We start from the raw sequence: 287,336 nt of genomic DNA, 5'->3' as shown, positions 1-287,336 counted from the left end.
GATTACATTCATATCCCAGTCTTCTTCTAATGAGGACAAGGTGAGGTATAATTTCCCTTTCTTCCCACTGTATTCTACTTTTGAAGTATTTTCCTGTGTAGGAGACTACTTTTTAACCCAGGAAAATCTTCTCAAAAGTCGGGGGTCGTCTTATGCGCCGGGTCGTATTTCTTATACGGCGAGTATATCCTAAACTCTATATTTTAACTGGAAAAGTTGGGGGTTGTCTTATGCGCCCAGTCGTCTTATACGCTGGAATATATGGCAGTTGAGGCTGAGATATCCGAGTAGGAATCTGGAGGTGTTTTTCGTTGCTGAACAACGTCCACAATGCTACTGGGTTTCAGCTGGGCTCAGAGCTGGGTTGTGCCCCTGAGCATGGGAGAGAACATCACTCCCATGTACTTTTTGCTCAGTTAAAGAAAATAAAGTAAAAAACGAGAGGCAAGCATAGCTGCCAAGTTATCCCTTATTTTAAGGGATTTTCCCTTATGCTGAATAGGCTTCCTCGCGAGAAAAGGGAAAACTTGGCAGCTATGGAGGCAAGTGTGTGAGAAAGTGGTAGGAGAGGAAAGGGGGAAATGGAAGTAGAACAGTTGGAGGCTGCTCTAAAGGGACAAATGCAACACTGTGCCACCAATGTCAGTCTTTCTTAGAATCATAGAATTATAGAGTTGGAAAGGAGCATGAGGACCATCTAAGTCCAACCCCCTGTAATGAAGGAATATTGAACTGCAACCTTGGCATTAACAGCCTCACACTCTAACCAACTGAGCTATCTTCAGTCACCCTGCCTTCTTTCTTCTCACAGTGATAAGGAAAGACCGAACATGATACCAACCGAAGTTCTCAAAGGGGGGGAAGCAGCAGAACAATGGAAGCTTCTTCTGCAGGGCAAGAAAACCTTTGGTACGCAGGCTGAGACCCTACCTGCCTGCAGGCTGTCTCACCAGAGTGGTGCATGCTCTGGTTATCTCCCGCTTGGACTACTGCAATGCGCTCTACATGGGGCTACCTTTGAAGGTGACCCGGAAACTACAACTAATCCAGAATGCGGCAGCTAGACTGGTGACTGGGAGCGGCCGCCGAGACCACATAACACCAGTCTTGAAAGATCTACATTGGCTCCCAGTACGTTTCCGAGCACAATTCAAAGTGTTGGTGCTGACCTTTAAAGCCCTAAACCGCCTCGGTCCAGTATACCTGAAGGAGCGTCTCCACCTCCATCATTCAGCCCGGACACTGAGGTCCAGCACCGAGGGCCTTCTGGCAGTTCCCTCATTGCGAGAAGCCAAGTTGCAGGGAACTAGGCAGAGGGCCTTCTCGGTGGTGGCACCTGCCCTATGGAATGCCCTCCCATCAGATGTCAAAGAGAAAAACAGCTACCAGATTTTTAGAAGACATCTGAAGGCAGCCCTGTTTAGGGAGGCTTTTAATCTTTAATAGATTATTTTATTTCATTTTTCTGTTGGAAGCCGTGCAGAGTGGCTGGGGAAACCCAGCCAGATGGGCGGGGTATAAATATATTATTATTATTATTATTGGAATCAGAGGGTTGCATTCATCACAGCACTGCTATTTGCCATGATTAGCTGTATGTTCATGTTATGTTAGGGACAAGAAACAAGAGTGGCCCTGTTTGTTGCATGCCGTGTCGTGTGGGGTTTGGGCACTGCTGGGAACAAGATGCTGATCTACATACATAAAGCACCATATTCCCCTATACCATCATCACATAAATATATACTGGGTTCTTTCCCTGGAGGGAATACCAATGTCCTCCAAAAGGAAACGAAACAGATTCGAGAGAAGGCTCATCAGATTTTATTTTATTTTATAGCTAAATAGGATCCAACCCTTGGTTTGCACCAGAAAGTCAGGGGGATTGCTTGCATCATTTCCCAAAACAAACGCCATTCTCCTTATTGTCCAGAGACCTTTCTCAGTGCAAGGACTCCAGTGGAAGCATGGTTGGCTATGGAATAAAATGGCCAATTGTGCATTGCCAAAAGGGAAGAAACCTACCACCAGATTAGAGGATAAAAGAGGGCACAGATTTGCATATGCTAATGTGTATGTGTGTAATAAGTGTATATATATTACACACACACAAATATAGACATAATTATATATAGAAATGCAATGCACCTCACTACATAGCAAAATAAAAATAAAATAGAAAAAGTCCTTCCAGTAGCACCTTTGTTGTTGTTTAGTCGTTTAGTCGTGTCCGACTCTTCGTGACCCCATGGACCATAGCACGCCAGGCACTCCTGTCTTCCACTGCCTCCCTTCATGGATCAATGCCTTGTCGTGGCGAAGGGGCTTGAATAACTCAGAGAAGCTATGAGCTATGCCATGCAGGGCCACCCAAGATGGACAGGTCATAGTGGAGAGTTTTGACTAAACGTGATCCACCTGGAGAAGGAACTGGCAAGCCACTCCAGTATCCCTGCCAAGAAAACTCCATGGACAAAGTAGCACCTTAGAGACCAACTAATTTGTCATTGGTATGCAGACTAGGAAGAACGGCAAGGCCACCGGCTTTTCCCAGTTTAAGGTTCTTTATCTTGAAACTAGCCTTGGACTGGGCAGTTAGGACTGACCTCTGACAGCCCTTCCAATAGAGGACAGTCCATTGTTAAGTAGGAGGACATGGCCGCTCTACAGTGAGAAGAGTTGAATTAGGGCACCCAAATTGTGGAATACCTTTCACTCTTTCTCCTCCAGACTTTGCTCCTGCCAGGTCTTTATACAAAGTTTGTTTCATCTGTTCTGCCTTCCTCCATTGCATCCTGCTTGATGTTGTGGTTTTATGGCAATGTTTGTGAGCGATGTGTTTGCGTTAGAAGGGTGGGGCAGAAGAAGTTCTCCTAGAAAGAAAATAGATGTAGCCTCCATCTGATCTGCTGGGGCTCTTATGGTCTCTTACAGGGCACAGACAAACCACTTTGCAACATTAATAATTCCACAAATGTTGACCCGGCACCTTAACCTGTGGAATAACCACAGAAATGTCTCATCACTTCAAGGCAGGGTCCTTCCATTGCTTTGCAGCTCAAAGGAAAGGAGTTGGATTGCAAGCCTCCTCACTGCAAAGTGGGCAGATGGAACGGGGAAGGAAGTTAAAGAATGCCCAAAGTATTCTTTAGGGGCAACGGAGAAAGTCACAGCTTTATTTGCTTAGCCCGATCCTCGCTCCCAAGAAAGTGCAAGAGAGAATCAGGCGGAAAGGGGTTGTAATTAAAATACAGATCAAAAAGTCACATTTTTCAATTTGCCATGTTAAAAAAATAACAATCATCTTGTCATATTCTCTTTAAATAACAGATGGTCAAGCATGACTAATAGATCGCTGACTGATGGAAATATGCAAAGTCTTTTCATTTAGAGAGGGTTTCTTTCTTTCTTTTAATTAGCTAAAGCAACACGGCAATGCCAAAATTCAACAGGAATTTCAAGGCAAAATGTCTTTGTTTAATGTAAAAACGTTGCCAGTCACCCACATCTGGCCTTGGGAGGTGTGTCTATTGTATACCTAAGTTTATTTCAAACCCACATGTGTGTCAAACTGATCGTGATGGTTGGGGGGAGAATCTGTCCCATCCAGGGAAGTTTCCTTGGACTTACACAAATTCTTTTGCATGTGTTTCTTTATGACATCCTTTAATCTTCCGCCTTCCCAAATGTAATTAGACTAATACTATACCTGTACAGAAGGGCTACTGATTTATATTTGCATAGCGCAATGGCAGAAGCATAAATCAAAGTATTTGTGCTTTCCCCCCATTGTACTAAATCACAGAGAGCGATGCCTCTGCGGGTTGATAACTTCCTCCTTCCAGCTACGGAAACACCTACGGTAGATGGAGAACATCGCAACCCAAGCAAGGAACATGAAACTAGAGATCAATCAAAGTCCACTCTCACCCTCTGGGAATCTGGCTGAAAGGATGGGTGATTTAAAAACAACTAGTCCACATTCTACTCAAAGGCTGTGTAAGGTTGACACCAAACACCTATCAACTGTTTGAACACCAACATAGCCAGATCACACATGCTTTTGGTCATGGAATAAATGGAATATGTTTGGCTTGACCTTCCTTGGCTTTTTCTTGCCTGGAGAGTAAGTCATGAAATTTCCTACAACGGTGTCTGGGTCTCACTTTTTCAAAATCCTTGATAAATGGCTGCCAATGGCGAGTACACCTTCCATTTGCCAAACTTGTTTACATTATTCTCTACATATTTTCCTTAAGAAACAAAAAAAAAACAAAGTGCTTTGTGCATAATTTTAATTTGACACCCTCCTTTCACCTGTAGTGCAGAGTTACCCAAGTCTAGACAGGAAAGCAGACAGACATTTGCACAAACACACACACACACACACACACACACACACACACACACACACCATCTTGTAGAAGTGGTCTGAACAATAGTTACCCTTTCCAAATATTTGCTTCCTGGGTTAAGGATGCAGAAAGAGTTTGGTATTCCTTTTCTATTTTCTAGACTATTTCATGGGTGATCTATATGAGTTTCTTTCAAAAGCATGGGTGATCTAAATAAATGGTGCCTTACCTGAGAGTTGCATGAGATAATACATTGATATTTGGTAAATTGTCTTTGCCTGGTGTAAAATTAAGTTCCGCAATGCAACACGGAAACAAAGATGAGTCCTCTGACACCTTAAATATGGGGGTGGGCATAATATGTTGGCATAAGCTTTCATGGGTCAGTGCTCACTTTACAGATTGATGGAACGTCATCCTGAGTTTGGAAAATTTGTGTGATGTACACACATCAATGTTACATGGGTGTAGAAAGAAAAATGTGAGCAGTGGGGTCAGAGGGAAACAGAATGCAAAATAAAAAATCAGACCATGGTCATTATGTTTTTATTTATTTATTTTGTAAACCACTTTGAGTTTTATGATCAAGTGGCATACAAGTCTTGTGAAATAAAATAGTAATAATAAAATAATTATGCCAAGCTTAAAAGTAAAAAAAAATTACTGTGACTACTCATGATAACACATCCTGGCATCAGCAAACTATTTAGCACCCATTGTAGGACAAAAACCCATTATCGCGATTCATGCCACAGCTGATAGAATTGATCTTCTCAAGGTCCGCTTCCTTGTTTTTGCCGCAGTGAAAGATCTGGTCCTCTTGTGATTCAAGCACCAAGTGAGTCTGAGGTCTTTCCCAGCATCTGCATTTAAATGAATTTCAAGTAGTTCTGCGGCTAAAGACACTTCTTGACTGAAACCTTAGAGAGTTTCAGCATCAGACTTCACAGGGAACTTCAAATGTTCATAGGCTGGCACTGTAAACAACACCAGAAATTCAGCTGTCAATTCACAACAAATGGAGTAGTGTTAGTGAAGGAAGAATATCCTGCTTTTTATTTCCAGAGGGATAGCCATTGATTGGGAACAGTGGATGAAGTGTTGTTTGGAGACGGGCGAAACTCTGCACATTGGTTATTCAGTGAAGCTCGCTAGCCTGTTAAGCAGTGATGGGCAACCTTTTGAGCTTGGTGTGTCAAAATTCGCCAAAAAACCGAGCATAACTCGGGTGGTGTGTCACTTCGAGAAAAAAAACCATAATTTCGCAATATTTATAGTTTAAATAACAAAAATGTATCATTGTAATATATAACTGCATTAAATAAACCAAAAACTAATTATTTAACCAAACCAAACCAAAAACCCCTTATTTATCACAAAATGCCCAGAGTTGTTGAGCTTTTGGGGGGAGCTGCTAACCAAAGTTGCTTTGCTTTTGGGGGGGGAATGCCCCTAAGCTGCTGCGCTTTTGGGGGGGGGAGAGAACAGAAATAAATGGCAAATAATACCTTCGCTATAACTAACACGCAGCCAAAGCACCAAAAAACCCAGCACAGAAAGGGTTAAAAAACCAGTCTCTGGCTACCAGCAACAGTGGAGACAAGCTGTAGCAGAGACAAGCTGTAGGAGGAGCGGGATAACAAATGGGGGGAAAACAACAACAACAACAACAACAACAACAACAACAACAACAACAACAACAGCGCGAATGGGCCGATGGGGCGCGTGCCAGCAGTGAGAGCTCTGCGTGTCACGTCTGACACGCATGTCACAGGTTTGCCATCACTGATGTTAAGTCTCTAGCTTGGCAAAACCTACCGGTACCCTTCGTTTAATTTCAGTTATTGCTTAGTAGCAGCCCCATACCTCTATCGTGTCTCGTCTTAGTCACCTTTTCTCTAACACAGTGATAGCCAGCATGGTCATAGCTGCCAAGTTTTCCCTTTTCTCGCGAGGAAGCCTATTCAGCATAAGGGAAAATCCCTTAAAAAAAGGGATAACTTGACAGCTATGAGCATGGTGCCACCCAACTCCCATCAGTCACAGCCAGCATGGCCAGAGGGCAAGGGATGATGGGAGTTGCTGTTCAACAGCCTCTCGAGATCAGCTCCTTGGCTGCCCTTGCAGCCTGAAAAGCAGCCTTCCTCATAGGGGACTTGCTCCACAATCCCCTTGATCATTTCTGGTTGCTCGTTTCTGAAACTTTTCCAGCCAAAGGGCCGCAATCTCCTCACCCATGCTCCAGAAGGAAAGTGTGTTGACATTCCGGAGGAGAAACACAAAGCTGTGTACGAAGAACGCTCTAGTGAACGTGTCATTGATGATGAACCCCCTGAGGAACAGCCTGAAGATACTAAATAGGACTATGTTGATAACTACCAACAAAATCTTAACTTGAAGGGAAAAGGTTTATGCGCACGAGCTCTCTATGGTTATCAAAGCTGCTGTTGACACGGAGATCTCTTTTGACCCCAAGAACATTATCATGAGCATTGAGATGATTGATGAGGGCTGGTGGCGTGGTTATCGTCCCGATGGTCATTTTGGTAAGTTCCCTGCCAACTATGTAGAATTCATTGAATAACATCTGAAGGCTAGGAAAGTTCTTAAAGTTTGATGTTTTATCATGTTTTTAATATTCTGTTGGGAGCCGCTCAGAGTGGCTGGGGAAACCCAGACAAATGGGCAGGGTATACATAAATTAGGCTTCTGAATTATGGTGCTGGAGGAGACTCTTGAGAGTCCCATGGACTGCAAGAATATCAAACCTATCCATTCTGAAGGAAATCAGCCCTGAGTGCTCACTGGAAGGACAGGCTCCAATACTTTGGCCACCTCATGAGAAGAGAAGAATCCCTGGAAAAGAGCCTGATGTTGGGAAAGATTGAGAGCACAAGGAGAAGGGGACGACAGAGGATGAGATGGCTGGACAGTGTTCTCAAAGCTACCAACATGAGTTTGACCAAACTGCAGGAGGCAGTGAAAGACAGGAGTGCCTGGTGTGCTCTGGTCCATTGGGGTCACAAAGAGTCGGACACGACTAAACGACTAAACAACAACAAATCAATCAATATTATTATTATTATTATTATTATTATTATTATTATTATTATGTGTCAAGGAGTTCTGAGAGAGAACCTAAGTGACCTGCTTCCCCCGCACCTTGACTTATCTATTGGGCTTTAGCACTTCATCTTGTTTATAATTACTTTGTGTTTCCCCCACCCCACCCCCAGGCAAATCACTTGGATGTCTAAACTATAGGTCCATTGCCCACTTCTAAATGAAAGCATTGTTTTGAAATAGCAGCTCAGGCTTTTGTGCAGGTAAGCTATTGACGTGACTGCCAGGAGTCACCAAGATCTCCTCCTCCTTGCTGCCAGGGACCAAGGCAGAAGGGTTAGGCTCACATCACGGGTCACCTCAGATGCAACATGTTTAATGGTGTCTGTTCACACATTCATCTGTGAGTCATTAAGTGTTTGAGTAATAAAGCCAATGAGGTAAGTGATGAATATGTAGATGAATCAGCCTTCACTTAAATGCCTCTTTTGAAAGTGTTGAATGACTTTCTATTCAGGCTGCCTTTTGGTCCAGGAAGGAAGGGGCTTTGTCTTCGCTGGGTAAAAGAAAGCCTTGGAGACCCAATGCATCTTTGCAATACAGTGGTACCTCTACTTACGAATTTAATGCGTTCTGAACACACATTTGTAAGTCGAAAAAAATTGTAAGTCGAATCCCATAGGAATGCATTGGGAGAAAAAATTCGTAAGTCGAAGCAACCCTATCTAAAAATTCGTAAGTAGAAAAAAATCCTATCTAAACCGCATCCAAGATTCCGGACGGAGCTCCATTCATAAGTAGAAAAATTTGTAAGTAGAGTTATTCATAAGTAGAGGTACCACTGTATTGGTTTTGCTTACAAATGCACAAGCGTGGAGGCAAACTGAAGGTGGCAACGGATCTGTTTTTCTGGTTGTTTCCAAACAGGGCAGGCTTGAGGATAGTAGCACCCTAGGCAAGCAGTGGACATGAGCATAGCAGCACTCTGTTCACCTGTCAGGAGCGAGCCGGCAGTAAACACATTTATTTAAAACTAGCTGTACCCGGTCACGCGTTGCTGTGGCTTAGTTTGTAGGTCCCAAAAAATACTCCCCCCCACACGCGTGTTCTTGAAAATGTCCCCACCCCACTCACCCCCAAAATAAACCCTGCCCTGCCCCATTCTTCTTCCCCAAAGGCACGCCCCTCCTGCACTCAGTGGCCCCGTTTCCCAGAGCAGTCCCATGACGTAACGACACCCCTTTCTCTAACGTAATCCGCCATCCCGACCCCCCTCTCTCTCCCCCTCGCATACCCCATGTGTATATTGGGAAGGGCCTGGCCGGTTCCCCTGGCAGGTCCCGGTGGGTGAGGGGGCAGGCGGGCCACCTGCAGTTGGTTCTCCAAGGCAGACATGGGGAGGGCAGCCAGGAGAGGCGAGGCGGAGGCGCCAAAGGGGCAGGATCCGACCCCACCCTCCCATAAGGAGCAGCCGACCAGCCGCTCCCAGCAGCCTCTGCGTGCTCACATCAGAAGGATGGCAGTATAGCGTGTGTTGCTTAGATGTCCAACAGATGGCGCTTTTAAAAAAACCAAACATGTTTTTACCTGTCACATGTGTGACATCTATATAATCTATATAAATAAAAATGTAAATGTTCGTTTGTTCATAGCCTCAAATCTCCGAAAGTCACAAACTGCACATGAGTGTCAGGCCGAATGAGCACACCAAATAATCTGAGACTAAGACCCCTCCTTTCCAGGTCCCCCCACACAGAGGGGAGACTGTGTCTGCCTGTTGCCAATCTCTCCTCTGCCCTTTTCATGCCTCTTCTGGTTCTTGGAGACAAGGCGGGGGGGGGGGGAGGAGGAGCTTGTCACATCAGGAGTGGGAGACACCTATGGCTCTTCACCAGCCTGGCTCATCTCTCCCTTCTTTGCTTCAGCTTCTGCCTCTGATTCTGGACTTCTATCTGCCATAGCCTCTTCCTGCTCACTAAACCCTGTTACCTCCACAGCTTCCAAAACCTCCTCCTCCCAGTCTTCTCTCTCTTCTCCCTGTGACCACTCTTCATTGTCCCACCACCCAATCCCCTGGCTCTGAGCCTTCTTCCCTTGGGGGTTCCCCAACTGGTTCTTCCCACCATTCCTTTGTGTCCAACCAGTCCACGACTTCACCTGTTATTCCCAGCAACTGATATTCAGAGGCATATTGCCTCTGAAAGTGAAGGCAGAACATGACTGCATCAACAGAAGCATAGTGCCCAGATCAAGGGAAGTACAGTAATAGTGCTACTCTATTCTGCCTTGGTCAGACCACACCTGGAATCCTGTGTCCAGTTCTGGGCACCATAGTTTAAGAAGGATGTTGACAAGCTGGAATGTGTGCAGAGGAGGGCAACCAAGATGGTCAAGGGCTGGAAACCAAGCCTTATGAGGAACAGTTGAAGGAGCTGGGTATGTTTAGCCTGGAAAAGAGGAGACTGAGAGGAGATAGGGTGGCCACCTTCAAATATGAGGGGGGGGGGTGTCATATGGAAGATGGAGCAGCATGTTTTCTCCTGCTCTGGAGGGTAGGACCTGAATCAAATGATTCAAGTTACAAGGAAGGAGATTCCGGCAAAACATCAGGAAGAACTTTCTGTTGAAACAAAATTAAAAAATCCTTCCAGTAGCACCTTAGAGACCAACTAAGTTTGTCATAGGTACGAGCTTTCGTGTGCATGCACATGAAAGCTCATACCTATGACAAACTTAGTTGGTCTCTAAGGTGCTACTGGAAGGATTTATTTATTTTTTGGACTGCGTCAGACCAACACGGCTACCTACCTGTAACTTTCTGTTGGTAAGAGAGCTGTTTGACAGTGGAAGGGTGTCCTTCAGGAGGCTGTGGACTCTCCTTCCTTGGAGGTTTTTAAGCAGAGTTTGGGTGGCCATCTGCCATGGATGCTTTAGCTGAGATGCCTGCATTGCAGAGGGTTGGACTAGATGACCCTTGGGGTTCCTTCCAACTCTGCAATTTTATGGTTCTGTTATTCTTTACAAAGTGAGAATACCTCAGCTACTATTTTGAATTTATTTACATATGTTTTATCTTCTATCCATTTGAAGTGGCTCACACAACAGTTAGAAAAACAGCATTAAAAACCAACCCCCAATGAAATGAAATATATATCACATCCCAAAGCTTCTTTTGCAGCTTGAAAGGAAGAGAGAACGAGAACTAGTGCAGCATGTTTTAAACATGCATATGGTCAGATTAATTCCTTTATTCTAAAATTTACAAGGCACCTGCCTCGTGGCAGTATCCGTAACAACGCGTATAAAAGTGCAACATTTTGCAAAAGTGGCCATCGTACTCAGATGACCATGACTGCAGCAATCTGTTAACAACTGTCCCAAAAAGAAAGACCAAAAAGAGAGAGCAAAAGAAACAAAACAAAATGAAACACTGGATAGGCAAAATGAGAGGCCTCCCAATGCACAAAGATGGAATGACCTGAATAGAAAGACCCTTACAAGCCAACAGCCACCAAAAGACCCTTGTGGACATCCTTGGGGAAGCTGTTCTATAGATGGAGACTCAAGCACCGCAGAACTTTAAGGTAATACACGGTGGTTGTGTGTGTAGAATTATAGATTTCGTGTTCCATAAGGCTATGATTATGTGATATACATATTTTTTCTTCCAAGATCAAAGTCCTGTTGTTAATAGTTAAATATTCACAGATGCAAATGAGCTCTCGTTTGCATAAAGCGATAATTATTTTATTCATTAGGCCTCGGTAAATGTTGTCCTCAAATTCCATGCTAATTTTTGCTTTAGGGTTCTCGAGTAAGGAGCGAGCTTTGTGAGTTGAACTGGAGGGGGATGCTACTGTGAGGAGGGGCTGGTTTTTTCGAGAGAGGTACCTGCTTCTTTTCCTTCGCTTAAACAGCTCCAGCATTCTTCAGCAGGCATGTCCGGCCTTGCCTGTTGTATCCGCTAAATGTCTGCAGGGAGATTCAGAGGACTAGTGACTCCTGCAAGGTCATCTGTCAATGCCAGAGGAGGAGGAGGGGGGGGAGAAGAACTGTCAATCTCCTTCTGTCTCCCCAAATGCATTCCCCACCCCCCACCCCAACCCCAGTCTGCCCCACCCCTGTCTCTTTGGCATGGATGGGGGGCGTGTTGTCGTGGGCGAGACCCACCCTTCCTTCATCGCCTCACCTCCCAAACACTACATACACACAGACACCCTTCCCCTGGGTCAAGAGAAACAATGGGGCAAGGAGAGGCCGAGTTTGCACTCAGCAGCAGACACTTGATAAATGGGTGGGCAGGCAGCAAATGACAATATGCAGACAAGTGATATCATTTGCAAATGGATCTAGCAAAGGAAAAAGAGGGTGTGTGTGTGTGTGAGAGAGAGAGAGAGAGAGGGGGAGAGGGAGAGGGAGAGGTGGGGAGGGGGACAAAGTCATGGACATTATGGGGGAGGGAAGCGTCTCACTTCCAGGTAGGCAGTGAATTGGAGATTTCAAAAGCTGGGAATGCCTTAGGTACTTGCTTAAGTGGACATTTTTATTGTAAGGGAACTAATTTTCTACCTGAATATAGAAGATGGAAGCAAAATACTAAAGTACCTGTACTTAAATGCTAACAGCTCTCTGCTTCTTTGAAGAGAGGGGAAACGGCAGAAGATGTCGACAGTGGAATTTGCTGCCAAGGAGTGTGGTGGAGTCTCCTTCTTTGGAGGTCTTTAAGCGGAGGCTTGACAGCCATCTGTCAGGAATGCTTTGATGGTGTTTCCTCCTTGGCAGGGGGTTGGACTGGATGGCCCTTGTGGTCTCTTCCAACTATGATTCTATAATTCTATGATTCTATGTCAGGAATGGAGCCAGGGCCAAGAAGCAAGGAGATGTGGCGTCGGCGTCGGCATCGGCTTCTATCAAGATTTCATGGCATTTCGACTGCAGCAAGTGAAGGGGAGCAGCAGGGGGGGCAGGAACTTCCCATTTTGCTTCAGGAGGCAAAACTGGAAGTGCCACTCCTGCTGGAGGCTGATCCCTTAGTGTTGCCCTTGTAGAAGTCAGCAGGGAGGAAGATGGGGTCAGAACTGGAATTTGTTGGCTCTGCCTCTTATTGGCTCTGGCGCCACCTAGTGTTGGTCTCCCTGCTTTCCGCCCTATATCAGTGCCAATGGACACTAGTCCACCACTGGGTTTCAAGTTGGATAATGCATACACATGGAAATCCATCACATGTAGGCCATGAGTCAGTCTCTGATCTGGCTTCCCTCATTTTCAAAAAACATGTAGCTTTGGACACCCCGTTCCATCTCCAATTCCCCAGGGGGGCACCTTTTTGAGGAGGGCAAGTGGGGTCAGCTTCTGCAGAGTGCCGTTCTCGATCTTTATTTCTTTGCTGTATATCCACACCGTATGGTATATTGAAGGCCTGCCTGGGTTGCCTTGGTGTGATTCAAGAGCTAGAAAAGGCTCACAGGGTGCAGAAATTGGAGTTGTCAGGGTACATGAGATCATCTTGTTGGTCTAGTCAAGGTTTATCTTATCTGTTTGCTAAAGAGACAAGAGATTATATTCTAGCTGTTCTTGCAGAAGCTCTTCTCATGAAGAAATCGAAAGGCTTTTCTTATATCACGTAGTGCCATGTAGTGATGTTTGCAGATAGACAATGCGAAACTGAACCTATTTCCCTAAAACTTGCCTTTTCAGCTAGTTGATTTATTATTATTATTATTAACTCCACCTTTTCCTCTGACAGGAATCACGGCAGTTTCCAAACCATTAAAAATATAATTAAAAAGCAATCAGTCACAGAAGCAAAACTATATGCATATATAAAATCTAATAAAACCATACAAATAATTACAATAAAAACAGCCCACCAGCAGCCCTTTAATTCAATGCAGTCCATTCCCAAAAGAAAGTCTTCTGCCACCTGCTGGCAGAAGGACAACAAGGAGCGAGCCAGTCTAGCTTCTCCTAGGGAGGGAATCCCAGAGTCTGGGAGCAGCCACCACCGAGAAGGCCCTTTCCTGTATTCCTACCAAGCGTGCCTGTGAGGGTGGTGGGACTGAGAGAAGGGCCTCCCCCAAAGATCTCAGAACCTGGACTGGATGAGGGAGTATGGTCTTTTAGATAACTTGGATCTAAGTCATATAGGGCAGGGGTCAGCAACCTTTTTCAGCTGTGGGCCGGTCCACCGTCCCTCAGACCATGTGGGGGGCCGGACTATATTTTGAAGGGGGGGAAAGAACCAATTTCTATGCCCCACGAATAACCCAGAGATGCATTTTAAATAAAAGGACACATTCTACTCATGTAAAAAGACCAGGCAGGCCCCACAAATAACCCAGAGATGCATTTTAAATAAAAGGACACATTCTACTCATGTAAAAAGACCAGGCAAGTCCCACAAATAACCCAGAGATGCATATTAAATAAAAGGACACATTCTACTCATGTAAAAAGACCAGGCAAGTCCCACAAATAACCCAGAGACGCATATTAAATAAAAGGACACATTCTACTCATGTAAAAACACGCTGATTCCCAGACCATCTGCAGGCTGGATTTAGAAGGCGATGGGGCCAGATCTGGCCCCTGGGCCTTAGCTTGCCTACCCCCAATATAGGGCTTTATAGGTGATAACCAGCATGCCTTTCTCTTACTTACACCCTCCATTGCCATGCTATGTACCCAAAAGATGTGAGCAAAATGATTTCTCTCTCCCTTCTTTTTCTTTTTATGGGATGCCAATTGCAGGGGCCATTTTATAGCCCATCCAATTAAAAATGCTAAAAATACGGATCAAATTGTCAGGCCTTCCATTAACTCCCTTAGTATCCTGCTGAATGGGGATCCTTTTCGGGCTTTTTATTGTGGACATGGACAGGAAGCATTTAAAAACCTGCCCGGCATTAATAACCTGACATTGCCCAGCACCTGCATTCCTCTGTCTCCAAATGGCCAGTTAATGACAGCATTTACTTTTAATGTCGCTTATCAAATTGCATCACCTGCAACAACCTTTCGTGCATTTGGCTTAGAACCTATTTCATTTCATTCCAGGCTCCCCACCACCTCCACCAACCACACACTTTTTTGCCCCCCCCCCCATTCCCCAGAGGGCAAAGCTTTCAGACCAAACTTCTCCGAGGAGCTCTGTTATTTGAGAGAGAAAGAGGGGAAGAAAGAGCTGGTCAAAGACAAGAAAATAAAATGGAATTGCATCATAGCCCTTCCTGTCTCTTATTTCTATACATGCCTTTCATCACAATGACACCGCTGTACAATAAAACGTAGGTGAGGAATCGCAGCGCTTCAAATGGGCCTCTTCTCCCTAGCTATCTTGGGTATGTGATGTTAGGCCTGATTTATGAATGCAGTCTGACACCCCCCCCCCGCCCGGCCCCCTCAACGCCCACACCTCAGACTGAACGTTTACTTGCAGCCAAGCAAGTGTAGAGCAGACCGGGACAAAATAACCACTAGTGATTTTAGAGAGGGCAATGTTATTTATCTAAATGGTACATGCAAAGAGAAATGCAGCAGGATAAATATCATGTCAGGCACCCAGGTCTAAATGCTAGTGAAACCCAACTATTTGCTGCTAAAGAGGCAGCAAGTGCCTCAAGGAGAAGAGGGCGGGTAGCCCTCTTACTAGTTTTCCACACGAGAGACAATTGTAGCAGATCTCGGGAGCTTTATACCTGGCAGCGGCATGGGATAGGCTATTTGAGATCACCTGATTCTTAGGACGGGGAGGGGTTTTACAACTGGCAGTTTCCTCCTCCAATCAGCGGTCCCAGTGGTGCACAGAACAGGAAACCAATGCTTGATCTCTGGGCTCCTTGCTCAAATCCATGGCGCTTGATATAATCAATGATCACCTATGTGGATACATGGGACAAGGTGCATGTGAATCTCAGTGTTGTATTTGTTTATAAAACACAGGAGAAGGGTCGTCTCTTTGGCGATCACTCGTAGCCGAGTAAGATTGTCTTCCTTAAACACTGTTTTAACAATGAGTCCGTATGTGACTGTGGGAGGCCAATTCTGGATCCACACATCCTTCCACAGTGGGGACATAGGTTTCCGGGCAGGAGTTGATCATGGTGAAGGTTTGCCAAGTGTGCCTTCCTCCTAGCACGTTTCTCCCTTTCGTCCTGAGTTTGAGCATCTTCAAAGCCCATGACACCTTTGGTAAAGGCTGTTCTCCAACTGGAGCACTCGCAGGTCAGTGTTTCCCAGTTGTTGGAGTTTATTCAACATTTTTAAAGATTTGCCTTGAGAGAGTTTTTGAACCTCTTTTGTTGACCACCAGCATTATGATTTCCATTTTAAAGTTTGGAATAGAGTAGTTGCTGTGGAAGACGATCATCAGGCATCCGCACAACATGACCAGTCCAACGAAGTTGATGTCGAAGAACCATTGCTCCAACACTGGTGATCTTTGCTTCTTCCAGTACACTGATATTAGTTCGCCTGTCTTCCCAAGTGATGTATAAAAAATGTGGAGACACCTTTGATGGAATCTTTTGAGGAGTTGGAGATGCCGTAAATCAGTGGTAGAGCATGAGCTTTGGAGGCAAAAGCTTCCATATTCCAATCCCTGGCATCTCCAGGTTCCAGGTAGGGTTGATTCTTCCCTGATATCCCGGAGAGCTACTGCTGATCAATGTCAACCATAGTGATGGAGATGGACCAATGATCTGACTTGGAATAAAGTGGATTGCTATGTTCCTGTGTTCCGTTCTGACTCTGAACCTGGCAGCATCCTCTTAGAAACTTCCTAGAGCTTGTAGACAAAAGGTAGACCAGCCATGCAAAGTGTGGAGAGACCTGGCCTCTGAAGGTTAGTTAAGTTCTTTTGCCAGAGTGAAGAATCTTTCCCAAATTAATATGACCTGGGTCAGAGGTGACTGTCTAATAAAGTATTTTTTTTGTTTTTTTACTTTTTTTATTAATAAAGTATGTTTCAAGGCACACATTTTAAATAGAAAATATTCCTAATACAATTCAGACTCAATGTAATAAGAGAACAAGAAGAACATACATTTAGAGGAGATTGGAAAAGATTTATTGAATATATGGGGGGAATTGTGTACACTTGAAAACGTTGGCAGCATTAAGATAAATTCAACAGTGTAAATAGGTTTTGATGGATGCAATAATGGAATACTGAATGGTTTAGTTTTTGTAAAATATGCAGGGATTTATGAGATATGCAAAATGAACCACTGAAAGAGAAGAAGGGAAGTCATTGATATTTTAAGGAGGTTTAAATGAGTATTTTAAATTGTAAAAGAGAGAATTTAATTTAAAAAATTACATGTACAATTCATATTTGTAAGGTTTGTTTTACTCAGTATATGCATTTTGTGCACAATTTTCCGCAACATACAACTTTCATAGAAGTGCAAATTTCTTCTCTTTAAAAAAAAAGGTGTTATATTGAAGGATAATGACCATTACTGACAACCCAAAAGTACAACAGGATATTTGTGTCCTACCATAGACAGGAGGAGAAGAAGAAGAAGAGGAGATGTGGTAACACACCAACATTGATCTAGACATCCATATTACTGAGCCGGCCTGGATGGTGAATGTTGGGCATTACTGCAAGTCCAAAGTATAAGAAATAAAATCCCACCAGAGGACATAGAAGCATTCTCAGTTCTCCATCCCCCTGGAGGCTTGCAATTTATGTGCCCCCCCCCATAGCCAAAATCTGCAAGTTCTTATACCACAAAGAAAAATACAGGTTTTTTTTAAAAAAAAGTTTTCAATTGCTTGGCTACTGAAATCCTAGCTGCAGCCAGCCTCCATGTCAGAAGTTCTTTAGTGTGACCAGGTTACATGTTATCAGCCCACAAATTAAGTAGAAGTATGACAATCGAAGGATAGCTGTGTTCCAGTTCCTGTCATCCCCCCAGAAGAGTTTATTAGGTAGACTCACAATAAAATACCAAGCAAACCAAATTTATCTCCCATCCCATGACATCTGAACCAAGTCCATGTCAGTCCTATGCGAACCATCTGGAGGAAGGGTAAAAAAAGGTAAAGGACCCCTGACAGTTAGTAGGTTATAGGTATAGCTGTTGAATGAAAATACTTGGATTTGATTTGTACTTTCACTGGGGGGGGGAGATGTACATTAGTTTCAACTCTAACTGACGGTGTGGCATCTGTCGTGGAATCAGGAGTGATAAGCCTTCCTGTTGTGTTATTTTGGACAGACATAAGTGCGTCTGCCTTTATTTATTACACATATAAGCTACTTTTCTTTTGGGATGCTCAAGCCAGGTGTTCAGGGAGGCATCCTTTTTTTTTTTAAAGTAACGTTGGGGTGGCAATACCTGCATTCATCTTAGAGGAAAAGGTGGAAGTCTCTGGAACTGCTTCCAAATTCTTTCTGAGTAGCTGTCTCCTTACTGAGATAGATGGCTGCGTTCGTTTGCACAGGTGCACTTTTTGAGAGAAAAAGCCCATGATTTATTGATTCATTTGATTGGTTTTGCACACACGCACACATGCACGCACATGCGTACACACACACACACACACACACTTGCACAATACTTTAAGATATAATTTTAAAGCAGAGAACAAATAAGTAAACAGACACATTCATATACACCCCCAAAATCCTTAAGGTGGTTAAAAATGCAATCAATAATAAAAAAAGAAGCTGGAGCTATCAACCGATTTGCACATTTTTACCCAATTTATTTTAACAAATCAATTAAATTTAAATACATCTGCATACTGTAAAGGTAAAGGGACCCCTGACCGTTAGGTCTAGTCGCGGACGACTCTGGGGTTGCGGCGCTCATCTCGGTTTACTGGCCGAGGGAGCCGGCATTTGTCCGCAGTTTTTCCGGGTCATGTGGCCAGCATGACAAGGCCGCTTCTGGCGAAACCAGAGCAGGGCACGGAAACACCGTTTACCTTCCCACCGGAGTGGTACCTATTTATCTACTTGCACTTGATGTGCTTTCAAACTACTAGGTGAGCAGGAGCTGGGACCGAGCAACGGGAGCTCACCCCATCGCAGGGATTTGAACCACTGACCTTCTGATCGGCAAGCCCTAGGCTCAGTGGTTTATACCACAGCCCCATCCACGTACTGCATACGGACCAAACCTCAATATAATTTCCCTTATAAGATAATGAAAGATGTAAGAAGTTAAACTTTAATAAATAAGAACTAAAACAAGGTGATTTTTTTCCTGTTTGCTTTTACATAGTTCATTATGTTTATTTTATTTATGCCATTTGTATCCCATCCTCCGTCTAAAGATCTCCAGGTAGGTAAAAAACAAAATTCAGAAAAATACCATAGCCATACAAAAGATAATACGGTAAAACGCAGAAGCAAAACTACAACAAATTAATCAGTCTCTATTATAGCAACAGTTAGAACTCTGCATATCGTAAATAAAACCTTGCCCCCATGTTTCCAAACTCTCTTAGATACTTTGCATTTTTTAAAATGGCACATTTATTTCTTTTCCAGAACATAATCTGCAATATACTAAAAAAAAGAGTGAGATTCCTTCCCTGCAGTCTACTGAAAAGGACCTGGGGAAGGATGGTAGTAGCTCAGCGGTAGAGCATCTGACAATTACGCAGAAGGGCCTAGATTCAACCCCTGGCGTTGGACAAGAATCCTGTCGGGATTCCTGGAGAGCTGCTCCATTCAGTGCAGATGCAGACAACGCAGAGCTAGCTGGACTCAGTAGGTGTGGCTCAGTATGTTCCTCCGGGTACCACCCTATGCCCAGGTGTGATTGGTGGCAGTGTTTGAAACTCCCAATGTTCTAGGTGATCATTTTGCGACAGGGAATTTCATTAGCGCGAGCAGTTTCAAAGCTCTAGGCACAGTACTGCGCCGAAAATTTTGGATTAAAACTGCAGAGTGGAAGGAAAAGAAGACCTTCCCCACTTCCAGCCACACTCTGGAGAAAAGACCCTCTTAACAATATGGGGGGGGGCAGGAAAAGGACTAGACCATGTGAAAAATGAACATAATATTTTAGCTGCAGTTCATTCATTTTCAGCTTTGTATTCTTGTTATTAACAAGTGCGCCTAGACATTCCGTCGTTGCACCCAGAACCTAGGTTTAAGGTGCTGTTTAGCTCCTAGCTTTCATATCTCAGCTTCTAACACTGATTGATGGGGTTGGTGGGCACGACCTTTTTTGGTGGCACATCACTTGGTGGTGATGCAAAAACCAAATTTGTGCTCTCCGGGGAATGCCAGAAACCCAGAACCTCAAGCAGGGATTAGCAAACATGTCAATTACTATACATTTCCATATCAGCTTGCGAATCTTTTCCAAAACAAAACCCAACATCGGAGCTTCTAAAGCTGCATTCAGAGGCAGCGCACAATTCCGTTTTTCCTGATGTTTCCTAACGTGATCATTTTTGGCATTTTATGTGATCTTTCACATGATGCAAAAGCCACGTCTCTGCCCATTTGTTATTTGGTTTACCAATGCCAGGACGTCTGTTTTATCAAGACAGCCTTTTCTTGCGAATGGCTGTTGTTAATTTAATTATCCCTGCCTGCATGTACCTTTCTGCATTTCATTTGCGTCCTCACTGTTCTACAATCCCCTCCCCCCGGTGTGTGTGTGTGTGTGTGTATATACCTGCAACTCAGGACAAACACTTCATACATCTGACAAAGTGGACTGTGGTCCATGAAAACATATGCCATAATAACATTATTTATTGTTTTACGTGCTTCTGCAGCATCCAATTCTTATCACTGATTGGAATACGTAAGCACTTCCTCATTCCAGCTGTCTAATCAATCATGCTCCCCTAGCCAGAATCATACTTATTCAGTACTAAAAATGAGTGCCGTGGCATATTTCACCAAAATATAAGCAAACCTTCCTATGATTGGCATTTGCTCAACAAACCCTTTATCATTTTAAAGGGCTGCAGACTACACATTCTCCAAGAAATATATATTTTCTAAAATGCCGAAAGTAGAAGAGACTTCAGGAATTCATCGGCTCCATCACCTGGAGTTAGGTGGCTAACAACACGCTTGTAGTAGATTGAGGGCATTATCAGAGTCCCATGTATAGCCTGAATTCCAGACGAGATTGAAGCCAATTTTTATTTATGTTGGGTCTTGGTATAATATCTTGCCATCATTCAGTTGTCTTGTTCTTTCACATTGCAGAAACTACTTTTTGAAATGAAATGTCTAGTTGCAAGGGTCTGCAGAGCTAATAGCACAATTACTTTCCTGGTGTCTATTAGCTGAAATTTCTTAAAGAAAGGTTATATTTTGCCAAATAAGTGATGACAAGCTGCGTTTGATGGACCGCCACTTTGTTTTGATAACTGTTGGCTGTATGAATGGGCTAACACACTTCTCAATTTGCAGAAGCTGAAGGCAGTGGGGGGAACCCCCAAGGGTGGGGTCCTGTCCTCCTACAATCTCTGCCGTTGCAGAAGAAGGATCCCTTAAGATTCCTCCCCCCTCCCTCCCCCCAACTTAAGGAGTGTGATTATTTTTAATGTTGTCTGGATGGCCTGAAGATTTTATCTATTGCTCTTACAGGTCACCTTAATATCGTCTCGCGGAAAAGGAGAGTGTTTCTTTTCTTTTCTTCCTTTTCTTTTTTCGAGTGGGCTAATATTAAGTTATACAGCACAAGGTCAGACCACTGGAGATGATAATATATGAAAAAGGCCACTGGCCATGAGAGAAACTGGCAGAAAGAGAAAGAAGCAGAGAAATTTAAAATTATATATATATATGTGTGTGTGTGTGTGTGTGTATATATATATGCGCATGCTGGGGGAACAAAGGGAAGGAAAAACAAACATGAAAAATAAAAAAGAGAAAGGATTGGACAATGCAAATCCAGAGAGCTTCATTTCATGTTTTGCTTGAGAGCCGATTTCTTTCTCTCTCTCTCTCATCTTTGCATTGGCCTCAGACTCTTTCTTGTATCTGGGATTCCATGTTTTTGAAAATAGATCATCACTCCATTTCCATCCTGAAGGCATATTAGTCTAATGCATCATTATTGTGATGGCTGACTGATGGCACACTCCTGCCATACATCACCAGCAGGAGCATCGCCTTACTTTGATGAAACGTTGGCGTGATACATAATCAAAGAGAAGCACACAAAAGGCACTGGTCTTAATGAACCAAGGGCGCACAAACTCCTCCAAATTAAAAGGCATTTGTAGGGAACAAGAGTGTTAAGAGAGAAGGCCGTGGATCCCACGTGCATTATTTTCCCCCAGCGATGAAACTCAGGCTACCTGGACATGTTAACCTATATTCCTGAGAAAGCCATTCTACAAGGGCTGGTTTATACATTCGGGAGAATTAAGGCGGCAACGACCAACTCAGGTTGCTGTGGTAGGTGAGGGTTTAAAATAAAAGCACACATTCTACTCATGTAAAAACACCAGGCAGGCCCCACAAATACAGTAACCCAGAGGTGCATTTTAAATAAAAGGGCACATTCTACTCATGTAAAAACGCACTGATTCCCGGACCGTCCGCGGACCGTATTGAGAAGGCGATTGGGCCGCATCCGGCCCCCGGGTCTTAGTTTGCCAACCCATAACATACACAACAGTTGACAGCAATAATAATTAAAAATGTTAACATTATACCAGTTTATCAAATGACCAGAAATGAAAGGCCAAAATGAAGCAGTAGCAGTGGCAGAAAAAGTAAGAGTTAGCAAAGGTTGGTTACATTCCTAAGATCTTTTTTACTTTGCACCTGAATGAGGCCAAGGTAAGGAATAGCCAAAATGAAGTCAGATGCTCTCTCTGGTGTTGTTGTTGTTTAAATGGGAACCAAGCTCCTTTCCTGCCCACGGTGGCTGCCTACCGAGTTCAGTTATCCAAAACATAATGGATATGTTTTCTACCCACAAGTGTAGAAAATAATAATAATAATCAATTGATTTCGTGGAACTTTAGTCTAAGTAGATCTCTAGTTCCACTGTGGTCATCGCAAACAGGGCTGAACCCGGTCTTGGTTTCCTGGAGTGCTGGTGGGGGTGTACCAACAGCAGTGTGCTAAAGCCCCCCTCCCCCCAAAAAACTGCCCCTGCCCCTCTTCTTGCTTTAAGCCCACACACATCCACCTGAATAATTGCATTGGGCTAATGTGCTTACTAGCCTTTTGCCATCTCTACCTTACCACATTGGCCCTCTCATTCAGAAGTGACGGTGCTTTTCCTTAGCTCACTTTGCTGTTGAGAGTTCATTCACTTGGATGTCCAAAATGGGGAACTTTGGGATTCGACCAAAGCGCATAAACCACATGCGCATGCTTCTGAATGCACTGCCCTTCTGCCTCTGTGTTGCAGATAAAATCAGCTGATGGGATCAGCTTAGAAGTTGCCTCTGAAATGCCCCTGGAATGTGCTCAGTCTCCCGATACTTGAGCAACGTCTATATTTCTGAGACATACAACAGTCCAGAGAGGGCAGAGGTCAAGCAGATTTTAGAGCACGCATATGGTTTCTGTATGGAAAGATGAAACTGGACAGTCTCGGTGGTGACAGAGGTGACAAATAGCTGTCTAGGGATACCTCAGGGCAAACCAGAACTTGACACGTTTGACGCTTTTCTGTTAAATATGGTGGGAGACAAAAAAGGCAAGTTTTGTCTCTACAGGCTAAAGCTGATGAATTCTGGAGCAAACCTAATGAAGGGTGAATGTATAAAACTTAAGAGATTCATTGCAAGTAAACACCCAACATTTCAGATGGCTATCTGAGCTGTCCAAATGTCTGAGCCGAAGAATGAAAAAGAAAAGTTACAAATATCTTCCTGGAAATTCATAAGCACCTGCCTGAACCCTTCATTAATTCATTTCCACATTACGGCCAAGGAAACCTTTATTCACTACTGATGATAACAAGGACCAAAATATTTCAAAAGCATATTGTGAGAAATGCCTCCTAAATTTCTATTAGTCTTCTAATTAAAAACCCTGTTTGAATTGTGTTGTAATTTTTGTAGGAGCTTCAATCCAAAGCTATGGGGTGTATATTTTTTTAATTATCACAGCAGCAATTTGCAATAGCTAATTTTAAGTTAATTACAATCTTAGCTTTTGCTCAGAGAAAATACTTTTAGGTGTTCCTGTGATCTCTCTCTCTCTATGGCTCTGCCTGCACTACACATTCAAAGCAGTATCATACCACTTTAAACAGTCATCATTTTCCCTAAAGACTCTTGGGAACTGTAGTTTGTGAAGTTGCTGAGAAGACATTCCCCTCACAGAGGAACAATTCTCAGAGTGATTTAACAGTCAGCCCCTCTTCCTAGGAAACTGAGGCGGCAGGACTGTCCTTGCTCAACAGACAGCACCCTAACCCTAAAACAGCTATTCACCAGCAACAGCAGGCCATATAACAAAGACATGACACAGGGTGCGCACCCTGCTCAGATGCCAACTCTACTATTAACGCAGCAACATAATAAAAAATAAGCAACGGCATCAAGGACTCATTCAGGTGCTCATCTTCCAGCCTGCCTGGGTTAAAGGGAGCCCTTTGTGTTGTGACCCCTGGATGGTTAAGTCCAGTCAAAGGCGACTATGGGGTTACAGCGCTCATCTTGCTTTCAGGCCAAGGGAGCCGGCGTTTGTCCACAGACAGCTTTCAGGATCATGTGGCCAGCATGACTAAACCACTTCTGGCACAACAGAACACCGTGACGGAAACCAGAGCGCACGGAAATGCCATTTACCTTCCCGCCAGAGCGGTACGGTACCTATTTATCTACTTGCACTGTTGTGCTTTCAAACCGCTAGGTTGGCAGGAGCTGGGACCAAGCAACGGGAGCTCACTCCATCAGGGGGATTCGAACCGCTGACCTTCCGACCGGCAAACCCAAGAGGCTCAGTGGTTTGCATTCACATGCTTGTCCAAGCATGGGCTTGGTTTTCCTTAGTTGAAGATTGCACCTTCTTCCTTAAATATTCAAACAAACCGAGTCTTTTCTCTCTTTCCTGTACTTGCATTCAGTTTTCTGTCCATGACCCAGCAAGGTCATGCAGTTCCTGCCGCAAGGTTTCCACTTTCTCCTTCCAGCAGACTTCCCCTTACTGCTTCTTTGGGAGAACATCAACTACTGTACCTACTTCTTTCTGTCACATACATTCACTCAGAAACTTTAGCACCCGCTTCCAATATTGCATACAGAGAGGGGGTTATCCAACACACCATCTCTCCTTCAGTCTTCATGGAGATGCAGCCACTACAGCAGGCATCCCCAAACTGCGGCCCTCCAGATGTTTTGGCCTACAACTCCCATGATCCCTAGCTAAGAGGACCAGTGGTCAGGGATGATGGGAATTGTAGTCCAAAAATCTGGAGGGCCCAAGTTTGGGGATGCCTGCACTACAGTCAAGTCACACACAAAACAAAATGGAGAATATAATAAGATGCATCCCATGTGACCAGAGTTAACCAATCACACGAGAGTTACTGGGGAACATTCCAGAATCAAACATACAGTAATGCATTTGAGCATTCCCAATTTCAGTATATTAAATTACGATACTTAACAGTCTCTTGGCTTATCTTGAGCTTTGCATATCATACTTTTTCACCTCTTCTTGCCTGTACCTGTGTATGTATGTAATTGTCAGGCTGAGCATCACACCTGGCACATTGGGTGAAATGGACCATTAATTTAGGGTACCACAAGTCTCCTTATTGTTTTTGCTGCAGAAAGCCAAACAAAACCCCAAAACCAAAACACAGCTACTCCTCTGAAAGTTCATATTAAACCAGTTTACAATTACCAACTGCCCGGGTGTGTGTGTGTGTGTGTGTGACATTCTCTGCTCTTCAGAGCAGCCTTCATGTCGAAAAAAAATCACCAGCTGAAGCTTTTCACAGTATGGAAATGAAAATCTTTAGCACCCGCTGATATCTTTACATTGAGATGCTTTTAAAAGCCACCCCAAATACGGAAAGGCTTTCGGTCTTAAAAATTAAAAATAAAATAAAAGCGTAATGGATACAGGTCTCCTTGTTTTTGTTTCATCTTGCTAAATAAAGGAAGGTGATATCTCAGCAGAGGGCGAACTGCTTGGGCAGGTGGAAATCAAATTCCCGAGGGCAGCTAAACTTTCCTAATCAACCAAGAAGCTGCTTTCTGAAGACCTGGCGACAAACAGCAGGATCCGTTCCTGGGAAGATGCCAAGGCAAGAGTTAGCTCTTCAGGTTAATAGCACAAGAGAGGCAAATAAATAAGGTGGGGGGGAGTTATCGTTTTTCATGTTTCGGCAGCATATTCTAATTATTTACAATGTCTCCTGGGGGACTGAAGGAGAACAAAGCTTACATCTTGGCAGCAAAAAAAAAACGCAGGAAGCCGCCTCGGTTTCATTAGGGGAACAGATTCCAAACAGCAGTACTAGGCATGAGACTTTGTCATTGACACAATAAAAGTCCATTAGTGGTGGATTTATACGGACTGTCCTCATATTGCTGTGAACAGAGGGGCCAGCTTGAGAGGGCAATGGGGGGGGAGCAATGTTGTGCGTGTGACATCATCAGGAGGAGCCGGGGCTGGAGCTGAAAACAGCAGCAGCATGGCTTCAATGGCTGGCAGCTCCTTCTGCTGCCATCGCCATCGGTGGGGGGCTGCTTCAATCCTCATCCCCCTCCCCCGTGGCAGGAGGAGGAGTCAGAGGAGTTGGCCACTTGAAGCCGTGCCGCACTCAGCTCCGCGCCCCCTGGTTTCTTGAGATATTGGGGCGGGTGGCAAAAGGGCTCCGCCCCCATGAGTTGCTGCTTCTGGGCTGCGAACAAAGTGGGACTTGCTTCTAAGCATAGGATCAATGTTGATTGATGGCTGTGCAAAAGATATCATGTGGCACCGCAGCATATGCTTATTTTTATTTTTACCCGCCGGTAATCAGCAGGGCAGATTACAACCATTTAAAAATCAGGATTTAAAACTCTTAAAGCAAATTACAGATGCATGAATAAGGGTGGGTCATAAAAACACTCATGTCAGGCCAGGGTAAAAGGGGGTACACCTTCAGCATTTGCCAACAGCTGTATGCTGGCAGTTCCAGATGTTTCTCTGTGGGGAAAGAATTCAATAACCTAGAGGTTGAGGGTGCCCTCTACTGGGCCACCACTCCCCCCCCAGACGTCTGGGGGCAGTGGAACTACCAACAGTGCCCCTTCTGCTGATCTTAACACCTGAGAGGGTCTATACCAGGCTTCCCCAAACTAAGGCCCGCAGGCTGGATGCGCCCTGCGAGGCTCTTTTATGCAGCCCCCAGCGACCCCCGCCGCCGCCCGCTTTTAACGGCGCGGCGCGGCTGCCCACTTCTGGGTGACTGGAGTGTCGGAAAGAAGCTTGTGCGCATGCGCAAGCGTCATTTCCGGCGCACTTCCGGGTCGGAGGAGGCCCGTGCTCATGCGCACAAGCTATTTCCGGGGCTCCTCCAACCTGGAAGTTCGCCGGAAATAGTGTGTGCACCAGCCCGAAGCCGGGTAAGTTTGAGGACCCCTGGTCTATAGGGAAGGAGGTGATCTCTCATATATTTGGGGTCTGAGTCATTTAAGGCTTTCAACACTAGTGTGAGCACCTGTAACTAGGCCCGGAATTGAACCGGCAGCCAAATATGAATGCCAAAGTTCGGGTTACTTGGATCTGCATCCTAACCTTTCCATGCCTCACAACTGCTCCCAGTGCAGCCTTTCAGAGGCTGTGGCAATAGGGCCGTAATTTAGGGCTCCCTCATAGACACAGCTCCAAAACATAATTGGCCTGATTTCCACACCACAGCAGCGATTTCTAATTATTTTACTAAGATGTTGACTCCATCGGAGCAGTGCTGTTGATGACAGCCTCACTCATCTGTCCCAAACTGCAGAGCTTTCATTGCCACCTCAGCATCCCGACGCTCAGGCCATGAGCCGTTTTCAATGCCAGGGCTCGGTGGGGTGACCAGATGTCATCCACTCTAAGCCTCTTGTATCTCTTTAATGGCTGTGTGGAAGAGGGGAGTTTGGCAGCTCGGTTCGCTGCTCGCAAGGGCTGAGCAATGCTGCACCTGCTGCAATGTCAACTTTATGAAGGTTTTCAAGGTACAGGAAGCCTGCCTTCTGTCATGGAGCCTTGGCGTGGAAAGAAAGCTTCCAAGCCAAGAGTCCTTCCAAGGTGCCCAGATTCAAATTAAAGCTCCTTGATTTGAGGAATGGCTGGCAGGAGGGCTGAACTGAAAGGAAACGTTCTTCCTTAGTAGAAGGTTTGCAAGCAACCTACAGGTGTGTGGTGACAGAGGGCCAGCCCAAGGGATTTTGCTGCCTGAAGCAAAGCTCAAGAAGTTGTCTCCTCTCGGTCCCATTTCGTGTACAGAAGCTCAGCAGAACATTGAATCTTATTTCAACATCCTCCATTGCAGTGACCTAGTTAAGTGGGTGCAGGACCGAGCATAGAACTCTCTTCACTCGCTGCCCCTCAATATTTGCCGCCTGAGGCAGCTGCCTCACCCTGCCTCATGGTAGGGCCATTCCTGTGTAGTGGGGTCACTCTCAAAGCTATGGAAATGTCGTCATCAGCCCACCCTGCACCCTAAATTCCCAGGATGGGTTACAGCAATTGGAGCACAGTATTAAAATCAGTTTAAAACAACTTGTTGTTGTTTAGTCATTTAGTCGTGTCCGACTCTTTGTGACCCTATGGACCAGAGCACGCCAGGCACTCCTGTCTTGCACTGCCTCCCGCAGTTTGGTCAGACTCATGTTCGTAGCTTCGAGAACACTGTCCAACCATCTCATCCTCTGTTGTCCCCTTCTCCTTGTGCCCTCCATCTTTCCCAACATCAGGGTCTTTCCCAAGGAGTCTTCTCTTCTCGTGAGGTGGCCAAAGTATTGGAGCCTCAGCTTGTTGTTGTTGTTTAGTTGTTTAGTCGTGTCTGACTCTTTGTGACCCCATGGACCATAGCACGCCAGGCACTCCTGTCTTCCACTGCCTCCCGCAGTTTGGTCAAACTCATGTTCGTAGCTTCGAGAACACTGTCCAACCATCTCATCCTCTGTTGTCCCCTTCTCCTTGTGCCCTCCATCTTTCCCAACATCAGGGTCTTTTCCAAGGAGTCTTCTCTTCTCATGAGGTGGCCAAAGTATTGGAGCCTCAGCTTGTTGTTGTTGTTTAGTCGTTTAGTCATGTCCGACTCTTCGTGACCCTATGGACCAGAGCACACCAGGCACTCCTGTCTTTCACTGCCTCCCGCAGTTTGGTCAGACTCACGTTGGTAGCTTCAAGAACACTGTCCAACCATCTCGTCCTCTGTTGTCCCCTTCTCCTTGTGCCCTCCATCTTTCCCAACATCAGGGTCTTTCCCAAGGAGTCTTCTCTTCTCGTGAGGTGGCCAAAGTATTGGAGCCTCAGCTTGTTGTTGTTGTTTAGTTGTTTAGTCGTGTCTGACTCTTTGTGACCCCATGGACCATAGCACGCCAGGCACTCCTGTCTTCCACTGCCTCCCGCAGTTTGGTCAAACTCATGTTCGTAGCTTCGAGAACACTGTCCAACCACCTCATCCTCTTTCGTCCCCTTCTCCTTGTGTCCTCCATCTTTCCCAACATCAGGGTCTTTTCCAGGGAGTCTTCTCTTCTCATGAGGTGGCCAAAGTATTGGAGCCTCAGCTTCACGACCTGTCCTTCCAGTGAGCACTCAGGGCTGATTTCCTTCAGAATGGATAGGTTTGATCTTCTTGCAGTCCATGGGACTCTCAAGAGTCTCCTCCAGCACCATAATTCAAAAGCATCAATTCTTCGGCGATCAGCCTTCTTTATGGTCCAGCTCTCACTTCCATACACCACTACTAGGAAAACCATAGCTTTAACTATACGGACCTTTGTCGGCAAGGTGATGTCTCTGCTTTTTAAGATGCTGTCTAGGTTTGTCGTTCAAATAAATTAGGTGGGTCCTAAAAATATACATCTCAAAAGCCAGGGTACAGAGGTACAACCTTCAGCATTCAGTATAATGTGGTATAATGAGTGTGCCGGACACTCCTCCTGTGGGGAGGGAGTTCCACGACTAAAGATGAAGGCAACAGGCGAGACTCCTTGGGGAGAGCCATCACAGAAAGCACCTGTTCTCATGTTCCCACCCTCCAGACCCCTTGTGGAGGGGGAGCATGAAGAAGGGCCTAAGATGATGATCGCTGGGTCATCATACACAGTTATGTACAAAACTGTATATACTGGGGGAGGGAGAAGTATGCAGTAAACGCAGATATTAGTAAAACATCATCAAAATGCATTATATTAGAGGAAATTGCTGTGCAAAAATGCACAGGTTCTTCAAAGTTGCATACAAAAGTGTGTTTGTTAGGAGAAATTTGCGCTAAAATGTTGACAAATTTTCATTGTTTATTATTACTATTATTATTATTGCAAACATTGTAGCTGCAGAAGTGCAGAGAGTTGAATTTAAGAAGGGGGGGATGGAGGAACTGAAATTTACAGATTCACCCACCCCTACCTCCAACTCATTCTCTCAGCTTTGCAAAAACAACAAACGAACTCTGCAGCGTGCTTACAAAAGTGTTTACAGCTCGCAGGACACCTTTTCGCACTGCCAATTCCTTCCTTGCCAGTTTTCAGCTCAGTTCCCTGCTATTGACTGTAAGAAAAGAGCCAGGAGTCTCAGCTGCCTGGGTTTTCAACTGATGCTGGTGCTAGCAGCCCCGGTGTATGCTCTTCCATCACCGCAATTTGCAGCTAGTTAAATAAAGCCGGCTTTATGAGCAACTGTTACAGCCACCTTAGGCTACACAGGTGTGCTAGGAGCTGTTTGGATGATGCTGGGATTACAGTAGCTGAATTAGGGGGAAGTTACTTTAGTCTTAGAGCACCCCTTAAAGAATAATCATGGAAGAGATCAGGCACCACCAAGACTGAACACCTGAGACAGTATTCAGTGCAAAGGCTTAGTTCCAGAATGTGCAAAGTGGCGTTATTAATTTTTTCTTGTACTGATATTACCTGCTAAAGGGCAATTTACCAATCAAATTGGCTAAATCCTTCCCCATAAATTTGTGACCCTATTCTACAGTAGAATCTAAATTGAAAACTATATATCCTGACTTTCAGGCTCAGCCTATGTATTCCTTACAGGTTGGGTACTCTCTCCAGGCCACGTAATCTTTCTGTTTTACCCAGAAGAACATCACATAAAATTCAGCTAGGTTTATCTGGCCAAGTCATTTCGCAGCTGGGACAATAGAAGATCTACATTTGGTACTTCATCCAGTCTTGCCATGAGGTACAGGGTGTATAAAACAGCACTGAGGCATCTGCGTCCGACAAACGTGAACATGGGGAAGCTAAGCATGTGTTCAGATGTGTTTCTTTGACATCAGTATATGTGTGTGGAAGGGTGTGTATGGTGCTCAAGGTGTGTATGGTGTATGGTGCAAGTCTAACAAAACCGAAAATTCATGTGTGTGTGCTTAATACAAATTAAAAGCTTTGGGTTGGGGGAAGAAGTGAAGACAGTGTGTATGCTGAAACGATAGTATGGTGTCGTGGTTAGAGTGTCAATGTAGAACCTGGGTTCAGATCCCCAGTCAGCTGTGAATCTCACTGGGGGACCCAGGGGCCAGTCACGGCCTCTCAGCCTAAACTACCTCACAGGGCTGTTGGGAGGATAAAACCAGGAGGGCGATATTTATGCGTGCCACCTTGAGCTTTTTGGAGGAAATGTGGATATAAATGTAATAAATAAGTACATAGTATATTTTTTTACTCTGAATAAAACTTAGTTGAGCACCACCTAAAATATTATTATTATTTTCTTTTGAACTGTTATTGGTTTTTCTTACATGAACATTTATTTGAATAATAAAGCCAGTTGACTACAGCTCATCTGATTAAATCGGCTAATGTTTCTTTAATCAGCAACCAGCACTCCCACACAGAAACATTTATACCTTTAAGGGTATAAAATACAACTTGAATAAAATATTGGGGGGCGGGCAGGTAAACTCCGCCCTGCATAATCAATCACAAGGTGCAACATGCACACACCATCTGAATGGCAATGCCCATCAATTGGAGGGCTGCCCCCCTCAAATATTTTATTGGGGGGCAAAGGGACCCTAGTCTCTAGGTGTTGGCTCCTAAGATATCTTCTGAAACTCTTTGCTATAGCTTGATTGCCTGAATTTTCCCCAGAGTGCCTGCAGTTTTTTTTGTTTAAGCTGCTTAAATTTGTAGATGAGAATCAGAAGATGGCAGTGGTTCTTTTCTGCGTTGGGCCATCACCGCCAAACCCTTCTCCCTTCGCCATGTCCGCTTCTGGACTAGTGCAAATCTGCGTAGAAATAAGTTGCCTCAAGACGGGCTTTCTGGTTTATGACTCTGACCTATGGACGCCGATGTGACAGAGCCTAATTGGCTTTTATAGATGGGGCCATCAGGACGGTAATTATCACTGAGTACATGCCTGCCGTTTGTCCAGGTGCCAGGACAGGAAATGTATGTGAGGCCCCTTTTCTGTCTCCATTGTAGGGCATTAAGAGCAAAAGAAGTCTTGGGGAGTAAATGGCTGAACCCAGCTCAGGTTCAGTTGAGTCATTACTCTTTAGTGCCCAGCCTTTGTTTGTTTTCTATTTTTCAGTGGAGATCCTTTGCCACGAGAGGTTAAAGATTACTGAGATAACTCTCAATAAATGTGCCTGGCTGTTGTGACTTTTGACTTATAATTATAACTCGAGCGGGTTGGCTGAGACCGATCTGTGCTGAATGTTATTCACTATCGCGTCGCCGGAGGAGCAGCAAGTTGCAAAGGAATGCATTAAAACCTTAACTCTTTATTAATATCAAAGAGGGGAGAAGCACAGTCACAGACCCCCCCCCCAAAGTGTCCCTTTTTTCCAGGGGCAGTCCTGGATTTACAGAAGCCACCCCAGTTTCGGATTTGATCCTGGAATCTCCCGCTTTTCCTTAAGAAGTCCCTATTTTCATCAGAGAAATGTTGGAGGGTATGGAGTTATCTGACCCCCGGCACCAAGGAGATAAATAACTATACAATCTTTAGAAGACATTCGAAGGCAGCCCTGTATAGGATAGATTTTAAATGTTTTATTATGATTTTTTATATGTTGGAAGCTACCCAGAATGGTTGGGGCAATCCAGTCAGATGGGATGATGATGATGATGATAATGATGATGATGATGATTGAATAGGATGTTCCTACTTTCATCACAAAAGGGAAGCGGGTTGCACTGTGGTCTAAAACACTGAGCCTAGGGCTTGCCAATTGGAAGGTCGGTGGTTCGAATCCCCGCGATGGGGTGAGCTCCCATTGTTCGGTCCCAGCTCCTGCGAATCTAGCAGTTCGAAAGCACACCAGTGCAAGTAGATAAATAGGTACCGCTGCGGTGAGAAGGTAAATGGATTTCCGTGTCCTGCTCTGGATCGCCAGAAGTGGCTTAGTCATGCTGGCCACATGACCCGGAAGCTGTACGCCGTCTCCCTTGGCCAGTAAAGCAAGATAAGTGCCGCAACCCCAGAGTCATTCACGACTGGATTTAACTGTCAGGGGTCCTTTACCTTTACTTTCATCAGATACTTTGCAGTCATTGCTGCCTTTGCCTAGACTAGAGCCTAGGCCACTTGCAATGGCAAGACTATAAGAGCTTTGCTGGCTTATGCCTAAGTCCCATTTAGTCCGTCATTGTTTGGCTAGCCAGGTGCCCATGGGAAAGTCTGCAAGCAGGTCATGAGTGCACCAGTGCTCTCCCCACTTGTGATTCCCCGTAGCTGAGACAGTACACTGCCTCTGACAGCGGAGGTAGAACATAACCATCACCAGTAACAGGGGCAGAACTTGGTAATATGCAGCCCTTTGCAAGGTCATTTGACACCCTCCCCACAGCCCTTGCAAGCTTTGGGAAGGAAGTGTGAAGGCTCTGAGAAGGTTCTAGACCTAGAGCCCTCCAAGTTCCTTCCCAAAGCCCAGGAGGTGATTGCCTGGCTTTGGAAAGAAGGCAGGAGGACCCTAGGAACCCATAAGAGCTCCCACACCTCCTTCCCAAAGTCGGACAAATGCTTACTGGGCTTTGAGAAGGCCCAGTTGTGTGCCCAGTGCGACTGTAACTGCTCGCACTGCCCTAAATCCACCTCTGCAACTAAGAGCCATTGACCGTCATGGATTTGCCTCCCCGTCTTTTCGAAGGCTACAAAGTTGGGGGCCATCACGACTTTTCGTGGTGGCAAATTCTGCAGTTTAACTACCGGTACAAGCTGCGTCAAGAGGTACTTGCTAATATTCTCTGCGCCTCCAAAACTTCCTTCAGTTTCGTTAGATGGAATGCAGTGTGTTCTGGCATCTGGCTTCAGAGTCTTCTTCTTCCATAGGATTGCGACCTAACTTTTTATTGGATCTTGCTCCCACGTCTTTATTTATTTGTTTGTTTATTTATTAATTTAATTTAACCGGGTTTATATGCCACTTAATAATAATATTTCCCCACAAAGCGGTTTACATAATGCTGGTGGTCAACAAAAGAGGTTTAAAGACTGTCTCAAGGCAAATTTTTAAAAATGTAGTATAAAAGGTAAAGGTAAAGGGGCCCCTGACCATCAGGTTCAGTCATGTCCGACTCTGGGGTTGTGGCGCTCATCTCGCTCTATAGGCTGAGGGAGCCAGCGTTTGTCCGCAGACAGCTTCCGGGTCATGTGGCCAGCATGACAAAGCTGCTTCTGGCGAACCAGAGCAGTGCATGGAAACGCCGTTTACCTTCCCGCCGGAACGGTACCTATTTATCTGCTTGCACTTTGATGTGCTTTCGAACTGCTAGGTGGGCAGGAGCTGGGACCGAGCAACAGGAGCTCACCCCGCTGCAGGGATTCGAACCGCCGACCTGATCAGCAAGCCCTAGTCACCTGCAAGCGCTCCAGTTGGAGAACAGCCTTTACCAAAGGTGTCATGGGCTTTGAAGACACTAAAAGTCAGGATGCAAGGGAGAAAGGCGCTAAGACGAAGGCACGCTTGGCAAACCTTCACCATGATCAACTCCCACCTGGAAACCGATGTCCCCACTGTGGAAGGACATGTGGATCCAGAATTGGCTTCCACAGTCACTTACAGACTCACTGTTAAGACCGTGTTCATGGAAGACAATCTTACCCGGCTACGAGTGATCACAAAGAAGAAGAAGATAATATATTGTAAAATATTCCTAAGAAGATACACATAAAATCCAGAGGTTTTTAAAACAAAACAAACATGCATCATAAAATTACGTGTTTGGGTAAGCAAAGTTTTTTTAAGCCGGCATCAGAAACAGTACAACAAAGGCTCCTGCGAGATATCAATACATAGGGAGTTCCAACAAGCAGGTGATGCCATACTAAAAGAGCAATTCTTTGCATGTGTGCAACATGCATTACGTGGTACTTCGGAGATTCCTAGTTCCTCAGGTTAAAGCGGATGAGTGGCCAAACCCATGGGGTAAGAGCTTCCTTCAACTAAACTGCCCCCCCATCTGTTGAGGACTTTATACACTAGCAGAAACACCTTGAATTTCAACAGCAGCATACCCTCCCACATTTCTCTGACGAAAATAGGGACGTCCCATTCCGTAATGATACTATTTACACTGCACTATACAGGAGTGCCTTCAGGCGGCACAGGGGTCGAATACCTCCATACCCTCCAACATTTCTCCAATGAAAAATAGGAACATCCTAAAGAAAAGTGGGACATTCCAAGATCAAATAAAAAACTGGGACAGCTTCTCTAAGTTAGGGACGTCCCTGGAAAATAGGGACACTTGGAGGGTCTGCAAGAGACTGAGACACAGAAATTTGGTGTTGAAATTCCTCCCGGCAGGCCCAAAGTAGCAGAGAGAGCTTCACCTGGGATTTTATTGGCAGGTGAAAGTTTATCAGGCTGTGGCTAAATTCATAGGAGGGTCAGCTTAAAAAAGAAGAAGGCAAAAATGCGGCAACTCTAAAAGTTGAGGGAGTCGCAAAAGTCAGCCTCTGGGGAACAGAGTGCTGAACCAGGCGAGTCTTTCGTTTGATCCAGCAGGGCTCTTTTCATATTCTTAAATGTGACGGTGATATTGTAATATTATAAAACAATCTTAGTCATGGGGATTTGTGATCCCTTTCAGTTAATTTAATTTGAGATGAAGCTTAAGGGAAGAACACTCTGATCCAATTCATCAGGCAGGGGACACAGGGCTGCTAAATTGTGTAGGCTTGGGGTGTGTGGGTGGGTGTGTTGTGATCTGTCATTAAACCGCCAGATGGATCACTGGGTCGAAATTTGAGATATAAATCTCCCAAGTAAATAAATAGGTGCACACAATACTATTTTTCTAGGAAAAGAGGTGACGGGAGGTGCCATGAACGCTTCCTTGTTCACCTGAGATGTGCCGGAACTGAGTTCCAGCTGAGGAACAAGGCCCTGAGTGTACATAAAGTTGCACACCTGCTGTTATCTTGATGTTCACTTCTTTGTAGGGGTGCTGACTCTTTTTCCTTTTGGTGCTCCTATGGATCAGGCAGAAATTCGTTAGGAAAACTGGAAACAGGAAAACAGTTCCACGACATATAAAACGTAGTGATGGGAATGCAACCATTGGCCCAACTAGTCCAGCATCCTGTTCTCACAGTGGCCCAATAGATGCCTTTGGGAAACCAGCAAGCCAGACCTGAGCACAAGAGCCCTCTCCCCTCCTATGGCTTCCAGCAACTGGTCTTCGGAAGCCATCACCATGGCTAGCTAGCAGCCGTTGATAGCCCTCTCCTCCATTAATTTGTTCAATTCCCTTTTTAAAGTTGATGGCCATCCTGTAGAGGCAACTGCCCCAATTGCTAGTGTTGAAGCAAAATTCAACCACCAGTCTGGTTAGCGAGAGGAGATGATGTCATCTGGTGGATAGTCAGATATCTAGGGTCAGGCCTGTTTGCTAATAGTATGTTACTATGGCAATTTTGTTTTAGAGAGTTGCAACAGAAGGATCCAAGAAATAGTTGCTTTCCAAGTACAGGCATTCATAGGTCACCAGAATTCAATGTTCCATATGGACTGATTCATCCCACTTAGAACTTGCTGAATTTCCACCCATGTTTGATTGAAAACTTCTTGCTAGGTTATGTGAGTAGACCAGCACTAGCCAGAATCTGCTCACATTGAATGTCCAGGATTAATATTGTTCTTTAAGCAGTGAGAAGGTCCAAGGCATAACAGTTGTCCAGGTTTGCTTCCCTTTGGAAGGAGGTCATAAGAATACGAGAGGAACCCTGCTGGATAAATGTTGTGCTGCAGACCCTCTCACTTCTCCAACAATAGCAAAAAGGGCATGAAGGTGAGGGGAACTATTAAATTCTCTCCATCCCGCTTACTGCCTTCCATTCCCTTTCCCCAAGCACTTTCCTGTCAGCAAGTCCCCCTTGGCTGGGAGAAAAGTGCCTGAGCCAATGTGATGCAGTGGTTAGAGCCTTGTCCTAGGGAGTGCCAGGTTCAAATCCCCATTCAGTGTGATGAAGCTAACTGGGGTCCCCAGCCTTGGACCCTGGCCTAACCTACCTCACAGGGTTGTTAGGAAGATAAAACAGGAAGGGAGAAAACCACGCAAGCTGCTTTGAGCTTCTTGAAAGGCAGAACATGTGTATCGTTCAGCTGTATGATACCTGTAAAGGTAAAGGGTCCAGTCGTGACCGACTCTGGGGTTGCACGCTCGTCTCGCATTATTGGCCGAGGGAGCTGGCGTATAGCTTCCAGGTCATGTGGCCAGCATGACAAAGCCACTTCTGGCAAACCAGAGCAGCACATGGAAACGCCGTTTACCTTCCCGCTATAGCGGTTCCTATTTATCTACTTGCATTTTGACGTGCTTTCGAACTGCTAGGTTGGCAGGAGCTGGGACCAAGCAACGGGAGCTCACCCCGTCACAGGGATTCAAACCGCCAACCTTCTGATCAGCAAGCCCTAGGCTCAGTGGTTTAACCACAGCGCCACCTGAGTCACGTCTAATTCCTGGATCCAGCAAGGGTTAAAATCTAATGGAGGATCCCACTGTTGAATTTGCATAGCAAAGGAAGCTGCTCCTGCCAGAGGCCAGGTGTGTGGGCCCCTTCCCTCACCTGGCTGGTAATGAAAAGGACAACAGCCAGAAGTTATGTGTGAGAGAGCTGGGCTAGAAGCAGGCTGCCGGCAGAAGCTTGAGAGTGGGAGCCATCCTTGATTTCTGCTTGAATCCAAGGCTACGGGAGAAGCAAGACCTTCCAGGGTATTGATGCTGTGAACTCCTCCATCATCGGCTCAGGTCTAAATAATCCATATATCATAAAGACACTGTCCCACATTCCAAGGAAACAAAACCCCAGGTATGCACCTGGAACCTTGCACCGCTCGTGGATTGGGGTGTGCTGTGCAACAGTATAAACAGTAAATCAACTCCCTTGGTTTGCATGCAACTTTTGCTTTTTAAAACCCAATGCCCACCCCCCTCTGTCTTCACGATGGCTTTGGGTTTGTTTTGGTTTTTTGCATGTTAAAAAGCACAGGCCTCCCGCAGTCAAGTCTATCCGGGCTTTGATTCTGCATCCGGACTTACCTTTCACCTGGCCTTTGGCTTATTATGCTCCTTTGCATCTGCGACTCCCTTTTGTCCAGGTACGGCAGTCCTGCTTTCCATCTGCTCTGCTCAATTCAGCCTCTTATCAGCAGCTTCGCCGTGTGATCTTGGCATCAGGTGTGGCCCAGGGTCACTGTCTGAAATTATCCCTGCCTAGTACCTACCTGTCCAGATCCTGGGTCTGATTTCACAATTGTCCTTGGCCGCCACATGCCCCCCTTTCCCCCCCCTTCCAGGGCAGGTGTTTTGCTTAACCCTTTCTGCATTGGATGTGATGCCTCTTTCACATGAAGGCAGGTTAGCAAAAAAAAACCCTGAGTCTGGTTTTCACTGATTTTCCCGCCTAGACTTTCACACACTTTCCTGCCATTTTTTAAAATAAAAATGTACCTCTTGAACATTTTCCAAGACAATAATGTCCACTCCACATTATAAAGAGCTTATGACCTACCTACTCTCAGATGCCAGAAGCATCATAGCCAGACACAGGACGGACCTGTCAGGAGTAAAGATGGACCACTGGTAACAAATCATATGGGAAACAGCCTTACTAGAAAAGCTAACCAATAAGGAAACATAATAAATGAATAGAAAGAGAACCTACCTAAGTGAAGCTGACATAAAACCCCCATACACTATTACCACCCTCCCTTCTTCTTCTTCTTCTTCTTCTTCTTCTTCTTCTTCTTCTTCTTCTTCTTCTTCTTCTTCTTCTCCTCCTCCTCCTCCTCCTCCTCCTCCTCCTCCTCCTCCTCCTCCCTCCCCAATTTTGTTCTGTATAAAACACTAACGTCTCACTTCAAATGTGAAAATGATTCTACAACCTGAAAAAAGAGACAAGGCATATACTTTTGTAAACCAAGAAAATCATTCATATATATATATATATATAATGTTCTCTGGGGCAGCTTGCAGTAAAAGTTAAAAATGGTTGCATGCATTCATAAAGCAATGAAATCTAAACCAGAGTAAAGCCAAGAGCAGAAGTCAATTACTGTAAAACACAGCTCATGGCAGCACCTAAGGTTCTCAGGTCTAAAAACACAGAAATATCCAAAGGGCATAAACACTAAAAATTATTAAAGTGGCAGGAATGGGACAGCATGGGAAAATTCAAAAAGCTTTTCCACCCTTGCCGCTGAAAAGACTACATTGCAGATAGATAGTAGGCAAGGCACGCCGAGAAGCACCTCTCATTTGCTGGGGGCACAATTATTATTATTAATTATTATTATTATTACTACAATTGCAGTTAATTTACTAATTGCCTTCTAAACCACTGTCTCAAGGTGATTTACATTTGGAGAAGGGCCTCAAAATCTCTCAGAGTGGTAGCAGGTGTAAACATTGCTGGATGGATAAGGTAGATAAGCAAAAGGGACACAGTGAAGGTTAGTCCAATTTAAATATTTTTAAATTTAAAAAATACCAGATTTCACTCTGGGGCATTACTCCCACAGAACTCAGTAAGGATTACTTACTAGTAAACGTGCATAGGAAATAGTTTGCATGAAACCCAGAAGAACACGAGTTGGGACACGACCAGCGATGGGGCATATGAACCACAAAAGAAATTGTGTTGGTTTCAAGTACAAATCAGGTGGCACCATGAAGGTTTATGCGGTGAGCAGCTTTGGAAGTCATTGTGATGGTGCATAGAGTTGCATTTCTTGTTTCTGCTCTCTTCTCCGTTTGATCCAAAATAGACCTTCAATCTACAGAAAGGAAACACAAGCCTTCCTGCACCTCTGATCCTGCAGCAGAAGGACACCCTTAGAGCCTGGGGCTTTCCAGGTGTTGTTGGCTTCCTATCAGCCCCAGCCTCCAACGCCATTGAACTACAATTCCCATCAGCCCCAGGCAGCATGGCCAATGGTCAGGAATGACGGGAGCTGGAGCAGAGCCACGTAGCAATACTACCTTTCCCCACAATGCAGATAACACGAGAGGCACATAGCTATGCTCAGTGATCCCAGAGTTTTCCTCTTCCTCAGTTTTCCAAGGCTCTGCTCATGTGGTTCCAGATTTCCTATGCTAGAGACCGGTGCTCCCCTCCCCCCCCCAAAAAAAAATAGGTGGTGGAACTCACCATGAAGTTGTTAAAGTAAGTCACCAGGTGACACGGAGCAGCAGCCTGGAACAGGCGCCAGTTTGACAACAGCCACGTTCACCACCTGTGGAGATGCTGAAAACTATGGCAAGCTGTCTTCCTAGCTGGTTTGGGGGGGGGGGTCACCCCAGGTTCTCCGGCGCAGGTCAAATAAATATGTCTCCACCTCCCTTGTTCTCTTAGATTCGGGCAAATGGCTAGGGCAGCTCAGAAAGGCCACTCTGCAAACGCCCGGGTGCACTGGCGGACGAAGGGGGGAGGGGGCGGTCCGCCCCGGGTGCCATCCCGGGGAGGTGACATCACGCCCCCCGGGATGCTCGGCGCTTGCCGCGCACGCCCCTGATGCACGCTACCCATCCCACGGGTGGCATGCCATGCCCCCGGATGTACACAGCTCCCGGTGCTGGAGAAGGTAGCTCCGCCACTGCCCGTGTGTGCTGGAAAGCTTAAAGCCTGCCACCAGTACACAGGAGATGAATTGAAGAAAAGCAAATACAAAAGCCAATGCAATTCTGGGCTGCATCAATAGGAGTATAGCATCTAGATCAAGGGAAGTAATAGTACCACTGTATTCTGCTCTGGTCAGACCTCACCTGGAGTACTGTGTCCAGTTCTGGGCACCACAGCTCAAGAAGGATACAGACAAGCTGGAACGTGTCCAGAGGAGGGCAACCAAAATGGTCAAATGCCTTATGAGGAACGGCTTAGGGAGCTGGGTATGTTTAGCCTGGAGAAGAGAAGGTTAAGGGGTGATATGATAGCCATGTTCAAATATATGAAAGGATGTCATATAGAGGAGGGAGAAAGATTGTTTTCTGCTGCTCCAGAGAAGCGGACACGGAGCAATGGATTCAAACTACAAGAATGAAGATTCCACCTAAACATTAGAAAGAACTTCCTGACAGTAAGAGCTGTTCGGCAGTGGAATTTGCTACCAAGGAGTGTGGTGGAGTCTCCTTCTTTGGAGGTCTTTAAGCAGAGGCTTGACAGGCATATGTCAAGAATGCTTTGATGGTGTTTCCTGTTCGGCAGGGGGTTGGACTGGATGGCCCTTGTGGTCTCTTCCAACTCTACGATTCTATGATTCTATGCCCCAGCCCCCACCCCATAGCTTGACCAATTGCAGCTAGGAGAGGCTAGGAGCTAGATCTTCAAATAGTGTTTGTTTTGGGCTTCTCAGAAGTACGAGATGGCAAGAAGCAGCTGGGGGGGGGGGAGTGTTGGCCTGCAATGGTCTCCCACCTGAGAGGTGCCGGAACCGCATTCAGGCTGAAGAAAAGCACTGCTGGAGGACCAGCCCACGCTGGCAACCCTTTGTGCATTTACATTGGATGCGTGCATCTCTATCTTCCTGCTCTTCTCCACTGCAGAAAGAGTTAAGTGGAACTTGGTGCTCCCTGGTTACCTGGAACTCTTGTTTACAGGCAACAAACATTCTACCCATTCCAGGCCAATATATATAAAGAAGGGTCAATACAGACCTGGAGAGCTGTGTATTAAATAGCCTTTTAAGTCTTCTCCAATCCATAGTGTTTCATTGACAAAGGAGAAAACATCAAAGGCTGAACTGATGCCAGATCCCAACATTTCCATCTAATATGCTGTCGTCAAACTCACCAGAAATTCAAATTTTCAGCCCGGGGGGGATGGGCGACCCATTAGCTCTTTATGCTTTAAATAGGCTGGCAGTGGGAATAGTGATGGTAGCTGGGCTTGTGTGGCACAATGAACGGAAAATGTAATAAAATATAAATAAAACCGGAAGTTAAAGTGTGGGGGCAAGGTGAGGGCATATTGCAAATTTGTTATTTAAAAGCAGGAATGGCTGACCTGTGGCCTTTCAGATGTGGTTGGAGTGCAGTTGCCTTTAGGTACATTGGCCAGCATGCCCAGTGGTCAGGGATGATGGCGACTGAGTCCAGCAACATCCAGGAAGGTACTCCTGGCTGTTGTAGATAGGGTTGGCATCTCCAGTCATACTCAAAGGTGGTCTTTGAAAGAAACTGACTGAGGACCGCTGGGGTAGCTGAGTTGGTAAAGCATGCGACTCTCAATCTCAGGGTTTGAGCCCCACATTGGGCAAAAGTATTCCTGCATTGCAGGGGGTTGGACTAGATGACCCTCATGGTCCCTCCCAGCTCTGCAATTCTATGGTTCTATTACCTAAGCACTCCTTATGTGTTATATCACACAACTAGCAAAGAGGCAAGCTGCTGCATAGATTCACTTCTAATCCACAGAAGTAGTTCACCTGTACATATTTCAGCGCTTGATACCGTAGCATCAGACAATGATGGGACAAGAGTGAATGGGTCATCCGAATGAAACAGCATTCAGTGGGGCTCGTTCACACTTTCAGCTGCAAGGCATGAAGGGCCTGTTCATACAATGTGCATGTATATTATTGATTTATCAAAAGGTAAAAAAAGGTAAAGGACCCCTGGGCGGTTAAGTCCTGCCAAAGGTGACTATGGGGTTGTGGCGCTCATCTTGCTTTCAGGCCGAGGGAGCCAGCATTTGTCCATAGACAAGCTTTCCAGGTAGCCAGCATGACTAAACCACTTCTGGCGCAAGAGGACACCATGATGGAAGATAAAGCGCACGGAAACGCCTTTTACCTTCCCACTGCAGTGGCACCTATTTATCTACTTGCACTGGTGTGCTTTCGAACTGCTAGGTTGGCAGGAGCTGGGGCAGAGTAATGGGAGCTCACCCCGTTGCAGGGATTCAAACCGCCGACCTTCTGATTGGCAAGGCTCAGAGGTTTAGACCACAGCACCACCTGAGTCCCTATTGATTTATCTACCCTTTATTATGATGGTGCCTGGCACCTGAAAGTGGGAGCCGGCTCCCTTAGAAAGCAACATGCTTGGAGTGTTGTTTACAGCAGCAACAGTGTATTTTTATGTGCAAGTTGTCACTTGATATCACAGACATCAAGTAATATATATGCACGTGTGACTCAGATCTGTGCCACTGAGCTCAGAACTAGGGGAAGGTAGGTATTATGCATGAACTAAAGCTGGATGCAAACAACAGTTATTTTCAAGAGTGGCTTGAGAGAGACTTTGCTTTCAATAGGAGGCACATATATGTGTGTGATATCAAACCAGGCAAAGTTATTTTCCAGAGCTAAAGGAGGTATGCACAGCAACCGCACCTTCAAACTGCCCTCAGGTCTCATGGGGGTGCTTACGGTTATGTCTTTTCATCCCATCCTTAACGGTTATTTTGGGGTAACTGTCTTTCTGTCTCCAGGCCTGTTGCTCAGGCACTGCCTTCGTGAACTGGGTTCATCAGCCCAAAGAAAGCGAGAGAAGGATGAAAGAAGAAATGTTGAGGAGTCAAGAGCATACTTCAAGTCAGCCCTTGGCTCTGATCAAATGGCTAGCATTTATGAGCAAGATAATCCGGTTTCTCATTGATCTTGGCAGTGCTGGCAGGGGGCTGTATTTACATTTGGACGGATGGCCCCTGGACATATTTTTCTCCACAGTATTAAACACAAAGAGGCTTGCTATTAGCACCAGGAAAGCTGGTGCTTTTAAATTCATCTCTTCATTACAAATGCATTTCTTTGAAAGCCTAACCTTCTTTGTTCCAATACCTTATTTTTTTATCTCAGTAAAGTTGCACTGAAGTTTGCAGAACCACAGGGCTCGATGCAGCTAACAGGTCCCACTAGAAGAAGCTTGCACAAGGACCTCTGCTTGTGCAATGCAGCTGTCCTCCCTCTTCTCCCCACATGCCCCTGGCGCCCCCAAATTGGCTCTGGGGCAGTCAAGACAACCCCCAGAAAAGCGCATGGTTGTGGGAGAGGAGAAATGCTTGCACCAGGCAAGCAGAAACACATGCACTGATTGAGTGATCTCCTTAGCGCTATGTTGAATTGATTCTGCCCTGCTTGTCTGTAAGTTTATAACCTTCACATCTGGATTTTGGTTTGGTTTTTGTTTTTGTTTTGCAGATTTCCACCCAATCTTTGCCATTGTATCCTGCTGCTCTAATCTGTAAAGGCCGAATTATAAAATACCTGTAGCTAGAAAGACATCAGGTAAGTCACCATGATGACAGGCATCTGTTTTTAGACAGCAACTCCTAACCCTTGTGCAACTAGTCAGAACATTTCAATGAGCTGCGCTCTGGCTTGATGAAACTTGAGAACAAATCTTTATCCAGGTGAAATCACACTCCATAAATGGCTGCATATGGCCAGGAGTAGGCAGCAGGTACATCACAGGCCATATTAACTAATATTTGATGTAAAAAAAAGGTAAAGGTAAAGGACCCCTGGACGGTTAAGTCCAGTCAAAGGTGACTATGGGGTTGCAGCGCTCATCTTGCTTTCAGGCTGAGGGAGCTGGTGTTTGTCTGCAGACAGCTTTCCGGGTCATGTAGCCAGAGAGACTAAACCACTTCTGGTGCAACAGAACACCGTGATGGAAACCAGAAACGCCGTTTACCTTCCTGCTGTAGCGGTACCTATTTATCTACTTGCACTGGCATGCTTTCGAACTGCTAGGTTGGCAGGAGCTGGGATCGAGCTAAGGGAGCTCACTCCATCGCGGGGATTCAAACCTCCGACCTTCTGATTGGCAAGCCCAAGAGGCTCAGTGGTTTAGACCACAGTGCCACCCGTGTCCCTTTTATTATTTGATGTGTTGTTTCTCAAACAAGATTCATACCAATAGTAATTTCTAGGCTCAGATTATATTTGATGCTAACATTCCCCTGACCTACTCCTAACCATCCGTTTCATGAAGCTACAGTACAGATCCATCGTATTTGCTCCTCCTCACAGTGGCTCTCTTAAGATATCAGGCAGAATTGGGTGCCTCCCACCCTGCCCATTCTTCCCAGCCCTGCTCCCTGAGATCATTTATTTGGAGCTGCTAGGGTTTGAACTTGGGTGAATCTAATCTAGAAGACACAATACAAAAGGGAAAATAGATTGGGACAGATGAGGAGGGATTCAAGATGCATAAACACACAGTCATTTAACTTTTAGAGAATGTGGGGATGGAATCACTGGGGAATAAGTAGGATATATATGATTATTATTGGGGGGACGGGGCGGAGCAGGGTTCCACAGTAACAAAATTTTAACAAGTGGTGGAAGCTGAAAAGCAATGTTGATCTACCAGGAACCAGGTAAACAGAAACTGTTTGAGCATTATATGATCACATAAGAATCTACACACAGTAGTTTAATGCAACTTCCTACATGGAATAGTTTTCCATGTAGGAAATGCATGAGAGGCAGCTGTTTTATTCGTCCCATGCAAAACTAATACTCTTGAACAACTTGGATAAATTCCCCCCTGTACTTTTAAATATATAGAATCGCCGCCCACCCCCACCCCAATTACTTATTTCTGTTTTAAAATTAGTATGAAACAGAACTGAGGGGGGGGGGAGAAAGATTTGCTCTAGCAATCTGTGGTTTTGATCTAGGGACACAGGTGTCTTTGCCTTGTGCCCTTTCGTGAAACACCAACCCCCTTGGGACAAGTGATAGAACATAGAGATGGCTACGATTCAATAAAGTCGCAATAAAACATCTAGGGCCTTTGATACTCTTTCACTTTCTTTAACTCAATTTATTTTTCATTTCACGGACAGAGATTTAGTCCTGGTATTAGTTTGTGATTTTGCTGAAAGAATTACTCAGCCCATACAAAAGGGAAATATTATCGTTACTCTCTCTCTCTCTTTTATTTTATTTTATTCTTTGCCCCGCATTATGCCATCGGAGGCTCAAACCGAGCCGACGGAAAACAAAAGAGGAGAGCCGAAATCACTTCACCACTGCTGCGTTTTTCATTACAGAAGTTATTACATATAGAAATTACTCCAAATTATCTGAAATGAATGGAAATTATGAGGTTTAAATTCCCCAAGTTGTTGCAAGCGCAGCACTGGAAATTTATTTTGTCATCTTGCCGAACATAATTGCTGCAACAAAATTCTCTCCCATTTTACAACTGCAGCATAACTTATTTATACCGGTGTTGTTGTAATTCGACATCAATAAGTTGCATGGGAAGACATGCACAGGTGGTAATTGAAAACAATAATTTGTAGCGGGGTCCAGGTGGAATGGTTGGCTGGCTCAGAAAAGGCTTTTGCATCAGTGTGCCCTCCCCCCCTTTTTTCCCCACCGCAACATAAGCATCCCCCTGGTCCAGCAGGCTCTGAGGTTGCCTAATCATCCTAAATTACATTTCAAAGTGTCAGCTGAGGTGAGCCGAACAGCTGATCTATAATTATGGCCTTGACCCACAGATCACAGGCAGGAAGCATAGGCAAGGCATCTGGGGAATCTCACTTGCTCTCTCTCTCTTTTAAACAGGCCAAGGGAAAGGGGAGGAAAGCCATGGGCCTCCCTGAGAAAACGGTGCTTCAACGTGGCTAGCCACAGCTTTAAAGCATCAAATTTCATTGCCAAGGTTTCTGGTACGGAAAGTTGTTGACATTTTGCGGCAGAAGAAGGTGCAACTGGCATGTTTGAAATAGATCTTTTGCATCCTCTCCAACATTTCTCCAATGAAAATAGGTGTGTCCTACTTGTTGTTACACCACGCCCATCTAACTGGGTTGCCCATCACTCTGGGCAGCTTCCAACATTTATAAAAACACAACAAAACACTGAACATTAAAAAACTTCCGTATACCGTCACACCTCGGTTGCCAAACGCCTCCGTTATCGTATGTTTCCACTCCCAAACGCCAAAAACCTGAAAATACATGCTCCGGTTTTTGAACGTTTTTCGGAGCCCAAACATCCGATGCGGCTTCTGCTGGAGTGCAAGAAGTTCTCCGAGCTGCACCTCGGTTGTTGAATGTTTCGGAAGCTGAATTGTCTTCCAGAACGGATTACGTTCGACAGCCGAGGTTTGACTGTACAGGGCTGCCTTCAGATGGTTCAGGGGCCAGATAACTGCATAACCTCCAATGTTTCTCCAATGAAAACAGGGCATCTTAAGGAAAAGTGGGTCAATTCCAGGATCAAATCAGAAACCGGAACATGTTTCTATTTTTGCAGGGACAGTTGTGGATTTACAGAAGCCGTCCCAGTTTCTGATTTGATCATGGAATGTCCTGCTTTTCCTTAGGGCATTCCTATTTCCATCGAAGAAATGTTGAAGGGTATGGTAAAGCTAACGCTAAAGGTACCCCTGACCATTAGGTCCAGTCGCAGATGACTCTGGGGTTGCGGCGCTCATCTTGCTCTATAGGCCGAGGGAGCCGGCGTTTGTCCGCAGGCAGCTTCCGGGTCATGTGGCCAGCATGATTAAGCTGCTTCTGGCGAACCAGAGCAGTGCATGGAAATGCCGTTTACCTTCCCGCCGGAACGGTACCTATTTATCTACTTGCACTTGATGTGCTTTCGAACTGCTAGGTTGGCAGGAGCAGGGACTGAACAACGGGAGTTCACCTCGTCACGGGGATTTGAACAGCCAACCTTGTGATCAGCAAGCCCTAGGCTCTGTGGTTTAGACCACAGCGCCACTCGCGTCCCTCAAAGGGTATGGTAGGGTGTCCATATTTTCATGGGAGAAACATTGGAGGGTATGCAGTTATGTGACCCCCAAGCCCAGGAGATAAGTAACTATACAACCTTTAGAAGACATTTGAAGGCAGCCCTGTGTACCGTAGGGACGTTTTTAAAATGCAGCCCAGTCAGATTGGTGGGGTTTTGTTTGTTTGTTTGTTTGTTTAATATACCGCCCTATACCTGCAGGTCTCAGAATAAAATCAGAATATAAAACCACAAAATACATATTCAAAATAAAAACAACAACCCAATAACACCCCCCAAACAGAGTTTCATTCCTCTGTGGTGAGTTCCGGCACCTTTTTAGTGTTGCTGCCAGAACAGTGCTCGTAGCTCAACAACTTAGGGTTGTCCATCCCAAATAGGGGGGTGTTCCTGCACCTCTTTATCGAGAAAAAAGCACTGCCTCCAACACATTTTAAAAGGGCATAGAATTACTACTACTACTACTACTACTACTACTACTATTGAACAGGATGTCCCTATTTTCATTGGATAAATGTTGGAGGGTGGGGCCACAGGCTTCTGCCTATGTAGCTTCCGCCATCACTATGATGGGGGAAGCTTCAACTGAGCAACATATATGTTGAACAATGGCTTCAAGACCAGCTACAATGTTACCTTTAATCTGGTCCTTGCACCACCATGCTGTTTGCTAATCCCTTCATCACAGAAGACCCAAAATGAAATTCACACTGGTCTTCTCCAGCGAGAGAATTCTGCTTAAAAATGATGGTCCTTCAACAAGTATAAGGCTACAATTCTAAGTGCATTCATGAGAGACGAGGCAAAAGGGAGTTGAATACAATTCGATTGACTTCTAAGCAAACAGGCATAGACATATAGGAACCACACAAAATGGGGGCCCAGAGAACTAGTTTGGATTTGCAAATCCTAATAAAGTTTTTTTCTGAATTCTGTGTCTCAGATGTATGGCGTGTGAATAGCTCATAAACTCCACCTCAGTCCCTATATCTGTAAAATGGAAAGAATAAATCCTTACATGTCTCACAGAGCTGTCAAGAAGATGAATGAGGGAAATATGTTTTCTTGAATTGTTTTTGCCCAATTAAAGTGCTGTGTAACAGATTAATAATAATTGGTTCCCCAAAGGACACAAATAATGATATTCCCCTTGTTAAACTCACTTAAGCTGCACTCCTAGCAAACTCCATTACCAGTTCCTTGAAAACAATAATCTGCACTTAATGTTCAATCCAAACTTATTGCTCCCAGGTTATGTGTCCTCAGTAGAGTTGGTGTTTCTTCTTTCTTTGTTGACAAGAATAATGTATCTGCAAATGTTCTCAGTAAATCTAAATACTTGAAATTTTAACTCTTTGTTTTGAATATCATTTGTTTCTTTTGAGTCTCGTCATTCTGCATCGTCTAAAGATTACTTTTAGGGATTGGAACACAAGAAGAGCCTTGCAGGATCAGGCCAAAGACCCAACTAGTCCAGCATCATGCCCTCATAGTGGTTGACCAGATGCCTATGAGAAACCCACAAGCAGGATCTGAACGCAGCAGCAATGTTCTCCTCAACTGCGATTCCTAACAAGTGGTATTGAAAGACCTTTTGCCTCTGACAGCAGAGGTAAAATATAGCCATCATTCATAGCTAGTAGCCATTGATAGCCGTATCGTCTGGCAAAAAATAATGCAAAAAAACCCCAACAACAACAACCTCCAGTTGGAACATACTTTTCTGTTGATATCAGCTTAATTTGCACAGCCCTGGAGCATAAAAAAGCAGAAATATGAATGGAGCTAATCCAAAGTTCACTACCAGGCTCAATAGGGACTGAAATTGATTTCATTATTTGTTCCCAAAAAGCTACTGCACAGCAACATCTTGAGGGCATTGGGTTGGGGAAGGCTGATTTAGAACCTACACATCACATGTGTAGTCTTTCCATCATGGCCCTACAAAACAAAGGTTTCCTGCAGGAGGTTGGATGAGATGACCCTCATGGTCCCTTCCAGCTCTATGACTCTCATGAAACATAGCAATACGTCCAAGAGCCTACGGTGCGGATTATTATTATTATTATTATTATTTCTTCTTCTTCTTTGGCGATCACTCATAGCCGAGTAAGATTGTCTTCCATAAACATGGTTTTAACAATGGGTCCATAAGTGACTGTGGAGGCCAATTCTGGATCCACACGTCCATCCACAGTGGGGACATTGGTTTCCAGGCAGGAGTTGACCACGGTTTGGATTTGCCAAGCGTGCCTTCATCTTAGCATGTTTCTTCCTTGCATCCTGAGATCGAGTATCGTCAAAGTCGATGACACCTTTGGTAGAGGCTGTTCTCCAACTGGAGCGCTCGCAGGCCAGTGTTTCCCAGTTGTCGGAGTTTATACTACATTTTTAAAGATTTGCCTTGAGACAGTCTTTAAATCTCTTTTGTTGACCACCAGCATTACGCTTTCCATTTTTAAGTTTGGAATAGTTGCTTTGGAAGACGATCATCAGGCATCCACACAACATGACCAGTCCAACAAAGTTGATGTTGAAGAATCATTGCTTCAACACTGGTGATCTTTGCTTCTTCCAGTACACTGATATTAGTTCACCTGTCTTCCCAAATGATGTGCAAAATTTTTCGGAGACACAGTTGTTGGAATCTTTCGAGGAGTTGGAGATGGCGTTTATAAGTGATCCATGTTTCACAAGCTTATAGTAAGGTTGGTAGTACAATAGCTTTGTAAACAAGCATTTTGGTCCTCAAACACTCTGCACTTCAATCGGGAGAAAGCCGCACTCGCAGAGCTCAGGCGATGCTAGATTTCGGCATCAATGTTGGCCCTTGTGGAAAGGTAACTGCCTAGATAGGAGAAGTAGGAGTAGGAGAAGTGATCCCACCTGCGATAGCATTCAGTGAAAGGGCAAGTGGCAGGCACACACTGCAAACTCTCTTTCCTTGTATTGTGCATGCAGTGGCGTATTGTGGGTTGCCAGGGACCAGGGCAGTATAGAGGGGTGGCTAAGAGGGAGGAAGGGAAACAGATAGAGTACGCATTCCACTGCCTAGCCACATCTGTGTCACCCAGGAGATCCCAGCCACAGAGATAAGATGAGGCCACGTCCTGGTTCGCATGGAGAAGCTGTTTTCAAGAGAGTCCAGCGATGGAAGCATACAGTTGTATTGAGGCAGCACCGGGTATTGAAATTTTGTGTGTATGGATGGAGGCGAAGGACAAAATGCTGGAGGAAGAGGGCCTACCAGATAGGAGGTGAGGATGTCAACCGGAGCTATGAAATCTTTGTTGAAATGATCTCAGTGCATTTTGAACGTGCAACTAAAGGGCGACACAAGAGACGCAACTCTGTGAAAAAGCTGGATGGTGTGTGTGATCTTATGCTGGCGCCTGCAATCTGCGTGGATGCAACATCCTTTGATCCAGAAACCTTTCCCCCCTTAACCCTTGTTTTCTGAAATGGAAAGGATTCCACCACCCAAACATGCCCATCAAAACCAGGCTTCCCCAAGTCTGTTTGGGTCAGTGTTTCTCATCCTTGGGTCCCCAGCTGTTATTGGCCTACAACTTCTATCATCCCCAACCGCTGCACCTGCTAGCTAGGGATGATGGGAGCTGTAGTACAACAACAGCTGGGGACCCAAGGTTGAGAAACACTGGTTTGGGTGATGGTGCTAAGCTCAGCAAGCGGACACACACACTTTTGTGGCACTAAACCATGGGCAGCACTAGAGGGGGCAGGGGGCAAGCACACACCCCCCACCAAATAGGGAGCTTGCCCCACCTATGCTCCTACTTCTTATTTTGCAGTTTTCCCCATTCATCTTTTGATCGATGCCTCTTCAAGTTCTCTCCATCATTTTCTGTTGGCTCCTTGCATCCTCATAAGCCCTGCTGTTAGTTTTAGATTGTCCACAGGTGGTCTTTTGAAATTGTAGAGTCTCCATACTAATACTGCTTTATTCCATTGGCCCAAATCACTTCTCGCCACATGTCCTGCATTTATTTGTCCACCAGGTCCATAACTTTTGATATTTTCCCATCCAATTAGCTTTTCTATCTTTTAATGATATTCCTAACATGGTGTGCTGTGTCATTCTTATGCTGTTCACATCACAGGTGATATGTACATAGGGAACACTTTAGCATTCAAGCCAAAGGAAATATTTTTATTTTTCATTATAAAGTTGAATTATAAAGATTATAAATATGTACTACAAATTATAATACATTTAATACTAAATTATAATTATAATATAATACTAAATTATATAATACATATAATACTAAATATGTATTATATTTATTTCGGACACAACTTGGGACACAACTTGTCTACTTAGAAATATACTTTGCTTGCCCTTTCTGTACTCACCTGTAAAAAAAATATGTTACCACCACTGTACAGTACTAAATTTCAGATTTCCAATTCACTGCAGAAAGCAATGTGAGCTCATCTATTCCTCTATCCATATTTCGCTTACTGCTCAGACGGCTTCTAAGCAGTCAGATATGGGGGACCCTTTGTAGAATGTCTCTATTTATTTTTTATTTTAAATGAACCGGCCCCCGGTAGATGCAAAAGCTCTTCTACTCTATAGATAACATGCTGCGCTTCCTCTTTTCCTCGCAAGGTGGAGCGACTTTTTCATCAGCTTCTGGCTCAATGTTATTATTCACACCAAACGCGCCTCCTTTTCCTTCAACACTTAAAAGAGACAGTTATGCCGCAGACACAGCAGTACTGTAGTAATAATAGAAGCAGTTCGATCGAGGGAGGCAGTTTTAATTTTGAAAATAAAAATAAAAATGTGTCTCTACTGTCGTCCCACCCCCTCCTACAAACGACGTCCAGCCCGATCACCCTGTGCGTTAAAAAGCAGAGACATCACCTTGCCGACAAAGGTCCGTATAGTTAAAGCTATGGTTTTCCCAGTAGTGATGTATGGAAGTGAGAGCTGGACCATAAAGAAGGCTGATCGCCGAAGAATTGATGCTTTTGAATTATGGTGCTGGAGGAGGCTCTTGAGAGTCCCATGGACTGCTAGAAGATCAAACCTATCAATTCTTAAGGAAATCAGCCCTGAGTGCTCCCTGGAAGGACAGATCGTGAAGCTGAGGCTCCAATACTTTGGCCACCTCATGAGAAGAGAAGAATCCTTGGAAAAGACTCTGATGCTGGGAAAGATTGAGGGCACTAGGAGAAGGGGACGACAGAGGACGAGATGGTTGGACAGTGTTCTCGAAGCTACGAACATGAGTTTGACCAAACTACGGGAGGCAGTGCAAGACAGGAGTGCCTGGCGTGCTATGGTCCATGGGGTCACGAAGAGTCGGACACGACTAAACGACTAAACAACAACAACAACAAAGTCCCACTAAGAGTTCAAGGAGACAGGAGGGATAACTCGGGAATCTCCTCTAAACAGAAATCTCTAGCAATCCGTTGAAGTTGACAGTTGCATCGGACGGGTCGGGTCGGGGAGGAGCGCAAAACGCAAACTTGTAAAAGTGAAAGTCTTGCTCCTAATCTACGCTAAAGCGAAGTGGCGCCACAAACTTTTAACCTGCGCATTTAAATTTTGCAACACGGCAGTGCAATCAAGAGCTGGCCCGTGTTTTGGCACTTTCCCGGGTTTTCTGGTGCCCTTCTATTCTAGAGCATTTGGCTTCACCGGAGAATATGATTGGTTAATACGCTGGTGCGGTAATATGGCTTGCCAAAAATATTTCCTCCAAACACGCTTTCAAACCTGAGCCTTGTATAACCTTCATTCTCTGTATGACCTGATATTAAGGAACATTTTACTCGCACCTGAAGCTGGAAAATACTGCATTCACTTACATGGGAGGAAGTTCCATTCCTTCTGAGTAAAACCTACATAGGTTTGAGCTGCTGTTGCAGCACAATTTTGATTTGTGATTACCCGTGCTATAGGACTATGTGGAAAATAATACGTCTCAATATCTTGAGCAGTTAATAAAATGGAGCATTCACATTTATCATATTCGTCCCTTTTTGGTGAGGGGTGCCTGCTCTTATAACCGAAGACACGTTTTATTGTACCCGGTACTTTGATTACATAAAATAACTTGCGTTTAATTTCCCCTCCTTTCCTTTCCCAAACCTAACCCTTGTTTTTTCCAAGCTCGCTCTAATCACGGTGCCCTTATGATAAATAGTATATTGGTCGCTGCTTTGCGTTTGGGTCCTAAAACGTGTCTACTTGGAAGTAAACCCCACGGGTTCAATGGGATTTACTCCCGTGTAAGCGCGCTCGTGCAAACAAAAACAAAAACCAATACCCACCGACTTACGGTATGCCGTTGCCTTAAAAAAATAATGCAATTCCTCCGCGCGTTTCTTTTGGGAAAAACCAAACACAATTCAACGAGACCCACTTCCATGCAGAGTCTCAGGGTGCAACTTTCTCGGGGACCGTGGCCCATAGCTGCCAAGTTTTCCCTTTTCTCACGAGGAAGCCTATTCAGCATAAGGGAATTTCCCTTTAAAAAAGGGATAACTTGGCAGCTATGCCGTGGCCACCATAACTCTAAAACGCCTCCGGAAAAGGAAAGAAGTGTGTGTGTGTGTGGGGGGGGGGGTTATATTGTCCACACTGCAAGACGGCGGCCAATCGATATGTCCTTTTTAAAACAGTCACAAAAAGTTCAGCAGACTTTTCCCGCGTTTTTATGATGTCTGCAAAGCAGCCGAAAGGAGCCCGCCACGTTCCCTTTGCAACCTTGCTGACTTCTTGCGCGCTTTGCAGGGGCTGGCGCAGCCCCGAAAGGGAAAGGACTGGTGGGAGAGACATGGGACGGGGAGGGGGGGTCGCGAAGGAAGAAATGCAGATAAAGCAATAAACCCACGTGACTGGTGACCTGGACCTTTGTTGTAAAAGGGGGGGGAGTTGGGGGGAGAAGGTTTAAACACCCCCACACCCTTTCTCTTCTCCCCACCCCCTTTGCTGCCCTTAAAGAGAAGCGAGTCCCTCTTATTTGTCTCTTGTCCCCGACTGTGGCTGGGATATCGACAGAGTGGGGCGGACAGGGTGGGGGGGGGTGTGTGTGTGAACAAAACAGTGGGGCCAGCTGCAGATGGAGGCGGGGTCGAGGGAGAGGTCAAGGTTAGCGAGAGACTGCTATTGATCTGACTTTGAACGCGAGACGAGCAGCGCGGAGAGACCAAAGGGGGAGCTGTGAGACAAGACATTAACAGCTTTCGCGGTGCTAATGATCACAAGTGCCAGACGGGGGAGGGAGGAAAGGAGAGGCTGAGAAATCACTTCGGAATATATTTCCGACCCCTACCGCCCCCAAATCTCGTCGTTAGGACATATTCAGGACGGAGGAAAACCCTTAATAATAATAATAATAATAATAATAATAATAATAATAATAATAATAATAATACACGCCACCACCCTCATGTGATATAGCGCCTTTATCTCTCCGGGAAGAGCGGCTTTGCGCGCGCGCCCTCTCCGCTTGCAATAAACTAAGGAAGGCGACGCGGCCAGTTGTTTATTCGCCCTTATCTTGGATCTGAATAGCCCCTGGCAAGGAGGGTGGCCTGGCAAGGTGTGTCTAATATAAAGCCTATCTCCCGTTTGCTCCGCACACCCCACCAGGCCGTTTGAAGTTTCCTGCCTGGAGTGACACACACACACACACACACACACACACACACACACACAGAGCACTCAAGGTGGACTTTGCTCGCCTCGCCTCTCTGGGTCTGCGGGAAAGGCGGAAAGGGCCATTAGTCGGCAGAAATCTCGTGGGGTTCCCGGATAAACAGAGTTTCCTCCTATTAACACGTAGGACGCGTTCACAAGACCTCACTTTTGTTACCCTTCAGGGATAGTTCCAAGCCCTGCTTCTGTAGTCAGAAGCGTCGGTCGGAGCAGAGAGTGCCTCAAATTTCCACGCTGTCAATAAGCGTTACTGCTTGTGTAGTCGTGAAACAAGAGTACAGTATTCTTCACATTGCCTGTTCTGAATTTATACTCAAAGTCAAGTCCTATACGTGTTTTCTAAGAAGCAAGTCGCCCTGATTTCTAGGGGACTAACTTCTGAAGTGAACTCGCATATGGGACCTACTTTTTGGTGGAAAATAAAAAAAATCCTTCAGTAGCACCTTAAAGACCAACTAAGTTTATATTTTGGTATGAGCTTTCGTGTGCATGCACACTTCTTCAGAAGTGTGCATGCATGGTGGAAGAACGTGACCTACAAATTCGCGCAGATGTTTGGGGTTGTGTGAATGCACCCCAGCAGGGTGGTTCGAAGCAGGGGTATTAAAAAAAAGGTGAGTCTACCTATCAAAGTTTTATGGGTCGATTAACTCGGCAGCCATTCCAACAACTCAAGTGGTACTTACTCCTAGGTAAGTGTGCCGCGGATCTCAGCCCTAGAAGTGTGTGTTGGCTTGACACTGGTATTAAAGGATTCCAAACAACTCAGCAAGAAGTAAGAAAAAGAAGCTGGGGGAAATAAAGATACTGTATGTGTGAACGAAGGAAATAAAACTGCTTTGGGAAATTTGTGTAGGAACTCTCCCGGAGAAGGATTCGCGCGTCGGAGTTCAAGTCCAAGATGCTCACCAGAGCTTTTGTTTCCTGAACTCTTTGTTCCAACTTCTTTAGTTATCACGTGGTTTTTATATCCGGACCTTCCTCCGCACTTAGGAGCACAGGGCGGCGCACAATACTTCAAGGACAGTATGCAATTACTGTTGTATCTAATCTGGGACACTTTACCAGCCTAGAAAGGCTACCTGAAAACATCCGGACCCTCTACTCAATTATAGTGATGCCAGGTGGGGCTGGCGTGTTTCACGCGTAAAATTGTAGGAAAAAAATGGGACATATGATTTAATATCTGGGATAAGTTTGGAAAAAAAAGTCCCTAGTTTTTGGGGGGGCGGGGGAGTTTGAGGGCGTGGGAGAGAAAGCACTGCGTCCCTCCACCAAGAGTATGAAAACCCCACAAATCCATGCCTCTTCTCACACAATCGCAGCAGCGGGTCCTTTAAGGCGCCCCCTCCTCTTTCTTTCCTTTGTCGCTAGGATTGTTTGGACAACTTTTTGAAACAGCGCGCGTGTGTGCGTCGAAGAAAGAGCCATCTCTCTCTCGCTCTCTCCTTTTCGGCGGCTTCCAGTGTAGCAAGGAGTTATTTCTATCGTGATGCTAATTTGCCTTTTGTAGAAACCGGCAAAGCCCCCAGCGAATCTGCGAAGGTCTGGGAGTGAGGCTAGAGAAGGGGGTTTAAAGAGGCGTTGGGCGACTCGCTCCATCTCTCTTTTGCCAGCTTTGTTGGGTGAAGAGCGAAGAGAACTGAGCCAGGTCTTCAGAAGAGCAATTGTGGGAAGTTTGGGCCGGGGGTTGGCCAATGAGGGCCCGCCTTGGCGCCTTCACTCATCCAACTTCTAGATTTATTTACTTGGAGCGCGCGCGGGGGTGGGGGAGAGTCCTCTGTTCTGTCCTGGAAGAGGACAGGTGGAAACAAATAAGCAGGAGTGTCATGCTCCCAAATAAATAGCAGGAAGGATGAGACGGAAGATGGGGTCTTGGGGTTCCAAGCAGGTCCTGGAAATGGAAGCAGGCTGCTTGTTTTCGCTTTGAAAGGTCGAAGGACAGTGGAATAGTGAATGCTCAAACCGACCAAATTTACTTACCTGGAAGTGAGCTCCATTGAGCACAGTGGGATATTAGCCTAGGGTTGCTCTGCCTTGTTAAACTCCCGTTGGTTGTGAAAAATTGGCAATCAGAAGTTAAGTCCTATTCAGCGGGACATATTCCAAGAAAAGTGTATATGGGATTGCAGCGTTACGCATATATTTTAACTCTCCCACTACTTCAGGGGGTTTAATTACTGCTGGGTTGTCTTCCACTCTGCTTCTCAACTGAATGTATGAATGCAGATCATCAAAGCATCTCAGGGACTGGAGCAGAAGGGGAGGGAGACTGGAGCATTTGTGTGTGAGAGGAAGACCTCTCCACACATCTCCAGACCTGTCTTGGTAGGAGCCGGAGCTCAGGATCAGAGCACCCGCTTGGCCTGGCTGAAGAAAGTCCAAGGTTTGATCTCCTGCGTCTTCAAGTAGGGCCAGCTAGGAAACTGCTTGTCCGGAGAGCAGCTCGCCATTTCCCCTGGACTTTCTCTGTAATAGGTGCACCAGTTCCCTTTATAAATAAGTGGGGCGGGGCGAGATGAGACTCTTAAAACTGGACGGGACCGCCTCTCCCAGCAGGAGGAAAACCTCACTCTCCGCCTCAAGCCATTCATTCTAGATCTGCGAGGGCTACAAGTGAGCCCCAAGCCAACGGTTGTTAAGTGTAGAGGAAGTGGTGGATCCGGGCGAGGACACTATGTGGGAAGGGTGGTGGTGGTGGTGGTGTTAATCCTCAGTGGCAGAGCATCTGCTTGGAGCACTGAAGGTCCCAGGCTCAGTCCCTAGCCTCTCCAGGTATGTTTGGGAGAGGCCCTTGCCTGATCCTTTGGAGCGCTGCTGCCAGTCAGTGCAGACAACACAAAGCGAGGTGGACCCATGGTCTGACGCAGTATAAGGCAGCCTTCCTATGTTCCAATAATGGGGAGAGGAACGTTAAGCACGGGAAGAGGGCCTTTAATGCAATCTCTACCGTCTCACTAAGCGTGTTTGAATTCTCCCATGCTACACTTTGTAATTCAGATTGCAACTTCTTGCATATGGATATGTGGTGTGTGTGTGTGTGTGCAGTGACAAAACCGACGGGCACAGTTACTCCATAGCGGGGTCTGCTAGTGAACTGGACCCTTGGAGGGCACAAATACTCCGTTTTCCAACGGCTCTCTCGCTTGCAGGGGTCACACGCGCACGACGTTTCGAAAGGAGCCAATGAAAAAGCGCCTGATCCCAGAAGCGCACGTCTCCAGGATCCCTCGCAGAGGATGCTGGGTGCACTTTCGGATTGTGGGGCACATGCGCGCAGAGTAGGCTGCAGGCCTCCAGAAGGCGATCCTACTATTGGAGCCGACCGATTCCGAACTGGGTCCGTCTAGTACAAAGTCATAAACTCAAGCACCACTTAATGTGGACGAAGCGAGCCTTCTGAAGGCATTTTAACTACCCTTCTGTGGATCAGGGTGGTTAAAAGTGTGGCAAATACGACGTACCGGTTTCCTCTTCCTCGCCCTTTCATGTTTACGGTCAGAACTAAAGAGTCAAAATGCGCCAGCCATGACGCTTGTGGAAACAAGCGGTGATGGTTATTCTGCGTTATTTGAGCAGAATTAGGGGACAGCAACCTTGCTCGTTGTATTTGTGCGGGGTGCTGGTTATAAACTTAAGGGACCCCCAAGCTGGAGGATCCAGAGTGCTACGGCACGGAAAGCAATTCAATGCAAAGCTAAATCTCAGAGGTCACCAGGGAACTCCGCTTTTCAAAAAGAAACTTGCAGGACAAGCCGCGTAAAAACGCAGCTGCCTTGCGTTTTAATAACCACCACTGTGTAGGAATGTATTGGGGAGGCGCGTGGAGGTCCGCGGTGACTTATTTACCGATTTGCCCGGTTTGGACTTCCTTCGGGTCAATGCTGAGTTTGCAGCGCGCCCGGGGATTTCACAGGGACCCTTTCCCTCGCGAAGTGGGTAGGGGGGGACCAGAGAGGGAGCGAGAAAGAGGAGAGTGTGCGCGTCTTTGTGGCTCCCTCTGCAATCGCAATTCAGATTGAGAGGAAGGGGGGGCGAGAGAGAAATATCTCTTCCCCCACGCAGATATTTGTGTTATTGTAAAAACTGTTGGAAATGCGAAGGTGTTTGGAGCGGAGTCGGGCTGCTGCTGCTGCCGCCGCCGCCGCCTGCTTGGCTGCCTGCGCGCAGGGGAAGAGGAGAGCGAGCGAGACAGCTCCTTAGTTGAAAGGGGGGCAGCGAAGGGATCTCCGCGAAGCAAAGATCCGTGCCGCCTGGGAGATCTCGGAGCAGGTGGATCGAGCGAAAGCAGGATGGATCCCGCGCCCTTCCCGGGGGGCGCCCACCTCAGCTCCCTCCCGCCTGGCTCGCCGGGTCGAGCCCACCGCTCTCACCACCCACTCTTTTTCTGCCTTTCCGGCGCCAGCCTGCTGAGCTTCACCAGCCCCCTTACCTACTCGCCCCCCCGCCAGCGCTTCCCCCGGGAGACGGCCGTCCCTTTTGGGCCACTTGCCAAGGGGCGGAGGAGGGGGGAGGCGGATGCCCGGGCCCTGATCTGCCCCCTCCCGCCACCTAACACACACACACCCCGACCTTATCTGCGTCTCATCCTAAACCTGACCGGCGATGGTTTGGGAGAAAGAGACTCTCGGTCCCTCTTTTTTTCTGATTGCTCCTCTTTTCTCCCCCTTCCCCATCGAAATTCTGCTTAATTTCATTTTGGCTGCATGCTCCGCAGACGCAGCCCTGGCTAAGCAGTCGGAGCCGCATGTGTGCTGGGAGTCTGTTTGAGGGTGGCTTTTCCCCCCTCTCCCTCCTTCCTCCTCTTTTCCTTCTTCTCCCCCTTCTTCTTGTTCTCTTGCAGGGTACAATGTTAAAAAGCCACCGCTAGTCGCCCCCAGTGCTCCTACTCTCTAGGTCTTTTTTGTCTCTAGTGCAGATTAAACGTCACGTCCGCACTTGAACTTGAATTTTATCCCATTGTACGGAGGCAGACCCAGCCATAGAGAGACAGAGCGCTCCCAGGGAACCAGGACTCCGCCATCTTCACATTGCAATATATCTCCTTAGTAATAGCCAGCACTAACCCAGAAGCACTGGGGGGCTTCCTTCCTAGCAAGACCCTGTGCCAAGCGAGGGGAGGAGGGGGTGTGTGAAGCCAGTGGCAAAGTGGTGCGAGCAAAGCAAAGCAAAAAAATTAATATTATACAACAACAAAAAACCAACCCAGTGGCACTTGAACTGGCAAAGCGGAGACACAGTTTGGGCTACCCCCTTTTTCTTTTTTTGAAAAAAAAGAGAGACAAGAAAGCGAGAGAGAAAGAATTCTAATTAACCCAGCAAGGGTAATTTTTTTCCTGCATTTTTCTCTGCGTGTGGGGAAATTCCAATTTTTCTACTTTTGTGCGAGCGTGTGTGTATGTAATCCATTTTTTTCTTCTTTCCTTTTTAAAAAAGATTCCTCCTGGTGGAAGAAGTGCACTTTGCTTCTCGCCTCCCCCCCTTCTGCTCTCTTGTTTTTCTTTTTCTCCCCCCCCCCCGCCTCCAAAGCACTCTGGAATTTTTTTTTTTAAAAAAGTGTCAGCGCTTGGTGAGGGGGGGTGGGAAACCATCCTTCTCTCCTGAAGTTCAAGAAAAGACCTGGAAGCGGTGAAAAGGAAAAAAAAACCAACCAAACAGTTGTCTTGCGAAAACAAAAACCAAGGCTTCCCCACTTTCTCCTCTTCCGATGATGATTTTTTAATTGAAGGAAGAATCTCATCTTGAGTGCTCCAAGGGGGGGGGTTGGAACTGTTCCCCCCTCTTCTTCTTCTTTTTTTTAAAGAAGAAAAGTACCAAGAAGAAAATAGAAGACCGGGAGGAAGAAGAAGATCGCTCCCCACAACTACCACCACCTCCAACCCGACCCCCCCTCCCTACCCAAGTCCAGCTCTCCGGGCGATGACCGTGTAAATGCCAGGGCAATGTCCCGTCGCAAGCAGGGGAATCCGCAGCACTTATCACAAAGGGAAATTATCACGCGTAAGTTGCAACTCTTTCAAAGGAGCCGGATCGGAAAGTGTTGTTTCTATGTATGTTGTTGGGAGAAGGAGAGCAGTGATGGGAAGTTGGGGTGCGTTTGTGCGCGTGGTGTGTGAAGCTGACCAGGAAAGACTGGAGAAGGGGTGTGTTGTGCGTAAAGTGAAGGGTCTTGGAGAGTTTGCAAAGAATTGGCGCGCGGGGGGGGAGGACGCTGGCTGGCTGGCTGGCTGGGAGGACGGGGAGAGGGGAGTCGAGGAGAGAGAGAAGCGGGGGGCCGGCAGGATAGGTGTTGTGGAAAGTAAAAGTTTGCAGGGTAACGGCGGAGGCCGCGAAGCCGGCTGAGAGCGGGAGAGGCGAGCTGGAGACGGCGGGTGGGGGATCCGCAGCGGGGACTTTCAGAAAGAGAGACTGGGTTGGAAAGGCTGGTCCAAAGTTGGCGAGCACGCGAGAGCAGCAGCCGGAGCGGCAGCAGCGGCAGCCGGGAAGAGGAAGGTGGCTGGAGTCGGGGCTGGAGCGGGGGGAGCCTTAATGGGAACCACATGCAAGGGGCGCCTGGCAGGCCAGCGATGGAGCGGCGAGGCCGGTCTGGGGAGCCGGGAGAGGCGGAGGCGGCGCGCGGAAGGCGAGGTTGGGTGTGTGTGTGTTGGGGGGAGATCTTGCGACGGGGGGTCTGCATCTCCCCCCATCGTCATCCGTTAGGGAATCCCAGCTTGGTACCGGAGACATAACAGGACCGGGCGTTGGGGAAGGGGCCGAGAGAAATGTCAGTGTACAGGTAGACCGGCAGGCGGGCGGGAGCCTTTTGCTGACTCCCCTCTGGGCAAGGTCCGGCTGCCCTGCCCAAAGCGCAAGGTAGCTTTTGCATGCATTTATGCATGTGCTAACCTTGCTGCAAAATGATGTGTGGGGGTATTTTTTTTTGGGGGGGGGGGAGAGACAGACAGGTGTGTACGGTGGGAGGGAAGGGGTACTTTTTGTGTGCACGTTGCAAAGTAAAGTAGCACCATTTTTTTTTGGCAAAGTGAAGCGTGCGCACAGTTTGCAAAGCGGCGAAGGAGTCTTGCAAAAAGGCGCGCCACTTTTGCAAAAGAGCGAGGTGGTAGGATCTCATCGTAGTAGCAAAAAAAGCAGCCCAAGGCAGCAGTATATTGAGGGGTGGAAACGAGAGGAACGATCTAGAACGAGGTGTTCCTTTTACAGGAACCGAGGGTGGTGTATGTGTTGTGTATCCAGGCCCCAGAGTATAGGAGTCCAGATCCGGGGTGGGTGGTGTCAGTCTTCCTTAGTAGCAGCTTCGCTTTGCAAACATCTCCTGCCCTGCTAATAATGAAGGACAAAAACAAAGCACCCAAACTCTGCTACTCTTTATTTCGCTTCTGCTCACTCACTCCGCTATTTCCAACACTGAAATGCAATGGGAACCCAACACACCTAAAGGTTGCGCCTTGAAGGTTTGCAGGCAGCAAGGGATGTGCATTTTTGCTCTCCTGACCTGGATGATCAATAATAATAGTTTTTATTTATTTATTTTGAAGGCTAGTTTCAGAATTAAAAATAATAATAATAATTCAAGGGAAGGAAATCGGCCTCTGTCCCTGTTAATGGGGGTGGAGGGAGAAAAAAAAGAGGAGAAAAATCACAGCCCCAAACATAACGCCAAAAAGAACAGCTCCCTTTGCACGCTTGGCTTTTGCAAAGCTGCCGTTGCGCGTGTGGAGCCGGGCGAGCGGAGAAGGGGGGGGGGCGCAGTGAGAGAGAGAGAGAGGGGAGAGAGAGAAAGAAGCAAGAGGGAAGGGGGCCGAGCCGGAGAGGATGTTGTGGGAGGGGGGCAGAGAGAGAATAATAGAATATGTATGTTATATTTCTTAAAAATTTAAATAAATAAATATAAATATATATAGCCCGGCGTCTCCCCTCCCCCCTGAAAGCCTAAGACTAGCTGCCATCTGCCAACAGCATTTGGTGACAGCGCTCTCTCTCTCTCTTTCCTCTCCTTTGTTACAGCTGATAAAAAAAAATGTTGTTTGTAACAATACATTGGAATTATATTGATTGGCGAATGCAGCCGTTCGACCTTGGACGGTGCTTGGGCTTGCGAATTTTATTTTTTTCCTCCCCTCCTTCTCTCCACTTTTATTTCCTTCTTCTTTTCCTTACTCTCCCCCCCCAAAAAAACCCTCTTTCTTGCTACCCCCTCTTAAACCCTCCCCAAAAGCCTTTATTAACCAGCTGCAACAGCACCAATGAAGATGGGTTGGTGGATTTTGGACACTGTTTTGCAGCCGGGTAGTTTGACGGTGCTGCCGAACCATTTGGGGGGGGGGGAAGAGTAGATATTCTTTTTTTCTACTCCCCCCCCAAATAACTTATCACACCAAACCTGTAACACCTTCCGACCAAACTGTCTTTTTCTCTTTCTTTTTCCCCATTAAGAAAACCTAGCCGGATTGTAACATTTGGGAGAGGGTAAGGAGGGAGTTGTTGATCCACCTTCCTTTAAAAAAAAACAAAAACCAACAAGATCCAGATTATTTCATGTAACTATCTCCCCCCCCCCCTGTGTGGTTTGCATGGGGAACTTTGCTTGTTTGAGATTGTGTGTATGTAATGTATGTGAGCCAGAAAAAGGTAAGGCAGACAGTATTGTGTGGAGATAATAGGAAAAGGAAAGGCATGTTTGCAAATGTTCCAAATTTTCATTGGCGTGAGGTTAGTCAGGTGGGATTCTCCCTGATTTCCAGCTCTTTCCCACCAACTCCCCCACTGTGATTTTTTTTTTGGGGGGGGAGAGGGGGGAAGTATATGTAATTTGGAATCAGGTACCAGGTGGGTGTTAAGTATAATGGAAGGATACCTTTAAACATCTGCCTGCACAGTGTGGCTCAGTGGGGTTTAGAGGAAGGTTTAGAATGGAGAAAAACCATAGCCAGGTCCTTTTCTCTATTCCCCTATTCATCCTCCCATCTGGAAAGGACTTAACAACAGGACTGTCTGAGGTCTCTTAAACTAAGGTTAAGGCAAAAGGGAAGAAGAGAGATTGGCATAGATTGTGTGTATTTGGTGTGCCTAGATTTGCAATGGGCAGCCGGGGTGGGGTGAGGGCAGGAATCAAGAAAAAGCAACTGGATGTTTGAGCTAGAGAGGGGGAGAGAGAGAGATGGTTTCACCGTGAAAGTGGCTGGACCAGTTTCTAGGAAACAGTTATATATTATTAAAAGGGGAGCCTGTTTAGAAGAGAGAAGTTTGACGAGAAGGGCCAAATAAAGAAAGAATTAACTTAGCATGGCAGCTCCCCTCCGCACATACATGCAAATATACCTGCACCTTTTTTTGCTGAAGGAATCTGAAGTCAGATTCTGAGGTCCGCAGCTGTTTGATGGAGCAGCTTGTCAAGGAAATGGCATTGCATTTGAGGGTATAGTGCTAAGTGGAGAAGCAGGCTGGCGAATGGGCTTAATTCTAACCCTCTTCATTGGAGTTTATTAGATTTTAGTCCCTGTGGGGTGTTGAAAGAAAAACTGCTATCCTGAATGGCAAGCAAGCAGAAAGTGAGCGTGAGAAAGGTGGGTGGGTAGGTGGGGGGAATATTTACAGCCTGGTCCTATTCATGTTTACTCAGAAGAAAGCATTGCTGAGTTCATTGGGGTTTAGTCTTGAGTAAGAAAGCATAGGATTTGCAGCCAGAAGGGTACAATCCAGATTCATTTTGGATCAGGGGAGGGTTTTGTTATTATATACAATAACTGACTTTATTGCCATAGTACGGTATTTTTGCAATTCTGAGGGAGGCTCCTATCATTCCTGAGACTTAAGTTCCCCATCCCAAATGTATCTCAATACCCTGTTTGTGACAGAGAGAGATAGCTGATGGAATGAGCAAATTTGGGTACGTCTCCAGTGATGGTTGACTGTGAAAAATACAGCAAAGTTGTATAATACGAAAATGACGTCTCTTATGTAAAAATCCCGACAAGAGATGTTCTAGGACTGTTCTGAATGACAGATGATATTGTTGGCCGGACATCTGCGACAGGTTTTCCAGTTTAACCGCTTCAACAGTGAGATGTGAGCATTACTTATGAATTTTAGGAATGGGTGGAATTGTTGGAACGGAGTCTTAAGTCACCTTCTGCCAGCAAAATGACCTTCATTCAAAAAAAAAGAGGTTGAACCCTCCTGAAGAAAGTTCTTGTGGTGGGGAGGGGGCTGAAAGGAGAAAAACATCAAATAATCCCTGTACAATTCAATTTTTTTTTTTTTAAAAAAAAATCAGATTTGAAGTCCCTGGTCAGCAAGTTATTTGCTTCCTGATTTGACCCCGTCTATTTGCATTGTTTCCCTATAGCTGAGAGAAAATACCCTTTATTTATTTTTTCCATTATTATCATGTTTTCCTTTTGTGGAATAATTCCTGTCATTCAAAGATGAGCACGAAAACTAACAGACACAGCAAAGAAAATGGCACATAGATGTAACTAACAGAATTAGCCAGGAAGGAAATTGCAGGGATGCTTGGATTTTTTGGGGCGTACCTGTAGGGCTGTAACACATGCATGTTGTTAGCAGGTGTTGCAAGCTTGAGTTATTGAAAATACTGTGTTTTCCATTAGCTGCGCCTGAGCTGCACATCGCCAGGTTGCACATGTTACATTAAACTTAAAAACTGCAGAATTTAAAAGGATAGGCTCTTCTCTCGTTTTGGAGACTTCCAAACATTCTGTCCACCCTTCCCATGCTGCCTTTGAGTTGTTTGATAAGAAACAGCTTTGTGAATGGATGATGGAATAAGAAACAGATTTGCTTTTCATTGGAAGGCAAACACAGAGGAGGCTATTTTGTCAAGCTTATTGAAGCATTTTAGTAAGCATGGCTGAAGATCTTTTTCTCCCCAACGCTCCTTATTAGCAAGGCTTGCATTGGAGTGAATGCGTGTGTCCTTATTTAGCATCAAATTTATTGGGCCGTGTGTGTGTGTGTGTGTGTGTGTGTGTGTGTGTGTGTGTGTATGTGTATGTTGAACAAAGGACAGTCCTCTAGTACACAGAACACAAATGATGATCTGAATGATTGTGGTCCAGGTGGGGAAGAGGCCAAAAGATGCCACTTGTTCCCATTGGCACCTATTCTGCCTCCTTTATCAGAGCTCAGTGTGCCTGGAGCTTGATCTATTGGTTTAGCACATCGAGCGCAAGGCTTTTCTTTTCACTTTACATTTCCTGTCTAGATCGCCCTGCACACTCTTGTTTGTTGATACAAAGTACTTTCCAAAATAAACTTTGCTAGCTTTTCAGCTGAATTGCAAGTCACATTTGTGGCTGGTTGGCGCTCAGTGGCTTGCCTCGACGGCTAGGGGGCGCTCATAGCCTGTCTCTTGGAGAAATTTGGGTTTCCCAGCACCCGTGGAGGCGAGGAAATGCAAAAAAGGCACAAGTGAGCGGGTTCCCATTGCTGCAAAATGTTTTAGGTGCAAAGTTGTGGTATTGATTTTCATGCCGAGATCTATATGGTACAAGATGAGAGAGATTGCAAGTTAGATAAATCTATTTTCTAAGCAAATTATGACTGATTAAGCAGCTCCAGCAAGATAGATGTCTTTTAATTAAAATTAGTTTTTAACGGTGTCTTTCACTGTCAACTCCTCATCTTTTCGCCTTCCCAGTTTTTGAGTTGTTTGACTAGCCGAGAGCAAAGGGGAGGCTTCTGCACAAGTATTAAAATGCACATGCATGCTGTGATTAAATCTTCTGGGTAAGTTTAGGTGTTGCGCACACACTGAGCCTCAAGACATTATTACAGTGGGACTGATAAATACGAGTATCGTGAATGGGGTTGATAAAGGGCCGGTTGGATGGAATCTTCGAGGAAATCCGGCAAAGAAGCTATGCATTCAAAAGGGGGAGGCAATGTGTACTAGTTCAGACGGATCATGCCTCTCTTCTGTGAATGAATGCGTGTGTGCACAAATTCAGCAGGAGACTAGTTAACAGAATAATACATATGCGTATAGTTCGTAATATTGAATGCCTAATGCAGCCAGGTGCTCCAAAGACTCGTGTAGCAGCGCAGGGTATTCTTGAGAAAATCGGTATCACACATAGCATGCGTTTTCCTGCCACACGCAAAAGCATTTCGGTATGCAGCAAGAGATCCGAATAGTTATGAACGTTTATGTACTAAACGTTATGTGCAGCTGTTACGTAGCGTACAGCTGTGAAGGGACATAGCCTTTGGTTGATGCCTGATTTTATTTGTGGCTCTGAAGGTCAGGAAATCCACCTGAGCAGGTTGCCTTACTTTTTAATTGCTCTGCCTCTCTTGGAACAACAGCGTGGGTATTTTCCACGCAGAAAGAGAGAGAAACCCACCTAGAATGTACAAAAGTTTTCTCTCTCGTTTGGTGTGTGTAGAAATGTGTGCGTGCTCCCCTTTTGAGTGTTCCCCCCCCCCCAGTTTGCACACCTTGCTTACATAAACATCATCGGGACACTTCCTTGTCAAATGTATATGCAGCTTAGTGGGTTATACAGGGGGGGGGGGAATCTGGGAATGTGAAGAAGTTTGTTAGGTTGTGGCATTGTTCCCTCTTCCGCAGATTTCTTTCTCATGTTAGGACACAGTCTGTGGGTAGATATTCTTCTCTGCTGACAAGAGTAGAGGGCTTCATTTGAACTTGAAATTGGGTCAGACAAAAGAGGAGGGCTGTCACCCACTATAGGAAAAGCCTTCACTAGGAACTAGACGGAGGTGAGTGGGGTGGCGGGGGGGGGGTGAGGCTGCATTGAATCTGAAGGTTCCTCCCTTCATTTAGGGTTTTCTGTTTGTTGGAAGCACAGAGACAGCGTGCAGCTGATTTTTACTAACCTGGAAAATGACATGATAAGGAAGCTCCCCCATTTCCTCTCACCTTTTATTGTAGAATAAATGAACAGCCCCCTCCAACTTTGCCTGTAACAACTTGCTTCACTCCCAGAACTTTACAACTTTTCACATTTTTGAAATGATAGGAACCAGTTCTTAATCAAAGAGGCACAATTTAAAACATCTCTTGTGAAGATGGTTGCTGTCTCCAAACTGCTTTCTTTTGCTGAAATAATATTCCAACCCCTCCTTTTTGCTTGTTGGTCATTGAATCCCAATGAAGTTGAAGAGATGGATAAAGTTGGGCTGGGGGCAGAAATAAATGACCACCTTCCCCTCTATGTTTGCACAGAACCAAGCTTCATTGCATTTAGGGGTGGTTTACTCTCAGATAAGTTTGCATTGAATTGCAGCCTCGGGGGCATTTTGGGGCTGCTTGCAGACATACCTTGAAATTTAGCCTGGCTAGAAAAATCGCCACCGAAGCTATTATAGTGCAGATACATAGATGAAGAACTAGGGCTGCTTCCATTCATTTAGACAGGCCTTGTGCGGGGAAAAAACCTTGCACTACTATTTTGCATCCAGTCCCGCCTGTCTGCGACTTTGCCGAGACCGAAGCACATGGAACATGGGCGCATGAGAAGTGCGCAGAGATGTCCACATATGTCTTCATAACAAGATGAGGGGAAGCCGATGTTCGCACAGAGCGGGCATTACTGACAAATGTGCCATGCTCCCAGCGGCTGTTATAGTGACACCTTCCTCCTTCCCTGCTTATTTACTTTCATAAAATGTCCTCATGCAGTCCCTAAGCAATCCCTTTCCACCCTCGGCTATCAGCCTCGGAGGCGGTTGTGTATTCACAGTAAGTTGCCTCTCGACATCAGTTAGATTTTCTCCCTGCTCCACCATCCCTTGGAAAAAAAGAGAAGCCAACTAAGTCTTTATACAGGGGGTTCTTAAACGGTAGGGAATCCCCTCTCCTTGTTCTTCCCAAGGGATATATATTAACAATGTCTAATGTGCGCTGTTTTGTGTGTGTTGCAAATACCGTAAGTGAAAGAAGCAAACACTTCATGCAATGTACTCATGTACCAGGGAGGGAGACAGAGGAGGTGGGTAGCAACGACATTATAAGAATATAATCATTTTCTAGCAAAAGCGACATAGCGATTCACTGTATGGCATTCGTCGTACCTGCCTTAGTCATTTTATTTTATTTTATTTTTTACGTTCGCGAGACCTTTGTCTCAGTGCAAATAATAAATTTCCTTTTATGAAGAAGCTAATGATGTGTGCTGCTTGTTGGGGACAGTGTGTGTTTGCCGTGATGCAGGAGGAATGAATGGGGAGTGATTGCATACAGAAAGTCCCTCCACTTGTGTGTGTGTGTGTGTGTGTGTGTGTGTGTGTGTGTGTGTGTGTGTTTTACAAGCCTGGAATGAACCCACAAAATCCGCTGGGTATTGGAACACCCTGGCTTCTGTGAATCGTGAAAAATGGCTCAGAGTTTGGGTGTGAGCAGTGCAGGGTGATTTACAATCCCCTTGTTGAGAAAGAAACTTGACTCAGGTTCCACCTGGGTTTCAATCCACAGCAGAAATCAAATGCATTGATTTCCCCCCTCATCTGGGCAGTTTTGTTTTGTTTTCTTCATACATTGCTAAGAATCTATAATTCAGGCAGCCTCTTCTAGTATAGCCAAAAGTATAGAAATTCCCAGTGCAGACTTCTCCACTCTTCGTTGAAGTATCTATTTCCTCCCCCCTCTCCTTTTTTTCCATTTCAGTTTTAACTAAAACAAATCTATTCACACAGGAACAAAGGGAGCTTTTGTATCACATCATCTCAATCCCTGATTTATCTGTGAAGATTTACCGCTTTCGTGGTCTATACAAGAACCTATGCATTTTAGCCTCCCAATTGCAATAAATCTTTTTTTCTTCCTCCCCTTTCTGCACTAGTTTATTTAGCAAAACGTACATCACTTTTTGTTCCATTAACATTGCATGCATGTAGCCTTTGATTTAAATAAGTGCAGAGGCATGTCGGGGTAGAAATTTAGGGAAACGGGATCGGGGGGGGGTGTCATACTGGGCATTCCAGAGGCTGGAAGTGACCAGTGCACCATGCAGCTTTTAAGTGGCCTTCACAAAATCACCGGACTTCAGTTTTGCTGCAAGGTTTTTGGTTTGTGCTGGAATTTTATTTTTTTACCTCATTTCACTTTGTCCCCCCCCCCCGCCTTACAACCTCTATGGTTCCCCCCTTCTGTTATTCAGAGCCTTTTGCCCTACATTCCTACATTTCATGTACATTGGTGGGGTTAAACTTTGTTTTCTAAGATAACAGACTAGTTCCGTGAAAGGTGTCTGGCTTGCAGGTTTGCAGAGGAGTGATGAAACTCAACAGCCGCCCGTTCCATTTGCAGACGTTTCAATGGGGGGAACTCCAAGCTGCTCTGCTTTCCATAGTGAGTGGAATTTGGAAACACCTGAAGGCTGGCCAGGCATCTTTACGAAGCAATATCTCCCTTTTCCCTGGAGCCAAGTGCAAATCCAGGAGCGGTTGTCACTTTTCGTGACACAGCTTCAGTGGCAAGCCTTAAAGAACGGAAAAAAGCCACGGAGGCTGAATTGCCTTTTCCCTTCTCAGGGCTGGCACTGTTTTTTTTTCTATTGTCAAATAGTGCATTTGAGGGCTCTTGGGTATCAGATTTCTGCCAGTTGCGAGCATTGTTAATGCAAGATAGAATGTTGAAGTAAAACCAAACGTGCATGTTAAGCATAAGTTCTACGTATTCATTATATCCTTTACTGGCCCACAGACACCTCCGAACGTGGCTGTTTCTGTCCGTGATTAGGCAATTGGCTATTTTATAAGGTTGCTGTGGGCCATTATTTGCAGGCTGGTAGGACTTTGTGGAGCTGTCAGGACACCTGCTTCATTCTGTCTTATGACCCGCAGAAAGGGCCACAGCTCCGCGGTAGAACACCTGTTTTTGCATGCAGAAGACCCCACATTTAATCCCTGGCATCTCCAGGTAGGGGTGGCAGTGTCCCCTGTCTGAAACCCTGGAAAACCACTGCCAGTCTGTGTAGACAATACTGAGTTAGGTGGACCAGTGCTCTCAAGGTATAAGGCATCTTCATCTGCGATTAATGGTCCCGGCCAACCATTTTACTACATTGGAATTGAGTTACATTTGATCCGTTTCTCATGTGCGTCAGTCTCTGGGCATCACCTTTCTTTTGGGTTTATTATTTTTTGTGTGGAAATCAATGCAAAACAGCAACAACCGCAACACACCTTGGCTCCTAAAATAATAATAATAATAATAATAATAATAATAATAATAATAATAATTTATTAAATTTATATACCGCCCAGAGTGTCCAGGGCTGTGTTATTGGTGAATTGTAGACATGAAATCTCTTAATAATTAAATTTTCAGTTTGAAAAGGATTTGCAGGCTAAATATTGGTACAGGTGGGATGGTTGGCAGGCAAAGGTTTTGACCAACTGTCTTCTTTTAAGCTGCGGCATCTTTAAAACAATCGCTGAGTGATCCAAGTTATCTTCTCGCTTGCAAACTGCATGCGTGTGTGCGCGTGTGAAATAATTGCTGATGGACACACAGCACCATATATAAAAAAAGATGGTTATATGGGTAGCATCTTAAAGACAAATGTGCTTCCTTCAGCGGGCAGCTGGGTAAGGCTTCCGAACGTTCTTCACACAACCAGTATCCAGAATTCTCCCAGCTGCTGCACCCAGATCTTGGGAGTGCTGGAAGATCCTCACGGGGGGCAGAAGCGGGGAGACTCTTTGAAGTTAGGATTTCCCTGTAGAGGGGTGCAGCTGGCAAGTGCTACATGATTCATCAGTTCATCATTACAAAACGCAGTCAGATCTGGTTAATCTGCAGTCTGCTCATCTGGGTTTGTGAAGAGATTTACATGGTAACCAACCTTACAGTACCCATGGCGATTGTAGCACCCGCTAGCACCTCTGCAGATAACTAGCAGCAGCAGCAGCAAGAAGAACATTTTTTTCCATAGGCTTCTGGGCTCGAACATCTTTCTGGTGTCGTGCGGAACCTTGCATGTAGGCAAGAACCTTGGGAAGCAGCGAAACATTGGCCCCTGATACAATCCAATATTCTTTCCCCTCCTTAAAATAATAATAATAACAACAAATAATCATCTTTGCTTGCCTACGCTCTGGACTGATAAGATTAGAAAGGGGAGAGAGCGTACAACCATCTCTTCTACCTCCCCTCCTTTCATTTACATTTCTGCCACATGAATACAATTTGGATATTTTGAAATGACGCATGACCTCAAAAGGGACCACTTCACATATTGCATTTTAAAAAGATAATAAGAATGTGATGTGCATTCTGTAAGGTATGCTCTCGTTGAGCTTGCAGCTTCCTCTTGACTAGGGTTGGGTGGCAACAGCAATATCGGTCCTGAGGAGCTTGATTTGATGTCCGTAGTAGTTGAAATCCACGTGATTTTTCATGTAGCGCTGATGTTTTCTTCGCTCGTCCCCAAAGCCCCCCACCCCACCCCAACCAAATTGTTTTGTCTGGAAAGGAGATTTAAATCTTGTAGTGAATATTGGTTGCATGTGATCCTTTGCCCTTGCTGCACACAATGAGAAGCATTAAAACAGCTTTGACCAGCCAGGTGGATGTTGCTGGACTCACCATCCCTGACCATTGGCCGCACTAGCTGAGGACTAGCCTTGAGGACAGTTTTGGAGAAAGCCCAGGCAGAGCGAGCTCAGATGTTTGATTCCTTCTTTGGGGCTGAAATCAGCTGCCTCAAACCCTCCCTTCTTGTTTGAAGGAGAACCTGGAGTTATTCTTCTCCCTCCGTCCCGTCAAAGTTAATAGACCTGCTCTAGAGTAAGCAGGCTATTGGTTGCAGTTAACAGATAATGTATATCACAATCAAGCTGATAAGCTTGACCTTCTTAAATGAGTTACTTTAATTCCGATTGTAATTTAAATAACTTCCAAAAAAACCCCCACAACTTTTCTTGATTCCTTTGAAATTGATGATGATCCTTCAAGAGGGCTTTGGTTGTGGGGGTTAGTTCAGGGAGTGGTAAGCTGATTTCCTAAAATGTTAAAGACTGCCAAAGAATGAAAAGGATACCAGATTATTATTATTATTAATATTTTTTTTAAAAGAGCTATTGCAGACTGCTTTGATGGTGGGGGTGGAGGGAAGAGGAGATTTCTCATGAATGCGGACTTAACTAATTACGGTCAAATGCTACTGAGACCATCGTAATGTAAGATGCCAAGTTGGGCAGATAAACCGTAGGAAATGGCAAGCTTAATAACTTTCGATTCCCGGACCATCTTGCAAAATGGGAGAACTGTGTGAGGTTTTATTTTATTTTATTATTATAATAATCCTCCTGTGGGTGCTTAAACGATTAGTTAGAGAAATGAAAAGGGGGAAAAGTGAACAATTCAAGTTGCTGACAACTGAAGGAGATTTTGGAATTTCTACATTGACAGAGTCATGGGAAGCTTAGCAAATCTTGCAGTTTTCCTGCTCTCTTCTTTTCCTGGAGCGAGTGGAAAAAAAACTTTATCGAAAAGATAATAAATGATCCTCTTTCTCTCCCCCCCCCCACGTTAAAACAACAACAGCGACACCAGCCTAATGTGCGTAGCCCGAATGCTCTAGTTTCAAGAACCTATCTTAACTTCGAAGCAGAGCAGGACGGTTATAGGAAATGCCAAGAGATGTTTTTGGATCCTGTGCTTTACATACCCAGCTGTGCTACTTCGCCTCTTCCAGTTCTTTTACCTTTATCTCTCCTTTTGTGCATGCGTGTTTTAATATTTTGACACTCTGCTCCCACCTAATAGGAATTCTTTTCTAGAAACGGTGCATATGTTGTCTAAAGGAGTCTTTTCACAGCACTAGTATTCTCTCTCTCTCTCTCCCCCCCCCCAACCTCCGTTTCTTTCTTTCCCTTTTGGCTCTAAAATTATGTATATGTAATTGGTAATTAAAGGTGCAAGCTCTCTTCAATATAAACAGTATTGCTCAATGTTAGATCATTAAAGGGAACAGAAGCACTAAATAATTACCTTTTGCATTGTGACAAACCGTTCGCACAGAAATCCACTCACTTCCCGCTCGGCACCAGGGTTATGATTACATTTTCACGATGGCAAAGAGTCTTTTCATAAAATAAATTGGTAAATTAATTACGTTGCATTGTCTACCGGCTGCTTTTAAAGTAAACTTAGAGGAAGGGGTTTGGGGGAGGAGGCTGAAAGTAATTAATGGGTTTCGCACACCATGCATTATGCCTAGAGTTGAGTTACCTAGTGGATTAATTTGGCTACAAGTAAGTGGAGGAAACTCAGAAGCTCTCGCCTGTGAATCTTCTCTTCCTTAGGCTGCTTCTTGTTCATACACCTCCGTCGACTGTAAAGGGGTGGCAGCGTAGGCCTAATTTGAAGTGCTGCGAAAATAATAAGCACCAGGTTCTGATAAGCTTCTCTTTCTTACATAATGCATGTGCTTAGTGGGCAGTGATGCAGTTTATGATACGTATGATTCATGTACCAATTAGCAATCTTTTTTCAGAAAGGGAAGTTAAGATTTGTTTCGACCTCCAAATAACCATTTCTCTGGCTGAACCTGTGAAATTAGCCTCCGGGTTAGATAAAGCAGTCTTCTCTATTATTATTATTATTATTATTACTACTGCTGCTGCTGCTGCTGCTGTTATTATTTTAAATTAAAAAAAAGATATTGCAGCTTTAAAAAGAAATAATAATCAGAAGATATTTGGGCAAAGTTCCCATTCAGTTCAGGGATTGCAGTTCGGAATTACGACAAAACGTTTTGCATTGTCCTGCTGCTTTTAGATCTCCAGGAAATTCGGAAGCAAATCACCAATGCCAGTATTTCCATGTGTTCGTTTTTCCCCCTGCAGAGCTTTACTATTCCCATCTCCAGATAAAACTTCAGTGGCTCATCTCTTTTATTTACATGCTGTTAGTTCTCTGCGTATTGATCGGGCCAAATGATAAAATTTTTGTTCAAAGCAAAAACCCCGCCAGCCAATGGGAATTGTGCCTGATTGAAGACCATGTTTCGTGTGGTTTTTCAATTAGGCTGCAATGGAAACAAATAAATAAATATATATATATAGACACACACACACATAAAAACAAAAAGTTCACTGTGCGGTAGCCTGTGAATTATTAGCTTTGAATACGTTAGTTTTTTCATGCAAACTTAGTTCATCCCAAACTCCTGATTATTCAAATTCATGGAGAGATGTCAGCCAGCCCCGTTTCAGTATGTAAAGGAGCATTTTATTTTTGTATGATCTGATTGCCTAGAAAAAGGTTGTGCTTCCTCCAGGCCACTTGCCTAAATATGGATCTACAGAATCTTTAGGCAAAGCAAAAGTATGGTATGAATGTGGATCTGGAAATCAATTCCTCTCCCTCAAATGCCTCGTATTTTACAGCATCTTGAAGAAATTTTTTGTGATATTAAGAGGCTTTACTTAGCAGCCGATTTCACTGAAATTGAACTTACTCCCAAACGTACATAAATACGCTTCACCTGTAAGTTGACCAAATGCATTTGGACTGAAGTGCATGTTTGTTTGTTTTTGAATCGCAATATTTTTCTGTGCATTTATTTATTTATTTCCCTTTGGGCTGCTTTAAAAGATGCTGCCCAGTGCAGCTGCCCTTTCAAGATCACATTCTGTAGCCATCAGGGTTGCATGCAAATCCAGCGACATAACATAAATAAAATGGAGACTTGAGGTTGCCAGGACCTGATAATAAAATTCCTTAAAACCAGAAAGTATTTGGGGGGAGAGAAGATGGAAGAAGAGAGGGTGGCGTGTGGTAGAATTTCTATCCGACGGGAGAAAGTTCGATAAGAGCAGACTTAAGGCTTTTTTCAGTGCTGCAATTCCTGAAAAAGATGTACTTGAAAAGCAGCAATAGGAAGGTATTCATACTGCTGGATATTTTCCATAGGAAATTAAGCCAAATTCATTCTGGCATCTTGTTATAATCTGGAATCTGGATGCCTGGTGTGTGTGTGCCTGTGGTGGAGAGATTGAGAACCCAGTAATTCACGAGGAACTTCATGCCCTCCTGTCTCTTTACATGGGAATAACCATGTAACCTGAAGCATTTTTAAAAATAAAATAATAAGCATATTACACAGCGATGTGTGCACAGCACTGGCCTTTATGGGTGGGCAAGCTTGAGTGCTGAAGGTGTTGCTCAGCTGAGCTCAGTGTTTGAATGCACTGTCTGCCATGAGCAAGGTTGAAATTGTTGAGAGGCACTTCTGGCATCTTCTCGTGGGCACTGCTGGGAATGCGCGCCACGCTGCTAGGTTTTGTAGTCCTGCATGAAGCCGCACAGCTTGCCAGCACGGCCAAATTAACACACTCAAAGTCTCCTTTGCCCAGAGTGCTATTTAATCCTAGAATTGGCCCTCAGTTCTGGCTCCTTAGTTCTCTGTCAACCAGGACATTAAAAGCATTTCTAGTGTACCTCTACCAACAGAAGGTCCACATCAATTGGGGCATCTTCATGCCCACCCTGGGCAGAGGAGGAAGGGCCTTGTGGCCTGTAAGATTCTCTGTTTGTCCGAAAACTCTGTCGTTCTCTTTAGGCTGCAAACGAAACGAGTCTTGTACAGTAACGTTGAGATGAGCACACGCACTAGATTTTTCCTCACGAAAATATTTTTTTTAAAAAAATAAAAATATTACTACAATATAATCTTTAAAGAAAGCAATGGATGTGTTCTTGCATCATCAGCAAAGTTCTCGTTCCAAAAAGAAGGAAAGAGAGCTCAGGTTTGTTCTCACAGATCACAATTCCTCCTGAACGTAATACGTTGATCTATACATTATTGCCATGTCCCCTATTTCTGAAATAAACGTTCTGGCAGGGAGTGTACAGTGGAACCATCGTGTGGGGACCATTTTGACATCCACATTCTCTACCTATCCTTCCGCGTGCTTTAGAAGTGTTTTTATCTTGTTGAACTGTTGCGTGCTTTAACACCAAAAGCTTTCCCCCATGATATTTATTTAATTTCTATGCCGCTTTTCGGGCACGCCTCGTGAAGTGGCTAACGTAGAAATATTGGAAGAATAGAGATTAAGTAAAACCATGTATTAAAACTGTGGAGATAAGCGGCAAGGCTATATGTGTGTGTGTGTGTGTGTGTGTGTGGTGGTGTGGTGGGAACTCTTTGAAAAGCAGAATTAGCCTTGTGGTGATGGTTGGGGCAATTGCTGAATCGCTGAGAAGGTCTTTACCATTCTTCCCTCAGCGCAAGATCCTCCAGGAAGGCCACCTCAGGTGGAAGCTCGGCAGCTCAGCCGCAGAACATTTGCCCTGCATGCAGAGCAAATTCGGGGTCAATTCCTGGCATCTCCTCATAGCGCTGGGAGAGACAACCACCTGAAATCCAGTGGTCCGGCATGCTTTGAACACTAGCAGTTTCCCAGCCTAACTCTGTGGTCCTCAACATGGTGCACACTGATGACCACCAAGGCTCCCCTGCTTCTTTCTGCAAATTTTTATTTTTAAAATTTGTTTTGGGCTTTGTTTGTTGTTGATTTTTTTTTTGGGGGGGGGAGTTCCTTTAGTGTGTGTGTGTGTGTGTGTGTGTGTGTGTGTGTGATTGCTTTTTTACTCCCTGTGTTTGATTTGGTTTAGGAGGAGGTTTATTTTTAGGGTGTTCCAAGCATTGCCAGTTTTTCTTTTGCGAAATAGGTATTTTGTGCAGCCCACAACAGTTCGTTAGGTTTCCAAATGTGCCCCTGGAGCCCAAAAGGCGTTTCCTCTTAGTCCTGTGAGTCCTGTGAGTGCACAGTATTCGTAAGACCAATCTTGTATATTCAGCTCTTCCAAAAGACCCATTGCATGCAGAGGATCCTACAAAGTGCACCTGTCCGGGTTGGGGTGGAAGGAACATGGAGCTATCCTAAACTGTATAGGATAGAGTAATAGGACGGCACTCAGGCTTATTCACAAAGGCCTATTTAAGAAAAAAAGCTCTTGAAGCAATTCTTGCAAAATGTTACGTTTATTGTTAATACGTTTTTTCAAGTGTGTGTGTGTGTGTGTGTGTGTGTGAGAGAGAGAGAGAGAGAGAGAGCAACAACCCTATTAGGTAGGTCAGTTATTGTGTCCATTTTGCAGAAGAAACTGAGGCTGACTTGGATGGGGCTGCTTAATTAGTCCATAGACGAAACAGTTGACACTGTCCATTGGATCAAAGCAGTTAATGGCTCCGAAGGCGATGGGGTATTCTTTGAAGATACATTCAGGAAAGCCACATCAGACCTGCCTGTTATTTTGGCTCTGCAGACAGACTCGGTTGCAAAATGTATTTAAATCATTTGTGAAGAGACAAGCAGGGAGGGGAATGAATATATATATATATATATATATATATATATATATATATATATATACACACGATCTCTGGGCTGTAAGACAACCCTGTTTTAAGTCAAGCTATAAGAATGTATAAACAAATTTGCCCTCAGTTCTCTTTTCTTCCCCTGACCCTCACTTTTTCTTTTCTTCTTCTTTTTGCTTGCCCACTTAAAGCAGAGGCTGACCATGTGGAAACCGCCATTGCCCACGAGGATGAGACCCTAGCGATAGGAGATCCAGTTGGGCTCGGCCTTGCGACGGGTGGAGCAGACCCCGACCTATTAACCTGTGGACAGTGTCAGATGAACTTCCCCCTGGGAGACATCTTGGTTTTTATAGAGCACAAGAGGAAGCAGTGCAATGGCATTGGTGGTTCCTGCTACGAGAAGAACCTGGATAAGAGCAGCCCTCCCCCACCATCACGCTCCGAGCTCAGGAAAGTGTCAGAGCCGGTGGAGATCGGGATCCAAGTCACGCCCGACGAAGAAGACCGTCTTCTCACGCCTAAAGGAATTTGCCCCAAGCTGGAGAACGTTGCAGGTACAGCATGTTTTTGTTTTGTTTTTTCACATTAAGTCAACTGAAGATGTCTAGTCTTCCACCACTGTCCTAATAACCACCCTCTCCTTTTCCAGAGAGAGAGAGAGAGACTTGTGGAAAGCCCCGAGAATTCTTAAGACTTCCGTAGTAGCCAGGGGTGGGGTGGGGATGAAACGTCTGCCACATGCTTTGGAGAACCCATTTCTTTTCAGGCTTCTGTGGAACCTGTTCTAAATAGGATTTCGTTCCATGGGCAGTAGAGGGCCCTTTGCCGATCTGATTTTTGCGAGGGATGGCTACTAGCACAGGCCATGTTGCGCATGAAGGTGGCAGGTTTCTGAGCCCTCATTTGGCAACTGTGATACTCAATGCTTTCTCTCTCTCTAGAAAAGCACTCAGCATGATGTTGTTAGAGTAAGTGGCACACTTTTTAACAACAGAAAAAGAGGTACTGCGTACCATTGAGTACCCCCTGGAAAAAAGCCTCACTTCGAAAACTTGGCTTTGGAGATGTCTCACCTTGACAAAGCACAACGCCAGAGTTTTAGAGACGTTAATAAATGCAGATTTCTTCTTTGAGCTGTAATGCACGTAGCTTCCAGACGAAGGTAGCACCTCCATTAACTAGAAAACCGAAGAAAAATGGTGGAGATAGGCTTCAAGGTTAAACACCCTTAGAGGTAAATACCAACCCACTTTCCCGCGGCAGACTCATGTCTGGACTAGGTAAAGAAAAAATGTCTTGGCTAACTTTTCTGCTAGTTCATCTTGACTTCCGTAGTAGATGAAACCTCCTTGTCTACGCAGGACAGCAAGGCAGAAGGGGATATCCTTTGATGGGGGGCTTTTCTCTCTAGGGGGCTGCATGCAAAGCAATGGATGCACCTCTTACCGTTTGCACAGCAGCCTACATACCCAAAAGCAAAAGCAAGACTTTTCCACGCCCTCTGCATTCTTCAGACAAGAGGCGTTATCATTGCTGAGAGGCAAATCCCAGCTAGGCAAAAGCATTCGAGGAGGTTGGGAAGCAGGACACCAGTGTGATGCATGACTTGGGGGGGCGGTGTGTGTATGTGTGTGTGCATTCTGAGGGCTGGAAAGTGAAGATAGGAAGGCCACTTTTTGTTTTTTAAACTTTCGATTTAATATTTGTACGTATGTTGCTTTCCCAACAACGTTGAGCTCAAAGCAGATTGCAAGAATGAGCAAACAACATTTCCACCAGTTATAACTGTATATCCCAAATCGCAACAGCGTATGAGCACAAAGCGAAAGCAAAACCATTCCACAAACAACTGATGCCAGTACAGTAAATGCAAGCTCATAATAATTCAAAAATAACATTTGCCCCCTGGGGGCTTGAGTTTCCTGACCCCTGCCGTATACAGTGATGTGAGGGGGTGGGGAAGGGCAGTTGCCTTTGGTGGGAGGAAGACGTGAACCTAAACAACAAAAATGTGTAGACCGCAAATAAGAAATGGCTTCCTTTGTTCTCCCCGCCACCCCGCAGTGGAACCTGTTTGTTGTAGCTCCTGCAGGTTCTTACCACCCTTGCAACTCTACTATTGCCAGGTGTCCGCCACAGTTAAATTGGTTTAAAACTGGATTAGGTGTGTGCTTATAGACAGGACAATACAAAAGTAAACAGGTGCACTAGTAAGCTGGATGTGTTAAGGTGCTTGTGTGTAGGCAGAACTGATCTCATTGGTTTTGGAAGGCCTTGAACAGGCCTCTGCCATTTCTGATATTTAAGTGCCCCATATGTTCCTAAATCCGGAGCAAAGAAAGGAGAGAGAGAGAGAGAGAGAGAGAGAGAGAGAGAGAGAGAGAGAGAGAGAGAGAGAGAGAGAGAGAACCACAGCACCTTTATAAATGCTTCGCCCCAGAAATGAGTTTCTGCGAAGTACAGGGTGGAAAAAACAGCGCGAGGTGGTCTGAGGCCAGAAGATGACAAGTATGGTGTATTTTCATTTCTAAAGTGCCTGGACGTTGCGGTGAAATTAGTTGTGTAGGTCAAAGCTACCCTGAGGCTGTCTTTACCATGTGCAGCCAACACTTCTTCAGCAGATTGCCACTGGTCTTCTTAAAGGGTTATTACAAAAAGGAGGGCTGTGTCATCCACCTGGATGAGCATCTTAAAGAAATTGCCTTGAACTGTGTGCACAATGCAGGATAACTTTTTTTTCTCTTTAGCACTGGACGGCCATAGAAAACTCCCGGTCTCAAACCAAACTGAAACCAGTCCAAACTTACTGTGACAGCTCTGTAGCTGAAATGAATTGAATATAGCTCCGGAATAGAGAACCTGATGTCAGGGTTTTGGGGTTTGTTTGTTTTTTGTTTGTTGGTATTTTTAGAAATTCTGCCTCAGAATTTGGCTTTCTTACAGCTTTGAGATTTTATGGCAAGGAAAAAAGAAGCTTGGTTCTTGGTATCTCCAGGGCTGGGGGAACCATAGACTGGCCTGTACATCCTAAAGCCAAGTCATAAGATGTAATAGGGACACAGAAGCTGCCAAATTAGATTTGGATTACTGGGCGGCAGCAGGACATCCTGGGAGAAAGTAAAACATATCTAAACTTAGAATGACATGTAAGATAACTTTTTACATGTGTGTAATATTAATCTTGCAGTGGGCGAAATGACTGGGTACATCCCCTCCGCCGCCCTTAGACATCAAGCCCTTGAACATCGCAGATCAGCTTTTGCATCCGCTTACAGGATTCTGCAGCTGATTTGAAGAGTGCAGACCTAGCACAGTATCCAAATTTCTCTTAAGGTGCTTTCCTTTGCTATATGGTGAGTTGCGTTCCAGACTGCATCCCAGCCTTTCAGAAAAGCAGGTGCCTGTTTGAACGCTTGGCGGAATCTTGGAAAGTAGAGGTTATTCCTGCATTGCAGGGGGGTTGGACTAAATGGCCCCTGAGAGTCCCTTCCAACTCTATGCTTCTATGATTCTAGGTGGAGTTGAGTATGGTTAGAGACATATACTACAGTGCCATGCAGAGCAGTTTGTCCCTTCCCATGATTATCAGAAGCCAAATAAACTATACACTGGAAAAAATATATAGCCAAATGATATTACACACATTTCAAAACACCTAGCGTAGATTTTTTTGTGTGTGTATGTGTGTGTGTGTGGGGGTCTCATTTATAGGACCCAGCCAAGCCATGACATCACTGATTGTAGCTGTCACACAGTAACATGTCATGGGCCTTGGCTGTGATGCTCAATAGTTTCACAAACTTGCAAGAGCTATGTGATACTGAATGTATCATCATCCTTTCTCAATTTTGCCCTCTAAGTTTGTCCGTCAGAAAAAAAAAAGTCACACGTACTTATTCTGGGCCAACCATATGTAGATGTGGTGTTAAAATGGATTTTTGCATTTTTTATTATTTTTAAAATGGCAAGTAGCAGCTGCTCTCTCTGTGCGTGTCGTTATTAGAACTGCAGCAGTTGGGAAAGGGGTAGTTTAACCCTTTCCTTCCCTATTGCTGCCCTGAAGAAAATCTCTCCTTCTTAACACGAATAGTAATCGCTAAAAATGCAGCCGTTATCTGAATGATTAATATACCAACTGAAATGTCATTAGATGTTAATAAAAAAATATGAACCTCAGAAATTTAAGAACTGGCGGGGGGGGGTTGGAGAATCATTGATCAAGGAGCATGGGAAATTTGTATAAATTTGGAATTATTTTGGTGTTAATTGGAATCTGTATAATTGGCAAAACTGTGGTAATATTGGGTAAATAATTCATATAAATTTATTTTGTTAAAAATGAAGAAAACCTCTCATTTGAGGCTGTTACTTGGTGACTGTTGGGAGTGCTTTTGCCTCGATGCAAATAGCAGCTTTGAAGGAGTGATCTTCGTTAGGGCAGGGCTGGGCTGGGGAGGAAAGCGTTAAGCACCTCCACCCCTATCTGCTGCGGTATCAATAATAATCACACACACCCTAAGATGCACGTTGCAGGCAGTTGTGTTTGTCCGTTGTACACACTGCTGCAACCAGGAAAGAGAGCCTGCAATAAAGAATCAAGAGAAAGTCTTAATGATGTCTCTGAGATGCAAACCTTTGCTTTCTCCCAGAGAAAGGAATAGCATTCCTGGTGTAGGATGCTGCAGTTGGGAGCCGAAACCTCCTTGCGCCTGTGCACACATAACCCACTAACCGGTGAAGCTTTTGCAAACATGCAAACGTTCTCTCCAGTGCAAACCCCCCATCGGAAGACGTTTTTGCCAGCCACCTTGCCAGCAGGTGCTGTGGAACTCGGTTTTGCCCACCTTCGATTTCCACACAGGCTTTGGGGTTGTGCTAACTTAGGTTTGTTTCTTGCACACTTTTGATTTTGCCGTGGCAAATGTGGAGGGTTAGGGCCCCCCCTCTCCTAAAAAAAAGGGGAGGGGGAAAGAGAGAGGAGGCAAAAGGAATAATAATGATGATAATAAGCACACACAAGAAAGAAAGGGAAGAGCTGGAAATCTTTAATCTTTCTCCCATGCTAAACCAAAGATCAAATGGAAATAAGCTGGATATTTCGAATCTGCAAATAAAATAAAAGAAGTGGTTCGCTTGACTCCCCCGCCCCATTTCTTTGACACAGGATAAAAACTCCCCCGGTAAATAATGGCAGAAATAAGGCATTCTTAAATTAGGGATTGAACTCTGAGATAAAGAGGTCTGCAGTGTCCTATTTTAGTGTAGGGTTTTTTTTTTGCTCACCTTCTACTCCCTCCTTTTGCTCCTTTTACTTCCTTTTCTTTTTTTTAATAGCAGAGGATAGTTTTCAATAGTAGGATAAAAGCTTCATATTACAGCCATGGAGGGTAGACATGAAAAAAAAAGCCCTTACAGAAGTCATTCACTGAAAAGGCTTTAGTGGGATATACCAAGCCCCTTATTTATTTTTCAATAGAACGGCTTTCTGCATTAGCCAAGAAAATCAGAATCTGTATTTAACATTAAAGGTATTTCCCAGTGAGAGGCTGTAGAGCATTGTTGTTAGATTTGTTTAAAAAAGAGACTAAATACGATTTCATAAAAGGGAAACTTAATCTCTAAGGCAGCTTTCTCCCTCTCCCCCCCTCTTTTTTTTTTTTTGGTAATAATGCAACAGCCTACAATATTTTCACTTTCTATGCGACGAAAGATATTCTTAGCTTTTTCTGTGCTGCGACAGGAAGAATGAAAATTTCTTTATTCCACCAAGAAATATGTAAAATAATCCTTTAGAAGAGCGGGGAAGATATGTTTGTTCAAAGCATTTAAAATGTTATTTTAATCAAAGGCACAAAACAGCCGACATGCTATGTCAGCTAAAAGGAGACTATTACATTTGAACTGCAAACTGCGCTCATCTTTTTTCTTTTATTTCCTTTCCCCCTACCCCAGCCCAACCTCTTTCCCCCTCCCTTCCCCAGCACTTTGAAACAAATTTAGAATAAAAAAAATTGAATAAAAAAGAAGAAGAAGAGAAATAAAGATTAAAGAATAAAGTGTGTGTTGAGGGGGGAACTTCAGTGGCTCAAATGTGTAAAAGTAATTTAATATGGCGGAAGCATTAATTATTTTAGCTTAATTGAATTCTGAGGACTGCAGCCGTTGCATTTTTGTTAGACAAGCTCTGTTTATTATTTCTTTGTGTGTAGATTAACAGTAAAGGAAACATAGATAACTTTCACTTATTTATTGTAAAATAAATGTGTCAATTCATGTGTAGAGCAAGCTGTTCAAAGATAATGGAGTCTTTATGTTTGAAGAGTGGGGAAACAGAAATGGGAGCGGAGGGGGCGAGAAAAGAAAAACAGAGATCTATGAAATGCACAGTTGCCCTCACAGAGCTACTTACAAAGCTACTTTTCTCAAACTCATGTCATGTTCCTTGATCTCTTTTTACTTAGAACGATTTGTGGATGTTGCTGCATCTGCCTCTATAATATAGTTCCTCTGGCCGTGTGGAGCCAAGAAATGTCAAGCACTGAGTCAGGCTAATTTTTGCTTGGCTCCTTTTTCACGGAGTCTGCGGGCTGGACCTGCGAGAGGACAAAGGAAGTGGGGAGCAGGAGCAGATTGACCCTAAAAGGCACACTAGGCAGGGCTAGGAACTCAGATATCTAAGCTAGACACCAAATGACTCCTTAAACCAGGGTTAGCAGTCGCCAAAACGGAATGCCTCGTTGCCATTTTTGCTCCAGACGGCTCTAAAGTCGCATTTTTTTTCTTGCAGTAGGACAGACACTTCGTTCTGATTGTGCAGATAAAATATAACGGATTGAATTCTGCAGAATGCGTTGCCGGTGTGTGAAAATGGTCAAGATCCAAGGATCCCCAGGCATGCGCCTCTAGATGGTGGAGTCATTAGGCGCCATGCTGGCTCCTGCGCATCTTCACTTGGTCACAAATGCATACCTGCCAAGTTGCTGTCAGAGAAATAAGGGACCGGGTCGGAAATAGCAGGCCGGAAGTAGCACTGCCGCCATGTTGGAACTGGGCGTAGCATGCTCAGAAGTGACTTTTGATGCGCTGCTTTGCCCAGTTCCAAAATGGCCGCCGTGCCAGAAGTCGCACTGCAGCCATTTTGGAACTGGGCAGAGCAGGATCAAAAGTCGCTTCTGAACATGCTCCGCCCAGTTCCAAAATGGCCACCGTGCCAGAATAAACCGGAAAACAAACAAAGCATTTTTTCAGCTAGGAACAGCTGGAAAAACGGGGATTTCCCGGGGAGACTTGGCAGCTATGCGCAAGTGGCCGGTAGCCAGGTGCAAAAAACGCCTGCCGAATTTCGAGCACTGGCACTAGGCGGCATCGAGTTCAAGTGGCACCGAGAGGCAGTGTGCAAGGTTGGGTGCTCCTGTGTGTTTCTGGCTTAGCTTGCATCCCTTAAAATGGAGGGCATCCCAGAATCCTTGGTGGCGTGTAGGAATTTTCTCTGATGTGTAGTTTGCTTGTGAAGGATGTCTCTGCTGGCAGGCCTAGAATGGCGGAAAGTTGAACCATAAGCTGATGCTTTTAGTCTGAAAGATGAGGACAACGGCGTTTCTGGGATCAGGGAGCAAAATTTCCATCACTTAGTAATGTATTGAAGTTGGCACTGCATCCTTGTGGCTTTCTAAGTAGGGCGTAGGGCTATTTCACAGTGCTACCTATTAGTGGTGACATACTTTGCTGTGGTGGTTGGTCAAGAGTGTGGAAATCTACATGGCTGCAGGCTATGTCACTCTGTTGTCTACATGCCTCTTGCTTTCCACCCACTTGCGATTCTGAGGCCAAGCCTTTATTTCCTTGTTTGTCCTGAATGCTGCTAGTGAACGCAGCTACTAAGTCTGAACCTCAGCAGGCTTGAGCAACTTCGGGGTTTGCAGAAGAACAAAAAAGGGGGGGAATCCTAAAAGGAATAATAATAATAATAATAATAATAATAATAATAATAATAATAATAATAATTTATTTATACCCCACCCATCTGGCTGGGTTTCCCCAGCCACTCTGGGCGGCTTCCAACCGAACATTAGAAACACAATACAGCATTAAAAAAGCTTCCCTAAACAGGGCTGCCTTCAGATGTCTTTTAAAAGTCAGATAGTTGTTTATTTCCTTGACATCTGATGGGAGGGCGCTCCACAGGGCAGGCATCCCCAAACTTCGGCCCTCCAGATGTTTTGGTCTACAACTCCCATGATCCCTAGCTAACAGGACCAGTGGTCAGGGATGATGGGAATTGTAGTCCAAAACATCTGGAGGTCCAAAGTTTGGGGATGCCTGTCCTAGACTTTCAAACGTTGCTCAAACTAGTAGTGGGAATTCATTAGGCAGTTGTGTTAATTGCTGCAAAGGTTGCAGAAGATATTACACGAAGCCTACTTCCTCTTCCTCTTCCTCTTCTTCTTCATTCAGCCCACTGAAGCAGCATTCTGGATTTCACGTGTACTAGAACTAGAACTTGATATACATGGTGGGAGAAGAAAGGGAGATTGGCCGGGGCGAGGGGGGAGAGCGAGCGTGACTCTCTGTCAAATGGAGGATTAGACTGCACCCCCTGCTCTACGAGTGCTCATTTTGGCCTTTTAAATGGTAAAACTGCCAGTGAGAGGAACGAAATAACTCGCATGTGCTGGGAGCTAGAGATAAACACTGCTGCAGGTTGCTGTGAAAAGAAAGCCATTTGATATATTTAGAATTGTTATTTTTCCTCCAAATTAAGATTAGTTAAAATCCATGTGTGTTGCGTGAGTGATTGTTAACTCAATGGCATGGATTATCCTTTCCTCACATCATGACAGCTAATTATTATTGCTGTCTACCCAGAGACATTCACTTACACTGTGTACCATTATGGATCCGGGCACCCCATATTAACGTTTAGGAGTCAGACAAGCCATGGTGGCATCTTAAGTGGGAGAGGAGGAGGAGGCAGGGAAGGCGTGCTGCTCCTTGGCAATGAAAAGAGCCCTTGTCTGAGGGGCCTGTTCTGCCAGGCAGGTTTGGAGCAGGTGGTCCAAGAAGAAGCGCCGAGCTGGCAGCAGAGTTCAAAATTGGTCAGTATTGACAGGTTTCCCCATTTGTTTGGGGGCTGAGCTATTGACAAGAGTCGGACAAAAGAGGGGAGTTGTCCCAGAACCAAGGGACGAAGTCAGGCATTCAAGCCCAAGGAACACACCAAGATAAAAGGGAGCTAGGAAGACCATGGTTGCTTGAGCAAAATCCCAGGAAGTCCTTTATAGCTCTTCCCCTTTAGAAGGGCCCAGTCGATGGTCAGACTGGGTGGGCAGGGCCACTCCAGAGCCTAGATTACTTTGCTTTCCTCAAACATGTTATGATGCTGCCCTCATAATTACCTCAGGACTCCTTATAACAGACTTCCTCAACCTCGGCCCTCCAGATGTTTTTGGCCTACAACTCCCATGATCCCTAGCTAGCAGGACCAGTGGTCAGGGTTGATGGGAATTGTAGTCTCAAAACGTCTGGAGGGCCAAGGTTGAGGAAGCCTGCCTTATAACAACCCCATAAGGCAGGGAAAGGGAACCCCTGGCTCTCTAGATGTTGCTGCACTCCAGTCCCAGCCAGCATGGTCAGGGATGATGGGGGTTGTAGTCCATTATCACCCAGTGTGCAATTGGCTCCCCATCCCTGCCGTAAAGCATGCCAGTATTATTATTTATTATGGCTATTGTTTATTATTATCCCTATATTGTAGTTGTTGTGAGTGTGAATGTTGAAGGAGGGGGTCTGAGGCTAAAAAATAATGGCTTGCTTCAAGTCATATAACAAATAAATTGTTCCGGAAAGATTTGAACAGAGCCCTACCTGCTTCATAATGCAGTCTCCTAGCCCCTGTGAACATTACCTCTCTCTCTCTCTCTCTCTCTCTCACACACACACACACACACACACACACACACACACCTACCCCTAAATGGACAAATAGGTGTAAACAGAACTGAAGCAATAACCCTCCTTTGCCACAAAACAAGTTTTTGGATTGGTATCTGAACACAGTGCCAAGTTAACGGCCCTCCCATTTAAAAGATCCCTCCTTTTTAAAAGTTTTTATCTCTTTGCTGGTTGTGTGTTCATAGCACAACAACAACAACAACAATTATTATTTTATTTATACCCCGCCCATCTGGCTGGGTTTCCAAAGCCACTCTGGGCGGCTTCCAACAGAAAAATAAAACACAGTAATCTATTAAACATTAAAAGCCTCCCTGGACAGGGCTGCCTTCAGATGTCTTCTAAAAGTCTGGTAGTCCTTTTTGACATCTGTTGGGAGGGCGTTCCACAGGGCAGGCGCCACCACCGAGAAGGCCCTCTCCCTAGTCCCCTGCAACTTGGCTTCTCGCAACGAGGGAATCGCCAGAAGGCCCTCGGTGCTGGACCTCAGTGTCCGGGCAGAATGATGGAGGTGGAGACGCTCCTTCAGGTATACTAGTTATGTGTTCAAGTATACTAGCCACAGGTGGATGAAAGGTGCACTATTGCATGCGTGTAACTACTGACTTGATTATTTCTTCAGCCTGTAGTAAAAAAAAGGGGGAGGGGTGATTGCTAACAGATCTTATCCTCTACACCTCCTAGCAAGGAGAATCAAACCACCAGGAGTATCTCCTGTGCAAATCTCATTGATAGCAGGGAAATAGTTGGGAACAGCCATAGCTTAGTGGGAGAGTATCTGCCAAGTTCAACCTTCGACATCTCCAAGCAGGCCTGGCAGAGAGCCCATTTTGAAATCCTAGAGAGTCCAGACAGTGCTGAGCTAGGTGGACCAATCGTCTGACTTGATATAAGGCAGCTTCCTGTGTTCCTGTGTTCCTGTGTTGGTAGCACATCTGCCTCTGGCCAGCTCTTTGTGGACAATGGAAATTTCTATTCTAATTGGTGTATCCTGGAACATATGTCTTACAGCGTATTAGACAGAACAAACATGTTTTTACTCATAGCTGTCTTATCTGGTGTAGGTGAAAAAAAAAAGATGTCATGCCAAAAAAAGCCGGGCTTTATCTGTATTAACTGTCTTACAGAATAAATGGTTGTGGAAAATGTACGTGGCCATTAATTAATTCCTCCCTTTTGCAGTATGCAGCAGGCTTAACTAACTACTTTGTTATAAACAATTAAGGTGACCAACCTGTTAAGGATGCACACAGAGTGTGTCAGAAGTAGTTTTTATTTATTTATTGACTACATTTATATTTCACATTTCCTCCAAGGAGCTCAAGGAAATGTGCACATGGTTTTCTCCCTGCCCCTCTTATTTTTATCTTCTGTGAGGTAAGTTAGGCTGAGAAACTAGTGACTGGCCCAAGATCGCCCAGTGAGCTTTAGGGCTGAGTGGGGATCTGAGCCTGTGTCTTCCTGGTCCTAGTCCAACACTCTTGATCACCCTCCAGTTTATGTAGTCCTTGTCTACTGCATTTGTATCCTTGTCTCGTGGCACCATTGTCACCTAATTCTGCAGACACCACCTGAACTTAAGTGGTATCATCACAGTTTCAGCCTTCTGACATGCAGACAGTCCTTCTAGGAATGGAAACACTCAAACACTTCTTCTTCTTTTAAACTTTTGTTGTTGTTGCAAACCAGAACATTTATAAAGAATAAAACAACAAAAAATTAGAACGTTGCAGTAAACCATGTCCCGTCCAGAACCATATGATACGAGCTGCATGAAATAGAGTACAAAGCTTGTTTGTGCTGTCAGCAATAAAAATGGGGAGGGGGGAAGACAAACATAAAAAGCATTTATCAATGTTACATAGCAAAGTTAATGTCAATAAGTCGTTCTAGAAAGAGTGATGTAAGAAGCGGCCTGGGTTCTCTCAGATTCAAATTAACAAAAGTCAGAAAGTGCATCCAGTCGTCTGCAAATGTATCTCAGTTGGTTTTTCCTTTAGAGAATTTACTTTGCTTCGTCACTTCCATCAGCCAGCACTGATTGCCACTCCCTGTCATACTGGGAACTCCCCAAAAAATTACCCAGGCCAGACTTGCACCCCATCCATGCATAAGCAGCAAGTCTTCTCTTGAAGCACTTTCACTAGATTATTGTTCAAATGTACAGTCTTTTTTTTCTTGTTTTCCCTTTCTGTTTTTCAATGATGAAGTTCAGGTGAAACCTGTTCTTCCTGTTTGTAGCTAAAGATGGCAGTGCACAGTGCTTCAGCTAAGCTTCCTGTGAAGTCACAAGGGCACTTCCTCCTTTTTCTGGAGCAGTTTTTCTTATGTGTGTGTGTACGCACACATGCTTTTAAAATAAAGGAACAGACTAATTCTGCAATATATTTTTTGTATTTTTTTGTATCTGTCACAGGCATTCTGATTGTGGGATGAATCCACTTACGGATAAATGCATCCTGTAATTTCTCTTCTTTGGCATTGTGTTAATTTACTTTGGAGTTAGAATCTTCTTGAGTAAAAGGGGGGGAAAAGTGAGGTGGTGTGGGGAATCATAGTCTGTTTCTCCAGCATTCTCCACTGTGAGATCAGGAAGCTGAACTAAGGTGGGCCTTTGGCTTCATGCAGCGGAGCAGTTCTTAATCTTATGCTGCAACTCAATTATGCTGTTGGCCATTCCTCTTCCAAGGTGCAGGCTGTTTTGCTGGCCAATCTTTCCTGTGGTTTTCTTTCGTTTTGGGAAGCTGCAGCTTAACGCTGATTCGAGTTCTGGTCTTCTCTGAAACTGAAGAGGAGCAAATCCATCGGTGCTTTCCTCTTGCAGGAACTGGGTGTGGTTTGTCATTGGACATCTGGCCCAGACTTAACCTGTGGCCCATGGGAAGCCTTGCTGGTGGATCCTGTTGGTGGAGGGACAGACCTGGTTATGTGAAACCCAGGTAGAATTTCCTGGCATTTGTTTAAATTTGGCCATAATGGTAACTAGATTAATGTTGGCATTTACTTTCTCTGTAATGAGACTTCACAGTTATTTAAACTTCAAAGTGCCTGGAAAGACTCAGATCTGTTCTGGCCTTTTGTTCTGCTGCAATAAAAAGCAGCTACAATTGTTGTTCTCACTTTAGCCTACGGGTGCTTCCAGAGAAGTGGGATGCAGGGTTTTTTGTTTGTTTGCTGTGTGATTGGCACATTAGCTTCCACACGTTCTATTTGTTCACTCATGGATGTTAGCTGTTTTTCTGTTGTTTGCTGCCCACACCAAAGGGAGGACCTTGACAGGTTGTATCTTGGTTGCTCTTTTCTTTCTTCCCTTCCCTTCCCTTCCCTTCCACCACTCCTTGCCTGTCCTCTACTACTGTTCTAGTTACAGGTAGGTAGCTGTGTTGGTCTGCTGTAGTCGAAACAACAACAACAAAATAAATCCTTCCAGTAGCACCTTAGAGACCAACTAAGTTTGTCATTGGTATGAGCTTTCGTGTGCATGCACACTTCTTCAGATACCTGAAGAATCAGATTATCTGAAGAAGGGTGCATGCACACGAAAGCTCATACCAATGACAAACTTAGTTGGTCTCTAAGGTGCTACTGGAAAGAATTTTTAAATTTTGCGTCCTCTACTACCTTTTACTGTTCTGGGATATTTATGTGCCTGTTTCCACTCACACTTATCCAGCCTGTCTGGATGAATCTTAAATAACCACAAGCAAAACAGCTTCTGCAGCGGGACTCTCCTTCTCCCTTCCTTCCATGTGAGCCCTCTACCACCCCCATATCTGCTCCAGAGGGCTGAGGGACAAATGCAGGGGGCTTGCAAGATGAGGAGAAGAGTGCAAGAATTCCTTGCTGTGATGGGACATTAGCCTTGGTGCTATGTTGAATTACACCCATCGCAACAATAGGACCAAACAACATTGTTTTGGTCTGCCCTGCTAAAAAGGAGAGTCTGGTGTGACAGTTTCAACCCGTTGGCTATCAACAAATCCAGGAAACTTGTGAATCATGTGGTCGCACACAAGCTGTGTTATTTGAATGGCCACATCCTGACAGCGAGGTGGCTCTGTTTCGCAATGATGGTGTTCACCTTTCCAATCAAGGAAATGATTTATGGTTGGCAGACATCACAAGGAGCATTAGGGATTGGTTGCAGCTGTGAGGGTATTGGTGACGAGCCCTTTGGGTTCGGTGGCGGTTAGGCATTGGATTATTTAATATGTGATGTATCCGTGTTGTGTGCCGGAGATCAGGTTGAGGCCATCACCTACCTCCCCGTTAAGGGGATCTGGCGGTCGTGGATCCTGCCCGATGCCCTGGTGGGGTTAGGGCCATGGCACAACCCCCGGTGACGACAGAGGAAGCTTCCAGTTGTATTTACATCAACAAGCTCCTCCCACTGTTCGTTAACCTAAAGTGTTTCCACACCGGTCGGGTGGAGTCACATGTTGCATTCCCGTCCAATGCCTAAACCAATACCACTCACATGCTATAACCAATAAGGTTGTGGCCTTATTTTACCCATTAACCTTGTGTCCTTGTGTCTTACTTACTCCACGCGGGTGGTGGATCATCGACCTGCAACCATATCTATGAAACAAAGCAAAGGGCGGTGATTCGCCATTTCTGGCTTCTTGTCCACTCCTGTTTGTTTTTGCCCTTTTGTTTTGGTTGTTGGATACTTGGACCTGTGTTGCTAGCTATGCTAGTGCAATGACACAGCTTTGGGATTTGTCATATCAGTGCAACTGGAGAATGCTTGGTGTGTGTGTGTGTGTGTGTGTGTGTGTGTGTGTGTGTGTGTGTGTGTTAGCCTTGTGATGATTTCCAAATGACTTCATTTGAGAATTGCCGGTCTCATATTTCAGTAGCACACTGATTGTTGTCTCCAGTGCAGGCCTATTGAAGCCAGAAAAGAGATGCAAGCCTTGAAGACTGCAGATTGCTGTGACTCAGCCAAGCAAGTGAATCATGCTTAAACGCAGCACCAGGAATACAATGCAAAATAGTAGCAAGCAGATTAAAAGTAGAGAAACGCAATTCATGCGTCTGACCTCTTTTGTTTGCACTAATCTTAATAGGAACAGCCCATGCCATTCACGCTTTATATGCTTAACTGCAGACAGCTGCTTATACATTCGAAACTAGTAGCTGTTTGTTACAACTGTAAGATAGCCAGGCGATAGCTTATGCTGTTTGTCTCTGGACAAAACATACTGGACATAATGGAGATTTGCAACAACATTCAAATGGCAGGCCTAGTTTAAACATTAAATAAAGCGAGCTGTAGTGTAGAGACCCAACAAAATGGAGTCTCCTACTGCAGTCAGGTGATGGGATAGTGGCTTGACAAATATACCCACCTTATCTATATCAACATTCTACTGTATTCCACCCTTGCCCCAAAGAACCAAGCCTGGCATACTACTGGTACAAACCGCTGACAGCATGCCTGATCCTATCCCGTTACCCATACTGGTTGCTTTCAAAGCGCATGCAACGCTGATTGATAATGACGTTGGGCTATATTCAACTCTTAGTATTACTCGAGAGGAGGACCCATTAAGATTCACTAACTTAGGCCCATTAATTTCAGTGGGTTTACTCCGAGTAGAACTTGGTTGAATGGAAGCCATTGTGTGGTTCTGTCGGATGTTCTTGCGAGGCTGTGTTTTGGGTATAGAGGATGCCTGACTTGAGGCTGCATTTGGTCTGTTCTGGGTGGGTGGGTGGGAGGTAGACCTGGTATTTCTAAAACAAAAGGTTGTGATGAGGAGCTGTAGCTCAGAGCAAGAGCATGTCCAGTTTAATGAGTATTGGGTACCAGGGCAAGAAGATGCCTCTGTCAGGCTTCCATAGGAGTGTTGACTAGACAGGTCTGTGTTCTGAGCAGTGCTGGCACTTCCAATAGTTTGGAAGCTACATCAGGAGACAGATGCTGGACTAGTGACAAGTATTGATTGATTGATTGCCTTCTATACAATTGTCTGAAGGTGATGTAGAATAAAAACAACAGAAGCAGTAAACAAACAAACAGATGCATTTAAAACTAAACTAAACCATACATGATAGACATTCATAGCAAGGACCCATTTTTCCAGCTAGGAAGAATGTCTTCCGGTGGTTACTGGAAAGGGGAAGATAGTGTTGTCAGCATTGAAGTAAGATTCAGTTACCAATCTGGTGGTCTCAGCACATGGAATGGATGGAGGGGGCACTATTTTGCCTTGCGTCTCGGGTAGCAACGTGACTTGGGCCAGTCCTGGGTCTGAGTTATTTCTGAAGCTGTTCCAGTCGCTTTCTCGTCAAGTGGTGCAACCTCCATATTTCCAATTTGTCAGGAAACCTTTGGGAAGAGCAAAACGACTGTGCACTCTTAAGGATTGGCTTACGGCAATCAAATATGTGACTACGCAAAAGCTTTTTTGTTGCATGCACAAGAATGGTTGCATTCGTTTTGGGAATTTGGGAATCTGCCTTCTATCAGACGAAGTTTACATCCAGCAGAGTTTGTGGTGGAAGTAGGGGAGAGAATTATTCCTTCCCCTTCAGCCTCCCCAATGTTCTGTTGTGTTGCCCCCTGGTTTTTTTGGGGGGGGAGGGCCGCAGAATGAGGGGCAATCAGCAAAAGTCACCTTCCCCTTCTGCCAAAGAAAATGTTCCATGAATAAAAACTTGAGTTCCATGCCATTGTGTGTGTGCATGCAGATGAGAGAGATCGTACAGGTTCCTTGTGTAAGAACGGCATATATTGACAGGTTGAGTTTTATTTGATGCAGAGATTGTGGTAAAAATTGGTACAAGGCAATAACTGCCCAGTTTGCTAGCCATTTCCCTCCTGCTCTTACAAATAAGGTGTGGAGAGGTAAACTTTGAAATGGACAGTAATTATTAAAAACAAAAAGGGAAAGGGAAGAAACAAAAGCTGTGGCATTTGTTAGAATGTAAGTAATAGGAAGAGAGAAATACCAGCTACTTCACAGTTAGTGGCGTATTGATTGTAGGAGACATGTCATGTGAGTCCGCTAGGGAATTTGAGGTCGCATGGGAAAGTGGTTGAAAAGAACAGAATATCAACCCTCCCCCCCGCCCGCCCGCTGCCCAACTTCCATCAGAAAAGCCAAGCCCGTGAGTACAAATTATTTGACAGCTGGAGGCTTGTGGATGATCAATAAAAGTCACTCTGACTTGGCTTTATCATATATAAATAAATAAACGGGACAGAAAACTCCTTCCAACCTCCCCCCCCTCCCCAAAACCCTTCAGCCTCTGCTGCACTGCAAGAAGAGAGTGCCGCGACATCACTGGAGTTAAGTCTAGCACCTTCTATTTCCATTGATTGTTTTGAATTCTCCGCCTGCATTTGAACCTGTGTTGCACAAATGCTCATTGACCAAATGAGCTGTGACACAGTGGGTTCTGTCTTCCCTACACTTTCCTTCTTCTCCTTCTCCAGGGACTTCTGAGATAGGAACAATTGTGTGTCCTAGTTTGAAGTGCGTTGTTGTGTGTTTGTGTGTGTGAGATACACACACACACACACACACACACACACACACAAAATAAAGTGATAATGTTTGTTGTTTGTTGTTCTAGAGTGGCTCAAATTTGTCTGTCGTGACCTATAACTGAGAAGGGCCATTGCCTGGAGCCTTGGCTTTTCATACTGCCTCCAGTGAGGGGGTGTGGGAGGTTGGGGCTAAGAGCAGCATTCATGTACAATCATGCCAGGGGAAGAAGGCATGGGAGCGGGGAAAGACCCCCCCTACCTAAATAGGAAGTCTATGTGAAATTGTGTTGCTTAATTATTGAGCCACACTGGAAGTCCCCGCTTGCCACAGCTTTGGAGAACGTGTCTTGTCAACTTCAGCCAAAACATTTTCCAGGAAAATATATAATATCTTCAAACACTTCTTCACCCTACCCCTTCCCCACAAGTGCAAAATAAGATAAAATACAGTAATAAGAAAAATCCCAAAACCACCACGACTACCAAAAGCAGCATTCTTGATTATGGTTTGTAGTCATCCCACACACACACACACACACACACACACACACACACACACACATTTAGTGGGTGGGATATCTTGGGATTTAGTATCTAAGCTAAGGAGCTAAGCCGGAAATCCCAGCAATGTAATGAAAACAAAACGGACTTTTCACTCGCGCTGTGGCATTCTGGCAGTCAGAGTACTTTCGTGTGCCAATGTTTTCATTGTAGGGTTTTCTCGAGAGAAGTAGTGGAAACGAATCGTTAACCCCTTAACTGGAATAAATGCCTGTAGCAGCAACAGCAGCACAGGAGGCGGCAGCAACAAAGTGGTTTCTGCCTCTCCCAAGCCCCGTTGGAGGGCTGAGAGCAGCGGATCAGGACGTAGAGGAAGGTAGATACTTTTCGTCAACAAGTTGGGTGAATCAGTGGCAAGTGCAAAGCAGCTGCTTTCCCTTTTGTCCTCCCGTCCCTTCCACCTGACTGTTTCATTCATGCCTCTGCTATTTCCTTGTGTATTGTAGTAATATTTTTATATATGTTAGCCTATAAAACATATTTATGATATAGAGTCATGTGAGCGTGAAATGCAATGTTTGCACTCTCAGGAAATTCCGATTTTAAAAGCCTCGCCGATATCAGTCATATATGTATGCACAAAATCAATTCTTTTTTTTTTTAAGCACCACTATGGAAGATCTTTGTTTCTTGGGGGTAGGGGAAAGGGGCTAAATGTTAGGCTAATTAAGTGGTCCTTGCATAACTGTTTACATGTGAAAAAAGGCTGGGCCCCCTCCTGCCTCTCTGTAGATTGTGCTGTGATTTTATTCTTGATATTTTCCTTTCACCTTTTGATCGCGGCCAGCGCTTAACAATCTGAGCCTCCCCCCCCCTCCCCACCATTAGGATCTTTTATCTGCATTTATGCTTGCAAAACTGGATGGCGCATCGGGCCCTTTACTAGAGAGCGCCTTAATCTAGGCTTTAGAAATTTGCAAAGCAATTAAAATCATTCAGCATCTCCCTTTTTGGTGTCCCGCAAGCCTGTGTCTTCCCGTCTGGGTTTACCAGTCTCAATCTTTGGAATTTCAGTGCCATGCATAATTTAGGCATAATTGTGCAGCTGCTACGAGAGGCCATGCCTCCCCAGCTGACCTTGGTCAGCATGCCTGGTCCTTGAATAGATGCTCTGCCTTCTTTCTTTCCACTTTGACAGCTCCCTCCCTCCTCTTCAACCCCCCTCCCTGCACACACACTTCTCCTTGGCCCTTTCTTTCTTATTATTATTTTTATATAAACTCTGTGCTGGTTTCGGAAGAGGATTTGTACAGCACTGTGTACCCAAAATTGCTACATAAACAATTAAACCCATCAATTTAACAAGGATAAATATCAGTAACGGCAGTATACCTCTTTTAACGTTTGCAGTAATCATCTCAGCCGTGAAGCTTGTGTGGATTGGCAAATGCATATTTTCATTCAGCACACAGTTGGAAGCTGGGAGCTGAAGCTAATCCCAACTCCCTGGTTCAGGTTTGGGAATCTGGCTCTCAAGGTGTTGTTTGACTACAACTCCCATCATCCCTGACGGGAGTGTGTTTTCGGAAGCGCGCCATGTTTTGGGGCTTCTGGTTTTGCATGGCTGCTGCAACCAGACAACTCCTCTCCTTTTGTGTGAGTTGGGGGGGGCACCCTTGTAGAGCGCCCACATCTGCCACTGTGATGGAGGGGTGGCATGTTTGCCCCCCATGCTTGGAGACTTGCGAAGTTTTGAGTGTGTACACCAGGCCTTATTCCATTATGGCGCCACAAGACTCTTTTATCATACAAGGTAGGTAGTTAACTATTGCTCTTACAGCATATTCGTGCTGTGTTATTAACATTCAGAATAAAAGTACATCTCTGGGGAATGGAGGTGAACAGTTTCTTTATTTTCACCCAGGGCATGGAAAGCATCTCGGAGGGATAGACAAGAGTGAATAACATTTTATGAAGTAATAAATAACTCATCTGCATTTGCTGCCATTGTTCCTTTTCCTAAGTGACCACACAAAAGGGAAAGGGGAAAAAAGAGCAAATACAAGCAGGGTTTAAAGGTGCCTTGTCCTCCTTTATAAAGACGTTTATTATTATTTCCAACATCATCCTGGAGCCTGGTGCTGTAAACGTGTCTGTTTGAACTCTTGGCTTGGAGGTGGGGTCTGAAATCTTAGACGCAAGAGCTGCTGCTTATTCTGTACAGACAAAGTCCAGGCTAGGGGACTTGCAGGGAATGAAAACAGCCCTTGAATTGTTTCATTTTGCATTTAAGTCTCTCATTCTCTCTCCCCCCACCCCCCAACTCACCCCGTCTCCCCCAATTAATTTTCACCTGGCTTCCTACTGTTGTTTGCTGGAGAGGCCTGTTATTAGCTCGTTAAAAACAAAACAAGACTCTTGATATCGAAGGGAAGTTTCCCCCCAGTAGGAAGGTTTCCTATTCCAACCCCCCCTTCCTTCTCCCACCCTCTCTCTTCCAGTTCGGGTAGCTAGTTTTGGCTTAGTGCCAACCTGTCTCAACAGGAACAACATTTCCAAGCTGAAATTTATAGAGCAGGGTCCAGGTTCCTCGGCCACCAGACCCAGCCTCTTTTGTTACTGATTAATGCTGCAAGCAGTTCATCTGGTTTTCTCACCCCTGTCTTCTCTCTCCAGCGCTGCCTCCTTCCCTAATAAGATCTTCTGCTGCAAGTTCTGTTTCTCTTACTTCCTTGCCTCCATTTCCACCCCCCCTCTCCACCTCCTCTTTTGCCCCAACAAGAATTTCTTCTTCCCCTTTTCTGCCACTTGAGGGCTGAAGTCTTTTTTTTTTTGCACAAATGCTTTATTTCTTGCTCAGTGAATGTCACGCTGCTTGGGGTTTCCTGTTTCAACTTCGGCATCGACCAGCGAGGTCTGGGCTCCAGTGTTTTACTAAGAGGCGTTCAGTGGAACAAAATGGCTCCTTTCAGCCGCACACTGTGGGGAAGCCTACCCTCAAAAGGCTCGGGAGGCAGGCCTGATGGTTGGAAATATATTTTGGATGCTCATGGTCAGCCTCTCGCAGGCACCTGACAGGTGCTTTGACGCACGCTTCTGAAGCGGCCACCTCCAATTCACCTTGAATTTATGTAAATGAGGGGCATCCTTTAATGTATACCACAAGAGCTGAGGATGAAAGTAGCCTTGCCTTTGCAAATCAAAGACTGGTCCATGACCAGGTGATTCTCACCAACGCACTGCCTACGAAATGTTGTTAGTCGAAACAAGACATAGTGATAGGACTTCTGCACCTATATAATTTTTCTTACATGACATCAGGGCGTGTTTTCCTGATCACTTAATATGGATTAATTGTGTTCTTTGCAAGTTAGTAACTCTGGTCTGGTGTGAGAGATGATTTCACTAAAGCAAGATGGATTTTTCATCAGGGCAACACCCCCCCCCCCCGGAAATATATTGTTCTTCACCATATGTAAGGCGAACTCTTATCTATGGCTGTTAGTAGAGTCCAGGGGTGCCAACTAGAATAAACTATTGTGGGGGGGGGAGAGAGATAAGCCTTGCCCCACATAATTGATCATAAGACACAGTGCACACATACCATTGGAATGGCAATGGCCATCAACTCTGAGGGGAAACTGGTCCCCTCAAATATTTTATTGGGGGGTGGGTGGGTGGTTGAAGGGACCTCGGCCCCTGGGAGTTGGCTCCTATGGTAGAGTCATAAAAGTGAATCTTTTTGGGTCTGCGGAACATTTTGTAAGATTTACTTGTTTAATTGTGACATTTGCATCCCCCACCCTTCAGCCCAATAGGCTCTCTGAGGAACTTGCAAAAATCAGCACTAAGATGGCCCTTTCTGCTCTCTGGACCATAGCCTAAAAAGACATGTCACATGAGGGAAAAGAAATGGGCTAGAGGAAGGAAAAGCAAGCTCAAGTACAAGTCATTCAAATGACAGTCTTTATAATACAGTTATAGAGGTTCTGGCAGCCTTTGTGCTTAATAAATAGCAGTCGCTTCCTAGAAGTGTTCTCCCCTCACCCCAACCGATTCGATCCAGGAGCAGAGCAGGTGACAGTGTCCAGGTTAGGAGGACAGGGGAGCTACTGCCACACAATTATTTCCCCAGGCATCTGATTTGGTGGCAGAATGAATCGTGTGGCCCGGTGTTTTTTTTTTAGACGAACTTCCCCACTCCAGAAGTTTCTATGGTCGCAAACCTAGAACTCTGACTTCAACAAAAGCTGACAAAAATAAAGCTAAACAAAAAATAGTTCCGTAAATATAAAGGCGAATGAGGAAGGGAAGCAAAAACGTTCAAATTTATTCTTTATTTTTAATCCAGATCATGATTTGTCCATAAATATATTCAGGATTCTTTAACAGCTGCTTTGCATTTTCATATGTGAAAATAAAACTTCTAAAATAGCAAGAATGTACCTACTTCCCCCCAACCCCCCCCAAGTACCAGCAACTCAAATTTATTATTTTTGTGAGCTGAATCTGGACATGGCGTGCTGTGACTTCTAGATGCTTCAAGTATGTGTCAAAGAATAATGACTCACAAAAATCCACTGAAAAGAATCAAATTAGGTTGTCGGCAGTATGTGTGAAAATGATAGTTTGAATTTTATTTCCGTGGCCTTAATCCCAATATACAGATATAAATGAATAATTGAAATCCAAGTGTATTTATAGCGGACCACCCAAACGCAAGGAGAGAAATATATATATTTAACATCAGACCTAAATATAATCTGCAGGATGCCAGCAAAATTGACTATCCTCACCTGATACTTCAATCTGCTATGCATAGCTTTAAAAAAACCCCAAAAAACATGGATAGGGCTAGGAGCAAGAAACATTTCTACAGGGTCATGGTGTTGCGAGTTGTGCTGTTGCACTGCCCATCTCAACATCTAGAATGACGTACAGTCATACCTCAGTTTAAGTACGCTTCGGTTTGAGTACTTTCAGTTTAAGTACTCCGCGGACCCATCTGGAACGGATTAATCCACTTTCCATTACTTTCAATGGGAAAGTTCGCTTCAGGTTAAGTACGCTTCAGGTTAAGTACGGACTTCCAGAACCAATTACACTCATCCTTTGGGTTAAGTACGCTTCAGGTTGAATACTCCGCAGACCCGTAGGGAACGGATTAATCCACTTTCCATTACTTTCAATGGAAAAGTTCGCTTCAGGTTAAGTACGCTTCAGGTTAAGTACAGACTTCCAGAACCAATTGTGTACTTAAACCGAGGTACCACTGTACTTGGGAAATCACATTAGGTACAGTCTACTTCCGTGGAGACAATTTGCTTCACAGATTAAAGAAAGTACTTCATACAGTGAGCAGTTGAGCTATGGCTTTGCTGCCACAAGCAGTAGTGATGGCCAAACAAGGCTTTAAAAGAGGATTGGGCAAATTCATGGCAGATAAAGCGATCAGTGGCTACTAACCACTGTGGCGATGTTCTGTCTCCACCGTTGGAAATACCATGCCTCAGAATACCCGTCATTGGGAATTTTGGGTCCGAGTATGCTTGCAGGCTTCCCAGGTGATGTGGTTGGCCGCCATGGGAACATTTGGCCTGATGAACCTGGCTCTTTCTTATCTTCTTAAGAGAGCTGTGGATTCATTTCCAGAGGTGCAGTGCAGCAAACATAGCAACCCAAAGAATCCCCATGAGTACTAATACTGTATTAGAAGGCTCATAATTTCTTGAACGATAGCCGCCATAAAAGATGGAGTTATACGGCACCACTCGCTTAACATAGGGTGCTAGCTGGCGGCAAGGCTGTTTTAGCAGAAGTCCCCTGCAGGCATGAAGCAGGGGCAACTCGGCTGAGGCTATTGCATTGTGCATTCCTGTTGTAGTTCTGAATCCATTGCCCATCTCTGTCTGACCCAAGCAAAAGGGAATGCAATGGAAACAAACCAGAAAAAGGCATATGTTGGATTGTTAAAGCACCTTGGGGAGAAATAATGCACTGTTTAAAAAAACCCCACGTTTTAGAAAATAGTGATGGAATTAAGTCCATCAAAAGGCTTTCACAATGGATCCTCTGAAAAACAAATGTTCAGGACAATTGGCTTGAAATTCAGACCTGTTTTTCATTACCATATTTCTTTTATATTAACCAGAAATAAAAACTCGTGTAGATACCCACTTTGTTGTGGGAGTTTATTATCCTTTCCCTCGCTGCCACAACTCCCCCACTCCCCAACTTTTAAATAGTTATTTAAAGAACTCAAAGAGCACTTCAAGAGCCAGAAAAATAAAAAAATAAAATAAAAACAGTATATGCCCTTACCGCAAAGCTCTTAAATTCTTGTTCAAACATTTCTCCAAAGCTGTTACTCCGGAAATAAAAAATGTGCACTGTTTGCCTATAGCAGATTCAGAGTTTACCTTTTAAAATGACACCCTCTCAAGTCTGGAGTCGGAAATGTGTTGATGTTTTTGTGGTATGCAGAAACAGGTCTGGACCAGACAGAATATATTTTAAACTAAAAGCGAACAAGTTGTTGGTTTTTTAAAAAAAGTGATTTGTAATCGCAGGTCTTTTCTGCATCTGTCTCTCTTGAAACTTTTTTCCTCTTAATGCACACAAATAGCAAACACGAAGTGGCATGATTTAAAATTTTAAAAGGAAAGCTTGAGGTTTAAAAATTGTGCAAACTATTCTATAAGAGCTGTTTGTTCTATAAGCATGAGAAAGGGAAAGGTCCTAGAGATGAAAGTGTGATCCGGTCCAGACCTCAACCCAATTATCATGAGCATAAAAACTGAGCATAAATAAATTGCAGACTTTGCTTGGCGATATTTCTAGGAATTTACTTTCCTGTATACAGTATATGCACCTGTTGCCCAGATATTGGAATATTTTCTGGAGCTAACCACAAGTAATGAATATCTCACCAAGGCCACTCTCAAAAACGCTGTCCTAGTGGTGTTTGTAGTTTGTTCTTTATGTGACATGTTTCTCAAGACTGAGCTACTAGTCCCAGAGTTCTTGTGCCTAGACAGGAAGGAGGGACAGTGGGAGCCACTGTTTCTGGTAGGATTTGAAGGCCCAAAATATATTTGAATTAGTGGGCTAGTGCATTGCTCTCTCTCTCATTCATATACACTATCATGTTAACCTGTAATTGTGTAAACCAATACTTAATATAATAAAATATATTAAATATAATAAAAACATTGTGTCTCTCTCTGTGAGTGTATCTGAAAATCCCTAGTGTGGGTCATGGTAAAATTTCAAAAATGTAAAAAAAATATGTAAAGTTAAGAATTGCAATTGAAACCTTTATTTCATGATTCATAGAAAGATGTGGGTGGGGTGGGTTCATGGTATGTGTGTAGAAGGAGGCCTGTGTTTCAAGTTTTTACTGCCCCTCCACCTCCCCAAAATGATGTTTGGGACCTGGTAGGGACTCCAATTATGTAGGCTTGCAGGTAGATTCTCAAGGAGTAGTAGGTCATCAAGATCCTATGAGATTCGTTCAGGAAATGCTTCTGGTGTCTGTAATGATCTGGTAAAGGAATCTGTTTCCTTTTAAATAACTGTTTATAATTTCCACGTTGGAAAAGCAACATGTATCTAAAACCTCAAAATACTGTAGGAGCATCTAGGAAAAAAAGCTTTCACAGCTGCCAAAGCCTGTGTGTGTTGATTCCCTGGGGTCCCATTTATAACAATCTAACAAGATAGAATCTGCCTTTGAATGTCAGTAAATATGGCTAAAGATCACAAAACTGTACTCATAATTGTTCAAGTCAAAAAGGCAGAAAATGGTGTTTCATTAACGTTTATGGTACAGGGTATATTTTAGATGGTAGGTGCTGGGAGATCCATGTCGAAACCAAACCAAACCAGTCTACATCTCTCCAAACATACACTAGTCAATTGCAATTTTTAACCTGGTGATTTATTTTCAGATTTCATCTTCACATAATTTTACCTTTGAACATGTCGTATTTGGTGGCTCAGCAGCCTGACCAAAGTTGCCCAGTCATATTCTCTCTTAGAGGGGCCAGTTGGGGGGAGTTGAATTGCATTTGTGGAACACTAGTGAAAAAATAAGAACTGGCTTACTTTTTGCAGTACAGCAAGCCCACAATATACACACATTTAATTTGTGCGCATTCAGCTTTATGTGCATGGCAAAAAATTCAAAAAGTTAAAAAGAGGGTGGAAACCAGGTGGGGTTCTGAGGAAAATGATTTTTGGCTATCCCACCTAATGCATATTGACTATATGTGATTTTGGCTTCAGGTCCGATCCCCGGAATGTAACCCCCCATATAAGCTGTGAGCTTACTGTTTTTACTTCCTGGCTGTTGGCTAGGGGTGGAGGAAGAATTCATCTGAAATAGATTAGCACACAGAGTTTGCTGCTTCTGACACGGCTGATTTTTGCTGGTATAGGATTGTCTCTTACATCAAATGCCTGCTTATGTCCAAGCTTCTTTTAAAAAGCCTGACTAATATATGCAGAAATGGCATATATTACATGCTTAATACATGTGAAAGAGTAAAGTCCCATAGAATACTGTATTTCCGCACACACAAACATTTTAATACATTTATAGGCATTGTTGTATAATACCTGGTTTGGAAATCTGTAGGGTATATGTGTATAATACGCATATAAAATACTTTTAATGATGCATATTATATGTGAGAATGGTCAGAGTTTTTTTTAGTGGAATAGTTTATTAAAACACTGTTGCAGAAAATCCCATGGCTGATGTTGTCCTTCATAGATGGCTTCTCTTAAGTTTGCTAAACTTTTGTTATTAGGAGGGAAGAAATACCAAGATGATACTGAAATTTCCTAGGCAGTTCAAGAACATCTTTTGCCTGGTACTAATAGGCAAAACTTAAAATACAAAGCATATATCCCATTTTCCAGATGGGAGAACTGAGGCAGAGAAACTTACTTGCCCAGGGCCACCCAGAGAATTTAAAAATGATCAGGTGTTTGAAACCATCTCCCAGATCCACAAGGAGCTGTATAAAAAAAGATGGTGGATGCTATTGAACTGCAATGCAGAATATTTTGCTTGGTTGTGGAAGACTGATGTTCAGATGCTATCAGATGAACAAAGCTCATTAAATGGCCTCAGAAAAGACAGAGCCTTCATCCAGTAAGGGGGGGGGGGCAAGGAATCCCTCCTTCTCCCAGTGCAGGAGAAAATCCTAAATATGCAGCTGATTTTCGTACGTTTGATGTTTCCTACCCTCATACTGAAGCCCATCAGTTCAGCAGCAGACCTTTACCTTTATACATAATAAAAAACACACTATTATTATTTAACACTTGCAAAGTGCCTAAAATTTTCTAAGCACTGTACATACATTAAAAGATGATAAGCCCCCTGCCCAATGTAATAGATACATGATGACTCAAGAGAGAAAAGGAAGAATCAAGCAAGGATTGGTTGATAGATGGGTTGACCTCTCCCTTACACCACATAGGCACACTTACACCACAAATTTAAACCAGTTTGAAGCAGGTGTGTAATTCTCTCAGCTTCCCCTCAAAGGGTTATAGTAGCATGAGGGTGCTGCAATTGCCAGAGACCCTTGTTGCATACAGGGACTGTTAAATTGGAAGTGTGGACTCCTTTGGTTTGGGTCTAACCTTCCTCACAGGGCTGGTGTTGTTTTTATCTTATTTTTTTTTAAAAAAAAGGTTAACTGAGATGTGCTTTGTAAAGTGATTTGCATGCTTAAAGGTGCCATCGCAGGAACGGCTGAGTGCAATTTTCACAAAAGTTCCTTTTTTTTAATTGGAGCAGGAAGCTGCAATGAGTAGCCGTGGACCCTGCGTTTCATCTCATTTGGTTATTGGTTTCGTGGCAGCCGCCTTCATCTTCGGCATACCAAGAGCCACCTTTGGAGCGTCAGTGAGAAAATTGATTTTCAATGACTCCTTCATTGGTCTGAAAGGCTGTAGATCTTTGAAAGGAGGGGGGGGGAATAAAAATGCAGCCTGTCTGTGTGGAAACAGAGCCAGGAAGAAGGCAAGCCGACACCTTTTTTTATTGGATTACTTTCTGTTGGTGAGTGTCCAAGATTTCAGGCGTCATAGACCATGCATTCTGCTGAATAATTCAATTTAAATATGTCTTGTAAAATTGCTGGCTTTGATGCTCAAATAATAAATTACTATTAGCAGTAAAAAATATACATAAAACGTAGTCCTTTTTTAAAAAAAAGAAATAAATAAATAGGTGGGAACATTGCCCTCTGGGATTAATCCCAGAAGGATGTTCCATTTTTGGGTGCTTCTCTAAGGCTCCTTTGTTTTGACTTGATTAAGTTGGCCAAGAGTTTTCATTGAAGAATATATATCTGTTAAAAAGATAAGCAACGTAGTAATCATGATAATGATGTTAGGGATAGGTTTGTGCAACATTAAGTCCAATTATCTGCATATTCAGCCCTGCAGTTGTCTGCCTGTGAAAACAGAGGCTTTGGCACCCGGGGCAATAAAACGAAGGTGTCTAGAAGAGATGGGTGTTGCTGAGGCTGAACTAGAATCAGATGATGGAATGGAGAAACCGAGGGAACGGGGAAGACACAGACAGGAATGATTTGTGAGCTGGTATTATCAGCAGCGGTTGTGAACTAGGAAATCTCAGGTTCAGATCTTGCCTGCATCGGGAACACACGGAGTGAGTTTGCATGTAATGATAAACCATACATTGTATGCGATCTAGCGTGCTCTTTAGCACGAGATTCCTGCTTTGCAGGGGGTTGGACTAGATTGGGGGGGGGGCGCTTCTAACCCTATGATTCCTCCTGGCTCCTTCAGCCACTTCTGGCTACTCCTCCCTCCCCAGTGAAATGGCCCCTCTTTGTTTTTTCAAATTGTTTTTATTCGTTTTCCAAATTATTACAAGTCGAGCCAAATTACTTTTAATTTAATACAATTTCTTAAAATCAGGTTTCCCGCTCCTGTTGCAAGCGTATGTCGATCGTAGCCGGATCATTTCTTATTTAATGTCCAGTGGCCATCCTTCACTTGTTGTTAGTCCATTCTTCCAGCTGACTGCTTTTTCCTCCTTACAAACAGCACCTCTGTTACATCTTAGGAATATAAAAATCCATTTCACGTGTGTAGTCTTTCATATACATCGTTGTTCTAGAGCTGGTGTGCTGTGAGAAATGGCCCCTCCTTGTTTGGGAGATACAGTGGTACCTCAGTTTAAAAACAGTCCCGTTTAAGAACCATTCGGTTTACAAACTCTGCAAAACTGGAAGTAGAGTCCCAGTTTGCGAACTTTTACCTCGGTCTAAGAACGGAAGCTGAACAGTGGAAGGGCACCGGCGGTGGGAGGCCTCGTGAGGGAAAGCGCGCCTCGGTTTAAGAACGGACTTCAGGAACGGATTAAGTTCGTAAACCGAGGTAAAGGTAAAGGGACACCTGACCATTAGGTCCAGTTGTGACCGACTCTGGGTTTGCGGCGCTCATCTCGTGTTATTGGCCGAGGGAGCTGGTGTACAGCTTCCAGGTCATGTGGCCAGCATGACAAAGCTGCTTCTGGTGAACCAGAGCAGCACATGGAAACGCCGTTCACCTTCCCGCTGTAGCGGTACCTATTTATCTACTTGTACTTTGATGTGCTTTCAAACTGCTAGGTTGGCAGGAGCTGGGACCGAGCAACAGGAGCTTACCCCGTCGCGGGGATTCGAACTGCCGACCTTCTCATCGGCAAGCCTTAGGCTCTGTGGTTTAACCCACAGCGCCACTGTAATAATATCAACCAACTTTGCAGGGTTGTGGTTGAGATTACTGAAAGTTTGGACATCCGAAAAACAGCTATATGTAAACGCTCAGCGTTACTGTCATTACTAGTTCATGTGCTAAGAGTCCATGATGGCTGACAAGTTGTTACCGAAGCATGTGAATGATTGACACCCAGGTTCAAATCCCTGCTCAAGGCTGTGTCACATGTTGGGAGAAGAATACTTATTCCATGGAGCAGTTATCCTGCATTCTTCGGAAACAGTGTTATATCTATTGATCATGTGTGCATGGACTTTTTGGTATGCACACATTCAGACTTGGCTATGTGCACACAGCAAAAATTAATCATATGTGATTATTGTAGCGTGCAGGCACATGTATTTTTAATATTCTGCTGGAAGCCACCCAGAGTGGCTGGGAAATAAACAACAACAACAACAACAACAACAACAACGATTTCTTCACAGAGGTGCTTTCTGTGTAGAATCCTTAATCATCCTGCTGCCAAAGGTTGGCCAGTGGAAGTTTGCTAAGTCTAATTTACCACACTGGACTGCTTCGTGGGGAAAAAATAAAAATAAAAATTGTGCAGCACTCTGTTAGCTAGAAGGTGCTATAGAAATTATGGACTATTATGCAATAGCCTAGTTTAGTGGCCAATCTCTAAAAGGAGATCTCATTTGAATGTCACCTCTTGTATTTATTGCTCATTTCCTCCATCCATTCCAGCAGGTCAAACACTGCACCAGCAGTCCTCTCCAACCCCATAGAAGTGTGCTTTACTATGCTATCAATCATGAATCCCCGCATGTGACTCAAAATGGTGGTCAATAGACAACCTGCAGCAACCCCAGCACAGTCCAGTTTGGGTGGGATGCTTCAGGGACCAAATAGGATACTGGTCCTTGGCACATTAGTGGGCATGGGCAGGTTGCTAGTCTACCACATCAGGTAGTTTGAGAAGCACTGTGTTCAATGTATTCTTGGTTATCTTGCTCCATGTCTTCAGATGAATGGGTTTTTCTTCATTTTTTGGTGGCAATAATAGTTTCTCCTCACTTTCATTCATGATTTTTCTACACTTCTGTGCCTTCATTCATCCTTTTTCTATTCTTTGTGGTTTAGTGACTGTTCTGTAATATGGGATTGTGGAAACAGACACTATTCTTCTCTTGCTGTGGCTAACACGCTCATCCCACAATGTTGCACATCTATTTATGAGTACATAGTCATGGGATAAGAAATGAACTGCCTGCTTCAGTGCTAAAGAGAGCATGTGAGAACGTTTCTGTGGAGCTGTGCTTGGAAGTCTGGCTTTGAGTGACCCCTGGCTCCGCTGTGGACAGTTCAGTGTACAGCAGAATCTGGACGTTGTGTTTTTGTTTAAATGTACAACCATGCAATTAAAACACAGGCTGCTGAACATTGGCAAAAGTGCTGAAAACAAATGTTTGAAAATGGCATATGGGAATGGAAGGAATTGGAGGGCTGAAACATGCAGGAAGAGTGCCTAGGACTTGTCGCATCTCTTCTCTTCTCTTCTCTTCTCTTCTCTTCTCTTCTCTTCTCTTCTCTTCTCTTCTCTTCTCTTCTCTTCTCTCTCTCTCTCTCTCTCTCTCTCTCTCTGTGTGTGTGTGTGTGTGTGAGAGAGAGAGAGAGAGAGAGAGAGGACCATCCGACTTGGTTGCCCCAGCCACTCTGAGCGACTTCCAACATAATATAAATATAAAACACAGTGAGACATCAAACATTCAAAAGAAGAAGGGCATATGAGATGGGTATTGCAATTTGCAAGCATCCCCTTGTATAGATGGGGAACATTTACACTTGCTGGAACTGGTGAGGAACACAGGAAGCTGCCTTATGTTGCACCAGGCCATTGGTTTAACTATTGGTTGTATTGTCCACAACTCATTGACAACTGATCTCCAGGGTTGCAGTTGCAGATTTCCTGTCCCTACCTGGAGATCCAAGGGATTGAACCTGCGACCTTTTGCAGATGCTCTACCACTAAGCCACGGCCCCCACCCCGAAGGGTTTACAAAGGCTGCAGTGCACACGGCGATCAATTATAAGGCCGTGCGCTCGGAAGCCAGCTTCCCACATTGCGACTTGCAATATTTAGTGCTAAACAGTGGGAGGCAAATCGGAAAGAAAGAAAAGGCACAGTTTCTCAGGATTGTGAGCAAGAAACCTGGGGCACTATGTTATTTGTGTTGTACGTCTAGGTCAGATCCTGCTAATCTGCTGGCCTGAGTACTGGACACCCGAAACAGCCTTTGTATTTATATAAAGGGGGAGAGGTATCACCTTGGCAGCTTGCCAGCCAGCATCCCCTCACCCCTGACTACAGCACACAAAAGACTTGGTTCTGGTTTTAGTTTGTTATTGTGAAGAAAGAGCAATTTGGAAGGGGGCGCACACATGCCAAAGTATTTGCTCTTGCAGTGGGCGTCCTGCCGCTATTCCACTGGTTACGTTTATATGGGGAGCGTGCCACTTCCCAGTGCCACCCTGTTATTTCAGTTTTCGGCACGCTGCCAAAAGATGGCTGCCGACTTCCTAATTGAATAAAGATCTAAGTAAATTTCACTTGTGATCATGTGACCAGACATTGAGCTTTGCTGCAGTCAAAGGAAAAAACTGGAATATTTTATGCTGCTCATACACAATTGTTTCTTCTTTCTACTCCATATAATTAAACCAGAAGCTGCTGCTCTTGAACTGAATGGCAGATTTCCTTGCTGTGATTCTTGGCTTCCCTGCAACCCATGCATTTTGCGTGTCTGTTGTCTTGTGTGAGTGTGTGTGTGTTCAGGAGAACGCGGAGTCGCATACAACACAGCCTGTGTATGGAAAAACAAGGAGAAAGAAGATTGGCGGTGAACTCGCCCAACACCCACACAAATACCAAATATTTTGGGTATGAATTGGGTCCATCGTCTTTTATTAGCGGAAGCTTGTTCATTAGCAGCATATTGTTGCCACTTTCCTTTTAACATACGGGTAAATTTTGGGTTTTAAAACACCCCCCCCCCCCGTTTAAACAGTTTATTAAAAGCACCTTTGCACATCTATAATGGATCCCCCCCACTTTTAAAAAATCATCCTGCCATCCCTGTTCTCCTGCTCTCACTTTTCTAAATGTAAGCAAGTTTTTGCAACGTCGTGCAGAAAAGGTGTGTTAAACACAGCTAAATAAATCATATTTACCCTTAGTGTACTTCGTGGTGAAATTAATAATAATAAAAAAATCAGTTGGCTGTTGTTTTTTTATAACTTCCTTATTTCTCAGTGTTTGCTTCCTACCTGTTTTTGAGCGTGTGCCCAGAAATAGTACTTTTGTCAAGCAAGTGGATTGTGCCAACCGGCAGTTCCCTTTGCCAAGTAAACTGCTGGATTGGAAAATCCAGTGCCTTTTTCCCAGCCGCACTGAGATATCTCCCCCCCCCCCCCGGCCACCCTTCCAGTTAACAAAAGAAATGAGGATGTAGAATTGAGGGCATTAAAACCTGCAAAAAAAATAAAGAAGGGAGATGTAACATGATATTGGCATTTGGTCCGACCAGTTAAGAAAAATTAGAACGTGGGTTATTATTATGGCCCCCTTCCCCTCTTGTTTAAATGACTGTGCTAGTGTAAGTTGTGGGGCTTTAATAAAAACCAACGATACTTTTTTTGTTTCATTTGCCTGCTTCTTTCTCCCTAGAGAACTGGTGGCGTTCGGGCTTTTATGTGCCACTAATTCTCACAGTCATAAGCTGGTGGTGATTACAGCCTTTGGAGTAATCGGCTCTTGTTTCTTCTCAATTCAGATGTGCTCTGTGTACTGTATGGGTTTGGCTTGCTTGGGTCTGTCCGCACTTCAGTGCAGATTGTAGCAGAAAAGAACCTTCCTGGGCGGCCAGGTGGCATCTCTTCCTGTGTGCCCAATCTAGGTTTTCTTCTACGAAAGGTGGTGCCTCTATAAATCAGGCGCTAACCTTTACCAAAATATCACCTGTGTTTTGTTTGGAATCCCCTTCCACTTCCAAATAGAGCAGCTAGTTAGATTTTGACGACAGGCGCAATCCAATGCATGTTTACTCAGAAATAAGTCCCATTGTTTTCGTGGGCTTACTTCCAGATAAGTGTGTGCATTGGATTGTTGTGTTAGACACATGAGTACTTTGCGAATCAATCTGGGGCTTGTGGGTGAAGTAGTACTAGCAAAACCTTTACGGCTTTTTTATTTTATTTTTGTAATAAATATGCTAGGATAGGGCTTATGCTCAGACATTAGAGGCACATTATGTGACCATCTGCTTCACATGCAGAAGACCCCAAGTTCAGTCCTCTGTATTTCCAGGTAGGGCTGGGAGAGACCCTTGCCTAAAACCCTGGTGAGCTGTTGCCAGTCAACCAATACTGAGCAACATGGACTAATGGCCTGATTCATTTCAAGGCAGCTTCCTCTGTTTCTTATATGCCTGTGCTTTATTTGCAAAGGCCTGGAATCAACCTCCACCCCTTATCGTTGCTTCATTTTATAGTTGGAAAAACCGCATCTAATTTGGTCCAACAACATATACTCCTTTTCTAGCTACTTTTAATGCTGCCTCATTTGTGCAGGATCGCTTGCAACCGTATGAAGCGGGAGCATCGTAAGAGTTGCTGAATTACATGTTAACTTAATTGTTATGCGGGAGGCTATTCCGTGTTGGAATGAATGTAACCCCACCAAACCTGCCCTGTGACAGTTACCGCCGTGAGAAGGTTCTTGGCCGTGTGTGTGTGTGTGATGTTGGGAGGTTTCAATGGCTGCTGCTTCCCACCATGTGCAAAGTCAAGCGTCCAAGCACATTTACCCATGTGTAGAGTTGGTGCACGTGAGGAAAGGACTCTCTTTGTAACCTGAGGTGTGGGTTGCCACGCTCACCTTCTGCTTCTGTGATGCTAGCTTTGTCATGTGGCGTCTCCACGTGATTCTTAATGTCAGACCTTTATCCTGTTTCCTGCTTGGCAGGTTGTTGGACTGGATGCCCCTTGTGGTCTATTCCAACTCTATGATTCTATGATTCCTCTTGGCTTCTTCCTTGGCTGATGATCTGACGCTTCTCGTTTCCACTCTAAATGGTTTCCTCATGGGTGAGAGTGGGGAACAGCACCCACCATTCTGGACTTAATACAGCCATACTCACTGACCTCCTCAGAGGAGTTAACTGCTGCAAGAGATAGGAAAAAGCAGTTGGTGGAGAAGAGATGCAAAACTGGGTGGGTGGGAGTGTGTGTGTAGGAGAACCAGGGCGTCTTAACAAATCTTCCCCTCGCCGCTTCCTTTCCCTCCAGAACCTGTTTATTTAGGCTTTGCACATATGTTTTTAATGAGCCAATTATTTGCCATAGATTATCATTTATTGCAAATGACCCTTTGTGTCTTCAAAGAAGCAGAATGAATCCTTCCTTTCCCTTTACTAAGCTTGGGGGGGGGGGAGAGAATGATGAACTTGATGAATTTCATAGCGGGGGCTTTGTGGTGAAGAAATTAAGACAAAACCCAAAGTTTATATGTTATGATTCCCCTAAATTTCTGGTGGGAATTCTTTGTGATAGAAAATGACATATCCATGGAGGCTTCCCCTGCCAATTTGTTTAATTACATTAAGTAGTGGTATAACCCTCAGTAGAAACTAAACCTCTGCTAAATCCAGTTACTTGAATATTGAATCATAAGGAATAACTAGCCTAGTGTAACATATTATAACAATCTTTATTAAATTAGTAATTTGAAGTGCTACTGTTTCCTTTTTTAAAATATTGCAAACACTAATATGGCTGCACATTTTTCCCTGGAAGGGGGATTGAATTCTGTTAGGGGGGAAAAGAGAAAGCTGTTTAGAATGCTAAATTGAGAGACTATTGATGATTTTGCAATTGGATCCCAGCTCATCTTTTAAAGAAAGCTCACCATACTTACACTGAAATGCCATCTATAGCATCAAAATTAGGGTTAAAAGGGCTACTTTGTTGAAAGTAATTACAGCCCCATTCATTTTTTTTAAAAAAACTCGGTGACATTTTAGAAACTTGGCGTAAAACACAAGAGACCATAGAAAGATTTTTTTTTTTTTACATTGTGACATAAAGCAGCAAGCTCTCAGTTTGAGTGTATATATACAGTTTCACTTAAAGCCAAAGCAAAACAGAAACCCACTGGCATTTATTTTACTAGGATAATAAAGATGAATTGAATGCATCCCTTCTCGTGCTGAAGCCAGGTCTGTTGTTTGACCTCCGACAGCACAATGCTACCGTATCGCTTGCGCCTTTTTAGAAAGCAAAATCTGTAAACATACTCAGTTAAGAAATAAATTTGGCTCCGCTTCTGAGTAACCGATGTAATGCATTTGCTTGTACCTTGGCTGGGAAACGAAATAACATTACTAAATCGGGAAGCTTGATGTCAACAGGAGAGGGAGTAGAAATGTAGAAGCTTCTTAAGGGGAGGCGGGTTGGTGGTCTCTCACAATTCATTCACACAATCAGGTAACAACTGCCCGTGAGGGAATTGCACCGGTTTATGTTTCACTTCCTCCTTTGGCTGTGTGTAAGCTTTTAGAAGCCATATTCCAGGAGTATTAGGGACCTCACCTGATCCACAGTTAACAATAGTCTCACCTTGTTCCACCCCTCGGTTAAGTTGTTTCTAATTCAGAAGGCTTTTCTGCCTGCGCAGTAATCACTGTTGCAGAAATGTTTAAAGCTTTTTAGTGGCTGGCAATTAGACCTTTTAAAGGTTCAGGCTTTCTTTAAGGGTTTGTCTGAAATTTGTATTTAGCATTTTTATGACCTAACCTTGTATTATTCCGGGTGTTTTTTTTTTAAATAAAAAAATGCTTTCTATTGTAAGTTGCCTTGAATAATCGGTAGAAAGGCAACTCATACGTTTATATAGATATAAATAAATGTACAGGTAATAAGAGGCATTGACTGCGGACATTGTTCCTTTCATAATTTATTATGAGATATAATTTAATAACACAGGTAATTGGTTGTTTATATGGGACAGCTCCTTTGACAGCCATGATTTAGGACTTCTCCATGCAGCACATGGGTTCTAGCTGACAACTGCTGAGATCTGTTTAAAACCATAGGACTGGAATGGATTTGAGACTAGCATGTTCTCAAGAAGTACCTGCTTTACCTAAAATCACATGACTACCCAACCTATTCCAGGAAACTCCATCTGAAGCAGTTTCTACAAGAAGAAGAAGAGAAGAGCTTGGATTTGATATCCCGCTTTATCACTACCTTTGTTGTTGTTCTTTAGTCGTTTAGTCGCATCCGACTCTTCGTGACCCCATGGACCAGTGTTTCTCAACCTTTTTTGGGCCACGGCACACTTGTTCCATGAAAAAAATCACGAGGCACACCACCATTAAAAAAGTTAAAAAATTTAACTCTGTGCCTATATTGACTGTATATAAAGTAATTCTCTTTATATATAGGCCATTTGTTAATGCCCTTTGTTGACTTTAAGCCTGGGTGGCTCTTTTTAATTTTTTCCCCCTTGCCACACAGTACAAACATTCTCAGGTGTTAGGGGGGAAATGGGGGGAAGGAGACTCCGGCATTAGGCCCAAAGGCCTCAGGGCCACTTACAGCGCTGCTAAAAGGCAGAATGAAAAGCCCTAGGGTCGAGGGGAGCTTCGCAGGGCCCCCGACTCCGCAACCCAAGAGGGAACGAGGGTGCCACGCGGGGCTCACAGGAGACCCCTCCCCTCGAGAGGAAAGAGACGCCCCCGGGTGTTTCTCTCCCCCCGCCAGACCTCCCTCCCTCCCTCCCCTCAGAGGCACCACTTTTCGGGCGCAGCGAAGGCCCGTTCCTCCCTGCGCACCCCAACCGCCGCCGGAGGGCCATGGCCAACTCCGCTCCGCGCCCGCTCGGCCTGATCCCGGGCCACCTCTCCTGCCCGCCTCGCTTACTGCATGGTCCCTTCCAACTCTGCCGGTGGTTGGGGTGCGCAGGGAGGAACGGGCCTGCTCTCCGCCTTCTCGCGCTCTAGCCTGGCCGGCCAAGGAGCGCTGTGCTGCGCTCGCCACTCGCGGGACTAGACTGGAAGCGTGTGCGAACGTCGGAGCGCGCCCTCCCTTTCCGGCTTCCTTTCTGGTGGGTCAGTGTATTGTAATGGCGGCCGCCAGGCACGTGACAAGGCAGCAAATCGCCCTTCTCGTCGCCGCACGCCGCGGCACACCAGCCCCCGTCTCGCGGCACACTACTGTGCCGCGGAACAGCGGTTGAGAAACGCTGCCATGGACTACCCTAAGGAGTCTCAAAGCGGCTAACATTCTCCTTTCCCTTCCTCCCCCACAACAAACACTCTGTGAGGTGAGTGAGGCTGAGAGACTTCAGAGAAGTGTGACTAGCCCTAGGTCCACCCAGCAGCTGCATGTGGAGGAGCAAACCCAGTCCCCCAGATTACGAGTCCACTGCTCTTAACCACTACACCCTGCTGTCTTCCACGGTGAGCAGCGTGTTTCTCTGTTCAAATGGATTCACAGAACAGTTCTTCCCACACTTCTGTCTGACATGCCTTTAAATCTGGGCTGCACCATAGGGAATTCTACCTTACACAGAACTGTGGTAAATGAAACTTACTCCCTAAGTAAGTGTGCATAGGAATGGAGGCCTTTGTTGACAGATTACTTAGCTTACCTTAAACAATTAGAAGCATTTTTCACTGATTAAAAAGGTGCCCACGATTAATAGGCCAGAATATTTTTGTCAATATTTCATTATTTTTAAAGCTTGTCCTTACATATGATAGAGGCAGTTGGCACCATCTAAGAAGAGAGATCCTGCCTTCTCTCACACACAAAGCTTCTTCCAGGTTGCTGCCAGCTCTGATGTGTGTGTGTATCCTCTCCAAAACTATTGTTTTATTCATATGCAAATTTATGAAAACATTGTTAATTGATTACCGCATGTGTGCTTATGATTTTTAATTGTGTGAGCACCCAACTTGAAAACAGTTAGCCTATATCCCTTAAATCCTCTTTTCCTTAAATCAGTTTTCCTCCTATATGTTCTCATGACACTTGACTTGTGGACCCTTTGATCGCCTTTGTGGCCTTCTTCTCAATGCTTTCCATTCAGTCACCTTCCTTTGTGAAGAGTGTTCTAAATGTGCATTCCCCTAGCTGAGTTGGTTAGAACTGTTATCTTGCAAGTCTTGGAATAATGGCTGATGCAACTGAAAATGGCAATGGTCTGTTGGCCCTGGGTCAAGTGGTAGAACACATGTGTTCCATGCACAAGGTCACAGGTTCAGTCCTTGGCACCGCCAGTTAAAACAATCAGGTAGCAGGGAACCCACAGGTCTCAATAAAAGGTAAAGGTAAAGGGGCCCCTGACCATCAGGTCCAGTCGTGTCCGACTCTGGGGTTGCGGCGCTCATCTCGCTCTATAGGCCGAGGGAGCCGGCGTTTGTCCACAGACAGCTTCCGGGTCATGTGGCCAGCATGACAAAGCTGCTTCTGGCAAACCAGAGCAGCACACGGAAACGCCGTTTACCTTCCCGCCGGAGCGGTCCCTATTTATCTACTTGCACTTTGATGTGCTTTCGAACTGCTAGGTGGGCAGGAGCAGGGACCGAGCAATGGGAGCTCACCCCATTGCAGGGATTCAAACCGCCGACCTTCTGATCAGCAAGCCCTAGACTCTGTGATTTAACCCACAGCGCCACCTGGGTCCCTTACAGGTCTCAATAGTGCTGTGCATAATCTGGCTGTGAACCTTAGAAAATGTCCCAGAATGTGACACAGATGTGGCAGATGTACAGGGGATTACACAGCATATTGATGTGTGTGTGTGTGTGTGGGGGGGAATCCCTAAAATTAGAATGTTTGAAGACCATAGTGTTACAATGCTGACTCATGTTTAGATGGCTACCCACTGAAATCCCCAAATTGTTCTCAAATGTGTTTATTCTTCATAAGTTAGTCTCTCACATTTCAGACTTGTGCATGTTTAATTTGTTTTCTACTTTGAGAGTGTCTTTGATGAAACTCAGTTTGAAACCGGGCGTCCAGTTTTATTAAACTCATAATGGGTGGTACTTAACTAAGCTTTACTCAGAGTTGACCCGTTGAAATTAATGAGCATGACTAAGTTGGGTCCATCCATTTCAGCGAGTGAGTAAAACTTAAGCTGAATGCCACCCACTTAATGTTTAGGGTAGACTGTAGAGGATTGTCAATCCCTCGACTGTCCATCTGTATACTTGCATGAGGAAGCTGCTGTGTTAAGCGCTTTCTTCCATGTTATAAATGGGAGGCTTACGATTTGTAATGCACAGGGAGGTACATAAATACATACATACATACAAGAGAGTGTTGTTTTTCGCTGTTTTTTAAGCTGAGGTGTTATTTCTTCTTTTGAAGCCAGGGGTTTGGAGACTGGTGGAGGAATGAATGTTGCTGTTTGTTGACTTGGAGGCAAGGTGGAAGGAATCAGCAGGTAACACCGAGGAGGAAGTTAGTGCACCAGTTGCAAAGCTTAGATAGGGACCTTTGTCATGCCATTGTAATTGAGGTGCATTTCTGCCTGTGAAATTGTACTCTGTCTTGCTAATAGCCTAGCTGTTGTGAAGTAAAGCTACACTCTAAAAACATGCCACACACTAAAAAAGAGGAAGAAAAAACATTGTATGCACCATGGAAAGGCAAGGGGGTTCTAGTTAATATTTTTAAACTAATTTGCTAAGTCATGTTGTCATCCTGACCTCTCAACTTCCTGGACCTCGAGCTATATGAGATTCACACAGGCAAATAGTTTGCATGTACAGTACAGAACAATTTCATTTACTAAGCTCACATGGGCGTTTTAAAGCTAAGTTCATTTAAGCTTCTGCAGTACTTCAGCATCCTTGAATAGAAGCCATTAGAGGAATGAAAAACTCATTGGTATCAATTATTATTAATGAATTAGCACTCAGTATCTCCCTGCCGGTGGGCAATGAGAATTTTTGTGTCTGCATGGTTTTGTGGAGCTTCAGTGGAGAAGCTGTTTTTTAAAAAAAATAAAAAACAAAAAACAAAACATAGTCCTAATTTTCCTAGATTGCTTCTGTTTTCTGGAACGTGTTGCCCCTTGAACTCACTGAAAGATCATTATGGCGTGATAATTAGCAGAGAGAGGGCTCTTTCAAAACACAATGGAGGAAATATCTGTTTCCTTTAGGAATGGACATTTGTATAATACCCTCCCAAACCATTGCAAATATATTGCTCTGAATTGTTAACCCGCTTCATGGACTTTGTAGTTCTGCGCTCATGTTTTTTATATACATAAACAACAGGCAAAAGTCTCAATTCATATTTGATGGAGAATCAAACAAAAAGTGGAAGGTGAAATCCACCGCCTTTTAAAATTTCAGATGACTTAGGTTTCTAGAAGCCTGCAAACAGATGAAGGCATACTGAAACATCGCAAATCATGTTAAGTCAGCTCTATGTTCCATAGTTTTCTTATGCCCCCAGTTGTAGATACATTGCTCCAAGATGTCAGGCCAACATGCTAGTGCAAACTTTCGGTATTATGTGTGTAAATGAATCTGCATATTGTGTGATAAAACTGTTTCCCCCCCCCTCTCTCCCTCTCCCTCCCCTGGTCCATCGCTTGTGCATGACCTCTAGATTAATGCAAGTTTGTTGGCAGGGTTGCAAGTTCCGTGGTACATACTTCCACTTACGGTGGTAGTGTCCATTAGTAACAGTTTTCTGGTCTTCAAATCATTTTTGAATAAACCTCTAAAAAAAAATTAAGTAACCTGCTCAGTTCCCCCGACAACTGGTAATTCTTTCTTTATTTGAGAAGGATAATAATGATAGAAAACTCACAAAATTACTATTGGTTTTTGTTTTGTTTTTAATTAGTGGCTGCTCACCTCTCATTTTTACAGAAATGGGAAACTTTGTCTGTCCTCCATGTTTCTTGTGAGTTGTCTGATGTTGGGAACATTGCTTTCTTCCAGAAAAAAATAACACAGCATGTGAGAGAGCTCTGTGTAGCACAGCAAAACAAGATTCACCACTGCAGAACATTCTCAACATTTGCCACATGCTTCATTGGATGTTTGGAAAATGTGATTCTCAATTTTTTCCAAAACATTTCGGGGCACTACTTTTTATTGGGTGTTTGTATATCCCCCCTTTTTTTGCTTTACTTCCAGGGATTTATTTTGCTTTTCTAAACAATTTCTTATCCAAAAATCAGTAAAAATATTTTATTAAAAATCCCTATATAAAAAAAATGGCACGTCAGGGAGGAGGGTTTGGTTTTTTTAAAGAAGATTTTTTAAAAAGGTGGCTATTGAAAACATGCAATATCCTGAAATGGGTATGGCCCAGGAATTATTTCTCCAGGTGATCTGCTGTGTACATACACTAATTGATTAAAACCATTTCCATAATATAAACCTCCCAAGGCATGTTAGGTGGGCCCTGGATCTTTTAGAAGGGCTGCTCCTTTGTTGTTCAGGGTAGCCTTTTGTAGCGTAACACCAAGCGTTTTGCAAAGAGAGATCTGGCCAACTACATGAAACTTGAAGTGATTCTGTGTTGTAAGCCAGAAGAGATTTAGCCTGAAAAGTTAAATCCCTCCTTTGGCCATGCATATAGAAAACACAGGAAGTACTGTATTGTTTTCTTCTTCGTGGAAGAGACGGCAGTGCTTTTTATCATCTCTGAAATGCCAGAGAGCACTCAGCTTAGAGAAGGTGTAGAACTCAACATGCCCCCCATTCAAAATTGCCAAAAAGTTCATGTTGTCAGGTGCTAATTGAATACATTTGAACAGGGGAAACCGTTTTGGCAGTGGATAACGGTTTTTTACGCACACCAGTGTGAATCTGTTAGTGAAGTTGTTAAATTGTGAGAGCCTGAATTCCTCCGGTGTTATGTAACACGAGTAGGTTATTTCGTTAAATCGCTCAGAAATCCTACGCGAAAGGGAAGTGCCTTTCCTCTTTAGATACTTGGTGCATTGGTTCCTTATACAGCTACTTTCAGCATTAAGTAAGAGACAGGGTTTAGAGAAAATGCAATGTTTCCTGTAAAGAGGACCTGCTGTACACTTTCCATCCCATCTACGCGTTTGATATAGTTGAACATACTCTAAGCAAGACCATTTGCTGACCTAGATTACTGCTGTTTACTTCCACTGGCAGCAGTTATCCAAGGTCTCAGGCAGAGATCTTTTCCAGCTCTGCTACTGATCCTTTTTACTGGAGATATCAAGAGCTGAAATTAGGGCTTTCTGCATGCAAAGCATATGCTATATCATTAAACTATGACCCATTGCTAACGATTCAGCTTCTGTGGAAATCCAGAGCATTTCTGTTGGGTCTAATACTATGCAAAGTTACACTCTCACCTCTTCCCTAACTCATAGGAAAGGCTGAGAATATACCCTAATCCTACAGCAGCAAAGAGGGCAGAATGTGACATTCAGCTTCTTAAGAATCTCAGCTGTGATTAAAACAACAACAACAAAACAAAAACACTCCATCAAGTTTCTAGCCCTTATGGCTTGAAAAATATGCTTGCAAGTGAGTGGCACTACTTTCTAAAATCTCAAGTAAGAAAGATGGTCGAATCCCTGTGACTAACAAAACCAGATTAGTTATGCAAATTTAATCAATTTGCATAATCCATGTGAGTCGCAGAATTCAGCTAAATGCAGTTTGGGTTGCAGAATTTTAATATCTTTTAGCCAAGAGAGCTATAGGATGCTATCCAAAACACAGTTCACAAACATTGCTTTGAGTGCATAATGTACATACGCAATAGGAAAGCATGAGATTTGCAGTAGTTTGATATTTTCAGTTTTTTGTCTGTAACCTTTTCTGTACATCTGCTTCCGCCCAGAAATGGCTTTTTTTGGACTGTGGTTCTAGAGATGATGATCTCTGCACCTTCCATGACACAATCAACACCTTCAAGATCAAATTATGAAAAGCAATGTATGAATAACTCCCAGTAGAGTTATTCTTTTGTAGCTCTATCAGTTTCTAACCAGAAAATAATAATTAAAAAAAGCCGAATCCTCTTCTCAGGGTAGGCTTTGTGAGGAAATGGGCTTTTCGTCTGTGAGCAAACAGTATATTTAATTGATTTCCCCTTCTCTGATCCAATCTTACTACCCACTTAGGCCTTTTTTCCACCCACACTTTTTAAACAAAGCAGCTGATAAAATATTGAACCAATGCATTTTTATTTATTTATTTATTATTTTTTAAAAAAATAAAAATTGTATGATTTCAATTGGGTTATCTGCCTATCTTGTTTTTGAAATTTTGTGCTGTCTTTGCAGCACAGGCTGTGACTCCCAAATCTTCTGCAGCTCTATTTCCATATTCCTGCGTGCTTGTTCTTTGTTAATCACTTGGCAAGCGCTTATTTGAATATTAAAAATTTCTTTAATCATCAAAGGCAGGAGCACAGCTTCATGAATATTCATATTTTTTTCCTCCTCAGACTGGATTCTAGTTCATTACCCTGCAGTAAAGCCAAACAGTCATCAATCGCGCTCATTACTGCCGCTGGCGTTTTGATTGGCTGCCTGCTGCTGGTAGCTTTCTCTCTCCCCCTCCCCCTTGCTTTTCTCTATGAGCTGTCGTGTACCTGCCAACAACAACAACAACAACAAAAAACCTAACAATGCAAGAATAAATTTATCTGGTTGAAAAACAACTTTGCAAACTTGTCAAATGGTCCTCATCACTTCTTCCCCCCCCTCCCTGTTTCAATTTTATTTTATTTTAAATTGAAAGAGCAAATTTTTTTTAGAAAAAGGGAGAAACTTGAGCTTCAGAGATGAATATTTGTCAAGAGAGTTGACGTAAGTTTCATTTGCATAATGACTTTGTACTTCTGCATTAATAAAATTTGCATATGAAGCCATGTTAATTACTCCTGATCATGCTTTTTGCATTCATGCATAGTAATTTTCTCCGACTTGTGAGAATTAATGTCTTGGCTTGGGAGGGGGGAATAGACGAGGGGGGAGGCAGTAAGGGGACTGTCAAGTTTCTGTGTGCCAGTGTCCCTCACTAGCAGTCTCTCTTCTTCCTGCTATCAAGATTGCTTTTCTTGATCTATGACTCATTTATACCAAATCAGTAGGAATCCTGGCTATAAAGAAATGTATCAATTCAGAAGGAATCCTTGCTTGCCAGAAACACACACACACACACACACACACACACACACACACACACACACTGCAAGCAAGTCTAAAGATGGGTGTTAGCTTGAAGTCACTCAGTTTGTGATCTTGAGTATTCAAAAACTTGCTACATGTGTGCCTGGTTTGAAAAGTATCAATGGCTTCTAAGGGGTGCATCTAATTGCACTTTATGTCTGCAATTTTGGGTGCCCTTCTGCGTGTTTGTGTATCTATGGTTGTTTTTTACCCCTGTGTGTTTTTACCTGGCTGCCTTGGTGTGGCTTATTCCGTTACAAGCACTTGAACCCCTGTGATAAGTTTCCCACGCCTTACATGTCTGAGCAGTGCACTAGTTTCTGTGTTTGTGCTTTTGTACATAAGACACAGAGATGTAGGAGTTGTTGTTTTTAAATTAAAACTACAGCTCCGTGTTAATAGAAAAGCAACCAGCCTTTTTTAAAGAGCAAAAATGGAAAGAGAAGTGAATCCACCTGTTTTTGAAAAGGCTTTTCGAGATTTCTTACACAATGTCTTTGAGAATTTAGCAGAAGGAGGAGGGTTGCTGCTTTGAGTTATATATATATATAGAGAGAGAGAGAGAGGGAGAGAGAGATGCTCAGAGGTAAATGCAAAAACATAGAAGTAATTATACAGAGCTCTTTCTGAAGGCATACATGAAATTCCATGGTTCAGCCAATGTCCAAGAGGGACACTGTTACCTTTAAAGACTTCAATTATATTTTGGGGGTCATCCATCCATTGGTAGAGCCACACAAATGCTTACAGGCAAAGAGACTTACGAAAGCCAGTAGAGTCCTTGTTAGACTGGGCTTGAATTCATTGGATAGCCTTGGGCAATGCTGCTTGTCTTGTAACATAAGGGCATTTGCACACGGGGGATTTGAAGCCGCTCTTGTTTCAATTGCTTTGCGCTGGGGATGCAAAAGCTTCGTCCAGAGGGATGTTCATTCGCATTACAAATGCCCCTCCTTTGTTTCTTCTTCTTCTTCTTCTTCTTCTTCTTCTTCTTCTTCTTCTTCTTCTTCTTCTTCTTCTTCTTCTTCTTCTTCTTCTTCTTCTTCTTCTTCTTCTTCTTCTTCTTCTTCTTCTTCCCATGGCCAGATAATAAGGTAACATAGAGAGGTTCAAAGGCAATTCGAGTCTCACATGTGACAACTCTTCTGAGTCAGTTTTACATGTTCACTGTAATTAACAAGCCCACGCCCATATACAGCATGGGTCTGCATTCCTAGTGGCAGGTGAGAGCCACAGCCATCTTATTTTGGACTGTGTACATGCTGTGTTTCAGTCCCAGGGGATCCAGAGTAATTGGCTCTGGGACACACACGAGGTGCACAAGATTTTAAAAATGGGCATGCACATATTGCAGGTACATGCAATTTTCAGGTACGTGCATTCTGCGTCCGTAATGAATGAAGCAGCCTGCAGTTCTGCAATCAATATGGGGATGGTCAAGCTTGAAAGCTGTGAACATGTTGTGCATATGACTTGCACATCTGAAACAAGGAGGCAAATGAATGCTGTTTGCGCAGGCAGAACACTCTGAGCATCAGGAGCAGACGAAAGACACTGTGACTATCTGAAGGGGGCGGCGGCAGAGCATTTAGAATGAATACTGAAACTGTGTCCTTGCACAGGTTTTTGTTTATTTTAAATATGTGGGTTCAGTTATGCATTAGCAGCATTCCCCAAAGTTCCTAGATACAAATGAAAATAAATGAGAACCATGCCTTAATGTGGCTACTCGAGTCTTTGTGTGTAGTGTTTTAGATTTCATTTGGATTTTGTGGTTTGACTTTCTTTGATTGCTCTCTCTTTTTGGGGGCGGGGGGGGGGGTGTTTGCTGGAGTAACTTACGGGACTGGGAAAGGAAGTACAGAAATAATTCTTAGATGTGTTTGGTATTCATCAACGTCCACAGTCTCAAACTCTTAGTTCCCATCTGCGGTGAATATATTTAATCCAGACCTGGAAACTTTGTTTGTTTCATATTGGGGGTGATTGCTGAAAGGTGGGAGAAAAATACAAGCAATAATTACTATTACTTCTGGGGTTTTTTATTATTAAAAAAAATTCATTTCCACCTTGTTAGGAGCTAGCTTCTTTATACAGGATGCAGGTAGACTGTGCTGCAGAGATTGGCGCTGTTTATGGGGAGATTTTCTCTTCTTTTCCCTAATGGCCATGCAGGAAAATCAAAGTATCAGATAGATCACATGTTCAAAAGCAGACTTAAATTCAAGCCACACTTACTGGCATTCTTCCATGAAACCAGGGGGCACTTACAAGAGTACCAGATAGCTTGTGATATGGGAGACTCTGGTTTCAAGCCTTTCAAGGGAAGGATTAAAATGAAAACATCCAGCTGAAACTAAGCATTGAAGCTGGTTCTTTCATTGAACTAGTTCTGAAAGTGACCTGTCCACATAAACCATAGTTTTATAACATTACGTTGTTCTACTACAGAGCACTCCGGTTTGTTGAATAGATGGATTGTATTCTATATCACAGTATACTCCTGTTAGGATGGCCAAAGGCAACAGAGAATAGGGTTCTTGTATCTTTACTAGTTGCAGGGAGTTTCAGCAGGTGCAGTTTGTCTCTAGAAAAGGTTCCATTGGCTGAAAAAGATTTTAGTTGGTTTCTTAAAAAGAAAATAAAACAGGAAGCATTCATACAAATGCTACTTCATGTGTTCCAAAGGCTGATCGGCGCTTGTATTGAATGGAAGTTCTATTGCTGTTCTGCTGCTCAAATCTGCTCTTTGTTTTTAGTTTGTAAACGTTGATTGCTCACCTTTGTTTTTACTAAATGCAAACTCTGTTGAGAGTTCTGCATTGCAGGGGGTTGAACTAGATGCCCCTTCCAGCTCCACAGTTCTATGATTTTATGTGGACTATGTGTGAGTATTCACACAATTTGGAGCTTTAGACTAGCACCTCCTTACACCTATCCTTTTAAGCTGGCGGAACCAAATCTTTGCTCTTCACTGCCAAAGTTTGAGTGCAGTTTGCATTGTACTGAGTGTAGGTGCAATCTGGATTGATTTCAGTAATTAATTGAAGCCGTTCTGGATTTTCTCAGTACAGTGTGGACTAGAATGCTTTTCATTGGAGGGAGGAAGTGTAGATTGTTGTTGTTTTTTTCCCCAAGAGAGGAAGGAGATAAGCAAGGGAATCAGAATTTAGTTAACTTGGTACAAATTCACTAGGAAATTTCAGGACAAATCTAAGCGAAGTGAGATATGCTCTCAGTGCATCTCAGTTGCCTGTAGTTGAGGTTGTGCTGTTCATTAGCACAAGATGCAGGATGCCGGAAGATGGAACAAAAGATTTTAATGCACAGTGTAAGAGAGATTAAAGTAACTTGTATATCCACAAACCAGCCCCCCACCCCACCCCTGCTCTCCACCGTCCCTTACATAACAAGACAAGGTTCTCTCCAAAATCCAGGGTAAATGAAGGAGCTGTGATGTGATTAACTCTGAAGTCTCTTAAAGCTACATCACAGAGGTTCAACCATAACGATTATAAAAGAAGAATTCTTTGCTGCTGCACAAAGCATTTAATATACGTACTCAAAAAAATCCCCTCTGTCTCTCTGATGGTTTTTTTTTTTTTACTATGCAAGTAAAAAAAACACATGACCTTAGCAATTGGTCCTTTACAATACCAGCCACATAATTGCAATTGGTTGTGTATCCAGTGCTAGCCTTCGTTCATAGAGGGCTCTGATCCAGCAGAAGGAGGAGATTTGGTTTTGGCAAATATCCCCTTTCTTCTGAAGCTCACTGCACGACCTCCCATGCTGTACCCCAACCCTTTGGTGCAGAGCTGGGGGGGGGAACGGGCGGGACGGGACACAGAGGTTGTAGTGGGAAGGGGCAGTTGGTAAAATGGCTTGCTTGATTTTTGGTTCACAAAAGGCTCTGCTGGATCAAAGAACTTTCTGTGAATGGAAGGACAGCACTGGGTGCAAACCAATATGCTCAGGTGTTGTTTTATCCAACAGATGAGGTGTTCTAGCCGCCTCTGACGTACAAACATACACATATCACTTATAACCAAAGGCAAAAAGTTACAATTTTGTTGTCAGATATTATTGGAGGGTGATTTTTTTTGTTGTTTTTTTAAAAGCATCACTATCACCTGCAATTGTTGAAATTTAACTTTGTTGTCATGGGAGTTTCCTTTCAATATTGGCCTGAGGGGATGAGCCTTTGGTGCTTACTAGACATAAGAGATCAGCGATGATGTTGGGTCCCATTGCATATTGTTTCTTCTCAGATTCTGTACTTACCTGCTATTGTTTGGAGTAAAGGTAAAGGGACCCCTGACCATTAGGTCCAGTCGTGACCGACTCTGGGGTTGCGCGCTCATCTTGCATTATTGGCCGAGGGAGCCGGCGTATAGCTTCCAGGTCATGTGGCCAGCATGACAAAGCCGCTTCTGGCAAACCAGAGCAGCACATGGAAACACCGTTTACCTTCCCGCTGTAGCGGTTCCTATTTATCTACTTGCATTTTGACATGCTTTCGAACTGCTAGGTTGGCAGGAGCTGGGACCAAGCAACGGGAGCTCACCCCGTCACAGGGATTCGAACCGCCGACCTTCTGATCAGCAAGCCCTAGGCTCAGTGGTTTAACCACAGCGCCACACTGGGTCCCATTGTTTGGAGTAACCTTCCCTTTTTTTCACACTAACCTGAATCACACGGGTCTAGCAGAGGTAGACTGTAACACTGACAGTCTCAGGGTCATGTTGGCATTGGCTCAAGAGCCTGGAGGCTGTGACTCAATGCAAGAGATATCTGCCACCCTCATATTTAATAGAGGTGTGGTTTATGGAGACAGACTGCACATCCTTGATCAAAATAGGCTGTGCTGCATGTTGAGGCCTGTGTGTACATTCTGGTTCCTTCCACGTCAGGTTGGTTCAGCTGCTAGAAAGAAGTGGGGAAATCAGAAATGTGAGTGTGTTGCGCTTCTCCTTTCTCAGTTCCCGCTGTATAACATGCTTGGCTAGTTATAAGAGCTTAGACACATGAGCCCTAGGGGTTATCTAGTGTGGCATCATGGTTAGGACATTGAGCTTATCAGTTGGAAGTCATTTCACATCTCAGGTATTAACTGAGCAGAGTAATATTAGCAGAAGGCATTACCTCTTGGCTTCAGGCCTTCCCAGTATGACCATAATAATACTGGTCTCCTCCAGAGGTAAATATGCCTGGCATAATATAGGCAAAACTCTTTTAGCACTTAGTATGAAGTATTAGTATTAAATTATTGCCTATGGCTCTCTAGAAGCAAAGCTGGCCCCGATGCATGACTTCAACAAGACCTTACGGGTCCCCCATCCAGCTTCCCTTGGCTCTCTCTAACTCTGGGAAGCATTACAAGCAATTATTGTGGTGAACATGGACATGTGGAGAACTGACAACACACACTTTTTTTCCAGGCTCAGACACATTTCCAGGTTTTGTGGCAACTGAGTTGAACTAACAGTGCCAATGATAACGGTACGTTTTTAGAAAAAAAATTGTTTTAACATTAGGACCTGAATTTGGGGGAATTTTGTTTGTTTGTGAAGAATCCGTTGTCCGTCTGCCTTTCTCAGTGCATTAAAAGATCCTGCCATTATTGCTGCCCCCCCCAATTACAAGCAGAGTTGTTTCTGTATATTTAGACATTCCATGTTTGCCATCTGCTTTCATTGGTTTGGCAGGAAGAAAGTCACATCCAGATTGTAATGTAGATACAGTTCCTGTCAGTGGCTTCTTTTACCTGTTCGTATAGCAATTCGAAGTGAGATCAAAAGGTTGCAAAATAAAAGAAAAAGAACCCCCAGAGTCCAGAGAGTCTATTAAAATAATAATAATGATGATGAAAAGCTGCCCAGAAAAGCACACAAATCTTATCCTTGATGCTTCGGAGCTCAAGTATTTACGCCAGGGATTTAGACCCTTCACTTGTGGTTTTGGCAACAGCTTCACACAAATGTTTTGCCCTGGTAGTCTCTTTGCCATTTAAGATAAATGACAAAATCAAATTCAGTCCGTGCAGACTGGAGTGCTGGATGCTTTGCCAAGAATGAAGTACCCCTGTTGGACTCACATGTATAGCTATCAGATCAACATGCTAGCTGTAGCTTTCGAACTAGGATGTCTGAGATGCTGAAGAAACCCTAGCGGTGGAAAAGACTGTTTTGTAATGTTGTTCAGTTGTGGAGCGTTTTAATCCCTAATGTCTGCGCAATGTCTTTGTACAGAGTGGTCATTGTTCAAAACTAGTATTTACCGAACAATGATTCGTTCTCAGTATGATGTGTCCAAACAGAAGGAGACCATTGTGGCAAACTCTTGGTGAATCCTTATCCTAACAGGAAGCTGGAAGGAAAAAAAAACACTGGGCAGGATTCCACAAATGAGAACTTCCGGTTGCACAATGGTGATTTCCACTTCTCCTCCCTTTGCACACTCCCCAAAATTTGCTTGGGGTGGTTGGGAGAACCCCTGGAATAACATGGATGTGGGTGGGTGGGTGGGTCATTCTGTCCGTCAAGCTGAAATGCTTGGCCTCATCAAATGATTGCCTTAGTGTGATGTTGAATTCCTCCTGTTTTGTTGGAGATGGATATGGGTCTTGTTCTAAATGACTTAGATTCCACAGTCTCTCCTTCCACATCCCTTTGTGACTCAACAATGCCCTTGGTTGGTGTGGCAAATAGGAATAGTGTGTATGCTCAGAGAGGCATTTTTACTGTAGGCGCCCTACTCCTAGCTTTGTTCTGCTCCTAAAAAAAATTCCAAAATGTATGCCTAGATGTCTTCTGGATATCCTGGCCTAGGCTTGTCTTTCATTTCAGTCAGTCAATCAATCAATCACTTTATTTCAGCTTTAAGCTCGTAGACTTCATTTCAGTATTTGGTAGTTGCATGCAGTTGTTCCAGCTGCATTCTTAAATGCCATTTATCTGTATACACGTATCATTGTTAGATTTTAAAGTTGTTGTCCGCCCTGAGCTCTGTTACTGTAGAAATCTGACTAAAATAAGCATGCCAGCCTGTTGTAAGACTTGTAAGCGTACCACAGGAGCTGCGTTTGTTTATTAACTACCTCGATTCAAAGGCACTTCAAGTAAACGTCGGCATTAAATAAAGATATAACTGGAGCCACAGTTATTGAGAATCTGGATGCAGCAGCCCGACTGAGTTCTGATGAGTACTGACTGAAGGTTAACTTCACAAGATAACGCACCTTGTGTACACATTTCTATGCTTTTATTTAATTGCTTAAGTCGTAGCGCTACTGCCAAGAGAGCAGGAATAAAAGCTCTTCCAACAGAGCAGGAGCAGCAACTAAGTACAGCTTTAAATAACATGATTTTTTTTATTTTAAAAAAGGTATATGTGTATGTGTTTTAAATGAATATATTTGCAGGTCTCCATATCAATTTACAGCTATTAGGGGGAAAAGGAGGGTTTCCACTTTTCTTTATAGACTCAGTGTGGCAAATGGAATGCATAAACAGAACATGCAAAATGCATTTCTGGCTGTAGCTCAAGTGGCAAGGAAGCCACAATGACCAATGAATGCTTTATTCTGGGAGCTTGAGTCTTGGCATCCCCGTGAAGCTTGCTTGAGCTGCGAGGCACTGCGCTCTGTCTGCGCTGGTGTGCCGAGGCTGGTTCGGTGGTCGCTTGGCAAACAGCCCTCTCCCGTTCTCTGTTTGGCTAGTTGCATTAGGATGGCCATAAAGCAATAATCCCCCCTTTCGATACGGTTCCCAAGCACATTCCCGGTGGCTCTGGCAGCCTCCCCCCCCCCCGGCTCTCTTCCACCACTGAAACAGGCACCTCCAGTGCCAGTCCTGTCCCCTCCTTGCCTGTGTTTGCCTGAAGAATAGCTATGTTACCTCGCAGCAGCAGAAAAGGTGCTTGGCTCATTGTAGCATGATCTTTTACATGAGAAAGCTTATTTTATTAGATGCAGGGCACTTGTTAAACCTGGCAAATTATGGCCAGCCCATAATTTATTGAACTGGCAAAATTGAGTAGGCCATCAAGAAGCTTATAGCAACCCCAAGATAATCATAGTTATGAAACACAGTGTTGGAAAACCAGTGTCTAATAGTCATAATTTTCTGTGTGCCTCACCAGTAAAACCATCCATCTGGAGACTAGAATTGAGGGGCTGGTTGGTACAGAGAGAGAAAGCAGAGATCCTGGTAATGTACCCTCCCCCCGATGCCCAACAGCCCCCCCTTCCTTAACTGGTGGAAGCAGTTTTGGCAGTTGTGTTGGAGTGCCCCCAGAGAATTGTACGAGGGGATTTCTGTATCCATGTTAAGGCCACCTTGTCTGGTCTAGCGAAGGACTTCATGACCACCATAGCAACCGTGAGGTTGTTTCATTACCCAACATATGGACCCAACACATCTAGTGCGACATACCCTTGACTTAGTCAAGGTACAGAATGGATTTGTGGTGGTTGTCCCATATAGAGTGTGTGGATCTTTTTTGTCACATTATTCCATGGTCATGGATGGACCGCAGCCTGGTGAGGTTTGGATTGAGAATAGCTAGCCCTTCCTGCAGGGATGGAGGACCAATTAGAACTGTCTGCCCTGGAGACTTCTGGAACCCTAAGGATTCCTAACATCTCTGGAGGTTTTTCTGGTTGACATGACATACTCTCCTCTTGGCTCCCTGGTCTTGCTATGGAATGGCGAGATGGAGAGGGCCTTCAGTGCGGTTGCTTCTAATTGTCTTCTCCGTCACTGTACCAAATGATCAACTGCTTGCTTTCCTGATTGGCTTCAGCCAATGAAACAGGCAGGATGATGGCTGGAAAGCAGGTGGCTCAAGTCTTGTAGCAAGACCAACTTGCGGGCCAGCTTCGGTTGTTGTGGCCTGAGGATGTGGACAAGACACTTCAAGGGGTTTGCCCAGCTTCATGCCTTCTTGATCTTTTTCTGTCTAATAAAATTGAGCTGTAGGGAACGCGGCAAGAATAGATAATATAACACTGGTTCTACATGAACTGCACTGGCTGCCTATCTGTTACTGGGCCCAATTCATCCCTTTTTCTGATGTCAGCTTCTAATTTTGCATTAAGAACACAGTCCCATAACTAATTGGGCCAGTCCTTTAATGGGGGTAGCTTAAGTGACTTCCCTTTTTTTGGCAGAGCAGTTTAGAGTATTTTAAATTTTTCATGCAAACTGTTCCTGGATTTTCATAGAAACAGCAGTATATAAGATGGATGGATGAATAAGTAAGATGACGTTCTTGTACAGCTATTTAGTTTTTAGTATAGGTCTGACAAACAAAGCAAGTTAACGAACGTATGTTTCTACAAAACAACCCACTTGGTGTTTGTTCTTGTGTTGTTTTTTTAATAAAAAAAAATACATATTCGATTGCTCTTTGGCATTTCTAGAAATGAAACACACATTTCTGAAGGCTGAGCTGACACAAGCTGAATATAGCTGAACTCTAGACATAAATGTTCTTTCTGCTTATTCTAGATAGAGCTCCTCAACAAATATGGGCAACCTGTAAATGTTATGAACAGGTGGGAAGCAGAGGTAGACTGAGATGACAACATACTGGTAGATACACCCGCAAAATATGCTGCGGTGGGTTGGGGGGGACCCTTTGCCACAGATATACTTGAGGATGTGTAGGGGAAAGAGGAGTCCTGTTACACCAGTGGAAGTTCACCTATGCCATGTTGGAGCACACTCCCAGCCAACAAAAAGCCAAATAAAATGGCATTATCTTGATGAGAGGCGCTAAGTATGATTATTTTCCAAAGCCTCTCCTCTTGCCTCCCTTAGAGCGACCACAGGCGCCAGTTTCCCTTGAGCTTTCCCCCAGCCCTTATGTACGTCTCTGCGCCTTAAGGATAAACGTGCGCTGAGAAAGAAAGCGCAGCAGCTGCGCATCGCTCCTGCTGTACACACACACTTTCCCTTCAGACGTAGGTACCACTGACAGATTTCTCTATTGTTTTCTCCTCAGGGCCGTCTTGGCCTGCAAAGCTGCCGGCGGCCTCCATAACGGCCTCCTCCCACCCTCACACATCGGTGATCGCAACACCACCTCTCCACCGTGCCCTGACCTCATTCCCGCCCTGCCTGAGCCTGCCCTGCTGCGGGGAGCGCGCAGTCTCAGTTGGCGGGTCTCAGACTGAGACTGGCACATTTGGATGTCATTGTCAGTTGTCAGGTAATAGAAAACGCTTTTATTGTCGCTATGTGAAGGTTAGCTGCCAACGCGATGTCCTCTTTAGTTATGGGAGCACCAGTTCCGTTTGGATGTATAAGGACACGGGTAGCAGCGCACTGTATGAAAACAACTCCCGGCCGTTTCTAAGGCAGGAGTTAAAATTCACTTGTGATTTTTATTTTCGGGGGGGCCGGGGTCTAGCTGACCTCAGACGTTGCCACTGGTCTGTTGTTGCTGGTTTGTTTATGTCAGGTCTTGAGAATCCTCATACAAATGTGACACCAAGATTTTATCTCTCTGGGCTGTTTACTTTTAAGCTTAATTGGATAACATTTAGCATCTGAGGTCTTTCTTCCTAATGATTTGTGTTAAAGGCTTTCCTCAGATCTCAGAGGCACATGGCATACTTATGGTCCACACACTTTTTCTTCACTGCTTTTTTTTTTTAGCCTCTCATTAATTTCTTCCTTGCTTCATCAAGTGCAAAGCAAAAACAACCTGGACATAGCAGACTGTACTATGTACTAAAAGGCTACTAAAAGATGCTACTCAAAAGTTCGGCTTAAACCCTATAGGTATTATGGGAGATAGTAGCTGTATGTGACCTGATGAAAGCCTCTCTCTCAGAATACTAGAGCCTAGAGGTCATCCAAGGAATCTGGATCCTGGGAGATTCAGGTCTGTTGAAAGGAAATAGTTTTAACTCTGCGCAGAGTGGGGGGGAGAGAAGCTGTGATGTTCGTTGTCACAAAATACGGTGATGGCTACCAAGTTGAAGGGCTTTAAAAAGAGATTAAAGAGATCCACAGAAGATAAGACTACCAGAAACTACTAATCATGATAGGTATATATGCCGGTAGTACCTCCAAATTAGAGGCAATGTATCTCTGAATACCAGTTGCTAGGGCATAACAGCAGGAAATTGCTGCTGCCTTGAATATCCAAGGTGCGTTTGGTTGGCATTTCCTCAGTTCCCGAGGAAAAGTTGCCACTGCGGTAGATTCCTCCATTCTTCAACGATTTCACAAAATGGGTCAGATCTTAGAGTAACCTCTGAGTAGATTGTGAATTCCATTGCATCATAACCATCTTTTTCTGTAGCTCGTAATAGTGGCTGTTTATACCAGTGCTGGAGAGCTTGCTCCAGCAGAGTCTTTCCAGATGATCAGGGGTCTTTTTTTAAATTTTATTTTAATGAATTAATTTTTCTTTACGATTGTTCACAGTATAAACAATAACAAAACAATACCCCATCTCACCCACAACTTTCCCCATGTGCTAATGAGAAACGTATAACCAAAAGAGGGAAAGGAATAAGAAGCAATGAAGTCGGTATGAAGAGGCAGGGGAAAGAAAGAAAAGAGATAGAGAAGGACAGATGAAAAGAGAAAGGATTAAGAGGTGGGGCAGTGAAGAACAAATGGGATGGAAGTACATGAGAAAATTCTGGCTTTTTTCCCAAAGTAATTTTCAGGAGTCTCTGATTATGAGACATTGTCATAGAATCATAGAATCATAGAGTTGGAAGAGACCACGAGGGCCATCCAGTCCAACCCCCTGCCAAGCAGGAAACACTACTGCAGTAAATTCTCATTTGTTGCATTCAGTCCAGACACATTCACTAAGGTGCCTATTGTTTCTGTACATTATATATCTTTATATAGGACATGGCACTTTGCAATGTATAAAAGGAGAAGTCCCTGCACTGTGGAATTTACAAGCTAAAACTTCTGTTGGATTGTATTTTCCCATTTTGTACCTGGGAAAAGTCTAGTCTTCCTTCAGGTAGTATGTCAGTTATGATGGCTGTTGTCCTGGGGAAGTTGGCTGTCTGTCTAAGTTACATTAATGCCATTGTGATACATATCCATGAAAGATAAGTCATACGAGTTGGCGTGAATTCTGTTCCATATATGAGAAATTGTGTGGTGCATGTTTGGTTGGATCAAAAGCGACGATGAAGCTAGCTCTTTGGTTTGAACCCACCCCACGTTTGAAGGCTTATTTTCATCAGTTCTATGGGATACTGACAAACTGGATGTGACCTCATAGTGTGTGCATCATAACCTTCGTAAAATACACAATAACGTTCGCACAGATTTCCACCTTTTTAACATATGAATCCTTGCTGCTGCTGCTGTTTTACACTATGCATGGAACTTTAGAATAACAATCCAAAGACAACCCTTCATCCTGGAGCTTACATTCCAAATCAAACCAAAATCTAATAATAATAATAATAATAATAATTGCACTCTGGGCAACTTCCAGCAAAATATAAAAAATAATAAAATGTCAAACATTAAAAACTTCCCGATACAGAGCTGCCTTCAGATGTCTTCAAAAAGCCAGAGAGTTCTTTATTTCCTTGACATCTGATGGGAGGGCGCCACTGCCGAGAGGGCCCTCTGCCTGGTTCCCTGTAACTTCACTTCTTGCAGTGATGGAACTGCCAGAAGGCCCTCAGAGCTGGACCTCAGTGTCCAGACTGAATGATAGGGATGGAGATGCTCCTTCGGGTATACTGGGCCGAGGGCCAGTAACTGAATAGGTGGAGGAGAGGGAGGCAGAGTTAATAATAAATGAATATGAACCAGTGCATTCAAGCTACAAGAAAAGATATTCCCACTAAACATCAGGGTGAACTTTCTGACAGTAAGAGCTGTTTGACAGTGGAATGGACTCCCTTGGGAGGCTGTGGACTCTCCTTCCTTGGAGTCTTTGAAGCAGAGGTTGGATGGCCATCTGTCATGGATGCTCTTAGTTGAGATTCCTGCATTGTAGGGGGTTGGACTAGCATGGTAAGAATAATACTTGAAGAGCTTTCGACTCCCTTCACTTGCTTCTTCCTCCCCTCTCCTCTAGTGCAGCCAGTTCGGAAGCTTTTGCTACTGGTTTGCGCCAAGCACAGTTTAGTGGCTTCAAGCCAGTTGCGTAATCCATACCTCAAGGTAGCTTGTTTCAAACAGTGCCTAGTTAAGATTAAGTACAGTTTGTCACGTCTGGACATAACAAGCCGTGGTTAATGTAACCCTGAAGCAAAACTTAATGCATTGCTCCTTGTGGCCATGGTGAAGAGGGAATGCAGGCTCTGAGATTTGGCACCAGAATACTAAGACACAGTTTAGTGTGTCCAGACTGGGCCATAGAGATATGAAAAAGAGATAGCAGATAAAGTGAAGGGGTGTAGATGTTTAACACAATGAATTTATGTTACCCTACAGGGGAAAGGGAGGGGTTACAGTTCAGTGGTAGAGCCTGTACTTAGCATCCAGAAGATTTATTCTATTGCAATTTATTGTAAAATAAATAAACCTGCTGTCCCCGCTTCAACAGAGATGCTTTAAAGCAGCTCACAAAACAAAACAACAATGATCCAGTAATGAAAAACTAATAAATTAAAACAACAACAGCATTTAAGCACACCCACACCCTCCAAAGAGAGCCAGACTTTAAACACATGGTAATCTAAGCAACAGTAAAACCATAAAAGCTTGGGGATAAAAAAAAAAGTCTTCAGATGGTTGCAGAACACAAACAAAGAAGAGAGTTGCCTATACGAGGCACTGCATTGCTTCCAAACGCATCTCAGAAGGCACTGACATGGACATGAGGAACCCATTAGTTGATCTGAAAAGATGGGAGGGTTCACATTAGAAGAAACAGCCCTTCAAGTAGCTTGGTTCCAAACCAGTATGGGCTTTTGAGGTAATAGCCAGCCACTGAGAAACAGTCTAGGAACTAGCACAGCTGATTCAGTAAGGATCTGAGATCCAATCCTTGCAGGGCCCTAGCATCAGTGGTTGGCATAGTCAGGTACATAGCTGCCAAGTTTTCCCTTTTCTCGCGAGGAAGCCTATTTAGCATAAGGGAAAATCCCTTAAAAAAAGGGATAACTTGGCAGGTATCTGCTGAGGACCCAAACTTCAGCAGAAGGCCCACTATGACAAGGGCTCCTCTTCACCATGGCGACCTGCTTGATCACACATCTCTCGCCTTGGCCTAGACAGTGGCGGTGGGAATAGTAAGGAGAAGGAGGAGCAACAGAAGCGACTGCCTGCTTGCTGATGGTCTCTCTTCATAGCAAAGAAGCAGGTGATAGCAATGATGAGAAAGATGAGCAACAAGGAGGTGACTCTATGAGGGAGGGAGGCCTGTGGATGGTGTGTTGCTGAAGGGCACACAAGAACCAGGATCCGCCTCCCACTGTTCCTTTGGGCATCACAGCCAGTTGGAATACGCAGTACTATTTTATTTATTTAATGACTTGCAGACTGTTCTTCAGGCAAAACAACTACATCATCATCAACAACAACAAACTTCCCATAGTGTTGGCAAACGATCCACAAACAGTACCAGGATAGACAGAGCGGTTGTCTTCAGTCCATAGGAGAGAGCTTTCTATGTTCCCATGTGCATGGTCTGAATGATGGAAGAGGTGGATGACTTTTAAGTGACAGAAAGTTCTGGAAACAAAGGAATTGACTAGTGGAGGCAAGAGCTGTTTTCCATGGTTTGTCCCATGGACAACCCCTCAACTTAGTATATGACGACTTGCAATGACGAATTCAGCGTTTTTCCTACAGATACTTTATTCCAACAGCATTTATTTGGCATAACATAGACGCGAGGAGTCTCTCCCGTATAGGAGATGTAACAAGCAAGTGTGCTACCCTGTTTGCTCACTTCTTCTAAGACAAACATACAGCAATAATGGAGAGAGTAAAACTAAGAATAGATAAGGAAAGAGTAACTCAATAAAGCACACAGAAGCAGGGGACGTTTGCATTTTGCATTCCTTCACTTCCTACTCTGCCGGTCGTGCACTGTTAGTTTTTTGGACTGATCTTATTTGCTGAACAAGCTGTGCCAGTTTTAAGTGTGTGTGTGGGGGGGGGGGGATCGACCTGCTATCATGGCTTCCTGTACTTACTGCTGTAATCTGCAGCACTTAGAGAATACGTTAATATCAAAGCACACACTAAACATTTATGACAGTAGTTGGTCAAGTTTTGTTTGAAATAAAACACCTCACCCCCTCCCCCATTGGAGAGGAGGTTATTAGCCCCTTATTGTCTCATTCAGTGCAGAAAACAGAAGAAATCAGGTGACATTTGAAGCATGTTGCGGTGAAGAGGGTTATTTTACGGGTAGTCAAAATTAGAAGAAGCTTATTTGCATGGGATTTGTAAGGAAGGTGAGAGTGAGGACTCCAGTGATAAGAATTGTGCAGTTTTCCTTTAGCATTAGAGACCTCTCTACATTTGCCTTGTTTAGTTTATTATTAAGTTGCTTTCTTCTGTTGTTAGAAATTTGTTTCTTCCTCTGAGCAAGGGTGTTTTTTCAGCTCTTTTTGTAAAACTAAATATCACATCATCATTATTATTTTAATTCGGAATGTCTTTAGTTCGGATTTGAAGCAAAACTAGAATGAATAAAATATGTTGTTGTTGTTGTTGTTGTTGCCATTGTAATTTTTAAGAAATAAAAGACTTTACCAAATACTGGGGGAATGAATCAATTGTCAATGTTCAGATCAACTTAAAAACAACCCTCATACTTGGAAAAGCATCTAGGGGGAAAAAGAAAAGAAACCTTGCAGCTTTGGCCTGGCAATGGCATAGCACCTTTGCTGTTCAGAATTGGCATGGACAGGGAGCTATTAAGAGAATGGTCTTAGATGCTGAAACTGCGAGAAACGGAGCTTTTGAGGAGTTTTGCAATTTACAGTAAACATTCTGCATTCCTGGCTGCCTGGGGATGTTTGGAGGCTGAAACATAAAACCTGCCATTGATAATACATCCTATTACTATTTCTGCATGGTGTTTTCTATTTGCAGCCTGATCCTAAGTCTTGCTGTCCTGACTGTTACACTAGCTCAGTGTCACAATCCATGACTTCTCATCTCATCTTAGGCACATATATGCAGATTTTAGTCTATTAAGCCTGCAGTCCTATACCCACTCCAGTGAACTCAGTGGGGCTCACTTCTGAACATAGAGATACACTGTTAGTTGTGCAAGCAAGATTGTCCCATGACCACAACTCTTTTTGAGCTTCAGAAATTGCAGGAGCATTCATAAGGCGGCAGTTCTCTATTATAAAGTGACCTCCTTAGTCTTCCTTTTTCTTTCTTTCTAATGCTAGTTCAGTTTTCTTACAGGCTTTGAATTCTATATAAAGCCATCATAGGGAACAGACTTTTGCAAGATGGGCCCACTCCCTAAAATATTGCTTTTAAATATTTACAGACGTCTTTGTTGCCATGTCCTTTTTTGCCTCTGAGGAGAGGCTTCTGCCTGCTGAATTGGATTCTCCCACCGAAACATTTTTAGTGTCTGTTTAATTAGAAGCTGGAAGGCAGTTGCAAAATTCACAGGCTTGTGGTGCATGGATCAAAACCAACACATTGCTCCTTTTTCTGATTAACTTGCTATGAGTCCTTTAAAAAAATACTAAAGGGGGAAAAAACCCTATAAAAAGTTGGAAGTAGTTCTAAGGTTTTAACTTTGATGAAGACAACTAAACCTAGAAATGTTTACAGATATCCACACTAATAGGTAGGAAGGACACACACATTTTTGTACACATGAACTAGCAAAGTACAAGGCATCCAGTTTTTTCTCATTTATATCCCATTGCCCATATGCCTAGCAAATATCACTGATGTAGAAAAATGAATCTATTGCTATGCCTTCCTCTCCAAACACGTTATACCTCGGTGCTTTCCATTGGTAGCTTGTAATGTTTATTTTATAGATAGATAGATGGATGACCCTTTTCTATAAACTTGGAAAACCACACACCAGTCGCATGCAAATATGTTTATTCCATGGGGTTCATAATTTAATAATAAAGGTTACTGTTTTACGTTCCTAAAACTTTCTGCCATTTTAGGAATTTTGTACAGACGTGAGGGTTCTGAAGGTAACCCGATACTCATTTATCCACAATAGCTGTTCTCCCCATTCCAGTGAAGGAAGCAGATCTGCACTTCCTCCAGATTTCCTTCCTCCATTGCAGTGAATGTAGCATCCCATATGGTCATAGCTGCTGAACATAGGAAGTTGAGTTACGCCAAGGCGGACCATTGGCTCATCTAGCATAGTATTGGCCAGGGAGCTTTATGTGTACACTGGAGAGCTGGGGATTGGGGTAAGAGAATTTGGAGATTCTTGAACTTGAACGTGGCATTGAACTGTGTTGCAGATGGTGTGTTACTAGCTGAGTTGATTAGAATCATAGGAAGCTGCCTTAGACCATTGGTTCATCTAGCTGTGTGTTGTCTACAGTGACTGGTGGGATTTCAGATAGGGGACGTTCCCAACCCTACCTGGAAATGGTGGAGATCTAACCTGGGACCATGTATATGCATGATCTGCCAATGAGCTACGGCTTTTCCCCTGGACCAGTTTTTGGGTCAATGGTTGCATCCATACCTGTGTGCATGGGGACATTCTTATGCAATGGTGGAAAAACCTACTTGGCCTGGAGATGGCGACAGGCCAAGGCCCCCATCACCTCTCCCCAGTGGCTTCTTCCTCACTTCTTCCTCACATTGCCTGGTCTGACTATAACATTTATATGTCACATTTTTGCCAATGCATACAGGACAGAATACGGTGTAAAACACTGGTGTACAATCTGAACAGAGATCACACAAAATAGAAAAGATACAGAAAGGAAAGGAGAAAATAAATGAATTCAGATACGGTATCCTAGAAAAACAACAACTGTATTTTTATTTTTTCTAGTCTCTGGTCTGCCTGCTGTGTGTTTTTGTAGCATCCTCCCGTGGGGCCAGATTTGGCCCCGATTCCTGTTCTAGCTGCTGATTCCTATTCTTTGCAAAAGAAAAATGCAACAGAAAATAGCCTTATGCAAGTGGGGGAAATGAGGATTAGCCTTTCATGTGGGGTGGGGACTTTGTCTTTAGTTTCCACTACAAACCAGATTTTTCCAATATAGACCTTTGCTCAGAGCTCAATGAAGCACATATTTAGAAAATGAAATTTGCCTTGGATATTAAGAAGCATTAAAAGAAAATGAAAAACCCAAGCAGATTCTGAAAACAAAAGGTGGAAAGAAACCACAAATTCTGCATATTTAAAAAACAGCAAGTAGCCATTGACATGCTTGATTAATGGAGACGGCGATGGAAGTTCAAGGTCCAACACTGAGGAACACACAGAGGCCCGAGCTCTGAGAGTTTAAAACAATATATCTCAAATACAAGGAGCGTGGCTGCATTAGTCATTAAGGTGTTCTAAAAATCACTGAGCGATCTTGTAAAGTTAACATCAGTTTGTCTGTACGCCCTTCTGTTCACTGAATTCCTTAGCCAGCCTGGTGTGTTCTTGGCATTGTTTAAAAGGTAAAAGGATTACCTGTAAGTAAAACAATGGGCTTGAACTTAGTATGTGTGTTTAATATATACACATATATTAATATATATATTTTTCTCCTCTTCAATTATATCCTTATATTCATTTTTTGTGTGTGTGGCGTTTATACTCCCAAGTCAAGCCAATGAGAATCCCTAGATCAGACCACCCTCGCTGTGAAAAAAAAGAAAAAGGGAAAAAAGGAAAGAAAAGAGCCTGATACAATTAATACAGTCTGTCTAGAAAGCAGCATTATTTCAGAAACGTTTATGTTAATGATATGGTATGTGTTCTGCACATTTCATACTCAAAACAAGAAGCAAGCTTTTGTTTCATTCCAGACTGGGTTTTATTAAAACTGGAGGATCAATGGGGAAACAAAACAGTAATCAGAGCGGGGAATGTAAACTCATCCAGTTTGAAAAAAAGAAAGAAAAGGCGCGCCTCCTAACAGTGCAGTCCTGTGCACGTCTACTCAGAAGTAAGTCCAGTTGAGTTCAGCAGCATTTACTCCCAGGTAAATGCTTATAGGATTGCAGGCTTAAACTTCGCAAAGCTGGAGGAGAACCCCACAGGTCTTGCACCCCTTCTCGCATCGCACCATGCCCAGTTGGATAGCAGGGCACACACCAAAATCAGGTTCAAAAACAGTCCTTTGCCCAGTCCTTTGCCCAGTGCCCTAGCCCTTGCATGAGAAAATGGTGAGAGCAAACTGGGCTGCTCGTGTACATGTGTCAGAGAGAGAGAGAGAGAGGTAACTACAGCAATCTATATTGACGCTACATACAAAATATACACTATTGGGGGAAGGTGGCTTTCACCAGGGCAGAATTTGCTAAAGTTTGTGCTTGGGAGAAAGTGCCCTATTAGCTGGCGTTACTTAATATTTATTGATTAGAATAAAATATCTACAGCATCGAGCAGAATGGCATTTGTGCATGATAGTTACTTTAAAACAAATATGCTTTACCAAAAATAAAAAATAAAAAAATCCCCTGACTCAAATGTTAGGTACAGAGTGTTGCGTCTCTCAGTTTATTATATGAAAGCAACCAGGAAAATAATGGCTGAGTGTGTGGTTGTGTTTTATATTTTTAGGCGACGATTGTAGATAGGAGCGTTTCAGAAACTACATGGAGGAACAAGACGAGAGCACTGTAAATATTCGGAGAAAGCTAAGAATCCATTGGGGGGGTTGGTTTCTCTCTTCCACCCTGGTGCTATTAATCTAAGTTAAGGACTGCCTTTGTTCTAAAGAGACATTCAAATCGATGTAACTCTGTAAATCCTCATCATGTAGAGTTAAGAAGCAGCAGGGGTAACAGTATTTAAAGATGTTTAAAAGTGCATGCTTGCCACTTCTAAGCACCTAGTCCGTGTGTGTGTGTGTGTGTGTGTGTGTGTGTGTGTGTGTGTGTGTGTGAAATTGCAATATTAGCAGGTGGAAATAAATGGTGTAATCTAAACACAAAGGGATCTAAGGTAACCAAGGATGTAGGAGAGACCATGGCTCCAACACTTAGAGAGTTAACTGGGTTTTATTCTAATACCCAAGCCCAAGAGCCTTCAAACTCTTCAAACACTCCAAATGTAGAGCTAAATCAAAGAATTCTGTTTCAAATCCATACAAGATGTTGTTCTTCTCCCCCCACCCCACCTCCTCTGACAGGAGAAACATTTGGAAGTGTAGTTTCTTTCTTTCCCTTTCTTTCTTTCTTTCTTTCTTTCTTTCTTTCTTTCTTTCTTTCTTTCTTTCTTTCTTTCTTTCTTTTTTTAAATAGCTATCTTAAAAAGGAGTTTGGATGTTTAGCACAGCTGGTGCTCATTACATTATGCACTATCAATAAAATAGCATGTGTAATTAATTTTTAATGCGCTGCTCTATGCAGCGCTTTAAAGCAGTTACTGTATGGGGAGAGCTGACACTGGTCACCAGCGTCAGAAATATTAAAAGAGAAGGCTAGATTTTTGCATTTTTCAGAAGGTGTGGAAAAGAGACAGTAGCTGTCATCAGCTCGCTGTTCCTGGCCAAGCATAATCGCCTGGAATGCCTCTGTGTGTGTGTTTGGAAAAAAAGAAAGTTGCTTAAATAATAACCCAAGCCAGCGTGACACAATAGACGCAAGTTTTGCTCGGATGTGCAGGGCTAGCCGGAGACATTTTGTTGCCGGAGGCGAAAGGTGAGATGGCGGCCCCCGCCCTCCCAGTTCGACATAGAGAAGCCAACTGGGTAGCCAGTCAAATCTTATTTCGGCAAAGAGGACTGGATCCCTCCACCGTACCTGAGAGCAGCAGGTTAGCTTGGGGGGGGGGTGCAGGATAGGCCTTTCAGAGCACACACAGCTCTGGTAATGGCTAGAGCAGGCACCCCCAACCGGCGACCCTCCAGATGTTTTGGCCTACAACTCCCATGATCCCTAGCTAACGGCCAGTGGTCAGGGATGATGGGAATTGTAGTCCAAAACATCTGGAGGGCCGAAGGTTGGGGATGCCTGGGCTAGAGGGACTGTGACATTTTTGTATTGGATCAGATTGTTATAATTAATGTTTGATGTTTTACTACGTTTTTATGTGTTGCAACCCAGCCAGATGGGCGGGGTAATAATAATAATAATAATAATAATAATAATAATAATAATAATAATAATAATAATAAGTGGCCTGAGGAATTTCCACTGCTGCCCCCTTCTCCATATATTCACTACTGAATGTGGCTGTCATAGTCTGCCCCCCCCCCAACCCTGGATGCAGGGAACCTAGGTTCAAATCCCAGTTGTAATGATGGCTGGGTGACATCTCACACTTGTTCTGAAAGACCATTTGGAGACCCTTGGAAGTGAATGTAGCGAGGCTCCTCGATACAGGTGGTAACAGATTAATTGGCCTGGCTTTTTTTTAAAAAAAAAACACTGGTTCAGGCTCTGCTAAGGGAAGGTTTGGCTTAGGAGACTCTCAAAAGAGGTAAATAAAGCACTGGATTGAGAAGAAAGTTACTGCCCCCCCCCCCGGCGCTACACACACCACTGTCTGACCGATCTGAGTTAAACCCCATTCACAGCTTGTAAATATCAAGCAAGGGAAACCTCTGGGAAAAGACAAATTCGGTTGCAAGTCTAAAAGAAAACAAAAGGGGAAGAAGTTGGGTTCTCTCCAGGAAAATTGCGCAGAAATAATACAAGCCTTTGCCTTTTCTTGTGGCTTTTGGTTGGTTACACTCAAAATAAATACCAAAACTTCTTCGCTTCATATTTGTGAGTGGCGCTAATTTGGAAGACCGAAGGCCAAAAAGGAATGGAACAAGGCCTACATCCTTTGCTCCGATAATTGACCAAATCATAAACAAATCTATTGACACTTTGGGGGGGGGGTGTCCCGGCCATCTATATGGCGTGAATCATAGTAGATGCCAGACTTTCCTGGAGATGAAAACCAAAGGGGATTGCTAAGATTTAAATTAAAAAATGGGGAAGGGAGGGGGTAATATGTCAGCAGGACATTTTTCTAGAAGGGCTACTATTCCCTTTATATAAGTTGCATAGGAAGCAGAAAATTCACCAAGTGTAGCATTTCTTACCACGGTTCTACAGTGGTGGGGGAAATGTACACCTGATGTAGGTTTCCCCTCCCTGTTAAAAATACAGAAGTCCTCTCAGGCCATGGAGTTGCCATTAGAAACGTGGGAGAGTTTTCATTCAGTTTGCTTTTGCACTTTCCGAAACAGAAAATGAACTGAAACACAGCCATCTTTCAAACTTTGCACATTTCTGAATTTTAGCAATGCATTCACACAGCCAAGTAATTGCATTTAGTAGAGAAAACACCATCTAAAAATGTGTTCTGTTATGGGAAATTGCTTTGCTGATGTGGGAACTACGTGGTTACATTTCTTGGAGCAGCTCAGTCGGCAGGCCAGGGGCCGCTACTGAAAAGGCTTTGCTCCTTGCTGCAAATACCTTTACATCCCATATTGAAAAAATGTATAGGCCTTAATGGTTGCAACACCTAGTTCATTGGGGCATGTTCTCGGGTAATCTGCACAAAATCCCAAGCTGCATGTCTTTAAATATGGGTCTGCCCCACATCACAAGTGGTGTGGGTGTGTTGGATCTGATTTCAGCAGCAAAAAGGGGAGGGGGTCCTAGACTGCCCCTTGTCCTAGTCACTATCCTCCTCTCTGGTCTTCCCCAAGAAGGAAAGTACCTCTGTGGGAATGCTTAGCAGCGTCCAGCTGGATGCCCCCCTTTCCTCTTGCAATTGGGCTTCCCACTTTTTAAGCCATCACCACGAGCAGTTTCAGCTTTAGTGGGAATTGTAAAACCGAGTAAACCTTTTGGATCGGGCTGTAGCAGATGTAGGAAAAAATGCTGAAGCATATTTTCTAGCCAGTAGCCGGAGCAGGCGAATACGTAGGTAAGATGTGGTGCATTTCCTTATTCAGAAACCGGGCAGGGATTTCCATCTTTCGCAGCAGCATCACCTTAGCAACAGGGTGAACTACCACGGATGATTTGTGTTGTAAAATCAGCCACGCTAATTTACTCCTACAACTCCTCAATTTTGCTAAATGCAGCCAGCCAGCTGAATGTCTCTTTGCAAACACTTCATAAAAAAAAAGAAAGATTAAAAACAGAGAGGAGGAAGGCTTGTGTGAAAGAATAATCTGCTAGGAAATGAACCAACAAATTAGGGAACATGGTGCCTGCGTACACTTTCTGGCCTTGTTCTCGGCACTGAGATCCAGCGGTGGGGTTTTTAGACACGCACATATGATAACTTGGTGTTTGCAACTGTTCTCTTATTGCCTCAACAAAATTCCACTTGGTCGTGTGCAACGTATGCCGAGCCATTTGTTTCCATCTGATCACCTGGCATTTAGAGCATGGAGTCCCTCCGATCACTTGAAAATAAGTTGCCTTAAGCTCTCTTCGGGCATTCTTCTGCCTGACTTAAGCAAACACACTGGGGGAGCGGGGGACGCAGAACACACTGTGCTCACCTCGCCCCCATCGCTCTCTGCAAGTTGGAAGGCAGACTTTTGGAGAAGACAGCCTCTTGCGCTCATGGAGGCTCCCTGTAGACCACAAGAACAGGACGCTCCACACTTCAGAAGTCCACCCTCCCAACTTTGTGGAGGGTGAGGAGAGGGGGCCAAATTAGCACAACTATCCCTGTGGCCCTCCCTTCACGTGCTTACTTAACTTGGACAGTTGTTGTTTAGTCGATTAGTCGTGTCCAACTCTTTGTGACCCCATGGACCAGAGCATGCCAGGTACTCCTGTCTTCCACTGCCTCCCGCAGTTTGGTCAAACTCATGTTGGTAGCTTCGAGAACACTGCCCAACCATCTCGTTCTCTGGCGTCCCCTTCTCCTAGTGCCCTCAATCTTTCTCAACGTCAGGGTCTTTTCCAGGGAGTCTTCTCTTCTCATGAGGTGGCCAAAGTATTGGAGCCTCAGAGGACTTGGACAGAGGAATGCCCAAAGAGGAAGTGCTTTGGATATGCTGTGTATTCTGTACTCTGCAGGTGGCTGCTTATGACGGTGTTGTGTAGTGTTGTGTTGGTAGGTGATGCCCTCAGAAACTCTTCAGAAACCTTTGTAATGTAGCAGCAGAGCTGAATGTATCCTGCACTGTCAGAACTTAATTCTTCCCTATAGCTCTTAATGGAGAATGGGAGGTCTGTGTATCGCTGCCTTCACCAAGCTGGTGCCCTCCAGATGTTTTTTTAAACAACATTTTATTGCTTTTCCAAAAATAAAAAACAACAACAATGGCAAAACAAAACAAATGGACTTCCCTCTAATCTCTTCCTTGGTTCTATTGCTTATCCAGATGCTGAATGTCCACTGTTAAATTCGTAACATATTTAAATCGCCTATTATCCATTCATAATGCTTAAAGTGCAGCAAGTCAATAGAAAGTTGCTAATACTACACACCAGGCGTCTCCAAGTTAATGCCCTCCAGATGTTTGGGACCGCAACTGCCAGCAACCTAAGTTAGCTTGGATGCTGCCATTCAAAACATCTGGAGGGCACCAACTTGGAGAAGTCTGGTGTGTAGTATTAGCAACTTTCTATTGACTTGCTACGCTTTAGGCAGCAACCCCTCGCATGGTGAATGCTTTCGTCCTAACATGGAGATCGCAATGGGGAAAGTGGTGTCAAATGGTAACAGGAGACAGGACAATAAAATAAAAGTTGGCAGCTCTGTACCATAAGGACATGAGAAGAGCCCAACTGGAACGAACCAGGGCTCTTCTCCTATTCTTACCAATCTTTACTTGGCCAAAATATTTTAGGCTAGATCTTTATATGTGTGTGTTTCTTTCTGTGTGTGAGCACATGCTTATGTCACTGTGCTAATATCTAGCCTGAGGAATCTAGGTAAAACCCCGTATTTTGGCAGAGAAAGACATCTTGTTCTCCTCTTGTAGTTCACAGCTCAGGAAATGAAAAGCACACACACACACACACACCAATAATTCTCGCAGTTTGTCGTGGATAGCAGCTAAGCCCAAGAAGTTCTCTGCAGCATACACAGATTCTGTGGCTGGCATTCATGGTCTTCAACATGGGCAAATTGATTCTTTCAAGGCTGAAAAATGGGAAAACCACTGGTTTCATTGGGTTCCTTGCATTGCAGCATCCAGTGAAGTGAAAATAAATTATCCCAGCAGCTGGTTTGAATGAATGTATCTTTTGTATATGTTGTGCTTTTATAGTATTTTCTTTTGGTTGTGTAGGATGAGTTTTTCATCAGTGGACGAAAGAGGATCACCTAGTGCCCAGTTTATTACCTTTTATGTGTTGGATTAAGACATTTTCATTCTCCCAGTCATTGTAATGATCTGTCCTTTTAAAATACTGCATACTGCCAATACTAGTTTAAATGCTGGAAGTTTTTTTGTTTTTGTTTTACTTAGCTTGTGTATTGTGCTAATTGTGTTATTTATTACTTTTAATTGGTTTATTGTGTTTTTCATTGTTTTGTTTCAAATCATGCTGTAAATGGCCCTAGGATTAATATTATGCAGGATGATATATGAATACCATGAATGAATGAATGAATGAATGAAATATTGAAAAATTTTCTTTTTATCATTTTTTCCCCCTCCACCTCTGTTGGGCATCATATTATTCCATATACTAAGTGAGTGCAGTCACTAATATAGTTTTCTTTTTCTTTTTAAAACAGTGCCCCCATCTTTTTTCTTTCCGTCTGAGAATGTAGAATTGTAAAGAATGTTTGATTTAGGACAGTGGGGATGTGGAGATCAGAGGTTGAAATTAAAGATGTAATGAATCAGTAAGATGTCTATGAGGAATGAAACAAGTCCAAATCTGCCCCAGAGAAGGTTTGCATTTTTAAAAAGAATTCAGCTGGAGAAGTCGGAGGTCTGGGGACTTATGGAATGAGGTTAATGTAGGTGTGAGTAGTTGAAATGACAAGAGCATTTGGAAAGTTTCCATAAATCTGCACTTTAAACAATTCTACTCCACTTTGTGGGAATTAGTGGGACTCGTGATAGAGAAAGTCCAGACTGATCTATTTTTGAATCAGATATCTGCTTTCCAACAATCAGTAACTGCTACTTTGTTCAGGAACCATCTATTTTCTTAATAAAAGATGTAAAATAAATAAATAAATCGACCCCATTCCCCTGGTTTTGGTATAGTTTGTTAGTCTACACCACTCTGAATTTTGAAGGCATTGTTTTCTTTGTTCTTTATTCTACAGTCATACCTAGGTTTAAGTATGCCTCGGTTTGAGTATTTTCAGTTTAAGTACTCCGCGGACCCGTTGGGAACAGATTAATCCACTTTCCATTACTTTCAATGGGAAAGTTCGCTTCAGGTTAAGTACGCTTTGGTTTAAGTACTCCGCGGACCGTCTGGAACGGATTAATCCACTTTCCATTACTTTCAATGGGAAAGTTTGCTTCAGGTTAAGTACAGACTCCCGGAACCAATTGTGTTTGTAAACCGAGGTACCACTGTATATCCTGTGATTTGGGACTTCCCCCCTTTTTATTGCAAAAGGGAAAAATACGATAAAAGACCATAGGAAAAATATATATGCAGATAGCAATGGCATACATAATACAATATAGTTAAGTAAGAATTTTGATACAAAAATATAATATGATGATTCTAATAATAACTCTACTGATATAACTAGTATTCTGACCAATCTGGACTCAAATATCCTATTCCAACTTGTTACCATCTAAGCTAAACACAGCTCACCAGCAAGAAAAATGTCACATTTTTCTTGCATTCCTGGTATTGCCAAAGTGAGAGGGAAGGGGGAGGGTTTTTGTTTCTGTTTTTTTAACCAGGGCGGATTTTCATGCATCTGGCATGCTGGAAATAATATGTTTTTGAGTTGGTAGGTCACTAGTTGTGAAAGTCTTATTTAAAACATTGAGCTATTTATGCCCAAATAATAGCTATTATGACAATGGTTGGATTGTTTTGTTTTTAACCCAGAATCTAGTATATTCATAATACCTGTAAAAAGGCTTTCTAATTATTAGAACTCTTTATATTCTCTCCACCCTCCTACAAGATAGACTGGGATAAGAGACGGTCACCTCAAAAGAGACCCAGTGTTCTTCAAGGCAGTCTTCACCCTAGACCTTCCATGGCCCAAACCAGCAATCTTTCAGTTCCCGGCGGAGTACAGGATCAGATTTAAGATGCTGGTTTTGACCTTTAAAGCCCTATGCGGCTTGGGACCCTGGTACCTATGGGACCGCCTCTCCTGGTATGCCCCACAGAGGACCTTAAGGTCCACAAATAACAATTTTTGGAGATCCTGAGCCATAAGGTGGCTAGATTGGCCTCAACTAGGGCCTTTTCAGTATTGGCCCCGACTTGGTGGAACGCTCTCTCACAGGAGACCAGGGCCCTGCGGGATTTGACATCTTGATGGAGCTGTTCCACCTAGCTTTTGGGTTTTGATTTGGGCCATTTTAAAATGAGGCTGCATTTTTAAAACAATTTTTAAATCTAAATTGCATTTTAATCAATTGTTTTTCTTTCTTTTACCTTTTATTGTAACTTTATTGATGTCAGCCGCCCTGAGCCCGGCTCTCACTGGGGATTTTTGGACCTACGAAGGTGCCTTCGGAACGGATTAAATTCGTATATCGAGGCACTGCTGTATATGTAAAGAACTCTATACATAAAAAAATGGAAGGCTTTGGACTTGAAGTTGCCCATCAACAGGCTGAGGAGGCCTAGCGGTTGCCTGGTCAAAAGCTCCCTCTCTACTGTGAGGTCTATTGTATTTCTATTTAATGATAGGAATTATTCCTGAAGCGCTGTGTGTGTGTGCGCATGCGCATGCAGCATCCTATCTGAATCTTTTGCAAATCTGTGTCCTCCTTTGCCCCCTTTTTTGTGATGTGTAAATGGCCCCACTTATTTCCAACCACCCCATCAGTATATCCTTATGGAACACATGAGGACCAGTGGTCCATCTAGCTCAATATTGTCTACTCTGATTGGCAGTCGCTCCCTAGTGCATCAGACGGGAGTCTCTCCCAGCCCTACCTGGAGATGCTGGGGTTTGAACCTGGGACATTGCTCTGCATGCAAAACAGATGTTCTTCCGCTGAGTTATGACCCTTCCTCATTAGTGATTTCTTTCATCTCCATAAAGTTGGCGATTCCTTTCATTTCAATAAAGTACTTCCTCAGACGGCCTGCTTCGTCAGTCCCAATAAATCACATGAATTATTTTTAGCCTAATATTTGTTGGGACTCCTGAGCAAAATTGTAATTGTAAAAGGAGAAATAAAATAAAATAAAATAAACGGAAGTGTTGGCTGGCTGGAAACACAGCTCCTCAGCAGAGAGAGAGAGAGAGAGAGAGAGAGAGAGAGAGAGAGAGAGAGAGAGAGAGAGAGAGAGAGATTTTCTTACTGTGCCAGTGCAAGCTATTATAGCAAGATCTTTTAAAAAATGAAATAAGGGCACTGTCCTTTTAAATCTGATCTCTCAAACTTTACTGGATATTTTACAGAGCCTGGTTTCATTTATAGTGGAGCCAGACTTGCTGTGTGAGTCGTTCGCATGCTGGAATTAGTCTTAAGCTTGCTTCTGTGGCCTTGCCAAATTCCATGTTTGTGTTTTATTTAGAATTCTTTTCACGGCCAGTCGAATCTGTTCAGGCATACACAGGCGGTGTTGCACCCCACAGAGAAAATAAGCAAGCTTGCGTTTTCTTTGGCATAGGCCTTGGCCACAAAAGACTGCGGTCTAAAAAACATTTTTTCCTTAAAAAGAAGAAGCTATTTTAACCCATAACAGATGTATAAAGTAGGCATAAGCATGCCAGTTTCCTTAGTTTTAATTAAAAAATAATTATGGCTTTAATGGGATGCTAGTGACAAATTTGGATGAATGGTGGGTGACAGTATCTCCAGGCTCCCTTCAAGTTTATAAATTAGTGTATTTCTCTTGGCTGATGGAACAGATGAAATTAAGAAAAGGGAGCAGAGGCATATATCCCCCCCCTCTCCAAAGAAACACTTATTAAAGATAAAATAAAATATACTGAAATAATAGAACATTGTTGGCCTGAAGCATAATTGGGCAGGGGTTGAACTTTGCTTCTGCAAGACACCTGCAAAGGCACCCTTTGTGATTTTGCAGTAGCCACTCTGCCAAATCTGTGTGGTTTACAGCACTAGATAGCTTTATTTATAGCCACATAGTCAGCAGGAGCGTTTCATTCACAGAATTCTTAAAAATAGGAACTCATACCTGCACTGCTATTGCCATTGCTAGCAGAACTGCTACTTTTATGACCTCAAGGGCTGACTACTATAAAACATTCTATGTAGGGTTCCCCATGACTTGGGAGGGGCAATTCAGATGACTTCCTCCATGCATTATTATTATTAGTATTTTTAGTATTAGTATTAGAGTGGATATTCCTTACCACCACTTCCGGCTGCCCTGTAAGTGAAGGTCCCCTCATGAATGTGTGTGGAACATCTCCTCAGGAATGGTCATCAGGATTCCCCCCTTCACATGGAGGATCTCAGCTTGTGTAAGGCTGGTTGCTAGTGTGTTGGGGTGCGGCTAGCCCATGCGGCATGGCAACGTGTCTCATGCGCTGTTGACATGGTAGTGTCAGAAGGAACACATTTCACCAGTGTTCCTGCTATCTCCTGCTTGCAGTCGAAGGTGCATTTTGCTTCAACTTTTATCAACATACCTGACATGCTAAGGCTTTGGGAACATAGGAAGCTGCCAGTATAAGTCATAACATTGGGTCATCTAGTTCATTACTGATTGACAGCGACTCTTGTAGCGTTTCAGATAGGATTCTCTCCCAGTCCTACCTGGAGATGCTGGGGATTGAACCAGGTACCTTCTGAATGCAAAGCAATTACTCTGCCACTGAGGTATCTGCAGCCAATCCCTGAAAAAAAACAAACCAGTTTTGCCAACTATGTGATAGATGTGATAGATTGCACTGTGGTTCTCAAGCCTCTGACAACCAGCTGGCTGTTGGGTGCTTGGGAAGCACTTTGGGAGGTACAATGTACTTGCCCATCACCTGATATCATCATGTGGCACTATCCTTAGGGTGACGCTGTCTTTTCCAAGACAACATCGGCCAAGAGTAGATGTTTTCAAACTGTTTCCAAGAGCCATTTGAAAAGCCTTAGGGGGTCTTCAGTGAGAAACTGAATTAGGGCAGGGAAACTTGTCTGACGTTACTAATCTTCCTTGGAAACATACAACTGCAAGGGTCTTTTGGGTCCATGCAGGGCAATGGTTAGGCCAAACAGGTCTGGTTGGTAGTCTATATGTGCTGAGAATACGCCCTATAGAACAGCGGCTCCCAACTGGTGGTCCACAGACCTCAGGGGGGGTCTGTGGCATATGCCCGTCAACTGTCTGGTACATCCCATTTTAGGGGCCATGATCTCATGTAAGCACAGCGCCCCAAAACACACAAGATGGCGGCTGCACTGCGGTGCTCCAAAATGTGTGTTTCTGGACGCCGTGCTCTCTTGCTGGTCATGTGACTGCATGCCCGGTTGTGCGCTGGGACATGTTGGAGGGTATGGTGGCACCATTCACGTAACCAAAACTAGTAAAAGAGATACCAGCATTTTCAAAAGTAGGGGATCCATGGCTTGGCTTTTGGGAAACGGGGTCGCCATGGGAACCAGTGCCCTAGAACAGTGGTCCTCAACCTTGGGCCTCCAGATGTTTTGAGACTACAGTTCCCATCATCCCTGACCACTGGTCCTGCTAGCTAGGGATCATGGGAGTTGTAGGCCAAAAACATCTGGAGGCCCAAGGTTGAGGACCACTGCCCTAGAACTTACATAATACATTTTGTGTGGCATGCAGGGATTCCTTGGCAAACCAACGGGTGAGAGGGCTAATTGCTTATTGTAGGAATGTTGAGAAACACTTTGGGCTTAGGAGCCTGCGCACAATGTAAACATTCAGCTAGCACATTCGCTCTCCCATCTCTTCCCCCCCCCCACTGCAAGAGGGAACAGCAGAGGAAGATGGGTACGGCTTAAACCCCTTTTTTTTACTTCAACTGGTGAAAAAAGGGTAAAGCTAGTCCACATTACCATGGTGACCAACTGGAAGAAGAAGCCACCTAAGTTCTAAGACGTTCGAATCCAAGCCAAAATGCTGGATGCCTGCTGAGAAAAAGGACAGTTTGTAGTGATTAGCAAACTTTCTGTGCGGAATATCAGAGAATCGGTTTGACCGATGTCAATGTGCTGCTCTGATGTCTGGCTGGAATATGCCAAACATCTGGGTTTTCCTGCTGGGAACGTTCTAAGCAGGAGAGATGAGTGTTCGAAACATGCCCTTGTGGGTGGATTGGGGAAGGCTATTCTGCTTTGCATTACGCGTGAGTCACGCTATCTTCAGTGCTACCATTCTTATGAGTAAGAACCACAGGCTCTGGCTTCTGTTGTCGAGGTCTTTCTGGCCCAGCTATTACACTTTAGTGTTGCAATCTTCCCATGGCATGAGCAAACTTACTGGGGTCTGCGGGTTTCAGATCATGTCAGCGGAAAGCAATTACTATTAGAGCAGGTGCGCATTTATGTCGTGTTTCTATTTTCTTTTTTCTTTGGTCTTCCAAGTAATTTTCAGCCTTTGAATTGGCTCTTGATGGTAATGACTCTCCATTTGGTATTCAAGCTTAATTCCACTTTTGATGAAATCAATTAAACTTAGGCCCCTGATTTCAACGAGTATCGGAATTGCAGGCCTCTCTCTTTTGCTACTGTTACCCGGTGACAGTAGCTAGCCATGTCAAAGCAAGGAAAACCCAGCATTGTCTCAAATAAAACTTTTACTGTAGGAGTTTGTTAGAGCGTTGTTTTCCAATTAGTTCTTTCCTCTTCCGTTCGGAACAGCACTCTTTTTCTGTTTGCCAGCACCTACTATATCCATTGCCTGAAATCATGCCAGTCCAGTTCCCCCTAAATGCTGAATTATGTACATTTAGCTACACACAACAAGGAGGAGAGAGAAATTGTGTTTTGCTTGTGAACAGCGCAATTCTGAAAGCACAGTTCTAAACTCCTTATCTTCCAGCATTAATACCATGAGTCATACAAACACCGAGCACGTTCCTGGGATATTTTTTATTTTATTTTATTTTTGAAGGGAAACTTTGCATTGGTGTTAATCTGTTTAACTACACCTTATTACTAAATATCAGTCCAGTAGGCATTCTGCAAAGAGCCCTTTTCCCCACTGACTGGAAGTGATTAGCCTTTGAAAGCATCACCTGAATGTTTTGATGCTCTTAAAAAGTTCAGTTAATATTTATTTATACATACATAACACAAATGCCTGTTGCTTCCCTGCTCCTGGACTTCCTGGTTTTTCTTTTTTTAAAAAACAAAAAAGTGGGGGAAAGATAGAGGCTAATTTGATTTGTTCTGATATGTCTCACATATCTAATTGCTGCTGTTGAGAATGATTAATGTCCAGCTGAAGAGTTTCCACATCTATAAATGAAAATTGAAAACAGATGTTACTTTGATGAAAGTGTCTTCCAGCCCTCATCAGCAGTGGCTGACAGCGCAGGCTGCTGAGATATAGCTATCTGTCAATAGATAGATATTTGGTGCCAGATACAGTTCGTACACACACTGACAGAGAGCCAAGGCAACAATTAATGATAATTTCATCCAGTGAGTTCTCTCTCCCCGCAACCACCAAAAAACCCCCTCCCCCCACTCTGTATTTATAGGGGGGGGGGGAATGTGAGCACTAATGCCTGGCTCAGCATTTTGCTAAAAAGATGTAATAACTTAAAAAATAACTTTAGACTTTTTGTCTAGTGCTTATCTGCCAAGATCTCTTGTTTAGCGCTCAGCCGTTCAGTTAGTTATCCTGGTCACCTGTTGATGGTTATATAGAGAGCTGCATGGATCATGACGACTTGGCTGAGAAAGATAATCTCAGTAGCCCTACCCCTGGGGGGGATGCTGGGCTTTGATGGTGTATAAAAAAAGAACTGCAAACCAGCACATCATCCTGAATATTTTTTCCGCAAAGAAGTATGGTCCTTGTCTTCTGAATCAAGCCTTATGGCTTGATTTAATTTGCTCTCTCAAAAACTTCCTATCTGCTCCTGTTGCCTGGTGCTTGTTTATGCAACAGCCATTTCTCAAATTCGTTTTAGGTCCCCACTGTTGCAGAGAGGAAAAAAAATGTGAGCATGCTGTCCCATAGTATAAAAACGGGAAACATTTGTAAATCCTGTTAAAAAAAACCAAGCACATCCTTAACATTCGCACACTGAAATGGAGGGCAATTAGAAATACGCAACTTTTGGTAGGATTGTGCCCGCTGCCTGGCTGTTCTGCAGACTTTACTAAGGATGAAGTGCCTGAAAATTATGTCAGGATATCCCATCATTCTCTTTTGCTTAGCTTTCTAGAAAAGAAGTCGCGTTTCTCCCTGGGGTAGAAAGAGGCAACCTGGGAAAGGCTGACAACATTCTCGTTAAAAATTTAAAGCCTAGATGCACATATTGTACATTTATAAGAAGTGCATATGCCTGTTCGTCCTGCTCTTTAAAAGGGGGCCGGAGAGCATGATTTGCCTTGCTCATGGCGAACAAGTCGCCTCACTTGTGCCTTAGGCAGAAGCTGCCATTTCGCATACCAGCATGGGCTATCCAAATGGGGGTAGCTTCTGAGCCAATTGCATGCAGAACCACCTTTTAAAAAAATGTTGTATGTTTTTTTCTAGGGCTATTCGACCCACCCACCATTAGCAGGAAAATAAAAGCAACTATATGTAGAACAGAAACATGCATCTTTTATCCGTCCTGGTCGATACGTTAATATGGCAGGGACTTGCAAGTCAGATGAAACAAGATTTGCATGCTTGCCATGGGAGTCACATTTACCATGAAGATGTTGCTCCACATTCCCACTGGTAGACTGCATGTAGGAAAGCCATGTGGGGAGCTGTTCCTCAGATTACAGTTTGGGGCTAGGTTGCTTTGGGGTAGCTCCCTGTAAGCCAGAAATGGGAAGTATTTAATGGAGAAGAAATTAATTATTGCGGGCATCATTCGTTGGGGCCATCATAGCTTTTCTTCCCTGTTCTGCATCACTGGTGGCCGGCAGTGAGGGTGGATGAACTCATAGTCGTAGAAATGTAGAGCTGGAAGGAACTATGAGGGTCATCTAGTCCAACCCCCTGCAATGCAGGAATCTTTTGCCCAATGTGGGGCTCAAACCCATGACCTTGAAATTGAGAGTCTCGTGTTCTACTGATTGAGCTAATGCTGGCCTCAAATAATTGGACTGAATAATACAGCCAGTGACTGGGAAATTCAGCACAGTGACCCTAGACCCGGTTACAAGGCCAGCACTTTGCTATACCTGGGAAGATTTTTCAAGAAAAAGGCCCATTTTTCCCTGGTAACCTTGCAGGTTCCAGGCATAGGGATAACACATACTTTGGCCATTGGTGTGAAAGCTTTAGGTGGTTCAGGTTATTATAACATTATTTTCCAATATCTCTTTTTACCAGTATGTTTGTTTTCCCAGAGAGCTTGTTTTGGAATATATATATATATATATATATATATATATATATATATATATATATATACACATATACATATATATACACACACACACACACACACACACACAGAGAGAGAGAGAGAGAGAGAGAGAGAGAGAGAGAGAGAGAGAGAGAGAGAGAGAGAGAGAGTATAGTGGTGCCTCGCAAGACAAATTTAATTCATTCCGCGAGTCAATTCGTTTTGCGAAAAATTTGTCTTGCGAATCGCGGTTTCCCATAGGAATGCATTGAAATTTCTTTTTTTGCCCGTAAGAACGCATTAATTAAATTTCAGTGCATTCCTATGGGAAACTGTGATTCACAAGATGAATTTTTCGTAAAATGAATTCTTCTTGCGAGTCACCATCAGATCGCAAGAAGCATTCGTCTTGTGAAAAATTTATTTTGCAGGGCATTCGTCTTGTGAGGTACCATTGTATCTTCCCCACCTTTTAACCCTTACATTGATGTATTGATGTTCAACAGGGCTGAAATACCTGGGTTTTAAAGTTACCATTCATGGTAAATGTTGTAGCATGATCTCAAAAAAACAACAACACAAAAAACCCCACAACAACACATAGGTGTTTCTGAACCAAAGGTTGGATATTGAAGCTTTTCACTCTTGTTAGGGTTTTGCTATTGTTGTTTTTTCAATGAGGGGAGAAATAGTTCATTGGAAGTTCCCCTTTTAGATCTCAAAAAATAAAATAAAAATGTCATCTTAACTTGCACTTCAACGAGCTCTCCCTTTCCAAAGCATATACCGTGGTAATCCTTGACTTTGTCTGACGACTCGCCTATCGGTCTGGGGGGCATTTGGGTAGGCTTGAGAGAGGGCCAAGAATGAAGAAACACTATATCCTTGAGAGGCAGCCCACAGGGCAGACAACAAGATCAGACTAGCTGCCTTTGCCTGTAGAGCCAAGGCAGAGGAAAATCCTCTGCTTTAGCATGATGTCATTGCATCCAGTAAGTGGGAGCTGTTGATACCTGCATCAAAATCTTTCTAGGGCGTATCTCATCATGTTGCTGGGGAGGGGGGGATGTTGAAGAACGCTAAACGAGCAATGTTGAAATGCAAACTTAGAGAGAGGCTTGATGGAGTGGGTGGAAAAATCTGCTTGATTTCTGACCAACAGCTTGTAGGAGCATGGATCCAGGTCCATAACTCCTCCACAGCTCATCTTGATTTCAGTCATAGAGAGGTACCGTCGCTCACTGAGTGCTAGGGATGGAGTTGGGGGCGGGGGAAAGAGTGTGCTCATTTCTCAGACCTACTTATACCTCTTGATTAGCTTCTTTATTTTTACATACTATTTGTCTATTGATATGAACAGTTAATACTGGGTTTATGTATAGGATATGCAGTGCCAAAGATGCTTTGCTTTAAATAATTGGTGTATGTGTGTATTTGCAGTGCTTTCCCCCCCCCCCCTTTAAAAAATGTTTGGGGTACTCTCGTTTTCCTACTCATACTTAAATGCTGCCTCTCAATGAGGCCAAACTTAGATTCACAAAATGTTTAGGGGTCTGCGTACCCCTACCCAGAAAAAAGCAATGTATGTGTGTACGTGCTTGCGTGTGTTTAAACACTTTCTCCAGTGTTAACAACATTGCAATACTTTTTTATGTGGTACATAAAAAAAGGAAAACAACCACAGCAAATAAAAAAAAATTATTCATATTTGCCATTAATATGTCCAAGAGTGTGTATTTGGATCTCGCTCAATCTTGCTCTCCAACTGAGATGTCTGCCTACCTTGGAGTAAGCTGCTGCTTTTAGAATCCCCCCCCCACTTCTATACAGCTGTTTTCACCCTCTTTTCAGTTGGCAATGGTGAGATGAAAGTGCTGTTGCAGAGCCTTGTAGACAAGCCCCCTAAAAATCAGTGGGTAGTACAATGCCTTCCTAATTCAAACACCTAAGCGTGAGAGAAATGGCTTTTTTAATTACATCAGTGCTTCAAGGGACCCTGGGAAAGGAAGGTATAAACAGCAGAGGCTGCCAGTGGCTAGTGGCAGGTTTGGCCTAATAAACGGCAAGTAAATAACTTGGTGATTATCTGGAATTGGCAGGCCACTTAAGTGCAGCGCGGACTAGGCGGACGGGCTTCCCTTTCCACACTTTACTGCTAGATCACATAATGGAGAAACAGCAAGAAAACACACAGAGATCTCCACAGTGTCAGCCACTCTGAAATTGTCCTGCAACCACTGTGACATCTCCGTTTGTGAGAGCTGATAATAACACACTGCATTTAATTTCTCCTCTCTGTAACCCCCACCCCAGTGAAATATAAGTTTGTTGCGTCAGTTAAACTTAAAGCTCTGGTGAGATTTGAGAGTGCTGGTTTCGTGATTCACAACCACAGCAGGTCGGTATTTAAGGGCAGTTCCACAAGGCAGAGGTTCATGTGGCGGCTGCAAGGTCAGGTGGTGTGGCTTGCATGTGTGAAATCACAGGGCAACAATACGGAGAGGGCTTTGCATATGATCCGGCGTTGATTTTTCAGAAATGTACAATTTTTCATCTGTGGTAAGCGAGTCGTAAGAACATAAGATAGACTCATGGCCCAATGAGTCTACCCTGTTCTAAGTGACCAATCAGATGTCCATGGAATCTGAAATGAGGACCTAGTGCATTCTCTGCACTTGTGATTTCCAACAACTCGTGTTCAGAAGCACACTTCCTCAGAGCATTGCCATCATGGCTAGAAGCTATTGATAGCCTTTTCTTCCACTACGGTAATTTGCCTTACCCTCTTTTAAAGCCATTCCCTGAGTGACAACTCATAGAATTGAAGGGCATAGAAACACGGGCCTGTATTTGCCTTTACAAGGAAAGACTTCCATCAATGGCTTACGGGCCATTGAGAAGTGGCTGTCTGCTAGGGCCTTGGATCAAATCCTTGTGGTGCAGCAATAAAACTGCTACCACATTTGAAAAGGAAGTAGGGACTGGTGTGGTTTCAAACTGGATGGGGGACCATGTGTTGAGATTCCTGAATTGCAGGGGGTTAGACTAGATGACCATCGGGGTATCTTCCAATGCTACAATTGTGTGATTTTATGAAACCTTTCTGCATTCAAGAAGCATTGGCATCCATCACAAATCCACAGGGGTGCTTCCAGACAACCTGTTTATTTGAGCCTTTGCCCTGACTTGCTTGTGGGGTGGGGTGGGGTGGGGGGTTAGATGAGACCGGCTATTTAATGAACATCCAGCCTGATTTGTTTGTGGGGAGGTTAGTTGGCATTGCATCAAAGCAAGTGTTACTCCACACTTCCCAGTGCAATTTCCCTCATCACTTTCCCTTATTGCAGAAAGACTGTTCCTTTAGGGAAGTGGGTTTGTTGTGCAAAAAACCTCCCCATTGACTAAAACTGTGTGATTTGAATTTACTGGTTTTTGATTGAATCTCTGCTGGATGTAGCTACAGTTTGGCAATGCCCTGGCACTCAGTCTGAGATATATGAATGCACCTTGAAAACAGGAGGCCTGGAAGTTCACTGGGAGCTTATTTGGCGTGTGCATCAAAGCTTTCTTCTACTATCCAGTTAGCATTTCTTTCCAAAACACCTCTCCCTCCTTTTGTCCGACGGAACAACACAGCAGAATCTAACTTGCTCTCCTAGCCTCTCCTTCACTCTCTCCTGCATCCTTGCCTCTAGTGATAGTTGTACTGAGCTGTAAGTCCAGGAGTGCTCTTGTTTCTAATTCCCTTTTATAGCTCCTGTCACCGTGTTACCCTTTCTTTGGCAAGGTGTTCACCGGGTTCCTGCTCTGTGATATTGTTCAAAATTCTTCTCTAGGGTGCTGCTTACTGCCTTTCTGTCAGGGGCTGTGGTAGAACACGGTTGCCCTCCAGGGATCTGCTTGTTTCCCAGAAAAATAAAATAAAATTGCAGAAGTAAACAAAAATGCAGACAATTTGTGGTGTGTGTGTGTGTGTGTGTGTGTGTGTGTGTGTACTTATTATCCCCTTGCCTTAAATGGGAACTTATACATTTAGTTCATATGATGGGCCTATAATTGTTATGCCCAGAATAAATGATTTCATAATAGATAGCTATTGCCTTCCCCTCTGCCCCGCTTTGGAAATTTAAATTGGAGAAATGGTATGGTGAAGGGTTAAGAGCCACCCCCCTCCCCACCGCCATACAACTGTTTTGAACCAAATAATACAGTATTGGGAGTCCTCGCCATGGATCTCCCACATTACATTTAGTTTGAACAAGACTGTATGCTTTTATATCCGCAAACGGCTAATCAAGATGTTTAAATTCATGTATGTTTAGAAGCACTGCTTTATAACCAACAGCCTGACACAGATGTTGGACTGCGCAAGTTCAGGCCACATGTTGAGAGTAGACTGTCTACTCCTTCCTTTAGATAAAACACAATGCCCCCTGCAAATGCAAGGCCAGCATGTCCAGGAGAAGGCTAGCATAGAAGGTCTTCCTGAAAGGCTCACCTTGTGTGCACAAACAAAATAAAAAAATTCCTTCCAGTAGCACCTTAGAGACCAACTAAGTTTGTCATTGGTGTGAGCTTTCGTGTGCAAGTGTGGCATGCACATGAAAGCTCATACCAATGACAAACTTAGTTGGTCTCTAAGGTGCTACTGGGAGGAATTTTTATTTTGTTTCGACTACAGCAGACCAACACGGCTGCCTACCTGTAACTTATAAGAAAAATCTTGGGGGACCTTCAGTCCCCCTTCAGTCTTCATCCCTGTAGTTTCAACCTGAAGTAGTGCAGTTGAGGAACAGATTTGTCATGTGACGTTGACGGTTCTGTGTCTTACCTCTAAGTGAAGACCGAGGGCAGGAAGTTCACTGCAGCTATTGCCTGCATTAAGTGTAATGGAGGAAAGACAGGGAACAGAAGCCAGTAAAGGGCAAGATGCAAGGGGGGAGGGGGTTGTGTTAAGGGACTGACACCAAGCCATGTAGCTAAGTGGGGAAGCAAGGAATGGCTCCCGACTCCAGAAAACTGCAAGTTCATTTGTAGGGAAAGACCAGCAAGATCTTCGAAAATACACTGATACTCAACTCAGGTGGTCACTGTGATGGTTCAGCATGCTTTAGTTAAGATTCCTGCATGGCAGGAGGTTGGACTTCCAGGTCCCTTCCAACTCTACAGTTCTATGATTCTGTGCTGAGGTTTGCAGAAGTACAATTAAAAAAAACCCAAACAAACATAAGGAACAACAACAACAAAATATATATCCAAGCTAGGCCCATTGAACAACTGTGGAATGTCCAGTGTCAACTGGATAGGAACTGGTGAACAGGGAGTGGGATGCCTTGCTTGGGTGATGTAGAGGTTATGGTACCTTGGGAGGAAGGCATGATTGGCAAAAGGAACAGCTTTGCTAAGAGTTGAGGATGCTGTGCTGCGTTTTGTGGCAGGTCCCAAATGCTTTATTGCATCTTTCATATTGCCTCATTTGGAAATTAACGGAGGGAGCCGGCTAATCTGGTGTAGAGTTTTGACACCTTTAAATTTCTGTTTTATGTCTGAAAGGCTGGATTTATACATTCAGAGCATAGACAACACAGAGTGGTGTGCTGTCAGGGCAGGACTTTGGGGGAGGTATCCATTCTGCAGAATGAGCTGAAGGGCCCCCTAATGTACCACATTTTGAAGCCAGTGGAGTAATACACCTTCACTAGCTAAAGACCTGTCCCCTCCTCCACGTAGAACCATTACGTCCAGTGTCTAAAGCAGGGTTCCCCCTTCTGTTCCTTTCTGTTCACCACGTAGGCAGGGCCAGAGGCGAAAGTGGACAGACCAGTGAATGTAAAATTTTACCTTCATACAGGAATCTAGTATCCACACTTCATTCTCCATCCTTGCAAGCAAGAGACATAATTGGAGTTTGAAGGCACATTCCAGGCAGGCAAAAGCATTAAAGGAGGGCGCAAGTCAGGCTTGCTGAGGGATGTGTCTTAGGGGGAGAGGCAGAAAGGGTTGGAGGGGCCGCAATAGGGTTTTCCATCCCCCATATGTAGAATTACTTGACTTCCGCACTGACCATGCAATCACCGAATTGCTGTAAAGCACCTTAATAGACTCATATGTTTAGAGTCGATGAAGCTGGTTTGCAGCAGTTCAGACCACCATTTCACCCCAAACAGCACTTCTTATCTCTTCTAGCTGGACACAACTCTCCCAGGTATCCGCTAGAGAGGTACCGTATTTCCAAGGGCTGTTACCTGACATCCTTTGGATCGGATTTGCCAAGGGTTAAACCCAGGGCTTCCTGCATGCTCCTCTGCTAAGCTATGCCCCCTTCCACAAATATGTACAAATAAAACAGATCTAATTATAGAAAAGGAAATTAAGAGCAAACAGCTATATCAGATGTTGTTAAGAAAGTGACAAAACCTGGACTTCGTAGGCTACATGAGAAAAAGACCGTTTCTTATTACAGAAACGTGGTTTTTTTTTAGCAAGGTTTTTTTCTGTGTGTGTGTGTGTGTGTGTGTGTGTGTGTGTGCAATAGAATCTGGCAAAAAATAGAAGCACACACATAAGGTTGCCTGATGCAGATGTCCAGAAACTGTTGCTAATTTGACAGAACAAAGCAATATCCTGCAGTTGCCTGCCTTTATATCTTGCATATTCCAGCCAGATTCCAAATAGCTTGTGAAAGTCCAGAGCCCAATGCGAGACAGGCGCTATTGAGCTGGGGAGGATGCTCTTAACAAACCTGGGAGGGAAAATAGCAGAAAGCTACCTTGGATAGTGAATGACACTTGACTGTTGCCGAGACGTAACTTACTTTGTCAGTCTTCACTGAACACACTCTCGTTTTCTTTCAGCGGCTGCACTTTTGGCCAGAGCTGTTCAAACCCTGCAGGGTTCAGCTCACGACGGTGTGTTTGAAGTGAAGTCCGCTGTTAGGTTTGTGAGAGCTTGACGGTCAACTAAAGCCTGTCAGGTTCGCTTGGAGGTTGAGCCAGATAAATTTAAATCCTATCAGGCACTCCCTCGCCCCCTTTCGCTGCTTCCCAGGAGAGAAGGTCCTCTCCTGTCCTGTTCCATCTCAAGATTTTGGGGATTGGTGGGGAGGATTGTCATGAGCTGCTCTCTGTATTGTCTGTCTGCCGTGTTTTCCAGACGATGATAGCATTTGCGAAGTGCCTTGCTTGCTAACTTTTGGGCTTACTGTATGTGTTCAGAGATCTCTTTCTCCTAAAGACACACAGCACCCATTTAAAGCTGCAGCACGGAATTCTTAGCTTTTTAAACAACTTAGTAGGAGGAGAAGGTCTCTTTAAATATGTACACGTGGCCTGTAAGGACAGGAAATGGGAAATATGATCTGTTCCCTAGTAAAGGTAAAGGACCCCTGACAGTTAAGTCCAGTCGCAGACGACTCTGGGGTTGCGGTGCTCATCTTGCTATACAGGCCGAGGGAGCTAGCGTTTGTCCGCAGACAGTTTTTCCGGGCCAAGTGGCCAGTATGACTAAGCCGCTTCTGGCGAAACCAGAGCAGCGCACAGAAACGCCGTTTACCTTCCCGCTGGAGCGGTACCTATTTATCTACTTGCACTTTTGGGCGTGCTTTCAAACTGCTAGGTTGGCAGGAGCTGGGACCGAGCAACGGGAGCTCACCCCGTCGCGGGGATTTGAACCGCCAACCTTCTGATCGGCAAGCCCAAGAGGCTCAGTGTTTTAGACCACAGCGCCACCCACCTAAGCACGTGGCAATCCCTATGACCGACCCAGTGTGAAAGGGGAAGATGCTTGGAGGAAGCCATTTCCTTCTGGAAAGCTTGATGTTGATTGTGTCCTTCCTTAACCTTTTTAGGGAATCTTTTTTTTAGCCTTTCCCAGTGGCCTGGACCTTAACAGGTGTTAGATAAAGAGCACCACAGCACTTCCAGAACACACACTCAGGTGTGTGTACCTGTAAATCCTTCACAGGTAGCAAAAGGTGTGGGACAAGAGGTTGACTATAGATGCCCATTTTATCTAAATAGTAATCACCTTAAGGAAGTGTGAGCAGTTGCTCCTGTAGACAGGAGCTACCTCCTGACCCCACCTTTCAGCCTAGATTTCATACTCAACTTGATGGGGCCAGTAGGCGAGTGTGGGCCTGCCTCTCTTCTTTTCATTGCTAGGCGTGGGTGTAAATTCATCCCTTGGTGTTGATCCATTGTTGGTGTTCATGGAGCAATCCCATACTTTTTGCAAGACCTTCTTTGCAACACCTGGGACAAAGTGCCAATATGACCTGGTTCCATCACTTTTTTCTTCCCATGCCCGGTTGAAACATCTGGAACAACAGTGGGCTCTTCTTGCCAGTAAGTCTTGGAGTTACAAATGGAAGCAACAAACCATATGTTGTTTTGACATGCGGAGTCCTGCGACAAAGGTTAAGAACCGCTCCCTGAGATTATACAATGCTAGAAGTCACCTTCTCTCGTTCTCCCTCCCTTCCGGTGCATTTATAAGCCTCGTTCACAAACAGGTGTGTTTTATGACATGGTGGGTCGGGGGAAGAATGAATCGAGAGTCAGTTTGGAAGAGTACAAATGGACAAGTCTAGACTGTGCCTGGCTCAAGGGCAGATTTGTTACGGTTTTTCACAGCGAGATCTGCATGCACAGGTCTAGGAAGGCCGCTTGGCAGAACCATATATTTTTCATAAGATCCTTATGACAGCATCAGATCAGCAATGTTTGATAGAAGCTACTTTTTGGGTGTTATACAGGAAATACTCATTATTGAGCTGCATTGGTTCTAATCACACCCCTTCATGACTGCTTTAGTCTTGTAGGTCTTGTTATCTCTTTATCTCCCATGCTGAGTTTTTAAAGGATATAAAGCACTAAACTTAATGCGAAAAGAAAACCCACCCTGTTAATCCTTTTGGCTCAAGTTCACCACTTGTGATACACTGAAGATAATCTTTGTTGGCATTTATTTATTTATTTATTTATTTTATTGTGAGGGACTTTTCTTACTGGAAATAATATGCTAAAGTGTGCCTGATTGGCATACCTGCCAAGTCTCCCGCTGAAAAATGCGGGATCAGCAGTGGCGTGGCACCGGAAGTTGCGTAGGAGCAACTTCTGGGGCCGCTCTGCCCATGTGTGGGCACCGGAAATAGGGCAGAGCGGCACCGGAAGTCATTTCTACGCATTCCCGGTGACCATCTTAGTTTCAAGGATGGTCTAAGGAGGCATGAACTTAGCAAAAACACCTCCTTTCATTCCCCCCTTCTCTAAGGGCACCTTCAACTATTGCACACCTGCACCATACTTAGTAAACAAGGTAAACTTGATGCAGCTTTGTGACCAAGCTTACCTCCCTGGCAAATGCAGTTGTACAATGTTCTCTTGGTCATGTGCTATAATTTTCACATGGTGCCATACCACATGTTTTCTCAGCCGTGCACAAATATAGCAAAGACTGTGACGAATGCCTGTTTGCAAATGTTTGCAATGTACAGGTACACTTGCCAGATTTCCTGCAGTGGCTACATCATTTTTCCCACCTGAGAACAATACGGGCAATACGGTTCTGTTATGTGCGGGGCATTTCAAGGGGTGGTAAGAAGTTGGCAGATGCAAATAGATAAGGTAACTAAAGAAGACCAAATAAGCCCCATTTTGGAAAGATGTCTGTGCACATGTCATATTGGCAACACCAAAGTGTTTGTTTGTGTATGTTGATACACACACACACACGCACACGCGCACACGCACACACACACACTGGTCCCCCACCATATTCATTCCACTATATTTGTGTTGCTTTTTCAGACTTAGGAAGGAAAGTAGTCAGGGGGAGCTGTTCCACAACAAATGTAGCTGAAATTCACAGGATCTTTTGGAAGCAAAATCTTTTTTTAAAAACACACACACACACACACACACACACACACAAAAAAAACCCCCTTCTGTTCCACCGCCTTTATTATTAAGATATTCATTCTTATAAGAGGATGCTAAATAATTAAGCTTGCGAAGAGGGGGGTAATGTAAATAAATGCTGGAATATATTTAAATAATGAAGAACGTCTTTAATTTGGCCATGTAAAATAATTGTGGGCCGATGGCAGGTTAAGCCTTTGAATTTATTAAGCCGTTCCCCCTCCTTTTCAAAGGGAGCAAGGTTGCTGTGTGCTCTCCACTGTACAAAACCAAAGTCACTTTCCCATCCTTGTTGAGCACCTGGGCTGGTTATGCACCGCGGTTGCTTTCTAGAAACCCCTCTGCAGGGTTAGGTTAGGGAGCAGGTCGCCCTGGGCTATATTATGGTCCCACCACCGCTGTATGCTGCAGTTTTTAACCTGCCACCGTTCACTTAAAAAGTTGAACAAATGCACAGTCTTTTTTTATATACATGTTTGTTCCCCCCCTCCCATGTCTGTTAATAAAATCAAAAGATATTCTGCTTATTTCTTTATTTATGTTATTTATTATCCAAAAAGTTTCCTAAGCATCTTCTGTTCCAGTGTACAGTCAAAGCAGTATAAGTAATATCAACAGTGGAATAAAACCGTAATAGTAATGTTTATACCCTGCCCATCTGGCTGGGTTTACCCACTAAACTTTCCTAATGCAGGGAAGTTATTTCTCCAATTTTTTGGGGGGGCTTGTATGAGAGCAAGGACTAGCCCCTGGTTCTTGTGCTCAGGAAGTTATGCACAGAAGTCCCTGGAACTAGACAACTACGTTCTGAGCTTTAGAAAATATTAAAAGAAATCCTGTGTAGGAAGAGTTACAGGACTCTACTCTGAAGAATACATAGGATGCTGGCAAATCCTGCCCTGCCATTGTATTGCAGCGGAAAACGTAACAGAATACCCTGGCCATTTAAATGTGGCTTCCAAACGACTCTGTGTATTGACAGCAATCAGAATTCTCGGGCCATTGAAACTTCCCCTCTAATTGAACTGGGAAAGGTAAACCAGCTTCAACGCTCTGCGCGCTGTAATTGCAATAATTTAATTTAGCTATTTAACCTGTAATTCAGTGGTATTTATTAAAGAGCATAGGAGAAAATGAGGCCATTAGGAGCCAGAGATGAATACATTGAAATGAAAATGAACACTTCTAACTGCTAGTTGACCTTCGTTTTGTAGCAGTTTTTATTAGACTGGTCATGGTAATTACTGGGACGTGAATCATGGAGAAAAGTGAATAATTCTGTAATGAACATTTTTATTCATTATCTCACATTTTCAGGAAGCGGGGAAGTCTCCTGTAAGAGGACCGGCAGGCGCTCTTCCCCCCTTTGTTTGTTTTTCGACAAATAATGGTTTGTGGACAATAGCCCAGTGCAAAACATCATTCCACCAGGCGAATTTGTGTCATGCTAAATTGATGGGCCAGTGGTGTTCAATATGCAGCATACCGACTTTCATAGTACACTCAGGGAGACATAGCTGTTTGCAAATTGAACAGGAAAAGTACCGGCAAACAGAAGACAGGCCAGTTGCACAGATTCAGAGGCAGGATGTGCAATGTTTATTAAAACAGGGTTTTCACATTACAAGATTCAGGTACGTTAGGTACATGAGGAGAATCGATCCTCGAAGGTCACTTGGAATCTTATGGAACAGTGCTTTAATTTCACTGCCGTCTCATCAGTTGGATAAAGTGAAATGTTTGTGGTAATTAATTTACAGGTAAGCACCCGCCTTTGCTCCCTGTGAGGAAATATTTGCTAGAAATGCCTTTGTTAATGCATCTTCAGTAAGCTGTGTGTGGCATGATATGGTGTCGTGACATTTCTCTGTGAATGCTTTCTACTTAGAGGACGAATTAACATAAGCTGTCTCTCCTTTCTTCATGGAAGTAACTGCGAGGCAATAATATACGTGTGTGTGCGCGGGAGAATAACGTTAAAAACAGAACAAAAACAACCCTACATCAAGGTGGGATGGTGAAGCTTTTAAGTAAAATTAAGTTAAACAAGAATTAAAAAATCAAACAAACCTAAGGTCATCTGTGCAACAGTTAAGAAATTCTTAAGGAAACTGTTGATCTATGGAACTCATTGCGGCAGGATACTGTGAAGCCTAAGAACGGATATTTTTCTCTAAAAGAAACAACTGTGACACAAAGCCAATTTTATATTAAGATGGGAGGAAATGAATTGCAACTAAATCATGTTCCCTCTTGCTATATTTTCTGTGGAACATACAAATAATAATAGCTAAGGTGGGGAATAAATTAGTTGTGCTTATATCCAGAATTTAAATGTTGTTTGCTACTGCCCTGGAAGCATTTCATTCCCCACTTGTCCTAACATCCTACCATAATGCCGTTGATACTCCATGGTTGAGACCACAGGAGCCTAAAGAGATGTATTCTCAGTAGTTCCCACTATGAAACTACTTCCCTTTAATGAATCTCCAGTGAGCAGGTATTATCAGATGTATCTGGTGTGGAAGAATGCCGATAGCTTCATATTTCAGTTTGATTTAATTTATTTTGTAATGATTTAATGGCTTGCCATCTACTTATAGCCAGGCCTTCGGGACGGGTCAAGCTACATACAATTAAGAGCAACTGTTGAAAAGCAATAAATTGCCAAATACATTAAATAAATTCGAACGAATAAAATAAAATACAATGCTGGAAATGAACCACTTTTACTAGCCCTCCCTGACAAGCTGCAATTGAGATGAGAAATCTCCCCCTGCTTGCTATTTTAAAAGTTGATAAGCTTTTTAAAAGTCCCCCAGGCATGTCTTCCTCACCTGTGGGCATGATAATCCTAACTAATATTAGGAATGTGCCCCAAGGAATATCCATGTTAATTACATACAATTATGGTTATTGTATAATACAGGCGTATAAGCATGAATTGCTGGAGATTGCTGAACATCTTTTGGAAGCCGTGTAAAAGCTACCTGTTTGGATTTGCTTTGGGGTATGAGGATTTAAATGGGAAAAGGACGCATCCATTTCAACGAATTTCATTCCATTTTATTCTGTTCCACTGGAGGGCAGAGTGTTGTTTAGTTTTGACTGTTGTTACCTGCCTTCAGGACGGGGGTGGGCTGCACAAAGCTAAAATAAAGAAATAAATGTACCGGTTCCGATCCTGAAATAATCCTGTATCTGTTGTAAGTGATACATAGGTACACTGCAGGCTTGCAATTCAGAACTGGAAAAGCCAAGCAGATGTTTATTTCTGAAAGTGCATTGAATGATTTAGCCTTTGACATTCCAATTTGGAGAATGATTAGAATGAACTCTTCAGGTTGCCAATCTTCCCTTCTGATCTATCTGCCTTGCCTCTCTCTCATCTAGCTCAGCAGCAAGTCTTTTGGTTACGTTTTTAGTGATCATTCCCTTCCTCACCCAACCATAGCAAAAGTCTGTAGCATGCAAGAAGCAAAACTAATAAAACTGGTTCTAGAACCTGCGTATCTGCATTTATTTCAAATAAGATTTACGGTATCTACACTTTTTTAAAAAAAGCACAGCTTTATTCTGTGGTGCAGTTTTAGCAGCTGTAGTACAAAATAGTGGGTATGCCCTACAGGTAAAGTTTATTTCATGTATTGGCAAACAAATTAGCAGTGCCTTACTTGCCATAAAAAGTTTACCCGCTTGGGAAACAACTTTCTGGCTTCTGGCTTAGGATGACGTGTATAAAAGTCTGTTAGTAGCCTTACCTCCAGATGTGACTGAATTACAGCTCCCATCATGCCTGACCATTGGTGATGCTACCTGGACTTGATGGGAGGTGGAATCCAGGAACATTTGGAGAGCCACAGGTTTTCACACCCTTGGCCTAAGCCACCTGATTTGCCCAGATGGTGTAGCTCTATAGAGAAGGTATCAGGACCTAGCAGAAGTAGAAGAAGAGAACTTGCTAATATTTTCTTACAGGGGAAAGTAGCACATTACTCTTTCTTTGATAGTTGTTAGCTGTTAGGCTGGGTGAGGCGGCTACCCCGGGCAACTGATTTCGCTTTCATGAAAGAGCAGTACAATTGCTCATGGGATTTTCTGTCCAGGCAGGTGCAAAAATGACTTTGCCAGCTTTGGGTACTGTGCACCTTCATTCTGGAGTGAGCCGTGGGGCGTTTGCAGTTCCGCCTCAGGCAACAAAATGTCTTGTGCTGGTGTGTTGGTCAGCAACCTTTTACAGCCGTGGGCTGGTCCACCGTCCCTCAGACCACGTGGTGGGCTGGACTATATGGGGGGGAGGGGAATGAACAAATTCTGTGCCCCACAAATAACCCAGATATGTATTTTAAATAAAAACACACATTCTACTAATGAAAAACACGCTGATTCCTGGACCATCCGTGGGCTGGATTGAGAAGGCAATTGGGCTGCATCCGGCCCCCGGGCTTTAGGTTGCCTCCTCCTGGTGTAAACTAATAAAATTATTGGCCAGCAAAGGTTGCTGAAGGCCTCTTTGCAAATGCAGTTTGGTTCTGGCTGCACTGCACAAATTAGGCCTGTCTGTCCTGTGCTCTGCCACTGTTTAATACTGGAACCCAACATGTAGGTGGAACTTCTTTCTCCTTTACTGCTACCCAGCAGTGACATCCAAGCATCATCATGCACTATCGCAGGAGCTATGCACAGCTCATCTCCTCTAAATCTTCGTGTGATCTTCTTGCTAACCAGACATGGCTTCTGTAACTGCAGTTGGCAGGCTGGTTGATGGGTAGCAATTGAGTTGAAACTTGGGTGTATGTGTGTGTGGAATGAAACCAAAGTGCTAGGTTTACAATGTCAGCTTTGTCCCTGGCATTGCTTGGAAATTCTAAGAAACCAAGAAATCAGTGCAGTTTTTAAAGGTTCAGTCTGCTCTCTTCATTCAAAGGGGTACTCAGTTGTGTCCTGACCTGCACAAAAACCTCCTCATTGATCTCATGAACCACTGTGCCAGATTTGGTTAGGATATCTTAAGAGGTGGCCAGATGCATAGACCAACAACTTTCCAAATTGTATAGAAGAAGAAAAGGAGACAATACTTGAGATATAGAACAGGCCAGATTTAAGTAAGGAAATGTATGTTTATTCTCCTATTCCTGTGGTTAGCTGAAACTGTGTTCCTGGGAGCATCTGTTGTGTGCCAGGTTAGACTATGACATGTGCCTAGAGAGAAATTATTGGTGTTCAACCAAAAACTGAGAAACGTAGACCCAGGTCGGGCAACTATAATTTCAGATGCATGTGTTCATCATGGGGGGCTGAAGTGATGGTAAGATGTGGGGTGGGGTGGGGTGGGTGTAGGCAGACAAGAAGTGCAATTAGATATACAGTACACCAGTATCTTGTTACCTGCAGGGTGGGGTGAGAATAGACCACCACTGTCATTTAAGAGCTTCCTCTGAAGGAGAAGACCGGAGAGGAATCTGTATGTAAAAGCTAAACTAGAAAGTTAGTGAACAAAGGGCTAAGTTCATTGGATGTCTAGGAGGGGAGACTCCATAGTTGTTGTTGTTTAGTCGTTTAGTCGTGTCCGACTCTTCGTGACCCCATGGACCAGAGCACGCCAGGCACTCCTGTCTTGCACTGCCTCCCGTAGTTTGGTCAAACTCATGTTCGTAGCTTCGAGAACACTGTCCAACCATCTTGTCCTCTGTCGTCCCCTTCTCCTAGTGCCCTCAATCTTTCCCAACATCAGGGTCTTTTCCAAGGAGTCTTCTCTTCTCATGATGTGGCCAAAGTATTGGAGCCTCAGCTTCACGATCTATCCTTCCAGTGAGCACTCAGGGCTGATTTCCTTCAGAATGGAGGAAAGTTATCCGGCTATTATGAATCAGGGGAGGACTTTGGGCTCCTGAAATAGGACTAGCTGTTGAAGAAATGGTTTGGCAAATTACTCTGTGCCATTGTATGGTACACACACATGCAGAGGGTGTCCCTGATATTATTAGTGATTCTGGAGTTCTAACTTGGGGCCAGGTGTTGTGGTGGTGGTGGTGAAATCTAATGGATAGAATTTGAGCATGTCTCCATGTGTATGGAGAAGGCAGGAACTGGAGGTAGGATATGAGGGAAGGAAGAAGTGGAGTTTGTTACTGATAAGCCAGTTGGGTGATGCTTCTACTCTGACAACGATACCAGCTTGCTGCATATAACAGGCTAACTCATGCATGGATAGAGGGTTATTTGCAAACAGGTAGGATCTGTTTACTGTCAGAATTTGGTGGTGGTGGGGAAGGATTACGATTCATAAGTGAAGCACAGGTAGATGGGTGTATCAGAAAACAGATGTAAGCCTCCCTGGTTGAATCCTGCTCACCTAAATGATTAGCGGCAAAGCGGTCATGTGCTGGAACTTTGAAACCCTTCTTCTGTCTGGTTGCTTGGTTACAGTTTCACTTGTCATGTATTCCATTAGAAAAGAGGGGGGGCTGAGGAGAAGATTGGATGTGCTGTTGAAAATGCAATGAGCCTATTCGATCATATCTAATTCCCATTCATATTACTGTGGACAACGCTACTGTCCAGCTGCCCTCTTGCATGGCTCAGATTTATATATATTTTGGACGTGAGTGAAGATGGGGGACGGGGGGGGGGGGACGACAGGATGGGACCGAGCCAGAATTTTCCTCCCAGCCTCCTCCGTCATTTATAATCTTATAATAGTTTTTAATTGTTTTCCTGCTTCTTGTGAGATGTTTATCTGGGAGGACTTGCAGGAAACAGCACCAGCATAAGACACGGTACCTAGCAATCACATATCACATGCTTCTTTAGTAGATGCATTAAAAAAAACAACAACACATAGAATAGAGGGGGGACGGGGACATACTCACAAAAATATCCAAGTAATGACAAATACCTTGCCATTATATCAGGTCGCAATGCATAAATAAGCCCATTGCTGGTGACTGTGATTATATTCCTGTAGCCTTACCTCACATTTTCACAGTTATGTTGCAAGACCATTAGTTGCCCCCCCCCCCTGCACGCACCCCTTGGCTGCTAGTCTTTTCATTTACTGATGGTTTCTGGGACTTAACTCAACAGAAATGGGGGGGGGGGGTCAGAAAAAAGCATGCTCCCCGCAAAAGTGAAGATACTTCTTTAGATCCTTCCCTGAGTTGTCTGGATGCAGGCCCGTTGCGGTCTTATTCTGCCCGCAGTTGGGCACCTTTGAAAAGTTTGTGTGTTAACTCTGTGATGGTTTCTCTTGATTTAACTATATGTAGTCACAGATGCCTCGGTCTGAAGCTGGAGAGGGGCTCTGTAACTTTTTTCTGTCGTGCTTCAACTGGAAATAATCCCATCTAATCTCGTTTATATTCCTGCAGGTGACAATATATTTGAAAGGGAGGAGCTAGTTCCCCCCCAAGGACATTGCTAGGAAAGCTGTTTTGGTCATCATTGACCCCACCTGCCAGTCATCATTGTTTTAACCTTTCAGAAGTGCTTGAGCAAATGGAAGTTTTCAAAACAGAACTACAGTACGTTGTAGCTCTGCAATCACAAACAGAGCGCACAGGAGCACGGCAGAAGCTTTTGGGATGGGAAGAGTGGGCACAACACAGAGTTTTTTCACGTCTGTTTAGTGGTAGGTGGGCAGGCTGCCTAGACTTTTGCTTAAGAGGCAACAGCTAAAGACAAGGATAGGATTGGACTGCACAGATTTATAGAAGTTGTAGGATTTTACAAGCAACCCTTTGAGGTAGGTCACTTATTTCCATAGGGCAGGTTTCCCCAAACTTGGGTCTCCAGCTGATTTTGGACTACAATTCTCATCATCCCTGACTACCAGTTCTGCTAGCTAGGGATGATGGGAGTTGTAGCCCCAAAACAGCTGAAGACCCAAGTTTGGGAAACTCTGCTTTAGGCGTTTGAGGCCGTGATCCTCACGAGACCAAAGTAACCCCAGGAGGCTACATAAATCTGCATCTTGCCATTGGATCCCTTGATTCTAGCTTTGGATTTCTCAGAATAATCCCATTTTATATAATGCATCCATTACCCTTTGCTGAAAAAACTAATCTTGCAAGATGATGGTATAAGCTAATACTGTATTGCCAAAGTGTAGAATAATGATAATGATGATAATAATAATAGCTAGAATTTCAGTTTTTCAAAAATACTTGGGTGGGGTGGGGTGAAAATCAATCCAAAATGTTTACAGACCATGCAGATGTTAGGTGTTGAGTTCAAAATGACATGCACTAACCTTTCTGTCAGGGTTCTGCTTTTTACTGACACAAAAGTTCAGATCTTTGAATCTGTATTATGTCATCACAATTTGAGTATGTAACATAACACTGAACTAACTTTAAATCCGTGGCACTTGTGGTCTGTACCAATAGAACAAATTTTAACAGTGAACTAGAGCTAACCAGTTCTTGTTTATGATAGGGTTGCCGTATTTCAAAAAGTGAAAATCGGGACAGAAAAGTTGTGGAGCCAAAGTTTTGGAGCTATTTCTGAGCGAAATCGGCAAAACCAACACTGCCTACATGGGCTGCCATACATCTGGATTTTCCTGGACATTTTGCTGATTTCTGCCCGGGCACCGTTTCCGGCTGCAGTATTTCCAGATATGTCCTGGAACCCTCTAACACAGGCATGTCAAACCTGCGGCCCTCCAGATGTTTTGGCCTACAACTCCCATGATCCCTAGCTAGCAGGACCAGTGGTTGGGGAAGATGGGATATATGTCAGTACACCCCCTAACTATTGGTTTGAAATCAGTGTAGTTTTAGAACGGCTGGCTTGGGCTGAGTTATCACCTCCTGGAGTTTTTTTTTTTTACCTGCCAAGCCACTTCTTATTTTTGAAATGTATAATTTTTAAAACCACAGTCCCTTAAATTTAAGCGTGTTGATGCTTTTAAAGAAATACACAGCTACTTCTCTATTATTGCTTCATTCTCAGATGCAAACATCTTGCATCTGAGGACCATATAGACTTCAATAAGGTGCGGCATTTTTTGCATAGGGAAAAAGGTATATTTTTACTGGCCTCCACCTTTGCCTCTGTTGGGTAGAGCACCCTTCCACATGAATTCCCGCTGAAACCAGCCTGAGGACGTGTCATAGATTCAGTCCTTGAGCGGGTGATTTAATTCCAAGAATTCTGATCTGGCCCTTAGTAAGAAGTTAGGATTTGGCTGTATAACCCTTGCTAGCTTTGTTAAGAGGAAATGTATGAAACCCTTCTGTAGAACCAGCCCTCCAGATCTACCCCTTCTGCTGACAATCGTATCAGTCCTTCAAGTCCTTTGGACCCAATCTAATATAAATAGAATTTCCACCATGCAAATCGTATTACCTAAACTGCCAATGAAACTAATGGGATTTGGAGTGGGTGGAAGAAGAAGAAGAAAATACTCTGCAATGCGATGCACAATTTGGAATATAAAATTAAAGGAAAAGAACCACTACAGCATGTGCTCAGTTGTTGTGATTAGTGTTGTCATCTGGCCCGTTTTTAAACCAGCCTGACCACTTTTTTATATATATATATAAAAGCTTAGCTGCTGTGCTAAACAGCGGGCCATTATATGCTTGCATACATTTGCATGAATTAACGTATGAAGGTGAACTGCTGGGCAGTTTTGGTTTCCCCGGAGAGAAGCGACAGACCAACTTGGGCCCTACAAACAATTCTGCAGTGCCAAGTGCCTCTTCAGATCCCATTTTTTCTCAGTGGGGTAAGAGGGCCCCAACCTTGCAGAGAAGCAATGTTCTTCACATGAGCCGACCTCCAACCCATCAGCAGCAGTTGTCCATTCAAAATGCATTTAAACATGGGGTGGGCGGAAGGGGGAGAACTACCTCCCATATCCCCAAAGATTCCATTTCAGGGGTGGACTTATTGCGTGTGGAGGTCCCCAAACCACCCCTAAATAAATCACAACGTAGAGAATATTTAAGTTTAATGGTTTTTGGCATGAATTAGGCCACAACTTTATTAAATCCAAAACAATGTGAGTGGTTGCGTAGGCACTGGTTCTCAACTGTCACCTAAGGACAGAAATGATAATAATAATAACTTGCCTTGTCAACACGGGGAAATCCAACAGGGAGAGACGGGGACCCGGGTGCACAGAACTCTCCCCTCTCCCTTCAGGCTCCCAGAGGCATCAATATGCCGCCCTGGCCGCCTACCTTGGGGTTACGGACACAGCATAGAGCCCCTGTATTCCTGACCAGGATTTCCCCAACCACGCAGGCATAAACTTAGAGCCAACTAAATCAATAAGACCCTTTAATACAACCAAAATAACCAATGCCTAACCGCCAACCTTACAAGTTGTGACTATTTGCTATGCAGTAGGCGAAAACCCAAATGGCACCAGCCAATCAGCCAAATGGGAAAAATTCCTACCGGCCCCTGAATACAGGCGACCAAAAAAAAAATCATAGCAATGTCAACACAGAGGCCTAAAAAACAGCGGAGGGAGGGTGGGGATCAGAAACGCAGCCAAAGAGAAGGAAAAAACCAATCATTTAAGTATTTATACCCCAGGGGCTTGACTTACTAAATTGATACATACGATTATGCCCAACAACAGCCCATAACCAATCAAACGGTGGCCACTCATGCTCCCACCTTTGTCACAGGCGTGGTTTGCTAGCCCCCACCGCAAATCGTGCTCTCCATGATGGAGAACCCGCATTGTAGAATTCCCACCACACACACAATAGGAAACCTCTTTGCCACAGAGGGCTAGCAGAAAGTATTAGGGACACAGGATGCAGTAGGATGCGCTTGGATACCGTATTTACTCAAATGCAATGCCACACCTTTTTTTTTTGTCCAAATCAGGGTACACATTAAATTTGGTGCCGCATTTACATTCGCCAGCAAATACTTTTTTGGTTTCAAGGTTTTGAAAATTGAGGTGCACATTAGATTTGATGGCGCATTAGATTCGCGTAAGTAAGGTAATTGCTACATCCAAAATGGCCAAACCTATTTATATAAAACATGGGTTTTAAGAGACATAAATAAGAGAGTAGCTCCAGGCTGCCAACCTGTGTGACATGCCTCGGCCGTAGGACATTGAAGGCAGATGGATTTTGAACTTGAACTCTGGGAAAAGCAAGGCTAGTGAGCGATCTTTTAGCTGTTATCAGTGCTAAAAAAATGGTTGCTGTACATGGCATAAGAAAAAGGCCGGAGAGTCCATTTGCAAGACTAGATTGTGTGACAATAGACAGGCAGAATGAATCCTTTACAGAAGCTGGCTGCATGGCAAACCATTCAGTGAGTGGCCTCTGCAGAGCTAGTTTGGTTTCTTCTTGCTGCCCTGCCCATCTGACTGGGTTGTCCCAGCCACTGGGCGGCTTCCAACATACATAAAACATAATAAAACATTAAACATTAAAAACTTCCCTGCACAGGGCTGCCTTCAGATTTCTTCTAAAGGTTGTATAGTTATCTCCTTGGCTTGGGAGTTGCATAACTCCATATCCTCCAACGTAAGGAAAAGCAGGACATTCCGGCATGGGCGTACCCAGGATCAAAACTAGGGGGGGGCAAGGGGAGGGGCCAAGGCACGGAAGGGGAGGGGCCACAAAGTGGGCGGGAACAGCGAACTCGCTCTCCGCCGGGCTGTGCCCCTCCCTAGAAGCAGGGCTGGTGGGCGGAGGCGGAGCCCAGCCCAGCGGAGCGCAAGTTCGGCGTTCCCGCCCACCGCGCCGCGCTCCCTGGTTCCCCGCCGCGCTTGGCCTTGCCTGAGGGCGCGCCGGGGAGCTGGAGGGAGGGTGCGGCGCGGTGCGGCGGGAATGGCGAACTCGCGCTCCGCCGGGCTGTGCTCCGCCTCTGCCCACCAGCCCTGCTTCTAGAGTAGGGCAGCTGCCCTAACTTGCCGCATGGTGGGTACGCCCTTGCATTCCGGGATCAAATCAGAAACCAAGAAGACTTCTGTAAATCCAGGACAGTCCCTGGAAAATAGGGATCTTCGGAGAGTTGTGGGACACAAGCCATTTCATATCCTACCACCAGTGGGAAAGCCATGCCATATTTATGGTTGCCACTTGTATGGTTGCCTGAATCAAAATAAAACTTGCATTGTTTTACTGGGAATGCTGCTTCTGAGTGGATGGGCCAGGGTAGGATTATTGCTCGAATCGTTTATTAACCACTTTTAAATTTTGATGACAATTTGTCATTTAGCCCTACAGTGAAAGGAGAATGAATAATTCTTTTCCAGCCCCCCCCCTTTTTAAAAAAGAACACTTCAGAAAAAGCGAACGGGGGAAAGAACAGGAGGTCACAAAAGAAACAACTGAAATCTGTTGTTCATGTGTAGGGTTTTGTGGAGCTGATGATTATTCTTCCCAAAGAAAATAATGTCCTTTTTATTTGCTTTTAACATTTTGCCCTTGGCATCTGTTCCATCCATTGTGGACTAACCTAGACTGTGTTCTGACAATGGGTTAAAGTGAGCACTTATTGAAAAGTGTTCTGTACTTAATTACTTTTCCTTCTTCTGGAAGCTTTTCTCCTTTTTTTTTGATAATCACATGTTAATTGTGTATTAGCAGGGCCTTCTTGATTAGTTGAAAACATAATGAAACCTTTGTAAACAAGGGGGAGAGAGAGAGAAGTAGATATAATAAAAAGGCAAACATAAGAGGTGGGAAGGGAGAATGGCTCTGATGGGGAGAATTCTATCAGTAATGTTGGGGCTTAGGGCAAAATAAACTACATGCTACAAGAAACACAACATTGCCGCTGAAAGCAGAGGTCCTGTGTCGAGATCAGCCCTGGATAGCACCTATTTATTATTTCCTTGTTTGTTTAAGAAGCTTAAACCTCTTTAAATTATCTAGGCAGCTTGCACTTTTTTCCTTTTTTATATATAAAAAAGATAGAGTTAATAACAGTATTAAAACATCATAAAAGATCCAGGAAATAAAAACAGCTAATAGCAGCAGTTGAGGCAGTGAGGAAGCAATCCCAAGTCCTGGCTGGGGAGCCAAGAAGGCTGAATTCAGACTCTTGCACCTGAAGCCCCATCACTCAGGTCACCCAGAGCAGGGGGAATTGCTATCTCCCGTCCCCACAGAATTTTTGTTGAGTCGGTTCTAGGTTGGCGCAGCAGAGATGCCCAGGTCAGACCCCTCTCAGAAGATGATTGGCTTCGCCTGGCCCCATTTTAGGACATTAACACCACTGGCGGTACTCTTTATCAACAGCCTACATTGTCCATGGGCATAACGGGGGCCAGACAAGAAGAAGAAGCCTGAAGCCACTCCGCCAGCACAGAACAGGGGATAGGGCTGCTCTGTAAAAAAAAAACGAAAGAAAAAGCCTTAAGCAGCAGTTAGCATGGCACCTAAAATTCACCAACCAGAGGATGCTCTAATCAAGAAATTAAGAAAGAGCGGGAATGTGTAAAGGAATCCATGGGAAAAGTTGGTGCTGGCGTCCGGAATTTAATATGCTATAATTTAAATGCCGCAAGGAGACAGAAAATATAATAGTAATGACATGATAAATAAGATAGTGGGCATCGCAACGATAACAAAACGACTAGTAGGTAAATAAGATCGTACATGGGTGAAGGGGAGCATGGTCGGTGGGGGAGGGAGATGAAGGTATTAATTGAAACTGTAAAAGGATCTATTATTTCTATGTTTGAATATGTATTGAACTGCTTTTAATTGCTGGGGTTTTTTTGGAAAATTGAAATAAAAATAAAATAAAAAAATTAAAATTCACCAGGCTAAGTGCCATGTAGAAAATGGCAGGGCCATGCAGGGTGATGCTTTCAAGTCGCACACGGGTTACACATTATGCTGTGTGTTTTCCTCTCTCGGGGTAGTAAAAATGTACTGAGGAATGATGTCAGGACATAGAGTAGTAAGATTTATTGTTTGCATTAATAATTACACGTACTGTAAAAAAAATAAAAAATAAACAGATCTTACCACTATATACTTTTATAGACGGCACAGTGCAAAAGGGGGAAATAAACGAGAGAGATAAGCAAATTCAGATACCGATTCATATACAAATTATTCTAAGATGCTATGGATTAGAAGGAAGGGAGTTAGCACTTATTCTCCTTGTAATATGTAGTCTCGACCCTGATGTCATTGTCATTCCCATGGAAAGTTAAAGCCACAATAAAATAGACTAAAACAAATTAAAACTCACACAGACTTTCCAAGTGAGCTACGTTTTTAAGAATGCCTTGGGCTGAGTATCTCTCTCTGTGTTCAGGTGGCTACTTCGTTGCTATGAAATTGTTTTTGGGGGGTTGTATGTGATTTTTAGGGACATTTTTAATATTTAATGCTGTATTGTTTTAATACTCGATTGGGAGCCGCCCAGAGTGGCTGGGGAGAGTCAGCCAGATGGGCGGGGTACAAATATTATTATTATTATTATTATTATTATTATTATTATTTCAACGTTATGATTTGGTTTGAAATTACAGGCACTCTGCTGTCTTATTGTTGCTCTCATTTTCATTTGCTATCCCACAGTGAATACGTTTTGAAAACCAGGTGAAATGTGAGGGGGGTTTTATTTTCAAAAACGTGTTAATTAAATAGAGGAAATTGTTATCAGCTTTGGAAATGTTGCAGGCAAACACCAAACGACTGGAACTCACGAATCTCACTCAAAGGGAAGATGCACAGGTCAGCCCTTTGGACATTATACCTGAAACACAAATTGGTATCGCTTGGATATCGACTGACCTGGCTTCCTCCTAATTGTCAGAACCTTCCTTGAATGCCCATGTGCAGCTGCTGGTATGGGAGACTGTCGGTGTCTTTAGACTCCCAGTAGTGAAAGTCTCCTTCACTTCAACTCAGTATCTCAGTTCGTGGTTTAAAATGTCCTTGCCTACCCTCCCTTAACTTCACCTTCCAGATATGTATATTGTGGCTAGATGGATCTCAACCTGCAGGGAAGTCTTTCTGCATGTTTGCCCCAAATGTTGTAGGTGCTCTTTGTGATTTACGACCTTGGAGCCTGTCTAGTTTAACCTGCCTGTTCAGTGCAGAATCTGCAATGCGGGGCTCAATTTCAGTATCCCTGAGAGTTGGGGGGGGGGCACCCACCCATTGTTTTGAACATTTCCGGCGGAAAAAAATCGCACTGGCTCCCAAGGCCGTCTTTCCCACTGTCGAATAGCTCTTCCCTTTTAGGGAATTTCTCCTGACGTTTAGGCGAAACCTGCTTCCTTGCGATTTCCCCCCATTGGTAGGGAAGTCTTGCCCCCTGGAACAACAGAGAACACAGATGGTGGTTTTTTTTGGCAGAAATCAGGACAGTTGAAAATCTTCCGCCGGTACTCCTCTGTGAAAGTGTTACAATCTGTAGACGGGGCAGCCTGTAGTATGTTGCAGTTTAACTTTTGTTTCCTAGATACTTTGAGATTCATGGATTTTCATGTTTATATTTATGTACCTTTAACAATGCCTCTCCTCCCCCCAACTCTTTCTGTTGAGTCTGAACAAGGCGCATCTTTCAGTTGCTATATTTCAGCCATGAGTATTATCCCACCAAGTTTCAGTGATACGTATCAGATCACGTTTACCTCCCTCCATTATTGCGTTTAACAGTATTCATAAACTGCCTACTTCAAACAAACAAACATTTTACGTAAGATCACCAGACATTAGAAACAAGTAGACCTAATAAAATTATACAGTATAGGTAAAATCAACAGTTTAAGAACCGATATACATAATAAATGGCATGTTTTGTATACAAAAAGCTTTAGCAGGTTTTGAAAACAGTAAATTGAAGGTGTCTTGTTAATATTAATTAATAAGACTTAGCATTCACCCTGTTTATTGTATTATTATTATTATTATTATTATTATTATTATTATTATTATTATTATTATTATTATTATATTATATATCCTGCCTTTTTCCCTGGTAGGAACTCAAGGCAACTTCACAACTAAAACATAGGGAATAAATCATTAAAGAAAAACTAAACATTAATAGCATTAAAACTCTCTCTGTCTCTCTCTCTCCACACACACATACACGTCACATGGGATTTCAGGGGTAATACCTGCTTTACCCAGGGTTCATGCTTCGTTTCGGAAATGTGCCACAGCGGAGTCTATGGTGTATTTATGATATTACACAGTTAAAACATATGTACAACCTGAGCCTATGATGGAGTGGGTCTAAATTCTCTAGGGAGGGAGTTCCAGAGTCCGGGAGCAAGCCACCGTAGAAGCCCTCTGTTCGTTTCCCATACTTCACGTGTTAGTATATTAGAATATTGTGATCGGGAACCCTGATCAGCTCAGGGTTCCTGATAGTGAGGGAGGGTCCTATATGTCCTATAAGGGTCCTCTATAGCTAGCACTATATGCAAACAGCTATTTGCTCCTAGGGCCCTTCTCACTTGGCCGAAGGCTTCCAAGGGGTTGAGTCATGGGTGGGTAGATGCCAGGGCATGGCCACCAGGCATGACCTGCTTCCCACCCACATTCATGGAGTATCAAGGTGCTTGTCGTGAGCATCTCTAAATGTTGAGATTAATCATGGTGCCCTTGCTTTTAGCTTCCCTTTCTAACATTACTCATCTGCTCTGCCTTTCCTACTGGGTGGCAGCCAGTGATGCAGAATGACATTGCAACTTGAATATGTATTATTAGATGTTAAAGAAGGGGAAGCTGGCAGACGGCAGCATTGGTTTCTCCTTTTAGTTTGAGCTTTTCTGCATGAGATAGATAGATAGATAGATAGATGATAGATAGATAGATAGATAGATAGATAGATAGATAGATAGATAGATAGATAGATAGATAGATAAGGAAGACTTGCACTGTGTTTTTATATATGCTGGAAGCCAGCAAGATGGGCAGGGTACAAATAAATTATTATTATTATTATTATTATTATTAATATGCTAGCTGGTACCTAGCATCTTCAGTTCGAGTGACTCAGCAGAATCAGAGCATTCGATGCACATCCCTCTTCTCCTTTAAAAGAAGAGAAAAGTTATTGTCTTAAGAGTTTTATTTTTAATTAACTAAAGAAATAAATTTTTACAATCCACGCTTCCGTTAAATATATATCCAGGCGACTTACAAAAATAAAGCAAACATCCATGAAACGTAATGAAAAGCACAATTAAAGCGCCACCAGGATACTGGCTGGTGAGAAAGGGAGCAGAGCTCTGTGTGATAAAGCAGGCCTTTCTTCTGCTGCTTTAGAGAGACGGTGCTCAGAGAGATTTCGCGCTCTTGCGTCTCCCTCCCTCCCTCCCTGTGTGTTATTAGCAAACGGGCGGCTGGGACGCTTAAAAATGGGAGAGCTACTGTATGGAAGAGCAATATCCACTGTAAGCACTCCAAGGGAAGCCTGCCAAGGCAGCATGTGAACAGCGGCCAAACAAAACACAGGCGCCTTTCCAGTGAAAACCAGCACACTTCTGCAAATAGAGGAAAAATTGACTTTCTGATTTGGAGTGTTTTCTACAACTCAGAAGCACTGCTACAGGAATTGTTCTAAAAATAATTTCAGGCAGTGCATTCTTTGAGGGTTTGAGATGCTTGCTGTTCTTTCATCATGCTTTCCTTGCAGTGATTGACTGCAGTAATAACGAAGTAAAATTTGCAGAGGTGTTGTGTTGTTGTTTTTTAAAAGAGGAAACCCTGTCTCCCCAGCTCCCGTGGTGGGGCAATTTTAAAATGCCACTGTGAAAAAGTAAAAGGGGTGAGTCTCCCCCCCTCTCCCCCTTTCGCTGGAAGTGTATTTGTGTCCTAAATCTATTTTGTATGCATGCTTGCATAATTCACAGTTATTATTTGTTGCTATTAATACGGTGCTTGCCTGTACGCAGGACAAGGAACAGAGTTAGAAAGGCAAAAAATAAATAAATAGATTGATAGGTCCCTGCTCTCAAGGACATTACAATCAACAAAAGACAACGTAACAAAAATGCAGCGTGGTGCGGTTATAGTTAAAGCTTGTTTTTATTTAGGAATGAGTTTGGTTAAAGCTGGGGGTGAGAATTAAGGGGATAACCCAACAGCCATGGAATGTGGGGTTTTGAAGGGTTTTCATCCTGCATATATTGAAGGCGGCAGGTGTTTCATACACTGAGACAGCAGTGGAACATATTAAAAAGCCCTCCCTATATTTTGGTATCTGCAACCATACATTTGAAGCATGAACATAATCATTCTTAAATGTCCCTGGAACTGCCAAGCAGGGCTGGGAAATACCCTTAAGAGCCAGTCAGTGTTGCTAATATTTAGCTAGACTGCCAAATCATCTGACTCATTATTAAGGCACTTTCCTATCTGGTTTGAGACCCATTGAAACCTGTGGGGCTTCAGTCTTGCAGGACAACTGAAGGCAGGACATGAGCCTGGCTGTTCTTGCTTACTACATACACTCTGCCTGGGAATCTTCCTTTGTAGGATTCAGAGTCTTACAAGAGGCATGTTAACTATAAGACACAACCGTAGGCTTTTTGGCTCTCAGATCATTTCCCTAATGATGGAGAATGTCTGGGATTCCACTTTCCCCCTCCCTAATACCCAGAATAAATAATATGTGTTGTTGTGTTTTTTTTAAAATATATATATATATATGCTGTTTTGCTAGTTTCAGCTACAATTCACACGAGGAAGGCTTAATAAGAGGGGCTTAGGAGCACTGTCCGTTTATCTAAAATGGAGGAAAAGAAAGAGGGATGCTGAGCGTATTATTTTTCCCCTCTGAATATAATAGTGTGGTTGGAGAAGGCAGTGAAATCCCCTGAAGCCTAATTTCAACAGATCTCTTTCTCTCCTTTCCCCCCTGCATTTTAGTCAGCATGTTTACTGAGTTTAAATATAAGTATTTAGCAGAAAGGCCTAGGGGAAGAACTAAATGTTATGGCGGCAGACCCGTCAAGGTTGCCTCAAACGCTTGTGAATTTTTTTGGGGGGAGGGGGGGTTGAGTGCAAATTCAGGCAGGAATGTGGGGAGAGGATTCTCCCCTCTTCCTCATGTGTTTGCTCCCCTCCACAGCTCCTGCCCCCAGGAGCTTTGCTTCTGACACTGAGCTCATTTCCATTCCCACAGCAATGAGCTGCTGGGATAAAGGAGCACAGGGCCTTCTCTGTGGTAGCCCAAATACCCTTTGCAGGGAGATTCATATGGCCTCCTTTAGGAAAACAATAAAGACTTTTTTTTATGTGTGAGGTTTTCATTTAAAAAACTGCTGTTTTAATGTGGTTAATTATTTTTTATTTATTTTTCAAAGTTTGGAGTTTTAATATTGTATTTTATTGATTTGTTGTAACCTGCCTTGGGAAAGCATGCCCCAAACGGTGGGCAGGAAATATAACAATAATAATCACCACCACCATTCTAATCAGAGGAAAATATTCAGTACCTCTCCCACACCTCCCACCATAGCTGCCAAGTTATCCCTTTTTTAAAGGGATTTTCCCTTATGCTGAATAGGCTTCCTCGCGGGAAAAGGGAAAACTTGGCAGCTATGCCTCCCACACTCTTCTGCCTGAAATTGTCCCCACAGATAAGGCGCCACAACTGAGAAGGCCCTGTAGTTATTAAAAATAATAATATCTACGGGGGTCAAATGTCAGCACAGTTTTATTTTAGTGCCGTGTAGAATTCGTTCCTAAAGTCCTCAAATTGTCAAAATTTTAAAACTGAGGGGATATACCAGTTAACTTGCCAGATTCAATCCTCAACCAGAAGTTGCTTGTGTGATCCAAAATAACAGTTGGTATTAGGTGCAAATTTGGTACCCACCAGTTAGTTCCTTGTAAGCATAGTGAGAAAACATTTACTGTCTCTGGTGCTATTAAATAGGTAGGTTGGAGAAAACTCTCAAGAGCTAAGAGCTGAGTACAGTGAATCAACGCTTAATTTATAGATTTCTTTTTTTGTTGAGACCGGGAAGTTCAAGTAAACTCATTGAGTTTAAGGAGATTAAAAATAAATAAAAAAATCCCAGCTTTGGAATTGTTCTCAAGAGGAAGGAGAGACCTGCTTACCTAGAAGTAAGCCTCATTGAATTCAGTGGGATTTATTATTGAGTGGGCACGTACAGGATTGTGCTCATTAAGTTCTTGTTACTGGGTGAATCTTAGTTGGTAAAAGAGTACGCAGAGCTCTCAGGTGCAACTTAAAGGCTTCCAGGCTTCCATATCAACTGAAGTTGCACCGATAAACAAATGAAGCATGAGATTCTTAATCTCAGGGTCATGGGTTCAAGTCCCACCCTGGGCAAAAGATTGCTGCATTGCAGCGGGTTGGAGTAGATGACCCCTTCAGCTCTACAATTCTGTGATTCTAATGCTTTACCAGTTTGAACCACTTTTTTAAAAAATAGTTTTATTCGCTCCAGGAACAAGCCTCTTACAATCACCTTCCATTGTGGGTCCAGCCACATAGCCGCTGGGGGTGTGGTAGATGCTTGAAATTCCTGTGTTTGCCGACTCTGGCCTGTGGCTGACAGCTCATGCATTACTGCCACCGTGCTCATAACCTAAGGCTGAAAAACAACAACAGACCAAGCCTTTCTAGTAACTGGTGTGCCCCCCCCCGATTAAGTGAATTGTGATGATCACATGTCAAATGCATGGAATCAAGATGGAACAAGTTTCCAGTCCTCAGCAATTTACACGCCATCCCAATGCTCGGCATGTCTGTACATTTGCACAAGCAAAATAGAGACTTCGGTTTAGGTCTGTAACCTTACAACTAGTTCTGTGTGCCCAAGGGAGCTGTGGGCTTGTATTTCTCGAAAACAAAAAAATAGGCTCCTCCCTTCCACGTGACAAATGGATGTTGGAAACAATGGGATTTTCAGAAGCAGATTGTGATATGATATGATGGCTGCTGTTCCAAGGTGGGAGGGGAGAGCTAAAACATCACATTGTGAATGTCCAGGGCCCCTTACGGGTGTGCCTAAAACAAGCTGTTTGGATCCCAACCGTTTTAATTTATTTAGACCAGTACGTTTTTGATAAGCGGCTTCTTTGGTCTTGAATCTTAAGGATTGCAAACCCAATACGTCCACATCAGAACATTTAATTTGTGTGACATATGCCATGTCGAGTCACAGCAACCGAGCTCCGCATCTTTAAACACTGACTCATAACGGTGGAACCAGGTGAGGTCTGGCCCCAGGTGCTGGCTGTTGCATGCATTGCTGAGCAATTCTGAGGTATGAATATTAGGTTAGGCTGAAGAATAGAAATGGTGCAGGAAGGGGGCGGGGGAGAAGAGAAATTGGACTTTCCTTTTTTTCCGTTTGTGGATTTGGGTGGATTTTAATGTCACAGAGCCGATTTCGAGAGACTCCTTGGGACATCTGATGTATCTGCATCAATGCATTCCATTCTGCGACCCAGAACTCCTTTGATCTTCCAGGAGCCACCCATACCCACAGAACATGTGCTGAATTCATGCGCTGATTGCATGTTTATTTAGCTCTAGGAATGTGCTAGGCTCTGTATTAGAACACAGGAGGGCTGCAGCCCTGCATGGCAGTACAGTGTGCTGCTGCTATTGATTATTCGTGTAGATTTGTGTTTTGGGTGATGGTGTTTTTGGTTTTTTTAAAAAAAACCTGCTTTACAGTCTTTATTTACTTGACCTGCTTATTGACGTAATCCTGCATTGCAGGGGGTTGGACTAGATGGCCCTTGGGGGTCCCTTCCAACTCTACAATTCTACGATTCTATGACCTTCACAGTAACTCTTCAAGCTTGGCCACTGGGGTCCAAGCCACTCATCGCAATGCACCTTTGTGGAATTCTAGCTAAGTAGCTGCTTCTCTGTGTCAAAGCATCACCTGAAAGGAAAAGAAACTCTGGTGTCTGTTCACAATTTTCCTCTTGCAGAGGAACCAAGGTAAACATGCCTCTGCAATCCTAACTCACTATTAGGAAGCAAACCATGAAGCAAGGGTTTTGTGGGTGTGCTAAGGGGGCACGCTGTTCATGGTAATGGATGGAAACAACCCCTTGCTCTGGCAAGTGAATGAGTAAATAATGTGCCAGTAAATTTGACTGGGATGGCTAGGTGTATATAATAAAATTATTATTATTATTATTACTACTACTACTATTGTTTGTGACAGAGCAGCACAGAGGAAATCGGAGAATGAGGAAATTAATCAGAGGCTGGATACTTCTTTTCTTTAATAGAGTTCCTACTTCAGGCTAGGAATCCAAATGCAAGAAGATGGTTTGCATTTCTGATTAAAAGCTTAATGTCGCATTTGTGCTGGCTGGCTATGTTTCATTAAAGCGCAGTGCGTTTTGCAAGTTGAATCCATGCAACTGTGTTCAGTGGAGCTTACTCCCAGGAAAACTATGCATAGGATTGCAGTCACACCACTTAACCGATCAGGGATGTTAAGCCAGCTCTGCGCGGCCAAATTCCAGCATGCTAACCGCAATACCGCCCTTTGTCAGCTGGATATTATATGCCTTTTAACTGATAATGAGGAATTGGGTTTTTATAGTATGTATGGCTGCTCTTTGTATGTGTCTATCCATAACTATATACCCATGACTGATCAGCTGCATTTTGGACTCTCCTTGGTGACGTGGCTATAGGGATTCCTGCACTTCAAAATTTACCACTACATCACTGACCACACCTATTGCCATAGTTGCACCAGGTCAGGTCTGAATTCCTCCTACCCACTGCTGGGACCACTCAGTGTGGAGGATTCTGCAGCTGCTAAACAGCACCATTGTCTTGTCTAAGGCCACACGATGATGCCATGTTCAGCATGATTCCCCCAGATCCACATCCAGCTTTCCATCATTTAGGCAAACACTGGCTACAGGCCTAATTATTCTGGCTTGGATGCAAGTTCTGGTGAAATCTGAAGAAGCTACTTTCAGCCTAAATGCATTTAGAATTGACATGCCGGTATCGCTGAGGCTGTAACTCACTTTATCTGTGACCAGATCTCTTTCGTTCTAGATTTCTGAATGGCAAATACGTACAATGCAGAAGATTGGGGGAGACTTGTCAAAACGAATAGGATTGTGGGGTGCTTATCATTCCTCCATGTGAGCATTAGCCTTGTGTATACCTCAGTTCATGCCCGTTATTGTTCCACGTACATAAAAAAACTGCATTCCTGTGCTCTTTGTCAATTCATCCAGAATAGCTAACTCTCTGTAGTCCTCCGTGCACATTCACTAATGTGGATTACAAACCACTCACTTCATGCATTTGAAAGGTTGGATGCCAAAAAAAAAAAGAAAAAACCCATCCTTTAACCACCTTGTTTTGTGGTTAAGAAACAGCTAATCCGCATTAAGTGATCTCAAATATGCACCCCTTAGATCAGTATACAAACAAATTGTATAGTGGGTTGCCCTGGGGGGGGGCAGAAGGGGGGGGAATCACTAGAGTCATTTCAGTTTGAGTGCTGAGGTTTGAAATCTTCCCCACAGTTCAACCCAGGGCTTGGAGTAAACCCACTGAAATCTCAGGTTAACCAGTGAAGGGATGGTGGAATAATAATATTAAAAACAACAACAACCACCTTTATTGATCTTTATTGAAGGTTTATGGCTTTGACTTTAATTACAACAGTTTGATACAGCCAAAGGAGCTGGGGGCGGGGAGAGAAGAGTCCTGTAGGAAGGCTTTATTCTGAGACATCTGTAGGTTGGCAGCTGTGCCAGCCATGTCAAATAACGGAAGCGGCAGAGCCAAGAACCTCGGTGTGTTTGTTGGTGACAGTGTTGTGAATATTGGTTGCACTGCACTATGACAGCATCTCTCCACGCCCCCCCTTTCCTCCTTTGCATATGTTTTTGGTGTGAGTGAGTGTGTCTGTGTGTACATATGGAACGGAGAGGCTGCCTTGTGTTTTAATTCCAAGTAGCACTTCCTTAGCTTGCTTTTGTGTGTGTGTGTGTGTGTGTGTGTGTGTGTACGCGCGCGCATCAGCATCCTTGCAGAGTAATTTTGCTAATTATATTGGGCAATCCACTTTAAATTCAGGAACACTGCAACTTTGAAACTGTAACATTTTGACTGGCAAGAATGACCAGGCTTCCTTCTCTCTCTCTCTCTCTCTCTCTCTCTCTCTCTCTCTCTCTCTCTCTCTCTCTCTCTCTCTCTCTCTCTCTCTCTCTCTCTCTCTCTCTTCTCCCTCCCCTTCACCCCCTCCCCATTTCACAGTGAGCTAGTTGAAGGAAGCTGGCATTGTCGCAGAGTGAAAGCTCTGCAGAAGTGCCGCAGGTTTTTTCATATGGAAATGTGAAATAATGGGGTGATTAAATAGAGCTGTATATTAAAGTACATCTGACATTAGAATTAGCATAATGTGCTCTAGCCCTAGGCTGAGTACTTTATTTGCCATCTGCGTCGGACCAAAATCCCCTGGGGAAGCGCTAAAATATTCTGAATAAACTCAGCCCGAGTTCTTATTGAGAGTAAAATACCATTTGTGGCACGTCGTATTGATTCGTCTTAATTGCGGTGCAGAAAAGAACATTCAGTCGCCGATGACTTTTGTACTCTATGACAAGTCGGCTGGAGTTATTCTAACAGTGCAGTTGGTTAACCTGAACAGACTGTGGTGCTCGGAGAAGGAGGGAAAAAAAACACCTTATCTTCAGCCACATAAAGTACAATATCATCTTATTTTTCCCTTGGATTTTCTGAGGCAAAAGCCTTTTTTAAAAAGACACATGCATGCACATACATACATAAGGGCAGCAATAGGCTAAAGAAAAAACTAGAGAACCCGTCCATTAAAATTAAAATTCTTACTATTCACACAGACACAGTTCAACATCGGGTATAACTTGCCCATGGGCTTCCATCACCTGAGCCATTAGTTCATGAGATTTACTATCTATATTTCCTAAGCACATAAGATATTCCTGTATTTGAAACAGTGCTGAGGTTGATTGTTGCAGTGGCAAGATGTCTTATTTTCCCATTCAAATAGATTCGCTGAGCACCTTCCTTTATAATATGTATTTAAATAAAACACAAAAAACCCCACCACCTAAACATTTAGTCTAAAGCGGGGGGGGGGGGAGAGAGATGGTGTAATCTGTGCAATTCTGTCAAAATTCGCATTCAGTTTTCACCCTATAATTTCCTGTCATTGTACACAATTTACATATTCAAACATTCCCAACAAACCTTAGCCTAGGATGTTTTTATTACAAATTCAGATCAAGGGAATAACCTTTAACTTCAGAGACAAATGAGACAAATTTACAAGTGCATGTCTGCTGTTTTCTTGTGTTTTATAAATCCCCGTGGACCTGAACACTTTTGCTATAACGCCACTCTGAACAATATACATATATTACTACTTGTTTGTAGTGCTTTAGTAATGAGTCCCCTTTGTATTAGATAACCTATATAATTCAGCAACCAGGCTCTCCATAACGTCAATTATCTCCTCATAGCTAAATGTACATTCCATTAAAACAAGATTTACAGCCCTCGCAATGCTTCTTAGGCCTGAACGTGGAGATTTTGTGGATTCGGAGAAGCAGGGATAGTAACTTCGTGTTTGTTAAAGAAGTCATGAATTAAAATAATACACTCTTTCCTTTACTAGCTGGGGATAGATAACTAATATTCCCCAGAGTGTGCCTTGTTAAAACACGGTGAACATTTGGGGTGGGGGGCATGTCAAATTCTTCTTCTTACTTTTTAGGTGCCATTTATCGTTTTGAAAATTCACACTGCATCATCCCCCCCCCTTAATATTTCCCATCCTCACTTTCTCCTAAGTTTAGGGAAATGGATCACGGTTCATTTCTGTAAGATCATGATCTCCAAAAACTGTCCTGAATAGAAAAGAAAAAAGGTGTGTGTGTGGGGGGGGGGGGAGAAAGCGGGGAAAATCCTTTTGCTGGCTTTCAAACAAACTACTGTACAGTATAGGAGCTAGATTTTAAAGGCAAGCTGCCGGCTCATTTCATACATTGTAGCAAAGACATTATTTCAAATGGCTATGAATGTGTTATGCAAAAGGAAAAGACCTAAAATGTCCTTGAGAAGTATGGTGTTTCTTCTCAAAGGCTATAAATGTGGCACTATGTATAAAAACCACCATACCACAGGTGAATCATACAGCCTTTTCATTTCACTAATGGGTAAATCTTTTCCACCTTAAACTAATGTGCCTTTTCCTTCTTTTGTCAAACTAATGATTCTTCCAGTTTTATAAAACTGTTCTATAAATTTGCCCCATCCATCCATCTTCTGCCTACTTCTATCTAGCATTCCTATCTTGAATATACATTTTTTTAAAAAACAAGAAAGCATACATCCAACCATTTAGGTGCTAATTATAGGATTTAGCTGGAAAACATTGGACGAAAAAAAGGCTAACTTAAAAGTTAGCTCATTGCTTTATTATAGAAAGATCTTTCCGGTTTCTCTGCATTTTTCTCTTTCTGATATAACAACTGTTGTAGATTTTAGAGTTTGATACTAATTTATAGGCATCCATGGAGATATAATGAAATTCACGATTTTCTCTCATTTGCATAGCGTACAGGGAATATAGATACACCCCCAAACTTGTTTAGTGGTTTTGAAGCAGCCACAGAAAGCAGAGCCTTTGTCATAAGTGGAGTACCCAGAATTGCTAACGACTAAAGAATCTGAAATTGCTATTTCTTTTTTTTAATAGTACATTTGATGGCTTTGTTTAGGATTAATGACCTTCTCTCTCGATAGACTGTGTCAGAGTTCAGAATCAGAATATTACTTACATTTTATACAAATGATTTGGGGGGGGGGAGAGATTTGGTGGCTGTGGGCAGCATATTGGTGTGGTAAGTCGGTCTTTGTTGTTGTTCAGAACTACAATGCCCTCTAGACGTTTCCTCAGCCACAAGGGACCTTCAGTTCTTACCCATGAGCAGCTCCTATGTGGCTGAGAGAATGTCTAAATGACATACAGATTTTCCCATGATGTATAGCCAGGTGCCATGATTGGCTTGGTCTCCAGAGCTAGCTATTAGTACAGCTGTCTCTCTCTTTTTTAATATTTGCCAATGACATTCCTGATGGGTTGGCATATTATTTTTGATCAACAAAGCGTGTTATTACAAATGTGTTGATGAGCCCTTAATTGCGTGTCGGTTGGTATTTGTTATTTGTGAATTCCTTAATTCTGGCATAACTCAACCTGTTAACTTTGAGAAGGACTGGGATGGAGGTTAGTGGGATGGCTTTATATTTATACTGGCGTAGTTGTGATCAGATTGTGATCGAATGCACATATATTTGATCATATTCAGTATGTCTTACCTCTCAGGTTGTCCCTGATATCTATGCCATCCATTCCTGTTACGTAATGGCTGAAGAAGGCTCAACCTGGACTAAGAATGAAAACTGGAGATAGGTGTGTCTTAATCTTATGGAAACACTATGTTTCCATCATGAGCAGTAAAAATTTATTTGATTACACTGTTTGTTAAAAGAAGGAAAGACGTACAAGTAGCAAGTATTTGGTCTTGACTCTTACCTGTTGTTGGTTGAATCTATGGCCCACTGAAGTCCATGAAAAGAAACACTTGCATTGTCTTAGGAAACCAAAAATTCATGCCCCTTATTAGCTCATTCTTCTCTTGTGATCCAAGGCAGAGAATTCTGGTCTAAATTGTTTAATATAAGAGCATACCAACTCTTGTAAGCTATGGGGCTTGAAATAATTTACCAGTTGTTGTGTGTTTTCCATCTCATTGGGATGAAAGGGCTCGTTTTGCATCTAACAGCAAACAATAGTTCATAGTTTATCTCTCTTTTTTTGTAACATCTTTATTGAAAGTTCAGAAAGTACATAACTATATGTGCATCAAACATGCTTGTGGAGATTTCTGCTTATACGCTGCTCCCCTCTAGCCAGTGGGAGCAATGAACCACAATCCTTGCCTTAGAATTACCTCTGAATTGGGGATCATAGATTGTTTCAGACAAGCCCCAAGTGGGGATCTAAGGGTGCATTTGGCTTGGCAGGTCAGAGTTGCAGGCCTATTCCGAAATGCACTAGCACCCTTGTCTGTGCCATCTCACCTTGCAGCAGTCAAATTATGCTTTATTTAGTGGTTTTGAAGTCCTTCTGCCAGTGCTAATGTACCACCGTGTTTCGTTGACTTCCTCTTGGTGACATTGTTGGCTTGTAATGTCTCTGGAGTGGGCACTAGGGCACCACCAGGTGAGTGTTGTCTAGCGTCACTTGCGCGAAGAGGCAGAAAACGTCACCCCCCCCCCTAAATGTGGGCTCCTCCCCTTCCTGTAGGAGGCAGTCCCGTTTTTGCTTTGCTTGAAGTTGGATGTCTTTCTCAAGGGCTCCTCTAAGCCAGCAATACCATTGGGGGAAAACAGCTGCGACTGTGCATCTTTACTCTTGGAACACATGACTGATAGTTCGTCTTTGCTTCCTGTTATTTACTACTGTTTTATTTTACCTAACCTGTTGCAAGGACAGTTCTGTACATACCAGCCCTCTTCCCAAACTCTCACTGGACCGCAAACTGTGATCAAGAGCAGATAAGTTGTGCTGCACACACACACACAAATGTTTGCAGTGCAGATAGCTCTAGATGACTCAAGCAAGTAAACTGAGAGAAAGATCTTTCTTCTGCCACAGAATCAGGCGATTAGTGAATTATGTTAATTCTCTGTCTTATTTTAATTGTTCGGTATAGAATGCCACAGTGGTGCTTCCTAAGGAGAGAGCAGGCCTTACTCATGATTAAGTGAGCTTTTTCTCTGGAGCTGCTGTAACGTGACCACATTTGCAACCACCAAGTAAATTCCATGTTAGATTTCAAGGAAGAGAAGAAAACACTGGGCTGCAACCTTGTAATCCTAATGGTAGCTAACCAGCGAGTCATTTAACATATCCAGTTAGCTATCACACAGTAGCCGAAGTCATCCAAAAATATTGTGTGTGTGTGTGTGTGTGTGTGTGTGTGTTTCTTACCTGGTTTGTAGCTCACGCTTTCTGCTTCTGAAACTTCTGGCACTTGAAAAAGAGGGAATGGTTCATTCATTTTGCTGTTTGGTATAGCACAGAAGTGTTTTTGGCACATCAGAGGTTCAGTTTCCATATCCCTTGTGGGGATATAGCCTTAAACTAGGTTGCCAGTCAAATGCCGAGTTCCCCGCTAGTTTTTGTTCTTTGAGAAACATGAAATCTTTTTTTTCCCTCCATGGTTTCAATTCCTTTTTCTTTTTAATATCATCAACTGGTCTTATGAAAAGGCTTGTTAAAACCAGTGCTTTCAATTAAAGCATTTTAATTCAATAATAATTCAATTAAAGGTGTGTGTGTTTTTATTGAGCATCCACACTGCTATTATTGGTGGTATTAGAATACAAAAACGTAAGTGGGAGCAATTATTTAAATGCTCGTTATGTGGAGAAAAAGCAGTAGAGGTAGCTATAGAGGAGGCAGATACATGTCTGCTCCTGAGTGTTAATACTAAACATGCCCTCTCTTTTAAATCTTGCAAGTTGCTATTTTCATGGATTTCTAAAGCTGCACTGAAGCACCATTAAACATACCTTATGTTTTTATTGCCTCTGTTGCAGCTTTTAAAAGTGAGCATGCAGTGTTTTGTGAAGGAGAGCTAAAGGAAGTTTTTTGGGGGGGGGGGAATGTTCCCTCTAAGGGTGGCTTAGGGAGAAAATGGACAGAAACAGGAAGGTACGCTCCCTAATGGAACTATGCCTGTTACTAGCTGCCATTAGATTTTTCGTATTGCTAATTTACATAAATTAGAATTAATTGTGCATGCAGTAATTAGAGGTGTGTGCTTTTTAAAAAAAATAAAACTTAAGGACAATGAAACCTACTAACTCATTTGTTATTTTATCTTTCCCTGTATTGTAACAGATAAAAATGGTTTAGGTAAAGTACAATAATGTAGTTCAGTATTTATTCGAGCCATTTGTGTGCTGCCCTGTAACATAAAGTTACAAGGTGGCTTGCAATAAGTAAGTAAAGCATTAAACAAAATAAAAGGAAAGCAAAAAACTGAGCAAATACAAGAAAAGCAAAATGTACCACAGCCCATAATTATAACACAAGAGTTAAAGCTATTGATATATAAAATACATTGGGTGTTAATTCAACCTTTGGCCTCCAATGAAAGGCAAACATTATGTTATTAAGCAACTGGCTTTGCAGGTGCAAGCCTATGCATGGTTTTACTCATGAGTAAGTTAGGGCCATTAAGTTTAGTAGGTGTATACTTACGGACTCATTGTTAAAACTGTGTTTATGGAAGACAATCTTACTTGCCTAAGAGTGATTGCCAAAGAAGAAGGATATTTATATATACAGTCATACCTTGGGTTGCGATCGCTGCGGGTTGTGCGTTTTCAGATTACGGACGGGCCGAACCCGGAAGTACCGGAATGGGTTACTTCCGGGTTTCAGCGCTCGCGCATGTGCAAAAACACTAAATCAAGCTTTGCACATGCACAGAAGTGCCAGATTGCGTCACGCGCATGCGCAGACGCAGCGCTGTGGGTTACAAATGCTGCTGTTTGCGAACAAGCCTCCCACATGGATCATGTTCGCAACCCGAGGTTCCATGTATGTCTGTCTGTCTGTCTGTCTCTCTCTCTGTGTGTGTGTATGCTCCTTATTGCAGCATAAAAGCAAAAGCAAATCTCCCTTAAAGCATGATTTCCGGATTATTTTGATTCATCTGGGTATAATACGTCTCACTCTGCTTCTAAGAAACATCTTTCCCACTAAGCACTATAATTTGCAGAGAAGTGCAACTTTAAGTGAATCCCTGTTTAGCTTTCAAGTGGAGGTCTCCCAGGCTCCTGTTTAAGTGCTGATCTCTCTAAGCATGACAACAGGAAGTTTAAGCGCAAAACAATCCCATACTGACATTGTTTCTTTGTGAGTGTGGCTTGCTCCCCCATGTTAGTGCATGGTCAATCCTCCGTTTCAGGCAGTGCGTATGCCCATTGGAAAGATATCCACACCCTAATCCCTTCCTCCAGGAGTAATGTTTTTGATTTTATTTATATTTATTAATTAAACTTGTATATCCCCCTTCATTCGCAGATCTCAGGGCGGTGCACAACATAAATTTGCAATATAAAAAACAACAAAAATACATAGTAAAAAATAAGAACAACAGCAAACCAATAATTCCCCCCCAACCCCCATATTTAAAAGGGCAATGGATGTCAGTCAGCCAAAGGCCTGGCTGAAGAGGAACATTTTCTCCTGGCACCTAAAGGTGTATAATGAAGGGACCAGGCAAGCCTCCCTAGGGGGAGCATTCCACAAATGGGGTGCCACTCTTCTTCATGTGCACCCCATATTTCTGGACTGGTGTTAACGAAAAAATAGCCAGACCCAGCTCATACGCCAAACAAGTGGCCATTGTTGGTGTGCTACAAATCTTCCTTAATGTCCTTTGAAACAAATGCAACATTAACTATTGTCTGTATAAAAAGGGACTTGACTGGGGAGAGGTTAAGTATGTCTGTGTGCCTGCTTGCAGAGGAGGAGGTAAGGGAGCTGGTAAACCTAGGTCAGAGTAAACCCAGCAGTAACTGCTCAGTGAAAGAAAGAAAAAAGACTCAGCAGAAACTCTGGAGGATGGAATTTGTCCTAACTACAACTGGTGAGTGCCCAGTGCAAAAACTACTTCAAGCCCAGACAATGCCACAGTGAGAAACCATGCCTTGTGTGGGAGTACTAACTTCAGCTATGCTTTTGTTTTGCTTTGTGCCCTTTTTTTTAAATGAAAAAAAGCACATTTACGTTTTGAACATAATGTCACCCATCACAGAGCAAGGGAGAGAACGATTATTTGTTTTCAGAATAAGTCTACCCTCAGAATAGGCAGGTGGGTTCAGCAAATGCACAGTCTATAATTACTCGCATAGGTTTAAGCTATGGGATGCTCAAAGAAAGGCTCTTGTTATTTAATTGGATTCGTTTGTTAGAAGTCATTTGCTAGATGCTTGTTATGCACCAAAATAGAACTGGGTGGCAAAAGCCTTGGGGTAGGGGGTGGCGTGGTCTGCTGGTAGACCTAAAGGTGGGGGGAATTGGTGGTCCCCGAGGGGATCCAACCCACTTGGGAACCCAGAGGCAAGAGGGGTGTATGGTGTGGTTGATGGCTGCATACTTGCAGCTTCCCAACCAACCACTTGGGGGAATGGTAGCAAGGCTCTGGTTCCTGCTCAAAGGTGGTTGGGAGAGGGCTCTTGAGCTCATGTCCTGCTTAATAAGCACCTGCTTGGCCACTCCAAGAAGGCTTTGCATATGGTTCTTAAGTGTGTCTCCAAGTGGCTGACTAGGAGTTAAAATCTGTTAGCTAATCTACCCCCATGCTGCCCCTTCTTGGAGACATACTTGGTGGTCCAGCCACATTCTCCACCCACTATGATGATGATGATAGTTTATTATTTATACCCTGCCCATCTGGCTGGGTTTCCCAGCCACTCTGGGCGGCTTCCAACAGAAAAGTAAAATAAAATGATCGATTAAACATTAAAAGCCTCCCTAAACAGGGCTGCCTTCAGATGTCTTCTAAAAATTTGGTAGCTGTTTTCCTCTTTGACATCTGATGGGAGGGAGTTCCACAGGCCGGGCGCCACCACCAAGAAGGCCCTCTGCCTGGTTCCCTGTAGCTTTGCTTCTCGCAGTGAGGGAACCACCAGAAGGCCCTCGGCACTGGACCTCAGTGTCCGGGCAGAACGATGGGGGATGATGTCTAGAGGCTTTGTGAATTCAGAATCTCGAGAGAAATAACCACTGTAGAGTCCTTGGTGAACCTTACATCGCAACTCGTGCATTATTTAGTCCTTTTAAATTAATCACTGTTTCAGACACAGTGTGTAGTGTAGCGAGTTCTGTGAATGAGGAAGGGGGTAGAGAAGAGCCATTCAAGAATAGTGAATCAAGGAGAATGACACAAGTTTATTGTATAACTGCAAAAAAACAAAAAAAAAATTGTTGGAAAGGAAGCCATCGTGACTCAAGAGTCCCACTTTCTCATCTTTGTACTGTAGCAAGTTAAAAGGAAAACTCTCCCATCTCTCCCGTGGTGAAAATGCTTGAAGTTGGCTGTTCCATCTGGAGCTCCACCTTCCACTTCAGACTAACACAGGGACCACCCCATGTACTAAAAGTTCATTCTGCATTAGAACTTCTATATTAGAAGTACTTTAGTTCCATGTGCTAAAGAAATTCTACAAGTGTGGATCTTTATGAAACCAAAATGGCACCTTCCACACATAAGACGGAGGTATGAACAGGATTCGGGGAACCCCAAGACTTGCAAAAAAACATCCCTAAGGAGGAAAAAATGCTGAGAGGGATGGGGAAGAGAAACCTCAAACTGCCCAGTGAGGATTTTATCTTTCCCCCCAGTAATGTGTAATGCGCAAAGCCACATTGAGGACACTCACAACAAAGTAGGATGTCGCCCCTCCCCCCGCAAGAGTAGGCACTCTGCTTTATTAACTATGAGGATCACTTTATAGCACTATTTGACCGTTCCTGGGCATTTTTAAAATACTTAGCAAGTTTTAGCATATAAAAATGTTCGGAGTGGATCTTCAAAGACTTTTTGACATTGTTCTGTTCTTAAAAGTGAGCACCCACACCGCTCAGGGCAACTTCGAGGCAAGATAACCATGAAGTGATAATATGGAAATGAACATTTTATTTTTTTATTTTCTGCAAGTATGAAAAAAATAATAAAGGAGAGTCTAGGGAGAGCCTTTGAGGGCTGTGAAACTGAAGCAGGGGAGGAAGGAGAAGAAGAAAAATAAGTGAATCTGTCAGAGCTGAGTAGCCTGCAGTCAATTTTGCCATTGTGAACAGGGGGCTGCCGAACAGAAGAGTTTAGGGGCATGAAAGCGAAATGAAAGAAAAACAAAGGGAAGAGCTGCTACTGTTATGACCGATAACTTGTCATATCAGTATCTTATGCCAGTAATACACACTAATAAGCTGGTTTTGAACGGGAGCAAGAAAGCAGAAGTAAAATAGATTCATTCTTTCACTTGCATTTCATAGAGGTGAATTTTTTAAGATCCTAATAATAATAATAATAATAATAATAATAATTAAAAACACCACTACCACAAAAAAACCAAAGCTTCTCAGCTGTATGAAACAATGCCGATGGCTTGCCAACTGCCACTTTAGGGCTATGTTTTTAATTTTATTTTTAAACCATCCATTAGACTGACCTTGGTCAGTCCACAACATACTGTTTTATCTATCTGCTTTTCCTGAGGTAAATCTCTTTCCTGAGGTAAACCTCTTTCCTGGCAAATGCAGGAGGGGTGTGTGAGGAAGGGGGAACTCTGTTATTAGGCAAACCAGTTTCTGGGAACACAGAGAAAACAGATAAATAGAGAATTCACTTTGCGACTTTAAAGAAGGAAGACCCAGTCAGCTGTGGGAAATCAGTCAATTAATTAGTGTTTATAAAATGGAGGTAAAGGGTGCCAAACAGTATTTAATGCAAAGCTATATGACCTTGTAAGATTCTGCTCTTTGGTTGCTATTAGATCACACTTTCTTTCTTTTCTTTTTTTAAAAAAGGGCTTTATTAAAGTCCTTTCAAGGGTGAGTTGAGGTAAAACATATTGTTAAAAAAAAGCTTTTGACAGAATATGCTATATATTTTAGCCTGCCTCAGTGATTTCTGTCACATTCTATACTACATATAGTGTTGTTTAAGAAACATTAAAGGTCTAGACTTTTTTTGTCACATTCATTCTTGAGAAAGAAAGAAAAAAATTAACTATTGGAAGTACTAATGGGAGCGCTGACTGTTGAATAATCTTCAGAGCTGACATAAAACAACTTCTTCTGCCTGCCAAATGCCTCAGTTGCTAAGTTGATAGTAAAGGACATTTCTGTGTAGGATCATGGTCTATAAAATTGTTAGGGATTTCTGCTAGAATGCTTTCTGGTTGTATGTCTTTTTCTTATGGGGCAACATTTAGTGTTTGGAAGCAGCAGCAACTAAAGACATACAGCAAATTGCCCTACAGCAAGATTTTGGGTTAGGGTTGGGTGAGAATGTCATATTTCCCCCATGAATCTTAAATCCCATCACTTAGAGTGGAGAAGCAAGTTTTTCCTAAAGTGTGACTAATGGCTCATTGACACTGGACTTGCTCTAAAGTCTTTATTGCTCCAGCTTAGAAATTACTTTATCTGCTTTTAGGGACTAGTGCGCCCCAAGACGTGTGCATCCTATGGGGTTTGCCTAGCTTCTCTGTTGATTGACTGATGAATGTCTCTCTCCCTCTTTCCCAATACTTAGGCTTTGTCCCGACTAATTGTTCATGTACAATGTGCAGATACCATTAATGTTGGTGATTTCAATGGGACTCGGGAAAATCGTCCACACGTGCCAATATCTACATAATACTTGTTTCCTTCTAGCTCTTTGCAGAGAATACATAGGGCATTCAAACAGCTCTAAGAGCACTGTCTCTGCCAATCGGGAGTACTATAATTAGGGAGTAGGAATCCAAATTTGTGATCTCTGTGTGGCTTGGGGCATGTCTGTAGGGCATTTTCTCCCTCAAATGGCATCAGATGTTGATTCAGGCACAGAAATGCCCTCCTTCCCATTCATTCATGCTATCTTATACCCAGGGCAAGCATCAGCGTGCTTGGCCATCTGCCCAGTGTCCATTGGGGTTGGTGATGGGCACATCCGTGGGGTTGTTGTTTTTTGTGTGTGCATGCTCTAACAGGACACAAGCCAAGAAAAAGGGAGAGGATTCCCTTGTCCCATCATGGCTTCTTCTTCTTCTTTTGCTATTGCCAAGGCCAAACATGAAGGAATGGATACATGGTGGTGGAGATTGTTTTAGCAGATTTCCGCAACAAGAAGAAACCACTGCTTCTGTCACTGCCAGTTCCAAAAGTGGGCTGCAAGTCATAAGCACTGTTGAAAAAGAGCCAGAAATAGGAGTGGCAGGTGACAGGTAACAGGCCCTTGTGGTGCCTTTGAAACGTCCTGCACAAAGTCTACTGCTCCTTTTTGTTTCCATGCTGCTAGCAATCAACAGAGCATGGTAGCAGGAACCTTGACTTGTGATAAGAGAACAGAGATTGTTTCAAAATAAAGGAAATTAGGACAGAACACCCCCACCCCACTCTCCATATCGGGCAATTCCTAGAGAATGGTACCATATTTAGAGGCATGCGTTTTGCAGAATCCTTTTTCTGTATCTCACTGAGCCAGTCTGGACCATCTCAAAGCAGTAGAGTTCAATTGTTCTGGGCTGTAATAAGAGTCAGCCTTCTGTTTTCTTAAAAATAACAATTTCGTCAATATCCTTGCTGTGAGAATCTATTCATTTTCCGGCAGAGCACCCAGAAATCAGCTGCCATCGTTTTCCTGTGTAAAACAGATAGCTGCTGTGAAAAAGCTGAATGTGACATTTTTTAAAATCTGGAATGTATCTATATCTAGGAATTTGCCAGGTTTTATGGAAGTGGTCCTATTTAAGGTGATGATAAAACGTTTTGCTTTGTGTATCCAAAGATGGATTTTTTTTAAATAACGAAATAATTGAGTGCTGAGCTGTAACTTGCCCACACCTGCCTTTAAAAAAAAATACAATTCTGAAGTAGGAATGTGTTTTTAAACGTTCATTCACTAGCTGAGAAGACAAAGCAACGGTAGATTAGGAAGACAAACAAGAGAGTCAAAAGTTCAAACTCTTTTTTTGCATTAAATGACACGGTTTGAGTAGGCCTACTTCTGTATATAACCCAGTTCAAATATGGCTCCGGTGTCTGTTAACAACTATATCCAACTGTTATTATGGGTTTTCATAATTAGACAATTATTTATCTTCTGACGCGTTCAGGGCTTTCGATAAACACAGTAGCAGGATGGTTTCTTCACAGGGTGCATTTTTTAAAAAGCTTAGATGGGATTCTAACACCGCTGTTGGTCGGTGAAAATAAGGCTGGATTAGAATATGGGAGATTGGCATTTGGAAACTACTTAGGGGTGTTCCTGGTAAAATCCCAGGCACATAAGGAACTGCCTTATATCAGCTTGGCTCATTAGCCCCACCTAAATCACTAAATCGATTGGCAGTGGTTTACCAATGTTTTAGCAGGAGCCCCTCCCCAACATACCTGGAGATGCCAAGGGTTGAATTTAGGGGCTTTGGCATGCAGAACATTTTCTCAACCACTGAGGTGCAGCCCCTTCCATTTTTTTAAAAAGTGGGGATCATATTAAGGTGGCCTATGAGCTTTAATAAGTACAAGGCTTTATTTCAGGCAGAACTCACTGGAACTCAGTTCTGGCATCTCTCAGGTCGGCACCGTTGCCATTCTAAGAGAACAAGGGTGGTATTCATGGTGAGTTCTGGCGCCACTTTTTCTAGAAAAATAGCACTGCATAAGCATATTAGCTTAAATGGAAGGGCACATATATTTAACCGATGAGCTTATGTTTGAGGGTAAACTTGATTGTTTTGAAGCTATTTTGGTTCTGGTGCGTTAACAGGGAATGAACTAGAAAATGCTAACACTTCTAACTAGGAATGGGTAGCTTTCATTTATTAAGCTGTTAATTGTTTCTCATTCTTCAATACCACAAAAGGCACCTCCACTTAATTTCTGCATTCCCCCCCCCCCCTTGAAATTTCACCTCTCCTCTAAGGAGCTTTAGGATTTGTGATTTTTCCTCCCACACTTTAATCCTCCCAACAAACCTGTGAGGTAGGTTATGCCCAAAGTCACCCAGACCGCTTCACGGTTGAGCAGAGATCTGAACGAATAATTTTTGAGCGAAGTAGGGACTTTTCTCCTGCAAGTGGAACAGACATGTCTGACCCCAGCAGCAAGCGATAACTTTTTTGTTTGCTATACCGTAAACAGATTATGGATACGACGTAAACATGCATTTCCCTTTTCGTATTAGAAAACAGAAATAGAAACAGAAATGACACATTATAAGTGGAAATATTTTTTACTTAGAAATCTGTATTACAATACTGATCTCTCTCTCTCTCTCTCTCTCTCTCTCTCTCTCTCTCTCTCTCTCTCTCTCTCTCTCTCTCTCTCTCTCTTTGTCTCTCTTTGTCCCTTCTATAGGTAAAGATGAGCCTTCAAGCTATATTTGCACAACATGCAAGCACCCTTTTAACAGCGCTTGGTTCTTGCTTCAGCATGCCCAGAACACACATGGATTCCGCATCTACCTGGAAACAAGCCCTTCAAACAGCTCCCTTACTCCACGCATCACCATCCCTCCTCCTCTGGGACCCGAGACTGTTGCACAGTCCCCGCTGATGAATTTCCTTGGTGACAACAACCCTTTTAGTCTCTTGCGAATGACAGGTCCCATCCTGCGCGATCACCCTGGCTTTGGCGAAGGCCGGCTCCCCAACACACCTCCCCTCTTCAGCCCGCCGCCTCGCCATCACCTGGATCCGCATCGCCTTAGTGCCGAAGAAATGGGGTTAGTTGCCCAGCATCCCAGTGCCTTTGACAGAGTCATGCGTTTAAACCCCATGGCAATTGAGTCGCCAGCGATGGATTTCTCCAGAAGGCTTCGAGAACTGGCAGGGAACAACTCCACCCCTCCACCAGTTTCTCCCAACCGCAACAACCCTATGCATCGCTTGTTGAATCCTTTCCAGCCAAGCCCTAAATCTCCTTTTTTGAGCACCCCGCCATTGCCGCCGATGCCCCCAAGCAGCACTACGCCTCCCCAGCCTCAGGCTAAGAGCAAGTCCTGTGAATTTTGCGGGAAAACGTTCAAGTTTCAGAGCAATCTCATCGTCCACCGGCGCAGCCACACAGGAGAGAAGCCCTACAAATGCCAGCTCTGCGACCATGCCTGTTCTCAAGCTAGCAAGCTAAAACGCCATATGAAAACGCATATGCACAAAGCTGGGTCCATGACAGGGAGGTCGGATGACGGACTGTCTGCCACAAGCTCCCCTGAGCCCGGCACAAGTGAGCTCACTGGGGAGGGACTAAAGTCTAGTGAGGCAGACTTCAGGAATGAGAGCGATCCTTCTCTAGGCCACGACAATGAAGAAGAGGAAGAAGAGGAGGAGGAAGAAGAAGAGCTGGAAAACGAAAGTAGGCCCGAGTCCAGCTTCAGCATGGACTCGGAGCTGAGCCGTAACCGAGAGAACGGTTCCAAATCACTGCCAGATGAAAAATCCCTCGTCCTAGGGAAAGTGATAGAGAATGTTAGCCTCGGTACCATCCAGCAATATAGCGACATGTTGGCTGAGAAGCAGAAAAGGAGCGGCTTCATGAAGAGGTCCTCTGACCAGCGAGACCTCTGCCCCCGAGACCTTTGCCAGAGAGACACCGGCGACGAAGACTCGGTAGCTGGAGAACTTGACCGTACTGAGGAGGGGACAGTCAACGGGAGGAACTTTGGTCCTGGAGAACCTTTCCCCGGCCTGTTCCCTCGCAAGCCCACCCCCATCACAAGCCCCAGTTTAAACAACTCCTCGAAAAGGATAAAGATAGAGAAAGATTTGGACTTGCCACCAGCAACAATAATACCTTCTGAAAATGTTTACTCGCAGTGGCTGGTGGGGTACGCAGCATCGAGGCACTTCATGAAAGATCCATTTCTTGGGTTCACAGACTCCCGACAATCCCCCTTCGCCACCTCTTCTGAGCATTCCTCCGAGAACGGAAGCCTGCGTTTCTCCACCCCTCCAGGGGATATGCTGGACGGCGGTCTCTCAGGGCGCAGCGGGACGGCGAGCGGAGGCAGCACGCCCCACATCAGCGGACCTGGCCCCGGCCGACCCAGTTCCAAGGAAGGACGGCGGAGCGACACGTGCGAGTACTGTGGCAAGGTCTTTAAGAACTGCAGTAACTTAACGGTGCATCGGCGGAGCCACACGGGAGAGCGGCCTTACAAATGTGAGCTCTGCAACTATGCATGCGCCCAGAGCAGTAAGCTGACGCGTCATATGAAAACACATGGCCAGATAGGGAAGGAGGTCTACCGCTGCGACATTTGTCAGATGCCCTTCAGTGTTTACAGCACCCTGGAGAAACACATGAAAAAGTGGCATGGCGAACACTTGCTGACAAATGATGTCAAAATTGAGCAGGCAGAAAGAAGCTAAGGCCCCCGCTGGGTTAAAAACAAAATAAAAATCAGGGGTCTAGGTAACATTTAAATTGTACAGTTTTAACTATTGCCAACTGAGAAAAGCTGACCTAACTTGCCTCCATATACATAATTTAGCATAACTATGGCAGGTGCCAGAATTTGGCACTTAAATATAACCTGTGTCTACAAAGTTCTATTAAACCTGAGGATTGGTTAAGGCAGTAAAAATTGTGAAGCCTTTTAACTGTGCAATAATTTCTGTATTTATTGGGTTATTTTGTATTTTTTAAATTTTTTTTGGCATGTGCAGGTATTTTTTTTAATACTTTCCCCTCCTGTTTTAGATTTCCTTTAAAATTTTGTTGAGTATCCCATTCTAATTTTCCCCACTAGTAACCTGAGATTATTTGCATTACAGGGGGAGATACATATCAATTTAAATTATAATTTTATAGGGCCGCTGCTTTGTTGAATCTTATGCTAAGCATGTGTAATTTCTTGTGAAGAAGCCAGCATTTTAAATAATTTCTCTCTCTCTCTCTCTTATTATTATTATTTCTAGCCCACCCCCTTTTCTTTGAGAAAGAAAGAAAAAGGAAATCATTTGAAAATTAGGAAATATAAAATAGTACCGCGGATAACAATCTTAAAAATTGTAGCACTTTCTTTTGGATTTGGATCTAATATGTAGCACTAGTGATGCCACTAAAAATAGAGGCCTTTACATTTTTTTGTAAAAAAAAATTAAAATCCCAGACTTCCACAGTAGAAGTTATGAAAGCTAAAAAGAAACACGCAAATTTGTGCCCCCCCCCCCCACAAAGGCAGCTATATTTATAAGAGCAATAGCAAGAGTTGTGCATTATTAGTATGGAATTTGTTCTGTTTACTAATGACTTACTTTCACCTTTCTGCCATCTTCTTTAACTTCATTACATAAAGGGAATGCAGGAGCCTTGACAGCTAGCAGCATGTGCAAATTTTAGAAAGCATGGAGAGAAAAAGGAACCTTGTTTGCCATCCCCCCCGCCCTCCCTGCCCCATGTCATTTGCTATTCTGGCCTTAAACGTTACGCACACAATAATTGAAGTTATCACTTGATGACCTGAAAAACATGATAGTGGCTGCAGCGGACCATTCTGTAGCAAATACACCAGTGCCCCTTTTGGGGGAACCGAGTTTGCAACCCTAAACCCCTGTTAGCTGGGAGTAAGCCCCACTGAATTCAGCAGGACCTACTTCCGTGTAGACACAGGATTGCACTCACTGCAAGTGTGGTTTTGTACCGAACCTCAGTTTGTGTAGTAAGTGCACATGTGTGGGCATGTGTGTGCGAACACAGGGACATGTGCGCACACACGCTATGGCTAAAGTAATTGTTTTGATTAGGACTGGTGAATCAATTTACCCGATACTGTGCATATATTAAAGGGGGAGGGGTTAATCTAACCAATTCATTGATTGAAGGTTGACATATTGCCATACGATCAGTTTTCTCAGGGTGTATTATCTATCACATCAGGCAATTATCCGTCACATTAGGCAATTATACAACAATGGGAGATGTTAATCCTTGTTGACACACATTAAACAGGGCACATAAACTTGCATAAGAACTTTCGCTGTGTGAACTTGAAAGAGCCCCGTTTCCTCCCAACAGCCTTTTGTAAGGAAGAGTAACAACATCTTAACCCTTGCGTCCTTCCTTGTCTCACTCTGTTGGATGTTGACTGCTTAGCTAGTGATCAAAATAACAAAACTTTTATCAAGCTGACCCCTATGGAGAGTTCCGGCCATATTTTGTCTGTTGTAGCAAAACAACTGAGATTCTTGTGCCACCATAAATGTAAGATAATATGTTTGGCTTCAAAGTTTTTACATCAACAGGATGTATAGAAACCCAGTTTAAAATAATGATGTCGGGTCCAAATTGCCACCACAAGGTGGGACCAGCCACACATAAGCTCATCCCAAGCAACCCATAAAATCCACACCCCAGTGCCCCATTAAGCAGTAAGTAAATGGAAGTTATTATTGAAGAGCAGATATCTCCAGGTGACTCAGCTAAGTGAGCCAAGCTTACCTAGGCTTGTTGGTCATTGGGACCTGATGGGAACTCCTTCCCTACTCCAGATACCAGGTATTTTAGCCCCCTGGGCTACAATGTTAATGAAAACAGTTCCCAGCACCATGGCAACACCCAACTCCCAATATTTCTTTGAGCAACTTCTGGGTTTACATTGCATTTACATTACTCATGTTCCATGTTATTATTTTATTTTATTATTTATTGAATTGATATACCGCCCTACACCCGCAGGTCTCAGGGTGGTTCACAGAATAAAACCAAAATATAAAACCACAAAGTACATAATCAAAATAAAAATGACAGCAACCCAATAACCCCACCTCCACCCCCATGATTGTAATATGGAGGTAGAAGTAGGGGGGCTGGACTGTATCCCTTCTCCGCCATCTATAAACTGGGGAAATGCCTTTAGAAGCGAGTATATTCTACAAACCCAGTTTGACCTGATCATCTTGAGTTCTAAAACATGGGACAGTCGTGGCATGTGATGCAGGATCCCCCTGCATCACAGACATACCCCCCCCCCAGCACATGGACATAGAGAGGCAGAGACCTAATGTGGATGTGAGATGGCCCCATTCTGTTCCCTCCCCACGGTCACAGCCATGTGGATGATAGCTCCTGAATAGGGCTAATCCTTTACATGCGTTTGTCTTTAAAAATGGCAGCTGATTTAAAAATGAGAGTACCTGTTCCCTAATTTAGATGTGTCTGATATTCAAGAAATATTCAATGTTCAAGTACTGTAACGATCCCATGGTTGCTGTACTGTTTCTAAACACCACTGGTGTTTGCCTTGGGTCTGAAAATGGCAATTCTTGTGCACCAGACCTCCCGCAATCCATGGGCTCCTGGGTCAAGGTCGCTTGGTGAATCACCGCTTGTACACCCTGTTTCACATTCAGTATACCACGCAGAGACATACACAAGGTTGTTCACCACAATTATGGAAATGCTTCTAAGGAATATCTGCACTTAAGACTGGGGTCTGAATAACACACACACACACACACACACACTCCTGCATATTTGCGCACCCCATGACACCAATTTGTGCAATATTGTACAAATACGATTTGCTTACTTCACAGTGGTTTCCTTACAGAGTGGTTTCCTTCCTGGCTTTTGCCTAAGACTTCTATATAAGCTGTGCTCTCTAGCAAAAAGCAACAGTTATAGTTACAGCTGTTATTCAAGAGCCGAGTGCTAGCCTAGACTGCAAGGCATTTTGCCAGGGAAATGAAAATATTGTCTCGTATAATGCACAATTATGTTATTGTAAAGTAAATAGGCCAAATGCTCCCTTTTAGAATAGTGCCGTTAAAGTAATGTGTAAGTATTAACGAGGCGTCTCTATAGTCAAGGTTTTGAGGGATGCAACCTTTAAAAGGGTACTGAAATAAAAAGGTGCGTAAATTAAAAACTCCCTACATTTGGAAGTGCTGAATTTAAGTTCCATAAAGCAGGTTCGTTTTGTTTCTGGTTTTGTTTTGTTTTTCAAAAAAACCTTCTTTATTCATTGAATTATAGAAACTAAATTAAAAGCCGTGACATCCAATTTTTCTTTGGATAGATTTTTGGGTAATTTAGCATTGGGGAAGGATCCATAATTGTAAACCAGTTTGCCCACATTCTTAAACTCCAGTCACATATTGTACTTCATTTAGGGTTACTGGATGTCCTTTGTTTATGCTAAATCTCATATTCCAGTATGTAATATCTCACATAGAACAGAAAATAAGGACCCTCACTGGGAATGCTAAAAGTCCTTTGGAAGTTACTGAAGGTGCCAGATCAGTCCTATTTGAAGCTCTTGGCCTTTTCATTCTGAACTTTCTTAAGGCAAATGATTAGATTAATCCCTTGATGGGGATGATGAGGTCAGGGGGAAAGCACCTATAGACCTACAGGTTGGTGCATTTGTTTGGTTAAAAGAGTAGGAACCCATTTAGGCAAAAATATTAAATAACCTGCTCTGCTCTTCTTTTCTGTTTTTTAAACATCATTTTAAAGTGTGGCTATCCCAGGAAGATAGACAGCTACCAAAAGATACCCAGCCTCCTTTCTGCCTCTTATCTCCTCACAAGTCAGATTTTGTATGTTGCCTTGACCGCAGAATCTAAGTTGCATTTTTTCTTTACTTGGTGTTGTGTTGTTTGACAGGGCTGTGGAATAATGGGACACTTTGTGGGCTTTTGGCTTCCATATGCATCTCTCTCATGTGAGCATTCCACCACATGTGTCCATATGCCTCATAAACTTCCTTTTTCTTTTAATATCCCAGATCAGAATAGGTGCCCTCAGTCAAATTGCCCATCTTTCTTTTGTGTATTGGGTAGACCCATCTATCTATCTATCTATCTATCTATCTATCTATCTATCTATCTATCTATCTATCTATCTATCTATCATCTATCTATCTATCTATCATCTCCTAATTGACCTAGGGAGGTTTTCTAGGGTATAATTTGGATCCCCCTGAATTAGTCTGTCAAGACAGTGGACAATGTAAAAGTTACACATTTTGATTCTGTTGACCCGCACTTTAAAACTTTTTGTTCGCATTCAAAACCAGCGGCTTCTGAACAAGAAATTACAACAGCTTTGTCTTTGCTTGGCCCAGAGGTGGGTGAAACTATTAAGGGGGACATCTGAGATTAAGTGTCAGTGTTGCTAAGCGTGGCATTCACAATACTGGCACTATAAAGAAAATAATAATAACTTATTGGACAGTTTTTCTACTGCCATTCAATTTGATGTGAGTGCCTTGAAAACTGATCTTCCTATTTGAGTCTCTTGAGACAAATGCAAACATTTTTGTGAAATGAAAAGACTTTTAAAAAAACGGTAGAACAAGAAAAGTACGTTCTTTTAGGGTTAAAACAAAACAAAAGAGCCACATTTACTTTAAAAAAAATCCTGGTTGAAGATAGTGGACATGAAAATGCCATAAGACCCAATCAAATGAAGATGTATATCCAGCACAACTTCGGACATCCATTTGCTGAATTGTTCTCAGCCTCTCTCTTTTTTTTCAGGACAACGCTGCTTAGGAAATGGAATGGAAATGATTTACTGCTGAATTAAAACTCAAATGACACAAATTGCAAGTTGTTATCATTGAATGAAAAAAAAATTCAGGAACAACGGCTAATTTTTTTAAAAGTTAAATTTAGTGCACTCTGTCTTAAAATACGTTTACAGTATTGAATACATACAAGGGTAAAAAAAAATTGTGTGTATGTGTGTTTGAGCAATCTCTCTTCTTCTTTTTTTCAAAGTTTGCTTAATAGGTTATTAAAAATGCCATAATGGCCATGTGTATATTGTTTTCTTTTGGTGACGGGGTTTTAGTATATATTATATATATTAAAATTTCTTGATTACTGTAAAAGTGGACCAGTATTTGTAATAATGGAGAATGCCTGGGCATTTTACAAAACCAGAAAGAAAAAAAAAACTTTTCTCTTTTTTCCTTGAAAATGTTGCAGTAAAATTTAAATGGTGGGTCTATAAATTTGTTCTTGTCACTGTAACTGTAAAGTCTGAGTTTTAGTAATTTTTTTTTCTGCCTTGGGTGTTGAATTTTTATTTCAAGAAAAAATGTATAGAAACTTGTATTTGGGGATTAAAAGGTGACTGCTACACCATGTAGAAAAAGTATGTAGGAAAAAAGTGCTTAATATTGTTATTGCTTTGCAGATTATCACATTTCTGACCTGTACCTATTTTTATCTCTCTCTCCCCCTCCCCTGCCCCTATATCCCCCTCTTCTGGAATGGATATTGATATTGGTTAATTCATATAATGTAGGCACTTGCTGTATTTTTACTGGAACTTGTAATTTTTTAACTGTACGCTTGTCCTTTTAAAGGGATTTAATGTACTTTTTTGTTAGTGAATTTGGAAATAAAAATAAAAACAAACAAACAGGCTGCCATAATATATTTTTTTAATTTGGCAGGATAAAATAGTGCAAAATAATAATAATAATTGTATGTCAAGACCTTATTGTACAGAAGAAGGAAAAAAAATAAAAATAAAAGGGTTGTTTAACGACCTGTTGAGTAAAAGAAACAAAACAATTATTATTTTTAATTATGTGGTTTTGGGGTTCCTTTTTTTCTTCGGAAGGGGCGGGGTGCCAGGTTTTGTTTTGTTTATGAGTTGTTCTGTTCGCAATTTTAGTTGTGTGTATGTATATGTATTTTTTTTTCTGTCAGAAATGGCCTACAAAAAAAGAAAAGAAAAGAAAAAAAGGAAGAAGCGCTGTTCATTCAGGGCAGTAATGACTTTGAAACTGCCTGGACCCCTTGTATCAAGGCCTTTCCAGGTAGAGTTGAACTAGGATGGATGGCTATTGCCGGTTATTGTTAAATGAAACTCAGTTTTTGTGAAGATGTTTGACGTAACATTCCACAGATGCCCCCCACTTTTTTTTTTAGAGTCGGGGAAGCGGCTTTTGCCTGGCACACGTAGACTTTCCGGCCCCAGTCCATGAAACTGCACGGTGTGTGTGCTTAAGGTACCCGGTGCTACTGGCTTTTGACATCACTGGCACCTACCGAGGGATGAAGGGGCCTGTATACAGTCAGGGTACCCGTCATCACTGGATAGGCACTGTTAACCCTCCCTGCACCAACTATCTGCCAGGGCAATGCGCATCTGGACCTTCGCCCAATTGATCCTGCAAGGGTGTAGGGCCTGATCCCAGGGCCCTTGTCGGATCAGGGCACCCATCCATTACCACCTCTTCACAGCCTTCATCTGAAGCGGTTTGAAAAGAGGTAGGGGGAAGGAAGGGAGACAAAACACTCTGTTGGTGCAACTGTGAATTGGGTCGGAGTGAAAATTTGGCACACCCCACTTCTATCCCACCTTCCCTCTCCACGCCCCAATCCCTGTCAGAACAGGACCATGTACAGGTTTTGCCAGTCTGCTCTTTTGTCTGCTTTCGTTGCTGTTGACTCCTAATTGTACATTCCACAAATTTCTTAAATATCTGAAGGACTGGGATGAAATTCTGTGCCTTTAGGTTGACAAACACTCCTCCCTAGGATTGCTTTGTTAAGTCCCGATATAATTAGGATTATGCCATGAGTTGAGCGTTATTTTTTAATCTTTATTTTGTTTCTGCTGTTTCAGGTTTTTTTAATAAATAAATAAATAAATAAATAAATAAATAAATGGGGTGGGGGTGGGGCAAGGCACCGTGCTAGGGACTATTTTAAGGTAAGGAAGAGCAAGTGCAAGGAGCCATTAGCAGTGTGTGAAGAAATGGCAGTGGGAGAAAAGGGAGAAACACACGTGATATGAAGTCACGGAGCCATCACAATGCCAAGGGCGCGTTGGGTTGTAGAACTGGCCTAGCCATTCCTCATTCCAGCTCTTCAGAATGAGGGATAAGGTTCCGCTAAGACCTTGTTGTGGAGCAACCTTATATATGAACACCAGAGAACCTGGAAAAACCATCTTCTTACAGAAATATTCCATAGTATCTTACAACACGCACACCCCTTCCCCTACCCTGGAGTACATCCTGGAGTATTCTTCGGGGATATTTTTGGTGAAAACCAGGCATAGGGTATTATATATATATATATATATATATATATATATATATATATATATATATATATATCCCTAGGTGCCTTGCTTTCTCCGAAACTAAATCCACAGCGAAGTGAATTCAGATTTCATTTTGCCACTGTGAGCACGACACTTTTCATCCTGGATGAACTCAGATTTAAACCACCAGCAGCTGTCCTATGATGTGTCTTGAATCGCTGAGAAACCAACATACAAGCACAAACATTGTGTTTCGTGAAACCACGGTGATCCCACCTCCTCCTCCTCCCTGCTTTTAAGAATCCCTGCTTCACAAGGCCATAAGCACAATATGGCCGACATATCATGGGTATCTCTGCTGTCATGGTGATTTTTTTACACTGCTAATATCAGCAACGTTAACAGTGTTAAGTCACAATTATCCCATGAAACACTTGCTCCACTTAAAGTCAATGTACACGGAGCATTTCTGGAGCAACAGCCCTTCTTTTTTTTAGAATGTGGACATTCAAAATAGAGTCTTGCACTTCAGCATTTCATCCTAGTCCTGATTAAATACAGTCCAAGGTTTTTTGTTTTTGTTTTTCACAGGCAAACTCATTTTATGGTGCTCTTTGTATTTTAGAACTGCAAAGCAAAGTAACGTTGGTTTCAGTTGTTTGCATTTGTACCGGCAAGGCAAACTATTTTTATTACCTTTTTCTATTACTTATTGTATGAGCTTTCATTGTTTACTTGGAGGTTTTGTCTTTTACTACAAGTTTGGAACTATTTATTATTGCTTGGTATTTGTGCTCCATTAAAAAGAAAGAAAGAAAGAAAGATAGGAGCACTTTTTTATTATGGGTAAAATGTTGAGATGGCAGGAGGTCATTTCAATATCACTTAGTGAAATATTTATTGTTCCTTTTATTCTCTGTACAAGACTCCTGACCTCTCCCCCATCCCACCCCACTTGTCACATTGTTGAGTTCAGCATGTGTCTACCATTTCATTTGTACGCTCGTTCAAAACAACGTTTGTTCCAGTTTCAAGTTATTAAAAAATAATAATAAATTGGACATTTGACTTGATCTCCAAATATTGTCTTTACTGCTTATTTGAAATTGGAGCTAAGGTGGATGGAAAGTTTAGTGGGTTTTTTTTTTTTAAAAAAAAGCACAGATTTGGGGGTGGAGAAACTTTGTCCTAAGGTGGCTAGACACATTATATTGTTCCAACAAAGATGCAGAAAGCCTTTGACATGACTCAAGGCTTTTCCATTGTTCAAGGAGCCAGTCTAGTTTTCGATGCAACACATTGAGGTGCTGGACTTTTTGTTCAGTCTCAGCTTCCTAGTACATCTTGTTATCTGGCCTTCAGTTACATCTGATACAGTTATTAGCATGTACTTCGGGTACAGGGGAGCCTTCTGGCACAGGGCAGCCTTTACCACTGGATAAGTGGAGGGGGACAAAGTCGATTCAGTCTGCTTTTAAAGGCAAACTTACCAAAATTAAGTCTGGAACAAAGGGCAACAGAGAAACTGAAATTGAAATATTCGGCCATACCTACCACTAAACAATTGAAGCAGTAGTAAAGTACTCACCACCGTGGAGGGAGTACAGTAAGTTTTTAGAGTAGTAAGCCCACAATTTATGTGCATTTAACCTGTGCGCATTCAGCTTTCTGGGCTTGGCATAATTATTATTTTTTAAAAATACAGTTTTTTTTCACAATACAATAAAAAAACAACCTAATCTAAACAAGAAATTAAAAAAGGAGATAGAAGCAGTGCTTCCCCCCCAAAAAAATGTTTAGGGGTATTCTCATTTTCCTACTCATATTGCCCCTCAATGTGGCCAAACTTAGATTCACAAAATGTTTAGGGGTATGCGTCCGTCCCCCCCCCCCCGAAAAAAGCACTGGTTAGAAGAATACAAATATATTAACTTGTATCCCATACAGAAAAAGGTGTACCCTTGCAGCTCTCACCTGGGAGATCTCCCCTTCCCTATCTCTCATACAGGGTCCTTCATCTGGCTTGGCAAAAATAAAAAAGGGGGCAGAGGTTCAGGAAAAAATACTTCGGCAATCCCTCCCCACATTGCACCCAATGTGTTATGATTATATGCAATCTGCAGAATGTAACTCCAGCATAAGTTGCAAGTTTGCCGTACTTGCACTGTCCAAAGAAGGTTGAAGCTGGGGGTGCTTAAGGGCCAGGGAGGATGGCTGAGAAGGTCCCTAGACCCCCAAAACTCAAAAGATCATCAAGGGAAGAAATAGGAAACACGGCATTTCATAATTTTGTGTAAAGAACTGGGAGCTGTTCATTCATACAAATAGCCCAGACACATTCTGCTATGATTAATGAGTAATTGCTTGCTAAAATGCAGGGATTTGGGAAAGGGATCGGCTTCCGACATTCAGCCCAGTCATTGCTCTTCCCATTTGGAAGCCTGCCGCAGCCGATATTCGGCTGCTTTATGCTTTCCGAGTTCTTGAGCGATGCAAGTGAATAAGAGTAAAGAGTCAAGCTTCATCTACACGCCCCTGCATGCTACCTCCCCCCGCCCCCCCGTGCATCAGCTTAAGATGTAACACAGGAACGCAGGAAGATGCTACATACTGATTCAGACCACTGGGCCATTTAGCTCAGTATTACACACTGCCTGAGAGAGCCTTTGACAGGCTCTCTCGCAGCCCTACCTGGAGACGCCAGGGATTGAGCCTGGGAGCTTTTACGTACAAAGCTCATGCTCTGCGCCTCTGAGCTCAAGGTCCTTCCCTGAGCAAAACATCAGCATATGGTGATAATACTTTATCAACAAGGAGAGATGTAAATGAGGCTGCACTCCACTTTCTCCATGCTTAAGCACCAATATCTCGAGACGTGCAACGAGAATGGAGTCAGTATTTGATTCGAAATTGATTCTAACAACCATCAGGTGTCTGCTGGCTTCTTGAAATCAGGGATCACATCCTGTTCTTGGTCAGCTGCTTGTATACAGCTGTCAGGAAACACTCGATCTTTGCAAAACACCAGAATGTGAGGTGGGAGATAACACATGCAAGGCTGTCGTATGCCTGGCAGGCTTGTAGATGTGTTAGCTGATGAAATTATTGGTGGGGAGATGGGGCTGCCTGACCCACAGATTTCAGCTAGTCCTTCCAAGTATTTACTTATGCAAGTTTTACAGTATCGCAACATCCTGTAAAACAAGGAAGGGCCATAACTCAATGGTAGATCATACCACTTGCATGTGGAAGTTCTCGGGTTAGAATCATAGAGTTGGAAGAGACCACAAGGGCCATCCAGTCCAACCCCCTGCCAAGCAGGAAACACCACCAAAGCATTCTTGACATATGCCTGTCAAGCCTCTGCTTAAAGACCTCCAAAGAAGGAGACTTTGAATCCCCAATGTCTCCAAGTAGGGCTGGGGAGAGCAGTCTCCCTCAAACCTTGGTCAGTCAGTGTCAACAGTACCGAACTTGATGGAGCACTGATCTGAAGCTTCCTGTATTCCTAGGTAACCAATCGCTGTAGAGGCCCAACGTCATGCCAATGTGGGATGAGTTTCAAAGTAGAAGCCAAAAGTGAAAATTGGCAAACTTTGGAAACCCAATACACATTTCCTCTCCCTTACACACATTCACACAAACAGATCCCTCGCACCAGGCAACACCTTCTCACCACTACTTCCTGGCTTAGTCTGGGTATTTTCCTAAAAGAGGTGCACTGGAACTCTACATCCTCTAGAAGAGAACCAAATAAGGATCTATCCCAGGAACATACGTTTTTCATCCCACCAGCACTTATTCCTTCTAACCACTCTAGCAAGGGTTAATAGCAGACTCAACTGAAACTTATTAGGGGTGCAAATCCTTAACCTTCTACGATCCTTGGTAAAAACACCTCTCTCCACCTACCCCTGCAGCCACATGAAAGGCTGGGCAAGGATTCATTCCACCACTACTGAAAGGCTGGGGCCATGGCAAGAGTTCATGCTTTGCATACTTAAGATCCCAGCTTCATCCCTCAGGATCTTCAGCTGAAAACAGTTCTGATTATTGGGGGTGGGAGGGACTCTGGTGTGATCTGGAGACTCCTTGCTACTCAGTCTGGGAGGTTCGAGGGTAGACCTCCCCTGGAATTAGAGGGAAATGGTTATCTCGGCGGTAATGAACACACAGATTTCCATCTTCCTGAGAGACAGACCCAAATTATTAACATGTGAATGCACCTTCTTCACTTGCCTGTGATGGAGGCTGGATAATCTTAAAATGATGGACTGGGTGGCGGTCGGTCATAACTGCATCACAGACAGCAAGGTAACACTGCCCCATCCGACTTGCAACATCACCTGTTCCTTCCCCTTCTTTTGCCTTAGGAGAACAATTAACATCTAGCTTTCCCAAGCAGGTAGCTATTGCGCTCATGCCCTGCTTGTAGGCTTCCCATCATAGGAACAAAATGCTGGACTAGACATGCCATTGGTCTGATCCAGTAGGTGCCTAATAAGCCCTCTTTCTAAGTGGGAGAGTTACCTCCACACTGCCACCAAACACCTGCAGATACCAGGAAGAACAAGAGGAACTTTCACTTTATGAGGTTGGTTTCGTAGGAGCAGAAGTCTTCACCGAGCTTTCTCTCTGGGGTGCAGCTGCCCTTTCAGTTCCTGTCTGGTGCTTGATCTTTTCCATTGGTGCAATTCTGGGCATGTTTATTAATGTCTGAAACCAAAATGGTATCATTGAGAATCTGGGGGGGAACTTGAAAGAACAGTTCCACCAGGACCACTGCACAATCAGCATGGTCTTCTTCTCTGCCCACCTTCTGAGCTTGACAAGGTCAAATCAGACCCCAAAGAACTTTACGTATTTGCTCATCCATAAAGGATGGAAAGTTCAAAAACAGAATATTGATCATGAATGCCAGTATTTGGGCGAGTTAGTTCACAAACACACCATTCCATACATATGGTGGGGCCCTGGCTATCACAGCACATGTGATAAAACTGGATCACAGGGATCAGGTAGGCACATGTAGGGGTGTATACTGATAAAATAAATGCATAGTTTTCCCACTTAATGCATAAAATTATTAGAATGCTTAGTATATGAACCAGTCCTGGTGGGAACGTTTGCTTAGCTATTCTGTTTTATTTCTATGCCAATCCCATAAAAATTAACAATATTCCTTGCCAGATATGGAAGGGATATTGCAGAACAATTTGGGAAACATATTTTGAGTTCAAAATCACACACATTCATGCCACAAGTTTCATTTGGAGATTCGGATTTGAGTAGGAAACTCAGCCATGCTGTGCAGCCCACATAGCTAAGAGAATAGAAAATTTGCCACTTCTATTAATTCTTTATTAAAACACACACACTTGCGGACAATTTTGCAGGGTAGTGACGGTGGAAAGGAATGGTGATTTCTTATGAATTATTCTACCAGCTTTGCTAAATAGTGACCTTTAGTTACCAAATGACACCGTGTGTTCTATTTTTCTGACAGATGACAGCCTATTCTGTCCTGGAAAAGATTCTACATGTTGAAGATGATAAAGAGCTTAGAGTTCATACTATGCATCCCCCCAATCAAGGCAAGGCTGTTTCTATGCAGTATATTTCCTAGATGTTAACTTTATGCAGATAGGGTTGATTGAGCATATTTCCACTACACTGTGGAAGTGTAAAAATATAGGATCATTAAAACGATGGGTGACCCTATTCTGTCCCTGACTGTTTCCTTTCAACGCAAGTGGTGATAAAGGAGTCTCTTCTTGTAAAAGATGCAAAGGGGCTTGCAGAGAAATGGGAGCCACTGAACCTACATCTGCAACGATCTGTAAGGAAACAACACCTTTATGATACAATGCAAAAATAGGTAAAGCAGACAGTAGTAGCTAAGGACCAGGTGTGATTCCAACAGTTCCATTTGTCCAAATGTACAAAGTGGGGTGGGTCCAAATTTTAAAACAAAAGGGGCATGACGTACTTCTCTAGAACCTCTTCAAGCAGTCCCACCCTGCATTTTGCTATCAGAGCCCAGCTGAGGATTCATTTACAGTACTTGATTACTCTTAATACCCTGTCTTTGCTCCAAAGAACTCTAGGTTCTCCCCACCATCTCCCCATAGTTTCCTGGGAGTAAGCCCCATTAAAACGCAGTGGTAGTGCCTTACTTCTGATTGGATAGATTTCATTTGTAGAACACATCGAATGTTAACAAAAGACCTTCAGCAACATTTCAATTTCAAATACAAACCAATTTGCAAAGCAAGTGTTACTATACAGACTACTAGTGTAAAGAAGGGACACCAACAAAGGAAAGTAGTAAACTTAAGGTTTTTTTAGTATTAAAAATGTATTATTTTGCATACATTGCTGTCTTTTATATTTTCTTTTTCTTTTTTCCAGGGGTTATTTGTTGTCTACTAGCTAGGTGCGGGGGGCGCTGTGGGTTAAACTACTGAGCCCAGGGCTTGCCGATCAGAAGGTTGGCGGTTCGAATCCCTGTGATGGGGTGAGCTCCCGTTGTTCGGTCCCTGCTCCTGCCAACCTAGCAATTCGAAAGCACGTCAAAGTGCAAGTAGATAAGTAGGTACTGCTCCGGCGGGAAGGTAAACAGCATTTCCGTGCGCTGCTCTGGTTCACCAGAAGCGGCTTAGTCATGCTGGCCACATGACCCGGAAGCTGTAGGCCGGCTCCCTCAGCCAGTAAATCAAGATGAGCGCCGCAACCCCAGAGTCGTCCACGACTGGACCTAATGGTCAGGGGTCCCTTTACCTTTACCTTTACCTTTAGCTAGGCCTACTACCTGGCATTGTTTCCCAGAAGCCACCAGAGCAGGATAACAGAACCCAGTGGCTGCAGCTGTAATACATTGGACAAACAGTAATTTGTCTATGAATTCAGACCTTTCAATGATACATCCAGTTTCCTCTACATGTGCTCAACTAAGCTCAGTTTACAGTGGTTTCTATGATTATTATTACAAAAAGTGAACTGTCTTTATGATATTCCACAATAAACATTGCAAGGAGTAATGTTTATGTTTTCTGAAGTTAGCAGACCTATGGCTACAGCAGTTCTCTCTGTCCCATATCCATAAGAACATAAGACTATCTGGTAAGATCAAGCCAATGACCCTTTTACTCTGGCATGCTCTTCTCACAGTGGCCAGTCTGCCTGCTGGAAACCCACAAGCAAGACCTGAGCCCAAGAGCTCTCTTCCCCTCCTGCAGTTTCCAGCACTGGTTTTCAGAAGCATACTGTGGGCAGAACATAGCCAGTCATGGCTAGTAGCCATTGGTTTATCTATATCCAGGGCTTTTTTTCAGCTGGAGCTCACTGGAGCTCAGTTCTGGCACCTCTCAGGTGGGTGCCAATGCCATTCTAAGAGAACAAGGGAGACGTTCACGGTGTACTGTTTTTTCTTTCTAGAAAAACAGCACTGTCAATATCTATCTGTCCTAAGAATTGTGGACAACAAAAGAGGTTTAAAGAGGTTCAAAGACTCTCTCAAGTCAAATGTAAGAAAATGCCGACAACTGGGAAAGACTGGCCTGCAAGCGCTCCAGTTTGAGAACAGCCTTTACCAAAGGTGCCAAGACGCTCAAACTGAGGATGAAAGGCAGAAATGTGCTAAGAGGAAGGCAAGCTTGGCAAACCCTCACCATGATCAACTCCCGCCCGGAAACCTATGTCCCCACTGTGGAAGGACATGTAGGTCCAGAATTGGCTCCACGGTCACTTACGGACTCACTGTTAAAAAAAACATAAGTGTTTATGGAAGACAATCTTGGTCGGCTAGGAGTGATTGCCAAAGAAGAAAAAGCCATTTCCCGTCCCCGGGGAGATGACGTTGCGGGCTGGAAGCAAGCCCTCCCCATGCGCATGGGGCAGGATAGCCCCTGCGCCATTGGTTGGTCATCGACCGCGTCAACCCAAGGCTGTCCAATCTGGACAGTCTGGGGGCATAGCTGCCAAGTACCCCGTTTTCCCCGGGAAAACCCCTTTTTTACTTACCTTTTCCCGGTGGTCCCCCGTATCACTTCGTCTCCCGTTTTTCTCCGTTATTTTCTCCTGCCGGCGGCCATTTTTTTTCTTTCCAATTTGCCCTTCTATGGGCACAAAAAATGGCCACCGCCAGCTTCAAAAGTCGCATCTACGCATGTCCGGAAGTGCATAGACGCGACTTCCGGTGTTGGCGGCAGCCATTTTTGGTGCCCATAGATGGGCGGAGCGACACCGGAAGTTGCGTCGGCACACTTCCTGACATGCGTACAAGCGACTTTTGAAGCCGGCGGCAGCCATTTTTGGTGCCCATAGAAGGGCAAAGCGACACCGGAAGTTACGTCGACGCAACTTCTGGTGTCAAATGGCTGCCGGTCCCGAATTCTGCAGTCCAGAACTTGGAAGGTAAGTCTGGGGGTGTGACATGGGCTATTTAAACTGCCCATGGCCAAGGACATGTTTATTTTCTCCCTCCTCGATCAGTTCTCCCCCTCCCCTTAGGTTAGGCTCTTTATCTCCTGACTCCTGCAGACGGGCAGGAGTCAGATATAGTCGTGTGGTTTCCAATGCCTAAGCCAATACCACTCACATTCTGTAACCAATAAAGTTGTGTCCTTTTTCGCCCATTAACCTAAAATACTGTTTCATGTGTCTTTATTCCACTTCCCGGGAGGGTTTGGGACCTTGCCACACAAGAAGAAGATCCTAAGAATCTCTAAGAGGTGATAAGTGTTTAATTGAGCAATAAGTATACATATCTACTCAGAAGAAGAAGAAAAAACCCGAAACCATTAAGTTTTACACCCAGGTAAATGCATATAGGATTGAAGTCTAAAGATATTATCTATTTATCATTGTTTCAAGAGAGGAGCGCCTTCTAAGAACGTGTGTTGGAGTATATGGCCAGTTCCATTTCTGTTCCTTATTGTTGAAGTTATCTGTATTTATTTATTTTACCCAGCCGTATCTTGGAGTCTTGACATTTCCTATCCAGTGGCTTTTAAGGCTATATGGATTTTAAGAAGTATAATTTATGCCTCTGCCATTTAACGACGCACCTTTTAACCAACGATAAAAAAGAACTACCTCGCGTTTCTTTTGATTTAGCCCTCTTGGCCTAGTTGAGGCGGATCATTTTAGCAAAGTGTGTGTGGCCAGGGGTGGGGGGGGGAGGTGGAGTTGGCAGAGAGAGAGAGCAAAAAAGAAAAGAAAAAGGGGAAAAAAGGTCGTCTGCAGTGGGTATCTCCCGACCAGGGAAGCTACTTTGTCTTAATTACCTCAGGAGGAGAAACTGGCCCTGAAGCAATCATCTTTGTTTGTTAACACACCCTATCGGCTGCACTGCTCCGTATAAATAAAACATGACCAAGATTACAGCGTCATGTTCTTGCGGACTCCAGACCCTGGTAGCTGCTCAAGTCGGATGCACAAAAGCATCCCAGAGCAATCTGGCGCATATCAGAGGGCATCAAGGAATGTTTTTCATTCCTAAGCAACCGCATGTGAACTGGCTTCTAATATTAAACACAATTGTTTGCTCAAATGCTAAAAAGAAGTGTGCGGAACTCACTTTGTTTTGCCTTTGTCTCGGGTAAGGAGCAAGCCACAGCACAGTGAACTGACAAGGCATTTAACTTAAAGTAAGCTTCCACTCCTCTCTCTCTCTCTCTCTCTCTCTCTCTCTCTCTCTCTCTCTCTCTCTCTCTCTCTCTCTCTCTCTCTCTTTCTCACCTCCCTACTTACTATTTTTAGTTCCATTCCCCCCTACCCACCCCACCCAGCTTTTTGCTTCCTGCTTGATTTATATTGGCTGAGGATTAGGCCCCGATTTTAATGAGCTCTAAAACGCCTGTCGGAAGCAAACAACAAATCTATCAAATTCAAAATGTGTGTGTGTGTGTGTTTCTCCTGGGAAAAAAGAAGAAGCCCATTCAGCTTTTAAAAGCACATTTTTGGAAGGTTTGGGTTATAACAAAATCACTGTTTTTTATATATATTTCATGTATCTTCTTCATAGGTATTTGGTCATTTCACTTTCCTAACCGCAAATGCATTCTCTGAGTGTAGATTTTTCTGCAGACAGGTTGCACAAGAGGGAAGCATCAGCAGGCTTGGGGGCGGAAACAAGTTTTACAGAAGTACAAAACAGTATGCATTGCGTTTTTAAAAAAGGGACGGGGAACAGGCCATAGAGGACTGAGCAATGTTTAGTGGCCATGGAATGTTGGCATGGGACAAAAGGGAAGCCAGGGGGAAATGGAATGAATCATAGAAACATAGAGTTGGAAGAGACCACAAGGGCCATCTAACCAACCCCCTGCCAAGCAGGAAACACCATCAAAGCATTCTTGACATATGCCTGTCAAGCCTCCGATTAAAGACCTGCAAAGAAGGAGACTCCACCACACTCCTTGGCAGCAAATTCCACTGCCAAACAGCTCTTACTGTCAGGAAGTTCTTCCTAATGTTTAGGTGGAATCTTCTTTCTTGTAGTTTGAATCCATTGCTCCGTGTCCGCTTCTCTGGAGCAGCAGAAAACAATCTCTCTCCCTCCTCTATATGACATCCTTTTATATATTTGAACCTGGCTATCATATCACCCCTTAACCTTCTCTTCTCCAGGCTAAACATACCCAGCTCCCTAAGCTGTTCCTCATAAGGCATCGTTTCCAGGCCTTTGACCATTTTGGTTACCTTCTTCTGGACACGTTCCAGCTTGTCTGTATCCTTCTTGAACTGTGGTGCCCAGAACTGGACACAGTACTCCAGGTGAGGTCTGACCAGAGCAGCATACAGTGGTACTATTACTTCCCTTGATCTAGATGCTATACTCCTATTGATGCAGCCCAGAATTGCATTGGCTTTTTTAGCTGCTGCATCATCACACTGTTGACTCATGTCAAGTTTGTGGTCTACCAAGACTCCTAGATCCTTTTCACATGTACTGCTCTCAAGCCAGGTGTCTCCCATCCTGTATTTGTGCCTTTCATTTTTTTTTGCCCAAGTGTAGTACTTTACATTTCTCCTTGTTGAAATTCATCTTGTTTGCTTTGGCCCAGTTGTCTAATCTGTTAAGGTCATTTTGAAGTGTGATCCTGTCCTCTGAGGTATTAGCCACCCCTCCCAATTTGGTGTCGTCTGCAAACTTGCTCAGAATGGAGTAGCTTGAAAGGGGTATGGCTGGCATGGAGCACCCTGCAAACTGCAACTTATTGCTGCTGCTGTTCAGAATGGACACATATTCATTACTAGTTTAAAACAATCATGTAAGAATTCACACATTTAAGTTCATACATTACGACAGATTAATGCTGCGATTTTAAAATTGCCTACATGGCATTCAAATAAATGCCATACTGGGTGAGTTGTTCTCGTGTTATAAGCAATTTTCACTTATAATACTCGGACAGGGGACAGTTTATTATGGGAATCTGTGTGTTGATATGTTGCCTGAGAATCTACACACCAAATCATAGAATCATAGAATCGTAGAGTTGGAAGAGACCACAAGGGCCATCCAGTCCAACCCCCTGCCGAGCAGGAAACACCATCAAAGCATTCTTGACATATGCCTGTCAAGCCTCTGCTTAAAGACCTCCAAAGAAGGAGACTCCACCACACTCCTTGGTAGCAAATTCCACTGCCGAACAGCTCTTACTGTCAGGAAATTCTTCCTAATTCTTCCTAATATTTAATATACAGAAACTCTGGCTGTTTCCCATAAACAAGTACGGTAAGGCAGGGGAGTGATATGGTTGATTTCCTCACCAAATGTCATGACACCCTGAGCAGCAGCACAGATTCTGACCCAACCTGATCAGCCAGATTTTTAACCATGATGTGGGTGTTTCTGAATGCCAGTTGCTGGAAACCACAGGAAGGGAGGTTGCTGTTGGGTCCTGCTTGCAAGCTTCCTGTGGGCTTCTTGCTGGCCACTTTGAGACAAGAGTGCTGGACTAGATGGGCAATTGGCCTGATTCAGCAGGTTCTTCTCATGTTCCTATCCATCAGATGACCAGTGCAGGAGCCAAAGCTAGTGGTTATGAACCTAGGTCCCAGCATCACCCATGGGCTGGAGCCTATTGACCAAAGGCCTCTTGAGCCAGGGCCCTTGAATTGGGATGTTTAGAATCAATAACTTCCTGAGGAACCAGCCTCCTTTACATAGCAATGGGAGTAGGAGCGAAAGCCTCAAGGTCAAAGAGCTGCCTCTTTATTTTTCATTTATTTAATCTTTATTGGTTTTATACAATGAATCACAGTTATAACTCTCCATCGGTAGAGGAAAAGACAAAAAAAGAGGAAAAAAAGTGAAAAAGTTAGAAATAAGATAATGCTGTTCCCATATTGAGACTTCCCTCCTCCCCAACCTGGGTTCTCTGCGTATCTATATCAGCTGCATATTGAACAGCATCTATTTTACAATTATCCAATACTCCCAAGAGTTATTTCACATTGCAGGAGTCATTCAAAGCCTGCCAAAGATTTTACATGCTCACAGTGATCTTTGACATATTGTCTATATTTATTTCATTCTCTGTTGAATTTTTGATCTTCAAGATTCCTAACTAATCACATACAGCTCCCAAGCTAAAACAGTACAGCGCATCATCAGAGATCTACAACCTCTCCTAGACAATGACAGTTCTCTTTCTCAAGCTCTGGGAGGAAGACAGCCACCCGATATTAAACAACTCCTCACCCATAATAATACCACCACCAGACTTAACATGGACACTGGTACCAGAGCCAGCAATAAACCCAGGTGCCAACTTTGCTGCCACATACACCCGGACAACACCATCACTGGCCCCAACAACATCAAACATACCATCTCAGGACTATTTAATTGCTCATCTTCTAACATTGTGTATGCCATCAAATGCCAGCAATGCCCTTCAGCTCTCTATATTGGACAAACAGGCCAAACCCTACGCCAAAGGATAAATGGACATAAATCTGACATCAGGAATCACAAGACAGAGAAACCAGTAGGAGAACACTTCAATCTCCCAGGACATTCTATACAAGATCTCAAAGTAGCTGCTTTATTACAGAAAAATTTCAGAAACAGACTGGAAAGATAAGTTGCTGAATTGCAACTCATTACCAAGCTTAAAACCATGGAGAGACCTGGTCTGAATAAGGATACTTATCTCATTATACATGATCAAGCTTTCTTTAGACCAATTGCAGTCATTAACAGTCATCAACAGGTTTACCACTCCTATCAGCCAATCACCCATTCCCACCACCCTTCTGAGTAATACCCCTCCCCACCCTCTGACTATACATAAGGGTCTGGTGACTTCTGTTTCAGTGTATCTGAAGAAGTGTGCATGCACACGAAAGCTCATACCTATGACAAGCTTAGTTGGTCTCTAAGGTTCTACTGGAAGGGTTTTTTTATTTTGTTTTTTCCTAACTTTCCCTTTTAATCTTGTCATACTCAGATAATTTCGTCTGCCATTCCATTTTTGTCGGTATGTCCTCTCCTTTCCAACATTGGGCTAACAACATTCTCACTGCTTAAATCCTTTGGTATCTCTACACCATAGCTGCCAAGTTATCCCTTTTTTACAGGGATTTTCCCTTATGCTGAATAGGCTTCCTCGCGAGAAAAGCGAAAACTTGGCAGCTATGCTCTACACCTATAATCCCCAGAAGAAAGGCTGCCGGTTTTTTGAGGGGAGAAAGGTTAATTTAAACAATATTTTTAGCTCGTTGTAGATCATTTCCCAAAATTCCTTTATCTTTTTGCATTTCCACCACATATGATACATAGTTCCTTCTATTTCTTTACATTTACAACACAAGTAGTAGAAGTAATAATAATAATAATAATAATAATAATAATAATTTATTTATTTATTTATACGCCGCCCATCTGGCTGGGTTTCCCCAGCCACTCTGGGCAGCTTCCAACAAAATATTAAAAATACATTAAAACATCAGTCATTAAAGTTGGAGCCAAAGAGCTGCCTCTCTAGGGCCTTCAGTTCAGCGCCAGACTTTGGCCTGGTTCACACAACATGGCAAGCCAAACTTTGACCAGAGCTTATGATTAGTGTGGAGTGAGCTTAACTACAAGTCCTAGTGTGGATGACACACTAAGCTAAAGGTTGGCTTAGCTCAGTGCAGCATGGCAGTCAAGAGGACAGGAGAGGAACAAAGTTGTGTGAAATTCTCTCTGGCATCTGATAAGCCATAGTTTGGTTTACTGTGTCATACAAATGAGGCCTTTGTGGTAGGACGTAGCTCACTCAGAAATTCCTGAGATTCCCCGACTCCAGCTTACCTTGCTGCCCAGATGTACTCTGTGGGCTTCTATCCAAGGTCAGGACAAGACACTGGCGAGGAATGAGGATGGTATCCAAAGAAACCACATTATTTGTCCTCCCATATTATCATTATTGGAGAGAAGTACCACTCATACCAGATTGTGTGAATTTGGACCTTAGATCATAGCTGCCAAGTTATCCCTTTTTAAAAGGGATTTTCCCTTATGCTGAATAGGCTTCCTTGCGAGAAAAGGGAAAACTTGGCAGCTATGCCTTAGATCCATGGTGGACCTCATGGTGTAGGAATCCTACTGAGCTTTTCAGATCCATCTGTTAGAGATGAATGTCCTTTTATTACCAAAGAGCTCACCCAGTCAATAGTTCTGCTCTAAGGGATTAAAAGCAATCCATAACCATTTTTTAAAAAGCAACAACAACATGCTCTTCTGTTAGAATATTTCAGATGATGAAGACACTACCAGCATAGCTGCCAAGTTATCCCTTTTTTACAGGGATTTTCCCTTATGCTGAATAGGCTTCCTCGCGAGAAAAGCGAAAACTTGGCAGCTATGACTACCAGATGGGGCAATTTGTAGATATCTTTATCTGCTAGGGAGTAAGCAGAGGGGAGCATCATAATCCAGTAATCATTTGTCACTGCACTAATGGTGCAATGGTCATTGCAGCCGGATCGACATATTTCAGAAAGTGAAAATCCGGACAAAGTTGTTGAGCTTTTTTTTTAAAAAAAGCAAAATAGAGGTTTTAGAGCTTCCCCACAAAAAATTAACCAAAATTGCCACTTCCAATATACCCGGATTTTCCGCCCAGATGCAGTTCCCAACATCCAGATCCCAGATATGTCTGGGTCATTCCGGACGTATGGCAACCCTACACTGTAGGCAATGATTCTAGAGGGAAAACAACAAACAACCTCTTGGTCTAGATTCTAGAGGGAAAACAACAAACAACCTCTTGGCACCATTACAGTGGGTGTTTCCGGCTATATGGACTCTGTTCTGAAACCATATGCTATCAGTGCTCCCAGCTACGTACGTGACACCACAGATTTTCTGAGGAAAATACAATATTTGAACAATCTTCCTAACAATACTATACTAGCCACTATGGATGTGGAATCTCTATATACCAACATCCCACACAATGATGGTTTACAAGCCATAAGGAACACCATTTCAGATAAAACCACAGCGGACTTTGCTACCAAACTCTGCCACTTTGTCCTTACCCACAACCACTTCAAATTTGGTGATGACCTGTTCCTCCAGATCAGCGGCACAGCCATGGGCACCCGCATGGCCCCACAGTATGCCAACATCTTCATGGCAGATTTAGAACAACGTTTCCTTAACTCCTACCCACTCAAACCTCTCCTGTACCTGCGATACATTGACGATATTTTTATTATCTGGACACATGGACAACAGACCCTGGAAACCTTCCACCAGACATTCAATGACTTTCACCCCACCATCAACCTAACAATGAACCAATCTATGCAAGAAATACATTTTTTGGACACTACTATAAAAATACAGGATGGACGTATAGACACCACCTTATACAGAAAACCAACTGACCGACAAACATATCTACATGCTTCTAGCTACCATCCCAAACATACCAAACAATCCATCGTATACAGCCAGGCCTTACGTTACAACCGCATCTGTTCCAACTCTACAGACAGAGAATCTCACCTAAGAGATCTACAGCAAACCTTTTTAGAACTAAAATATCCACCTGATGAAGTTAAACAACAGATCAACAGAGCCAGACAGATACCTAGAGAGAACCTGCTGCAAGACAGACCCAAAAAAGAAAATAACAGAACACCACTAGTCATCACATACAGCTCCCAAGCTAAAACAGTACAACGCATCATCAGAGATCTACAGCCTCTCCTGGACAATGACCGCTCCCTTTCTCAAGCTCTGGGAGGAAGACCTTTCATTGCCTACAGACAGCCACCCAATCTTAAACAACTCCTCACCCACAATAATACAACCACCAGACTTAACATGGACACTGGTACCAGAGCCTGCAATAAACCCAGATGCCAACTTTGCTGCCACATACACCCAGACAACACCATTACTGGCCCCAACAACATCCAACATACCATCTCAGGACTATTTAATTGCTCATCCTCTAACATTGTGTATGCCATCAAATGCCAACAGTGCCCTTCAGCTCTCTATATTGGACAAACAGGCCAAACCCTACGCCAAAGGATAAATGGACATAAATCTGACATCAGGAACCAGAAGACAGAAAAACCAGTAGGAGAACACTTCAATCTCCCAGGACATTCTATACAAGATCTCAAAGTAGCTGTCTTACTACAAAAGAATTTCAGAAATAGACTGGAAAGAGAAGTTGCTGAATTGCAACTTATCACCAAGCTCAAAACCATGGAGGGACCTGGTTTGAACAGAGATATCGGGTTCTTATCTCATTATACATGATAAGCGATCTTCAGCCATCTCAACCCTTGCTTTTTCATGCAAAACCATTTGCAGTCGTTTGCGGTCATCAACAGCTATCAGTCAGTCAATCACCCATTTCCACCACCCTTCTGAGTGATCCCCCCTCCCCATCCCCACCCCTCCCCACCCCTTCTCTACATAAGTGCCTGGAAACTTCCATTTCACTGTATCTGAAGAAGTGTGCATGCACACGAAAGCTCATACCAAAATAAAAACTTAGTTGGTCTTTAAGGTGCTACTGAAGGAATTTTTTTATTTTACTTCGATCCAGACCAACACGGCTACCTACCTGTAACCAGAACTATGGAAGGCACCACATTGAGCCGCATGAAATGGAAGTCCATCAACCTCACCAAGAAACTTGCCCAGGTACAAACTGACATCCTCTTTCTATCTAAATGCAAAAACCTGGACATTGTACCTAAGGGTCTTAGAATTAAGAACCCTCTTCAATCAACTTATCCCACAGAATATGCCAGAAAACTATGCCACACTTTATCTAAGAAACTGCTGAAACATCTTATCGGCGTTCTGTATTCCAAACAGAAGTTAATAAAGGAGGAACTCTCTGCACTGGAGAACTCCATCAGGAATCACCCGGCCTGGCAGAAGTTCCACAAGGAAAAACAAACCATTTACCACTCTCAACTGGAGTTACTGAAGAACCAGAAAAATAAAAAACTCTGCAACCTTTCCAACCTACAGGCCACCAATCAAAACAAGATCAACAACATTGTCAATCTTTCACAGCAAACACTCAGCCCAGCTGAGGAATCCGTCCTTTCACGGGGACTATCATTCTGCCCTGCCAAATCCCAACACATGATTCAGTTCTGCGGGGACCTGGAAGCATTTTTCCGCCGTTTACGCCTGAAGGAGTATTTTCATCACACACAAGAACAAGACAAAGTAGAACAAACTACATCCCCACAACACAACACCTCTCAACTTACTGGGGAACAACCATCACCCTCCAAACGCATCAATGAACAGAACATTGACCACCAACTACCACCGAAAAGAAGTTACACAAAAAGGGACTCCACATGGACCCCTCCTGATGGACGCAATACCACACTAGATCTGTACATCGAATGCTTCCGCCACAGAATCCAAACGGATGTGACCAGAAAACACCATCGCTTACAACAAAATCTAAACCATGCTGAAAGGAGAGCCATAGAAAATCTCAGGAACAACCCAGACATTATAATTAAAGAGGCAGACAAGGGTGGAGCTGTCGTCATCATGAACAAAACTGATTACATCCAAGAGGCCCACAGACAACTTTCCAATACTGCCTTTTACATGAAATTGGACTCAGACCCCACACAAGCATACAAAAAAGAACTGAACAAGATTATTAAGGAGCTACCCCTACACATCCAAGAACAGATCCTCACAAACACACCAGCGGAACCTCGGCCAGGAACTTTCTATCTTCTACCCAAAATACACAAACCAGGAAACCCAGGACGCCCCATCATCTCAGGTATTGGCACCATTACAGTGGGTGTTTCCGGCTATATGGACTCTGTTCTGAAACCATATGCTATCAGTGCTCCCAGCTACGTACGTGACACCACAGATTTTCTGAGGAAAATACAATATTTGAACAATCTTCCTAACAATACTATACTAGCCACTATGGATGTGGAATCTCTATATACCAACATCCCACACAATGATGGTTTACAAGCCATAAGGAACACCATTTCAGATAAAACCACAGCGGACTTTGCTACCAAACTCTGCCACTTTGTCCTTACCCACAACCACTTCAAATTTGGTGATGACCTGTTCCTCCAGATCAGCGGCACAGCCATGGGCACCCGCATGGCCCCACAGTATGCCAACATCTTCATGGCAGATTTAGAACAACGTTTCCTTAACTCCTACCCACTCAAACCTCTCCTGTACCTGCGATACATTGACGATATTTTTATTATCTGGACACATGGACAACAGACCCTGGAAACCTTCCACCAGACATTCAATGACTTTCACCCCACCATCAACCTAACAATGAACCAATCTATGCAAGAAATACATTTTTTGGACACTACTATAAAAATACAGGATGGACGTATAGACACCACCTTATACAGAAAACCAACTGACCGACAAACATATCTACATGCTTCTAGCTACCATCCCAAACATACCAAACAATCCATCGTATACAGCCAGGCCTTACGTTACAACCGCATCTGTTCCAACTCTACAGACAGAGAATCTCACCTAAGAGATCTACAGCAAACCTTTTTAGAACTAAAATATCCACCTGATGAAGTTAAACAACAGATCAACAGAGCCAGACAGATACCTAGAGAGAACCTGCTGCAAGACAGACCCAAAAAAGAAAATAACAGAACACCACTAGTCATCACATACAGCTCCCAAGCTAAAACAGTACAACGCATCATCAGAGATCTACAGCCTCTCCTGGACAATGACCGCTCCCTTTCTCAAGCTCTGGGAGGAAGACCTTTCATTGCCTACAGACAGCCACCCAATCTTAAACAACTCCTCACCCACAATAATACAACCACCAGACTTAACATGGACACTGGTACCAGAGCCTGCAATAAACCCAGATGCCAACTTTGCTGCCACATACACCCAGACAACACCATTACTGGCCCCAACAACATCCAACATACCATCTCAGGACTATTTAATTGCTCATCCTCTAACATTGTGTATGCCATCAAATGCCAACAGTGCCCTTCAGCTCTCTATATTGGACAAACAGGCCAAACCCTACGCCAAAGGATAAATGGACATAAATCTGACATCAGGAACCAGAAGACAGAAAAACCAGTAGGAGAACACTTCAATCTCCCAGGACATTCTATACAAGATCTCAAAGTAGCTGTCTTACTACAAAAGAATTTCAGAAATAGACTGGAAAGAGAAGTTGCTGAATTGCAACTTATCACCAAGCTCAAAACCATGGAGGGACCTGGTTTGAACAGAGATATCGGGTTCTTATCTCATTATACATGATAAGCGATCTTCAGCCATCTCAACCCTTGCTTTTTCATGCAAAACCATTTGCAGTCGTTTGCGGTCATCAACAGCTATCAGTCAGTCAATCACCCATTTCCACCACCCTTCTGAGTGATCCCCCCTCCCCATCCCCACCCCTCCCCACCCCTTCTCTACATAAGTGCCTGGAAACTTCCATTTCACTGTATCTGAAGAAGTGTGCATGCACACGAAAGCTCATACCAAAATAAAAACTTAGTTGGTCTTTAAGGTGCTACTGAAGGAATTTTTTTATTTTACTTCGATCCAGACCAACACGGCTACCTACCTGTAACCTCTTGGTCTGGCCAAGCCAATGGAGATGGCTCCATTGGGTTCCATTCAGTCCAGTGCTGGTTCCATCAGTGTAAGCATTTCTGCTTGCCCAGTGGAGTACTCTCTCTCTCCTTCTCCCCTAGGGTGTTGTTGTTGGGGTTCGCCTGACCCATAGGTGCCAAGTTCCGGATTGAAAATTCCGGGATCATCAGCGCTGCAGCACTGGAAGTCGCTTCTACGCACTTCCGGACATGCGTAGAAGCGACTTCCGATGCCGCTGTGCCCATTTCCAAAATGTCCGCAGCGCCAGAAGTCACTTCTACGCATGTCCAAAAGTGCATAGAAGTGACTTCTGGCGCTGCAGACATTTTGGAAATGGGCACAGCAGCATCGGAAGTCGCTTCTACGCATGTCAGGAAGTGCGTAGAAGAGACTTCCGGTGCCGGCGCGGCACCAGAAGAACATGGCCGCCGGCAGGAGCTCTGTAAATCCGGGGGAATACGGGGTATTTTGCCATTTGGGACATCTGCGGGAAACGGTAAGAAAATACGGGGGTTTCCCGGGGAAAACAGGGTACTTGGCAGCTATGTCCTGACCCCACCAGAGGAAATTTGGAAAGGCTGCTGAAGCACACAGGGGTTGAGGAGAAGGAGGAATGTCCTTTTGTGTTAGAGAGCATAATTGCACTGGCTTCTACTAGTTCGATGCTTTGGTTGAATACAGCCCTTTGTCCTACCCATCCTTGATGCAGCCAGGTGGGATGGTTGATCATGGAAGTAGTTCTTTGCTATCTCACCTGTCACTTCAACTGGGTGCTGTAGTCTCTCCAATACTCTTTTTTTCTAATTGTCCCTCCTGCACATAGACTTGCACCCATCTCTCCACTATAGGAACACCTCTCAAGTGGGACCAATTAATGAGAAACTTACAGGATCATCTTACAGGAAATGTTGAAAGGAGATGTAACTGACATGCTTTTCTTCCCCCACTCTTTTTTGGTTGGATATAAATGCATCCGATCATTAAGGTTGTGCCAGCGTCTCTGTGTTCCCTTAGTACATGTTGGCACTCCAACGCTCAATCTGGGAACAAACATGCTTACATAATATTCATTTTAAAAAAACAACAAATAATTTTGCCTCTTCAAAATGATAAATGAGGCAGTGAAGGGGGCAGAAAATCAGATAGTGCTGGTATTTAAATGGCTTTGAGTTTTTCTGGGGGGTTTTGGAGGGTGTATTGCTTTGGCTCTAAAAGAAAATTGGGTGGAGAAGAAGTAGCATGCCACTGATGTGCAACTGACATAAACACAGAAACTTAGAAAGTTGCCTTCTACCAGGTCAGACCATGGGTCCCTCTACTTCAGTATTGTCTACACTGACTGGCAGCAGCTCTCTAGGGTTTCAGGCAAGAGTGGTGCTGTGGTCTAAACCACTGAGCCTCTTGGGCTTGCCGATCAGAAGGTCGGCGGTTCAAGTCCACATGACAGAGTGAGCTCCCGTTGCTCTGTCCCAGCTCCTGCCAACCTAGCAGTTCGAAAGCACGCCAGTGCAAGTAGATAAATAGTTACCGTTGTGGCAGAAAGGTAAAAGGCGTTTCTGTGCAGTCTGGTTTCTGTCACTGTGTTCCGTTGCGCCAGAAGCGGTTTAGTCATGGTGGCCACATGACCCGGAAAGCTGTCTGTGGACGATCGCCGGCTCCCTTGGCCTGAAAGCGAGATGAGCGCCGCAACCCCATAGTTGCCTTTGACTGGACTTAACCGTCCAGGGGTCCTTTACCTTTAACTTTTTACCTTGCCCAGCCCTACCCAGAGATGCCAGGAGCTGAACGTGGGAAATTCTGCATGCAAAGGAGATGCTCAGACACTGACTTACAGCTCTTCCTCCTAAAACATAAGGGCTGCCTACATGGGAATGTTGGGATAGACTGGGAAAATGAAAGCGAGCCTCCATTTAAGGCTCCATGTCTCTTTAAAACAACTTTCTTCCCTAAGATTGCGAGGAAAATGTTGTTGGCCCCCTAGGCAGGTATTCTTGCTTCAAAGTGGCTGTGGAAACTATAAACTGAAAGATGGGGTGGGGTGGGGGGAGCTCCTAGAGATGCAGTCCATCAAAAAGAACTAAGTGGATGATCTCATTCCATTATTTTTAACTCTGTACACCATTGATAATTAATTTGTCTGACATCATATTGATTTCCTGTCTCTTGTTTTATTGTCAACATTTTGTTTGTAATATACAACTGGTTAGCTTCCAATTAACCCTTCTGTCCAAACAAGCTCTCGAAGAATCGGAAATAGGAAGTTTCGCGCAGAACTCCCTTGCAGGGAAGTGTCCAGAAAATAAATGGCTGGATCCCGAGACTGAATTGTGAAGGGGAGGTAGAGATAATTTGATAAGTGTAAACCTGAAAGAATTAAGAAGTGGATTCCACGTGTAGTGATCAAATGGTCTATTTTTTCTTCTTCTTACCAGATCTATGAAGCCTCCCAGCTCACTTGGTCTTCAGTTTACCAATTAGCAGTTCTAAAGGAATATTTACGCACAAACAAATCAGTATGCGTTACATTCTTTGCTAGAACTTGATGACATTAGAAACCTCGATATTCTTATAGTACAAACACAATTTTGCATAGGGACACTGTGGCCTAATGTGGCTTTCGTTGTCTTAATTGCAAGCTTCCTTACTTGGTATCTCTGGAGTGTCACAAAGGATTTAATAGGATAATTAAAATGTTTATCCCCCTTTCTTGCCCTAATTCTCTTCCTTAGACATTCTTCTAATAACACCAGATTTTGTCTCCCAGCCACCATCATATAAATGTTTGGGCTTCTCCAGACATCCTTTTAAATGTTTAAATTCATGATGATTGGTGTTCACGATGGGCTACGAGTTAGCATCCATCTGTCTCAGGAGACAATGGAGGAGTGTGCTTTGGGGGGTGAGGTCAAGCTGTTGGAAGGTTGCAGCTCCTGTTGTGGCTGTAGAGAGACATGTTTTGTTGCAGCCGGGGCAGATGAAGGCATCCGGTTGTGCAGATGCAGATGCAGGGTCATTTCTCCTCTAACCATACATGACTTGACTGCCTTTCTCCAGGCACTGCGGTCATCTGCCAGTGTTGATGTTGTCAGCCTTCATGTTACATATGCAGACATCTTTTCAACACAGAGTTGGTCCGCCAATTGGCCTGGTAAAAATCAAAACTTATTAAAATTATTTTTTAAAATTAAACTTAAATGGAAGCTTGTGCTATATGTCTTCATCTAAATAATTTTTGACCCTCAGGAGGTTGCGTATTCTCCTTCCTTGGAGGTTTTCAAGTAGAGGTTGGATGGCCATCTGTCGTGGATGTTTTAGCTGAGATTCCTTCATTGCAGGGGGTCGGACTAGATGACCGGGGTGTGTGTGTCGTTCTATGATCCTATGACTCTATGATTCTTTAGCTGGAAAGGATACCAGAGTGACTTACATTTTGATTTTCTTCTTCTTTTAAACCCCTCAAACAGCCCCTGCCTTCAGCTTTACAGTATAAAGGACGTGGCATTAAAGGAAAAAGACAGGAGGAGGAAAAATAAGGAAACCCAGGCACCAGTTTTTTAAATTATCTGTCTAATAATGCCAAGCTGGGATAGAAAGTCCTTTTGGGGTTCTTTTTTCAACTGTGAATTCCGAATGTAAAAGTTGTTGACTGGGCCTTGACTTCTGAAAATGGCACATTCTGTGGAAATATGTATATTTATTTATTTTCTACATAAAAGTACATAGGTAAATAACAGGCACCCCCAAACTTCGGCCCGCTAGATGTTTTGGACTACAATTCCCATCCTCCCTGACCACTGGTCCTGTTAGCTAGGGATCATGGGAGTTGTAGGCCAAAACATCTGGAGGGCCGCAGTTTGGGGATGCCTGTTATTTACCTTTCATTAGATGAAATGTTCTAGGTATATTTATTTCACTTAAGATACCACCTTCCTGCCAAGGCGGTTCACCATTTTAAAACGTGAGGGGAAAGTGATAAAAATATATATGCAAAGTTGGGCCTAGGATGGTCGGTTGGTGAGGGGAGAAGGGCTGGGAAATGCCTGACTTGAGCAGATGTTGCCTTTCCTTGCTTCCCTTGCTCTCGCCCTCCTTCTCCTTATCATCGCCGTTAGCATCGTTCAGACTGTGCAGGCGCAGAAAAGGCCCTCCTCTCTTTGCCCTTGGCCTCCAGCTCTGAGCATTTCACACTTCCCTGCCTCGGAAAGTGTTTTTAAAAAGTTCTCTTTGGCAAACCCCCATTGACACTAACTACAAAAGGGGCTTTATTTGGGTCACAGCAACTGGGACTCTTTGCTGCAGTCTTTCCAAGCTCCTAGAGGCTGCAACCTTTCTGGAGGAAGTCGTTCGGATCGCTTCAAAACGAAGGAGGCCTTGCCTGCTTATCGAGCAGCATTGGCACCCTTGAACCAAAAATAAGAGAGAGGGGGAATTGTATCTCCAATCTGGTTAGGACTGGGAAGAGCTCCCTTGTTTTGCAGGGGCGCAACACTCGCGGGACAAGCAGCCAAGAGCGAAAATGTCCGTGGCGTTTGCTAAATGGAGGTCAGTGAGGATCCGTGCGCATGTGTGCGTGTGTTCCATTTCTGCAAATCCATGGCTGGAGTTGGCAGAACAAGGCTCCGCGATAAATATATTATGAAAGGTCTATGTTAATCATTTCAGCTTTTGGAACAGGCACTTTAGTTGGCTTTAATTTGTAAACCTCCTGAGTCTCTCTCAACTTGATGGGCCTCCTTCAGGGGAAACCTTTGGAAAATGGAGTGTGTCGTTCTGCACAGTAAATGGAGTTGGCGAGCTGCTCCTTCCCTCCTTCTTGTTCTCTTATGGGACTGCCAGTAAACTGCAAATGTATGATGTAATGCATATGGATGGGTGATAGGGGTGCAGAGTATTATTATTTTTTTACTACAGAGGCAAATTCATCCTGAGGGTTTATGCCATCGTGGCAGAGATGAAGTTGGGTCATTGGTGGGCAGACTGGTAAGTGGATCTCTCGCTGTCTGAACTATCTATGTTTGGGCAGATGAAAACTTGCCCACTTCTTTCATGCTGAGAGACATTTTTTTTAAAAAAAATCACATTAGGAACTAGCTTGTCGGAATAAAATTAAGACAGGAAGTGTTGCAGTTTGGGATAAATATTACATGCTTAATAATAATAATAATAATAATAATTAAATCCAGCCCACTCTGGCAGCTCCCAACAGAATAGTAAAAACACAATAAAACATCAAACATAAAAAACTTCCCTAAACAGGGCTGCCTTCAGATGTCTTCTAAAAGTCAGATAGTTGTTTATTTCCTTGACATCTGGTGGGGAGGGCATTCCACAGGGTGGGCACCACTACCGAGAAGGCCCTCTGCCTGGTTCCCTGTAACCTCAATTCTCGCAGTGAGGGAACCGCCAGAAGGCCCTCGGAGCTGGATCTCAGTGTCCAGGTAGAACGATGGGCATGGAGACATTCCTTCAGGTATACTGGGCCGAGACTGTTGGAGCCATTTCCTTAAAGGAACAGTGCAATGAGGAAGCCGGACAATACTTTGTCTATCCCTGATGCTCTCATTATCTAAGAAAATCTCAGCAGCTACCACATGGTTTTCCATCCAAGTGCTGATCAGCTAGGAGCATGTTAGCTTTCCCATCATCATCATCATATGTCCTCTGCAGGTATGCCAACTTGAATAAAATATTAGGCGAGGCAGGTAAGCACTGCCCCACATAATTGATGGCATGATGTGGTGCGTGCACACCATTTGAAAGGCAATGGTCTCAACTTGGGGGGCAGCCCCTCAAATATTTCATGGGGGGGCAAACAGACCTCAGCCCCTAGGAGTTGGCTCCTATGCCATGAAGAATAGAATCAGAGAATTGTAGAGTTGGAAGGGTCCATGAGGGTGATCTAATTTATCCCCTGCGGTACAGGAATCATTTGCCCAATGTGGGGCTCGAACCCATGACCCTGAGATTAAGAGTCTTGTGCTCTACTGGCTGAAAGCCTGTCCACGGGGTGACTTACCTGTGGATGCAAAGCATCTAATATACAGTAACTCCCACCTGCAATGGGGATTTTCATTCCTTACCTCTGCCTTGGAAAGCTGATACCGATTTGGGTCCCTCTCATTGGCTCTCATTCATGCCAAACCCAACAGCTGAAGGGGGGCCACTGTCCGCCCTTGCCTCTATGTTGTTGTTGTTTAGTCGTTTAGTCGTGTCTGACTCTTCGTGACCCCATGGACCATAGCACGCCAGGCACTCCTGTGTTCCACTGCCTCCCGCAGTTTGGTCAAACTCATGTTCGTAGCTTCGAGAACACTGTCCACTGTCCCCTTCATGGATCAATGCCTTGTTGTGGCGAAGGGGCTTGAATAACTCAGAGAAGCTATGAGCTATGCCATGCAGGGCCACCCAAGATGGACAGGTCATAGTGGAGAGTTTTGACTAAACGTGATTCACCTGGACAAGGAACTGGCAAGCCACTCCAGTATCCCTGCCAAGAAAACTCAATGGACAAAGACAACAGGCCTCTGTGTTAGTGTTGCTCTTTAATCAGGCAACTTGCAATCCTTACTGGCCCAAATCCTTGCCTGCATAACGTTCTAGGCTTGCTTGGCTGAGATACAGGAGAATGAGCTAAGGAGGTGGTCAAAGGTTTTAGAGCCAAGAGACCACTTAGTTAGTCTGAGCAGCCCATGTGCCAAATACATGATATAAACACCTTTCCTGTTTGTCATTTATGTACTTTTGAAGTATAATGAATTGTTCTGACTAGGTCTGCCAAATTCCTATATTCATAGAAAGCTGGCATTTCAGAAATATCAAAGAGTGTTGCGAGGTGAGCCAGGCTTCCAGAAATTTGGTTAGCATCCCTAGAGCTCCCTGCTAAATTGCGAGAAGAGCTAAATACCATTTCAACATTTTAGATGTGGGAAGACGACCCATCCTGTTATCTTTTTGATCGTGTTGTATCACAATGCACCTACCATTTCTCACATTCTCTCTGCACTGCTGGTTGGACTCTGTCCCACTTCCAGCCCATTGGGAGGGGGGAGCAGTGCTGTTTAACACACTGGGAGGCAGGGAGGCAGAGCAATAAACCTTAAACCTGCTCTCCTCCCCATGTAAAACGTAATGTGCAATAATCAGCTCTATTCTAACATTTGAATCCCTCACACCACAAGCAGGGTCTGAAATTCCCCAAGCGCCTGGCAGGTTTTGCTACTGGCATGGGTACAGTTGTGACTACGTGGAAATTTATGGGCGCCAGGTTGGCGAATGACATCTCCATCGAGCCAGCTGACTTGTGCACAGCAAAGGACGCAAGCCTTGTGCTTCTTTCTGCACTGCCGAGCAAAACATGGACCCTTGGTAGGGCTTCTTAGTCCTCCATCATCACATCAAGGAAAGCAAATGCACAATATTTGACTGTGCTGCAACCTTGCCACAAGCCACTCACAGTTTAAAAACCCCAGCCTTAGTCCAGAGTTATTTCCGTTTCCATTTTCACGGTGTTTCTCCTTCTTGTGTACTGGGACAAGAGCAAGCTACAGTCAAGCAAAATAGTGGAGAATCATAGAATCATAGCATTGCAAGGGACCCCAAGGGTCATCTAAGTACAAACCCCTGAAAATAGACATTCCGTTGTGGCAACCAAAACGGAATGTTTAAGGTGTCATTTGGTGCCTAGCTTATACATCTGAGTTTCCAACACTGGCCACAAGTGACAGTCAGGATGTGTGTGTTTATGGAAGACAATCTTACTCGGATACGAGTGATCGCCAAAGAAGAAAGAAAGAAAGAAAGAAAGAAAGAAAGAAAGAAAGAAAGAAAGAAAGGAAGAAAGAAAGAAAGGAAGGAAGGAAGGGAAGGAGGAGGAGGAGGAGGAGGAGGAGGAGGAGGAGGAGGAGGAGGAGGAGGAGGAGGAGGAAAGAAAGCCAGCCCCCCACCCTGCATTGTCCTCTCCATCACCCTCCACAAGTTAGAAGCATAATTTTGGAGGTGGAAGCACATTCTTACACATGTAGGCTCATTTCTTACACATGTACAAACCTGCCTTCAGCTCTCCTTGGGGATTGGGATGCCTGAATAAGGCTGCGGAGCATAAATATGTATAAGTGAATTGGCCTCATCCGCACAATTGATTTGCGTCCAAAACCAGGGTGCATAGGTCACGTTGGCAGGGATTTAGACATAAGAACAGCCCTGCTAGATCAGGCCAGGGGCCCATCTAGTTCAGATCCCTGTTCTGACACTGGCCAACCACGTGCCCCTCAACCGTCCTGGGGAAATCAGGACAACTTGGGTTTTTTTGCGCAAAAGCACAGCACCCCAAAATGGGCATTTTTCAGGATGCTGTCAGCTGCTCCCAGCTGGTTGCCCAGGAAAGTATAAAGTCAAGGAAAAGTTTCTTACAGTCCTTTTTTATTTCAAACTTTACATAGAGAGGCTATAGAACCCAGCCTCTTGGATAGTGGCGTTGTCCTGAGTGAATATCCACCCCCCCCGTCTCTCCCACTTCCTCATTTGTCGTTGTCATCACCACCTCTACGGGTGATGCTAAGTGCCTTCTGTCTTTGAGCTCTTTGCTCTCCTACTTTTAAGGCTTGCTGGGATCTGGGAGATGGTGGGTCTGGAATGCTTTCTAATAACAACATGTCATTTCCCAACTTTCCCCCACATCTGCCTATGAGCTGCGACTTCCTGCAAACCCTTGTTGTAAATCTATACTGTCTTCTTCTTCCTCCTCCCTGGAAGGGTCAGGATAGGGAGGAGGTCTCCACCATTCCTCCTTCTCTGCCCATTCCCTGACAGTGTTGTATTAGCCTTGCATCGTATTAGGGAAATTCTATATATATAAAAATGTAAAAAGGGCATGTGGGTGGCTGTCCACTTTTCTCCGAAACCGCTTGACCGATTATGTTCAAATTTTGACACAAAGCAAATATGAGAGTGACCATATACAGGTTGTGTAGACAGATGTCACACCTGGGCCACGTAAAAAAACCCAAACCCTGTCTTCCAGAACTCACAAATCACCGTCAAGTGCAAGCTGGGAGCACAGGAGATATTGCAAAACAGTGCCCTCTAGCGACGGCTACACTGGTACTGCAGCTAGGAACCCTTCCCTCTCCACAGCATCTCGGCTTGGCTTTGCAGACTGGGCCAAGGGGCCGGGATAGTTCATGGGTCGGGACAGGGTGGGGCCAATCACAGGGATGAGCCGGGGTGGGGGGAGGGGGGCAGGATAGGTCATGGGTCAGGACAGGGTATGGGCAGTCACAGGGATGAGCTGGGGAGGGGAAGGAAGGGGCAGAATAGGTCATGGGTTGGAACAGGATGGGGGCAGTCACAAGGATGAGCCACAGCAACGCGTGGCAGGGCCAGCTAGTCACATATAAAAATGTGTGCATGTAAGGGGAAATTTGCACTAAAATGCTGGTGGATTTTCATGGCTATTTCTTTTTTTAAAAAAATAAATAAATCTGGAAATTGCTGCAGAAATCTGGAGAACTGAATGTAAGACTGGAAACATTAGAAATGGAGAGAAGCAAAAGTGACAGGTCCTCCCATCCCTATTTATGACAGTCACACACTGTGCCCATCCTGTTGCGCTCTCTCTCTCTCTCTCTCTCTCTCTCAATCTCTCTCTGCGTGTAAGTAAAAATCTTACTTACTGGAAAGAGAAGTTGCTGAATTGGAACTCATTACCAAGCTTAAAACCATGGAGCCACCTGGGATGAATAAAGACATCAGATTCTTATCTCATTATGCATGATCAAGCTTTCTTTAGCGCCTCAGCCCTTGCTCCCCCCCCCCCAGGACTAATTGCAGTCATCAGCAGTCTTTAACAGCCATCTACAGGTTTACCACTCCCATCAGCCCATCACCCATTCCCACCCACCCCCACCACCCTCTGTATATATATAAGGGTCTGACACTTCTGTTTCAAGTGTATCTGAAGAAGTGTGCATGCAAATGAAAGCTCATACCAAAATAAAAACTTAGTTGGTCTTTAAGGTGCTACTGAAGGAATTTTTTTCTATTTTGCTAAAAATCTTAGCTCTGTCTTGTGGGGAAAACCGCTCTTCCTCCATCTTTTGGCTTATTCATTCTTTAGAATGAAGGATGGAAAGTTAAGAAAATACTCCTTTGTTTTACGCAGGAAAGGCCTGCTGCTGTACGATCACCAAGAGAGTGTAGCTTCTGTGCTAGGTCACGGGAGTTCAGCTGAGAGTTGTATAGTAGAAAGAGCTTGCCTGCAGTCTCTTAAAGATATCAGACTTCTGTAATTCTACAAGGCCCTTGGCCCCGGAGGGAAATCTGCAGACGATTGAAAGCTGTTCCATCCCCACGCCCAGCGCTACCTCAGAATACGGGCCAAGGAGGTGGGAAGCAAGACTAAACTTGGCCAGCCGGTATCCAAAGTGCATTTTTAAAAGGAAAAGAAGACAGCGGCAGCAAAGTCCGGTGTCTTTTTTTTGGGGGGGGGAGAGAAACACATTTCAGTTAGAAGGCCATTGGCGTGTGTCAAAGAATATTTAAAAACAAGAAAAGAAAAGTGAAAAAGAAATAGAGGTTTGTCAGTGCCTTTTTCACAGAGTGGCCCTCCACAGCTAACCACGGGCATTCCCAAACTGAGGATAAGAAGAAAATTAAACACCTGAAGGTGGAAGAATTATTTTTAGGGGTTATTTGTCATTTCGTATATAACTGAGTTGCTGTCGCTGTGTTACTTTTTTTTTTTTTAAAGTGTCTTGTATTTAAGAATAAACTGCATGGTTTATTTCTAGTCTGTTGACCATAATAAACCTATGGTGATGAGCGAAGTCATCTTGCAGAAAGGTGACACTTAAGCTAAAAAATTAACCTATCAATAACAAACACTAAAATTCTGTTTTCTGACACTCTCTGTGCCATACATGTAAGGCATATCAGATAAGAAGCCTGGGAGGTAAAATACCGGCTTGTGGGGGACAGGGAGAAAAATAAATGAGCAAACATGGCAAACAGGATATCAGTGCCATGTTCTCTCCCTGGCTGAAATGCTTCCTCTAAGAAGGTCTAAAGTGAATTCCTGTGTGCTCATCTCGTAGGACTGGATTTAGGCACTAGGAAAGGATATATTATTGAGTTATTATCCTTCCTTGCTCACATGAGTGAGCAAGAGTACCATCCCTTGCACCTTTAAACTGGCAAGCTAAGACAAGGTTGGAGGATGGATGGCGGCTAACAGATTGAGGTTGAATCCTGACAAGACAGAAGTACTGTTCGTGGGGGACAGGAGGCGGGCAGGTGTGGAGGACTTCCTGGTCCTGAATGGGGTAACTGTGCCCCTGAAGGACCAGGTGCGCAGCCTGGGAGTCATTTTGGACTCACAGCTGTCCATGGAGGCGCAGGTCAATTCTGTGTCCAGGGCAGCTGTTTATCAACTCCATCTGGTACGCAGGCTGAGACCCTACCTGCCTGCAGACTGTCTCGCCAGAGTGGTGCATGCTCTAGTTATCTCTCGCTTGGACTACTGCAATGTGCTCTATGTGGGGCTACCTTTGAAGGTGACCTGGAAACTACAACTAATCCAGAATGCGGCAGCTAGACTGGTGACTGGGAGCGGCCGCCAAGACCACATAACACCGGTCCTGAAAGACCTACATTGGCTTCCAGTATGTTTCCGAGCACAATTCAAAGTGTTGGTGCTGACCTTTAAAGCCCTAAATGGCCTCGGTCCAGTATACCTGAAGGAACGTCTCCACCCCCATCATTTTGCCCGGACACTGAGGTCCAGCGCCGAGGGCCTTCTGGCGGTTCCCTCGCTACGAGAAGCCAAGTTACAGGGAACCAGGCAGAGGGCCTTCTCGGTAGTGGCACCCACCCTGTGGAATGCCCTCCCACCAGAGGTCAAAGAGAACAACAATTACCAGACCTTTAGAAGGCATCTCAAGGCAGCCCTGTTTAGGGAAGCTTTTAATTATTGATGGATTTCTGTATTTTAATATTTTGTTGGAAGTCGCCCAGAGTGGCTGGGGGCGGGGTATAAATTATTATTATTATTATTATTATTATTATTATTATTATTATTATTATTAGACTGTCTAGAAACAATAATCCATGATGCTTTAAGGCAGACTGGATTTCACCTGATATTACCCCTTTTCTCTCCTTTAGGTGCATGACAACCACACACATACATTGTTTGGTGAATAAGTAAAAGTAGTATTTACTTACATGATCTAGGGCTTGAAGCAGCAGTAACAAATCAAGACAGTTTTTATAACCACTACCAAAGTTACAAAAGTACAAAGTCAAAATTCAAAATGGTGTCTGAGCTGCAGAGCTCGGAAAAGCATGTGTGGTCAGCTTGGAAAAGTGCAGAAGGATTTTAGTCGAGTGCTTCCCCCCTGCCCCAATAAATCACATCACTCCTGCTTAATGGACAATCTTTTGAAAGGGCACATGAACTATGACAGGTGTGTGATGATTGGCATGCAAATGTGTCCATGGCTGTACTGCTCATTGGATTCCTGGTTCATTGAGAGTGTGATCCATCTCTGCCATTTAAGGAGAAAGGAACTAAATGTGTTGGAAGGCACAGGACTACCAGTTAATGTGGCATCCCCATGTCAAGTTTTCCTCTGTTCTCCAACCATGTCTGGTACAGTGGTACCCAATGTAGTGTCTTCCAGAGGTGGCTGGACTCCAACTCCCATCAGCCCTAGCCAGCACAGCCAAATGGGCAGGATGATGGGAGTTCTAGTCCAGCCATACCTGGAAGGCACTATGTTTGCTACCCATGATCTAATGAAACTAACAGTACGGTGTACTATCACGATACAGTCATACCTCGACATCCGAATGCTTCGACTTCCGAAGGTTTTGACTTCCGAAGTCGCCAACCCCGGAAGTCTTTTCGCCGCGTGCACCCTGCACGTGCGTTCTGCACATGCACAGAAGCGCGAAACCACGCTTCGTGCATGCGCACAAGCAGCGCTTCAGCATCCGAAAACCTCAACTTACAAAGACGGCCGCGGAACAGATCGTCTTCGTAAGTCGAGGTACCACTGTATTGTGAGTTTCCTCAACTTTGTCAGGGGCAATCTGAGGAAAGTAAAAATGCAATAACATCATCTCATGCATACAATGGCCGTTATGTTGGCACAAGGCCTACTCGTAGATAAAATCTACGGTCATTCCAAAATGTGCCCAATAGATTACATGAAATTTGTTGTTTTGTTCATTATTTTAGGACAGCTCGAGGAGCTCAGGGCAACAGGATTTTATCCTGATACATACTCTGAAAGGTGGATTGGGCTGAGAGACATACCGTAGATTGCCCAAAGTCACCCGTGCCTGAATGGGGGTTTGAACCCGGGTCTCCCAGATCCTTGTTCATCACTCTAACCATTAAACCACACAGACTCCTGTGCATTCCTATTAGTATATTTTCATGCTAGAAACCAGCTGAGGTCTGCTGGAATGCAAGCATTAAAAAAATATGGCAGTCAAAGCAACTACATTAGTGGGTTCCACAAATAGAAAAAGATGGATCTGCATTTGCGTTCTCTGTATGAAACATTTTATAGTATTTTGTTCTCCATTCTGCTAATAATAATAATAATAATAATAATAATAATGCAATAATCCCATCATTTTAATGGAAGTGTCACCCCCAAACATGCGGGGAAGAGCTCATATTCTCCCCTTCGTCCTAAGTTTACTATTTTGAACAGAGTTTTGGGGAGTGTTGAAAGGTGACCTCAGGGAGGGCCCCCCAAGGCCTGACACTCCCTTTTGTTTTCACCCAAGTCTGTAGCCACTGCCATTACTCTTTTACACCACAGATAGATAATAATAAGCCCCCTTCTCGGGAACAGAAAAAAAAAGGCTCTTATACATTTTAATGTGACCTTAGACAGTGCTTTTCAGAAATCACAGGCACATCTGACTACACTTGAGGTTGAATTGAGCTAATGGCATTCACCTCATCTTTAGATGCAAAATTGGAAGATAAAAAGACCTTGATGTGAAAAGGAAAGGGGAGGGGAGTGAGGGGAGAAGAGAAGCAGATTAGAGATATTGCTTAAAAATCTTATGATTGCTAGTTGATAACGAAATGTCTCCTCTTTCTGGGGAGGGAGAAGAAGAAGAAGAAAAAAAAAACCCTGTGGGCTTGCAAGATGTCCTCACGCTTTTTATTTTTAATGATAGAATCTATTTTATTCCCTGGCCAAAGAAATTTCAATGTTGCTGCATATGTGACCAGGAGATACGCTGACCTTTAACAAATCTTATTTTTAAAATCTGATGGAACAGTTATTGCAATATTCCATTCCTGTAAGATTAAAAAAAAGGAGAGCTTTCTTCCTCTGTAATCAGAAGTGGATTAAATTTATTAAAGGTGCAGAACTCCCCCCCTCCCCCAGCTTCAAAATGACACTTGCCAGTCATGCTCTATTATAAAATGCTGTTTGAAGATGTAGATTCTTCCCGGATTCCGCACACCCCCTTTGTAAAACTCATACCAGGGTATTAGACAATGAGTGATATACAATTATTTGACTAGGAAAGATACTTGATGCTAACAAGAGGAGGTCACTCAGCGCGTACACACACACACACACACACACACACACACACAAATAGCTAGAAAGTAATTAACCATAAGCAGTTAAAGGTAGAAGAAGGAACCTATGCAGAAATACAACGTGCTTAGAAACACAATCTGAGCACTAAAGATGAACTAATAATCGAAAAGATGCGCCGGCTATGGAGAAAGCGCCCCAACAAAGGGTGAGTTATAGCTGCACACAACTGTGCTTCTGTTTTGAAACAGAATGGCTTGTACCTGCAAAACCAATTGCTTAATAACATAATGTTCACCTTTTGTAAAAGGCTGAAGGTGTCCTGTCTTGATATCCAAGGATGGGAAGTGATAACCATCTTCTTACCCAAAGAACATGCTGTCTCACATTTAAATGTTTTCCTGATCATCTCATACGAACACAAGGAAGACCAGGGCTGTGAATATTTAAAGCATGCCACCACCCCCTGCAATAATCCTGGGAAATGTAGGGTTTTTTAAAAATAAATAATAATAATAAAAACAGCTAGAAATTCTAGTTCTGCAACTCCAGTTCCCAGGATTCCTTTTCAGGGTGCCCACGCTTTTCAGATGTGTGGTGTGTATGCAACCTTGTTCAGTATTATTTACAGTGGTTTGCAGCAACTGTCCAAGGTTTCAGACAGGGAATCTTTCCCGAGAGATGCCAGGGATTGAATTTGGGGCCGTCTCCATTTAAAGCAGATTCTCTAACTCAGAGCCACAGCTAAGTTCCCCCTGCCTGAGTCTAAAGTCCGCATGCTACACGGCTAGAATTTCCAGTACAGCCTCAATGGAAAGGGAAGTAGAGGAAGCAATAGACAATATAACAGGTCCTGAGCAAAGGTCTGTCTGTGTACATGTGTTTCTGCTGCTGAAAAGATCTGGATGAATAATAGTCCCAGCACGAAAGGCTTCAGAAAGAAAGCCAATGCACAGCAGGCCCTTTAACTTCATTTTTACATCCGCAACCTCTACTGCATTGCTGTACTGCTAGGAGATTAAAACAGAGAGGAAATCTTAAATCTCTCGGAAAGCCACCGGGTTTTGAAACTGTGTTTCAGAATGTGGTAAGATTACTGAAGTCTTCTTTTTCTTAACTAAATTTGCATGCCACCCTGTAAGACCAAGTTCTCCAGGCAGCTTACATCTTTATCAATGACTTGAGGGCATCCTGAGCAAGTTTGCAGATGACACCAAATTGGGAGGGGTGGCTAATACCCCAGAGGACAGGATCACACTTCAAAATGACCTTAACAGATTAGACAACTGGGCCAAAGCAAACAAGATGAATTTTAACAAGAAGAAATGTAAGGTACTACACTTGGGCAAAAAAAATGAAAGGCACAAATACAGGATGGGTGACACCTGGCTTGAGAGCAGTACATGTGAAAAGGATCTAGGAGTCTTGGTAGACCACAAACTTAACATGAGTCAGCAGTGTGATGCAGCAGCTAAAAAAGCCAATGCAATTCTGGGCTGCATCAATAGGAGAATAGCATCTAGATCAAGGGAAGTAATAGTACCACTGTATTCTGCTCTGGTCAGACCTCACCTGGAGTACTGTGTCCAGTTCTGGGCACCACAGTTCAAGAAGGATACTGACAAGCTAGAACGTGTTCAGAAGAGGGCAACCAAAATGGTCAAAGGCCTGGAAACGATGCCTTATGAGGAACGGCTTAGGGAGCTGGGTATGTTTAGCCTGGAGAAGAGAAGGTTAAGGGGTGATACGATAGCCATGTTCAAATATATGAAAGGATGTCATATGGAGGAGGGAGAAAGATTGTTTTCTGCTGCTCCAGAGAAGCGGACACGGAGCAATGGATTCAAACTTCAAGAAAGAAGATTCCACCTAAACATTAGGAAGAACTTCCTGACAGTAAGAGCTGTTCGGCAGTGGAATTTGCTACCAAGGAGTGTGGTGGAGTCTCCTTCTTTGGTGGTCTTTAAGCAGAGGCTTGACAGGCATATGTCAAGAATGCTTTGATGGTGTTTCCTGCTTGGCAGGGGGTTGGACTGGATGGCCCTTGTGGTCTCTTCCAACTCTATGATTCTATGATTCTATGATTCTAAGAAGTTTGACGGATCCAAAGAGTTGCATTTCACCCATGCTAGTTAAAGTAAGGGTTTTTCTTAATGTGATTAATTAAAGTTATTGCTTTATTATAGGAGTGCATGAAAAAAAAATTGGATAGGTCTAGAGCCACAACAAGCTTCCTTGCTCTACAGCAGCCCCTTATACAGTACTGGCAAAATTTATCTCCCAGCACTAACACAATCCAAGTGTGCACAAAATAGGGGTGTGCACAATTTGTTCAAAACACCCCCCCCCAAGTTGGTGCTTCAGAAAACAGCCTGAGTCAGTCCAAAAGGGTTCAGAGGGTGCCTGGAAAACAAATAATTCTTCTTCACTATTCTAGAGATTTTCTTTTCTTTCTTTCTTTTTTAAAAACACAGTTATAATCTTGTCTTCCTCTTGGCAGAAGTGGATTAAATTTACAGGCATCTTCTGAATGGATGAGATGTTTCAGGTTTTGGAAATACAGTCTGCACAGGGTTGTTGTTTTTAAATGTCAAAATGTCCAAATCTTCCTGAATCACTTCAGAGAGATTCTGCTTCAGTTCTGACAGGCCCCAAACTGCCTGAAGTGGACCACCTCAGTTACTGACCAAATCTGATACACACCCCAAACAAACAAATGAAAATGATGACCTTGTAATTTACATCAACAGTACAGAGCAATCCTACATAGTTTATATACAATTCTGGGCCTGTGTCAAGCTTATCTGAGGGGTGTTTCAATGTTATGGAGACACATATATGCATGTCTTTCCCCCAGCTCCTCGAAAAAAGCACACTCCTTGCTCATAGAAAAATAGCATGTCAGGAAACAGGCTAGGTAGAATATTTTTTCCTGACATGTTAGTTTAGGAAGATATTTTCCCACCCAATGCGAGAGTACCCAAACATATGATCGTGAGATAGTACAGCTCAAGGAGAAGTTTAAGACTTCGTGCTACTGAATACTGCATGGAAGATTACAGAGTTGAGCAAATGGTCTTGCCATGATTTTATACCTTCATTTGAAAAAAAAAAGGAGGGGGAGAGAATTATTGTTCAAACATGACTCATAGTTTCCTGAGATACAGTGTGGTTGCCCGGAGCACGCTGAGGAGAAAAGCACTCTCTAACAACATTATTATTATTATTATTATTATTATTATTATTATTATTATTATTATTGGTATACCTGTCAGCATGTGCTGGGATGGTAGAAGGGAAATGATAGCCCTGTCTTCTAGAGACTTAACAGCGTTACTTCTTTAAACTTGACTTTTGCCGTCCGGAAGCCTGGGTAGGAATTACCGTCGTTTCTAATCTTGTTCCTCTAATTGGCACGAGAAAATGAGTTGTCATCGAGACGCACTGGCAGCAAGAGGCCATTTTCATAATTCCCTCTACACTTTACGCCGGAGAAGTCACACTATCCACCCACCCCCGCACCTTTCTCTCTTGTCTTTCATGCATTTGAACAATGTAAAATTAGAAACTTCACCGGCAACCCACCCAAAAGGACTTGTGTAACGGTTACAGCATAGGCCTCTTTGAAAGATGGCCAAACATGCGGAGTGACAGGGGGAAATAATACAAGGCCCGTATAATCCGCCCGTTGTTGACTTTAGCGGGAGAATATCCATGAATATTAATTGATTGGACTGAGCCCTGAGATACCGTCCTTGTTAAGGATGAATGAGCACTTTCTTCTTCTTCTTCTTCCAGGGTGCCTGAAAGCTCAGGCTGCCTTAGGTGGTGGCTGGGTCGTCCTTGACATCTGCAACTATTAGCAAATCTCACACAGGCACCCACTTTTAGATGAACTTTAAATAATAATAAAAAGGGAAGATAATGTAAGCAGTGCTAGTTGCTCTAGGTTGGGATTTAAGATTACAGAATTTAGTAAGATTATATATTTGATGAACATGGCGAGGTGGTGCGTGTCAGCGTTTGAAGGGGTTACCTCGCTTAGGAAGGAAGTATTAGCCGTGCCTCAACCCTACCGAGATTAATGTCAACAGAATCAAGAGTGGCATTAGCACCGTAATAATGTCAGCAAGCTGGCAACAGTTCTATAAGTTTAATACCACCGACATTCGACAGATGGAAATAGGTATGTATAGTATGTTTGGGGGGGGGGTCTCTGCTACTTATAAGGATTGGGTCCAAACGGACCAGTCACTACTCCATGTTGCCTGGAGACATGTCCCTACAAAAGGCTTTTAGAAGTCCAGGTCTCAAGAGCACATTTCCTGAAGGGCTTGGGATTCAACATTGCACGCCGGACTGTCATACGTGTGAAAATTTCTGTCGTCATGTAGCATCTTGCTCCCAAAACACTAAGAGAGTCAGAATTTCATCCTGCTACATTCTGCCATCAAAATCCAAATTCTGATGCTCTCAGGGACATTGTTGCAGCTTGGGAAAGAAGAGACTGAGAGAGATACAATAGCCAAATATCTGAAGGCTAATGTCACATGCAAGATGGAGCAAGCTTGTTTTCTTCTGCTCTGGAGGGAGGCTAGGACTCGAACCAATGGCTTCAAGTTACAAGAAAGGAGATTTCAACTAAACATCAGGAATTGCTTTCTGACAGTAAGAGCTGTTCGACTCCCCAAATAAGTGCTGGGCTTTCCTTCATTGGAGATGGTTTTTTTTTGTGTTTTTTTAAGGAGAGATTGGATGGCCATCTGTCATGGATGCTTTAGTTCAGGGGTGGCCAACTCCCAAGAGACTGTGATCTACTCACAGAGTTAAAAATTGGCAGTGATCTACCCCCTTTTTGGGGGTTCAGGTCAAAGTTGTTGAGTTTTTTCAGGGAGGAGGTAAAATGTTGAGCTTTTTTTAAAGGGGAGCCACAGTTGTTCAGCTTCTTTGGGGGGAGCCAGTGATCTACCACAGACGTCCAGTGATCTACTGGTAGATCACGATCTACCTGTTGGACATGCCTGCGAAATTCCTGCATTGCAAGGCATTGGACTAGATGACCCTCGGGGCGCCTTCCAGCTCTACAATTCTATGATTCAATCCTAAACACACCTGTTGTTGTTTAGTCGTTTAGTCGCGTCCGACTCTTCGTGACCCCATGGACCATAGCACGCTAGGCACTCCTGTCTTCCACTGCCTCCCGCAGTTTGGTCAAACTCATGTTTGTAGCTTCAAGAACACTGTCCAGCCATCTCATCCTCTGTCTGTGTTTGTGATGACCAGCTTGTTCTCTTGACAGAACTCTATTAGCCTTTGCCCTGCTTCGTTTTGAACTCCAAGGCCAAACTTGCCAGTTGTTCCTTTTATCTCTTGTCTCCCTACTTTAGCATTCCAATCCCCTATAATGAGAAGAACATCCTTCTTTGGTGTCATTTCTAGAAGGTGTTGTAAGTCTTCATAGAATCGGTCAATGTCAGTTTCTTTAGCACCGGTAGTTGGTGCATAAACTTGGATTACTGTGATGTTAAAAGGTCTGCCTTGGATTCGTATCGAGATCATTCTATCATTTTTGAGATTGCATTCAAGTACAGCTTTCGCCACTCTTTTGTTGACCAAGAGGGCCACTCCATTTCTTCTACGGGATTCTTGCCCACAGTAGTAGATATGATGGTCATCCAAACTGAATTGGCTATTCCCATCCATTTTTAGTTCACTGATGCCCAGGATGTCAATATTTATTCTTGCCATCTCATTTTTGACCAGTTTTGACCAAGGTTCATGGTTCTTACTTTCCAGGTTCCTATGCAATATTTTTCTTTACAGCATTGGACTTTCCTTTTGCTTCCAGGCATATCCGCAACTGAGCGACCTTTCGGCTTTGGCCCAGCCGCTTCATCAGCTCTGAATCTACTTGTACTTGTCCTCTGCTCTTCCTCAGTAGCATGTTGGATGTCTTCCGACCTGAGGGGCTCATCTTCCAGCGTCATAACTTTTATATGCCTGTTGTCTTTGTCCATGGAGTTTTCTTGGCAGGGATACTGGAGTGGCTTGCCAGTTCCTTCTCCAGGTGGATCACGTTTAGTCAAAACTCTCCACTATGACCTGTCCATCTTGGGTGGCCCTGCACGACATAGCTCATTGCTTCTTTGAGTTATTCAAGGCAGTGATCCATGAAGGAGATTATTATTATTATTATTATTATTATTATTATTATTATTATTAAAAACCTGTTTTAGTTTTAGCATTTTAGTTGGATTTGAACAGCATAATTTATATCTCCTTTGAATCTACTGTTACTCTCTCAGACTCTTCAGGATGAGCTATAGGATATTTAAATGTAAATAAGTACAACAGAGAATAAATTAGCAACTTTGCGGGATCCCTCCTCTGCAACAGCCCAATGAGGATTGACATGTGCAAAAGCCAATGAGCAGCAGAGTGCTTTGGGGCAGCAGCAGGAACTGCGGACCCTCCAAGTGTCCCTATTTTCGGGGACGTCCCTGATTTAGAGAAGCCACCCCGGTTTCTGATTTGAATGTCCCACTTTTCCTCAGGATGTCCCTATTTTCATTGGACGAATGTTGGAGGCTATGGAGTTATCTGACCCCTGAGCCATCTGAAGGCAATCTTGGATAGGGAAGGTTTTTTTTAAAAAAAATAGTTTAATGTTTTATTATGTTTTTATATATGTTGGAAGTTGCTGAGAGTGGCTGGGGCAACCCAGTAAGATGTGTGGGGTATAAATAGTAAAATTATCATTATGGAACGGGACGTCCTTATTTTCATCGGATAAATGCTGGAGGGTATGGAACTGGGGGAGGGAGTATTGTTGGAATCCTGAAGAGGATTCCGTATGCATGTATGTGTGATGTGAGATTTTATATATATGAATCATGTTTGTTAAAAAAAGTGTAATTATTAGCTTAGGATATGTGAAGTGCTCCACTAATTTTATGCTGTTTGATTATCATTTTAAACTACATATTTCAAGCCTCTAATCACTTTTAAACTGAAGAGCTTTAAACCAACTGTGAAGTGCTGCAGCAGCATCTGAAATAGCAATGGAGCAGAGTTATGTAAACTTCTCAGAAGGGTTGGGCTAACTTAAAAGAAGCAGCAATATCATTGCATTTTACTGTGTCAAAAAAGTAACACTGGAGAGTGTTAGATTTCAAGTGATCAAGGCTTGCATAAAACTGAAGTAAAAAAATGAAGTCTTGTGCAGGTTATGAATAGGTGCGGGAAATAAGGGAAAACAAATAATGAGAACAAAAAACACAGTTCACTTGGGAAGGTTCAGTTCCAAAAACCTGCAAAGCAATTGTACTTGATGAATGGCTGATTGCAAAAAGTTGTTTGAGTTTGATTAATTAACTGCAGTTTAAAAGAAGCAATGAGGAAAGTAAATTGCAAGCAAACCTGGGATCCCACTTTGCAAATTGTTATAAAAAAAGGTTAAAATATTACAAGAATATTTTAAAATGAATGTACTATAAACTTTGATCATCATTATTATTGTATTCAGTTATTAATGTACACAAGCTGCTCTCTTAATTTTGTGCTGAATAAACACTAGCTTTGTGCAGACATCAGTACCCACCCTGACCCCAAAATTAAATATATGAGAATCTGGTTCTGGGTTTGTGGTGAATCTAAGTATGTAATGATTTTGGGCCCCAAATATCAACATATAAGGAGGACACACAACTTTCACTTGCAGTGTGACTCAGCATTTTGTACAAGCATTTTGTCAAGCACAACCTTGGGACAAGTCCACCAATTACAGTTTTCTGACTCACAACCCATCAAAAGGGAATGTCTCACAACCCATCAAAAGCAAACTTTTTCAGCAGGGGGCCGGTCCACTGTCCCTGAGACCTTGTGGGGGGGCCGGATTATATTTTTTTGGGGGAAATGAATTCCTATGCCCCACAAATAACCCAGAGATGCATTTTAAATAAAAGGACACATTCTACTCATGTAAAAACACCAGGCAGGCCCCACAAATAACCCAGAGATGCATTTTAAATAAGAGAACACATTCTACTAATGTAAAAACATGCTGATTCCTGTACCATCCGCGGGCCGGATTTAGAAGGCAATTGGGCCGCATCCGGCCCCCGGCTGTATGGTATCCCGATGTTGGTTAAAATTTTGGATTTATAAGCTAGGCCCTTTTTTAGCTGTGATTCCTGCACTGCAGAGGGTTGGGCTAGATGACCCCCTGGAGACCTTCCAGCTCTACGATTCTAAACCAAACAAAACAGGGAGCTGCCCCAGCAATAGGAAAGATGAAAGGCCAATAAAATGCCATGACCTGTAAGATGCACTGTGGCCTTTTGCACCTTCACTTTGAAATTGAGCCATAGATACATGGATCTCTCTCTCTCTCTCTCTCTCTCTCTCTCTCTCTCTCTCTCTCTCTCTCTCTCTCTCTCTCTCGCATTCCAGTTGTTGCTCCTTTTTATCTTAGCCTCGGTGCCTGGCAGCAAATTGTTCCAAATCTCTGTATATTTAAAAACGTATTTACATATGCAAATGTGCAAAGGCCATGGGTGGGCTCGCCACCCCTCTTCCCCGAGTGGCTGCAAAGTCCTATTCTGACCTTGGATACGCTGGGATAAAAGGCCCTCTGTGACTTCGAGCTTTTGAACCGGAATTCACTCCGCAATTCATCTAGAGCTGCAAAACAACATGTGTTGGCATTCAGCTCCCAGGGGTTCCTTTTGGAACAATCTGAGCACTGGCATTGTTCAAAAAGGCAGGGGGAAGCCATGTTCACCCAGGGTGTCTAATTGCTCGGCATTATGCATATGCATTTGAGGGAGGGGCAGCTTTCTGGTGTGTGTGTGTGTGTGTGTGTGTGTGTGTGTGTGTAAGCGCAAAGCACTCAGCACTGCACATCTAAAACTTGCTTTGGCTACAATGCACCGTAGATTTCTCCTCTTTTGAAGAGTACGTGCCACATAGTCTTCTGCACTCAGGACTCCATTTCTGACAGGGTCTGACTAGGTTTTTCCTCAAGGGAGCTACTACTCTTTCAGCCTCAGTTCCCCATTTGCAATGTGAGGATACTGACCTGCTGTAAGGATTACTGGGTTAAGACATTAGCAGCATTCTGAGCACTCTAAAGCACTTTATAAATGCTGGCGTTGTTGCTCTGATTATTATTGTTATCCTTAACAACCGCAAGGAGACGTCGTTTCCTGCAGTGCGCATGCAATACCTCTCTCCGTATACAGCTGTGGTTGCACAAGGGCTAACTCCCCAACATAAGACGGCGGGTCAGGCAAGCCCACGGGTAGGCAACCTAAGGCCCGGGGGCCAGATGCGGCCCAATCGCTTTCTCAATCCGGCCCACGGACGGTCTGGGGATCAGCGTGTTTTTACATGAGTAGAATGTGTCCTTTTATTTAAAGTGCATCTCTGGGTTATTTGTGGGGCCTGCCTGGTGTTTTTACAGGAGTAGAATGTGTGCTTTTATTAAAAATACATCTCTGGGTTATTTGTGGGGGCATAGGAATTTGTTCATTTTCTTTTTCAAAATATAGACCTGCCCATGACTGGAAAAGGTTGCTGACCCCTGGGCCAGCCTGTAGGAATCAGAGGAGAAATGGTGTACTGGGAATTGACACAAACATGTCCCCCCAGATTAGGGGGGGAGGAAGAAAATGGAGGGTAAAATGAAAACCCAAAATAGTGGTCTGAGCATGCTCAGTGGGCATGGAATACTGACTGACACAGTGCCTGGAACAGAAGGACTTCACACTGCAACATTTAGTTGCAGAGCCCCACATATTGTTATTGATTTCAGGGGCAATTCGGCCTGCCTGACTTTTTTTTTTAGTGCCTCTGTTCATGTTTCCTAATACCCTTGTTGTATTGTATACCCCAATGTGCACAAGGCATCAGGCAGCCGGCAAAGCAGCTTATTAGAAAAGCAGACGTCCTTATTAGACAGATTTGTGCCACACAATTAATTATTTTGACTTTTGTTGTCTCTTTGTCTCCCTCTCCCCCCTCTCCTCCCCCTCCCATGCCCAGTATTAAACACAGTTTAAGTTGTTGATAACATTATCCAACTAACATTTTGAAGAAGAAGAAAAAAATCATTCAGCGGGCTTGGCAGACGGAAGTGAATATCTTTTTAAGTGATAATAGACACAATTAATTTGGTGCAGTTTAAAATAAGAAAAGCGATGGTAAAACTGAATTAGTGATGTGTAATTGGAAACGGTTATAGAGCGGCGCGATTTACGGGGTAATTCAGTGACAACGGGAAGAGGGGGGAAAACGAAACCCATGCATCACGATTAAAACAAGGTTACTGGAATTGGTAGCTTCGCTCTAATAGTATGGAGGGCTGTATTGGTGCTGGTTGTGAAGACGATGAATGGAAGGTGGAGACGTACATTTCTTTTTTAAAAAAAGACACCTGTGAGGGCTGAACCAGAGAAAGATGAGTGACAACAATAGTTATATGAATTCTCTTTCTACCGTGTGTCCTTATGCAAATAAGGCTTAGAAGCTGGGTAAAACCTTAACTCTTGCTGGCAAGGCAAGCGTTTCCCTTGCCTTTATTTCATCTTTGTAGTCCCATAATAAACAGCTGCTATATGAAATGTTAATACCCTTGCAGAGCTTGATAGGGTTTAACCTCGGCACATCTGCTTTTGACACCGAAAGACATTTGAAAGACAGTGCGTGTGTGGGGAGGGAGGGGGGATGTGAGGATGTTCGACGTAGAGCTAAGGAGTATTAACCTGGTTGGGTCCCCTCCCCTCCAACTACCGGGAAGGGCTTCGTGGAATGCTGATGCCGAGACAGCCATGTGAGAAATGAGTGGCAAGCTGTATGGGGCTCAAAAGGACAGCGGGTGGGCGCATTTGACACCAGTCTCCCCACATTCTGTAGCATCCAAATTCTATGTCACAGTGGTGTTCCCTTTAAACAGAACATGTGGGGCTATTGATGGCCACTAGGCATGATGGCAGGGACGCAGGTGGTACTGTAGGATAAACCACAGAGTCTAGGGCTTGCTGATCAGAAGGTCGGCGGTTCGATCTCTGCGACGGGGTGAGCTCCCGTTGCTCAGTCCCAGCTCCTGCCAACCTAGCAGTTCAAAAGCACGTCAAAGTGGAAGTAGATAAATAGTTTCCGTGTGCTGCTCTGGTTTGCCAGAAGCGGCTTAGTCATGCTGGACACATGACCTGGAAGCTGTATGCCGGCTCCCTCGGCCAAGAGTGCGAGATGAGTGCTGCAACCCCAGAGTCGGTCACAACTGGACCTAATGGTCAGGGGTCCCTTTACCTTTAGGCATGATGGCTATGCTCCATGTTTGGAGGCAAGAATGTTGCTGGAAACTACAGGAGGGGAGAATGCTCTCGCATACCTCTCAATTATCCCTGGATAAAATGGGCATGGTGCCCATTTTGGGTGCCACAAGCTCACCCCGGATGTGTGGGTCATGTGGCTCACACGAGAACACAGTCCCGGAAGACATGCATCCCGGTTTTTCACCTCGATATGTTGGAGGGTTTGCTCTTGTGCCGGGTATAAATAATTCCCACAGGCTTCTGGTTGGCCATTGTGAGAATAGGATGTTGTACTAGATGGGGCCTTGGTCTGGTCCATCAGGCTTTTCTTATGTTCTTTTGACTTCAGATCCCATCAGCCTCAGCCAGCAAAAGGCCAATGGTCAGAGATGATGGGAGATGTGATCGAGTGTTGGGAGGTACCCCATTACCTAGCCCTGTGGTCCAATTTTTATTTTTTTAAAATTTTTTGGTCAAAATAGTATCTCCAAGCTGGGTTTCTAGTTCGTGGATCCTCAGCACACCCACAAAAACAAAAGCAAAAGCTGGCTATCACCAGGCAGAGCAAACGGGCATCTCATCTGGTTAGATCTGCCTTTCAATTATGCCAGAATCCTAAGTGAGAATGCGATTCGAAAAGCATCTGAGCTGCCTGCGTTTGGTAGGGCTTGGGCCAACACCGGAATGGGAACTCTTTGAGATTGATGCTGCTGAGACTAGAGCTTTATCGAAAGAGAACAATTCCTGGGGATATTATGGCAGGCAGAGAGAGACGGTACTTGCTTTGCCTGCTTTTGACAGTCTGTCACATTGGATGGAGGTGGTTTCACATCCTGCATTTTGACAGTCCATAAAGGCTAATTAAACAAATCTCCTAGGTCCAAATGCTACCTCCTTCGGAAGACTAATTCCCCTTGCCCAAATAGTTAATATCAGATATCGTGGGCATGTGGCTAGCTAATGTGATATAACACATATTGCTGGAACTTACTGAACACAGATATTACCAATTAACACATGATATCAGCAATCAGCGTTCCTGCCATTTATAGAACACTCCTCATTCTACTTCTTGTAGCTTCGAGCCCTGTAACAATCTGAAGTCATTTATAAAGGAAGGTTTTGTGTGTCAGATGGAAAATTAAGAAGCTGGGTTAGGCAGAGGAGGGAGAGGATTATAAATAACTCAAAGGGACACACACAAACACACTGAGAGTGTGTGAATGTGCACAATTCAGTTCCCTTTGTTATTTAGTTCAGGGTAAAAGTACTAACTTTTTGCTATCCATCTATATGGCTCTAGGCTGGCAGAGGCTGAAGGGAGTTGTAGTTCAGCAACACCCAGAGGGTACCCAGTTGGGAAAAGCTGCAGAGGAGATAGGCTGGAGATACCTGTGGTATACTTGTGGATACATCTACCAAATTACTTTGAATCACAGTTTTGGCATTCTGGGTGGACCACATTGTGTAGATCCTTAAAGTTCTCTTGAGTTATTTATTTACCTTATTAAAATGCTGCCCAATTACAATGTTCTCTGGACAGCCTCATAACATATGAAAATAAAATAAATTGAAATATTTATTGAAATATATATTGAAATAAGCCAATAAAGCAGCAGATTGAAATCGAGTTTAAAATATTTAAGAGATCTTAAATGGAAAATGAAGAGGGCTTTGCTCCCAAATGAGGAGACTGTTCCACAGGCAAGGTGCCACCACCAAGTAAGTCCCTTTTCCAAGTAGGCATTCTCTGTTTGGTTTTGCCACCCACAGAAGAAGCTCTGAAGATGATCGAGTGTTGGTTGGGTCATGTTCCAAGCATCTGGCAGTCAAGTTCCAAGCCTTTTTTTAGGGCTTTAAAGGTCAACACCACCCCTTTGAACTGGGCCCAGAGGCAGCCTGGAAGCAGCTGACGAAATGCTGACACACCACCCAGTCTCAGTTCACAATTCTGGATGGTTATTTTGGGCTAACTGAAGTATTTTCAAAGGCAACCGCCTGCACTACACAGGAGGAAGCAGAGGTGTGCAAGAAGTGATGGATGCTCTGATTGGCAGGCAGCATGAAAGCTCTGGATTGGTCAGGCCAGGTGTAAACAACCGGGCCCTTAGAATCTGACTGAGTCTGGTTGTTGGAGCAGTACCAGCTGCTTGCTGCTCCACACCTTCACATGGCCAAGCTCTGCAAACCAGGTGAGCTCCATCATCAGGCCGATCAAGATTACCTCCCTCCCTCCCGGTCCCTGGCAAGCAATAAGCAAATTTGGACAACAGCGCACTGATAAATCAACTCACCTATCGCTGAAAGAGGCTCAGCTTTATTATTTGACACCCAGCATGTGGTCGATTGAACACACTTCTGGAGTCTGAAGAACCCTTACCAGGGTGTGGTGAAGGATCCAGCTCTCTGTGGGGTTACTGCAGGGAAGATAAGCAGGAAGGACTAATTCTTGAGTAGGGCTTGATGTTGACTATAGATTGCAGCAAGGGCACCTGACGTTCACTTGTCCTCATGACAGCTGGTAAGGGGTGACTATGGGGAATCTTCGAGAGATGTGGGCTCCGAAAGCTACAAGGAGGAAACCCATTACAGATGAAGAACTATTAAGAGGGTTTGCACATTCGTGTCTACTCTGCTCCCTAATTAGGCTTAAGGTGTCATTTACTGATAAAAGCCTGTATAAATGATAGAGAAACTCATATTTGTTCTAGGACGCAGGTGGCGCTGTGGGTTAAACCACAGAGCCTAGGGCTTGCTGATCAGAAGGTCAGCAGTTTGAATCCCTGCGACGGGGTGAGCTCCTGTTGCTCGGTTCCAGCTCCTGTCAACCAAGCACGTCAAAGTGCAAGTAGATAAATAGGTACCGCTACAGCGGGAAGGTTAATGGCATTTCCATGTGCTGCTCTGGTTCGCCAGAAGCGGCTTAGTCATGCTGGCCACATGACCTGGAAGCTGTACGCCGGCTCCCTTGGCCAATAACGCGAGATGAGCGCCACAACCCCAGAGTCGGTCATGACTGGACCGAATGGTCAGGGGTCCCTTTACCTTTAACATTAGTGGTGCAGCAGTCAAACTACAAGTGCATTGGCAAAGATAAACAGAGTCCAATATGGGTTAAAACTGGGCGGGGGACCGCTTGTTGAGATTCCTGCATTGCAGGGGGCGGGGGTTGGATTCGATGACCCTCGGGGTTCCTTCCAACTCTACAATTCTGAATTGTTCAGCAATATTCACCCTTGGTTCTGTAATGTGGGCCAGACGTCCTGCCTTGCAGTGGCGTGCGGTGAATTTTTCCATAGGGGAACAGTTAGGGCCAGAGGCGCCAGCTTGCAAGGGTGGTGCAGGGGTTACATTGTGTATGTGAGTATTGTGCCGCCCTCCCTTAGCAGGGAAGAAGCTTCCCAGGCTTTGGGAAGGAGGAGCCAGGGGAACATTTAGGCGACTAGCCTAGTTCCCCTAGTTCACTGACCACACACCACTGCCACCTTGGATGTTGTAGAATGCATGGATCCTGCATAAGTGGTGCGTATAGATGTAATAGCTGTATAAGCCATGCAGTGGGTTGAATTTGGAGCAGTAGGTTTCTGAGTAACCTCAGAAACTTGCTGGGTAGCCTTGTGTATCGCGAGGGCTTATCATTTTGTCTCCTGAGACAGGGAGTCACATGTCAGGAAGGTTAAGCACAATGTATATTGTACAATGCATTAAACCAATTTACGTGTGGTATCTTCTTCCAGTTCCGACAGCCCAATATTCCAACTTTCTTGGAGAAAGTTGGCTAGGTTCTTATTTGTATCTTTGTTGCCATTCCTTTTTAATTATTTGTTTTGATTTAACAATTGGTTTGTGTATTATGTTTCTAATAATAATAATAATAATAATAATAATAATAATAATAATAATAATAATAATAATTTATTACTTATACCCCACCCATCTGGCTGGGTTTCTCCAGGCACTCTAAGGCTTTGAGGGAATTGTTTTATTGTGTATTTTAATAATGTACGGGTTTTATAATTAACCTGTATACTGCTTAGAAGCCATTTTGGCATGCAAGCAGTATATAAATGCACTAGTATTAATAATAATAATGAAGTCAATATTGGTTCTTACTGGAATTGAGCATTCTTACATGGCAATATCGATTGGCTTCTCTCAGTAGGGATGTGGGGAAAATTTGGTTCGGTTTGCATTTTAATGCAAACCTACTTAATTTGTATTCCTGGAACAGTATGTGAATCAAAATGTACCTATCCTTCACATCTTGCAATTCTCAAGATTATAGCAATGTGATTATCCATCTGACTAATTTGGGAAAAAATGTGCATATTGGGTTTGCACTAAAAAGCCTATATTTGTAAAAATGGCATACAAAAAATGGTGTTATATTAGGGGAAACTGCTGCTAAAAATGTGTCTATTAGGAGAAATCTGCGCTATGATCCTGATGGGTTTTCATGAGGACTCTTAAAAATGATAATCGCAAAGTCATGCTGAAATATGGAGAACTGCACTTAAAGACTGGGAAAAGGAGAAACTGAGAGAAATTGAAATTGACAAGTCCACCCATCCTTATCTCTCCATGGCCAGTGATGGCCTGCCTGTTGCTCCATTTGTGGGGATATGAATTCATCTCCCAGAGCTCCTGTGGCCACCCTCAAGTCAACTGACATGGTTTTTCAGTTACAATTTGACTCCAGCCGGTAAATTTCCCTTATTTGATCCTGAACGTGGCCAGTTCTTTTTCCACGTTTGACAGACAAGAGGTTGAATAAAAGCATGTTGTGCCCTTTTGTTTGGCTTCCTCGTGAATTTCTCCCCAAGATTATTTACAGCATAGCTAGCATATTAGAAAACCTACAGGCAATGTTTCTTCCATATATATATATATATATATATATATATATATATATATATATACTTGCCACTGAAGAGTGAGGGCTGTTATTATTGATGGCTGGAAGAATGAAGGCGAGGAAGGAGAGGGTGAAAGGATGAGGAGAGAGCGCCTAGCCAGAGTCCAGCATTTTGTTTAGGAGAGAAAAAGATCCATTATCTTTTTTTCTTTTCCCACCTGTGCTGTGACAGATGGACGAAGGGGGCCCTGGAAAAGTGTTAATTGCTCTTTTTTATGCTCATGGTTCGGAGGTTCAGGATACCCTCTAATTAAAGAATCTGTGAGAGAACCGGTCGTCTGGCCTGTGCCATTTCAATCAGACTTGTAACATGAAGAAAGGGCAGTGGTTGTCCAATTACTTGACAGCTTGAAGAGGCGGGGGGGGGGGCGTTGTTGTCATGCTGTAATGCAAGCTATCTATTTAAAAACGTCTATCAAAATGAAGATGTGCTGCCTGTGCATTTTCCCAGAAAGTGATATTATTTATTACATTTATATCCCAGTGACCTCAAGGCGCCAGGCTTAGGGAGGAATTCAATGGCGCATTATGTCAGTCGTAATGTTGGGGCAAGCGGTTTGGCCTGACTGAACCCTCTCCTCCCCCCATATGCTGGTCTGGGGGTTCTTCTGACCCACCTGCCCCCGAGTCAATTCCAGGGGCATGGAGCATGTGGGGATAGGAGGGGGGGGGAAAGCCTCGTTGCATGAACAGAAGTCCTACCATGGACTTCCACTGATGGGATTGTTTGTTTGTTTGTTTGTTTATGGGGAGAGGCGGTTCCTGAGCTATTGCAGTCCTGAGCCATATAGGTCAAAACTAGCACTAAGAATTGGACCCGGAAACTCATGGGCAGTCAGTGCAGTTGGGCTAGGATCAGTGTAATACGCTCAATTTGTCTTGCCCCATTGAGCAACCTGGCCGCCAAATTCTGCACTGGCTGAAGTTTCCAAACCATCTTCAGTCCTGACGACACTTTCCCCCCTAAGGCCTGAGGTCACTCAGTAAGCTTGATGGCAGATTTGAACCTGTGCACTTCCTGTTTCCAACCTGCCACTCAAACCTGCAACAAGACAGAATTCAACTCCATATAATTTCAGCTTTCGTTTGTCGAACAAAGTTTCTGGTACGTTAGGTTGTGACAACAGGCTTGAAAATCAGCGATGGTAAGTCTATCCATTCCCTGCACTTTTATTGGCCAGCAAGCCATCAATTTGAATGAATAAAGTAGGCTGTTTTCTTATCCTCCCAAGACCTACATTTATGGTATCCGCCTGCCGGGGTAATTATTGCTAAATAATTTAATACTGTAAAAACTGACATATCCATTTAGGTGCATTCCTGTTATATTGTTTAACTGTATTGGGGTGCTGACCTCTATTATACAGCAAATAATCCAGCTAAAGACTGGTCATTTCCCTCTCTCCCACTATCCCTCCAGTTGGATTTTATTCATAAAGAGTTTGCTCCACTCCCATAGGCTGGTGATTAGGACGTGGACTGGTTGGCGGCGAAGACGTTCGGTAGAATCATAATCACATTTGATTACCAGTTCCGAACGAGCCGGCGATCACAGTTGTAAATGAAAACGTTCTCTCTGTTTAATAGCTCTGGGAATTGTGTGTGATCATGCTGTGTGACCAACTAAAATAAAATAAAAAAAATAAAAAAAATGAATTAGAGATTATTTGCTAATGCCAAGGCACATTAAATATTTTTTGACAACAATGAAGATGCTTTCTAAATTGTAATTAGACTGGAAATTATTGCAGAAAGTCAGCTTCACTGTAATCCTTTAAAATCAGAGGAGTTGTAATTGGCCTTAGAGATTCAATGCTGCTTTGTGTTTCATTTTCCAGAAGTTCTGGTTCTGCATGTGTAATAGCTGGATCCTTTGTGGCTAGGATAGAAAAGCCCATCAGGGATGGGGGAGGGAGGGGAAGTGCAAAGCAAGTAAAATGATTGGATTATTCCCCACACTTTCAATGCATATTAATGGATAGAGTGCCGCTCCAAACTGCGGTAGAGATTGCAGGTATCTGAAGTAGGGTAGTTGTTAATCTGGATCCTGTAATCCTGTATACAGATAAACCATGTGCAAACTATGCCTTGTGTTAGTGGATCAGATATGGGCTATTGGCCCATTTCCCGAGGGGACTTATTTTCAATTCATGGTGATTTTGGAAAGGGGCCGGTGTAGATCGAACGAGTGTTTCGGGGATATTGTTGTCTCTGTGTTGCAATACCCCACATCTGATGAAACCCTTCTTCCTTTACACCTCACGAAACCCCTCACTGATCCCCTCACAGCTCACCTCACCCCCTTCCCATGCAGCTCACTTCAAGCCCCTCTCCTCGCATCTCACCCCACCCCTTTTAGAAGAAGGTGTCATGGGCTGGCTGGAAGCAGAGGAATGGTGGCAGGCACCAGCTGGGGAACCCCTGAGGGAAGATGGCTCAGAGCCAGGGGATTGGTGGTGGGACGATGATCAGGGGTCAGAGGGAGAAGGACGTGTTGGAAGCAGAAGAGGTAACAGGGTCTCGTGAGCAGGAAGAGGCTGTGGCAGAAAGCAGTTCAGGCTCCGAGGCTGAAGCAGAGGCTGGAGAGGAGGTTGGCCAAGAGGCAGAGCTGATACAGGCTGCTGAAGAACCCAGGGAGTCTCCCCCCTCTGGCTGAGACCAGCTCCCCTCCCCAGGTCTCCTAGAATATGCAGATAAATGAAAAGAGCAGAGATTGGTTGTATATAGACACAATTTCCGACTGCTTGGGAAAGGTCCTGGAGAGGCCTTGGAGAGAGTTGGGAAGGTCCTTCAGTCCTTGCAACTGCCTCATTCCAAGAAGACCTACTGGGAAGGGTTGCTGGGAACACTAGGCCCTATGCCTGCATTGCTTTGGTTTCTTTTAATAAAGAGTTAAGTGGACTGACATTGTGTTTTTTAAATTTATTGCTGACCTACGGGTGACTCTGTCTCCTGACAGAAGCAGGAGGTGCTTCCCAGAGCAGCTTGCTAAGCTGCTGTGTGAAGTACCTCTCCCTGCTCCATTAAACAGTTGCCCTGGGCCACCAGCACTGTTTCCTCACTCCCCTGCCTGCTGTTTGTCATCCTGGAGTTGGCGTGGCTGCCTATTGGCAGCCACACCAACCAGAGGGTGACAACAACCTTACATTTTTATGTATATAGGAAGACTACAGGAGACAATCTTGCAGCCGTCCATGATGGCATCAGAGGGCAAGGCAATGTTGGAAGCACCAGGGGCGGGTGCTATTGACGGTCTGGAGTGGTCTTAGTCTAGTCACAGGAAGAAGCACATGTGTGGCTTTTCTGGTGCTGTTCAGTGAGCATGTGAAGCGTACAGCAGCACACATAGGAGCCAACTCCTAGGGGCCAAGGTCCCTTCAGCCCCACCCAATAAATATTTGAGGGGCAGGGCTTCTCCAAAGTTGATTGGCATTGCCATTCATATAGTGTGTGCATGCTGTTTCTTGTGATCAATTATGTGGGGTGGGCCTTATCTGCCCGCCCCATATTTTATTCAGCTTGGCACCCCTGCCTGCACAGCAAGCTGCTATCAGCCTTCACCAACCTAGTGAAGGACTACAACTCTCATCAGCAGCAGTCTGAGGCTGATCAGAATGGTAGCTGAAACCATCTGGGGGGCACCAAGTTGATGAACACTGCTTTAGCCCAGGACTCTGAAGACATCTAGCAGACTCCACTGACATAACTTTTGTGAACAGCCTGTGACTCTCACACCATTCCTATTAATTTTGCTGGGACTTGAACTGAACATGGATTGTGGCCAATCTCTTCTTTTCTTCTTCCCCTTTTTAAAGCGGTGGTGAGAAGAGGTCAGCATGGATTGAAAAGGAGTCCCCATTGGGATCAGGCGATTCGGCCAAGAGCCATCTCAATCTGACAAAAGCGAAACCTGCTCATTGCCATATAATCTCCCCCTTTGAAAACCAGAAGCGAAACGACGGCAGCAAAAGCCCCACAGCTCATCCCTTATGAGGGAAAAAATAACAAGGCAGATTTTGGCCTCGCTGGTTACTTTTGTCAGCGTTTTTTTGAAATGGATCTCCTCCAGATCAGATTTATTTTCCAGCCAGCCTGGGGCTTCCAGCTATGAATGCAATCCTTAATTAAGGTCTCTTCCTAGGCAACATGTTAAGTTTTACTGCTGTCCCTTCAGGACAGCCAAACATTTTTCGCATTACAAAATTTTGGGAGGTTCTTTTTTTTGCTCATCTCTGAGTGACACATCGAAGGCCCACAAAGCTGCCCAAGTCCTGTTGCACAAGGGTTATATAAGTTCCTTATTTAGCTGATGTGAATGAAACTGGCAGAGACTGCACTCTGTGGGACACACTGGCATTGTAGGAAATATCCAGCGGTGCAGAGGCGGGATGGAGGGAGATGATTTTACAATGGAGGCAATTCTACTCTGTCACACCATTTGGAATGTGCAGAATTAGAGGGTGCTTCAGACTGAGTCAGAACATTGGTCTCTCTCTCTAGCTCAGCACTGTCTCTGTTGACTGGCAGTGACTCTCCAGCCAGTTTCAGACAGGAGCTTTCTCCAGCCTTACCTGGAGATGCTGCGAATTGCACCCGGGACCTTTTGCATGCAAAGCTCTGGAACATAAGTAGAGCCCTGCAGGTTCAAGCCAACGCCTCATCTAGTCCAGCCTCCTGTTCTCACAGTGGCCAACCAGACGCCTGTGGGAAACCCACAAGCAGGATCCTGTGGCCTCCAACTGTGGAGGCAGAGCATAGGCATCAGAGCTAGAAGCCACGGATAGACTTGCCCTCCATGAATCTGTCCAATCCTCTTTTATAGCCAGCCAAGCTGGTGGCCATCACTGCGGGAGGGAGTTCCATAGTTTAACTGTGCGATGTGTGAGAAAGTACGGTACCTCCTTTTATCTGACCTCAAGTCTCCCAACATTTAGCAAAGCATGCATTCTACAACTGAGCTGTGGCCCTTCCCCACATTGCGCCATACTACCCAAATTTTATTTATGTGGCATACTGTGAAGGTGTGGTCCAGGTGTGCATCAGGAAGTGACCTCCCCAAAGGGAACGATGGAGCCTCATGCTTCTCTTCTTCCCATTGGCCCTGGACTGGGAAGGTACAGGACCCGGCACTGCAGCATGCCTGGTTATTGCCTTCAATGGAATGCCATCTTGAATTCTAGAATTCTGCGCCTTCTCAGAGCTTCATTCAGAGCATGCTCTGAGCACAAAAAGCCTATGAGCCAAAGCCCAAAGCAGGCAACTTGATTTCTTTGGGAGGCATGAAGAGGCCTTCCATCAATAGTAATGGCCCAGTTATGTGTTCATAACATGAACACGGACAGAGAGGCACTGGGAAAACATCTCAAATGCCAGTAGAGTCTGGGAAATATTTCCTAAATGGGAGCACTCATTTGCTCTGGGAATGCCCCAGCTATAAAGTTGGCTTAGTCAAGGAAATAGGTGCATGCTTTCTGGCCTCTGAGCTGTTGGCACAATGCCACGGACTGTTGCAATTGCGTGCTCATGCCCTTTGGACTCACACTTTTATGGTCAAAACCCCTGTGGTCTTTACTGAAGGCTTAGTCGGGCAAAATTCCCTTTGAGTCACTGGGAAGCTCTCTCCGAGTCATCGCTGAATAAGGCTGTTGAGTAACTGCCCTCTAGCTAAATGGACTGGGTGACCTTATTTCTAGAGCAGGTCTTTCCATCTTGGGCCTCAGTGGCCAGTAGGAGACAGCCAGGATAATAGGCTGAGAAACGAGGAAGGAAGGATAATAATCAAGGTGAGGTGCCTCCAGGCCTTATTGAATATCCCAGTTCTTCTCTGCTAGTACTGGGAGGGGCCAGTTAGGGAGCAGTTTTGGTTTCGTCAGAGAACAATTGCACTGCCATCTCAGGAGATGGCCGTTGCTTCAGCCCACAGAGACGTATCGGGGCCAGAGGCCGATTTGGATGGCTCCCTTGCCTGACATTGCTGCTACCTCCCATACAGAGAGCTCCATTGTGTGAGGGGTGACTCACACAGCCTGTGCAGTTCAGGATTGCTTTGAGCTTGCCCACACAGGAATGTGCATCCCTTGACTTCCCCCTTTGATCCCACTGAAAATAAATACTGCGAGTGATATGAAACTTCTGTCCAGAGTGTTAGATCAGGGGAGGGGGGCACAGTGATGGAGCCGGGCAGCTGCTTGGCAAGCAGATGGCCACAGGTTCAGTTCCAGATCAGGTAGCAAGTGCTTGAGAAAGGGGTCACTGCCCAAGACCCCAGAGAGCTACTGCCAGTCACAGTACACCAGGGGAATGTGATGTCCTCCAGGTGATCATAAAATCATAGAGTTGGAAGGGACCCTGAGGCTCGTCTAGTCCAAACCCTGGCAATGCAGGAATCCTGTTCTGGGTGGACTCGAACCACCAACCTTCTGGTTAACTGACACACACACACACTGACCCATTGCTTGGACTATCAGCTGCTATCAGTCCCAGCTAGCATAACTGGTGGTCAGAGATGATGGGGATTGTAGCCAAACAACAGATGAACATAAAATGAGCCTGCTGGATCAGGCCAAGGGCCCATCTTGGACTCACAGCAGCTGACCAGGTGCCTGTGGGAAGCCAGGAAACTGGATCTGAGTGCCACAACATCTGAGGGGCACCACGTTGCCTATCCCTGCAGTAGACAATGCTAGACTAGATGGAAAATGATTTGGTCATGGCAGGATTGTTCCTGTTTGTGACAGCTGGTTCACACATGCAGCTGTCACCAAGTGATGAATACACATGTGTAGGGTTGCCTGAGCCTCTGCCAGCCCAAGTCGGGGAAAGAGGCACACCGGTGCTGGCACTTTTGAGAGGAATTATATGTAATGTTTGAAACAAAACTGCTACTGGAAATGACTGCACCAACCTATCTCCCCAAATCCCTCTTTAAAGTTGCTTCTACACAAACCCTTTTCTTCATAGCTGCCAAGTTATCCCTTTTTTAAAGGGATTTTCCCTTATGCTGAATAGGCTTCCTCGTGAGAAAAGGGAAAACTTGGCAGCTATGCTTTTCTTTGCAATTGCCAGCCTCTGATTAATCCCCGTCCCCCGCCACTGCCCTGTCACCCTCCTGTGTTTTTTCCTCGCACCTCCACACATTTGTGGAGAGCTGTTGTTTTGGCAATAAAACGCAATTGCAGCACTTGGCCTGCCTGGTATAGACAGGCAAAGCGGTATTGAAGCTTTTCATGGATCCTGCGTCTTTAATTAAAACTCTTCTGTTTGCAGGTTCGGCTTCTTTGATTGATAAGGGAATCAATGATGAATAGTCTCTTCATTGCCCTTTATTAGTACCTCTAAATTCCCTTATTGTCAGTTTCTGCTATTGTGGTGTTTGGTGAGAGGCACTGATCACTCAGGAACCATTGAGTCAATCCCATTAGCTTGGATTATTGGGTCAGGGAGATCCTGTACTGAAATAAGTGCAATCCATGATGGCATGATGGCTGTGCCCGGGGCCCAGCCTATGGCTGGAGGGATGGCAACCATCCCCCCGGCACGTGAAGGGCTCGTGGGTGCCCACAACCTCCCCTCCTGCTATGCTGGAAGGGACTATACAGGAATTCCTGGGTAGTGGTGGGAGCTTAAAATGAGTCCTGACTATCTGCTGCTTCCAAGGAAAACTATACTGACATTTACAATCAACTGTGGCATCAGATTAAGAGGAGCTTTAAAGTAAAGTTCGCTGTTACTGGAGCATAAAACAGCCTTAATTGTAGTAATAAGATCTGCAGCCATCAGGATCTATCAGCAGAGCAACATGGGTTGTGTGCAGGTGAGAACAGGTAATCTTTGTGAGGGTGACAATTGCAAAATGTAAAAAGCTTCCTATTTCAACTCGGACCAGTGACTAATAAATAAATAGCCCCAAGACTTCCATGTCTGAAGTTTGATGTGCATGTTCTTTGTGCTGAAGGCTTGTCTGAAAGTTGAGTCCCACCCCTTTGCCTCATCAAGGAAGGGGAGAGGAAGGGGAAAAAATACCTTAAGGAAACCTTCAACCTGAACATAACTCTGAGCTGTGCATCTTTGCCCAGGGCACATTTTTCAATGTTGAGTAATGGCTTCTCTCACAATCCACCTTTTATAATAAGTTCTATAATGCTATATACACTAAGCCAAAATTTCCTTAAAGGAGACAACAGTTTTTATTTCTAAGTCAAAAAGAACTTCGTTAATCCGGGCTATATTGTTCTTCTTTCCCTATACTGTATCCGTGAATTGCAAGCAAACCCCAGCTCTTTTCGGACCTTCATTCTCGTTAGAATGAACACATGGTTTGTTATCTGTAGAATAAATACCCCCACCCCAAGTTGTGTTCCCCTCTGACTCAAACTGTCCTCTTAAATGTTCTCCAGATTCTACTCCTCTCTCATTTGATAGACTAGGAGAAATCCCCCTGTAGGGCTGGTTTTCAGGTACTTGCTGCAGTCCTGTGTTTTAGATTCTTTTTAGGGAGCTATATATAGCCTTGTAAAATGAACCAATTGGTCGCCAACACCTGTATAGAGCCTAAATTCGGTCATCAAGGTTCCTGTTCAAGTGTTCAGTGTTGGGGCTTCACCTCTCTGGTCCTGACCTCTCTATGATGTCTACTTTGCTTAGTGCCATCGCCCTCCATGTGGTGGAGGACAAAGGAGAGCCTTCTCTATCACACACAGGCGCCCCATGTGATTTTGAACCCTGGTTGTTCTTATGGATGGTAATGGGACGTTCCTATGGTTGGTTCAACATGGCACAAGGGTAGTGCCTGGGAGAATGTCCCCACTCTTCCCCTTTCACAATGGTAATAACGCCTGCAGAAGGTTGCATAGTGCTAACTGCATATCTGCCAATGAAAATGGTAGACGTCTGTCTAGCACATTACCTAATTTGTGGCATCTGTGGGATCTAATAATATTTACCTATGCCATGACCTTGCCTACAAAGGTCCGTATAGTTAAAGCTATGGTTTTCCCAGTAGTGATGTATGGAAGTGAGAGCTGGACCATAAGGAAGGCTGATCGCCGAAGAATTGATGCTTTTGAATTATGGTGCTGGAGGAGACTCTTGAGAGTCCCATGGACTGCAAGAAGATCAAACCTATCCATTCTGAAGGAAATCAGCCTGAGTGCTCACTGGAAGGACAGATCGTGAAGCTGAGGCTCCAATACTTTGGCCACCTCATGAGAAGAGAAGAATCCTTGGAAAAGACCCTGATGTTGGGAAAGATTGAGGGCACTAGGAGAAGGGGACGACAGAGGACAAGATGGTTGGACAGTGTTCTCGAAGCTACGAACATGAGTTTGACCAAACTGCGGGAGGCAGTGGAAGACAGGAGTGCCTGGCGTGCTCTGGTCCATGGGGTCACGAAGAGTCGGACACGACTAAATGACTAAACAACAACAACAATGCCATGAAGTTGTGGGTCTCTGCATTTCCACATCCCACAACATTTGGCTTTGACTAGTGGTCAGTGGGGGAATGTGGAGACCAATAATGTGGGTCAATGCGAGCAGACTCTAAGGGTGACTTCTGTTTCAGTGTATCTGAAGAAGTGTGCATGTGCACAAAAACTCATACAAATGACAAACTTAGTTCGTCTCTTAAGGTGCTACTGGAAGGAATTTTTTTATTTTGTTTCTAAATAGATGAGGAGAATGAGATGCACATAGTTATGGGGTTCTGTGCATACCTGCCAAGTATTCCGATTTTCCAGGGACAGTACAGGAATTACGAAAGCCACAACACCTTCTGATTTGATCCAGAAATGTCCCCATTTTCCTCACCAGTGCCACTGCTGCTGAAACCAGGAAGAAGGATGAGACAGCGCTTGTCCCAGGGAGCTGTGAAGGAGCATCCCGTTGCCTCTCCATGGCCGCCGCTGTTGGCCTCCTCCCTTGGGCAGCTCATAGCAGCTGCCAGAGAAGAGGCGAGGAGGAGGAGGAGAGGCTTCTCCCACCAAGACCCAGTCCTGTATGATGTGCTGACTCTGAGGGGCAGGCAGAGGGCAGGGTGCCCTGGGCAGGAAAAAAGGGGGAGTGGAGCAGAGCACAAGGAGACTTTATTTTATTTTATTTTATTTTTAATGCTTTGTGCGTCTAATCTTGCCCCTTTCAAAAATTAATTTATTGTTGTGTGTTTTGCTTTTTGTAAATCTACCAAAGAATAGAATAAAATTGGGATTAAGGGCTTTTCTCAGGGCAGTGGAGTGTGTGTGTGTGTTGTGTCCTGTTGGTGTTGTGGTGATGGTACTAGCTCTCCTTCTAATATGAAATGCTCTATAGCAAGGGAGGGGGGGGCAAAAATGGTGTGTGTGTGTGAAGGAAGGTCAGTTGTGTGTGGCGGGGAGAGTGAGCAATGTCCCTGTTTTCATCTGAGGACTGTTGGAGGGTAGGTTAGTTTGGGCCAGCTCTTGTATCCACAGCAACAAGATATGAAAGAGCCCATTGTGAAGAGGAAAAGAGAATGTAAAGAGATCTCATCGCACTACAAAGTGGAGATAAAACTGATTGCCTAAATCTGCTATACAATTATTTTGAAACTCTTGAGAAACGCTCATTAATTTGGGGCCCAATAACGTTCGAGCCGTGAAGTGTGCTAGAACTCATCTTGTTCGTCAGGGGCCTGTGGCTACAACTTGTAAGAGACCAGGCAATGGAGCTTGCTGGCAAGTAATTGTGTTTGGAATTACACGGCTAGGCTACAATCCTACGGGCACTTACAGGGAAACAAGTTCCATAAAAATCAATGAATGATACTTCTACACCCACTTACGTAGGGCTGAGGTTTGAATCATTTCTGCACTGTAGAACGTAGGAGTACATTCACTTGTGAATTTGTCTAAACACTCTTACAAGCTATTTAATTAGTGGCCACCCCTACATCTTGCGGCAAAAGATTCCACAAGCAGCTAAGGTGGAGTTTCTCCCCACTGGAGAGGCTAGTGTGATACTTGTTTTGACTCTGGCTGAAGAACAGTAGTTGCGTGTGGAGACCCTTTAACCTGGCCTAGAAATAAATTCAGACAGGACTCAAATTTTGGTTTGGTTTTTGGCAGAATTTAGGCCACAACTTTATTGATTACAAATCAAGTGAGTGGTTGCATAGGCTCTGGTTCCAAAGCTACCTAAGGAAGCGCTGACTCTGGGCGCACCATGAGTCAGCATAGGTGAAGATCTGGGATGGGGGCCCTCTCGCAGCCTTGCCCATGGCTCCCCCAGATGTGCCCCTGAACTCTGGAGAGGGGCACAACCCCGCTTGGGGAAGACCAACCAGAAGTCCCAGGATTCCACTTAAAGGAATACCTATGGATAGGGTTGGCTAGGCATCTTGCCACCCCTATCAGCATGAACCAGAGCCTATCCGCCAACCGTAGAAGTTGTGACAATTTGCTACACAGCAGGCGAAACCCAAGTGGCAACAGCCGATCAGCCAAGTGGGGAAAATTCTTGTCATACCCCAGCCCCAAGAGCTGGCGACACACGGCGGCATAGCAAGGTCAAGCACAAGCGCTTAAATTAGGGAGAGGTGGGCGGGTGTTTCGGCGCACAGTGACCCGAGAAGAGGATCTTTAAGGTCACGTGCAGCGCTTAAATAGTGGTGTCTCTGACTCTTAAGACTGGCATTCCCTTAGCCCAATTGCACCCCGTCAGAGAGACCACCAATAGGGTGTTGTGGCTGCTCCAATAGTCCCCGCCCCAACACCCAGGCCTGATTGCGGGACCCACCGCAACGCGTACCCTCTCTTGCAGGGAGGACCCGATTAACATGTGACCTTAACAGCATGATTCTGGCCTTGAGTGCAGTTTTTTTCCTCCTTTTCCCTTGCACAAATTGCCAGCAAGGAAGCCCTGATCCAGATCAGGATTCTATTGTGGGGTGGAGAGGATTGAAAACCCTTAAGCCTCCTACTGTGGTCTTGGTTCCTCCTTTGAATCTCTGATTTATCTCCACAATTATTGGCCAAATTATTGGCCAAATTTGTTCCTGGAACCAGTTACTATCTCTCACGGGATACATATTGTCACTGCTTTTTTATGTTTAGGGTTACTCTCATTTTGACTCAAGAAAATCACAATTTTATAGTTCAAATCAGGGAAAATAAATACAGTAAACGGACAAAAGTACAAAGATTCACAAAATGTTTAGGGGTATGCTTACCCCTGTGTCCCCCCCCCCAGAAAAAAAACACTGCATATTGTTAAGAGTTTGGGGGTGGGTGGTGGTCAGTCTGGATGAAACCCTGGGTTCCACATCTGGGAACCTGTATCGTTGTGAGGGCAGAAAGTATAAGAGGAATCTGACCAAGCCAGTTCCTGTATCAAACAAATGGCTTTGGCTGGCTATTAAAGCACCACGATTTAGCACATCCAAAGAAATTGCTCTGTGGCATAGAAGAAACAGGAGGACCTTTTCCTCACCTGGCTGGTATGTAGAACAACAGCCAGAATTGGGGGCAGGTGAGCTGGAAGCTGGAGACAGAGAGACATGTCTTGCTCTTTGCTGGATCCAAAGATACTTTGAGACTCCAATACTTTGGCCACCTCATGAGAAGAGAAGACTCCCTGGAAAAGACCCTGATGTTGGGAAAGATTGAGGGTAGAAGGAGAAGGGGACGACAGAGGACAAGATGGTTGGACAGTGTTCTCGAGGCTATGAACATGAGTCTGACCAAACTGTGGGAGGCAGTGGAAGATGGGGTCACAAAGAGTCGGACATGACTAAACGACTAAACAAATAAAAGATAGACTTTGTTTTTTTCTGGAAACTAAAGGGGGAACAAGATCTGTTGGGGGTGCTAATGGTGTGAGCCTCTCCATCTTGCATTCAGGTTGTACATATGTGATAGGTATAAAAAAATACCCCAAAGTCTGCACTGGCCTTCGTTCAAAGGATAGTCAACCTGGTAAGTTCTGAGAGCCCTGGAGTCTCTCACCACACACACACACACACACACACACACACAAAACTCATTCATATATATGTATTTTCTTCCAGTGTCTTGTGCTGTTAGTAAGTGACAGTTTTGCAAATTGCTAGTAAAGAACTTAAATGTCTAATTAGATCTTGAAGATGTACAGGAGTTTGAAGAACGTGATTGATGCCCGCAAAGGTGCGGCTTCCTAATGGAGCCATCCTGACAGCAATTGCAGAAGCCCATTTAACATCTGATGCTTTGTTGTGATCCACGGTGTCATTTTTTCATTACTGATTAAAATTAAAAATCTGCTTGGCAAATCCATTGTAAAAGAATTCCTTCATGAAAATCGACGGGTACAAATTATTTTGTCAATCGCCTGGCAGTCAAAATGTGAGTGGAGATTGTTTCATGCCCATTTTATTTTCTTTCCCCCACTCCCCCCCACCCCCGGGCACACCAACATATTCTTATAACAAAGTTTTTAAAAAGCATAGGTGGCTGCATTGGATATATGTGTGTCTAATCTATCTTATCTATCTATCTATCATCTATCTATCTATCTATCTATCTATCATCTATCTATCTTGTTTTGATTTGATCTTTCTGTGCCCTTTCCCTTATCTTAAGGGGGGGGAGAGGGTTCCCCGCCCCTCCTTATTCTATGTCTCATTCTTATTCTACAGCTCTGTGCTGCATAATTTTCTAATGGTGTGTAATGACAGGTGAATAATAGTAATAAAAGTCTTTATTAGGGATAGAAGTCTGAGAAACACACACACACACACACAGTCTGAAATGCAGACTGGGCAGAAAAATTCTATGGCTATTTTTCTGGCACCATCTGTAGAAGATGTGCCCTGTTTTCAAACAGTTAACAACAACAACTGCCCCATATCCTTGGGAAAAGGGTGTCAGCTGCCAACTTTTCAAATAGCCCACTGAAGCTTTGTCTTTGATATTAGCTTGATGTGAAGGTATCGGTAATGGCTCCCAGACCCTCCAAGTGTCCCTATTTTCCACTTCTGGATTTACGAAAGCCACCCCGGTTTCTGATTTGATCCCGGAATGTCCCGCTTTTCCTTAGGACACCCCCATTTCCATCAGAGAAATGCTGGAGGTATGGAGTTATGTCATCCCTGAGGCAAAGAGATAAGTAACCATACAATCTTTAGAAGACATCAGAAGGTGTCTTCTGTATAAAGAAGTATTTTAATGTTTAATGTTTACCGCATTGGCCCAAATATAAGCCACACCCGAATATAAGACGCACCTTTAAAATTGGAAGGGGGGGAAAGGGAAAAAAAATACCCAAATATAAGCCGCTCCATTCCTTGCTGCTCATACTGGGGGGGGGGGCGCACTGTGTTGCCAGCGGCCTTTCCCCTTCCTCGCTCTCTCCCTTCCCGGCTTTGGGGGAGAGGGCTTTGGGGGAGAGGGCGGGTGCCGCTTTGCCGTGCTCCTGGCGCTGTTTGCCCCGCGCTCCTGGCTGCCTACCATACGGTCGCAAATAAAAGCCACACTTTAACTTTTCACAGTCAGAATTTCAGGGGGAAAGTGAGGCTTATATTCAGGCCAATACGGAATTATGTTTTTATATAAGTTGGAAAGTGCACAGAGTGGCTAGGGCAACCCAGTCAGATGGGCAGGGTATGAATAATAAAGTTGTTGTTGTTGAATTGGACACCCCTACGGTATCCTAAACGGCCTCGGTCCTGTATACCTGAAGGAGCGTCTCCACCCCCATCATTCAGCCCGGACACTGAGATCCAGTGCCGAGGGCCTTCTGGTGGTTCCCTCATTGCGAGAAGTGAGGTTACAGGGAACCAGACAGAGGGCCTTCTCGGTAGTGGCACTCGCCCTGTGGAACGCCCTTCCGAGATATGTCAAGGAAATAAGCAGCTATCCTGTTTTTAAAAGACACCTGAAGGCAGGGAAGTTTTTAATATTTAATGCTGTATTGTTTTAATATTCAATTGGGAGCCATCCCGAGTGGCTAGGGAGACTCAGCCAGATGGGCGGGGTACAAATAATAAATTATTATTATTATTATTATTATTATTATTATTATTATTATTATTATTATTATGGTATGGGCTCATGCTTATTGTGAGGCCCTATCACCAGAGGCAGCATGGCATGCTGGTTAGAGTGTTGGACTAAGACCTGGGAGATCCAGCCTTGAAGCTCTATGGCTGACCTAGGGCCAGTCATTTTCTCCTCACAGCATGGTTGTAATGACAATATTTATTTATCAAATTTCTACCCTGTCCTTCCTTCCCAGGGAAGCCCAGTGTGGCAGAGGGAGAACCATGTACACCCTTGACACTTTACCATTCCAGCCCATGTTCTTCTTGGAGTGGAAAGATGAAGTTGTTTTTTTTTTAAAGGGAACCAAACCAACCACTTAAACAGGTTCGTAAGAGTGGACTATTCAAATTCCTTACAATGACTTGGACCACTAAGCCAGACTTCATCTTGCATAGTCTCCATCCAAAAACTACAGCTACTTTAGTCTCTCCCCCCTCCAAGTTTATTACGCTCCATGGAGAACATAGACGTGGAGGTGGAGGAAGAAGAAGATGAACAGGAGGAAGAAGAATGCTCTCATGTTTTTCTTGGAGTTTCAGATGTGAAGGTATTGATCTTTTGGTTTCCCATTGAGATCTTTCTTATAGATATATATTTTTGTTTTTTAAAAAATCAATCCACTTTCGTTATGCTTTGCCCTTGGTGTCTGTGCATCTCTGTGAACAATTGAAGGGAGACAAACTGTAGCAGTGTATAACATTATCTTGCAGTGGTGACCCAGATGTGCAATTCTGTCTCTTCCTAACCTTTGCCTTTATGTATATAGCTTTTGTGCATGGGTTTTTAAATAAAATGCAGCTGTTTCCAGGCTTTCCAGAGGAAAGGTCAGTGGAGAGCAAATATGTGCGTTGTTTTGGTTTTTTGGGTGGGTTTTTCCCCCTTCTTCTTTTCAGCTGTTGCTAAAGTTGCATGCAGATGTTGATGCCTTGTCCTGCTACACTAAAAAGTACTGTGGGGGGTTTGCTGCTACTTTCCAGACAATTGCACTGAATTTTTGCTGCTTCAGTGGTTATTGTTCGTGGTGTGGGTAATAATTGAAGACAATGGGTTGAGAGGAAGAAAGAAAGAAGCAAAAGGGCAAACCGAAGGCCTTGGATCCCCCCCAACGTGACAGGGGTCTGTTTTAAATAAGAATTTTACAAGTTGCCAAGAAATACTAATATGTCACTGTTTGTTTATGCCTTCAGAGAATATTTAGCGGGGTGATGGAGGGACAAGTGTCAACCTCAGCTTATTAATGACAAAGATTTAATGTGACAGGGGCCTCTGGAATATTTCCTGGGCACTGGAAACAGGTGCCATGGAACAGCGTTCCCCAAGCTGGTGCCCTCCAGATGTTCTAGAACTACCAACAACCCTGATGGTTGGGGCCGATAAGAGTTACTGTCCTGTCACATCTGGAGGTGCGAGGTTGGGGAAAGTTGATGCAGAGGTTGTTTCTTGCTGCCGTGTGTGTGGCAGATGTTTCCATCCCACAACCTGTTCTGGATGGACTCAGTTGGTAGGTCCCATTTTTTAAATTGTAGTTTGCATGAAGAGGAATCAGGATTCAGAGGGTGGTCTCAAGGCCCATTCCTAGATACTTATCGTTCCTAGATGGATTCTCTTTTTTAAAAAAACAAAACAAAAACAAAAACACCACAGACATAAACAAACCTGTGCACTCTCCTAAGAATACTGGTTTTGGTTAATTGCTTTTCCAATTTCAATGAGTCCTCGTGTGGCCTCTCTACATAGGAGCCTGAGAGACTGGGAGACATAGAGTATGATGTCCCTCATTTTTGAAAAAGAAGAACAGAAACCAATCTTTCTCAAATCTAATCCTTTTTAACACGCCCTGGATGACCCTCCCTTTCTGCATAAGGTTAACTGAGAGGGCTATTTCCCCACACAGGCTTAATCCAGGTCTCCATCGGTGGCTCTGATTTGGCTTTCCAATAATGAGCCACAGCCAGCCATGCTGTTGTCAACAAAAAAGAACACCAGGTCCTTGTGTTTTGTCACTGGGGTTGTGTCTCACTTTCCAGCAATAATAGAGATGCAGGTGGCACTGTGGTCTAAACCACTGAGCCTCTTGGACAGGCATAGGCAAACTCGGCCCTCCAGATGTTTTGAGGCTACAATTCCCATCATCCCTGACCACTGGTCTTGTTAGCTAGGGATGATGGGAGTTGTAGTCCCAAAACATCTGGAGGGCCTAGTTTGCCTATGCCTGCTCTTGGGCTTGCCAATCGGAAGGTCGGGGGTTTAAATATCTGCAACGGAGTGAGCTCCCGTTGCTCTGTCCCAGCTCCTGCCAACTTAGCAGTTCAAAAGCATGCCAGTGCAAGTAGATAAATAGGTACCACTGCGGCAGGAAGGTAAACAGTGTTTCCGTGTGCTCTGGTTTCCATCACGATGTTCCGTTGCGCCATAAGTGGTTTAGGTCATGCTGGCGGCATGACTTGCAAAGCTGCCTGAAAGCGAGATGAGCGCCGCAACACCATAGTTGCCTTTGACTGAACTTAACCATCCAGGTGTCCTTTACCTTTACCTGACTTTTCAGCAACAACAGGGGCTAAGGGTGAGTCTTCCTGCGAATTCACCAGGATTTTAATTTCCCTCAATATATACTTTTTGCAAAGAAACTTCACCCAACACAATGAATTCCTGACTTGTTTTCACAAATAGACACATTTGCGTGCACACTTTACCCTGGTATGTCTGTTTTTGTAATAGTTACTATGCTGGAAAACTGTATTGCAAAATTCATAGAAGTGCGAATTTTGAAAACGGGCTGCATTTCAGTTTACTTATTGTTTCAGAAAGTGCAAATTAGGTGGTTCGCCCTTCAGTGCAAACTGAATCAAGTGTTCCTTTCCTCTAAACCAGGGGTCCCCAAACTACGGCCCCCGGGCCGGATGCGGCCCAATCGGCCTTCCAATCCGGCCCGCGACGACCCCCGCCGCCCGCTGCCACCGTCTGCTCTCACGCCGCGAGGCGCAGCGACGATCTAAAAAATCGGCAAAAAATCGCCGAAAATCCTTTGTGCGCATGCGTATGGGCCTCTCCCGACCCGGAAGAGGTCATTTCTGGTGCACTTCCGGGTCGGGGGAGGCCCATACGCATGCGCACAAGCGATTTTCGGCGATTTTTTCCCCCGCCCGTGTGCGTGTGCGCATGCGCACGGGCGCGCACTCCCCCGCCCTCCGGCCCGCTGCGCGCGCACTCCCCTGCCCTCCGGCCCACCGCGCGGTCGGCTCGGCGGGCACCGGCCCGCCGCGCGGTAAGTCTGGGGACCCCTGCTCTAAACCATATGCAGGCCTGCCATTTTTGGCAGCAACCCTGTGTTTCTCAGGAAATGTAGTTCCACCCAGAGGGTAATGGTGCACAAGCCCTGGGCACCACCGAGGCATAATTTATTTCATTCCCTCTCTTTATGTGCAGCTTTGAGTTTTTGAGACTGTTTAAAAAAGAAGTGTGAAGCCACTAACTTTGTGTGCTTTTTTGCCACTCTTGTAACCTAAAAGAATTGTCAAATAATTCAAGCCATATTTTGAACACATACCAAAACAAAAACACACAGGATATTTCTCTGGTGTTGAGATGGTGGGTGCCAAGTTTCAGTTCTCTGGCAAGTTTTCCTAGGCTGTGATGTCAACCCCTGAAAAACAGAACATGAGGCAGAAGCTTGGCCTACCGAGAAGGAGGAGGGGGGTGAGCGCTAATAATGCCTGGGAAAGCTATACCAGGCTATATCTGAATCTGCAAGAACAGGTTTGGTGTCATAGCTTTCCAACCCATTATGCAATCTCTTCAGATGCTCAGGTCCTCTTCAGTTGCTTGCAGATTTCCCATGGGTATCTGGTTGGCCGCTGTGTGAACAGGATGCTGGAATTGATGGGCTACTGGCCTGACTCTGCAAGGCTGTTCTTATGTTATGTTCTTATGCAGAGAGAATAACTTTTCTCTGTCCAGTTTCTCCACACCATACAAAATTTTAGACATCTCCAGTGTGTCTTCTCTTACTCATCTTTTTTCCATAAACAGCTAGAGGACATCCTCAACCCTACCTGGAGATGTTTGGGATTGAACCTGGAACCTTCTCCATGCAAAAAAGATGCTCTACCGCTGAACTATGGCCCTTCCCCAAATGTAGCCTAACAACAACAACAACAACAACAACAACAACAACAACAACAACAACAACAACAACCTTTATACCCCATCCATCTAGCTGTAGTCACTCTAGGCAGCTTCCAACACATATAAAAAAACATGACAATGTAGATGCCAGGTGAGCTTCTCCAAGGAGGGCATTCCACAACTGGGCTAGCACCCCAGAAATGATACTCTACCTGGTCATTGCTCCCCTCCCCTCATTTGGTGGGGATGACTTAAGTACAATCAGCAATGGGTTTTGCGCACACACTCCTTTGCACCGAGTTTGTGGAGCCAAATTCATTTGGGGAATTTGGTGTGTGTTACATAATGTAGGGTCTAAACCAAAGAGCCTAGGGCTTGCCAATCAGAAGGTCAGCGGTTCGAATCCCCGTGACGGGATGAGCTACCCTTGCTCGGTCCCTGCTCCTGCCAACCTAGCAGTTCGTATGCACATCAAAGTGCAAGTAGATAAATAGGGAAGGTAAAAGGCGTTTCCGTGCGCTGCTCCGGTTCGCCAGAAGCGGCTTAGTCATGCTGGCCACATGACCCAGAAGCTGTACACCGGCTCCCTCGGCCAGTAAAGTGAGATGAGCGCCGCAACCCCAGAGTCGTTCGTGACTGGACCTAATGGTCAGGGGTCCCTTTATCTTTACCTACCATAATGTAAGTCAGCTTTCAATTGCATTTTCTGAGAGGTGTGTGTGTGTTTGTTGTAGGGAGGGTGGGCAAGGAAATAATATATTGGCAAGACAATCTTTTGCCCATAATAATGTTTGGCCCACATTTGACAAAATGTCAATGTGATAAAAGCCACATGGCATGTGTCCAATGCAAAGTGTCTCGATATTACGGAAATTAAGTAGGTTTGAAAGAAAGGGTGACCCCTGTGTTCGGCATTTCTTGCAGAACTGGATTGCATACTGGTGAAATTCAATGTAGCAAACAGGCTTCCAAAAAAATAAAAAAAGAGAGAACTGTATAATGTCACAAACTAAGCCGATCTAAATGAAAGGCTTCTATCCTAACACTTAGCTTTTATAGAGCTCGTTACTACAGTAATAGAAATCTCAGCAAATTTCAAACTGAAATTTCCATCTGAAGTGTTTTTGGAAGGCTATTA

The 287,336-nt window shown here is 43.9% G+C and overlaps 1 protein-coding gene across 5 annotated transcripts; it reads left to right on the top strand.

Annotated features, from left to right (window-relative positions):
• The first annotated feature begins 59,570 nt into the window (after nt 1-59,570).
• Nucleotides 59,571-214,231, top strand: BCL11B (BCL11 transcription factor B). Of its 5 annotated transcripts, none has more exons than XM_088673162.1 (5): nt 59,571-61,412; nt 78,931-79,293; nt 133,714-133,920; nt 206,437-208,491; nt 213,564-214,231. In XM_088673162.1, the coding sequence occupies exons 1-4, from the start codon at nt 61,355-61,357 to the stop codon at nt 208,446-208,448; spliced, it is 2,640 nt and encodes an 879-aa protein (XP_088529288.1). In that variant the 5' UTR covers nt 59,571-61,354; the 3' UTR covers nt 208,449-208,491; nt 213,564-214,231. The 5 variants fall into 5 exon arrangements, with proteins under 5 accessions (XP_088529288.1, XP_034962300.1, XP_088529284.1 ...); XM_035106409.3 differs by having other exon boundaries at nt 78,928-79,293; nt 206,437-208,239; XM_088673158.1 differs by having other exon boundaries at nt 78,928-79,293.
• The last annotated feature ends 73,105 nt before the right edge of the window (nt 214,232-287,336 follow it).

The sequence above is a fragment of the Zootoca vivipara genome, chromosome 1, assembly GCF_965207765.1.
Source record: "Zootoca vivipara chromosome 1, rZooViv2.hap1.1, whole genome shotgun sequence".
NCBI lineage: Eukaryota > Metazoa > Chordata > Lepidosauria > Squamata > Lacertidae > Zootoca > Zootoca vivipara.
The sequence above is the reverse complement of the archived record's forward strand: the minus strand, read 5'-3'. Positions and strand labels throughout refer to the sequence as shown.

Excerpts from the sequence above, each read along its gene's own strand:
- BCL11B (XM_088673158.1), top strand. The coding sequence starts at position 61,355 with ATGTCCCGTCGCAAGCAGGGGAATCCGCAGCACTTATCACAAAGGGAA. Across the intron at positions 61,413-78,927 it reads ACAAAGGGAAATTATCACGC|CAGAGGCTGACCATGTGGAA; the intron begins GTAAGTTGCAAC and ends GCCCACTTAAAG. Across the intron at positions 133,921-206,436 it reads ATGTCATTGTCAGTTGTCAG|GTAAAGATGAGCCTTCAAGC; the intron begins GTAATAGAAAAC and ends TCCCTTCTATAG.